This window comes from Podarcis erhardii (genome assembly GCF_964252035.2).
Source record: "Podarcis erhardii genome assembly, chromosome: 4".
Lineage (NCBI taxonomy): Eukaryota > Metazoa > Chordata > Lepidosauria > Squamata > Lacertidae > Podarcis > Podarcis erhardii.
The window spans coordinates 35,079,107-35,327,280 of record NC_138508.1 but is presented as its reverse complement, the minus strand read 5'-3'; the positions used below and the strand labels follow the sequence as shown (position 1 = coordinate 35,327,280).

General features: G+C 42.9%; 2 protein-coding genes and 1 long non-coding RNA gene across 12 annotated transcripts; 1 reads left to right on the top strand and 2 right to left on the bottom strand.

The window, feature by feature from the left end:
• Nucleotides 1-101,725: 101,725 nt before the first annotated feature.
• COL8A1 (collagen type VIII alpha 1 chain) lies at nt 101,726-195,864 on the top strand. Of its 7 annotated transcripts, none has more exons than XM_081859698.1 (6): nt 101,727-101,977; nt 124,874-124,962; nt 135,013-135,105; nt 172,157-172,268; nt 192,858-193,167; nt 193,812-195,864. In XM_081859698.1, the coding sequence occupies exons 5-6, from the start codon at nt 192,861-192,863 to the stop codon at nt 195,713-195,715; spliced, it is 2,211 nt and encodes a 736-aa protein (XP_081715824.1). In that variant the 5' UTR covers nt 101,727-101,977; nt 124,874-124,962; nt 135,013-135,105; nt 172,157-172,268; nt 192,858-192,860; the 3' UTR covers nt 195,716-195,864. The 7 variants fall into 7 exon arrangements, with proteins under 7 accessions (XP_081715828.1, XP_081715824.1, XP_081715827.1 ...); XM_081859700.1 differs by lacking the exon at nt 101,727-101,977 and adding an exon at nt 123,801-123,991; XM_081859701.1 differs by lacking the exons at nt 124,874-124,962; nt 135,013-135,105 and adding an exon at nt 156,454-156,519.
• On the bottom strand, nt 143,251-159,259 carry LOC309340809. The gene is made up of 3 exons (XR_014156112.1): nt 159,199-159,259; nt 144,253-144,523; nt 143,251-143,457 (listed from the first exon to the last, which is right to left on the bottom strand). It is a non-coding gene; the product is annotated as an uncharacterized lncRNA (long non-coding RNA).
• Nucleotides 195,865-200,793: 4,929 nt separating the features above from the next.
• ST3GAL6 (ST3 beta-galactoside alpha-2,3-sialyltransferase 6) lies at nt 200,794-246,259 on the bottom strand. 4 transcript variants are annotated; one of them, XM_081859808.1, is made up of 10 exons: nt 246,121-246,259; nt 217,912-218,011; nt 216,290-216,370; nt 212,498-212,601; nt 211,733-211,796; nt 209,065-209,163; nt 207,328-207,517; nt 205,669-205,806; nt 204,256-204,408; nt 200,794-203,246 (listed from the first exon to the last, which is right to left on the bottom strand). In XM_081859808.1, exons 2-10 carry the CDS (start codon nt 217,998-218,000, stop codon nt 203,160-203,162), a joined length of 1,005 nt encoding a protein of 334 aa, XP_081715934.1. In that variant the 5' UTR covers nt 218,001-218,011; nt 246,121-246,259; the 3' UTR covers nt 200,794-203,159. The 4 variants fall into 4 exon arrangements, with proteins under 4 accessions (XP_081715934.1, XP_081715933.1, XP_081715935.1 ...); XM_081859807.1 differs by having other exon boundaries at nt 246,089-246,230; XM_081859809.1 differs by having other exon boundaries at nt 209,065-209,160; nt 246,089-246,230.
• Between the last annotated feature and the right edge of the window lie 1,915 nt (nt 246,260-248,174).

The following is a 248,174-nucleotide window of genomic DNA, read 5'->3' as shown; positions in this document are numbered from 1 at the left end:
CAAGCTACATCTAGCTGGCTTGCCCACTTCAAGACTGTAGCCCTTCTAACACGTAGGACAACTGGTGCTCTGCTCAGCTTTTTTTATTCGAGGGGAGGGCAACTGGTGACCCCGGCACTAAAAACTTTTGTTGGAAAAGTGATTCCACAGATGTTATACGGAGTAGAACTCGGGATGGAATCAGAAGCTGTTAGAACGGCTTGAAATCTTCCAAAATTTTTATCTCAGAAGAATTCTAGGCCTCCCTCAGAGTACTCCGGCAGCTCTCCTAAGAGTGGAAGTAGGATTACCTTCTGTGTCTGCCAGGGCCCACTTACGATTCTTGCGTTTTTTCACCAACCTCATAGATGCCCCGAACACCCTATTGGCTAAACAAGCTTTTGTATCATTACAACATAATACCACTTGGCATAAAAGTCTACTAGACATTCTATCCAGATACAACCTACCTGAGTTTAACACTCTCAAATTGTGGAGCCCTGATAAAGTTCGGGAATGGATCTTTGAAAAAGACGCCTTTTTGGACTCCATCAAGATAAAAAACTCTGAGTTTTCCTACTGGTTCCCACAAGTAAAAGCAGTCAAAACCTGTGCCAACTACTTGGTGGAGATCACTGATCCCACCCTTCGGAGAGCTTTCACCATGGCACGGTTTCAAACATTGCCAACTGCTTATCTGACCAGTAGATACACAAAAACCCCAGTTGAACATCGTTTATGTCCTTGCCTTATGAAAATTAAAGAGGATCTTACACATTATTTCCTCTATTGCCCCATTTACTCGGGCTTTAGAGACGCATTGCTGCAAATTATACCCAACTCTATAACCAGTCCTGAAGATAGAGTGAAATTTTTGTTAGTTGATGCAAACCCACGCGTTACCCATGTGGTAGCGGTCTTTGTGATGAAGGCCATGAAAGCCAGGGAAAGATTTATGGTCGACAATGTAAAGACCCCTTCATCGTCTGTTTAACTCGCTGCTCATTTTCCCTCCTTTTCTATTTTGTGGAAAGAAGGTTTTGTTGGCATAGTATGTAATGAATTTTAATATTTTTAACTATTGTAGTGTTGATTTTTGTGCACAGGCATGGTCCTCACAATAAACGGATTTGATTGATTGATTGATTGATTGATTGATTGATTATTGCTGCAATAAAATAATTAGCCAAAGAACTGCTTCAGATTTTCACTCTCCTGCAATGGAGGCACCAACTTGGTGAATAATATTTGGATTTCCCTCAACAGCTGAATAAGGACTGTACATTCCTCACGCAATAAAACTGTTGTCCTGAAAGGCTCTAACTGTAGAGTCTAGTTCTGTTGCCGGGAAGACTTGTGCTGCAATAAACTTCTTAGAGGCCATAGCTGTTCTTGTTTAAGAGACACTGCCATTAGGGTTCTTATGGGCAGCTGGTATATGTTGCAACATATAGTTAACATGAGCAATCTATTTGGTTTAAAGCAAATACATACTATATAAAGTAGCTATGAAACACAAAACCAAAAATATTTAAAAAGCAGAAGCTTCTGAACAAAATTTTGCTTTTGCATTTGTCTTGAGTGCGTGGAAGTTCCACATGCAGGAATCTCTCTTTTAAGTGCTCAGATCAACATGAGATAACCATAATAGTTTCTTTGATCTGTTTTTATATGGCAAATTTATTTGATCTCCATGTGACTGACGCACAATTTTAAACAATTTATCTATTCCTTCCTTCCTGTCTGCACATATATATCTAAAGATATTTTTCTTCCCCAAGCAAGTATTTAGTTGGATTGGATTAACAACACAATTTCTTCTCACCTATTTAGTGAAGCTTTTTGTGTGTGTTTGTTTAAAGCACGCCCCACTTTTTCCATTTGTGGGCTAAATCTGATATTCTCAAGCTCTTTTCCCGGCAGACACTATATATGATACAGTCTTGAAAAATAAACAAGAAATGGTTTAGTCAAAGGTATAGCGGTACCATCTGAATGTTCCAGACTGCAGCTTCCATCACCTCCAGTGGCGTAGCGTGGGTTGTCAGCACCCGGGGCAAGGCAAGTGATTTGCGCCCCCTAACCCGTGGATTTGCGCCCCCTAACCCGTGGATTTGCCCTAACCCCAGAAGTTGCGCCCGGTGCGGCCGGCCCCCCCTGCACCCCCCACGCTACGCCACTGATCACCTCTGATCATTGCCCATGTTGACTGGGGCTGATATAACATCTGGAAGATACCTCTGACAGTGGTTCAGAGTACAAGCTATGGTGCTGGATGTCCCCAATTCAAATTTCAGCTCAAATATAAACTCACTGCTAAGCGTCAACTCCACATCTGTAGTTTGGAGATTACACAACTGGCTACCCTTACATGGTGCCAAATACACATTAAATTAAAAAGCTATAATTTCAATTTATTGGACCCACTTTAGTCACAGAGATCCTCTTCTATAACCTAAAACAATGTGCGCCTGTAAAGAATCTCATCTGCATTTAGTGTGTCCAAAACACAGACAAAAAGGTGCTACATGTCATAAATTGCAAAAAGTAAGGAACATTTTATGAACAGTAGATACATGCCAATTAAAAGAATCATGCTCCGTATTGTAGGGAGATCCAATTCTATTCCTCTCTAAATACCATTTTTTAATGTGATTTGGGAGAGACTTTCCCAGTCTCAGATATGGTAAGTAGGTAACTGAACATGAAACAAATCAGTTAATTGATTTATGAAAAGTTTGCATGTTCATCTGCATCCTAGCCTAGCTTAGCTCCATACCATCTAACAATATACCCCCAGAGCAACCTAATAAAAGCATCCCTCTTGCTGGTAGGAGCCAGGAAAGATACATGCTAAAGTCCTTGCTAGTTTTTTCATGTACTGTATTACAGTGGCGTAGCGTGGGTTGTCAGCACCCGGGGCAAGGCAAGTAATTTGCTCCCCCTAACCCGTGGATTTGCGCCTCCTAACCCTAACCCCCAGATGTTGCGCCTGGTGCGGCCGCCCCCCCTGAACCCCCCACGCTACGCCACTGCTGTATTCTTTAAAAAAAACCAACAAAATAAACCCACTGGTTCAAAATAATAGCCAGAACAGACACACAACAGGTGCTATCAATGATAATATAAATTACCAATACCTCACCTTTATACTTCATTTCCTTTGGGTTATTTTTGATGTTGTTGTTTCTCATGCATATGACTTTCTCTGAATTGAAGTTTATTTTCAAACTTGAGGAAGTTTGGCTGGAGAGCTTTGTTTTAAAGATTAACCCACCACTATTTACACAGAGATTCCCTTGTACAATAATCTGTTGTGATTCATACTTCTCTTCTTGCTAATTCTATTTGCATATGTTGCCTGTGTTTTTGGTGCTTCCCTAACTTTTAAGGTTGCCAGGGCTGCTGCATGGGACCCGTGCGCGTGTTAAGGAGGCAACTGGCGGTGAGGCACTGCTCCGGCGAGAACGGAGCTGGTTTGAGGGTAAGGGCTGGTGTGCAAGGGGTTCCTTCACCACTCTCCCACCCTCCAGCAGCTTAAAGGGGCAGCGTGCCATTATCAAGCAGCCGGCGCCAGCGGTAGCAACCGTGTTACCAGGGCTTTGTTACACGCACACGCTTTTACCTCAGGGCTCTTCCCGCCTGGCCGCTTCCGAGCCTCGGGCCTTGCGGGTGGGCCAGGTTCAGGACCCTGGCGGACTGGATCTGGCCTGCAGACCGTAGTTTGAGGACCCCTGACCAAGCAGTTATGTGCTAAGAAATACCCCCCCCCAATCTTTCAGTTGTAATGCTACCTAACTTTAGCTGAGCTTTTGTGATATGGGTGCGTATCTTCTGTGTCAGCTATGGGCATGCTTACTAATCCTGCATGGAAGCATTGCTTCTCTATATGGGTCTACTTTAGTGCATCAAAGCAAATGCAATCTGCATTGTGACAATATATTTCAGATGAGTAATTAAAGACCTTTCTAACAACAGTGAGAATGCTTGGGCAATGGACAAAATGTCTTATAAAAGTTGCAAAAACTATTTTACGTCTGGATGTTTGAAGAAGGGTTCAGTGGCATCAGAGGTAGAGTTTTCCATCTTATTGCGTTGTCTCTGTTTCTCCTACCTCTTAATTCTTCTACACCTCAGTTTGGCTACTTCAAAACAGATTAGGTCTTGCATCAACTACTAAGAAGGGATTCTTTCTGCATTAAGCATTTTATTGAGCTCCATATTTTGCATTATTATCTCTTCCTTGTACATAAAGCTTTCAGTTTTTCACAGGAATTTCATATCCTGTACTGCCAGAGAATGTGTCATTATTAGATTGCACACAAGGAATCTCTGTCTATCTTACTTTCTCTCTCTCTCATTTCTATTATTAAGCAGTATATTATTGCCTTTGCTGACAGCTCAGAATTTAGTTCAGGACTCTCTGCTATTTGAAAATGGAAATGAATCATATACATGGGCAAAATGGCGCTCACCGTATTAGCAATAAATGTGGCCACATTTAAACCATGCATCTTCCGCAAAGCTTCCCCTTTATAGACCACAAAACATTAGTTTACCTAGTTTTGACCACAGCCTGCTGCAGTACTGTGAAAACTGCTTCCATTATATTAATGGGAGGGCAAAACATAACTATTAATGGTTTAACAACATGATCAGAAGCAGGAGAATTCATTCACAACAAAATCATAACCATTGCATCTGTAAACTGCCTTGATTCATCTCTAAGCATTTCCTTAGGTATGAATGCTTACTCCAAATACTATGCAGGATTTATTGACCACCTCCAGTGTATTAGGTACTATATAGAGTGGGCAGATTTCAGGCTTGTTTGATTTGTTATGGTTAGAACTTCAAGATTCATTTATCAGAACCAAGTGCACCATGGGAGAGTGGAATCGGTCACCTACTGAACCCCATGAACTCAAACACTGTGTACTGTATAGAAATACACAGCTACATGTGAGAACCATAGATTGGAGTTTCTAAAACAAAACTTTCAAAGTGGAGAGTACAGCTGCACAAATACCTGTTCAAAGGCAGCCAGTGAATACCCATATTTTACAGGTCAGGAACCCTGAGGCTAAGGAATAAGTGATTATTTGTTTCTTTGTTTGAATTTGTTGCCTGCCCGTCATTGCAAATTCCCAGAGCAGTGTGCATACAATGTATTTTAAAAAATCAAATACCAGTATTAAAACACCCTAATTAAAACCACACAGAAATTTGTATAGTGCAAAAGGCATGGGTGGGAGAAGGTAAGGTGTGGAGGGGAACAACCTATTCTAAAACTTGCTGCCTAAAGCTTGGGTGAACAGATTGTATATAGCACTAGAAGAACAGCACTCTCTCTCCACTTGTGATTCCCAGCAACTGGTGTTCAGAGGCTTCCGAGGGCCTGCCCAAGACATTTTGGCAACTGAGGCAGATCCCAAAATGGCATCCTCACTCCCCGCCAGGGAAGAAGAGATGAGGGAGGGTTTGCATCAGAAATAACGTGGTGGGAGAAAGATTGACATCAGGATCTGTCACTCCAGTGAATTCTGCCACCTGAGGCAGTTGCCACACATTGCCTCATGGGTGGGCCAACAACCCTGCTGCTTCCAATACTGGAAGTAGTACCCAACCATCATGGCTTGGTAAAGGTAAAGGGACCCCTGACCATTAGGTCTAGTCGTGACCAACTCTGGGGTTGCAGCACTCATCTCGCTTTATTGGCAAAGGGAGCCGGCATACAGCTTCCGGGTCATGTGGCCAGCATGACTAAGCCGCTTCTGGTGAACCAGAGCAGCGCACGGAAACGCCGTTTACCTTCCCGCTGGAGCGGTACCTATTTATCTACTTGCACTTTGACGTGCTTTCGAACTGCTAGGTTGGCAGGAGCAGGGACCGAGCAATGGGAGCTCACCCCATCATGGGGATCCGAACCTCCGACCTTCTGATCGGCAAGTCCTAGGCTCTGTGGTTTAACCCACAGTGCCACCCGTGTCCCCATCATGGCTAGTGGCCATCAATAGCCTTATCCTCCAGGAATTTGTCTAAACTCCTGTGAGTATGAAGCATGACAGGTAGACATTCTCCCTTCTTGCCCATGACCCTTTCACAGGGGCTGGGGCTATGCGTGGAGGTCACTGAATTTGAGAACCCATGTTGCTTCAGTTCTGAGCAGCTGCTGTAGAAGAATGTCATAGAGGCCTTTACCGTGCAGCATTTCACATTACACCAACGTTTGAAAAAAACAAAACAAAACCCAAGATGCTTGAAAATGACTTATTATGAGCTGTTTGTAAATGATAAGTAAATCTGGGGCCAAGGAACAGTAGCATTCACCAAGCTGTTGTGGTTTTTTTTTTTTTAGTTCAGTATTCCATACATATGCTTGGTCCTGAGCAACCGTTAACAAGGTCAGCTGCCTTGAGAATTTAGTTTGGGATCATTTTGTTTCCAAACAGTATCAGAGTTAGGAACAGCAAGCAGGCACAAACAGTCCCACCAGAAGCTGTGAGGAAACATCTGGTGATATGATCTGTTTCAAGGCTCTGAGAGGAGCATAATGTGCTGTGCTAAAATGTATTTCTTCTATCTGTGTACCACAAAGTTGCACAGAAAGCAGGTCACCAGGTCTCCCCTTTTTTATAAACTCATTCTGAGAGGTTTTAGGTGTTTTCATTAAAACCCATATCCCAGGGGACCTCAAGAGTGTGTGTGTGTGTGTGTGTGTGTGTAAAAATGAGTGTGTTTGCAGGCATTTTCTTTATACGTGTATTATTTTTATTTCTTTATTTTTTGCATTTACACGCCACCTTTTTTCTTTAAGTTGCTCAAGGTGACATACATGGTACCCTCACCACCCACACTCAATTCCCACAACAATCCTGTGAGGTAGGTTAGGCTGAGAAATTGTAACTGCCCCAAGATCACCCAGTGAGCTTTCTGGCCAAGTGGGGATTTGAACCCTGATCTCTCAGGCTCTAGTCCAACACTCTAACCACTACACCACACTGGAAGCTGCCTTGGTCCATCCAGCTCAGTACTGTCTACACAGACTGACAGTGGCTCCCCAGAATTTCAGACATGGTTCTCTTGTATCCCTACCTGGGCAAGCTGGGGGTTGAACCTGAGGCCTTCTTGATGAAAAACATGCTCTGCCACTGAGCTGAGGCCCTTCCCAAATTTGGACAACATTCTTTATTACATTCAAGAGCATTTCGACAGCTGGTTTTTTTTTAGTACTGGTTATTTCCACATACAATATGGTCTGAAGCTCAACATCAAAAAAACGAAGATCATGGCCACTGGTCCCATGACCTCCTGGCAAATAGAAGGGGAAGAAATGGAGGCACTGAGAGATTTTACTTTCTTGGGCTCCATGATCACTGCAGATGGTGACAGTAGCCACGAAATTAAAAGACACCTGCATCTTGGGAGAAAAGCAATGACAAACCTAGACAGCATCTTAACAAGCAGAGACATCACCTTGCCAACAATGGTCCATATAGTTTAAGCTATGGTTTTCCCAGTAGTGATGTATGGAAGAAGGCTGATCGCCAAAGGATAGATGCTTTTGAATTATGGTGCTGGAGGAGACTCGAGAGTCCCATGGACTGCAAGAAGATCAAACCTATTCATTCTTAAGGAAATCAGCCCTGAGTGCTCACTGGAAGGACAGATCCTGAAGATGAGACTCCAATACTTTGGCCACCTCATGAGAAGACTCTCTGGAAAAGACCCTGACATTGGGAAAGATGGAGGGCGCAAGGAGAAGGGGACAACAAAGAACGAGATGGTTGGATAGTGTTCTCGAAGCTACCAGGATGAGTTTGACCAAACTGCGGGAGGCAGTGGAAGACAGGAGTGCCTGGCGTGCTCTGGGGTCACGAAGAGTCGGACACGATTAAACAACTAAAGAACAAAATTTCCACATACATCACAGGTTGGAATCCCAGTCAATGTGAGCTCCCTGTGCATACCTTTTACGCCAGATCCAGGGAACCTGTGGCCCTCCAAATGTTGTTTGACTCCAACTTCCATCAGCCACAGCTAGCATGACGAGTGGACAGGCATGATGGGAACTGTAGTCCAACAACATTTGGAGGACCACAAGTTCCCCATTCCCATTTACATCATTTTTTGTCCTAATCAGCATGCAGGGTCACCTGGACCAGAAGAAGCTCACCATCTAGCCAGTGTCATGGATAATAGCCATTGATAGCCTTACCCAGAGGATAGACTTATCCTCTTTTAAAGCCATCAGCATCAAGCCCAGTTTTGAGGTTTTATCTTGCATCAGGGCACAACAATCTCACATCTTTATTCAAGGATGGCTTACTTGAGATGTTAAGTTCCACTGGGGTTCCTGCATGAAATGGTTTAGGGAAAGTGTACAAGACAGACTAGGAATTTTCTCCAAGCAGGCTTGAATAGCAATATTTTAAATTCACTAATCCAAATATATATACAGCTTATGATATGATAATACCAGTAACTACCACTACTACTAACATTAGTCTGTGATAAATACAATTTTGTCTGCATTTGGTAGTTCATTGTGAAAGACTGAGCAGTACAGGAAGCTGCTGTCAAACCTGTTTATGTGAAGGTGAGGAACCTGTGGTCCTCCAGATATTGTTGGACTCCATTTCTCATCAGCCCCAGGCAGTATGGCCAGTGGTCAGGGATAAAAGGAGTTGTAGTCCAATAACATCTGGAGAGCCACAGATTCCTTATCTAGAGGGTTAAAGGTTCTCCATTCATGTTTTAGGATGAATAGCAAATATCCTTTTGTCATGTTTCATGACAAAATTCATCCCAGTCCATTACTGGAGAGAAATTCCTCCACTAAAAAATTTGAAAGTTTAATGACTTAAATGGACAAAAGATGCAAAACAATGAAGATCTGAGCATTCAGTGATCTAGACCACATTACTACAATATGCCTTGATTTTGGATTGGTCACTTTATCTTTAATAAGCAAAAGATAATAAGAAGAGATCCATTAAACTATGCCACATATGACTTGGGGAAGTAGGCAGGAAAATTTACAGACTTCCATTTAGGAAAGTAAAACCCCTTTAAATCTGTGGTAGACATTGACATTCATTATACACACAGCCTTCATAAATGGTACAGGAGAACAGTTGTTTCAGACTGTCAGCTTCTCTACAGAAAAACAGACATCTTGAGAACTTGTCAACTCATGTCAGATGGCTTTTAGATAACACCAAAATACCAACACCCTTGGGTTTGCAGATGTTGAGGATGGAGATTAATTTTGAAGAGTCAGAGTCAGGAGGAAATCATAGATGTGATAAGATCTCTGGGAAGAAATAACTGAGTGTAGCTGGGGTTTAGGATGAGTTCACCATGGCCATTGAGCTGGAATTCGGTGGCTGACTCAAATACTTCCCATATTTCAGAACCTCACATTTCACTACTGAAAGCTTCCAACATTCCATCCACAAACAAATCTATAGGCCAGAGTCCTTGTGTTATGGTAAAGATCAGAGCTATGTTTCTGACTCTGACAGACCCAAGCAACTACTTGTTAATATCTTGCCTCTTCTGTGTTGTACAGGAAAATATCTTCATTAAGCAAGAAGCACCATAAGTGGTGAGGAATAGATGCATGGTCACCACCAGGAAATGGCAACAACTTGCTTTCGATTGCAGTTTCATGGCTAGCAGAGCCCATTTTTTGCATTCTGCATATCTACCCTGTGTCCTTCATATGGAAAGCACCACTGCTACCCTTTGCCCACGGATAGGGGGGCAGGGAATGAATATTGTTTAACCAGTTTCCAAAGGATGTATTGGAATACATAGTCCTACTTTGGGGCATGGTTTTTCACTGCTTGGTTAACTGAGTGGGGTGCTTTGTCTTTGCAGTCCCAGATGTCGCAATGGACTTGCGGTACATATTGGTTTTGTGTCTCTGGGATCCTGAACTGGGATCCGGTGAGAGTATGTGATCTGCTCTTAAGCCCTGCCTGCTGTCTCTTTGTGCAAAATACATCCTTTTCGTACCAAGTGACCTTTCACCAAAGTTCTCAGTTGTGTGCTCTAGGTGTAAAAACAAAGTGGTATGGCCCTTTTACAACCACCCTACTGTCTGAGACATGGATGGATGGGGTTTTATCTACGTGGTATGCCGTTATTTGCTAGAGCTGGCTGCAGTCTTTGTCCCTACCGCAGCACTGGAGGTGGAGCAGAAGAAGCGGCGGCAGTGATTTTGGGCTCTCCGTTGAGTGTTTTAATGTATGCCACTTCTTTTACTGATGAAACATTTCACTGTAGGGGCAGTTGGGCCAATCTTTGAATGAGCATAGGATTCTAAGTTCCACTAATCTCGCATCATACACCCAGGCCACCTATTTTTGTCACTTGCATCAGGGTTGTGGTTATGCTGGCAGAATGTTATACTGGCACAAGTGTGGTATGCTGGCCTGGAGCACTGAAGCTGTCTTTGGGCTCCACTGGGACAGCATTCTGCTATCATCCAGATAGCATTAATTGAGACTGAAACAGAATTTCAACCAACCAATCAGGTGCCAGAGTATGTATGAAGCAAAAAACATCAACTACTGTTTGGAAGAACCATATAATTAGATTTCATTAAATCAGACAGAACATGAGTTCCATAGATGCATTTGAACTGATGGCGAAATCTTTATAATAAAAACAATTCTTCCAAGCTTCCATCCTGCACTTGAGAGAAAGCCATCTCAAAAGACGAGCTTCACTAAAGCATGTAAATAACATCAACCAGATCAGCCGAGAAATATTGTTGTGCTTGATTTCTGAGAACACAATCTGTTAGCGATCTCGGATTTCACCAGCAACGTGGTGATTAAATTAATGTTTCTCTTAGCAACGCTTCATACTGTACTGAGAGATAACTGACCTCAGCATGAAGCCATGCACAAAATATTAATAACATTTTTCTCTTTAAAAGTTTTTATATAAATAAGGTTTCTCAAGCAACCAACAGCATGGGATTCAACGGAGATGAAAAGAAAAAGACTGATGTAACATCAATGTACTGAATGTAATTCTGCATATTGTATATAAATGTGAAGAAGGAGTACATAGGAATATAACAACACCAGAAGAGCCAGCTGGATCAGGAGAATGGTTCACATAGTTCAGCATCCTGTTCTCACAGTGGCTAGTGGTAAACCCTCAAGGAGGACCAGAAGAACACTCTGCTCTTCTGTGGTTTCCAGCAAAAGCATAGAACATACCACCAAAGAGAAGGCACCAGTATCACACAATATGTGATATCTCATAGATGTGATAAGAACTCTGGGAAGAAACAACTGAGCGTGGTTGGGGTATAGGATGAGTTCACCATGGCCATTGAGCCAGAATTCGGTGGCTGACTCAAATATTTCCCGTATTTCAGAACCTGACATTTCAGTATTGAAAGGCTTCCAACATTCCATCCACAAACAAATCTATAGGCCAGAGTCCTTGTGTTATGGTAAAGATCAGAGCTAAATATCTGACTCTGAGAGACCCAACTACTTGTTCATATCTTGCCACTTCCTGCTGTACAGGAAAATATCTTCATTAAGCACCATAACTGGTGAGGAATAGTTGCATTGTCATCATCAGGACATGGTAACAAATTGTCTTCATTTGCAGTTTCATGGCCAGCAGAGCCCACTTTTTACATGCTGCAAAGCTGCCCTGTGTCCCCCATGTGGGAATCACCACTACTACCCTTTGCCCAGGGACAGAGTGCCATCAGCATGGTACAATATCCTAGCTTATTAAAAACAATGTGGTCATTAGGACATCTGCAGGGAGATGACATAGCTCAGTGGCAGGTTCAATCCCTGGCATTTCCAGGTAAGGCTTGGAAACCTTGAAAGCTGCTGCAAGTGGTATAGTAAGAAAGACTATCCAGTTGCCACCAACAAATCTATGACCACAGACACGTGTGTGTGTTACAGATGTCTGGTCAGCTCACTGGTATTTCTGGCACCTGGTGCTTTCTGAGTGGCACGGCACTCTCCACCCTTTCGCCCTTGCACTTCCAAGGCATCCAAGCCAAACAACGAAGCTGCCATTGTTATCGCCACTGCTTTTCTTCCAAGAGGCAACAGATGGATAGGAACAGCCAGGAACAGTGCTGGGTCAGTGAGATGCTGCAGCGCTTCATAAGGCAGAACATTCCTGCAGGTACCACAGAACAAAATGTGGACATAAATACATGCCCTGAAAAATGCCCAGATTAAATTTACGCCCTGCACCAGGTATTCCATAATGTTAATGTCCGTTCCCACACCCAATAAGGTCTCTACAGTGTACGTTCTCTGGGAATCTTCTCGGTGCATTAGAAGTGACAGTAATGTATTGAGCAAGTAACAAAAGCCTTGTATCTGGAACCCCACAATAAGGAGTTGACGCTGATTTCACATTTGGCAGGAACTGAAAGAACAGGCCCCAGATTCTATTTTCATTTTGGAATCCAAGAATACGAATAAGGCAAATCCAGTGTTAACATTTATATACTTTTTATTAACACCCACATCTAAATTCTAATCCATCATTTGATTAGTAAGGCCTAGATTTGCAGTAGGCCAAACAGAGCCATGGAAAAAAGTCCTTTGCCAGTTAATCCAACCAGGATCTATCAATGTTATTATTTTCTTCTATTGGGAGATTTGCTGCGTCAATCAACACTGTGAACCATAATCTGCTTTTTAATAACAACAACAATATCTTTACTTTGGAAGCAGCTCCTTCTGTCTTCAGACACATAACCTGAAAGGCTTACAGGAAACACAGCTCTCCCAGACCTACTCCCAATTCAGGACAGGTTGATTTCATGCGATGAAAAGGTGCAAAGTTCAAGCCCACTCATCTGTGGATGAGATCACCCTTGTCGGATTCCTTACAGCTGATTGTAATATAAACCAATGTCTCCCATGTGAGGAGCTCTTGACAGTTAGAAGCAATGATGTCATTTTGGTTGGCCACTCAGAGACAGGCAGCAAGGGATTAACAGAGAAACTTTTCTCTTGATTTTCCTGTAACCTTCAATTTCCTCTGGTGGAAGATTTTTTTTAAAAAAAAATCATTGCTGTAAGTAGTTCAGGGAATAAGCACTGTTTTAACATGAGGTTTATGAAAAAGGATATGAAGCAAATTGTAAATTGACATTTGATGTCTGTCTGACAGTAGTCGTATTGATTATATACATTCATTTTTTGCTGCTAATGAAGGGGGGGGCACTCCTGATATTTATTCCCCAGGTTCCTGCCATTTTCGTAGACAGCGGTGTTATGTATTTCAAGTTCTCACATCCAAGAGGTGGGGAAATCTGCCCTGGACAGAGTTGCACTCCCCTGAAAGGTCTGCAGCTTGGGGGTATAGGTAAGGTAAAGAGAAAGGACCCCTGGATGGTTAAGTCCAGTCAAAGGCGACTATGGGGTTGTGGCACTCATCTCGCTTTCAGGCTGAGGGAGCCAGTGTTTGACCACAGACAGTTTTCCGGGTCATGTGGCCAGTATGACTAAACCGCTACTGGCGCATGGAGGACCGTGACGAGTGCCAGAGCTCACGGAAACACCATTTACCTTCCCACCACAATGGTACCTATTTATCTACTGTATTTTTTGCTCTATAAGACTCACTTTTCCCCTCCTAATAAGTAAGGGGAAATGTGTGTGCGTCTGATGGAGTGAATGCAGGCTGCGCAGCTATCCCAGAAGCCAGAACAGAAAGAGGGATTGCTGCTTTCACTGCGCAGTGATCTCTCTTGCTGTTCTGGCTTCTGAGATTCAGGAAAAAAAATATCTTGTTTTCCTCCTCCAAAAACTAGGTGCGTCTTGTGGTCTGGTGCGTCTTATAGAGTGAAAAATACGGTACTTGCACTGGCATGCTTTCGAACTACTAGGTTGGCAGGACCTGGGACAGAGCAACTGGAGCTCACCCCGCCAAGGGAATTTGAACCGCCGACCTTCCGATCAGCAAACCCACAAGGCTCAGTGGTTTAGACCATAGCACCACCCGCATACCTTTACCTTTACCTTTACCTTGGGGGTATATATCTTCAGGACCCACCCTATTTTTTGTGAATGCCTTTCTTCTAATTATAGGTTTTAAAAACTGTTTTCAATGTTGTATTTTAAATTGGGACTTTAGGGTGTATAATAATAATAATAATAATAATAATAATAATAATAATAATGCCACTTCAATTTTTTTTATTTTTTAGGCCACCTTTCAGAAATTTCCCCCAGACATCAGTTCTGTCTTTGAAATCTCAGTGATGTCTGGGAAAATTCAGACGTATGGCAGCCCTAGCTATATACCTAAACCAAAAAATGCAAGTTGCTAATGATGTCCTGTCATTGCCCTGTGGACTCTCCTTTTAAAACAGAGTTTTATATATATTTTTAGCAGTGATTCCAGCATTGCAGAGGGTTGGACTAGATGACCCTTGGGATCCATTCCCACTCTGCAATTCTTTGATTTATTGCTTTGCTATGGATAGTGCACATAATCACATTGATGCTCCAGAAACATTTGTCCTAGTGTGGCAGCTATCTGCCATAATGGGAGTGGAAGATCAGCCTGCCCCTATTTTTCCCCTGCTCCTTTATTCTACTAATTACATGAGATATAATATGAATGTACTCTATATGATTTCAGGCCTAGGTTGCCAACTCCCCCAATCATATTGATGATGTGTGTTCATGTACAATATATGATTCAGAATTCAGAACTTGTATGCTCCATCTCTACATGTGAAGCTATGTGTGGCTGTCCTCTTGCTCACCTTAGGATATTTCTACATATCTGGATCAGCCTTCCACATCCTGAATGCGCCAGATGTGTTGGCCAACGGCTCCTGTCATCTGTGACTATTGACAATGTTGGCTGACCAGCGATGCCATTTCAGGTTTTCATAAATTTGTGGTTTGCCTGTCGAGTCTTTAGAGAATCTATTTCCCCACTCCTTGCTTATCAGGATCCGATAATTGACTTCAATTTTTTAAATTAAAACTGTGTGGGAAAAACAAGAACAGTATAAACAGTACAACGAGAATGATTGGAAGACTCGTTTTGTTAGAAGTCTTTTTTATTTAAGTGTTTAATTAAGTATTAATTAGGAAGAATTTTTAATGTACGTAAATTTGCTTTTTCTTCTTTTTTCTGTATTTTCTTTTATTTTTTCTTAATTGTTTTTTCTTTAATTTTCTTTTTGTAGTATGAGATTATAAATTATTTGTAAATTATTTGTATAAATGTGTAATTTAAATTAATAAAGATTACTGAAAAAAGAGAGAATTTATTCGGAATTTCTGTTGGTGTAATGTTTTGCATTTACTTTATCACACGGATGTCCCTAATAAGCCGTAAGCCCCTGATTCCCAGCTTTTGTGTAGAGAGGAAAAGGGAGGGGGAGGCACTTGTAGAATTGGTGGAACCTCAGATATGAGGCAAAATATACAATGTCCATTCTTTTCATTTTTCTCTGAGAAACTAGCTTGCTTCCCTCCCCTGGAAAAAAATCCTGCCTTGTTCTGAGGTGGCCAAGTCTCCAGGACTCTGCAGCATCCTTGGCTGCTTAATCAGTAAAAGGCCCATAGTGTGAGTTATCTCATGATGTCTAACCCTGGGCTTTAACTGATGTGTGGGCACCCAAAAATGCTGCAGGGTGCATGACTGGTAGGCTGATTTGTAGAACGATATAAACATTCCTTGGTCACTTCAAAAGTAAAGTAAGCCTGAGAAAAACCCTGTACCTCAAGCATGATATTATAAATAAGTTTTGATGGATGCCATAATGGAAAACCCAATTGGTATAGTTTTTGTAAAATATTCAGGGATATAAGATATGTAAAATGAACCATGGAAAGAGAAGGAGTGAAGTCACAGATATCTTAAGTATGTAAAATGTTTATTTGAAATTGTAAAAGAAAAAAATTAATAAAAAATATATATTTGAAAAAGAGAATATCTCTGATTTTCTCTCTCCCCCTTTTTGAAAATTTAAGACGTAAAATTATTTTATCTTTCATTGATGGATAATGGTTTGGGTTGGGCAAAAATACAGGGTTTGTTAAAGTGTTTATTTTGATGCTCCCCTAGATGCTTGGGATAAGGGATGGTGTAGGGTTGGAATGGGCTAAGCTGAGAAAATGCTGTTTTTATATTTCAGTCCTTTTCACATAAAACCAATAATATTAAACCTACTTGAAACGGCTAATTTAGGCTTCTTTTTCTTTTTTTAAAGTGCCATGCTTATTGCGAAAATAGCACAGTATTGTACTGCCCTCTAGTGTGCAGGAACCCACAATGCGGTGACATTAATAATAGTCAAGCATATAAAATGAAAAGGCTACCACTGGGCAATGCTTTTATTTGAAAAAGGAACCACCAGAAACAACTGAGGAAGCTTTAAGTTTTACTGGACATTTCGCTATGTACTTGAACAGAATTTCTTTAGAGGCCCATTGGAATATAGGGCTTGAAAACCAGAGCACAGCAATGCATTTGATTGTATTTCTCAGCTTCTCAGAAACATTTTGATGAGATTCTTTTGCCATTTAAAAAGTAATTCTTGCTTTTTTTGCTTATGCAGTATCCCTGGTATGAGAAAATCCAGACTGAGGGTGGGGAAAGTGTGGGAAAGCATTGATTTGAATGAGATCATCACATGGACAACAAAGAATTAGTGGAGCTTACTAGCCACACTAAACAACAGTATGGAAGAGCCCTAAATTGGTTGCATCACCCCTTTTATTCTGTTCAGTTACTGTGAACCCCCATCATTCAGCCCAGACACAGACGTCCAGCGCCGAGGGCCTTCTGGCGGTTCCCTCACTGTGAGAAGTGAGGTTACAGGGAACCAGGCAGAGGGCCTTCTCCGTAGTGGTGCCTGCCCTGTGGAATGCCCTCCCATCAGATTTTGAGGAAATAAATACCATATTTTTCACTCTATAAGACGCACCAGACCACAAGACGCACCTAGTTTTTGGAGGATGAAAACAAGGAAAAAAATATTCTTAATCCCAGAAACCAGAACAGCTGCGCAGCGAAAGCAGCGATTCCTCTTGCTATTCTGGCTTCTGGGATAGCTGCGCAGCCTGGATCCGCTCCATAAGACGCACACACATTTTCCCTGACTTTTTAGTAGGGAAAAAGTGAGTCTTATAGAGCAAAAAATACGGTAACTATCCCACTTTTAGAAGACATCTGAAAGCAGCCCTCTTTAGGGAAGTTTTTCATGTTTAATGCTGTATTGTGTTTTTAATATTTGGTTGGGAGCTGCCCAGAGTGGCTGGGGAAAACCAGCCAGATGGGCGGGATATAAATAATAAATGTATCACCATCATCATCATCATCATCATCATCATCACCACCACCACCACCTAAATAATACATTTGCTCTGCCATAATAATACATTTGCTCTGATCTAATAAGGGGCCATATGCATAATAAGGGGCCATATGCATTCAGAAACTGGCCTGTGAGTGCATCTCCCAGGCTAGATGAGGGACTGCTTCTGCAAATATGGGGTGCAAGTGGGGTCTCTGCCTGTGATTCAGGGCTGCATGCATACAGCCCTGTCAGGAAACCAGCTATGTGTTGGCGTAGTCTAAAGACAGACTTGAAAGGAGCCTTTCAAAGTTTTGCCCCCTAGCACCAAGTTTTACCCAACCAAAGATATTCCCCAGCAACAGGGTTGCCCTTAGCAATAGTCTTTTTTATAAGCCAGGCTCTGGAGGAAAAGAATGGTTTGTGGCATGGAGGCTGTTACTCTGGCTACATGGCTGAAGAACAGAGAGGAGGAATGATATATAGTTCTATTCCCCCCCGCCCCCCTTAGACCAGTAGTTATATAAGTTATATAATCCATAGTGTTCAACAATAAATGCTTTCAGAAGGACTGAAATGGGGGAGATGTTTATTCCCACATGGGAGTTCAGCAACAGATGAGCTGAACTAAGAAAGGTGATTCTGGAAGACCTCCTGGTTGACTTCGCTGACTGAAAGGGGAACCTCAAATGATTGGCAAAGTGCACTTACACAATGACATCAGAACCTGCTGTATACTGGGTCAAGATTGGTGCATCTAGTTTAGTATTGTCAGAGATGAAAAACGGGGCCATTGCTCTACAATGAATTTTCCAAAGGGAATTCTATTGTGCTCCCCTCACTTACCCCTCATGCCCTGTTTGGTCATAAATGATTTTCATTTTGCACCAGAAAACTCCAATTGTTATGCATGTTTTCATAGCATGGCGAAGAGAACAGAGGCACAAATGGGTTTTTCTCTTCCTAGATTTAAACACAGATTCAAAGTACAGTATGTAATAACATTTCCCTGATGTCCCCTCCCAAAAAAACCCAAAACCCATTAGCAACACACATTTGTGCTTCAATTATCTATTGCCCTTTGAATGTAACTGTTTACACCAGAGATGAAAAGTCAGAGACAGAGGCTGAGCAAGACAAGTTAGGCTGAGAGACTGTGACTGACTCAAGACGAGCTTCATGGCTGAGTGGGACTTTGAACTCTGCTCTCCCAGGTCCTAGTCTGACACTCTAAACCCCAACCACACTTTTTGCCAAAGACCTGGCAGTTGTTTCTGTATAGAACGAAACAGCTGATCCAGCATTTCAAAAGAGTTTCCTTCTGCTCTTGTATGCGTGTCCTTAAACTCAGAAGTCTGCAAAGGTCCACCTCTGTTTGGACAAGACCCAAACCATCTATATACATGTCTAGACTAGTTTGCTGCTTTTCAATGCGATGATTTGTTCGGACAGTATCAAAGGGAGTGTGAGATTCTTTGTCTTCGGCTGACCCTAGCTGCCTCTGTGTACTCTTCAAAGGCAAAAGAATTTGCCAGCAGCTGCGTCAGTTTAGACTGCCTGCCAGCCGCTTGCTTCATGCCATCGACTGGAAGCCTGGGTCACCCACCTTCTTTTAAAAAAGCACACTTGAGACAGAAGTGCTTGAAACAAAATCCATAAACATCAACACTAATTTCTGGAGGAACTGGCCTTTCCATGGAACACCAGCCAGAACTATTGCATTGACCTTCGGCTATGTTTTTCTGAATACTATTTTCCCATCCCGGTGGGGGGGGGGGAGGAATTGCCCTACCCAATGGAGGAAAAAGTTTCCATAAATATCTTCAGGGCTAGCCCAAGATATGTTGCTGCCTGAAGTGAAAGATGGTCCATGAACTTCTAGAAGGAGACTGGACTGGTGGGCAAATCTTATTTCAATGCAGATAGCATCATCCATTATACCTGAGGTAGAAAATCAGATTAGGGTACCCAGGTGAGCCTGTGTGACAACAATGAAGAATGGTTGTGGGGCGGGCAGCTGAAGGACACCCAAAATGATGACTTATTAGTTTCAGGGATGTGGGTGACGCTGTGGTCTAAACCACTGAGCCTCTTGGGCTTGCCAATTACAAGGTCGGCGGTTCGAATCCCTGCAATGGGGTGAGCTCCTGTTGCTCGGTCCAAGCTCCTGCCAACCTAGCAGTTTGGAAGCACGCCAAAAAGTGCAAGTAGATAAATAGGTACCACTCTGGCGGGAAGGTAAACAGCGTTTCCATGCGCTGCTATGGTTTCAGTGTTCTGTTGCGCCAGAAGAGGCTTCGTCATGCTGGCCATGTGATCTGGAAAAACTGTCTGCGGACAAACGCTGATTCCCCGGCCTGTAAAGCGAGATGAGCGCCGCAACCCCAGAGTCACCCGCAACTGGACTTAACTGTCAGGGGTCCTTTACCTTTTCTTTTCTTTTTTAGTTTCAGCATGAGCAAAAGCCTGGATGGGTCAAACTAAAGGGAGCCAAAAAGAGCTTCCTAAAACATGGATTTTAAAGCAGTACTGTGTTAAGTTGGTGTTAATGGCTGCTAGGGAGAGTGGATCTCTTCCTTCCAGATGGCCAAAAAGCTGACAATGGGAATGGAGCCCCACTCCAGTCCCCTTCCCTCTGACATCATTGGCCTACACCACAGGTATTTCAAATTCTGTGGTTCCTTGAATGCTTTCCTGCTTAGATTGTCAATTAGTGCCAGATGTGCTCCAGGAAGCTAAATGAATTCACCACCTTATTCCCATGTAAGCTAAAATGGCAATTCGCTCATGCTCCCAGGTGAGATAGGGGGACATGGGAAGCTGAGAGGAGAGAGAGAGAGAGAGAGAGAGAGAGAGAGAGAGAGAGAGAGAGAGAGAAGCATCATTACCTGAACGTAGCTTTCAGGCCCCTGCTAAAATTTTGAATCTTTAAATCATCCTGCCTCTCTCTGCTTCAAAGGGCTGTGAAAAGACCAAGGTAGAACATTCTCCAGTTCCCTTCCCTTAATGACCCCTACACCCCACCAAATTCATTCCTCAGTGCAAGATGTTCAAAGTATGATAGGGAAGAGGGTAAGATATGTGCCATTGCTTAAGGTGAAGAAGAAGAAGAGTTTGGATTTGATATCCCACTTTATCACTACCCTAAGGGGTCTTCAAAGCGGCTAACATTCTCCTTTCCCTTCCTTCCCCACAACAAACACTCTGTGAGGTGAGTGGGACTGAGAGACTTCAGAGGAGTGTGACTAACCCAAGGTCACCCAGCAGCTGCATGTGGAGGAGCGGAGACGCGAACCCGGTTCCCCAGATTACGAGTCCACCACTCTTAACCACTACACCACACTGGCGCAAGAACACCTATATTTCTGGCCTACTTGCTGGTTCTGCACCCTGAGTGCCTCTCCAGATAACCCGTCCACTGAACATGTATCCTGATTTCTTGCACAAAGCTCACATGGGTTGTAGATTGCACCCGGTCTTTCCTGAGCATTTGACATGATTTATTTGGCAGGAGGCTACACAATGAGAATTCACCCTCATTAGTTTGCTGGCTATTAATGCATTTCTGTTAATCATTCATTCACCCAACACTTTTCAATGCATTTCCCCAATTCAGAAAAGGGCAACCAGAACGATCAAGGAGTTGGAGAACTCCCCTATGAGGAAAGGGTTTGGCATTTGGGTACAACATTATGCATATTATGGGCAAAATGGATAGAGAAAGGTTTTTTTAAAAAAATATCTCTCTCATAACACTAGAACTCATAGACATCTAATGAAGCTGAATGTTGGAAGATTCAGAAGAGACAAAAGAAACATATTTATTCACACAGTGCAAAATTTAACTATGGCATTCGCTGGAGGTAGTGATGGCCACACAATGGGATGGCTTTAAAAGAAGATTAGACACATTCACAGAATAAGGCTAGCAGTAGCTACAAACAGTGATAAATACGTTCTTACCTGCACAGTTGGAGGCGATTTCCTTTCATATGCCAGTTGCTAGAAATCACAGGGAGAGTGCTCTTGAACTCAGGTCCTGGTTTGTGCGTTTCCTGTTGGTATCCTTATAGACACTGTGAGAACAGGGTGCTGGACTAGATGGGCCACAGGCTTTTCTTATGTTCAGCTGAGGAGTGCTGAGCAGATGGCACTACATGAGAAAGTTATTTTTGTTGAGAGAGAAGTGATCAAAAAGGCTTTCATCTGTGGAATTGTGGTAACAAAACCTGTAGCTCCCCCCCCCCCCCTTCTAAATGAAACCCTCCAAGAAACACGTTTCTAATTTTGTGCTTACTGAATTATTCCAGTGGAAAAAATTATGGGCAGCCCAGGCATAGTTATCTAACAATAGTCATCAGAAGCCAGGTCATAATAGAAAGCCCTTGAGCTGAAAACAGTTGAGCCTAAAGAGTTTATTATAGATATTATAGATGGGAGATAGGGATTTTAAAGCTGGGCTAGGGAATAACCCCCCCCCTATTTAAAGTCTTTCACTATCACATGAACAATCCATGTAAGAATCATCCCTACATTCTTGCAATATAGTCCTGCATTGGCATCCCTATTCTGCAGATGAAGAAGAGTTTCCAGGCTTTTGTTTGGAATACAACAAATGTCACACTCCAGCCTCAGCCCATATGCATTCATTTTGATGCATGAAGTTAGGTGGGATACCTGAAAGGTTGACTCATCCCTTATATACTCAGTTGATCACTGGCAGGTGAGGGCTTTCTGCAGATAGCATCTTAGCAGGAAGTCCTTTCTGCACAATTAAGGAATTGGGCCTTTCGTGTTAGACAGACACCATCTATGCTGCCATTTCAGTGCCTGCCAAATACCTTCCTTGTAGAAACACAGGACTCAGCTATACAGCCATAAATAAAACGTTTCAAGTGTGTTGTGAAGTGCAATATACAAATGTGACACTAGATGGCGGCAGTAGGCTATGGCAAATTCAATATATTTTTCAAAACTTTTTTTAAAAAGCATTTTCACAGCGTCTTTTTATATGTGTGTAGATTCCACCATAGACTCATAGAATTGTAGAGTTGGAAGGGGCCACATGGGTCATCTAGTCCAGCCCCCTGCAATGCAGGAATCTTTTGCCCAATGACCCTGAGTTTAAGTCTCATGCTCTACTGACGGAGCTAACTTGGTAGAGAAACAATGGCTGTGATAACCTAAATATATTGGGAAAGTAGTTTCAGAAAAATCAGAACAATAAACATACATATATACATATATATATACAAACAAACAAACAAACAAACAAACAAACATATACAGTACATTGTATGTCTTTAAGACATACAAATGCAATAACCTTAAAGCTTTCATTCCCAAATATTCTTACTAAAGAATAGTTCCCGCTCAACGTAACTGGAATTTATTCCCCATTCCATATTTTAAGGACTAGAACAATTCTACTGGCTTCTGTGGAACTACTCCAGTGCAACATTTTTGAGGATCATGGCGCTGAATTATGGACTAACTCCCTTGCAATAGATTGTTGGGCTGTAATGTCAGGAGACTGAGATGAGAGGCAACTTGTGGGAGGCCACCCAGCAAGCCTGTGGTCAGCTGGGTGTTACCACTAGGAGTTCCTGGCACATAGCCCAGTGCCCAGACCACTCAGAATTAAGCAGTTTCCCTTCACTGAAGAGCTGGTACATAAAACAGCCAGGAAATTCATGGATAATATTTTGAAAGGAGCTATGAAAACAATATTTTTAAAGAAAGCACCTTTAAAAGATGGGAGTAGGGGAAAGAATGAGTTTTCTGCTTCTTTTGCTCTTTCAAACTATAGATGCTACATTTTTCCTGCAAAATAGCACTTAGCTAATGTCTTAGTGTCCTGGAGAAATCACCCATATGGAGAAATGGCATTTCCTACAGAAGTGAAATAATCACATCTTGCAGGTTCTTCTGATTGTCTCAGAACGGTTTGAACTCTTCCTTGGCTAGTTCGTCTGTTTGGAAGAAATGTGGTGGGCACAGCTGCTAAAATGCTTTACAGCAGGAATGGGGAACCTGTGACTCTTCAGTTGTTGTTGGCCTGCAGGTCTGTCCTATCATCCCCTCACCATTGGCTATGCTGCTGGGGCGAATGAGAGTTGAGGTCAGACAACACCTGACAATACCTGGAGGCCAGGGTTTCCATCCCTGCCTGTTCCTAGGAGATGATGCACTGAGATGATGATGAAGAAGAGTTTGGATTTGATATCCCGCTTTATCACTACCTGAAGGAGTTTCAAAGCGGCTAACATTCTCCTTTCCCTTCCTCCCCCACAACAAACACTCTGTGAGGTGAGTGGGGCTGAGAGACTTCAGAGAAGTGTGACTAGCCCAAGGACACCCAGCAGCTGCATGTGAAGGAGTGGAGACGCGAACCCGGTTCCCCAGATTACGAGTCCATTGCTCTTAACCACTACACCACACTGGCTCTTAACCACTACACCACACTGGCTCCCATAGGCAGTTTGGCCTATAGGATCCAGGGACCAAGGGCCTGGTGGAGGACTAGGCTAGAGCACTGTGCACTTCAGTGGATTAGCAAAAAGCCTAGCTGATTTGGTACTCCATGAAAGCTCTCTGTGACCTGACCAGTAGTGGTGAGACTGTGTTGCTTCAAAACCCTAGTTGTTCTGTTCCCCGATCAGTTTTCTCAAAACCAGGAAATGGATTCCCATCAGTAAACGGATGCCCGCTCTACAGATGCAGCAGAATGAAGTGGTAGATTACACTGTGGTATTGTGCCATTTTTGAATGCACCCTATCTAAAAAAAAGAAGAAAGCTTATTGTAGGGAGAATGGAAGATGCAGTGGATGGGTGGCAGTGCTTAGTTCAGAGTAGCTCTCGCAGCAGCTGATATCTATATTCCCCTGCCAGGGGAGAGCCCACCAGAGTGGTACAAGGGTGTTAGAGGGTTATATCAGATCTGGCACCAACTTTTCCCTACTTGTAGTTTGAAGTAATAAAATTCATTCTATCAACTCCTTCCTCATTTTGCTGCAGGCATATACAAGGCGATAGTGTTTTATATTGTCTTTTTTAAAGAATCGAACACCTATACTCCCCTCAAACATTTCCAAGTCTCATGGAAGCATGGAATTTAGAGTGTACGGAATGTCAATCAAGTATTGTCAATCAAAAAATGCTCCTTCAGCTAATATATTAGACTGCTTTGCCATTCAACACATTTCCTTCCTTCCAAAACTAGACTCTTGTGTTTAGTCAAAGGGTCAAGACATTGGCAACTTGTCAGTTCAGCTGCCTCAATTGCTATTGGCTTTTAAATCCTGATACAGGGCTTAATTATCTAATTGTCCAACTTAAATTCCTGCCCCCTCCTCAAGGAATGCCATGTATTATTCTAAACTCTGTTATTCTAAACTGGTAGAACATATTGTTGTTCTTTTGAGAGTTCTAAGAGCATACGAACAAGGAATTAGAACAAAGAGAATATGTTTGTTTCTTATTAATGATTGACCTTTAGTAGATGTTTGATAATGGTTTGAACATGAAATACAACTCAGATTTTGACATCTTACTGGAAAACTCCATTGAGTCAAATATGTTTTGCATATGAATCTGTCTTTCATTATGTCCCTGTCTCTGACAAAATAGTAGAAGGTTTTGAATTTGGGGGAACAAATGCAACCTTGCTCATGTTTATTTGCTTGTTTTAAATCTCTGATGCTATCAAATATTTAGGAGGTGCTTTTTGAATTATGAGCAAACGGTCAATACATTAAAAAAAGAAAACCTATCATACAAGCAGCAGTAGCAAACATGGTGCCTGCCACATGTTGCTAGGCTCCAACTCCCATCATTCCCAGCCAGCATTGCCAATGGTCAGGGGTGATGGGAGTTGTAGTCCCGAAACATCTGGAGGGTACCACATGAAAGACATAAAAATATCCAAACCTAGAAAAACAGCAGGTTTTAAATCAAATTCTGTTAGACAATGGATGCATGGGATGGAATGATGCAACAACTGTGTTACTTCAGTTTGCCTATTCTTGCAGCTGTTTTTAATACTCTTGCATTTACCTCTTATTATTGGTAGAATGCTCTTTAGATTTTATATATACACAAAAACAAACTGTTGATGAATCAGTCTCAGGGTTCTTGGGCTAAATACAATAATATATATTCTTTAAATTGAATAACCTTTTTATAATAACCTTTTTTTTACAAAGTTTATCACTATACCATATAGATATATATAGTTGTTTTTTTAAATATATACTGTACTCCTTTTTCTTAAGTTACAAAGTACAAAAACCAGAAATTAAATCACAGGGACTGAATCATAGAATTGCAGCATTGGAAGAGACCACGAGAGCCATCTAGCCCAGCCCCCTGCAATGCAGGAATATTTTGCCCAACATGAACCCATGACCCAGACATTAAGAGTCTCATGCGATACCGACAGAAGATAAGAGAAAAACAACTATTTTCAGAACCTGTTGTTGTTCTGGCTTTTTCTGAGAGACTTGTTTCAGTGACTCGTTGAACGCTTGCAATACTGCAATATTGCGTAAAGGCTACAATCCAAACGACCCTACCTTTTGTAAACTCTATATTTTCCCATGCTTTCCCTGGTTGAGTTTGGGCAGAAAGAAAGGGGGAGCAGAGTGGAGCGTAAAGCAAAACTTAATAGGGATTGAGGAGTTTTCTCAGGACAGTGGAGGGTGTGCGCACTGTGGGACATTGTTGTAATGGTGGAAGAAATGTTCTTTGGGGGCAGGGGGGAGAAAATGGAGGGTTGAAGAGGGTCAGTTGAGGGTCAGTTTTCATCTGAGGAATATTGGAGGGTAAGTCCCCACACACTGCTTCCCCCCCCCCTTGAAACATAGGTGCCAGTACACACCATGAAGTTGTTACAGTAAGTGCCACACTTTTTAACAACACCACAAAAGAAGTCCCCTTTAGTTCCTCCGGGGGAGGGGGGAAGCTCTGCTTCTACATTTTCCAGACTACTGTGACCTACCTGCAAGCTTCCTTTGGTGGGTGAAAAGGGTCTCTGTGTTTGTGTTTGCAGATAGACTGAGTGGTGCAAATCAGATTAATATGTGTATGAGAGAGAGGGAGGGGAGGGAACAGTCTATAAATCTTACTGTGTTTCTGCTTACAACGGAAATAGTAAAAGAAGTAAATAAGCGTCTGGAATATTTAGCATTGCTCACAGGTTTTTTTTCCCTCTGGACTCTTTGTTTGGCACAGCAATTAATTTCCTGGGATCCCTAGTCAGTTGGTAACAAATGTAAAATATCACATACTTGCTGAGAAACTGCCAAGGAATAGTAGTTTGATCATATAGCTATTTATAATAATGAAAGGAACAGTTTTGACTCAGCCAAACAACAGAATTCACACAAGAGGTCAGTGTTGTGCACAGAAGTCTACTTGAAAATAACGATATGACTTTATAAGACTTGCTAGGATGACAATAGAGGAAGCTATCCTGTGGAAAGCTGCATTCACAGGACAGTTTCACAAGACTGGCTAAGTAGGATGCACAGACACCTTAAATTCCATAGAAGTCAAGGGGATTTAAGAAGCCTAATTCTGTAGGATTGTAGTTTAGGGTGGATGGGTTTTTAGTTCTGATTTAAAGGGAACAATGGGCTTACCTGAGAAGGTTGGTTTCCAAAAGCACCAATATGGAGGCAAGACACTTAATAGCACATGCTTGCTGAAATGACAGAAAAGACAATTTTTTAAACAAACAGACAAGCAAACAAACATTCTAACATGCATTTGACCTACTTGGCTGATGTTCTTTTAGGCTGCAATCTTAATTCCACTTTCCCTGAGACTTAATTCGATAGAACTCATGGGACTTCTTGAGTAGACCTGGATAGGATTGCACAAGACTGAACTTGTGTTTCATTCATTGCAGCTGTCCATTCCTGCTGTTGTTGTGGTGCTGCTTTGCGTTGAATTTTGTTGTTTTAAACTGGCTGCAAGCTGCCAGGACTCTGCATATATAGTGGGAAAGTAGGATATATACAAGCATTAAGACCGTTCTAAGAGGTTGAACTTCAAACTAACGAAAAAAATTCCTGCTGGAATTGAAACAGCAACAAAAGAACTGATGGATTAAAAACCCCTCCAATAAAAAGTGGTGCAAAACATTATTTGTAATGCAGAATGATCTTCATCCACCAAGTAAGGCTAAGAAGGCACATCAGTGTTCAAATTAACTTGATTTATTACAATATCCAGAGACGGCAGGAGGGGTATAGAGCAAAGTTGCCCCAATTATGAAATTTCCAACTGAGACAATTCTTGCTTCTTGGCATTGGAGGCTAAATTACATTGATCCATGGACAATTTAAACAGCAAGAATCACCCAGAAAAAATGTCAATATTTGGAGTGGGAGAACAAGAGGCATTTTGGACTGGAAAACCATTTTCTTTGGACGAGCCAGATACTGGCTTTAAACAAAAATGATACCTTTCTGCATCTGTGCATGGGAGCCTGGAACATCAATCTGACAAAAAACAGCATCTTAAATATTCAAAGAGAACAGAACAAGCTTCACCAACCCGGTGCCCTCCAAATATTTTGGACTACAGCTTCCATCATCCCCAGCCAGCAGGCCAAATTCCAGGTTGGTGAAGACTGAAATAGTAGATAAGGTTCAAAATACACTGTTTAGGAAATGCAAGCTTATTTCCCCCCTGTTTAATGTCTGTATTGATGGCTAATGCCTGTTTATGTTAAGGAACCCAGAGATATTGCAAGAGTTCTTCCAAGAGAGCTTTCTCTGTAGCACATTGTGTTAGAATTCAGGCTCGGTCAGAGGTATGTGCCTATCTGCAGGCACCGGCTGAATTCCTTTGACCTCCCTCCGGCGACTCCCGGCAGGAAAAACAACATGAGGTCCGTTCCGGCGATTTTCCTCAGGCTGTGAGAAAAACACACCAACTGCTTCTCCTCCTTCTCCTCCTCCCTGCATATCCCCAGGGAGGGGAATCAGACACAGACAGAAATGTAACTACATGCTTTATTCCTGTCTATAGCAGTCATACAGTAAAGATGTCTGCTCTCTCCAACAAACAGAGAGAAACTCCAAACTCCACCCATGTACATCCTGTACAGGTCATATGACACACACTGAGCTCATATCCTGTGCTCAATAAGGATGGACTGCCCCTTTGTTTCCATGGCAGCAGTCACACACATCCTGTTTGGCTTTGCAGCCACTAGCAGCTGTCTGAGCTGTTAGAGCCTTTGCTTGCTGCTGCATTGCTGCTTTAGAATAACACATTGAAAGTGTGGTAGACACAGATAGGTATAATACAGGTCTTACCAAAGAGCCTGAGAGTTTAATACTTCAACTATAATGCTTTCATATTATGGCAACAACAATAATAATAATACACCGCCAATCTGGTTGGGTTTCCCCAGCCACTCTGGGCAGCTCCCAACAGAATTTTAAAAACGCGATAAAAGATTGAACATTAAAAACTTCCCTAAACAGGGCTGCTTTCAGATGTCTTCTAAAAGTCAGATAGTTGTTTATTTCCTTGATATCTGATGGAAGGGTATTCCACAGGGTGGGCGCCACCACTGGGAAGGACCTCTGTGTGGTTTACTGTAACCTCACTTCTCGCAGTGAGGGAACCGCAAGAAGGCCCTCGGAGCTAGACTTCAGTGTCCAGGCTGAATGTCTTCATATAAATGAAAACATTTCCCGGGGCTGCAACCCAATACTCTCTTACCTGGGAGTAAGTGCTATTCAACCCCAAGGGTCTTTTGTTTAAGCTGCATGTCTACCTCATATCCTAAAACTTTGCTCTTGTCTTTCAAGTATTGCAAAATTGTACAGTAGCTGAAGAGGGACCTTTTAGACCTTCCTCTACTCCTGCCCTTAAACTGGCCTCCCAAGGTGAACTGAATTAGATGGAGAAGAACTTTACCACTGGTTCCCTATCTATTCTAAAATACCCAGAGAATAAATAATTGTCACCACTTGGATTAAATGGCTCGTGCACGATGGGCAGAAGTCTTATGGGGGTACCCAAATTACAACTATGCCAGTTTCCAATCCCCTAGAGCTCCCCTAGAGCATGGATGGTGAACCTGTGGCCTTCCAGTGCTGTCGAACTACAATTCCCATAATCCCTCATCATTGGCTATGGCAGCTGGACCCACAGTTTTCCCATCCCTGACCAATAGGGTTAGTCAGATTCTTCCCAGACCAGGAAATACTGCTTTAATTAACCAAAAATTAGGTTTTTGAACAAACACAAAAAGTACAGTTAAGAAAATACAACTTTTGAGTGCTTTGGAGTGTGGCCATTATCCCTATCTTGCCAGCTGTCAGTCTGAACACCTGCTGTTGGGAGAAGTACCAGTTCTCAGTTCTACCAGATGCCAGTTCTGACATCTGAGTATGATTGGGGAAATTGCAGTCATCCTTCAAGCAAAGCATGCATTTCAAAGGCACAAGCCAAGCATCATAATTTAACTTGGTCAGTCTCCTCTTCCTATTATTTCCTATTATTTACAACAATTCCTTGCAGGTTTGAAAGGGGGGAAATTCAGATGTTTAATCATGTATGCCAGTTTAGTGATGATACAGAATAAAAAACAAATGTGCAACTTTTAAACAATCTCCATCTTAGGAATTCTTTGCTCTTTGAGATATATTTATGGCTACATTAGTAAAACAAGGAATTTAATAGCCATACCAGGAAGGTTATGTCTGAAAGCAATCATACTGCAAAATGGTGGAACAGCCATGCTCCATGAGGCTCACTTTATTATTTTTACAAAGAGTGCAAAATGATCGATGAGATGGAAGCACTGGGAACCTTGGGAGGAAGTTATCATGCCCTCTTGGGTTTCACACTACACAGGCGAGGGAAAGCTGAGTGTAGTCAGACATGCACTCTATACATTAAGAAGCCTGATTTCAAAAAGCTTAAGGAACTGCTGGCTGAGATCCCATGGTCAGAAATACTCAAAGAGAAGGGAGTCCAAGATGGATGGGAGCTTCTTAAAGGTGAAATATCAAAGGGATAAATGCAGACAATTCCAACAAGATGACATTAATGTTGGGGACAGGTTTTAGAGAGAGCTAATATAGCATAGTCACAGCACAATCTAAATTCAAGATTCCCTGGGCTGAGAGAGTTTGGGTTTATCTGATCCTTGGGATTTCCTGGCCAAACCAGAGTTCAAGCAGGGCTATGTCTGTATAAGTTCATCACCCCATCTTAACTGAAGATACCCTCGTGTCAGTCCATCACCCTGACTCAGCCAAAGCTTAACCACTGGAACTTAAGCTGGAATAAGTTCACCAAGGGAGTGTGGTGGGGCTTTAGGAGAGCAAGGAAAGACTTGCACCTATTCCAGCTGTCTTTCAGCTCAGTTACATGATCTAGAATTTTAGTGGAACCTAGCCAGGGATGCGGATGGCACTGTGGTGTAAACAACTGAGCCTTGGGCTTGCCGATCAGAAGGTCGGCAGTTCAAATCCCCGCGACGGGGTGAGCTCCCGTTGCTCAGTCCCAGCTCCTGTCAACCTAACAGTTCAAAAGCATGCCAAAGTCCAAGCTCCTGCCAACCTAGCAGTTTGGAAGCATGCCAAAAAGTGCAAGTAGATAAATAGGTACCGCTCTGGTGGGAAGGTAAACAGCGTTTCCGTGCACTGCTCTGGTTTTGCCAGAAGTGGCTTAGTCATGCTGGCCACATGGCCCGGAAAAACTGTCTGCGGACAAACATCGGCTCCCTTGGCCAGTAAAGCGAGATGAGCGCCGCAACCCCAGAGTCATTCGCAACTGGACTTAACTGTCAGGGGTCCTTTACCTTTATCTTTAGCCAGCAAAAAGGGTTATGTAAGTCAAATTCCCCCAAATACTTCCTGAACAGAGTTTGGAATGAATTGACTTAAGATGGCATAATTTGCAGCTATACAGCTGCAAATGAAACGTTTTAAGTGCAATATACAATGTGACACTCGATGGCTTATGGACAATTCAATGTATTTTAAAAAATGCTTAAAAATAAAGTATTTTCAGAACTTTTTTTTATATGTGTGTAGATTCCACCCAAGCTTCTGTTTTGAATCTCACCTCTGCCTTTAGTTCACTAGGGGTGCTGGGCCTGCCCCTTTCTTTGCAATATGGAGAATAAGAAGAATCAATTTCTGCTATGAATTTCTTCCTATGAAACCTCTTCAACAGGTAATAGTTTTTTGGAAAGGGCCATAAGTGTGCCAGAAAGAAATAATAACAATCTCCATTACTGCTAAAACCACAGGAAGATTTATCAAAGATAGATGAGAAAGTGTTAGCAAACCTAACTCTTTAATAGATGTAAACACAGTGTTGCTGTTCCTCAACCTAAACATTTACCGTACTTACTGTCTGTTTGGTTTAGAAGCTTTGTGTTAGAATTTTATGGCATTTTCAGGGACATAGCAAATGATCAACATAAGAATTTCTGCCAAATGGCACCAATTTGCCCACAAGGTTTCAGGCATCCTTGGCTTATTCTGAGTCAGGACCACACTAGGGAGAAAAGGGTTAATTCCCCTCTCCATACCGAATTTGTACCCTCTGAAGTAATACACAAACCACAATGCAGCTAAATTTTGAAACTCACACTTGCAAACATACACATTACTAGAGATAAATGGGCATTAAATGTACAGTATATATTAGTGAAATAGCATACAAAAATGTGTTATAACAAGGAAAATTGATTTGCAAAAATGTTTCTATCAGGTAAAATTACATACAAATATGCACAAAGCAGAAGAAATTCATACATGGTTATACGGAGAGAGTGCAAACAAACAGATATATATAGGAAGATTATATACAGAAATTTGGAAGATTAAACTGATGACTGGAAAAATGAGAAACTGAAAGAAACCAAAAGTGACAGATTCTCCCATTCCTATGTGCTGCTTGAGCAAATAAACTTTGACCAAATTGAATCTGGAAGCTTTTAGCAGTATAATCTGAATTTAAATATAAAAAACCCCCAAAGAATTAGAAGACTTGCAATTTTTTAAAGAAAACAAAACATTTCCTTCAAGAAAGCTTACGTTTACCCTCCTAGTTCTCTTTTGGAGATGGTTAATATTTTCCTAATATTTCCTAATATTTTCCACATGCATGTATATAATGCAACAGAAGTCAGCTTTGGCTTGGTGTTCCATATTATATTATGTTTTATTGTTTTCTTTGTACAACATACCTGAATCTATCACACTGCTTTCAGTTTAACACACATTTAATATTACTTTAGTAAATATTGGCATTAAAACTATCTCAATTTTGAAAAACACAAAGCTAGACTATATCTCTAGGTGTTCCAGCCATAAAGCTTACGGTACTCTTTGCAAACTGTTCAGTCATACTGTGTTATGAATTCGATTCTTACAGGGTCTATAAAGAAATTCTAGTATATTTTTATTCATGGTCCTTGGTCATCAAATACATTGTCATGACAGGTGGAAAAGTTTTGTGGCTTAAAAAGTGTGCCATTATATACAGGGAAAGGACCACTTATGGAGTTTGCATTCCATTTCACTGTAAATAAAACCAAGTATAATGTAAATGGAAGACCAAGTCACTCATGACTAGATGCTTCTAGCACCCAAATGTTTGATGGGTGTTTCTCCATGTAAACAAAGAAGCTGCTCTTATGTTATATATTTGGTGTGATATCACCAGTCTCGCCCAAAGCGGATCAGTAACTGTCTATCTTTCCCTCTGTTTTGGTTCTCATTACAGTATCTGCCTTTATCCACAATGAGGTGGGAGGAGATTATTTTGGCGGGAATTAGACAAACACAGGTGGAATCATAAAGTGCAGAGCCTGCGGCAAAACATCTGCCATGAGTTCTCTACTGTTCTATTCTTGACTGTTGCTCTTGGAACCTGCAGCAATTCACTCAATGTCACTGAAGAAGGCATAGCCATGCCTGGATGCTATTTAATGTCTTTTGCATGGCAGTTGGGCAGATGAATATCCGTATTTTGAGAAGCACTAAGACACAGGGAGAAATGTTGTTAGCAGCTGTGACACAACCTGATCCCCCAATGCATTAGGCTGGCAAATGAGGGTTAACAAATGGGGTACAATGTCAATACTCATGTTGTTAGGATGCTGAAGCAAGTGGGCTGGTTCTCTCTTAGGCTGTTTTTGCTGGTTGAACCAGTTTCCCACCTGTGTCTGCCAACCACCCATCCACCAGTGCAGACATCCTCTTTCCACCCAATGAACATGCTGGAAGGTTAAAGGCCCACCAGTCATAGCCCCACCGGCAAAGCCCAGGTAACAGTCCTGAAATCAGGTGTCCTGAGTGCAGGGACTGAGCCAGTCTGGGAACCACAGGACCTTGAGTCGTTTTCACAGCTGTCACTAGCCAGCATCTGGCCTGATCTGGGTCTGAACATTATGTCATTCTGCCTGCCTGCTACCTCCCACTGCTGTGGTTGGTTGAGCTGTGGATGCTCTGTCTCTCTGTAGAGCTGCCGCAGTGGCAGAAGTAGATTTGTTCTCTTAGCAATGGGGGTATATCTGTTCTTATCCACCAATTTAGGGTAAGTTCAAAGCAGCAGAGCTGAGCTGCCTTGGTTATAAGAACATTCCATCTCCCCCTACACCATTTTAGACTGAGCGATTTTGTTTGCCTCAGTGATGGCATCAGGTACTCAACTCTGATTGGTTACCTGGTGTGAAAATATTTACTAGATGAACTCTTATTGGCTGTGATCACTTAGGCATGTGATGTGTCAGGAGCTGCTGGAGCCAAGATGAGCTATCAGAAGTGCAGCTTGGCTCCGATTGGCCCTACCCATTTAGGCTGGTCTTTGGGCACTCCTGGAGATGAAGGGCTATAAAAAGCTTCCTGTTTGGGCTGGGACCTTGTGCGTTCCTTGGCTGTGACTCCTGGCTTTGTTCCTCAGCTCTGAGTCCTGGCTTGATCCCTCAACTCCAACTGGCTCAACTTCTGGATCACCCCTGACAGCTGCCTGTAGCTCAGCCGTGATGTGAAAAGAATCCAAGGAGGAAATATAGTCTGAAGCAGGAGAAAAGAAGAAAACAAGAGGTTCAAATTGCTGTGAAGAGAAACAAACAAACAAACAAACAGGCAATGGTAAGAGTCTCTAGGAGCAGATTTAATGCCTGCCCATAGTTCACTCTGTGCACATGTGACAGTTAAGATGCTGTAATATGATACAGTGGAGACAGCCTTTTCTCCAATGCACAGAGAACTGTTAGAATAGTTTTTCAATTGACAACATACCAGGTTTCTTGCAAAAGATGCCACAGTAGTTACATTGGTATTCAAGGCTATTTCAGCAGCTTTACCTAGCAGTAGAGTCCAGCTGTCAGACCCCTTTGTATCAATTACATGGTGGGAGAAAGTTCTTGGATGGGCCTGTCTAAATAACTGGGGCAGGGAAGTGGCCCTGTCAATGTTCTAGGACTACAACTCCCATCTTCCTTCACCAGTAGCCATGTTGGCTGGGGCTGATGGGAGCTGGGAGTCCAGCAACAGCTGAGTGGGGCAGTGGCATTTTTACAGGTGCTATATTCTATTTACAAGTATACCCTAGGTCCAATATCAACTTACAGTATCTTCTCATTAGTACCGTCACAGCAGTATCAACCAATCTCTTTATTTGTAGAGTATTTCATTAATTCTGTAGTAAAATAAGATTGATCAATTCCAACAAAACCTGTGGAGTATCACATATAAAAACTTTATTATTATTTTTTACGGTTCAATTTAAGTGGGTATATGCCTTCAGCTTTACTCCTTGGGCCAAATGAAATGATATGTAAAATACTTATTTGCATTGCACTTTTAAAAACAAAGAATGCAGCACTGGGACTTCTGCATGAGGAGAAAATGTTATTTCCTATGCCCACCAATTGTGATCTCAGTCCTTATGGATATTTTTTAAAAAGCTAAATAATGTGACCATGGATTCTAGGTATTGTCTTAGCTGCCTCTTTAATACACCCTTTCCTGGAGAGGTACTATAATTTTTTTGCTGCTACAGGGAGCATAAGAACACAGTGTTAAACCTATTGCTTTTCCAGAAAAAGAAACCAGGGCAAATGAGAATCTGAGGTAAAATAAATGTAAAAATATTGCTATAATTAATAGCTCTGCATCTGCCTGGTCAATCTCTCTGTGTGTTGGTGGTCTAGAGCAAGCCATCTCATAGTATAAATAAGGAAAACTGATAAGGTCCCTGTTCACACAAAGAAACAGATTATGTGTGAGTGCAAAACCAAATACACCATTAACAGATGGTTTGCACATTTCATAGGGACCTCAGACGTTATTAGCTCTGAATAGAATGCTTGCAACTGGGTGAGTAAGATCTGTAGAAGTCAAGGTAGGACAAAGAGAGTTGGGCAAGAAGCAATATGGAAAAGCTGACTGCCACTCCATCATGACCTTGAATTCTGTCCCTTCATCACAGCCTCTATTCTTTCCCTTCAAACATTCTTCCGGAGGATTTCAAATTTTGCCCTTCCTGTCTGAGATGTAAAAAGGCACTCCCTCAAGGCAATGATGTTCATGGTGATGATCATTTTACCCCACTCATCTGACAGAATTCCATGGGTTCCACTTCACCATTTTTTCTAAGCAGCTATCTTGTGTGCTGACGGGAGAATGGGTTCTTTGATTCTTTCCACCATGGCCTTCTCTGGACCTCCTCCATCAGTAAAAACCCTTTGCACAGTTGTGGCATTTCTTGAAATCAGAAGAGTGGTGAATATCACAGAAATCTATTTGGGAGCCATTTTGAATAGTTGCGATGAAGTTGTGGCACCATCCACACTCAAACCTCTTTCACTTGCACAGCATCACTGTACTGGAATCCTTTGCACATGGGATTGCCACTCCTGATCCCACAGCATGGAATATAATGCCCCATCTCCCTTGTTTATAATACCTTTCCATTCTTATTTGCTTTTGTAGGCTTTTATACTGTTTTATTCATTTTACGCCGCATCTTTGTTTTAATGGATACTGTTTTTTGTATTGTACATAGTGTACACTGTGTAGAGAGTCTCTAAAAAGATATTAAGTGCTTTAGGAACACTTTTGAATAAATTAATGCACACATAAATAAATACCCGTCACTGCAAAGTACAATAATTGTAGATCTCATATGTGACCATCTTTCTTTATCAGAGAACATGGGAAGGTAGGCACAACTGACTGCCATTTCAATTTCTGTATTGCTTTTGGAGGAGCACCGGTGCTATATTATCTGCACCATATTGCTCATCTTTATACAGTCATGCTTCATCATGGAATAGTCCCTCTATTGACTGACCAAATTTAGATAAAAAGGTAAAGGGACCCCTGACCATTAGGTCCAGTTGTGACCGCCTCTGGGGTTGCGGCACTCATCTCATTTTATTGGCTGAGGGAGCCAGCATACAGCTTCCAGGTCATGTGGCCAGCATGACTAAGCCACTTCCGGCGAACCAGAGCAGCGCACAGAAACGCCGTTTACCTTCCCGCTGGAGCGGTACCTATTTATCTACTTGCACTTTGACGTGCTTTCAAACTGCTAGGTTGGCAGGAGCAGGGACCAAGCAACGGGAGCTCATCCCATTGTGGGGATTTGAACCGCCAACCTTCTGATCGGCAAGTCCTAGGCTCTGTGGTTCAACCCGCAGTGCCACCCGCGTCCCTCCCAAATACAGCTACACACACTCAAAATACTACATTTTAATGATTCTCTTGAATGTTTCCCACCAGAAATCCGCCCCCCCCCCATCAATGAGAGAGAGATGTATATTGTATGGAGGGAGACTAGGCAGTCATCTGAAGTGATGGAAGACAGGGGTGAAGACTCTCTCATCCAGGGGTGGAGATCTCACTATACTGAGTAAAATCTTCATTATGGTCATTCAGATGTTGTGGGAAAACTTATAGGATGATGAAGGGAGCCCATCCTTGACACCAAGTATCCACACAATCTGTAACATGAGGGCTTATTTCCTAGATATCATGATAAATAGACATAGATCTCCCCCTAGATATGCTACAGCATGGGTAGGCAAACTGAGGCCCGGGGTTCGGATCCGGTCCAATCGCCTTCTCAATCTGGCCTGTGGACGGTCCAGGAATCAGCGTGTTTTTACATGAGTAGAATTTGTGCTTTTATTTAAAATGCATCTCTGGGTTATTTGTGGGGCAAAGGAATTCGTTCTCCCCCCCCTCAAAATATAGTCCACAAGGACTGAGGGACAGTGGACCGGCCCCCTGCTTAAAAAGTTTGCTGACCCCTGCGCTACAGCAACACATTAGTAAGCATGAAAGATGTTCCTGTCTAGAAATAACATGGCAGAGGGAAATCTAGAAATTTGCTGCATGTGTTATGTACACTGCACTCTTGGTCCTGGTCCCACTATCATGCAGACCACAGATTGAAAACGGGTGGCTTTTCAGTTGTGGTTGGACCATGGGTCCCATCACCATTAATCACTGGCCATGCTGACTCGGTATAGCATCCCACAACATCTGGAGGGCCACAGGTTCCTCACACTTGATGCAGGTGTCTGTGGAACCCATGAGGATTGAGAATGGTCACTGCAGCCATCTGATGGATTGCATGAGTGCATCTAATTCACAAAACAATTGGATGTAGTAGACACAACCTTGATTTCTCTTTCATTCTTAACAGAGACGATGATGGTAGAACGCTTCATTGGGAAAGATGACGTTCCATCAGTGTTCTTTTTTGCACATCTTCAAGAATGTCTGGAAAATATCTGAAAGCTTTGAAAGAGATATTTTAATGGAAAAATGGATGCAACAAACTGCCCGCCACCACATTATATGAATTGTTGAGAAAATGCATGTTTGAACAGCTGCAATATAAAACCTATTATATTCCTCGGGCTATTTTAATAAAAGATCTGCTATAATTAACATTCAAAGAATCACATATTGAAGGAGGAAGAAAAATGAGCTTGCCAGGATTCTTTTTCAAAATATCTTACTCTGGTGAGATAGCCTTGGTGCAGGGTCCTAATGTGGTGGTTGGTAATGTAAGCCAAGGAAAAAAGTCATCTGAAAACCACAACCACTGGAAACATAGAAGCTGCTGAATCAAATGGACAGAAAGCTGATGTGGGCACGTTTCTGAAGGTTACAGCTATTGCCTTCAACAAAATATTGAAGAAGAAAAAACCCCCACACAGATGGCAATGTAAATTATGAAGGAATGGCTTATACCATACTTGTTCTTTGATTTAAGCAAAAGGTGTGGCACTGTCTGAAATAAGTAAGATTCAAGTTAATCACTCAAGCTGGCTGGAATACAATGTCCAAACTGTGCATGATGCTGAATGTACCTTTGCATTTAAAGTGCTTTATTTAATTGGGGGGGGGGATATACGAATAGCATCTGTTGGGGTGGTGGTTGTGAATTGCCCTGAGATTTATTGGTATAGGGTGGTATACAAATTTAATAAATAAAAATAAATAAAAAATAATTACCAGGGCTGTAGCAGGCAATGTAAGGGGGATTTAACCTTTTCCACCCCTGCTGAGACTCTGAGGAAAATCCATCCTCTAAAGCTGTTGTTTCCATTGAGAAGAATTCCTCCATTGATACCTATGAAGCTACTATATCATCATCAATTGTTATTACGGTCCAGAGACCCAACAAATCATTACAAAGCAATACACAATTCATACAGCCTACCTCCAGGTTAAACAAGCATTTTGTTCAGAATATAGGGATTATTTGTTCTTGCAACCACCGATAAAAACTTTGCCACTGCTAATGTTCTAGCATTTGTCCGGTCTTCTAATAGGAACCTGACATAGTGAGCCTCTGATTTTCCCGGGAAAGGTACCAGCAAGGGTAGTATCAGTTCAGCCCTGGCTTGCTCATGTTTTTCACAATGCAACAAAATATGTTTTATGGAATCGATGTCTTGAGCACACGAGCAAAGTCTGTCCTGGTAGGGAACTCCTCTCAACCTGCCATCCAACACTGCAGAAGGAAAGACGTTTAGTCTGGCTTTGGTGAAAAGCCTTTGATAGTTTGGTACTGTCAGGTTTTTAATGTAAGATGTTAACTTAAAGACATACCCATATTGTACTCCTACTGCCAGCGAACTACAGACTGCGTGTGATCAAGATCGCAAGTCACTGTGTGCATTATCCCAAAAATCTGCTGTTCATGTGTCCTCATTATTAGGACAATCCTGGCATCAGTTGCTGCATTTGCTTATGGCAATATTTCAGTATGAAATAGGAAATATGCCATATTTCAGTTGTCAATTATTTGTTTAAACATCCACTGTTGCAACAAGGAAATGCTACAGAAATAATCAAATTATATGAGTTTTCTTTTATGTATGTTGTCTTACTGTGGACGGAAACAAGAGGCCAGGCACATTTCCATGAGGTGCCCTTGCAGTTATGTATGCTTTAGACTTCACAAAAGGGTGAAATGGTAATTAAGATAATACCCTTGATTACAGTTTTTTATTAGCAGCTCACAGAACTACATGCCTATCCATGCTAACCCAGATGTAATCAAATTCTATGGGCAAATTATCACTCAAACCATTAATAAATGGCTTTGAACTCTAAATTTGATCCAGACTTTATTATTTTTATCATCGTCATCATCATCATCATCATATTATTATTATTGCTTTTGAACCTTTTTAAAGAAATCAAGTACAAGTACAGATTTTGTTGTTGTTGTTCCCTTTCTTATGTGCTGCTTAGAGTTAGCCACTATTGCCCTCAAAAATCAAGTCCTTCTGTTAGCTGCCATGAACTAGGGTTATCTCCCAGTACTCAAGGATCAAATGCATTTATCATCATAATGAGTCTGGTGGCTTCATATGGCATTGCGCAATCAGTGTGTAATGCCATAAGGAAGCATGCAAGGCCTGCCCAAGATAATGTCTCTTATTTTTAAAACATTTGAAACACTTAACATTAAAAAGTATCTACGTGGCATGCAATATATAAAAAAGAAGCAAAATATAAAACATCATATAAAATTCTATATACCAAAAGAAGCCAGGCCATTGGCTGGTCTGGCTGTCTATTGTTGCATGATCAATAGGAGTTTCTTAGCCCTTTCTAGAGATGCCAGGGAACTGAACCTGGCAAAGGGTGTGCTCAAACAACAGCATCTTCCCATGTGTTTTCTGGGAATATTCCTAATACAAAGCTGGTTTCCAGTGTGGCAGTATCAATGCAATTTGGCAGAGACACAGATGTTATTGATGGTCACTAAAGATTGCCATTGTAGGTTCAGATCAGTACTTCTGCTTCTATATTCTAATTTGGCAGATGCTGTTGCTCAGCAGATCTTTAAAAACAGGTAGACGGTCATCTCAGCAATTTAAAAACATCCCCAATGGATAACTAAAATGGAAGAAGATAATTCCTTAAAGCAGAAAAACTCAAAGGATTTTTTAAAAATAAGAATAAAGGAAAGTTGATTATACAGGTTTCCTCTTCTTTAATGCCACAATATCATTACTGAATAAATTACATTTAATTGCCATCTTCAAAGCACAGTGTCTCAAAGACATTACAAAAAACAACAACCCCAAATCAAATGTTTTTCATTCTCAGATGAGTGTCGGTCCAGGTTCCTTGTACAGAGCTTGCTTCCAAATGGCTCTCTTTGTGGGTGGGGAATGCTCTTCATTATATAAGCTAAAGTGAAGACAGACCTGTGGCAAAAATTATTGTTGTTCTCCTTTCATGCAATCAAGCTGTTGCACATCTGTTTCTTAATTCTTTGTAAATGATTTCATAAAAAAAGAAGAGGCAAGGAGACCAATACAATTCACCTCCTGCATTTTGACCATTATCTTCTTCCCAGACATGCCCTTTGAATATGAGATTTTGTTTTGTTTTGGTCCCTTCTTTTTGCAGAGCTCTATTAATAATTTTTGCCCACCAAGCCATTTATGATATTCTTGGGATGGGAACATTTAACCTGCAGGATAGCCTCTTGTTTAAGTCTTCTTGTTTAAGATGCCCCTCATTCACTAAACGACCCCTCCAAAATACTTCCGGGTTGGCGCCATCGCCGAATGGCGGACTCCCTCCGAGCTCCGGAGGGAGCCTGCTCGGCAGGGGTTGGGTCCCGCCGCGCCGGCGACGCGGGGACCCTCAAAAACCATGGGCGCAGAAGCCCATGGACCTGGTGACTCGGCGGGCACCGTTTGCGCCCCCCCGACCCACGAAGGAGCCTTTTTAAAGGCTGCGGAGCGGGGGATGGGGGGGTGTGGTGCTATGAGTCCTCCGCTTCCCCTGCCGAGCGAAGCCGCATGCCATTTGACGGAGAGCGCTGACTTCTTCCATTGAAAATTTGGACCAAAAATAACAACCCGTAATTGGAAAATCGGATCTAAAAGGAAAAAAAAATTTAAATTTGGAATGAGCGAGGGAGGTGCAAAAAGGAAGTCCGTCTCCCCCCTGCTGTAGAGGATTTAAAGCAAGGATCTGACAATTAAGATCGAGAGAAGAGTTTGTTTTTTATTGATAAAAGTTATTAATTTCACGATGAAAAATTATAAGATTGTGCTGGAGGAGAAAAGTGGATTGTGTGGGCTAAAGTGCAACCCCCCCGGGAACCGGGAGTGATCCGTGAGAGCGCCTGGTGAGGAGATATAGAGATTTTGACAGCTGTCAAAGTAGCTGTCAAAGTTGGAGAATAAAAAGAGAACTTTGTTACGATGACTTTGCTGGTTAGATTCGCTACAATTTGGATATAAATTGTTGAAAACAAGGGATAACAAGTTACTTTGACTTTTGGGTGTGATTTGGAAGGAAACTGAGTTACCATAATCCCTCTAGAGGGGGCTTTGGGACACTACAAGAATTGATGTAAGTGGAAAAATATTCATGGAATTGAATAGGACTTTTTATCTCCTGGGACAGCTGCAAAAATGAAATATTGTTTTGTCTACAGAGGTCTCTACACTAAAGGAGACAATAGATATATCTATTGAAGAATGGAAGGGACTTGACGCATAAAGCCTCTGTAGAGGAACTAGAAGCTTTTGGAATTAGAACGTTTTTGCAGCGGAACAGGAAAAGAAACCAGAGGAAAGTGAGGAAAGAGAACAACAAGAATTGGACAAAGCTGGAAGTGGGAACATTTGGGACATTCAGATTTAAAAGGACTAAGAAACAAAATTTGAGTTTTATTCTTAAACATAGAGATCTGGATGGAAAAAACTCTTGAGATAGAGTTTTTCCAAGATTGGGTGTTTGAAACTAAAGACTATCAAAAAGATGGCAAAGACTATCAAAAAGACGGCAAAGTGGAGCTGAGAGAGATTTGGACATGGACGTGGGGTCTCCAGGCTGACAGCAGACTTGATGGACATTGGGGATCGAATCCGGGAAAGGGGGGAGGGAAATTCGGAATCCAAAGGGTGTAAAATTATATTTTGTTCTTTATTCTTTATTTTGTTCTGTTTTGCGTATTAAAGAGGGGAATTCGTGGAAGGGAACAGGGGTCGATCTTAGGGGGGGAAATTATTTTTAAGTTGAAGGACGGTTTGAACATTGGATTAATGATAATAAGCTTAAAATTTGGGGTAAGAACTTGTTGAACTAATTTAATGGAAATGGAATACAAGAGGGGGTGGGGTGGGGAAGTCCTGGAAGGATGTTAATGAAAGTAAGGTCTAAACGCAAATGTTTCTTTTTTTCTTTTTCTTTTTCTTTTTTCTTTTATATCTTGGATTTTTCTGGAAACTTCAATAAATATTATTATTATTATTATTTTTAAAAAACGACCCCTCCAATTGCTGCAATCATGCCACAATGAACTAGATAATATTTGTTCCAAGGCCATTATTTATCTGAGCTGCTTGGCTGACGGTCTTACATAAGCATCCCTCATTGCTTTCAGTTTGTTTCACATTGGGAAGAAATTTTATTGCAACTTTCACCAGCTGACAACTCTGGAAACCTCTCCTCATTTTCCACCATGATTTGCTTGCTTGAGTAACCTGAATACAGTCTGCACTCATTATATTTGTTATGTACTGAAGTTCTCACCCTGGGCCAGCAGGGGGATACTGTAGATAGTTATGCAAATGAAGGATCAAAAGTGACGTTCAGTGATTGGATAGTTTGTATGCAAATGAAGGATCGAAAGTGATGTTCAGTGATTGGATAGTTTTAGAAAATGGCAACAGTTACATTGTTCTGGAGCTCTATATAAGCAGGCTGACAGAGCTCCTCAGTTAGTTCTGTTCCAGCTTACAAATAAAGAGCTGCTTTGGAAGAATCGCTGTGTCGTCTGCTATGTATACCCACAACTTAACAATATTCCCTGCTAGTGTAGGAACCTGGTGAAATATGATCTTGCTCTCCACTTCTGCCATTCGGTTTCATTGCTCCTAATGGATATGATTGAGGTTTAATTGTAAATATTAGGGTGGACTGAAGAGGCATAATGAATCTCTCAATTAGATTTGCAACATGTAGGTTATAATCCTGTACACAGTTTCCCGGGGTTTAGCTCTGCTGAATTCAGAGGGACTTAAATTTTTGAGTAGGCATGTATAGGAATGCACTGACAGCCAATCAATCTGTCAAATTAATTAAATAAAACTTGTTTATCAAATCAAAAGTTGTGCCAATTAATAACAGCAGATTTTTTTACAGCTTTTTTAAAAAACTACAAGTGCCTATAAAAACTACACATGCCAAATACCACCTCTGAAGAAGCATTCCCTTCTCCTCATTTAGTTCTCCTCCATTTCACTTTGCAATTAAAAAAAAAATCTACAGGAAAATTGTATGCATTTCATCTTACATATACCTTCTGGCATGCAGTTTTACCTAGTATACATATTTTTGCAAGCACACAAATGAATATAAGCACTTAAATATGCTTTGTACACATTTTTTGGCCGGATAACTTGGTGGCATACTTCAGAGAACTGCAAACTTTGAAGAAGGCTGTCTTTTCATCCATGTATTATTGGTTTGAGAAATGCAAATTAGGAAGGTCTGCATTAAAATGTCAGCTTAACAAATCCCGCTCCCCGAATCCCTATTTTGAATAAGTGCATGCAAGCCATTAATATATATATACGAAAGCATATATATATATACGAAAGCATATATATATATATATATATATATGCAAGCCTCGATGGCAAATTCATGGAGACAAGCTTCAAGATATTCAACACGCAGGTTCACAGTGACAACAGTTGAAAAGTGCAGGATATCTTCCCATCAGAGTTTGTACAGCTCTGTTTGCTAGTTAACACATGGTCTGTATAAATGTCTGAAGGGTATCTGGCATACCCACAGACCTGGAAAGAATCTGATCCAAAGAGCAGAATTCAAACACTGATTTTTTGGATATTGGAGTATTTGATCAGTGATCATGTTTCTGTCTAGCATGTCAGCTGAGCTGTGTCTCTTGTTTTTTCAGGGAATACTTTATCTTTTGCCAATGCAGACAGTCCAAACTTAGCTCTCTGATTCTTGTGATGGCTGCTTGTGTGCATGCAGAGAGAGCCGCCCATGACACTGTGCTCCTGTCATTCCATTTTTCACTTTGGCACAGGTAACTGTCTATCCATTTTGCTGTTTACGCAGTTAAAGACCACTCAGTCATAAGAACATAAGACAAGCCTGCTGAATGAAGCCAATGCATCCATTTCTCATAGTGGCCAACCAGATGCCTATGGGAAGCCTGCAAACAGAACATAAGCACAAACAGCACCTTGCCCACCTGTATTTCCTAGCCACTGGTATTCAGAGGCATAATGCCTCTAACAGCAGAGCAAAAACGTTGCCATCAAGGCTAATAGCCACTGCCAGCCTTATCCTCCATGAATTTGTCTCTAAACACAAACTAAATTAAATTTATTCCTCCTTCCTACTGGGGAGGGAATGTACTGCAGCCCTGATCCAGACTGAAGCCCCCACCTTCCCTTTTGGGTAAGGAAAATGCTCCCCCACAGCTGCATGCTACTTATTACATATAATTTAAGTTGGGATGTGATTGGATGCTAGGAGAGGATATGTTTATTATACATTATCCTTCCTTCCTCCTGTTTGTGAGTTCAGCAGAGCGCCATGGCTTCACAGCTTAATTGGGAAACTTAGATCGGCTAGTTTCAACTGTTTAGTGTAAGTAATCCAGGATGCTTTAAGGCAGACTGGATTTTCTTAGTATTACAGTGGTATCTCGGGTTAAGAACTTAATTCGTTCCGGAGATCAGTTCTTAACCTGAAGCACCACTTTAGCTAATGGGCCCTCCCGCTGCCACCGCGCCGCTGCTGTGCGATTTTTGTTCTCATCCTGAAGCAATACTTGATTAAGAGTAATAGATACAGCAGCTTTGTTCAGGCAGGCCAAAAATGGTAATTCAGTCACAAAGACATACTTAAGTCTAGCTTAAAAATGAATTCTGAGCTTAGAGCTCAGGCATCCAGATGTTCTTATGTTGCTGGCATGTTGTAGAAGAGAAGAAAGGGAGTGAGCTCCAGGCAGGAGGAGGGTATATAGCTACACCCACTTCCTGTCAGGGCACAAGGGGAGTGTTTTCACAGACCTCTTTAGCAAATTTACAGGAAGACTCTGTGAGCCTCCTCATGTACCTATCTGGCAAAACATGAATTGTTGGCTTGACTGCAATTTAAATATCCCACAATTTCAGGCTGCAAGCCCCTTTAGCAGATGGAAAGCAAGCAGGAACAGCTGTCCTTATGAAGCCTCTCCACAACAGTCAACATTTGCTGTTCCTCATGTCCCAAACCAGTGCATCTAACATACTGGTTTGTGTTCTGAATTATTAGCCAGCACAATGTAACGTAAGTAATGACGAAAGCATCTTTCTGGATCAGCAGCCACAGATATGCGACCCAAGACAGACTTGCAGAATGCAGCATCCTGAACTGTGGTCAGAGCCAATTCATAGCTATTTGTTGTCTACTTGCTGACTCTCATCTCTTCTATGTCTACTGTTCAAGATAATCAAAACATGATGGCAATATGCTTCAGTTCCCCATGTAAACAACAGCTTAATTTGACATCAATAGTCTGTAGACCGTGGGAAATCTGCCTGGCTCTTTCTCTGTAACGCAGAAACAGGTGTTTTGGGGAACCACTTAGAGACATGTAGAATCTATGAGCTAGAGGAGAAAGCCACTACCGAATTCAAGAGGGGGTGGGGTTGCGGGACTCACGCCCCCAACTACAATCTCGCGGGGCCAGCTTCAGCCCCGCGGGGACACCAGGATTCCCCTCTCCCATGTATATTCATTTCCCTCTGCGCCAGCCAATTGGCCAATTGGCTGGCGCAGGGGGCGGGCTTACCGGGTTCCTCTTAAGGTCAGGGCAGCCCCGGCTCGCCCTCTTTCCCTCTCAGCAACTGCAGTTTTCGATTGTCTGCAGCTACCTCGTGCTTGCTTGCTGCCTTTTGAATTGTGTTTTGCAGGATCGCTGGGCAGGATCGTTTTGCATGATCGTTTTTCCTGTTATATGCCTTCGTGTGCCTTATCGAGCTACCGCTTCTGAGCGGAGCTAGTTCTTCTTTCCAGCGCCGCTTTACTTCTCCAGAGGATTTTGGTCAAGACGCTGACTGGCGGGACCGCAGCTCATCCCATAGTTACCCAGCCGGCTTCCCGCCTAGCCCACGGAGTGGGGCAGGCTTCAGCATTTCATCGATAGCGTCTGGAAACCCTCCGCAGCAGAGTGAGCTACCCAAAGGCGGCTGCGCTACCTGTCCTCGTGTGCACCCCGCCGGCCAGCTGGTCGCTTCTGCGCAGGCTCCCCCCCTTTTCTTTTTTCCTCCTTCTCGTTGGCCTCGTGGCGACGCTTCGGATCAGGTTGTATCGGGTTAATTGCTATTGATTCTGTTGGGGGGTTCAGCCGCTGATCGCTGGAGCACGCGGGTTCCTTGCTTGGGGGGTGGTTGCTTTCCTGCATTTTTCCTCGCTGCCGCGTCGGTGACGCTCAGTGCCCCTTTAGTAGGTTTTTTCGCAGCCCGCTTAGTACTGGGGCCACGGGCTTATTGTATTGTGAGAGCAGTTTGTTTTGGGGTCTTTGCTGGTTTTCTCCGCCTAAGGGCTGCTGCTGCGAGTTTGTGTGGCGTCGCTAGGCAACGAGACAGCCTTCGGCAGCCATTTTGGGTGACCACGTGGTCTTGCGGCAGCAGCCATTTTGGGTGAGGCAAGCCACGTGGGAACTAAGCTTTTTTCCTGCCCAGATCTTGCTCACTGTTTTAAATAACGCAACAGTGGCAGCTGGAGGTGTGCTGCCTGGTATCAGCGCTTAGGTACCCCCTTCCACAGGCGGCAGCCCCGTTCATTTAAGGTCCGTGTCTGCCATTAATAAAATTCAACACAGTGCCTGCTTCAGACGCCACGTTAAGGCAGGCAATACTCTGGTTTCTCTTCAGATCATATAAATCGTTAAGGCAGGCAGGGCCTTTTGGGTAGGGCTTGCCTCAGCTACCTTCTTAATTTAGGGCAGAATAAATCTCCCCTTTGTCTAACAGCTTCTTCCCACTCATTACTTTGATTTAATCGAGGGGCTTTGCTCCCTAGGATACATTAGGCACCTCATCTATCCATTCCCCTAAATTGTGTGCTGTGTAGTGCAATACAGCTCTGTTCCGTTTATATAATATTATAACTCAATTCTAATTTAGCTCAGGGGTAATTAGCAGTGATTTAGAGAGTGTTCTAGTTTAAAGGCGCTCTGTGGTGGTGGAGGCTACCGGCTAATCACTCATCTTAACCCACTTGCCGCTTGCCCCCCTCTCTTTCAAGTTTTTCCCTGTCGGCTTCCTGGATTGTTTAATTGTTTCGGTGCTATTCGGAGCGGTTTCTTGCCTTGATAGTTAAACAGATACCGCGTTGCTTATAATTATAGTAATAACTTTGAATAAATAAATAAATAAATAAATAATAATAATAATAATAATAATAATAATAATAATTTAAAAAAAAATAAAAAAATAAAAACTTATTTTTTAAAAAAAAATCTTTTCCAGAAAAATAATAAAAATAAACAAGTTGATAAGTTGATTAAAAAAAAAATACTTCCTTTTGTAATACATATTAGGTCTCATCTTAATATTATAGTAATTTGGTAATTGTAAACTTAAAGAGCTTACTCATTCACTGTTAACCTAAATGGTCAGATTTACCAGGGATTCATAGCCATAATCACTCAGTTGGTCCCACTTTTCTCGAGTTGACAACATGGCGAACAGGGGCAATCCCCGATTGCCACAGTCGAGTGGCGCGCTTATGCCTGTTGCTCCCTGTAATCCTCAGGCCTTGGCACAATTTTTCTCAGCGATCCAAACCTTTTACGCACAATGCAGCGCGCCTGTTGCCCCGAATCCCAATATAGTGGAGGTTTCTCAGGACTGCATTCCAGACACTCCCCCCAGCCAACAGGGCCAGGCTGGGCCCTCCATAGCGGCGGCGGGCACGTCCCATCAAGGTAGGGGGCAGCCCAACCGGCCCCTGACTCGGTCTCAAACTGCACACGCGCAGAAGTCCAAACCTACAGCACGGAAGGCCAGGTCCAGAGCCCAAAGGTCTAAGGCTTCTGGGCATAAACCCAGAGCACCACAGGCAAACCCCCTTAATTCTAACCAACAGCAAATTGGTATACCTAGTGTTTTCCAGGATTTTCCAGCCCAGCAGTGCCCTTCGGAAGGGTCGTCCTCGGATGAGGAGATACCTCCCCAGTAGGCTGCTCCAGCTGGCAATGATCCAGCACCGCAAGTCAATAAGACCAACGGAGGGAAGCGAAAGGCGAAGAAGAAACGTGTCCAAGAAGAGCAGGAGAAGTGATCCATCTGACTCCAACAATGACACAGGTACTTCTTCGTCAGAGAGCGATAGTGACGCTCCCATGGAGACATATTGGGGCGAGGGTGAAGAGACCGGTGTCCCTTTGTGGATGCATGAGAGGCGGGCCAATTCCCACAGGAAAACCTTTAATGGTACGCTGGAGTGGAAAGATGGGGCGTTAGTGGAAGATGTTAAAGTCTCAACTCACTTGTCCACTGACTTTATTCTGGGTAATCACCTCTCTAAGAGAAAGGGATAAGATCTTGAACGGGGATTTCGTAGACATGTTCACCCTGCTACCGCCAGCACAAATGAAGGGAAAAGGAGAGAAGAAACGGTATTATGGTAAGAAAAGATATAGGTCCCTGTGGGCTGAACGGACATTTGAGAATTGGCTCAATGGCTACCAGGTATTCATGGGTATAGTGGCAGGTTGTTATCCAAAACGTGGTTTCCACCTTGCATCTTACCTGGCACAAGTAAGAAGGGCTCGGGAATTAGCGGGAGACGAGGCCGCCATCTCGTACGACGAGGACTTTCGTAGGAATGCCTCGCTGCTGTCCTCCACACGTTGGGATCAGAGAGACAATAACTACTGGATGGAACACGTGGGGCCGAATATCGAAAAGAAATCACATGACCAAGCTAAGTCTGGTAAGGTTGACTCAAAACGCCGTAGGCAATGCTGGGACTTCAATAGAGGGGCTTGCCAACGCACTTCGTGTAAGTACTTGCACGAATGCGACAAGTGTTCAGGCAACCACTCGGCTATTAACTGCCACAAGGGAAAACAACAGCCCTTTCGTGGTGGCAGGGGGCACCCATACCAGGGAAACCAGGGTGCCCCCTCTGGTGCTTCAGGACCCACCCAAGGTGCAGCAGGGAATCGCTACTAACCTGTCCCTTGATTTAGCCCGCTCACCGATTAAGCTCCAAACCCTGAGAACCCTGTTAGATCAATACCCCAATAGACAGGCCGCCCTTCTCCTCGGGGAAGGGTTTTCCCAAGGTTTCAGAATCCCAGTGGCATTTACCCCAAATACTGGCTGCCCCCCCAATCAGAAGTCGGTCCTAGAGAGACCCGACATTGCCTGGAAAAAGATTCAGAAGGAGATTCTGGCGGGGAGAGTAGCCGGTCCATTTACAGCACCCCCCATTGGTCAGCTCCATATCTCACCACTTGGTATTGTCCCAAAAAAGGCGCCTGGTGAATTCAGGTTGATACACAACCTCTCCTACCCTAAAGGTGCCTCAGTTAATGATGCCATTCCCCAAGAACTGTGCACGGTGAAATATTCTTCTTTTGATCAAGCCGTAAAGTTGGTTCGAGCTTTCGGTAGGGGCGCTTTCCTGGCAAAATGCGACATAGAATCAGCATTTCGCCTCCTCCCAGTTCACCCGGAGGACTACCGTTGGCTAGGTTTTAAATTCCAAGGGTCCTACTTCATCAATAAGGCTATGCCTATGGGGTGTTCCATCGCTTGCGCCACCTTCGAGACATTTAGTACCTTCCTCGAATGGGCGCTAAAAGAGAAAACTGGCTCGGAGGGGGTGGGGCATTATTTGGACGACTTTATTTTGGTCGCAAGTAATGCAAATAGCTGCAAGGCCTTGCTCCAGGCTTTCATGTCCATGGCCGAGGAGCTGGGCGTTCCTTTGGCCAATGAAAAGACGGAGGGTCCGGTCACTTCATTGACTTACCTAGGCATCGAGTTGGACACAGTTGCCCAAACATCCCGTCTGCCCACCGAGAAGCTGGTCGCCTTAAAAGATCTTATCTCTCAGCTAGTGATTTGCGGAAAATCACCCTGAGACAAATTCAATCACTCCTGGGTCACCTTAACTTCGCGTGCCGTGTGGTTTCCCCCGGTCGCCCCTTTTGCGGTCGGCTCGCGAAACTGTCCGCGGGACTTAGGTCACCTCATCACAGGGTACGCCTTTCGAAAGCCGTAAAGTCGGATCTCCAGATTTGGCTCCAATTTTTAGATGGCTATAATGGAATTTCTCTCTGGCAAGATACCTTGGCCCTGCAGTCTGACTTTCAGGTGCATTCAGACGCAGCCGGTTCCCTGGGTTTTGGTGTCTATTTTAGAGGGCAGTGGTGTGCTCAGCGATGGCCTCCGGCATGGCAGGATAAACCCATACTTCGCGATTTAACATTCCTAGAATTCTTCCCTATAGTGGTTGCAATCCATCTTTGGGCCGAGCGGTTCAAAGACTGCAGGGTTTGCTTTTGGACAGACAACCAGGCAGTGGTGTCCGTGCTAAATAAACAATCTTCTCGTTCACCTAGGGTAGCGTCGCTCTTACGATATTTTGTCCTTTCTTGCCTCCGGTTAAACCTATATGCTTCTGCTAAATTTGTGCCAGGTATCGATAACAACATTGCGGATGCTCTGTCTCGTTTCCAGATGGAGCGCTTTCGCTCATTGGCGCCGGATGCGCAGCTGCAGCCGCAACCGTTTCCGGAGCACCTCTGGAATATTGGCAACGAGAAGCAATAAAGGGAGTATTGTCCGCGGTCGCACCCTCAACCCTGAGATCTTATAACAAGGCCTGGTTAGATTTTACAATGTTTCGCCAAAAGAAAGGGCTCTTTAAAACGGGCAGACCCCCTCGCAAGTCGGAGGTTATTGAATACCTTGTGTGCCTCCGTGACCTGGGGCGAGCCCCAAAAACCCTTAATATACATTCCGCAGCAATATCATTCTTCTCCAAAGCTCTATTTTCGGTGGACCCTTGCGCACACTTTGTGGTGCGGAAAATGCTGAAAGGCTGGCGGAGATCGCAGCCCCCTAGTTCCGACAGCAGAAGGCCCATAACTTTCGATATACTTACGCAAATCCGTTCAAAGCTCCGGGTCATCTGCTGGTCTAGGTACGAGGCCAGGTTATTTTCCTCAGCATTTTCCTTCGCATTCTTTGGTGCCTTACGCATAGGCGAGGTGGTCTGTGATGACCAACTGGTCAGTAATAGCAGGGGTCTTTTATTGGAGGATGTTTCTTGTTCCAGCTCTGCGGTAATCCTGAAAATCCGCAGTTGAAAGACCAACCAGCTCGGCAGAGGAGCTCTGGTTCGCCTGCAAGCCACCCAGAAGGCTGGCCCGTGTCCAGTCAAGGACGCCAGAAAGTTTCTTTGCGTAAGACCCAAAATGAGCGGCCCTTTTTTCATTCATGCTGATGGCTCTCGCTTGACGAAGCACCAGTTCACCAGGGTCATGCGCAAAGCGATCGCAGACATTGGACTCCCATCCATGGAGTACGCGGCTCACTCCTTCCGCATTGGGGCAGCCACCACCGCAGTCCATATGGGTCTACCAGCAGAAAGGATAATGGACTTGGGACGGTGGAAGTCGGACGCATATAAGGGTTACATCCGCAAATCTCGCTAAATCTTCCTTCCCTGCCCCCCATCTGCCCCCCCGACCCAGTTCTCTTGCTCTCTCTTAATTTCGGGTCTTGGTGTCGTACGAATCTGGATCTTTGGACACAGCATCGTCCATTGGGCAAGAATGCGGACGGTTGCCAGGGGCTTTGGTGGCGATCTCCAGCTCCCGAGCAATGTTTTAGTTTCCTGGATTGCACGTCGGGGAATGCGTTGGGAGGAATTCTCCCCAACTTTATCAAATAAAATTGCAGCGCAGGGCCCACCTGATGCACTCGTCATCCAATTGGGCGAGAACAACCTGGCTTATAGGAAGGGGATTGACTTGATGTGGAGCATTTTCAATGATCTCGAGATGCTTAGGGCTTCATATCCAAAGCTTACAATTATATGGTCATCTTTGCTGGAAAGGCGCTGCTGGCGGGACGCCACTAATCCCGTGGCTGTGGGTAGAGCCAGAAGACTCTTGGAGCGCTCGGTGGCGTGGAGAGTGGCTGCAATTGGTGGGCGTATCATTGAGCACCCAGGCATCCAATTCAGCAAGGAAACACTCTACCGCAGGGATGGTGTGCATCTTTCCGATGCCGGTAATGATATTTGGCTGGCTGACATTTTTCAGGGGATCAGGGATTGGTTACAGGTCTGAGGGTATTGGCAGCGAGCCTGGCTCGTGTGGCGGTTAGGCATTGGCAGGGGTATTGTTATGCAAATGATGTTGGGGGGGAGGAACGCCATCACCTCCCCCAGGTCTTGAAGGGTAGTTCGTTAAAGGACTCCTGGGGGCGTCGCCTCGTCCGAAACCTACGGAGGCTAGGGCCTAAAGCGCGCCCCCGCGCGGCCACCCCTCGGGGAGCGCCTACGGATGTGCATCTCGGGGACTCCCCCTGGCGGTGTTAATCCCTTCCCGGTTAGACCGGATAGTCTGTTAGGGCCAATGCCTAAAAGCCAATTTACGCCCATTAACCTCAAAGTCTGTGTACAGTGTCTTTATTTCTCCAACTGTGGGAGGGGGCGGGAATTGCCACGCAATGAGACTCTATGGTAGAGCTAGAGTCTATGAGCTAGAGGAGAAAATGGCTTGCCATTTTCTCAGTGGCTTGGCATCCAGTATTTTCTGCGAAGATGATCAATAAATTCTGGAATGAGAACAAGGATATGAATATGATACAAGTGGTAAGTTCATTGCAGCTGCATTGCAGGGAACATTGCTTTAGTTTTCTGGATTATAATGCTAGAACGTCTGTCCTGTCCTATTTCTTTCACACTGGTGTGAATGCAGCTTAGAGAGGCATGCTGGTATACCATCAAAGTCAAAACAAGACTCTACTGCTCAAAAGTGTGCACTGGCTGCCCATATGCTACTGTCAAGGTTCAAGGTTATTATATCAATTTACAAGGTCCATAACAGTTTGGGCACAGGATATTTGAAGGACTACCAAATTCCTTTTATCCCTGCCCAGTCACTGGTGTCTTTGGGGAAGTCACTGTGAGTGGTCTGCCGTGACTTGCATACATGGCTCGTGGCCGCTAGGAGACATGCATTTTGTCAGGGACGTGGCCCCCCAGAGCACAGGGGATGAGTTAGACTCAGGGATCGAACTAGGGACCAGCTCTGCAGATGGGAGCTATCTGTCAGAATTAAGAGAGGGCAGTTGGAGCCCTCTTTTTGGAGAGGAAGCATTAGAAGGCAGCCAAAGCGTTGCTAAGCAATCAGCAGATAAGCAGCGGTCTCAGTCTGGGTTGAGTGAGAGTGAGGAGGTCAGCCTCTCAGTCCCAAATCCAGGCATAAAACCAAAAGGGAATGGAAGGGCAGGAGTGGAAAGGCGGGAGTCTGGCGTCCTTCCTGTTGTGGGAAGAGCAAAACTTCAGACTGACCAACAAATGTAATTGCGAGCAGCCAAGATGCCAGGCTCTGGATGTGTCTTTTTATAAATAAACCTGCATAAAAACTGCGGGAGAGCCAATTACCGTATTTTTCGCCCTATAGGATGCACTTTTTCCCCTCCAAAAATGAAGGGGAAATGTGTGTGCGTCCTATGGGGCGAATGCAGGCTTTCGCTGAAGCCTGGAGAGCGAGAGGGGTCGGTGCGCACCGACCCCTCTCACTCTCCAGGCTTCAGGAAGCTATCTGCAAGCCTTGCAAGCCCTGCAGGAGTTCCCACGGGCTCGCAAGGCTTGCGGGCAGCAGCCTGCAGCCCAAACCACGGGGCACCCTCCGGAGGGCTCCCCGTGCTTCGCGCAGGTGTCCGCAAGCCTTACGAGCCCGGCGGGAGTTGTCGCCGGGCTCGCAAGGCTTGCGGATAGCAGCCTGTTCTAAGGGCTGGGGTCGGGGGAAGCTCGGGCTTCCCCCGCCCCAGCCCTGCGGCTCAGGGGGGAAATAAATTTTTTTTATTCATTTCCCCTCCAAAAAACGAGGTGTGTCCTATGGGCCAGTGTGCCTATAGGGCGAAAAATATGGTACTTCTTATCAGAGCTTGCTTGTCTACTAGAGATCATTACACATTTAGTATTGTAGCTCCCATTCTATGGATCTCTTTTCCACTTGAGGTCAGACTGACCCTCTCCCTGCTGAGCTTCTGGCACCTACTGAAGACTTAACCAGCAAAATAAATTTTAATTCAAGTTTGATTTTATAATTTTAACTATTTTTCTTTTTCCTATGGCATCTTTGTAAAGGCTGTTGCGGTTATGAGGTATATGGATTGTTCAAATAAACAAATGAAGTAGCTTACTTGGAACTACCTGTGGTCCAGCAAATTTGAACCTGCCTCAGCTACCTTCTCCATGGGATAAGAGCATAGGACCAGAATATAACATTGGACTGTCTAGTTTTGCCTTTACGTGGGAATGGAACCTTGCTCCTTCTCATCATGTGTACAAGGCATGCATGCCAGCCAAGCGAAAGACAATACACCAGCCAGGTATTGCAGCCTCAATCAGGAATAACATGTGTGGCTGGTTGGCTTTATTTGGTTTCATGGGTCACATTGCATTAAGGGATTCTATTTGCTGAACTGATCCAACATAAATCAGAACAGAGAGAATCTTCCTGGAAGTCTACTTTCTTGATTGGGGAGCCAACCTGGAGTAATCTAGCATTGTTTAATTCTCATGGAATTAGTCAATGATTAAAGAATAACAAAAATAGCTGACTTTGGAAGATTCTCTTCCCATCTTGTTTCTTAATAAATTGAGGCTTTCATGGCTGGTGCAAAGTTTTTTGTTTAAAGGAAAATGTGACCCTTTCTGCGAGGACAATACGGATGTTGATTTAAGTGAAGAAGTGGTATTTGCCCTTTGCTCTGTAGTCTCATGCAACAGGCTGCAAACCACAGATTATTCTGTTCACTTAGTGAACTCTGCTGTGTCCGAACTTAAACTACAACGCCAAATAAAGTTATAAACGTTTAAGGCCCTACCCACGCTATACCTTTAAAGAACCATTATACTACTTGAAACAGTCATGTTCCCCCTGGAATCTTGGGAATTGTAGTTTGTTAAGGGTACTGAGAGTTGTTAGAAGACCCATATTCCCCTCAGAGAGCTATAATTTCCAGAGTTCCCTGGAAAAAGGACTGTATTGCTAAACCACTCTGAGAATCTGAGGGCCGTAGCTCAGTGTTGGCCACTTGCTTTTGATGCAGAAGACCCTAGGCACTGCAGAGAGCCAGTGTGGTATAGTGGTTAAAAGCGGTAGTCTCGTAATCTGGGGAACCGGGTTCGCGTCTCCGCTCCTCCACCTGCAGCTGCTGGGTGACCTTGGGCCAGTCACACTTCTCTGAAGTCTCTCAGCCCCACTCACCTCACAGAGTGTTTGTTGTGGGGGAGGAAGGGAAAAGAGAATGTTAGCTGCTTTGAGACTCCTTAAAGGGAGTGAAAGGATATCAAATCCAAACTCCTCCTCCTCCTCCTCTTCTTCTTCTTCTTCTTCTAGGTTCATTCCCCTGGATCTTCAGGTAGGACTGGGAAAGACTCCTGCCCCAAAGCCCTGGAAAGCCAGTTGGTGTCTACAAGACCACACTTAGATCGTCCAATGGTCTGACCCTCTGAGGCAGATTCCTATGCTGTTCGAGAGAACCTTCTGGCACCTTAAAAGACCGGCACATCTATTATTATTGAACAAGTTTCAGGGGATTACCAGGGTCCTTTCCATTAGATGAGCAAAGTATTATTCTTAGTTGTTCAGTGCATGGGAGTGGGGAGAGGAATTCTGAAAGGTGGAGCTAAATGGGAACAGAACACAGAAAGGCTCATTCACTGAAGCATCCAGGGATGCCAAATATGCAGAGTCGCCTTTCAAAACGGCACAGAGTGACAGTGGTATATCTCAACACAGTGGAGGAGGAGGCAGAGTAGTTGATGAAGTGATGGACTGTGGAGTGGCAATGAGGAATCAGTTGGGATCAGGCCCAGTGAGGCATATGGAGGGATTCAATGAGGACAGCAGTGTGACTATATCATCAAGGTGCTAGGTTCTAACTCGCCCTGTGACCACATGGTAAAAGGTGAGATATAAATTCCAACATTAAATAAAAGAATGAAGAGATACCGGTGGGAGGGGAGGAAAAGTTCAAAGGAAGTGGAGGAGGGTGTGTGGGAGAAAGAGAGAGTGAGTGAAAAAAGTAGAGGGGTTGAGGTGAATAGCTTTATCACTGGAAAAAAAGGAGGAAATGGTTGCTTTGCACAAATGTCTGTCTCCTTCCATGGCTGTAAGTAAAAATGCTGAATCCCAAAAGATCAAGCAAGATGGTGGGGCTCTGACCCAGTAAGCAAGCAAAGTGGAACATTCTCCTCAGAGCCAATGATCTGGACACCTTATAATACTTGAATTCTTTACTTCTTGCTTTGTCGTGCCTGAGGAAAAATTTGCGAGACAAAAAAGCTTGATGAATTGGGTTCAATTGCTTGCTCGAGCATCGGAGTGACTTCCCTGAGGGAGGAAGATCAAATTCAAATGAGCAAAGTAAATGTGTCTCAGACAGATTGGAAAGTGATTCAAAGCATGTGGGGTGTCACACATTCCTGTACTGTTTGATTGTTCCTGCAAGGCTGATGCACTTTGTTGCACATCCACTGAGTGTTTATGGAACACTTGGTTTCTTTTGGAGCCAAAAATGTTTATAGGAATCAGACTCAAAGCAACTTCTTCCTACCGCTGTAGATAATAAGTGAAAGATTTGACGGAACAGCTTGGGGTCGAAAGCTTTCTTCCAAGACTTTTTCATCCTCATTCCCATGTCCACGAGATCCCAATCAGAAAGAACCAAACCGCAACACAATGGAGCCATTAGCCAATGGTCTATCCCAGTTTCAGTGGCCATATGCAATGAATTCCGTCAAGTGTTCATTCCTTCTCTTGTGTCCCAATGAACCCCGCACAGTACTTGGAAACCCAAGCGCCGTTTTTTGTTCTAGCAATTTTCCCTTGCACAGCTGTAATGTAAGCTTTATCCTCCTTAAAAATAAAGATTTCTTCATCTGATAAAAACTTGTCTGCATTTAAAGCCAAGCCTACCCAATTTGCACTTTCTGAAACAATATGCAAACCAGAGCACAGCTAGCCTTCAAAATCTGCACAATGTTCACATGAATGCATGTATCAGGGGAAAACGTGCATAAAAATGTAGATGTTAGTGAAAATACCATGTGAAAATATTTCGGGGAATTAATTGCAAAAATGTGTATGTTAATCAAAACTGCATATAAAATGTATTTATTGGGAGAAATTCAGACTAAAAGGCTGATGAATTTTCATGAGTTGCTTTTTTTAAAGCAATATGTATGGAATGACTGCTCCCTGCATAAAACGGGGGGCACCCTTTGCGTGGACGTGCGCAGCCCCTGGATCTGGAGCGGCTCCATCAGCATAGGCTTGGCTTTGCCTTCCCTCAGGTGGGATACCTGGAGGTCTCCGCCTACCTCAGTCAGCTGTCCAATCCCACCCGGGGGAAGCGTTGCCAAGGAGACCAGGCCAGATAGGGGAGGGACTACCTGCCCACACAATAGAGGGAGGATCTTACCTGGGAATCCTCACTTGGCTCCAGAGCTTCTCCCACCCTACCCACCCTCAGTTAATGTCTTATTTTGCAGGTTAACTTTTCCTCACAGGTATGCAGGCACTGCTACGTTAAGGTCACTGTTAAAGGGCTGGAAAGGAATTTCCCTGCATTGGCAGATTTCGCCTTTCCCGCACCAAAATGTCACAACTTTGGCGGTATCAGGCCTTGGGCGGAATCCTTTAGTCCATCTTCCTCTTTGCAGCGGCGATACCAGGGTTCCCCGTTAAAGGGGTTTCTGAAGGCAGGCTTTGACTGTACGCCGAAAGGTTGTCATTGCTCTCCCTTGCGACGGCGGCGTAACGCGGGCGGCTATCTCTGCTTGAACATATGTTCTCCAGAGCCGGCCCATCCCCCCCACACTGGATAACCCTGATGCTCCCTAGGTCCCCGGCTGGGGACTGGGGAGGGAGAATGCCCAATGCCTGAGCCAAGGTCTACCTACCCACATTTGAAATTTAATAAAGTTGTGGCCAATTTAATCCCATAGCACGTTGTCTTGAGTCGTTTGTCCACATGATGTGGGGGGGACTGCTCGGGATCTGGGCACTCTGCCTGTCTACGCAATGGAATTAAAAACCGAAAAACATGAGAAGCTGACATAACCAGAATTGACAGATCCTTCTGTCCCTACATTGATGGTGTGAGATGCCACTTGTCCTCTTATGTCAGCATTTGCAGGGACTTGTTTTTCCTAGTTGCCTGAGAAGATTTTGTAGCAATGTCATCCAAATTGACAATTATGTAGATGTAGCTTCCTCTCTGGAAGCCTGCATATTTGCTCTTTTGTGCCAAGCCACGAGGTCATCATGACCTGTTCCACTTCTTCTGTTTCACTACAGGCCAAATTGGAACTCTGTCCCTACCCATAATGATGGAGCTGCCATCAATTTAATCAAAAAAAGAAGCTGGTTTAGCAAGGTAGTACCTATGAGGATCCATGTGCTTATCTCCTTGACCACTAGATGAGGCCATATGATTCCAACCTTGATATGATTCCAACCTTGATATGTGAGATAAATATGATTAAACAAAACAACATTTTTGGATGCAAGGGCTAACCATATCATTTTCATTGTCATTCCCTTTTATTGTAGCACAGCAAAACCACTAAAACAAGTTCCACCAAAGGAAACTCACCCACACCAATTAAAAATGGCCCTCTGCTTGACTGATCAACTAAAGCTTTAGCTGATTAATCTACTGGTAAGCATTCCAGTCCCCTGAAGTAAGTCCTATCAAGTTCAGCAGGACTTACTCTCAAACAAGTGTGAATAGGATCGTAGCCCTAGACCATTTAAGGCTTGCAACCCTGATGCAGCGGTCGATGTAAGTTCAGTTCACAGTTATATCTCTACGTATACTATTGTATATTCCATTTAACCCAGATGTTTCATGCGTTGCTCAAATGTGGATAAAAATATCTTGACCTCCACATAGCACCCAGATGTCATGTCATCGTTGTCGTCACATCATATTATTTTTGGATTGCTGCAAAGCATCGGTGCCTAATTCTCCAACCCCCACAACCATTTCATTGCTTCATGCAAATTTTCACAAGTCATTCTTCAAGTCTCTCCCATCTTCCAGACCCTAAACTGTCACACCAAAGAAGGCTAGCAATTGGATAGAATCTCCCCAAAATAACTGCTAGTCTGCACTCACTCCAAGAGCTACACATGCTACACATTACACAGACTGAAGTGTATGAGCAGAATGGGACTGTACTGGTAATCACTACAAACCAAAGGTTGGAGGTGTCCTATTTTCAATGTGCCCCAATATAAAAGCATCCCTTTATGTAGTAATCTAGAACATCGGGAAAAGAGATTTGGTGAAGGTTTTTCCCTGATTGCTTGTTTACTACATGCAGGGATTATTTTTTTCACAAGGAGGCATTCAAACATTTGTGAAACCTCCCCACCTGAACTCTCAAGTAGTACTGTATGGTTGATGTCACTAGGGATGGAGATATATTCAGTTTAGTTTGCATTTAAAACCAAAATTTTCAAATTTGTACTTTCCAAAACAGAATGAGAAATCGGGTCCTCCATCATGGAGTGAGATCACCAGAAACTGCCTCTCTGTTGTGAGGCGGGACTGTTCGGATGGCCACAACACCCCACTGGTTGCCCCACTGTTGCTGGGGTAGAAATTTGGCTAGTTGGGTTGGCTATTGGCTGCCGAGGGGCTATTTAAACTGCTGCATGTTGCTGGAGAGTTTCAGTGTCTTGTGACATGCAGCGGATCAGCCACCCTCCTCTCCCTATATTTTAAGGTTGTTCTTTTGGCCTTGCTATGCCTGTCTAGGGGTCGTCTGTTTTGGAGCAGGGGCCCGGTAGGAATTTTGCCATTTGGCTGGTGCCATTTGGTTTTTGCCTACCGTGTAGCAAATCGTCACAACTTTGTAAGGTTGGCGGTTAGGCATTTAGTTCAATGCTTTGCAGAGAGGACGTGGTTGGTTGTGCCTGCCCCTCCATTGCTGCTTCTAGGGGATTCCATTAAAGTAATCCAGGGGCTCGTCTTGCTTTTGTCCAAACCCTGTCAAGGGGCTAGTTCCACGCCAGACCCCCGGGAGCATCTGGGGTGAGTGCTTTCCCTACTGACATATGGTGGAGCCCAGTGTCGGTCCTGTTCCTGCCATCGTGCAGGTTCAGGTAGTTTGGAACCAATGCCTAAGCAACCACTCACATGTTGTAATCAATAAAGTTGTGGCCAAAATTAATGCCAAAAACCTTAAACTAAAATCTGTGTCTTTTGTGTCTTCATTTGGGGGTGGTTTTGGGGATCATCACACGCAACTGAAACCTAGCTATTCTTTGGAATCTACACTCATCCAAATTTTGTGTTGCAGTTCTTCAACCAACTAGTGTTTCCAAAAAATGTGTATACCAAGTAAAAATATGCATAAAAATGAATATATTATTGAAAATAACACAGAAAGATTAAGACAAAAATGTGTTTATTAGGAGAAATCTGTACTAAATTGCTGCAGAATTTTCATGGGGATTTTTTTTTTACAATAAAATTCTCAAATTGCTGTAGAAGTGCAGAGAACCAAATTTAACAATAGGAAAACGTGAACACTGACGTTGATAGAGCCTTCTATTCCTAGCTATCACTTTCTGGGCAGTTTTGTGAATAATTTCAACCATCAAAAGTCCATTTCTTGAACTTTGATGGATGCATATTGGCTGGGTAAATAAAGACCTGTGGAATCTGTTTACCGGCATAGGTTTTATGTGAAAACCCCTTGTCAGATGCTTACAAAAATTAAGAAATTAACGAGCAATCAAAATTTCCTGTGTTATGTCATTTGCAAATGATGTGTGAATGCATGTGGTTTAATGGAGATAGAGACAAACTCTTCTGTTCACCATTTTCCCTTTTTTAGAATTGCAGTAGATCTATAGCCAAATTTGGAATAAAGGCAGATTACAGAAATTGCCTGCAGCAGTGCCTCCAGGGGAATAAAACTGTAAAAAAGCTACCATTTACAGCCCCAGTATGAAAACCTCAGCTGCGTAATCAACAAGAGACCAGGATTAGTGAAAAATACAAGCTGCCTTCAAATGGAACTGTTTTGGAGAGCTTTCTGTTCACCACAATGTCATGCCTGTATTAAATTATAGTTTGTCTAAACAGAAAGAGTGGAATTGTTTGCTTTGTCTGCCTCTCAAGCCCCCTTGACCCATCTCTGAAGAATGATCAATAGAGCTGTGGATTTTCATGCTATCTTACATTATTGCATTTGGTGCTGGAAAAGATCTCAGGAGAGCCTTCAGAAACCAGCCTCTCCAATGAGAACGCGTGTTTTCATTTCTCACAAGGAATTGGATACCCACATGCTTCTGATGTTTACGGGTGATTAAATATTTCACATTTATACATTGAAGACTCTTGGGGAAAACACATTGATGTTAATGGAACAAAGGCCTACTTACGGATCTCCCACGCCAATGTCATTTCTTCACAGGAAGTTAAGAACGGTCACCCAGACTGAGAACAGCCTCCGCAAAACAATTTTGGAATGGCAGATATTCTAGCAAATCTTCAGCTGCAATGGAGTCTCTGCTGTTTGCAATCAATTTATTGTTGGTGTTATTTATTAAATTTCTATACTGCCCTTCAGACGAAGATCCCAGGGCGGTTTACAATATAATAACACAAAAATAAATATCACAATAAAAACAGATTGTTTAATTCACCAAAGACCCTGGAGAAGAGGAATGTTTTGCCTGGCACTTAAAGATATGTAATGATGGTGCCAGGCAAGCCTCCCCGGGGAGAGCATTCTACAAATGGGGAGTCACTGCAGAGAAGCTCTGCTGGATTGCACAGTGCGGTTGAAACGAAGGCAGAAAGGTATGCCTTCTTTGCTGCTGCACTGTGTGAAGTTAACATATGAGAGTGCTGGACGTGAAATAGTTAAACAGGTTACCCAATCAGGACCCAGGGGGTGGAGTCAGAGGGACTATAAAACCAGCTCTGGTAGGGGCAAAGGAAAGAGTTCGTTGGGAGTTGGGTGGTTGGTTGGAGTGGAAGTGAATTGGGATAGAGTTTGTGGGTAGGTTGAGTTAGTGTAGAGAAATAAGCTGAGTCAGGAATAGTTAGGGGCTAGGAAGACAAGTAAATATCTGAAAGGTGGTTTAGTGAGTGAGAGCAGGTAGCGGAAGTTATAGATCTGGATAGGTAACCCATGATTGTAATTGACCAATACTGTTTATGAAACCACACGCTTGTTAAACTGCAATAAATAAACAGAAGTTTATGTTCCAATTTAACCCTGACTGGACTTAGTATTGTACCTGGTAAGACCAGGGTGGTGGCAGCGAGAAATAAAGTGGTGGCACGGGGATCAATAGACGGTGAAACGTCTGGGGACCCGGTGTGATTGCCACACACTGACACTAGGTAGGCTCAATGATGAGCCTTCACCAGTGTTTGATTGCCTTTGACTGGAGTTTTTCTCCGCTTACATTTCAGCTGTCTCCCAGCTTGTTTCCTTGCCCTAAGTTCTGGAAAATATATCCACACACACTCAGCTAGTATAGCAACAGTTCTTAGGTTCCAATTCTATGGAGCTGAGGACAGCTCAGACACATGCAAAGCACGCAGGGACAGGGCTGAGCCCCACCCCCATTTTGAGGGGTTGGGCCCCGCCAAGCCTCCCTACAGTGGCAGCAGGCCTCTCCGGGCGATGTGGCCTCCTCCGGCCATGCATTACCTCACTTGTGTGACATCACTTGCATGCAACAATCCCCCTCAATGTCACGTGGAACTTGGTGTCTCTGCAACAGTCCTTTGCAACCTGCAATCTTCTGAAAGAGTTAAACTGGAACTGAGGAGTGGCTTCAAGACACTGCAAAATGGTTGTCTGAATTGGATTTGTATGCATTAAAAACAATTGGCAGCTTGTCAGAAATTTGCTATCCTTAAATCTCCAAAAACACTTCATGGGAATTTGGTGGTCAGGAACGTTTGATTCATTATAAAGAGAAGAGAAAGAAGGACTTTGCGTAGATGGCCAACAAAATGTCAGAACACGTGAGCAAGAAAGCATTGCAGCACCACGCATTATAATTCACCGAATATGTGAAAAAGTGACAGTTATAATGATAAACACTGTCATAAACATTGGCAGGGGATGAATGAAGTCTCTCTGCAAGGATTTCAGCAGGCACGCAAACAGTTAGAATTTGCATTCTTCTTTGTCACATGTTACAGCTTGTAATCCTCTGATCTAAGGTGCCGTATGGCCTTAGAAACAATACACCAAACTGTTTTCTAGTGGACTGGGGCAGACACGAACACCAAACAACTTTAGAAACCCACTAAATATTTAGCCAGATGGTTGTCTACCATAATTATTATGTAAATGCCAGAGACAAGTGTTTATGCAGAGAAGGAAATGTCCCCAGAACTGTCAATGAATGGTTAACTTCAGCTTCCCCATAGGTGTGCATTCAGTTATGCATATTTGTATGAAGCAACTACCATAATAATCAAGCCTTTCTTTAGCCTTGAAATTTTTTGCGAGAAAGGCAATGTTTTTTTGGATCCTCTGGCATGTAATGTGCGGAGCGTCTGGCCAACTCTCTAGGCTACTTTCCTAGATCTCCAAAATAATTTTACCAGACACCCTTAAAGTAGAATCCCGAGTTTGCCAATTTCCATTTCATGTATCTTCCTTAGAAAACAAAATATTACGACTCAAGGGGCAGTGAAGGCTGAAAGTATAAGCCTGACAGCCTTGTCCAAACTTTGAATTCACATTGGTACAAATTAAACCATTTGCTCATGAACCACAACAACAAAGAGACAAAAATAATTTGTGCTTAGAAGCTGTTGGTTTTGAGAGAGAAAAGAATCCACTTGCTAAATCAAGTCACTGGAAAGAATCAAGGTGTGAGCTTTCCACGCTGGTTTCAGAGATATTGTGGACAATCGATCACAAGAGCACATATAATGCCGAGCTCATTAGTGAGACGTAGGGTCACTGATGGATCATACCAAAGGTCTATCTTGTTTTTCACAGTGGTCCAAGGAGATGCCTTTGGGAGGCCCAGAAGCAGGGCATGGTCTATAGCAGGGGTCAGCAAACTTTTTCAGCAGGGGGCCGGTCCACTGTCCCTCAGACCTTGTGTGGGGGGGCGGACTATATTTTTTTTGGGGGGGGGAATGAACCAATTCCTATGCCCCACAAATAACCCAAAGATGCATTTTAAATAAAAGGACAAATTCTACTCATGTAAAAACATGCTGAATCCTGGACCGTCCACAGACCAGATTTAGAAGACGATTGGGCCGGATCTGGCCCCCAGGCCTTAGTTTGCCTACCCATGGTCTATACTCTATAGCCTTCTTCCACTGTTTACCACCAGCAATTGGTATTCAGAAGTATACAACCTCTGAACCAGAAGATCATGTACACTAACAACAAAGTCAATTGTCTAAATCATGGGTCGTAAAACTAAAGCCCGTGGGCTGGATCAGGCCCAATTGCCTTCTGGATCTGGCCTGCGGACGGTCCGGGAATCGCTGTGTGGGTCGCCAGCATGCGCGTTCTTTCCCTCTCCTTCACACGGCGGCGGCAGCACCTCACCCTATCTCCCCCCTCCCTTCTCCTGGCTTCTCGTCGCCCTGCCTAGAGGAGGAAGGGAGCTGGGATTTGTTGGTGCCAGCAGCAGCAGCAGTGCTCAAGTGGCCGCCATTTTAAGCAGCCCCTCTCCAGAGCCCTTTCGCACGCCGCTCACCATCCATCCGCCACCTCCAGGCCCGGCCGCTCACAAGACACAGGTAAGCAGCCACTGGGACTTGTGGTATTCATTTTTTCCCTTTCAAAATACAGCCCGGCTCCCAACAAGGTCTGAGGGACAGTGGACTGGCCACCTGCTGAAAAAGTTTGCTGACCCCTGGTCTAAATGCTTGTCCTTATATAGGCAAAACGGCACACATAAGAGGGAGGTTTTAGTGGGCTCAGGGAACCCCTGGGGTTTGCAGAGATGCAATACCCCTGTAGAAAAAGGAAGAACAAATGCAGTCCAGTGAGGACTGAACATGCTCAGTGCCCACAGAATATTTGTTGACCAATGGGAGGAAGGAGAGAATGGAACGTATGCTAGCCTGGCTGAAACCTTGAACAGGAACACTCCACCAAACACTGTTTTATTGTGGTTCTCACTTGTGACTAGCCGCTAAAATAATGTGGACAGAGTCAAGAGAGAAAAGAAATCCTGGTAACAGGTTACTTAGGAAACTGAACAAAAACAGTGCATAATTTGAGGAGAAATAGATAACAAGGTTTTGTCTTTCTTACTTCAGGCCTTGTAGGGAGACATTCAGTCAAACACACAGAGGAAAAGTTTCATCAGAACTTCACAGCCAATCAGAGCACATGAAATCTGAACAAATACTGTGCCACTCAGCTGGCTGCTAAGCCACACCTTCACCACTATGTCTCTCTGGGTTAGCCAACATTAACACAGACAGAGTTGACTTTTACATTACAAATGCAATGACCCCCAGTGTTGCACTTTGAACAAGCTACTGGTAGATTTATTATCCAGGAACATGTCTTAAATTCCTCTTAAAGCTGCCTATGTGTCAATCGTTATCACCACAAATTGTGGGAGTGACTTCCATAAATTAATTCTGCAAAGTAAAGAAGTATTTTTGGAGTTTCCTTAAACTACACTAGCATGTCTAGACAGGCCAGGTACTGCTCTAACCCTGATCAACAACAGTTAAATATACACTAGTCTGAAATTGTGGACAGATTGTTGTGATAACATTTCTGTGAACTTACCCATCTACCAAGAAGGGAAAAATGAACCCAATCCTCAGTGTCCTTGTACTGTATATAATTTTCAATTATCTCAATTTTCTGAATTTCAAGCACTTTTTCGAGAAATGTATATGTCAAAAGAAAATTCATCAACAAAGGTTTCATGTTCTGATTTCCTTGGACTTTAGAGCTAGCGGAATTCAGATTCTTTGTTTAACAGCGTCAAGCCTGCCAGCATATGAAAAGAGCATTATATAGTATTTCAGATGATAACGTAGTCTAGTCTGCCTTGTTCTTTAGCCAGTGTTGTAAAACTGTCATTTCACCAGTGGGAAATCAGACGTTGGCAACTTTATCCTGGATAACATTGTAGTTTGATTGACTGCTGGGTCCATTGGATATCCTTACCAATACCTTTGATGATAACAGCAAACAGGCAAAACAGCGAGCTCCACGTCCTGTTGCTTCTACTGATGATCAGCCATGGACAAACCGTGAACAGAATACTGTTATGAGATCAATTTAACTTTGATTATTTTGGATACGGGTAGCCTGTGCATGGAATGGAAGGCTGAAATTCTGGGAAGGCGTAGGAGCAGCCTGAGCCATAACCAAAAGCCAGGTGAAACACTTATTCAAAAATGCTGCAGCCTGCGTATTACACACTCACAATCCCATGGTATGTCTATTCTTTCTTAATATTGAGCTTCCCGAGATTGCTTGTTAAATGGGAAAATCAAGTTTAGAGATGTAGGGTCCTGGAGGGGGGAAATAAAAATGGAGAGGCCTTCAAATCACTAATTAAGCCCCCAACTTCTAGGTAGTCTTTGTGAATGCATGCTTAGAACTATTTTTGAAATTGAAGTGAATGGGAAGCCTTTAACAGCGATGCTCCATGTGTATGGTAGACTTCCAGGGGGACTTGGGGGACTTCTTTTCAAAAATACTGTGCTTCTTTTCAAAAATACACAATGGTTTCCAGGCAATAATGTTGTCCAGACATCAAGTCTTCTTGAAACAATTTTCATGCATTAAAAAAAGGGCACAACTGTTAAGTGTTTCTTGACTAGGGGTGGGTGAATATGTCGATTTTGGTTTCTATCTGTTGTTCATTTTTCCAGTCTTAGATTCATAAAATTAAATTGGTACAATTTTGCCAAATATACACTTTTTGCAAAATAATTTCCCCTAATATAGTATATTTTGTATTTTGTTTTCACTGGAATATATATATTTATATGCACACTTTAACCTAGACTGTGGGTTTTTATAGATATCACCTGACTGAAGAACTGCAAAATTCGGAGAAGTGTGAATTTCAAAGGGTGACTGTGTTTTAGTCTGCTTATTGTTTTGAGAAGGGTGAATTAGATAATTTCACATTAAAATGTGAACTGGTAGATCCTGGTAGATCGTGGGATCCTTATCATGTACACAAAGTTATGGGGGGGGAGCTAAAAAACACTGTGCAATCCTCCCCCCGAAAAGCTCAACAACTTTGGGCAACTCCGGCCTCCTCCCTCCATGACAATGGGTAGCTCACTGCCAGTTTTTTTATACCGGGAGTAGATCACAGTTTCTTGGGAGTTGGACATGCCTGGACTAGTAGTTCCAAATTTCCGGTTATTCATTAAACTCTTTGGAGAGACTTACTGGGATCAGGATAAAAAAGGATGTCATATTTGATTTTTTTAAAAAAAACTTGTTATTCAATTAAGTGTATCATAGTTATCATGGATACGGGACAGTTAATTTACAGTGTATGCAAAAATAAGTACATCGGTGCTCTTCATTGTTATTGTTATAGTTTTATGGAACAAAATATGAATTAACTCTTGGAAAGTGGAAAAGAAAAGAAGGCCTGAGAAAGTATCTTTGGAGGAAGGGCTGAATAAAAAGGAGTGAAAACCAAGAGAGTGGGGTGGGGAGGGATCACAGGACAGTGAGTTAGTCAAAGGTAGCAAAGAAAAGCTGAATTGCCCTTTTTTCCAATTCAGGTTTTTCTGGGGAAAGCAGCAGGGCAAAATAAAAAGTGTTTGCATGTGGACCAGAAAAGTGTGGACCTGTGCTTAGAAAGGAGTAGGTACGGTAAGTGTGGGTGAGCCCTCTGTTCATATCTAATTAATCTTCTATTTCCTTGTGACACACTTTGCAGATCTACTAATTTGTACCATTCTTCAGCCTGAATCACTAGAATAAATAGGCACTGAAAGCATTCAAAGAGGGTTGTTTTTTTTTAACATTTCCCTGACAGATTTGAACAATAACATGTAGACTGATTAAACCCCCACAGTCGAGTGAAAAGAAAATTATATGAGGAATCCCATCAACTTTGTAATCACCAGCAAATTATACCCACCCTGCAATGACAAGGTCAATCTTTGTTAGTTTAACATCAAACTACATTTGATGCTCAGTGGATAATTCCCCCCCCCCAACCTGGTCCAGCTGTAGTATGCTGAAATCTGAATAACACAGCGAAAAAAAGGACACTTATTCCATTCACTGTAGGACATTTCTCCTTATTAAAATCCCTTCTGCCTCCCAAAAATAGCAATACCTGCCTTGGGGAAGGCAATTTTGATATTAAAAAACTGCCCATGGGAAATAAATCAACACAAACAATTCCCACCCACCCTGAACATGTCCAGGCTGCAGCTATTTTGAGTGAAAAGCAAACAAAAGCTTAGAGAAAAACATTCACATGACACCATCTTTGACCCAGAGGCCCAAGTTAGGCTGCCACATAGTTTGCCCCAGGGTCCTTGATTTAAAAATAAATAAATAGCTGCTGTGTGCAATAGGACTAGGTTGGATGGGATGATAGCATGACAATACCAGGCTCTTGTGCCCTGGGTTGACCTTTGGCTACAGCTTCTGCCTTGCTCCTCCACCCAGTTTCCTCGTCTGTCCTTTGGCCTTGACCAACTTGTCAATCTCAGCTTCTAGCTGGCTGGCTCTGTGACTCCTGGCTCACCTCTGATGGCTGTGGCCTCTCAGCTGACCACTGATAATGTAAGCAGCCTCTGGAGAGACATGGAGCATCACATATGGCTAGCCCTAAACTTCAAGAGATGTTGTTGTTGTTGTTGTTGTTTTAGTGTTGCTGCTCTTTCCTCCTTAAGCTCGTACTTTTACCCGTTTTCTAGCCCAGTGGGCTGTGAAATAAATAAATAAAAGCCTGGGTGCCAATACCTCAGAATTTTTGTGTGTGTCTTTATAATTGTGCTTCTGCAGTGCAAAGGATATGGCACGTCACGCTGTTGAGGAAGCTGTGAACTTCCATCGAGCTTCTGTCCAAAAGCAATAGAACAGAAGTAAAATGCACTCTGGGCAGTACATACATATAATACTTTGCAGTCAGCTCAGAGTAGCCCTTCGTCCTGTCACATACCATCAGGCAGCTTCCATGGCAAATCGTTCAAGGATTGGCTTACATTCTTCACACAGATGCTGTGTATTTTGATTTCCACCCTGCATGCATTCTCAGTATAAACTCAGGGAGCCATACATAAATGTTTTCCGAAATCTCATAAATGGAAAAATAACAAAGCATAAAAAGAAGACGTCTCCTCAGCCCTTCTTAGTGTCCCTTCTGGTAGACAAAATGAAAAAGGCAGGTTTCGGGATATCCGTTGTGTGTATGCAAATATAGGAGTGCTAACCCCACTGGGACACGGGACACGGGTGGTGCTGTGGGTTAAACCACACAGCCTAGGACTTGCCGATCAGAAGGTTGGCGGTTCGAATCCCCATGACAGGGTGAGCTCCTGTTGCTCAGTCCCAGCTCCTGCCAACCTAGCAGTTCGAAAGCACATCCAAGTGCAAGTAGATAAATAGGTACCACTCCGGCGGGAAGGTAAACGGCATTTCCGTGTGCTGCTCTGGTTTGCCAGAAGTCAGCTTAGTCATGCTGGCCACATGACCCAGAAGCTGTACGCCGGCTCCCACGGCCAATAAAGCGAGATGAGCGCTGCAACCCCAGAGTCGGCCACGACTGGACCTAACGGTCAGGGGTCCCTTTACCTTTAACCCCACTGGGCTGCACTCCTAGCAAGGTCAGGCACAAAGGTGTGGCATAAAGAGGCCACCTGCCAGGTTCTGGGACACGCAGATGATGAAGGTCCAGAGGTTGGAGACAGAAGACATCACTAGATCTTAGGTACAAAGCTTTTTTCAGTGACCATCCACAATGGAATTATTTGGAGGAGCCACACAACACTGATTCATGCAAAAGGAATAGGCCTAGACTGGGCTTCTATACATTTCTGCTGAAAAGCTTGTTCCTTGTAAAGAGCTTCTACTTGGCCAAGCCACAGTTTTCGTGCATTTTTAAACTTCCCTGTCATTTTATGTGATTATGAGAGAAGAATGTCTAGTCAAATAAAACAGTGAGCAAAACTGGATTAAGCCTTGCATTTCAGACATGGAACCTTTAGGGTATTAAATTCTCAAGTGGATCAACACAACGGAGGCTGTTTGTGAGACTCTAGGTGTCAAATGCCAACAATGTCAATAATTCCAGTGGTACTCGGGGGGGGGGGGGAGAGAATGGTGTGAATTGGCCTTATTATAATTTGGGTGAGCTGGTGCTAAGTACTCGCTGACATGGCAAACCTTAGGAATTCTGTTGGAAAAGTAGGCATAGGCATTACATAGAGAGTAGCAATCTCCATGCCTGCACTTCTGCTGGCCTCCTCTTAACATTTATTGCATTCGGACCAGCATCCTTTTCCACACAGGGACCTGATGCCTCTGGTAAATCCAGAAACAGGACATAAAGGCAATAGCCCTTGCCCATCGCTGCTCCCAGCTGGTGCCACTCATCCTGCTTCTGGACCTGCAGGTTCCAAATCACCAGCTACGTTGCTGTGCTAGTGTGATTTTTATGTATTGCATTTGTTTTATCGATACAATGTTATTGCTGATCTTATGTTGTTCACTACCATAATTGTTTTTTTAAAAAAATATTACCAGTATACAGTGGCGTAGCGTGGGTTGTCAGCACCCGGGGCAAGGCAAGTAATTTGCGCCCCCTAACCCGTGGATTTGCGCCCCCTAACCCGTGGATTTGCCCTAACCCCAGATGTTGCGCCCGGTGCGGCCGGCCCCCCCTGCACCCCCCACGCTACGCCACTGCCAGTATAAGATTTTGTTTTGTTTTTGCAAATAAATAAACCTAGGGTCGTGGGTGACAAGAAACAACAGAAGCTGCACCTTGGGTCAGAGGAATGAGAAGACAGAGAGATGCTGAGAGCTGAGCTTTGGGGGGCTCTGCTAGCATTGTAGAAACTGTCTCTCTGGAGATTGGGGGGGGCAGTGGATTTGGCTATCTGTTGGAGTGTTTAAGCTGCATGCCTCCATCCATATTCAAACTCCAATACAGTGGTACCTTGGTTTGCATACGTCTTGGTTTGCATACGTTTTGGATTACAAACCCGTCAAACCTGTGCGTGTCCCGGTTTGCAACCTTTTTTTGGATTACAACCCAATTTTTTTGGTTTACGAACAAATTTTTTTGGGAGGCCCCATTGGCGAAAGCACGCCTTGGGTTACAACCTGTTTGGGTTTACAAACGGACCTCTGGAAAGGATTATGGTTGTAAACCAAGGTACCACTGTACTGCAAAGTGTCATTAGACTCCAGTGACCTCCATCCAAAGAATACCAAAGCCAGGTAAAAAGATGCACCCTAGACTTCCACGTCCTAGTTCAACATTCCCACCACTAAATCATACTGGCTTTCCCACTGTGCTTGTTGTTGTTGTTTAGTCGTTTAGTCGTGTCTGACTTTTCGTGACCCCATGGACCAGAGGCTATCAAAGGCTATCAATGGCTATTATCCATGACACTGGCTAGATGGTGAGCTTCTTCTGGTCCAGGTGACCCTGCATGCTGATTAGGACAAAAAATGATGTAAATGGGAATGGGGAACTTGTGGTCCTCCAAATGTTGTTGGACTACAGTTCCCATCATGCCTGTCCACTCGTCATGCTAGCTGTGGCTGATGGAAGTTGGAGTCAAACAACATTTGGAGGGCCACAGGTTCCCTGGATCTGGTGTAAAAGGTATGCACAGGGAGCTCACATTGACTGGGATTCCAACCTGTGATGTATGTGGAAATTTTGTTCTTTAGTTGTTTAATCGTGTCCGACTCTTCGTGACCCCAGAGCACGCCAGGCACTCCTGTCTTCCACTGCTTCTCGCAGTTTGGTCAAACTCATCCTGGTAGCTTCGAGAACACTATCCAACCATCTCGTTCTCTGTCGTCCCCTTCTCCTTGCGCCCTCCATCTTTCCCAACATCAGGGTTTTTTCCAGGGAGTCTTCTCTTCTCATGAGGTGGCCAAAGTACTGGAGCCTCAGCTTCAGGATCTGTCCTTCCAGTAAGCACTCAGGGCTGATTTCCTTAAGAATGGATAGGTTTGATCTTGCAGTCCATGGGACTCTCAAGAGTCTCCTCCAGCACCATAATTCAAAAGCATCAATTCTTTGGCGGTCAGCCTTCTTTATGGTCCAGCTTTCACTTCCATACATCACTACTGGGAAAACCATAGCTTTTACTATATGGACCTTTGTTGGCAAGGTGATGTCTCTACTTTTTAAGATGCTGTCTAGGTTTGTCATTCCTTTTCTCCCAAGAAGCAGCCTACTGTGCTTAGGCGCCTATAAAAATATGCAGCATATCCACAGCCTGTATTTGGTAGCTGCCAGATTTGTGAAAATGATATAGGAATTATTTAAATTTAAACCAATTTTTACAATTGGTTGTGGACTTTGCACTTGTGTTCTCCCACTGGTAAAACACCCAGAAGGCAGAATCTAGCACATCAGTGCAAAAGTCTAGGCTTGAGAACCCTTCTCCTTGATGTGTTAGCTTTCCAGAGGCATGGCATTTTTGATGGAGCAGCATTCAGTTATGTCATGCACACCTGCAATCTGAGGTGTCTCTTTAGATGCCTTTAGAAAGGTTAAATATTGTTAGCTGTGTTTTGAGATAGAATGTAAAGCAGAGAAAAATTGACTCATTCACCATTGTTGACTTAGCAAACCAATGGGAAGGGAAAGGTATACAACCCACATCTGACTCCCATTTCTTTTCCCTTTGCAGTCTGGCTGCATAAACTTGCTAAATTCACCATGTATGTTGCTTTGAGTCGCTCAGGACGTTTATACATTCAGTGGTAATTAGCACTAAAGCATTTTTCCCTCTATGGTCTAGACACAGAAATATCCAGATTTTGTTTCCCTTGAAAGGCAGCCATCGTGGAGAATGTACTTGATCGCCCATTGCCATGTGTTTTTAAGGCCAGCTGAGGCTAAACATGATTTGAAGATTTCTCCCCCCCTCCCCTCTCCCTTTAATGATTCTCTTCCTTTCTTTACTGACTAGCAGCTTGTTTGTTTTCTTTTGAGGATGATGCCAACTATATATATTTTTATAAAGCAGTTGCCAAGGTGGGAAAATGAATGAACTCTGCCAAGAAGAAATAATAGCCTCTTTACTTAGAACTGTGCCTAAAGGAGGGGTGGGGCTGTTAAGAATCTTTCCAGGCTACTGGTTTACAGAGCAATTCATGGTCAATTGTTAATTTTTTGTTGCAAGTGATCCTGTGAACTTTCCTCAAGGCAGTATTTTGGTGGCACTCAAACTGCAATGCTTTGTTTCTGTGTCCCCACCACCACCACCACAATGCTAAAACGTGTGTGGGGGGGGGTGTCATCCAATGAAGTTAAATGATTGACGGTTCAGGATACACAAGAGGAAGCACATCACACTGGACATAGTCAGACAGCAGCATTCACTACTAGTTGTGGTGGTCACCAACTTAGACAGTTTTAAAAGGAGACATGGGGGGAAAATCCATGCAAGATAAGACTTTCAATAACTACTAGTATGGATGTCAGAGAGTTCCAACGAAACTCAAAACAGGAGTGGAAATTTCTGGTGGTCAATTAGTTGTCCCATTGAACAGAAATCAATCGTGCAAATATGATTGCTATTTACTGTTGTTGTTTTCAGTCCTCAAACAAGACATAATTGCATACGCACGCACCCCGACATTTACATTGCATTTCCTTTGCGTTGAAATGAACGAGGTAGGATAACATAATGGCAACATAACTTTTTGCAATTGATTTATGGAGTTGCATCCAACTAAGTTCTACTCAAGGCAGACCCTTTGAAATTAATGAACCTTAAACTGGTTATGTCCTCTAATTTCAATGGATTGTATTCCTGTGACTGTAACTTGTTTTAGCTGTTTTGAATTCTGAGTTTAACCCACCCTGGAATCTGTTAGGGAAGGGAGGGTAATACATTTAATAATAAAAAAATACTACTACAAATACTAATACTAATGTCAGAGGGTTGTATCCAGTGACTAGCGTTTTATCTCATGGTTTTAAAGACATTTTTCTATTGGTCTGTTGGCCTTCTTTGTTGTCTGGTAGATTCACCTAATGTTTATTCATTCATTGACATTTCCTAAATTGGTAATTAAAATACATAAAGCACAAGAACTGTGTTTTCAAGAATGAAACAAAGCACATTGACAGCAAGATTTCAAATGCAAGATCAAAGCAGATCATCTGGCAAATCTTCATATAATCTTTGCTAAATCAATTTGCCAAACAAATTAAAAACAACAAAAACAACTGAATGCAGTTTTTCACTTACTCTTCAGCCTCAAAGGATGGCAACGTGAAATTTCTTAATATTTCTGCCTTCAGCCTCTGTTTAGTAATTGCACCTGAATGAATGCATTTTCTGTAAGGTCTGTTTTCCTTGTTATTCTAGGATAAGTCAGGGGGACAGAGGGTCCAAATGTTAAGGTCAAAGGAGAAATCAGAAGAGAATTCTAAGCATGCTTAACCTGGAAATATCCCTTCGAAATCAGCATGATTGGCCACCAGTGGTTGCAATTAGCTTGTAAATCTTCTGAATTTTAAGTTTGGCAGGTATATAAAATTACAACTGAGGCCAGTGGAGTTATACAAGGTACCCATCTGCACATGGCTTGCCTGGAGATCCTTCACTGCAGTTTTTATCCTCCCATGCAATTACTATTTAATCAGACGGTTAAATTCTCAGCCTTGCCTGTCTGCATGGCATCACACTCTATTCTTTTACTCAGCAAATAGTTCACCACGATGCACTGACTCTATTAATGGAGCATAAGTATGTATACTGTATTGAATTCATTAACAGCAAGCTCTCTTTGCCTCATGCCATTTCCACATTTCTGGGTCACAGAATTCACTGCCACATTATTATATAAAAGCAATTATATCATAATCTGCCAATAACAAACGGGCTTTCACTGGCTAGAACATACCAAGTATTAGGACTCCTTCCAAATGCTAATAGCCTGGGCCCTTGACTAACATTTGTTGGACGTAAAGGCTGCATTACTCCTGGCTTCGCCATCAAAGCTAAGTTTATGAAGTGGACTTACTGCAGTAGTGGTGTTTATATAACAGATGATAACTTTCAAAAAAACTACTTAAAGCAATGCTGTGTGTCGGGGTGATAAATTCCTACAAAAAATACAGATGATTTGCCATTCAAAACCCCAGTGTTAAGGCTTAAGGCAGGCAGATAATTCTAACTGCATAAGGCACACTTTGCCACTGTGTTGCTCTCATATTACTGCCTTGGTTGCAGCTGCAAGGATTGTCCTGGTGTAACATTCGAGAGAGGGCGTGCAAGGAGCATGAATTTGAAAGATGTTGCTTTTAGCCTAAGCAAGCTTTTGATATGATGCACTACTGCTAGGGTTTGTTTCTTTTTGTCATTTATTTTGATGCTTATCTGTGTTTTATTGATCTTTTCGTGTGTGTTATTTAAGGGTTGCAATGCTGAATTGATAAAAAGCTCTTAGAGTGCAATCATTTAGGTGTCTACTCAGAAGTATTTTGCACTGAGTTCAATGGGGCTTAGGCCCAAAGAAGTCGGAACAGGATTGCAATCATAGCCAACTAAACAAGTGATCCTGATTTATTGGACAGCACCAGAGTGCCAGTGTGGTGTAGTGGTTAAGAGTGGTAGCCTCATAATCTGGGGAACCGGGTTCGCGTCTCCACTCCTCCACATGCAGCTGCTGGGTGTCCTTGGGCCAGTCACACTTCTTTGAAGTCTCTCAGCCCCACTCACCTCACAGAGTGTTTGTTGTGGGGGAGGAAGGGAAAGGAGAATGTTAGCCGCTTTGAGACTCCTGAAGGAGAGTGAAAGGCGGGATATCAAATCCAAACTCCTCCTCTTCTTCACCACAGAAACCCAGCACATGTCTGCCCCATATTGCGTATATCATGTTTTAGTCTCCTTGTGCAAGATTGTTTCTTCTCCACTATATATGAATAGCCAGCTTTTTGGTCCACTTGGTGCAGCTGATGAACTTGTCTCTTGTCACTGAAACCTCATACTGCAATAGACTTGTTCATCTCTAAGGTGTCATTAGAGACTTAATTAGTTTACTTGTGTGGAATGAGCACTTGCATTCCAAATGTAGTTAGTCCTTCTGAAAACATCAGCCAAAAACTTGTGAAAGCACAAAATCATTTGTAAATGTTACAACTGACCTTTTATAAATCACATTTTATAAACACATTTAGGAGTGAAGACGAAAGTCACCCTCTAGCATAAGGTTTTGATTAGAATATGTTTACAGTGTTCAGACTGTAAGAGACAGTGTATACAATTAATTTATTTGTTGAAGACATTAATCCCATGTTCAATTTTTTTTGTATAATAAATACACACACAACATATATTCTTATTTGAGGAAATTAAACAACAATGTTGCCAGATACTTTGGGGTGTTGTAAATATATTCAGGGTGCTGATCCATCTAACTTGTGGCGCAGCTGACAGCTTGTTTACAGAGATTTGCAGCTGAAATAAAGTGCTTTGTGGTTCTCCTATTAAGACTGGTGAATAGGCAAGAAATCACAAGGCAGCAAATGACTATTGGGAAGACTCAGGGATCAATATAAGCTGCCTTATACCAAATCAGATCATTGGTCCACCTAGCTCAGTACTGGTCCATCTACATCAGGGATGGGGAACCTGTGACCCTCTGCGTAATGTTCTACTTCCAACTGCTTCCATCAACCCCTCTGAGCACTGTTGGCATGTTCCAGCTGGAAAATGATAAGGGTGATGATGATAATCAATTACATTTCTTACCTGCCCTTCACCATGAGGCCCCAGAGCAGGTTACGATAGGACTATATTATGCCTGTTGTCATTCCTCAGAAACTGGTATTCAGTGGGATACTGGGGGTAGTGTAGCTGTCATGCCTAATAAACATGGCCAGCCTTATCTGCCATAAATTCATCGAATTCCCCTTTAAAGCCATCTTAAGTGGTGGCAGTCACCACATCTTGTGGAAGTGAATTACAGCTCAGCTGGATGTGCCCTGGTTCTAGTATTAAGAGAGAGGAAAATCTAGTATTAAGAGAGAGGACATCATGTCCTCTGATGTGACTTAAAAAAAAAAAAGTTAAGAAGTCCCAAACATTGCAAATTTTCTCCATAACAAAGTTCCTCCAACCGTCTGGTCATTTTTTCCCTTTCCAGCTGTACAATAACCTTTTCTTTTTTGAGGAGCGCTTATCATCAACTTCATCAAGATTGCCTTTCTCATGTGCTGATTCAGATTGAACCTAGTTGTGTGCCAAATTCAGTCTTTACAATCTCAGAGTAAGATTCTCACAAACAAACAAACACACGCTAGAAATTTTCTCCTGTAGATGGGTAATATAGTGCGATGTTGTGGAAAATGGTAAAAGAGTAACTTCACTGGAATACAAAATGCAATGTGATTATCAGTAATTATTGCTTGAGTTTCTGTTAGATTTTTGAAAGCAGAGAGGTATGCATACTCTTCCCCCACCCCACCCATCATAAAGGACACACCAGGAGAAGGGTCTTATTAGTTAATCAGCACTTTATTTGGCGTTGGATTTAGCCACATAGTGAATTGGCAGCACCTTGGACAGCACATTGCTTCTTGGTGCCCTTTAGACTGAGGAAGCGGCTTCCTTAGTAGCAGAGCAGATTCTATTGAGAACAGATTGAAACCCATAGCTTCCTAACCTACCCTGCATTTAATTATGGAGTGACTGTATCCTAATTTGCCAATACACCACCAGATGGTACTGTCAAGCATCCAGTTATAACCAGTTGATAGTGATAATGACATGTCCGTTTCTTGCTTTGTCAGGACTCTTTATTTGGTTTTTTAAAAAGACACATTAAAGGGGTTAGACTTCCATATGTATATAACTCAGCTGGCCCTCTGGTAGGTACAATTGCATGGATTTTTCTTACCACCTTTGTCTCTTTCATAAAATCATAAAATTGCGGAGTTAGAAGGGACCCCAAGGGACCCCACAATGCAGGAATCACAGCTAAAAAATCCCTGATAGATGGCCATTCAACCTCTGTTTTAAAACTTTCAAGGAAGGAGAGTCCACCACCTTCCAAGGTGGCCCATTCCACTGTCGAGCAGCTCTTACCATAAGAAACTTCTTTGTAATGTTCAGTCAGAATCTCTTTTCTGGTTTTTTTATCCATTTGTTTGGTTCCTACTCTTGGGAGCAGGAAAAAAGAAGCTTGCACCACCATCAATGTGACATCCCTTCAGATATTTGAATATGGCTATCATATCACCCCTGAGTCTTCACTTCTCCAGGGTGCACTTTAAGGAAACATCAATGATGTTTTTAATACCCTGCCTAGTTTCGTCCTTAGAGGCATTCCCTCTGCCTGAAAGAAGTGAAATGCCCATTCTAAGATGGTGCCTGCTTTTTACACACACATATATTTAAAATACAACACCCACCAGCCCCATAGCTAGTATGCTCAGTGGCCAGGAATGATGCAGTCCATAACATCTGGAGAGCACCATGCTGGCTGCACCTGTATGTGTAGGTGTAGTGGTGGCCCTCCAGATGTTGCTAGACTCCAGTTCCCATCAGCCCTCAGTAGACAAGGCCAATAATCAGGGATGATAGGGCCTGTAATTCAGCAGCATCTGGAGGACCAGAAGGTCACCACTCCCATTCGATTGGATCAGTTAATTAGGCTACAACCTTATGCCCACTTTCTGGGAGTAAGCGCTACGTATTTCAAAGGACTTACTTCTGAGAATGCACGCATAGGATTGCACTCCTGGCTCTTCATCATGAGGTTTGTGTGACTCATGGCTCAACTGTGAAGGCAAGTGTGACCCCTGACAAGCAGAAAGCCTTCTCAAGAGCAGCTGCTTGCTAAATGCGCTACCCACTTGTCTGGAGCTCCCACACAGTTCCATGAATCAAAGGAAAGTGTTTCCTCTGCAACTGTTAAAGAGTTGATTTAAATTTTCATAACAAAGCCCCTTGTTCCCATTGACGTTAGAAAATTCCAGTGTCTGCCTAATGTTTTATGAGAGCATTCTTAAAATACTTTATTCTTTAGACCGTAATACTTTCACTTATAAAAAGGAACGGCGCTGATAGCAGTTTTAAGAAGTTCCAGAAAGGGACCACTGATATTTTTAAATTTCCATATTAGTCCAGTTTCAAGAAAAAAGATAATGCCTCAGTTACATATTTTGAATTCTTTCGCGGGGGAAGAAAACCCAACTGGCTTCACATGCCAAGCTAAGAGGATAGGAAAATCAGTCCTTACTTCCTTGATCAACTTGCAGAGCTTCTGAGAACGGATTCCACTCAAGCTCATAATCAGGCTCAGTCACTACCTGCTTTATAACTAAGAAGCTGGGCTTTCCAAGCAGTCTGTGTGTGCTTCTGTTACACAGGTAACACACAAATCTGTTGGTCTGGGTGCAGGTGAGCTTCCTGACCAGGAATGCTGTCTAGATCAGGGCCAAAATTACATGTAAATACACATACATCAAGCACTGTCCAAGCAACATTCCATTCAGGCAACAGGGACTTTCTCTTCTCCTTCTCTCTGTGTATGTTCCCCATATCTGCTGCAGAGGGGCCCCCAACCCTCTGGAGTTCAATTTCAAGGATGCACGGGGGACCACAAGGAAGAGGAAGTTCCATTGTGCAAATGGTAGTCTGCTCCAGGAATGGAATTGTTTACAACCCAGTAAACCCCCACCCACCTTGCATGATGACTTCTGGGGGAAAGCAAATGTTGATCAGGACTGGAGAAGAAGCAGCAGTTTATGGAGAGATGTGAAACTTAACCCATCCTTTACCTACTGGCATGGGTTTCTGCAGAATGTCTTTCTTTGAGACGCGGGGGGGGGGAATCTATGACTTTTAACTACAATTGGGTTTTATTATATTTATTAGTAGTGTTTTGGGGGGTGGGGGAAGGAAGAAAGAGAGGAGCCACAGCACCATAAAAGGCTGCATGCCTGAACACTCTAAACTTCACCACTTGGGACTGCAGCTGGGAGACTGGAAAGCAGGCGTGTCAGGGAGAAATGAAGGAATGTTAGGGCAAATGGGGTGCTGCCCCACCATCTTCAATCTAACATCAGCAAATCCTCATCTGCTTGCCCTCTTGCAATCAGTCCAGTGGCACTGGCTGTCAGCTTTCCCCAGTCTCTGTTATGCTGCCCTTGTATGGAGTAGGAAGAAGATGGGGCAAGACTAGAATGAATTGTCTCTACCTGTCATTGGTTCTGGCTCCACTTGCTGTTGGCTTCCCTGATTTCTGCCTCACCAATATCAAAGGGCACCAGCCACCAATGAGTAGGGCATACAGAAGATATAGTAAAATGATTCTAGGGCTAGAACCACCTAGTGGAAAGGACACTACTAATTTCAACTAAACGTAAGGAGGCACTTCCTAACAATAAGAGCAGTTCAGTGATGGAGAAGGCTACATCAGGAGGTGGTAGGCTCTTCTTCACCTGAAAGCATACAGGCAGATGCTGGACAACCATCTGTCTGGGATTCTGAAGTTGTATCCTGCATTGCTGAGCTTGGAAGTAAGCAGAAGACTGGAGCAGCTGCCCTCCAGGGCCCCTTCCAACACCACAATTCTTTTAGGATTCAAATAGGAAGTGGCATGGGACCAAGGAATGTCTAGGGTGGCTCTTTGGTGCTACCTATTCTTCATGTTGATCTGGTGAGTATGGATAACATTAAAACTATAGTTCTTGTTTTCCGAAGTTGCATTTAGAACTCATGTATTTTTTTCTCTTAAGATGGTGAATGGGCATCCTTATTCTGTTGCATGGGTTTAATTCCTTCATATACAGATTTGGGTACCTAAAAGAGAAGCATTATATATTTCACCACTTTGGGTCATTGTGTCATGATCTGCTTCAATACTGCCTGCCTCAGTCATCCCCTTGCAGGGAGTGTGCAGTAGATGCGACTTCTGTACCTACAATACAAGTTGATGCCTGCTGCAAGTACCCCATTTGGTCTATTTAATACAGTGCTCTTCAGTCGTGGGTCCCCAGATGTTGTTGGACTACAGCACCCATCATCACCAGCCAGCCTAATTAATAGTCATGAATTATGTGAGCTGTCACCCAACAACATCTGGGGAACTGAGGTTGAAGAACACTGATTTAATAGGCTTGAATGTACTCCAGTCTGGGGAAGGGCTAAAACAAGCTTTCCCAACATTTTATAACTTTGTATAAAATTATTTTTAAGACACCCTCTTTGGCCGTCATAAAATAAAATGTTCAGATGTTTTCAGTCTGGGACATGAAAAGGGGAAGCTCACAATTCCAAACTGCCGAGAAACCCTGAAAATACTGTATTCTTCTACTGTCCTGGTATTTTGGCAATGCCAGCTACCATTAAACTATGAATAAACAGAAAACAGGCTGCTGGGAGTGTAGACGAAAAAATATAAAGGCTGAACAAAGTAATTGAAGATGACAAATATGCCACATTGTCTTGAAGTCTTCCAAGAATAATTTGCAATGCTTATGAAAAAGAAGAAAAACAGTCAAGGCGAACTGCCCTGTTCTCACAGTGGCACTGCATTAGTAATAGGGTGGTGAGAAGGATTTGTTTTGTCTGTTAAAGATCAGCATTCTGCAATTCAGATTATGGGATTTCAACTAGTATTGAGTTGAAATTTCTAAGAAGACATGTTTCTGCGATTTTTACTTCTCTCTCTCTCGCTCTCTCTCTGTGATACACACACCAGAAGAAAAAGAAGAAGAAAAGCAACTATGCCAAATTTTATCTCTAGAGCTGTTCAGTGGTGGAGCAGACTGCTTCTTGAGGTGGTAGCTTCTCTGTCATTGGAGGTATTGAAGCAGGAGATGGAGAATCATCTGCATAAGGCAAGGATGGCTATCTATGGCCCACCAGATGTCATTGTATTCCAACTCCCAATCAGGCCCAAGCCAGCATGGCCAATGTTCAGGAATGATGCAGGTTATAGTCCAACATCATCTGAAAGATCATAGGTTCTCCATCCGTTATAAAATATAGTCAAAAGGCTTCTAGGTCTTAGAGAAATTCTGCTCTAAAAGTCATGGTTATCATAGAGCTGGAAGAACATTTTCATACACTGGCCCTTCATGGACCACACAACATGACCTGTACCTCAGCCAGTCACAAACACAACAAAGATTCAAAGGAACAAAGCCATTGGCACAAGTTGCTTTAGATACTCAAACAACTAAGCCAAGCCACATTTCTAGGAAACCAAAGTACAGTGGCACCTCGGTTCTCGAATGTAATCCGTTCCGGAAGACCGTTCGAGTTCCAAAATGTTCGAAAACTGAGGCACAAAGGGCTGTCTGCAAATTCAATTGAGAAAATTGAAAAACACACAGTGCAAGCCATTCGACTTCTGAGGTGGGTTCGAAAACGGAAGCATTTACTTCTAGGTTTTCGGTGTTCGGGTTCTGAAACGTTCATCAACGGAGACATTCGAGAACCAAGGTACCACTGCATAAAATACCCTCAAAACGCTGATGGTCGCTGGTGGTATATTTTCCTGCCATCTCAAAACAGAACAGCCTGATTAATCTACCAAGTCTTCCTAAGGGAAGTTTTAAATATGGCATGAAGTTCATATCACCAGGCAGCCTAAAAATGATATGGTTGTAAGGAAAGAAGACCGGCAGGTGGGGGGTTAGCTGAAGGCAGAGTGAGGTTGGAGTGGCAGCTCCATTGCCCAAATGGACCAGCTGCACTGTGCAAGAAGACCAAGCAGCTGGAGTATGAAGGTTGATCTGCAGTGATTCTACGCTGTTCACGTGTTTTGAGGCAGTGCTTCTCCAGCATCCTTAAAAACAGGACATGCTGTGTTGTGGTGCCATATCCCCATTTATTTGGGAAACTCTTGTAGCGATACTGTTGACTGATTCTGCCAGTGTTCCATGACGGTAGGAGGATAACAACTTTCCACCTACGTAGGTTTGTTGGGGCAGCCTGCCTCTCCCAAATGGGTTTGTATGAGAACAACAAAACAATGTTGTGCAACAAAGTGAGAGGTTTTGAAAACATCTGGAAAGAGCCAATACTGATTTATTCAGTAATGCTGTCATAGCTATTTCTGTAGTGGAAACTTTATCTCAGAACATTTGCTGATGTACCGGTACATTTATCCTTGCTTCATGTATACCCAAACTGCTTATAATGCATGTTTCGTTTATCTGCAAGTCCTACATACTGGAAATCATTCTGGTATTCCTCTTCTACATTTGAGTCCCACACTAATATATTCCTCTGTAACTCTTTTTATTTGGACTCCACATTGTATGCATTTTGGATACCCTCTATCCTTACTAAAGTAATCAATACAGTGGCACCTCAGGTTAAGAACTTAATTCGTTCCAGAGGTCCGTTCTTAACCTGAAACTGTTTTTAACCTGAAGCACCACTTTAGCTAATGGGGCCTCCTGCTGCTGCTGCACCGCCCGAGCACGATTTGTGTTCTCATCCTGAAGCAAAGTTCTTAATCCGAGGTACTATTTCTGGGTTAGTAGAGTCTGTAACCTGAAGCGTATGTAACCTGAAGCGTATGTAACCCGAGGTACCACTGTAATTCTTTTTATTTGGACTCCACATTGTATGCATTTTGGATGCCCTCTGTCCTTTCTAAAGTAATCAATAGTATGATGTAGGACTTGGATCTTATATTTGCCATTTACTGAGACAATGATGAGCTACCTGTGGAGCAAGTAACTTGCCCCCAATGCCGACTAGGCCACTGGTGAGAGAAGGTAACTGCCAATACACAGAATCCTTCTCGAGTCAGATGTTGCCATATAGCCAATCCAGTGCCACTACTCAATATAAAACTTCTGTCTGACTTATCAAGAAGAGCTTCACTTTTAGGCTATCTGGTGCTTATTATGAGGCTACGGGTCTAAACTTTATGTGCTTCTACACTGTTGCTATGTTTACGTAGGCTTCAGTGACATGCTGGCAAATGCAGGTTGCACAATTAAATGCACTCCATTTGATACCACGGGTGGTAGAGAAGCAGAGAAGATGGAAAGCTATTGGCCAAGTTTGATCAGCCCTGGCCAGTTATCCTCCAAATATGGGACAGTGTAAGAATTAGGCATTTTTAAAAGAAAAAGAAATTGCTGAAGAATTCATTCATTGTTCTTTTGTTATATTATAACAGTTTCCCTAGTATAGCAGGTTCTTTATATATTCAGCAATATTAGAAAATAAATAAAAGTAACTGAAGTAGTAACTCGCACAGATCATGCCCCTATAAAGATGACCAGGTTGACTGGTAATAAGAAGCCTCAAAGAAGTTGTGAAGACTTTGCTGCAAAGAAAGGATATGGTACAGTACCGAGCAGGAAGGTTGCAGAAAATATACTAGCATCTCTCCCTAGAAATAAAAAGATAACAATAACAAACAACAATTTGCGATCCTTTCATAATACCACAAATCAGCTGCCCGAAGCAGCCGTCTCTCTCTACCTAATGGTACGGCTGGCCCTGTTTGCAGCTCTGAGATAGATTGATTCAACAAGCGGTGGTAGACAGTCAATTGGAACAACTTTGTGTCCTGAACTGCATGAAGTTGGTTGGGGGGAGCGTTAAGTATCCTTACATGAACTTTCCAAAACATCTTCAAAATGTTTCTGTTTGGTTTTAACTTTAGTAGGAGTGAGGTTTGGATCAATGTTTATTTTCACTGGAGAGCTCCGTCTCCCTTTACAGTGAAATCATGGCACCTGCAGTTCCTAAAACAAACTAAGTGAGAGGACATTGCACCAAGGATTATATGAGAGGGTGGCTTGCTTATGGGTGCAGCGGAAACCACGCCACCTTGTAAACCAGCAGAATGACTCAGGAGAGGGAAGACACAGCCGTTATGAAGGTTTTACAACCAGATGAGATTATTCCTTCCCACCCCAACCTTGGAAACAAACTCATGTATCATGAAAAGTTCACAGCACAGATGTGTGCACCCACAAGTGCCTGCTTTGTACATTAAAAAAGAACTATAACAGCAATGGTCCCCATCCTAGGGCCCCCCAGCTGTGTTGAAATACAATTCCCATCAGCTCCAGTCAGCACAACTTGTAGCCCAAAATATCTGGAGTGAACCAAGTTGGGGGATAAAGTACAAGCAATGGGCGGCAGGGAGGGTAACTCTAGTTCAAATATCTGTGAACTCCATTGAACTGAACTGAAAGGCCAGCAGTTAATGTAAGCTGAGCCACCCCTTCCCAAGATGAGAGACTTTATGTCTCGAATGAAGAGTAGAGCCTTTGGCTTCCCATTATGGGTTTGCGTGCTTGCGCTCTTGGTTAAACAGACTGGAATTTCTCTGAAGTACATTTTAATCAATACTTGCTATAAAACCTACAAGGGAAAAAGTTTCTCTCCAAAACAATTGGGGTCTGAAGTTTTGTTCAAAGGCAAACTATTGGCTACCTGAAAGGTGAGGGAAGAAACCATGAAATTATTCAATGGAAGCCAACCCAAACATTGGCACTTAGACCAGCGAACAACTATTGTATGAGAAATGAGAATAAATGTACACGTACACACACACACACAAATATACTAAGCAAATCTACTTCAAAATAATTGGAAAAAGCTATAAAGCCAACCATCAAAACTCATGACGGCCCCATGTTTGGCTCTTGTTAGAATTATGAGTATTATCATTTTAAAAAACTATTGTTTATAAGAACCTAATCCAGTCAAAAATTAAGCACACTGATTTTGATTAAAGTAACTTAAATACTGGAAAAACTAAACCTCCCATTAAAATCAGTGGTGTTTGAATGTGCTTAACTTTGAGCGGGATCATTCCCATAATGTCAAGCTATCATGCAGAAGGATTTGGGTCCTGGATATCAGTCCTGGCTAATGATAAGCTAGAAAGAGTGCCCACAGTTTTCGCAAACATGTTTACATCCATTCTGGTGATTTTGGGGGCATGCAAATATATTCTGCCTTTCTTTTAGGGACGAGTGAGGGAAATGGGGAATGTAGCCCCATTTTCTTGGTGATGGAGTCAGTGAGTTGCTTGGCTAGTTAATTGCATTCAAGCCCTGCTTCTCAGCCTTTAGCTCACAAAATAGTTTACCCCCCACCCACAAAAAAAGTCCACACAAAGTTACATTATGATTAGCGATGTGCTGGGATGTGTGGGATAATCTTTTCTTGATCTTACCAGTTGGTGATACAGTCCAGTTTCAGATTCTGCCCCCAAGAAAGAAGAGGCAGAAAGAGCTGTAGAGGCTAGCTGATATAATTATAATTTGTACCCCACCCTCCCCGGCTGGAGCCAGGCTCAGAGCGGTTAACATCATATAAATAATACAATATGCATAAAACAAGCAACCAATCGATTAAAATGCAACCCAAAAATTAATTCAAATAAATTAAAATTAAAATTAAAACTGGACAAATGACAATCCTCAGGTTAAAATTGAAAGCGGTTTATACTTGCCAGGACCAACTGTTTCCAGTGATATTATAAGGACCTGTGAGTGGGCTGGGAAACCTGCTTCGTGCTTGTTCTTCATGCTCAGAAGAAGTCATATTGTTCATTCATAGATGCATTCCTTTCCTGCTCCCATCCCCATCTTTAGAGTTAGGGCAAAAGGCTTTGTTTGCCTTCAGTTTCTTTACAGGACCACTCATAGGAAGGGGGGGGGGAAGCATTGTGTGTGACAGCTTATAGTCAGAAAGAATAGTAACTTTCTCTGTTCCATGCTGCTCTTGCAAATACAGTGGTACCTCGGGTTACACACGCTTCAGGTTACATACAGTTCAAGTTACAGACTCCGCTAACTCAGAAATAATACCTCAGGTTAAGAACTTTGCTTCAGACTGAGAACAGAAATCGAGCAGCAGTGGCACGGGGGCAGCAGGAGGCCCCATTAGCTAAAGTGGTGCTTCAGGTTAAGAACAGTTTCAGGTTAAGAACAGACCTCTGGAACGAATTAAGTACTTAACCTGAGGTACCACTGTAAGATACCCACATGTCCTAGTGAAGATGGAAGAATAATAACTTTGCATTTATATAAGGAGTTTCTTAGTGGTGTTATTCCATCACTACTAATTGGGGAGCTGATCCCAATCAGCAAATTCATGCTTGATCTGACATTTAAACTGAGACATCCAGTTCTTAGTTCATGCTCTAAACCACTATAACTGCAGTAGCACTACAGGAAAGAAAGCTATAAACTGCTAAATATTTATTCTGCTTGTGTTAGCAGGAACCAAAGGAGCTGGAAATGGACGATGCTTTCTGGTGCTGAAGTAGCATAATCTTTTAACAAAAGCTGATGTGTCAACTGCTAATCTTGTCCTGTGGCCCTCCAGATTTTGTTAAATTCCAGCTCCCATCAGCCCCACCAAGCATAGCTTAATGGTCAGGGATGATGGGAGTTGTAGTTCAACATCGCTTAGAGGACCATAGGTTCCCATCCCTGTCATAAGGGATAGTTACACACACACACACCCTACAGCTCTCTCCTTTTGTGGGCCTCTGTATATTTGACAGAAGGAACAGGAATAATGAGAGGTCTTCAGAAATGCTTGAGGTCAAGACTGTTCCAAGCACTTTTCACAAATAATGAGGGCCTCTGGGTCTGTTGTCTTTGGTGAGCTTCCCTAGGAAACAACACAAGAGATATACACTGGACAATGAGAAGTCATAATTCACATTGGCAGGCTTTGTTTTCGGCAACTTTAAACTAGCAGCAGTTGGTGCCTTGCCTTCTGTGCAGTAGGCAAGTTTTTTTACAGCGATATATCCCTCTGTGATTCTTGCAAGGAGCATTATCAGAGTTCAAGGACACATTCCAGTCAGGCAAAAACATGGCTTTTCCCACCTGCCTTGCCGCCAGCCCTTCAGCCCTAAGAGAACTGTTTCCAGAGAAAGAACTGGGAGGGGAGAGCGACTTTGTTTGCTATCAGGAGGGTGCTTGGTTTTACCTCTGCTGCTCCACCTCCAGCCCGAGAAACCTTCATAAGAGAGCCACTGCTGCAGGCATTATGTGTGTGTGTGTATTTTAATGAGCTGAATAGAGTGAAAGATTATGAGTTGTGTATGAACTTAACAGTGCTTAGTTTATTTCTTGGCTGCTGTTTTGCTAATGTTCTTTATTTTGTTTTATAGATTATAAACAATATTGATTGATTTGTTAATCTGTATAATATGACCTCTGCTTTAATTGTGATGCTTAGCTTATTTTTTTAGTTGTCGCTTTGTTAACAGCCTTTTATAGATAGCAATTGCTTCACTGATTATTTGCTCATTATTCTATATGATTTGTGCTGCGTCTGTGAAGTTCTATTATATTTGATCATGTTAGTCATTGTTTATAAGCTGCTTTGAGATTCATTTGAATGAAAAGCAGCATAAAAATATTATAAGCGATCAATCAATTGCTGAGACTTGCAGCTATAGTGTGGTGTATAAATTCAATTTAAAAAATCAGTTTATGAAGCAGATGTGGCTTGGAAAAGTTGTGACTTGGAGGGAGCCGTCAGCATCAGCTAGAGATGGCCACTGTTCCCATCCCCTCCAAGTCTGAGATTTCCCCATCCCTGCTATAAGGTTTAGCTTTCAGAAAATATTAAAATGGCCACCCATCCAGGAGCACATTGCCTGGTCACTTCCTGCCCAGTTCTGCAATACCTTGACAAGGTTTCCTTCATCTCTTCCTCCAATCCCTAGAGCACTATTTTCTGTTGGATTCCCTGATTTACCACTCCTCAATCCAGGGATATCCTGAGGAATAGCCTTTAGATAGATCCCATCTCAGTTGCCCTGCCCACCCAGGCCCTAGTTTGACATCAGGCCTTGCATCAGTCTCTTGCAGCTCCTGTCCCAGGACAATCAGCACAAAGCAACTCTTAGAAGAAAATGAACTTTCTTCGGAGAATATTTTTTCCATTCAGAGCTTGGCTTTTTGTTTTTGCAAATGGTAAGTGCTGCAGTTACTGGTTATCACTAAAAAACACTTTTTTAAAGGAGGACAGGGTCCTTTTTCTGTTACTGTGACTCAGTTTTTCAACCATCTATTTTGTAGCACTTCCTGTTCCAGAAATAATGATAAAATGACAACAGTTACAGCAAAATTATTCCAGGAGTCTTGGCTTAATCAAATATTGATAAAGTTTATAATTTTAGGAACAAAGTAGCCTCAGCAAAGAAGAAGAAAAATAGATCTTGCAAACTGATATACTTAGTTTAAACAATAAATAAAAACATAGTCAAGAGCTGGAAAAGATTAGGGTTTGTCTCATACCTGTGCATTTCAGTATTCTTCCCATCACTGCAACCACGGTGTACTAGGCTTGATAAAAAGTAATATACAACACGGAAGTAGCATACTTTTATGGAAAACTTGCAGAGATTGTGTTTAAGTCATGCTTCGTTGCTCCACTGGAAAATCCAATTCAATTTATAGGAGAATGCATAGTTTAGATCTCTATGCAACTCTGTGTGTGTGATGTCGATATCTAAATCTATAAAGAGTGTGTGTGTGTGTGTGTGTGTGTGTGTGTTTGTGTACATGTTTTAAAAGGCTATATTTTATTTACAGGTCCAGCCCTACCATTCAACAAGGTGAAGCAGGCAGCTTCAGGCAGCAGAGCTTAGAGGGATAGATGAAGGCAGGGATTTAAAGTGTTGGGATTTAAGTGTTGGGACCTAGTACAGGGAGAGGCAGAAAAGCAGTTAGTTAATATGAGGCTCCTGATCCAAGTGTGTAACATACTTGGATTCAGAGCCTTACAATGTATCACCACCAATGTTGTGTTCATAGAATCATAGAATCATAGAGTTGGAAGAGACCACAAGGGCCATCGAGTCCAACCCCCTGCCAAGCAGGAAACACCATCAGAGCACTCCTGACATATGGTTGTCAAGCCTCTGCTTAAAGACCTCCAAAGAAGGAGACTCCACCACACTCCTTGGCAGCAAATTCCACTGTCAAACAGCTCTTACTGTCAGGAAGTTCTTCCTAATGTTTAGGTGGAATCTTTTTTCTTGTAGTTTGGAACCATTGCTCCGTGTCCGCTTCTCTGGAGCAGCAGAAAACAACCTTTCTCCCTCCTCTATGTGACATTCTTTTATATATTTGAACATGGCTATCATATCACCCCTTAACCTCCTCTTCTCCAGGCTAAACATGCCCAGCTCCCTTAGCCGTTCTTCATAAGGCATCGTTTCCAGGCCTTTGACCATTTTGGTTGCCCTCCTCTGGACACGTTCCAGTTTGTCAGTGTCCTTCTTGAACTGTGGTGCCCAGAACTGGACACAGTACTCCAGGTGAGGTCTGACCAGAGCAGAATACAGTGGCACTATTACTTCCCTTGATCTAGATGCAATAGTCCTATTGATGCAGCCCAGAATTGCATTGGCTTTTTTAGCTGCCGCGTCACACTGTTGGCTCATGTCAAGTTTGTGGTCAACCAAGACTCCTAGATCCTTTTCACATGTACTCAACCAAGACTCCTAGATCCTTTTCATATGTACTCAACCAAGACTCCTAGATCCTTTTCACATGTTGTCAACAAACTATTGGAAATTAGCTCTGTCTCCACATCAGCAGGAGCAACCCAAGCAGGACAAGCAATTCAAGCTGTTTTTTTCTGTATAACCTGCAATAAATAGGTGTATTTTATATATAAAGCATTTTAATAGAATAGCTATTTCATTCAAGTATGATCATCCATTCTCTTCTGAACTATCATCCTTGTGAACTTCATCCCAAGGGCAGGTTGCAGCAATTTAAAACACAACATTAAAAACAGCTTTAAAAAACTTACAATGACAAAATCTGCAATTACAAAAATAGGGTGGGTCCTGAAAATATACATCTCAGGCATCAAAGGCAAGGGTAGCAAGGTGTACCTAAGGCATTACCGTATGTGACAGAAGCTTTTATTTTTCCTTCTAAGCCCCATATCTTTCTGTTTATTTGACTTCCCTGATGACTGCTATTGACAAAATACTGACTTATCTTTGGCCCAAGAAGAATGCATTTGTTAGGCTACTTTTTAAACAAAGACTCCCTGCTGTCAAATACACCCTGGCTTCATCTATGGGATAATTATTTTCCCATAACCTCTTCACACACATGAATTTCAATAAATCTTTTGCCATATTTCCAGTATCACATTTAAGAAACTGTGCTTCCACCATTTTGAGAATGACCCTATGTAGAACTTGCAAACACAGCATGTTGTGGAGGTGGGCTATATTTTTTATTAATTTAAAATAATTTTATCCCACCTTGCTATCACATAATCCTCAAGGCAGTTTGCAACACTAGTAAAAAACAGTATCTACACAAAGGAACCCCCCCCCCAAAAAAAATAGAAAGATCACAATGAAAGTCTGAAAAAAAGCAAATAAATTCTCTTAATAGCAAATGCCCAAACCCCACAACTCCTAAAACAGGGTTTGCTTGGTGCCTAAATTAAGGTTACCTGATTTTTTTCAATTAATCCGGGGACACTTTAATTAATTAATTACTACACATTTGGGAAGTTGATGCTGCAGCAATGGCAGTGGCAGAGGGGCGGTCGCCGCCTTGACCTCAACCACCACGTTTTCCCTTCCTCCGAGGCTTCTATCTCCTTTCTTCATGAGCCTGGGCAGCCCCTGAATTGTTGGTTCTTCGGTGGTGGTGGGGAAGCGATGCGTGGTGGGTCAGGCATGGAAGGCGGAGAAGGAGGGCCGAGAGCAGCGGTGGCGGCGAGGCTCGGGCAGTGCAATGCCTCCCTTCCCATCGGAGCAGCCCCAATCCCATTCCTACTTGCGTACAAGCAGGAGGGGGAAGGGATCCCTCAGCTGGGAAGGGAGGCTTCACACTGCCTTTCGGAGCAGCCCCATCCCAACTCCTACTTGCATACAAGCAGGAAGGGGCAGGGATCCCTTAGCTGGGAAGGGAGGCTTCCTGCTGCCTAACTGAGAGATCTCTGCCCCCTCCAGTGAAGCCTCCCTTCACAGCTGAGAGATCCTCACCCTGCTCCTGCTTGCACACAAGTAGGAGTAGGGAGGCTTAGTTGCTGGGGTCAGGGAAGGTGGAGGCAGCCCAGAAGCTGCATCTTAGAGCCCCTGCACCACCATCATATGGGGTCTTCCCAGGAGCTCCTGAAGCCAGCCAGAGACAACTGCTCCGGGCTGCTGAGACTGCTACTGCTGCGTTTCCCGGGGACATTAAATGAAATCCGGGGACTGTCGCTGGGAAACGGGGACGTCTGCTAACCCTAGCCTAAATGACAGCAAGGAAGACCTGATGAACTGCTCTGTGGAGGAAGTTCAATAGATGAGGCATCAGCACAGAGAAGGTCCTCTCCCCAATGGCCATCCTGTTTTGTCTTGCACTGGACGTTTAGTGAGTTGAAGATGGAAGCAAAGCCCCTGAGGTGTAGAGAAGGAGGGCAGCAAAGCAACAACTGGGCTAGTGTAAAAACAGCAGCAGGTGGCAAAGGAGGTATCACAACAGCTTCTCTCCATTCTAATCTTCAACATCATCTTCCCCCTGCTCCAGAAACTACTTTGCCCTTTTAATGGCACTCCAGTGACAGGCTCTCCCCAACAGAATCTAGGCCAGGAATAGGAACCCGTACCCTCCAGATGTTGTTGGACTGGTTCACCATCACTGATCTAGCCAATGGCAGTGCTCCCAGGACCTTGAATAACACTCACAGATAAAGAGACATACCTAGAGTGGAAGAAACAACTGGGGCATGTCCAGTTGTGACTATGTGAAACTTGTTTTCTATCTCTACAGAGGTGGAAATATATGGTTGTTTGGAATCATAGCTCTACATCAGGGTCCTGAGGTCCACACTTCTGAGCCCCATACATAAGAATCTTCTTCATACTGGTCATATTTGCTATCTAGCTATGTTGTTGTTGTTGTTGTTGTTGAAGTATCCCTGCTTCCCCAGCTTACTGATGGGTTTCAGATGTAAATGTTTCCTTAGCATGTGGGCGGATGTCACAGACGACTTCCTAATATGGTTGTATTCACCTCAACTTGAGGTGTAGTGGTTGAGCCAGTGTGGTGTAGTCGTTAAGAGCGGTGGACTCGTAATCTGGGGAACCGGGTTCACGTCTCCGCTCCTCCACATGCAGCTGCTGGGTGACCTTGGGCCAGTCACACTTCTTTGAAGTCTCTCAGCCCCACTCACCTCACAGAGTGTTTGTTGTGGGGGAGGAAGGGAAAGGGGAATGTTAGCCGCTTTGAGACTCCTTCGGGTAGTGATAAAGTGGGATATCAAATCCAAACTCTTCTTCTTCTTCTCAACTGGAAGCGTCAAAATGGTAGCTGGTCATCTGAAGACACACAGCTTTGCCCACAACAGATATTTTTAAAAAATTATTATTATTATTATTATTATTATTAACAACAATGGTACTGTTATCTTAAGTGCACTGTTAATATTAATGCCTTGATTGCTTTGTTTTACACTTGGTGTTTGTTAAACAGGGAACAGAGGCTCATGTCCAAATTAGGAGATTCCTGATTCCAAGGCTGCTTTTGTGGGAAACTTGTTTGGAAACTAGTACATAGGATGTGCCTATCAGAGTATGAGTGATTCATGCATTTTGCTGACAGGAGCTCAAACACACTTTCAAAATAGGATTGTAAGTAAACATGCAGTAAATTATTCAGTGTTACGTTGTGCATATTTACAGCCCTTTGATTAGTGAAGGATGCTGTGTGACTGATGGACCTGCCTTTGATTAAAATCCATATAGCCATTAGGTAAGGAAAGATATACCGTAATTAGGATCTAGCGTTTCCTGTTGTAGAGAGTTTTCTTAGGCCTATACCATGAAAGTGGGGCTAAGAGCACTGGCTTGTCTCTTTAAATCCATACTATTAGGGAGCAACAATGTTGATTGGTGCTGGGGTGGTCATGTGTCCTATTTTGCAGTCCTCTGTTTGAGAGGTTGTCAGAGGACTGCACTCTGTTTGAAGTTCTCTGTTATAACATTGAAAGACATCAAACTGTAAGGACAGAAAGCCATGACCTTGAAGTTGCCCATCAGCCCTTGGAGAGAAGACTGAGCATAATTTAATTTTCTATTTAAATGATATAATTTATCTCTACATTTGCATTTATGCAGATTGCATCACAGCCAGAGCAGTGTAGTGGTTTGACCATAGACTTAGAGGACCAGGGTTCAAATCTCCACTTTTGCCTGTCAAGGGCCTGTATGGTATATTCCAGCAAAAACTACCCCGCATGATTCTGCTGTCCCAGTTAACTGCTTGCTCATGACAACTGTCCCCAGGAAGTGTCTTGTGATGTTCATCACTTCACTCTGTCAAAAGGTGTGTCAAAGGAAAGACCTTTTATCACCGTGAAAGAACTAGGCATCTCTTTTCCTGAGCAGCTGACAAGTTTCAAAATGAACCTCATTCATCAGTGTTCACAGGAGGTTCGTGGAAGGGCTAGCAATGTCTGCCGAATCAGATTCACTTTTGTGGGAATACAGTCCTGCAAATGCAGCCCACATTACCTTGATTAAATTCTTCACTGTGGAAGCTTTTAGGCTGCCATGGTCGAGAAACAGGAGTCTCAGGCTGGAAAGGGTTGTTTTCCAATCCAAGCCTTGAGAGACTCTGAAGTCAAACATCTAAGAAGGCAAGCAGCAAGGGAGAGCTGTTATGGTTAACTCACAGCCATCAACATAGCTTCTGGCTATTGAGGGTAAGTGATTGTGGCATAATGTGAAATGATTCTCTTAAACAGAAATAGCTCCAGGGAAAACATAATGGGCTGAGATTCCTGCTTGTTAACTGAATATAAGCACAGGGTTAAGAAATGACAAAGAATTGATTTTAACATAACACTGTTTTAAGTTCCTTGTCTTTTGCCATGCCAAGATTAGAGCAGAGGTCCCTCTGAGCTTCAGGTTTCTTTTGCAGTGAGAGATAATCCTCACTCCTTCACAACAATCACAAGTGTATTTTGGAATTGGATCCCTTGTTGGAACATATCTGATTCTTGCATACCTTTGGGACCAGGGGCGTCAGCTCCCGCAAGCCACCTGCACAACTGAAAGTGCTACTTGTGTCTGCTGTTCCCCTGTGGGCCCAAGTTGGCAAGTATTTGCCCAGTGGAATTAAAGAGATGACCTGCCAAGCATGCCTCTGCTTCTCCGCCGTCGAGCGGGGACAGGACAGGCAGCTGCCACCAAGAACCATTTGCCAGCTTCATTGTGACAGGAAAGCATTGCTTTCAGGCAACCAAACAATGAAGCTTTTGAAAGCAGGAAGAGGTTTGTCTCAGTTATTGATGCGCCACAAAATGAGCAACATGACTATGTCTGGGCAGGTAGACAAGGGAGGGAAAGGCTGCAGCTACAGTGGTACTTCGGGTTAAGAACTTAATTCGTTCTGGAGGTCCGTTGTTAACCTGAAACTGTTCTTAACCTGAGGTACCACTTTAACTAATGGGGCCTCCCACTGCTGCTGTGCTGCCACCACACAATTTCTGTTCTCATCCTGAAGTTCTTAACCCGAGGTACTATTTCTGGGTTAGCGGAGTCTGTAACCTGAAGCGTCTGTAACCTGAAGAATCGGTAACCTGAGGTACCACTGTACTTGGAAGGCCAGGAAAAGGTATTTCTTGAAAGCAACTCCAAGAGGCATATGGAGCCCTCTGAAAGTCCTGATGTTTAGGGTGATGGCAAACATTTTCAAGCAACATAGTTTGGCAACTGAACAGGTGCCCCATTAACTTCTGTTTGGAGTGCTCAGTATAAACCAGACATGGCCCCATAGCCCTCCAGATACTGTTAGACTACGGCTCCCATCATCCCTGACCATTGGCCATACTGGCTGGGACTGATGGGAGTCAGAGTCCAACAGCATCTGGAGGGCCATGGGGTCCTCACTCCTGCAATAAACAGTGGCTTCCTGAGCTTCTCTTCCAAGGTTAGCTACAGTGCTGCTGTTTTAAGTCTTGTGATCTACTCATAGCTAGAGTATTACTAAAATAAAATAAAATGGCTGCAGTAGATCTTTTGCTGGAATGAACGTATCCTAAAGGTTTCAGGGCAGAATGATCTTGGCTTGGTGTTTACAAATACACTGAGCATAAACATTAAAGTGTTTTAGAGAAAGTGAACAGTTGGATACTTATAAAAAATCCAAAATAAATACCAACAAATGGGGGGGGGCTGAAAAAAGATATGAGAAGCTGTCAAATCTGAGATGAACGATGACACAAAATAACAAAATCAGCAAAAAGTTGAGGAGTTACAGGCTGGAGTTACAGGCTTCAATAGAAAATGTAGATCTGTTGGAGACTGTTAATTAGTGATTCTTCACTTTGCTAACACTCTGAACTTATTTAACCTACACACATGGATTATTTCTGGAGAGCAGCAATACCATAACTTGAATGTGCAAAATGAGAAGATCTCTTAGGCGCGGGGAGAGAGCCTGTTTCTTGACAACGTGATCTGTGGAAGAATAATAAGGCAGCATGGAACTTCCACTCATGCTCTAAGCTTAATGGTCAGTGTATGAGTAGCTTCAAATATGTCTGTGTTTTCCCTATAATGTGCATCAATCTATATTATCTATTTCTGCATCATCTTTCTCTTACAGCAGTCCAGCAGCTGAAACATGCACTAGAGACCCAAGACTATTGCCATCAAACTCAATCAAGGAGGGTTAGCAAAAGAAAAAAGTCTGGTCTTGAAAATTCAGCAGTCTACGGTCTTCTGACCTAGGGTAGAAAATACTTACAGGCTAGTCAGACAGATAAAGGGCAGTTATTTCAAGTGGTAAGACTAAAGGGTCAAGTCTGTCTGTGAATTTGGAATATGTTGATATTAAGGCCAGTGCAGTCGTGATTGGATTTAGTTTCTGTTGTATAACACTGAACCCTTAAAATTTATCTATAGGAATCACTATGTAGAAGATGTAGAGACAGCAGCAGATTGTGAAGTATTACCACCCACAGCACACAGTAGGTTGAACTGTGTGAATCTGCAGAATCAGGCCTTTGTCAGACATTTTATTAAAGGGCAATGTGAGATTTACATTCAAAGAAAACTTTAAAAAATAATCCTTTCACCATTTTAAATGCCGTTCCATTGACATCTTTGGAAGATGGGCTAGACAGAACGATCAGATAGTATTGTGATCATACTGGTTCTTTTGCCAGAGACCAATATTTTCATAAACAGTTCATTATAGATCAATTCCCTTCCAACCATTATGACACAAAAGCCCATTAAATGTGGCACTGTAACTCTTAACTGACATGAATGTTGCCCATATCTTCTTGAGAAAAGGAAGTTAGGCTTCATGTTTGCATTAAAAATAGGCTTAAGGTAACAAATTCATCTGTCGGGCCTGAGTGAGAACTCGGCACTTTTTACAACGTAACATAAATTACAATAAATGGAATATATATGAAACATGTTAAAAATGGTCCACGCAAGGCGGGTTCCCAGGACTGGAAACAGTCTTCAGGCTATGTTCTCAACTGCTGTGTACCCATGAAAGGACCAAGTGCTGAGCAATCATATCAATCACCCAAGCCACAGCCAAGACATGACATTTCCTTTTTGGAAAAGGCCTTAACTGCTTGGCGGTGAACAATAATTCCTCACATGAGTGGTCTCCATTTTGCGAAAAGCAACATTTATTTATTTCATTGATTAATGCTTTCCTTTGAAGCATCTCAAAGCAATTCCACAATAACATAAAAATAAATATGAAACAACTGGGTATACAAAAGCCGTCAAAACAATTGCATATATAAAAACAGTTAAACCCATAACACAAAGCGCTTTTCTGGGAGTACTCAAGGGTATGTAGTACCGGCACTCCCCCCCCCTTGAATAAAAGTACTGATTACACATATATTATAAAAATCCAATCCAATCCAGGCACTTGCTGGGATAAAATTCTGTACTCCTGAATTGACCCAATACTATTTCTGACTTTTGTTCTTACCTCAGAAATTCTGACTTTTTAAAATAGAAAAATGGAAGATTTGCACAGCTTCTACAGATGTAGAACCCTTCACACTCCCATTTTTAAAGATCTGTGCTTTTGACATGGTCAACGACCTACTAAGCAGGTGAACTTAGCACAGCTCATTGCACGTTTCCTATAACCTCTTTGGTGAGCACCATTTTATAACCTCATTTTTTATTTAATTACTATTTTATTTGGCATAAAATACTAATATTAATAATAATTCAGTTCATATGCCACACTTTATCAAAAGATCCTAGAGCAATGCACAATATTAAATAATATTTTCTGGTGATAATGGATGAGTAATAATAATAATAATAATAATAATAATAATAATAATAATAATATATTATTATTATTTATACCCCGCCCATCTGGCTGAGTTTCCCCAGCCACTCTGGGCAGCTTCCAATCAAGTGTTAAAAACAATACAGCATTAAATATTAAAAACTTCCCTAAACAGGGCTGCCTTCAGATGTCTTTTAAAAATAAGATAGCTGCTTATTTTCTTCACATCTGATGGGAGGGCGTTCCACAGGGCGGGCACCACTACCAAGAAGGCCCTCTGCCTGGTTCCCTGTAACCTCACTTCTTGCAGTGAGGGAACCGCCAGAAGACCCTCGGAGCTGGACCTCAGTGTCCTAGCTGAACAATGGGGGGGGGGGTTCCTTCAGTTACACTGGGCTGAGGCCGTTTAGGGCTTTAAAGGTCAGCACCAACACTTTGAATTGTGCTCGGAAACGTACTGGGAGCCAATGCAGATCTCTCAGGACCGGTGTTATAACTCCATGATTACCAGCTTTCTTTCTTTCCTTCTTTTAAAAAAAGAGTACCGGTACGTTCTTGCCATTGGTAGAACCTGAGGAATGAGGCAAAATTTAAAGACACATTTTTGTATGTGAGAAATTGGCCTGCTCCCCCTTTCAGTGTTTTACTTCACCCCCTGAAAAAAACAAACCCCAAACCCCCAAAATTCCTGTGGACATCCATAATAGGTGGTTTCTCTGCAATTTTAGAGAGAGAAAGCAAAGAGGAATCATTTGAGCGGCATTCTGGGAATCTGCCCAGAGAGATCCACAACATTCTATTCTAGCACCAGCACCCTAGAACTGTGAATATAATGCAAATTATACAAATCTGTTCCATACATAATAAAATATGCAGCTTAAATTGATAGCTTTATAACATAAATATAGTCACAATTGCTAGTCATACTCGGTCCACATATGGATGCTCAACCCCTAAGTGAAATGTTATTATATGCAATTATCTAAATCAGCAGAAAATACTAGAACTGCAAAAGACCATCGTTTTTGACTCTTCAGCGGCTGTGTATTCAAACTTTCCATGTCACTGTTAGGTGGGAAGGATTAAATGCTGAGATCAATAGTGTCAGGCCATCACAGAAGAAAAAATTCTAAACACCTTTTGCATCATGTCATCAGTGGAGAAGCTGGAATACAAAGAGAAACAAATAAAAAAGCTTTGTTCTCAGCATCCACTTCTTAACTTTGTGAATTCATAAGGTAAATCAGTTGTTCTTCCAAAATGCAGTTCTTCAACATTGACACTTTCAAATATAAATCTGCCTGAAAGTCTTTGGGAGGTCTTTGATAAGTGGAAGATGGAATGTTGCCTCAGACCACTTGTTCATAAATATCTCTCTTGACAACTGAAGAAATCATTAATGTCTTCTATCCTACAGTCAATAAATAAAATGAAAGGAAGAGGAATTACTTCTGAAATGGTGCTGTGTTGAATAAAAAAAGTTATCTGCAGGATTTATTTATTTATTTAGGAATCAGGTTATTTAATTATAAAGAGAATTTTTTTAAAAGTCTGATTTTTCTTTATAATGACGAATGCAAGAAAAAATAATTCAGAGGTGGAAAATTACTTTGGTTTATATCAGAGGTCAGGGCCAGTTCTGTAGGGCAACAAGGTTAGACATTTGCCAGAACTCCAATACCAGTCAAGGACCCACCACCTTAAAGAGTGCTACCATTTCTGCTTTGCAGCGTATTCAAGAAACTCAGAATCAGCCTAGGAGAATTCTCCAGCCTGCCTTGGGACCTTAGGGTGAAGGGTAGTTAATAATAACAATAACAATAACAATAACAATAACAATAACAATAACAATAACAATAACAATAACAATAACAATTATAATACACCATCCTACAACCTATTGGGCAATAAAAACTAAGATCAGATCCACATAATATAGTTAAAGTAAATGACCCCCCCCCATAAGAATCCTGGGAACTGTAATTCCCTCCATAGAACTATAATTTCCAGCACCCGTAACAAACTACAGTTCCCAGGATCCTTGGTGGGGATGACATCATGTGCTTTAAATAGGCATTGGGTGTGCTTTAAATGCATGATGTGGATCTGCTTTAAATCAGGATGCTATTCTCCCTCCCCCAGGTGCCAGACACCCTCTTCATCCCTTAGAGAAAAGTATTTATACTGCTACTCGCCTCTGGCTACTGCCTGACTCTGCTCTCTGCCCACCTACTTTGAACAGCAGCTCCTCCCACCTGGACATAAAAGCTAACTGCATGCTACCGGCAGTTGATCAGAGCACTCTTTCAGTCTTCCCAGCGTGGTGAGCCAGTGATCTCCCCTCTTTGGGACCTTGCAAACTCAAGGTAAGAATGCTCCTATCTCAATTGCTTCAGCTGCATCCAGATGTTGTTGTGTGACATGTGCCAGCATTGCTAATAATCCTCTTGGGGCTGGGGATGCTGACAAGTAGCAAACTGTTTTCAGAATGAAAGAAAATGGCTTAAATTAATAGGAAATGTATAACATCTGTGGCAGTGTTTTTCCTTTCTGTATTTTATATGTCTCTATAAAGCAGCATGCCTGGAAATGTTATTTAACATTTTAAAATTCTGTTGTTGTGTTAAACTATGTTTCTGTCATTAAGTTATCAACAAAAATGTGGGCTTTCAAGAAGTGCAAAGATTTTCCTTAATACCAGGAAAAGGGCCTGTTGTCATATTTGGGAAAGCTCCCTCCTAACTTTTGGAAAGAGCATCTTTTCGCACATTTTATTGCTCTGCAAATAAGGCATGTTTGGATTGCTGCCTTCGTGGAGGAACACCGGTCAGGTGGGTGTTTGACAACGGAGCGAAGTTGTCAAGCCAGGAACCTTGAGAATATGCCTCGAGATCGAAGTCCCAATTCCTGAAAATAGAGGACAAGCTGTGCTGCACCTTCTTAAGGGATAAATTGCGTTAGATATCTCTGCCTGTGTAGCAGCATAAAGCAATAGATCTTCCACATGTTTCTTAGGCAGGGGCCAACAGTGAGCCAGTTATGTTTACATATGCTAGCCTCAATAGAAAGAGTGCTGGCACTGAATTAGAGGCATTAAAAGCAGAGGTTTTTGAAAGCATTTCTTAAATGCACCCCTCTAATTGTCTGTCCACAGAAATGCATTTCGTTTTCTGGGGGCAATTCTCACACTGCAAGTGAGCCAAGGCATTAGCCACATAAGTCCCCTTTCTAAAGGAATTCCATCATATAAACCCTAATCCAGGAATGCCTGCATAGAAACACAAGTGATCAGGAATTAGTATTGTGTAAGTAGGGGCAGTTAACTGTATCCAGAAAAACAGGGGCTGCGTAGCTTTATATATAACATTTTTGTACTCTTTAAGGCAGATCCATGCCATTTCATTCCTTTTCTGAACCCTGCTTTCCTATTACTGAATATTATTTCACACAGTTTCTCTCTAAATGCAGCCACACAGTTGGTGGGATGCCACAAATCCTGTATTAATTTAGTTTGGGAGGTGTGGTTTGATATAGTAAGCATTGCAATTCTTTTTATAGAGTAAGCAACTGAAATTTTATCTCATAGTAGCAGGAAAAAGTCCAACCGAAAGTTACGTAAGTGTCTGATGTCCTCTGAAATTGCTATTAAAGTACAGAACATTTTGCTAAGCTTTAGAGATGGGGGGGGGGGGCGAATCTGTACTTTTTGAAAAACAAATTGTGCACACATTTTTTTTGGACAAGAATAGCTCAATACATTCCTAAATTATTTCCTTATTCTTAAACTGTTGTTTGAGCACACTCTTTATTATTATTATTTACATAGATATTGATAATCAAGTTTTAGTCTTTAGCAAAAATAATAAAATGAAACAAGCCACATACAACTGAGGGGGGGAAACTTGCAAGGCTATAATTTAAGGAATGCGCTATCTGAAGAATTCAGGTTAAAATAAGATCCTACTGTGAAATTCCATTTATCATGCAAGTTTTTCTTAACCAAATATGTCTGAAAATGTACTTCAAGTAGTATTCCCAGAAGGAAACACTTGACAAAATGTGTTTAACACAGAATAGCTGCATGTGTTGAAAGTGAGACACTGCTGTAAATCGAGCTGGTTTGTTTGCTTTTGTAGTGTGTAGTGGCAGATTTTTGATTAGCAAAGAGGAATATTCCTGATACAAACTAAACTCTCCTACAGGTGCCTTTCCCGCCTTGAAAAATAGGTCAGGAGTTCAGAGAAGTGTCACTTTTCAGCATTGGACTGACCAGAGGAAATTAAGCAGTGCCTAGCTTCAGAAATGATTATCTATCTCCAAATGTGTTTTTGGGGAGGGAGGAGGGCAGCTTGTTAGAACCATATATTTTATGGCAGTATTGGCACTGAAATCCATCTATAGAGTGAGGTCAATGCAGGAAAGGCTGTTGAGTTAGATCAAGAAAAGAGCACAGAAGTGGAACACAAATGTACCACATTGTAAAAGGGTGGTATTCTCAGCAGTTTCCTGGCACTCCAGTTGGACACAGGGTGTTGGTGTGTACAGGACTGCTGTGGCCACATCCACACCACATATTTAAAGCACTTTCATTCCACCACATGTCAAGGCTTCTCCCAAAGAATCATGGGAATTGTAGTTTGCCGGGGTCTCAGAACAACTTTCAGCTCTCTTAAGACACTACAGTTTCCAGGATTCTTTGGGGGGGGGGGAAGCCATGACTCTTAAACTGGAATAAGAGTGCTTTAACTGTATGTTACAGATGTGACCTGAGATTTCCTGGAATATACTTACTCCATTGTTCATCGCCTCACTGCGGAAAGAGGGTTGGGTCCAGACTTATTCATATGTAGAGTCGACCTATGGAGGATATCAATGGGACTTGTTAGTCATGGCTTACATAAGTCCCACCATAGGAGCCATCTCTTAGGGGCTGAGGTCCCTTCGCCCCCCCCCAATAAAATATTTGAGGGGGCTGGGTCCCCCCAAAGTTGATGGGCATTGCCATTAACACGGGGGGGGGTGCCATATCATGTGATCGATTATGCAAGGCAAGGCTTACCTGTCCCCCTTACTTTATTCAAGTTTACACCCCTAAGCCCCACTTATTTCAATGGGTCTAACTTGGAGTATAATTGGTCTAGAACCAGCCTAGAATTTGAATGCCTCTTGCATAAGAGAACATAAGAAGAGCCAGCTGGATGAGATCAATGGCCCATCTTGCCCAGCATCTTCTTCCCACAGTGGCCAAACTGGATCATAGGAGCGCTCTCCCCTCCTGTGGTTTCCAGCAACTTGTATTCAAAAGCATCACTGCCTCTGATTGTGGAGGCAAAGCATAGCCATCATGGCTAATAGCCATTGAGATAGCCTTATTCTCCATGAATTTCTCCAGTCTTCTTGTAAAGCCATCCAAGTTGGATGAACATTCTCTATGACAGAATAGTATTTTGACCTGTTTTACAGTTTGCTCCATATTTTCTGTTCAGAAGATTTTCCTTCCCTCTCGCACTCTCCAAATGTCCTAGCTGCAGTGTTCTGGCTCTCTCAAGAATTCATTGGAGTTCAAAGAAAAGTCAGCGGTTTATTTCATTGTGATACGTAGTCATTTTTAACATTTGCTTCCCCTATGTTTAAGGCTGTTAGCTATTATATTTGGGGGATGATTGTAATTTCCACATAAATTCCAAAATTACAGCTTTCTGACTTGCTTTGAGCCCTCTTGAATTCTAACAGTTGGGTTTCAAATAAGGCAAAGTGAACTGCTGCTTTCCTGATGGATATTCTCCTGCCTGAATGTTATCCACAGTCCATAGTTCTTTTCAGATGGATATATTAATTTGTTTCTCTCTGTGGTTTTCTCAGTCTTTTGTTGAAGGCCTGTTCTTAAATCTGTTGAATGAAAGGGGGGGGGGACCCTGCTTTGTTGGAAAAACACTTTGGTTTAATTTGAGCATTCTTTACAGTAAAGGCTCCCTGCTCCGTGATATTCACCCAGGTGTAATACTAAACTATGGTTTAGCACAGTGGTTGCTGACCTTTTTGGACCAATGGGCACATTTTCAATTTTGAGAGTGTGTTGAGGGTTCCAGACACAAAATAGTTCCAGGGGAGAGGGGATAACAAAAAATGGCTGTCATGGGGAACATGGAATCACACAAAATTAGACAGGCCACCCTGGACAACCTTCCATGGGAATCTTCCACTGGTCCCGATTGTGGAGATCACACAATGTTGATTTTGCACATGCACACACACACTGATGCTGTTGATGCCTAATAGCATCAGGGAGCATTCCTCAGTACCAGAAAAAAATATACAAGGTGGAGAGGCAGGGATACTTCCAGTGTCTGGCGGTGCTGGGATGGGTAGTGTGATAGGCTCAAACAGCTGTGGAGAGGGAGGCAGGGCTTGTGGCTCACATTGTGAAGATAGGTAAGGCGAGAGTTCAGGTTGAAGGAACCTTCCCCACCTGGACCCTCCCCAGCATCCTCATCCTCAGGCTGTCCCAACTGTGGCAGAGACTTCCCCATCCCACCAGAGCCCTCCCCTGGGTACTCAGGAAACCATCCATCTGCCTTGTTCTGACTTGGCCAGCCCGTGACAGGAATATGAGGTCTGGAAAGTTCCAGGCAGTGCTTAATGCCTACAATGAGAGATATTTAGATTCAAACCTACCTGAAACTCCTAACCCTCTGTCTCAAAAGTCAATTCCTCTAAATCCACAGTGGTCTACTGTTGTGTGCCAATGGTCTGTCAAAACCCTCCACCCTATATGTGGGTGGCGAAACTGGAGGGACAATTTTGCCAAGTTTCTCTAGAATGAGGAGAAACTCTCCAGCAGGTTGCTAGGAGTGGGGCTCACCTTTAGCAGTGGTATTAACACAGCTTCTGTTTATTTCCTATAGTGTGTGGGGGTGTGAGATTGCTGTTGCTGCTCACTGGCAACAAAGGCAGTTGTCATGGCAGCATGGCCATCATTTTGCGTCTTCCAGGGCAGTGGGGTGGGGGAGAATGGTGACCACGAAAAATGAACTAAAATGGTGGAGAATATTTGGAGATAATTATGCAATGTAGTCTTCATTTTTTAGGGGAGTGAGGAAAAAGTGGGGGACAAGATAATTTCTCAGAAAAATATCTTGGCTTTAGTTCAGATGAGCAATGGCAGGAATTCAATAAATTGTGTGTGGATAACAGAAATGTGCCTACTGACCACTCCCCTTTCACTCTGGCATGCATGCCAGCCATGCCCTGTGACAGTGTTCAACATTTGTGAGACAGTAACCCTACAAACATGAAAAGTTTTTCCACTCCCAGTCTGCAGGAAGAACTTGGGCAGGCAAGCTGTATGTGTGTGGCAGAATTCCTGGCCACTAGGGGTCTGAGTGTCATGGCGTTTTTCTGGTACCTTATCACACACTTATTGGCTGTTGGCATGTATGTGGAAGTGGGACCCCTTATGCGGAACCTAGCTTTAGTTATTCAGTGATAAGAGAAAGGGTCTTGACACATATTCAAAAGAGCCTTCTTCTGTATTATTTGTGTAATTCAGGGCTTTCCCATTAGAAACAGATTTCTGGTCTCTGTCCAGTTGAGCCAATATTTGGTTTCAGGTGTTACCACCTGCAATGTGCTCTCCTGATATGTTGCCCACTTCCTGCCCTCAGATGTTATCCTAATAGGCTGAACCAATAGCATGACCAGGCATCCTGTAAGATTGTTTTCACAAATGTACGTTTTTGATGTGTGTCATTTGACTGGAACCACATATTGGCTAAAATGCATGTACAACATTCACATTGGCATTCTTCCACTATCCAGTCAGTCTGGTGTCCTTCAGATGTTTGGCTGGGGATGATAGAAGATTTAGTCCAAACCATCTAGAGGACACCAAGTTGGTGAAGGCTGATCTAGTCCATATTAATTTGCACAAGTGACCTCTTCCAGACTAACAAGTTTCTTAGAGTTTTTGCTTTAATGCAGGGGTGAGGAACCTGCAGTCCTCCAGATACTGTTGGACTCCAGCTCCCATCATCCCCAACCTTTGGCACATGCTTGCTGAGGCTGATGGGAGTTGGAGTCCACAAAGAACTGGAGGGTCACAGGTTTCCCACCCCTTGTACCTTGTCACTTCTCACTTCTAGTGCATTGATCAGTTCTGTTTGTGGTTTATATCAAGGGGCAAAAGTGATACAGTGTTTACCAGTGGTGATTTTTACCAGACAAACTAATAGCTTTAAATATGCAGGGAAACACACAAACTTGTTTTCCCACATTAAGACACTGTCTGCTTTGCAAGCCGTTTTGTTTACATGTGCCACATTTCATCAAGTTGAATTAGGAGTTACAGAAGACAGGAAGATGTAAGATTCTTTTTGCCGTTTTAATGATCTAATGAATTGGTCATGCTGCAGTGTTTTGACTTGACTTATTCTACACGCAGAATGGAATTGCAGTCCAGAGAGATCAAAAAACAAGTTGAGGGCTTCACATTTTATATGATAGCTGAGCGCAACAGAACTGAACCATCTGGAACTGCTAGTATCACTCCTTTGTAAGTTGTGCTTTCATGGGACATGATCTGGCCAAAGATTTAGGTTGCAATTGTAAACTTCTTTATGAATAAACATGCATGGGCTTGTATTACACACATCTTATTTTCAATGGGAAAGCTAAGCAATTTTTAAAACCTTTATTCTACCTCCATGTTTAGCTTCATCCTTTTATTTTGCTTAAATTTGCTTTGGTCATGAGGGCTGCAAACTTGACTGCTATGTAATATGACAAGACGATGTCAAGATGTCATGTACCAGTCCATGTACCATGCATAGATAAATGAAAATAACATTACATTATGGAAATGCTTTGCAGAAATGTGTATATTAGGCAAAAATGCGTCAAAAATTGTACTTATTAGGAGAAAGTTGGACTTAAATGCTGATTAATTTTCACAAGCATTTTAAATTGCAAACTGTTTTTTTAAAAAATAATTTTTTATTAAGATTTTAAAGGTTACAGAAAAAAGATAAAAAGAAAACAGTCGAAGAAAAAACAGAAAAAACAGTACATATAAAAAAAATCATCAAAAAACAGAAAAAAGAAAAAAAGAAAAAAGAAGAAGTAAAAAACAAGTCAAACCTTTAACTCACTTACTTACATTCACTTATTTCCTTGACTTCCTCACGCCTCCCATTTTTGTATTCTAATTCAATTAGATATTCCAGCAAATCCTTCCAACTTTGTTTTTATCCTAATAATTTATCTTAACATACTATAATTCCCCTCTTTGTATTCTAATTCATATAGATATTTCAGCAAATCCCCCATCCTATCCTTATCCATATATCTTATCTTAATATACTATAATTTCCCATTCTTTCTTTCACCAAATAACCATCCACCTTTACTTTATTTAATCTTATTTCTCATCAAAACTTATATATCTGTACTTATTCTTAAAACATTTTCCCCAGGGTCAAAAAAGATTCCATTCCACGATTTTCCCATCTCTCATTAAAAGAAAAAAAACCAAATTATATTATATACACTTTAAGTTCCCAATCTTCTTCCACCAGATCCCCTCCCCGGTTTCGGCCCCTAGCAATAGTTCCATCAATCTCGGAAAACCATCAACCTGGAGATCTCAAGTCCGAGGCTCTCAAGTCTCTTTCATGTCCCCTCTGCCGGTCTTTTTGACAATCTTTGGTGTTGAAAACCAGATCTTGGGGAAGCTCCAACCCAACGGTAATCATATTCCTTCCTGCCAAACTTCCATAGTTAAAAACAGGGCCTATAGGATATTCCAAATCTTGTTTCACACTCCTTTCAAATCCAAAGGCCCCCGAAACTCCAGCCTCCACCTGGCTGAGATTTGTATCCCAAAGCTCATTTGATCTCCACATAGGGTGATCTCTCCGTCTTTCATTTTCCAGACCAAGCCAGGCTTCCATCTCCAAAAATTTGCTTCTCCTAGTTGCCATCATGTGATGCCTCAAATTGTAGTCCACCATTTGCCTCTCTAGGGTTACGGCTCTCCCTTTCATCACTTTAATCACAACATGATTCTCCTTCTCAAATTTTTCAATTTGTTTTCAATTTGTTCAGTTGGAAGAGGTTCCTGTGCCGAGTTCTTGTCAACTTCTTTACCAATACCCACTTTTGTTCCCAAGATTAGTAGCCATAACATTTATCTGGTCTTGCAGCTTTCCCAAGAGATAAAATGTCCTGTTCAGTTCACACTTGTTTTCCTTCCCGACCGCCATCCTTAAACAGTCCAAGGTGTTTCTCAGTCCAAGGTGTTTCTCAGTCCAAGGTGTTTCTCAGTCCAAGGTGTTTATCTTTAAAAGCAATTTCCTAGCTGCTTCCTTACGACAATATCCCAAAGCTCCCTCTAGGGGGATTCAAGTTACTTTTCACTCCTTCCAGCACAGACCCAAAGGTCCCATACGTTAAATTGTAACAGTTCCTTCCTTCTTTTTAAATGTAAGATTGTAACAAAAACAGACAGTAGAAACAAAGTCCTTCTTTTGTATCTTGACAGCTAACTTGACAGCTGTCAAATTTATCTATTCACCATCAGCGGGCTCTCACAGACCACTCCCGGGTTTAGGGAAGTGGCGCTTCAATTCCCGAATTTTAACCTTCTCCTGCAGGCTCCCCTGCTTCAAAAAAAAATAAAATATTGATGGTAGTTTCAATCAGTGGAATTTAAATCCTTTACATAAAACTCTCCATGACCTTAGTTAACAGGTTCTTTGCTTCAGTTTATTTACAGAAAGGGGAGGCGGACTTCCTGTTTAGACCTTCCCCGATCGGTGCCAATTTAAAAATACTTTAAAGATCCAATTTCCATTCTACTCACGGGTTGTTGTTTGAAATCCAATTGTCCACAAGAAAAAGTCAGCGCTCTCCGGCAACGGCTACGTGGCTTCACTCCGTAAAAATAGCGGTCGATTCAAAACACCGCGCCGCTCACCCCACGTCACTTCGGAACCCCCAAAAAGGGGTTTCCCTGTGGGTGTCAGCCGAATCCCACGTTCCCAGGCTTCATCCGCCTGGGATTTCTAAAGGGTCTCCGCCTTCGCCGCGGCGGCACGACCCGAATTCCACGGAGCAGGTTCCTCTCAGTCAGAGGAATGCCGCCATTGCCAATGGCGCTAACCTGGAAGTCTCTTTTTAAATTGCAAACTGATGTGGAAATGTGAAGTCTTGAACTTAAGAAACTGTGAGAAACTAAAACTGACAGATTAGCCCATCCCTATATACAACCCAGTGGTTTAACAGCATTCATCCTGGGATGGCTAGGATGTAATATCCCATTCTGCCATAGAAGCAGGCTGCATTTAAACCAATTCTTGCCTAAATCTAATGAGTGATCTTAACAATTTCTTTGGAGCAGGTTGCTACCTACAGCAAAATGCTGTGCTTCTTTGTTACAAAAGCCAAGCAGTAAAAAGTCATGTAAGGATGAAAAATCCCTGAGACTGAGGCAGACTAGTTGTGATTGTTATTTGCAGCTGGCCAGTTGGGATGAACCACCCCAAGGCCTACAGATTGACTGAGATTTCAACTCTCCACTTGAAGATTTTGATGATGTGCTGAGTGATCCCTGTAATGGTGTCTTGAAATAGTTATTAGCTGAGCATGTTCCAAAAATGCAGGCTTTAGGCCCCTCTCAAGCCAATGAGTGTTGAGTCAAAACATTTTGTTTCGGCAAGTCAAAACAAAATGTCTCCAAAATGTCCAAACAAAATAAAACATTTACACATTTTTTAAAAATGTCATACTGGAATGTTTCATCTCAAATGTTTCTGAAATTTCGGTTTTAAAAGAACCCACCAAAACGTTTAAAAGATCAAATTTCTCCCAGTTGAAAAGAAATAAGAAGTTTGCAGTTGTTTTTGGAATGGAAAATATATTTCTTACCCAACCCTATGCAGCTGCTGTTTGCCAGCAGAATTTCATAGATGAGTTAGTGGTAATTTGCCCTTGCTAATTCTGTCAAAGGAAGATGAGTTCTGTAAAGGCATGCAAAATGACATAATTTTTCTGAAGTTTTGCGGAAGACAATGAGTGGTGATGAGACAGAGTTTTTCCTTCTTCCATTCCATTCCATTTATTCCAGAAGTTCCTCAGGATGGCCTCTCTGTGTTATCCTCAACACCCTGTGGTAGTTTAGAGTGCAGTGACTGGCCAAGGTTCCTGTGACTGAGTGGGGATTTGAATCATAGAATATATATTTTTTGCACACCGCCTTGGTGGTTTTGCGAATGGCAGTATCAGAAGTATTTAAAAAGAAGGAAGACAGTTTCAGAGCTGCTCACATTTCGGATTCTAAAAACATACAGCAGAAAAACAGAACAGAGCAGCTTAAACCCCAGTTTGTATTATAGGCACTTTCTGTGACACCTCTTGAAATACGATGCTTATTTTCTGAGACTTTTCTTTATGGCAGGGTTGGGTTGGTTGTTGGGATGGAGTTGGCTTGAATTTGTAGCATGGACATAACCCATGGCACGCAAATACCCTTAGATCCATGCAAAAGTTATTCATTTCTGGTTCTGGTGAGGGGGCGAGATACTGAATGCATCCAGCCCTCTTGTTCTGAGAATTCACTGGTGTTCTGTTTTCCACTTCTCTCTGCTGTCTGGCTGGGTGGCCAACAGCTTGCAGTGCTAAGGCTGCGCACACTATTCCCAAGGCTGCGAGTACACGGTAAGTGGATGACTGCTATGTCTGTGCATGTTTCTTCGATCATTTGTTCCAAGGTCTTCTCCACAACTGCAGTAGGAAGGCACTCCTGTGACAAGAGAGTTCCTGGTAGCCAAAAACACTCTGCAAACTAGGCCCTGCCAGTGCAGCAGTAACCAAAGCAACCTTCTGTCAATAACTACTGAATATGGGCAACCTTCACACCATAAAAGGAAAGTGCTATGACACTGCTGTAAACAGCCATGGCTTTCCTGCAATGAATTCTGGGGACTGTAGTTTGTTAAGGGTGCTGAGAGTTAGTAGGACACCCCCTATTCCCCCTCACAGAGCTACGATTTTCTGAGTGTTTTAATACCCAATCCCTCTCAGCACCCTTAACAAACTACAATCCCCATAATTATTTGGGGGAAGCTATGACTGTTTAAAGAGGTACCATAGTGGTTTGAATATATGCTGCAAATGTGGGTGTGGTTGCATTATGACTACTGTGTCTGTCAACATTCTTAGGAGTATATTTATGTAGGGCTAGTTTTTGCATAATGCCTTGTCCCTTGGGTCTTGTATTCTGCTCTCTGAGTTGGTGGTTTTCATTATAGCAGAGACAGATTACTGTATTCAATACAGGGTTGCCTGCCATCTCAAAATATACCTGTCTCCCAACAACAAACCCAGTTGATATCAGTCAGTGCTGTATTTCAGAACCTACATTCAGAACCCATGTCTGTTATTTAAAATAATTTCTTTGCAAACTACTGAACTGAGGCCTGTTGTATGTACAGTATTCCGGTGTTTCAGATAGCAACTTCTTATTCTTCAGCTAAAGCTGTCAATATTAATGGTAGGTTGTTGTTAAAATAAATAAATAAAATACTGTCCTTCATCACAAGATATCAGGACGGTTACATATTTGAGGCAATGGTTACTTCAAATTAGTTACATCAAGTTCATGTTTTTTCTTTCAGAATTCTGGCATGAATTCCATTATTTCATTCATTCAGCTTCTCTGCTGAATTCCTGTGGTGTCACCTTCCTTTTTCCTGGTGGTCTAATGGCATACTGATCCCCATGGCCTACTGATTATTTGGCAAGTTTTCCATTTAAAAAAAAAGAAAATTCTTAAAATTAGTGAATTCCCTGTTTGTCTTATTGAATATATTTTGATTTAGTAAGTTTAAATATCTTGGGCTTTATCCTACCAGACATATTTTTAATGTGCATTTATTATGATTTGTGCTCATGGCTGTAGCAGGGCAGTTATACGCGATCCCACTTTCCATGCTATTTGTGACTACAAATGTTTTGGAGGAGACATACTGATTTGTTTCCAAACAGTGCATGTCCCCTAAGTTCCTGCTGCAATCCTGTAACTTTCTATACGTTCAAGTACTGCAGAAGCCGGTCGGGGTGGGGGTGGGGTATCTGTTTTCACTGCCACACTCCACTCCAACTTTTGTTCTTTGGTTCTCATCACCTTAGTTTTTATGCCTCCACTCCAGTTCTATGCAGAGTTGTGATCCATCATACAGGCAGAAAAATAGATTTTGGCTGCTTGCCTCAGGCAGCTGCAGAATGAGCAAGAGATATTCAGTAGAGCTGAGTTGAAATTTCTCAGAAGACATTTTTTCTGAGATGTCTCTTTTTCTTATCCCACTCGCCAAGGAGAAAAGGCCATGGCTGACTTTTTCTAAATATTCCTCACCATGTTTTTTAATTGGCTGCCATTACCTTCCCACTCCTCTCGGGGGGGAAACACACACACACACACACACACACACACACACACACACACACTATATATCCTGGAATGATGCTAGATCTAGGTCACTGTGAAAGATGTAAAAATGGTGACTAGGTCGCTGAAAGAATTGCTGCTGTTGCCAGGGCAGTGGCAACATAAAATAAAGGGTGCGGAAGGGGAAGAGAAAACCTGAGGGGAAGAAGAAGAAAAAACCCTTGCAGCTACTAGTGCTAATAAGGAGCGTTGACACTGAGAAGCTGTTGGAGAATTTCTTCTCCCCTGGAGAAAATAGATGAAATGACGCCTGCAGTTTCTCTGCCCACTGTTGAGGGTGTAGAGTTCTGAGAAACCATTTGTGCACAGCTATTGTATTCAGTTTTCCAGCATTTCTATGGGATATAAAAAAGGTTTTATATTTTTATATATGTTGAAAGGCACAAAGAGTGGCTAGGAAAACCCAGTCAAATCAGCAGGGTATAAATAATAAAATTACTATCATTATTTTTATGGAATAAGACATCCCTATTTTCATCAGAGAAATCTTTGGGGTGTATGTGATTGGGGAGATATCTGTGGAGTTCTGAGCATCCTGACTGGGGTCTTTGATGGGACTCTCTGAAGATATACAAGCCCTAAATAATCATGGAAGGGATATACCCACAATGTGCTTAAAAACAGATTCCATGTTTAGGAGTCAGCAAAATGGTAAAGAGGTGAAAGAAGCTTCCTTTAACACAGGAGTGGGCAACCCTTTTCATAGGGTTGCCATATTCTGGGGATCAGAAACCTGGACACGCCGCCGCCACCACCACCATTGGGGCACATCCAGAATTCACAATAGCTCTCCTCTTCACTCCTTACAAAGAGAGGAAATGAGTGGAAAGGGGCCAGGAACTGCACTTTTGGCCCCACCACAAGAGTATGTGGTCCTCCCACCCCAGCCCTGGACCTGCTGTCCATGTGTGAGCATGGCTGTATGTCTGGGGAGGGACATGGGTGGTGCTGTGGGTTAAACCACAGAGCCTAGGACTTGCCGATCAGAAGGTCGGTGGTTCGGATCCCTGCAACAGTGTGAGCTCCCGTTGCTCAGTCCCTGCTCCTGCCAACCTAGCAGTTTGAAAGCACGTCAAAGTGCAAATAAATAAATAGGTATCGCTCCAGTGGGAAGGTAAACGGCGTTTCCGTGCGCTGCTCTGGTTTGCCAGAAGCGGCTAAGTCATGCTGGCCACATGACCCGGAAGCTGTATGCCGGCTCCCTTGGCCAATAAAGCAAGATGAGCGCCGCAACCCCAGAGTTGGTCTCGACTGGACCTAATGGTCTGGGGTCCCTTTGTCTTTTTTGTGTCTGGGGAAGGAGAAAGGCTTTGCTATTTTAGTATTGACCTGAGGCTTCCCCAGAACACAAATCATCCAGAGTTCCAATATCTAGGGAAGCCTCCATGCAAAGGATGGCCTTCAGATGGCTATGCTAAAGCGTGGGTGGCAGGCTGGGGTGGCAGGACTGGGGTGGAACTGTGTGACCTGTGGGCAGGGCCAGGATCACTGTTTCTTAGCCTCTGTCTTCTCTCCTTCCCTGTTTGCACAAGTAGTATGTGAAGTAGGATACTACTGCGCTACAGAAATGTCTGCATTTCATTTTTTCAAAAATTCAGGGGACCATGCAGTCCCCTACGGCAATGAGCACAATGCACGCTCTCTCTTTCTCTCTGTGTGGCTTTGATTGTCCCCTAAATCTTAAGTCTCCCTGAGGAATTTTAAGCTTTAATGTTAAGACTCAGCTTGCCAAATGCAACACTTTTATATTATGGATTCCCTACCCCACTCCCCAAAATCTCAGTCCAGCAGCATTCGTAAGGGAGAAAGCCAAATTAGACGGACATAAATTGTTTCTTTCTTTTTTATTTTTACAAGCAAATTTAACTAAGGAGAATTGGCCCGATCCTACTTTGTGCTAAATTTAATTCAGCTCCACTTTAGAACAGTTAAGCCAGCACCTTCCACTGGCATCCACTTCTTATAAAGCACATTCTTTGAAAGAGGAAAGAAATAACTCTCTGCTCATTTCCACTTGGCCAGCAGATGAAATGTGCCATAGTAGCATTCACATTGTTTGCTGCAGAAAATGCTAATTTGGACTTTAGGAAGAAAGTCCCTCATGTTTTAGTTGTTCCAGAAATGCCATTACTTGTCAGTGTGCGCTGGAAGTGAAGAACAAGGCAATGTTGAAAAGTGAGCTTTCCAAAACAGTCCAGGCCAAAGCTGATTCTTTGGTTTTTCATAAGTAGTAAATCATATCTTTAGCTTCAAAGGGGACACGGCCACAACCCCAAACCAAAAGACTTGGGATCATCAAAGAGCTCTGTGCTCTCCATTAAACAGCTTTGTCCAGCCCTGCTGAGAAGGATACAAGAAAACATTTTTTTTACATATGGAATGGATTCTCTAAGGATATGCTGACCATGGTCAAAAGTATTGTGAAGTTTCCAGTCCCTTCCCCGTGTGAGTCTTGGTTGGCCTGTGTGGCATGTTGCCAACCCACCACAGCTGTCAATCAGGGTGAAACAAGAGTGGAGCCTTCTCAGAACTAAACAAAAATGAAGCATCTCAGTGCTTGGGAAGAGTACAGTTGCAAGGATGCGATATAGTAATAATAATAAATTACTGTATAATAATACATTTTTATTTACCCTGCCGTTCCTGGTTCAGAAAACCGGGCTCAGGGCAGCTAACAACAAATTTAAAACACTTAATTGATGCAACGAAAACAGCATAAAATACAGTATAAAACATGAATAACAATATTCAGAATTCAAAAATCAATTTGGGGGAAAATCCATCCAATAAACATTAGATAATCACCAGGGCTAGCTAGCTAAATTAGTCCTATTTGTGCCAGCGAGGAGACCAGGGGAGAATTAGCTGTGGGATCCCAGAGCGGGTAATCTTCATAAAAAGGGAAGGGGGAGGGAAGGAAGGGGAATAAAATGATGGGTTGGGGTCAGAGGCAGGATGGATAGGGGTTCCTATGTCAAAATTTGAATATTTTGCCATGCAGGGTGGGAAATGGCCAATTTGTCAACATGGATGACTCCTTAAAGCCTGATGCTTACATCATGCAGAAAGAGCTAACTGTGAAGTCAGATGTGGTTGCACATCTGTCCATGGGCACTCTTGGCTGTGCAGAGAGGCTCCAATTTGTGAGGGAGTTTCTGGGGGCAGACTGATGTCATGCATGCAACACCAGGAGGAGTCGAATGCTACAGCAGCATGGCTTCAATGGCTGGCAGCTCCTGCTGCTGCTGCTGCTGCCACTGCCGCTGCCACCAGCCAGGAACTGCCGCATGGCGCACAATTCCCTGCTTGCCCAGGGACTGCTTCCTGCCTCCTTCCCCTGTGCGGCAGGAGAAGGAGAAGGAGCCGGCTGTTGAAGCCACACCATGCTTGGCTCCACGCTTGGTGTCCTCTGCCCCCTGATTTCTTCAGACATTGAGGCACCCAGCCTCTCCTCAAAAAAATTGAAGGGGCCCCAAAGAGCTCAGCCTCTAGGAGAGGTCACTGCTGAATGTGCAGAACCATAATATGGCTCTTCTCCCATGGCAAATGTTTTTGGAGCTGAATGCTAAAGTTGTAAGCTCACCTATGTAGGTAAAAGACTTGATAGACCTCAGTGGGATGGTTTAACTTGCATACGGTTATGATATCAATTGACACAACTAATCACAGTTAGAACAGGCCACAGTTCCCTGCATTTGGACATCACAAGGAGAAAAGCTGGTAGGAGATGGGTTGATGGTATGAGCCTAAGGCTCATGCAGACTCAATGCTAAAACCATGGTTTAGACTGCAAACCATGCTTCAGCATTAAGTCTGAACTATGCTTATAAATAGGGATGCAGGTGGCGCTGTGGGTTAAACCACAGAGCCTAGGACTTGCTGATCCAGAAGGCCGGTGGTTCGAATCCCCACAATGGGGTGAGCTCCCATTGCTCGGTCCCTGCTCCTGCCAACCTAGCAGTTCGAAAACACATCAAAGTGCAAGTAGATAAATAGGTACCACTCCAGCGGGAAGGTAAATGGCGTTTCCGTGCGCTGCTCTGGTTTGCCAGAAGCGGCTTAGTCATGCTGGCCACATGACCCGAAAGCTGTACGCTGGCTCCCTTGGCCAATAAAGCGAGATGAGCGCCGCAACCCCAGAGTCAGCCACAACTGGACCTAATAGTCAGGGGTCCCTTTACCTTTATGCTTATAAATGATTGCAGATCAGTGTGTTAAGCTGGATTTGGTTTTGACCATGAGTGACCTGCATTGTCTTTCAACCATTCCTCATACGACTCACCTTCCAGACCCCAAGCCATCCTGGTTGTCCTCCTCTGCTTATGCTCTAGTTTGTCATTCTCTTTGAAATATGGTGCTCAGAACCAGACACAGCACTCCAGTGTGATATGACCAGTGCAGCAGAAAGCAACAAAACTACTTGTTATCTGGACACTATGTTTCTCTTAGCTCTTCCTAAGATTGCATTTCTTAGCTGCTATATCACAGTGCTGACTCATGCTCACTAGGACACATGGAACCTTTTCATGTTTACTGCTGCCAAGTCAGGTCTTCCCCAGACTACACTTGTTCCTTTGGGGCTTTTTGTGCCTAAATGCAGGACTTAACATTGATTTCTGTTGAATTTTTGTTTTCGGCATGGGTCTGGCCTGTCAATATCGTTTTGAGTTGTGATTCTGTCTTCTGCGGCGTTTAACTATCCCTCCAGCCCTGTGATGTGTTATCTGCAATGTGTGGAAAGTGAGTGTGTGTGATTTATGTCACATCTGTTTTGAAGAGGGCTTATATGTTCCTGCAAAAAGTAGCATGGTGTAAAGGGAATAGGGGACAAATGGCTCATTAATCCTAAACTTAGTCATTGATCTGGCAGCTGCATAAAGCAAGGTTAACCTCTCTTCTGTTCTCCATTGTCATCATATCTACCTGGTAGGTATTGTTCTATTGTTCGAAACCAATTTTCCATTTGTTTCATATTTGTTTCTTGCTTTTAATATATGTCTGGAAAAGTTGCTGTTCATTATAGAAGGGATAGGCAGTTGGACATTTATCTGGGGGACTTAATAAACCATTTAAAAGGACAGTTGGTGATGATGGAAGAGAGCAAAACAAAACCCAGCCAACAGGATGGGAAAGAAAACCACACAAAGTTTTAGAAAGCTTTCTTGGCATGCAAGGGTGTATACACAAGTTTTGCTTGTAATTTAATAGCAGTTGAAGAACTAGCTGAGGAATAGACCGAAATAATGCTAATGTAACTGTTAGATCCACCCGCAAGCACAGCTAAAGCATATCCTATCACACAGTCTCTTTTTAGTAAATGGCCTTGGAGATTTCTAATGCAGAAAGACTGGAAATCTAAATCTAAATAATTGTATGACCTTTCGTTACTTTTGATTACTTCTTTTGTAATTGTAGGTTTTTAAATTGTTTTTAATGTTTTAAATTCTTGGGACCCTAGGATGAAGGGCAGGTAATACACAAAAATAATTAATAGTAATAATGGTATTAGTGGCTAGCTGCTTTCTGTTCATCAGCATCAACATCAGCATCATCAAATTACTAGTTTTATTAGAGCATGGGATGAATATGCCAACTTCTTTCCATGCCTTTTCTCAAGACCAAACCATGGGCAACCATTAACAGAAAACAACTATTATCCTCACTGTCAGAATCTTGCTCCTGTTTCCTATCTTATAAGCAGCAGTGTGGTTGTAGCCATTCTGTGGTGTGCCCACAATGCTCCTGCCTCCACCCATGTTGTTTGTCATGCGTCTGATGAAGTGGGCTTTTGCTCATGAAAGCTCATACCACAATATATTTGTTAGTCATTAGGGGGCCACAGAATTCTGTTTCTTGCTGCAACAGGTTATTACAGCTACCTGTCTGCTGTTTGTGAGGTGATTTCAGCAGTTTGGCTAGGGTTACAGATGTGTATTAACACTGCAGAACATTTATTTTAAAAAGTTATTAAATGTTGTAAAATGCATTTTTAATAACCAAAATGTGTTTTACAGTGGTACCTCGGGTTACATACACTTCAGGTTACATACGCTTCAGGTTACAGACTCCGCTAACCCAGAAATAGTACCTCGGGTTAAGAACTTTGCTTCAGGATGAGAACAGAAATCGTGCTCTGGCGGCGCAGTGGCAGCAGGAGGCCCCATTAGCTAAAGTGGTGCTTCAGGTGAAGAACAGTTTCAGGTTAAGAACGGACCTCCGGAACGAATTAAGTACATAACCACAGGTACCACTGTATTAAAGACATTTAATTATACACTATCATAATGTAGTCAGATTTTTGTTTACTGACATTGTAGACACACTATACCTTTAATGCACATTCAAAGCACCTTTCTCTCCTAAAAGAATTCTGGGCACTGTAGTTTGTTAAAAGCTGCTGGGCATTGTAACTCTGTGAGAAGCAAACTACTGTGGCCGATGTTCTTTAAGGGAACGAACATGTTTTGAATATGCTTTAAAGGAGTGGTGTGTACATGGACCTTTAGTACTCGGCACCCTTCCCCTCACCCAAATTCAACTTGAAAGAAGCATTATCTTGTAGCCAATAGACTCGGTTGTGGGGTGTGTTTGGTTACGGTGTTTGTGTGGCACTGACACCAGTTTCTTTAGTTTGCCATTGTGCCTACAGGCCCCCAAAGGCTGGCCACCTCTGGCCAAGAAGAATTTTAAATTAATATTGGGGTTTTAAATGAAGCCACAGTATTTGCAGTTAGTCACTTTCCTGTGGTTTGCAGCTGAGGCAAACAACTTGATTCATTGGTCAAGCTACTTATGAAACAGTTATACATGGGCGGGAAGGGGATGTGGTAGATTTTTTTGAAAACTGACAAGGATGACTGGATTATGTTCTCCCTGATAGGATGAAGACCGTTGCATCACGTTAGTTTCTTTGTTCAGAAATGGGTGCAGAGAGATGTTGAGATGTGCACCCAAAATCTGTGGTCCAGATATGATGGTACAGTCGCTTCGCTTGATGATGCCTGATGAATGTTTCAGGAAATTTGCCCCTGTGTGTGTGAAGCTGAGCTCTTTGGAGAATTCCAGCTTCAGCCACTTGGCGAAAAACACTGGAAAACTGTACCAGCTCCAGAAACACAAACCAGATCAGTTAATTCCTATCCTGGTGCCTTAACCGCAAGTCTATACTTGTTCCTTAAAAATAAGTGGAAAGGCTAGGCATGGGCAAAATGCAAAGTGCCAAAGAAATGCAGATATCTGAGTCAGCCAAGAAAAAGGCCAGATGCCTGTAGGTAAGCCAGACACATTGGCAAAGAGTGTTAAGTTGTTCTTAGCTCTACCTGTTCCTTTTTGTAGCCAGTCTCCTGGCAAATTATATCCATACAAACAGTGCTTTTTTCATGGGGGATGCAGAGGTATGCATACTTCTAAACATTTTGTGAATCTACGTACTTTTGTCCATTTACTGTAAAGTGGTACCTCAGGTTACGTACAGTACTTAATTCGTTCCGGAGGTTTGTTCTTAACCTGAAACTGTTCTTAACCTGAAGCACCACTTTAGCTAATGGGGCCTCCTGCTGCCACCGCGCCGCCGGAGCACGATTTCTGTTCTTATCCTGAAGCAAAGTTCTTAACCTGAAGCACTATTTCTGGGTTAGCGGAGTCTGTAACCTGAAACATATGTAACCTGAAGCGTATGTAACCCGAGGTACCACTGTATTTATTTTTTCCCAATTTGAACTATAAAATGGTGACTTTCTTGAGTCAAAATGAGAGTACCCCTAAACATTTTTTAAAAAAGAAGCACTGCATACAGATACAGTGGTACCTCAGGTTAAGTACATAATTCGTTCCAGAGGTCCGTTCTTAACCTGAAACTGTTCTTAACCTGAAGCACCACTTTAGCTAATGGGGCCTCCTGCTGCCGCCGCACCGCCAAAGCCCGATTTCTGTTCTTATCCTGAAGCAAAGTTCTTAACCTGAAGCACTATTTCTGGGTTAGCGGAGTGTGTAAACTGAAGCGTATGTTTCCACCACAAGGAAATGGTCGGCAGGAATGGCCTAAATCCTGGGACATGTTTTGCAATCTTTTTCATCCCTTGAAAAAATGTGGATGGTTGGCTCCTGCCCTGACCCCCCCCCCATTCACCTTGAGGACACTGGCCTTCAGTCTGAATTGTTCCTTACCTTCAGTCCGAATTGGCATGTGACATGGACACATAGCCAAATCTGATTAGCTGCAGAACTATGATCTCATTATGTTTTATTACGTACTCCTGCTTTGGCAAGGATCACTCTGGGAAAGGAGCAGCTGGCGGTGGGGAGGAGTTGGGGGCTCTGGAGCAACAGCAGAGGGGGAAGCGGTTTTTGCAAACAACAGCAGCAATAAGAATAGCAACCTGCAAAGTTCCCCCACCTAACCTGGAAAATGTATGTTGGCCAGTGTGTGGCAGAGCCTTAGTACAGTACTGAGCTCTTTCTTTCGAGGAGACGTGGGTTTAAATCCCTGTTCAGGTCAGTCACAGGCTTATTGTGAGAATAAAATGGAAGGGCGGAGAACTGGGTGGAGTGCCCTCAGCTTCTTTGAAGAAGAATGGAATTAAAGATGTAGTAACTAAATAGCCCATGCACCCTCAACTTGGGAAGCGCTCTTGTGTAATTTCTGGAAAAGTTATGAAGTTAATACTTTGGAAAGTTGCTTGTATGTTTACTAGCCAGTTGGACACATCTTAAAGATGTCATCATCAAATTTTGCATGATGATTCCTGGGATCAAGGAATAGGTTTCCGTCTGTGTTTGGCTACCACTGGACTCCATTTTGAATCATGATGGTGGACTGAAACTTTAAGAATTGCACTGATTTTGCTGTTGTTTTGTAGAATTCCAAGCCATGACGGCTATGAAGCTGCTAGTATGCTATACTCCTAGAACGAGATGAGGTGATATCCATGCATTTCTATCTGGATTTTTGCAGTGCATAATCGCTCTGCAGGCATTCTGTTTGAATTACAGAGGCAAGTGAAAATGCACGGGGAGAATCTACTGGTGCTGCTTTTCCTAGCCGTTGCATAATTGGTGTTACACACATAGGGTTTCCAACACAGGGATGGTAAGCTTGGTTAACCAGGGTTCTCTTTTCCACTTTGGAAGCTCTATGTGTTGGGTATGGCATCCCATTTCAGAACAATGCAGATTGCTTGCTGGCCATTACTGAGTTGGCAGGACTTCCCTTGCCCATTCCTACTTACTCCTACGTGCATTCAGACTGCACTGCTCAAAAGGGCTATATTCTAATGCTAATCTGTTTTGACATGGCTCCTTGAATCTGAGCATCTTAAGATCCTCAAATTCCACAATAAATTCTGCAAGCAGTAAATCTAAGATTTTTATTAGAATATTTATGCATATTACAGCCTACTTAATCCTTCTGCTTCTGCATGCAGCATGTTCCATTGCCTTGTGATGGATTGAAAAAGAAAGCTTCATATGGATTGGAATGGCACTCTTGGGGCCAAACAAAGGGGAAACAATGAAGCTGATTGGCGGTAGAATCAGGGCAGGCATTCTAGCTATGTTCCAATTGAATTCCATTTCACACATTATTAACTTCTGGAATTCAACACCGCAAGATGTGGCAATGGGCACTGGCTTAGATGGCTTTTCAAGGGAAGGTTGCCATTGATAAGACCTATTAGCTACGGAGCCACCTGGCTTGGAGGCAATATGCCTCTGACTTTCAATCACAGTGAAGGGGAAGGGCTGTTGCCTTCATGGCCTACCTGTGGCCTTCATGGAAGCATCCGACTGGGAAACAGGATGTTAAACTAGATGAACCATTGGTAATTCAGCAGGGCTATTGTGCTCTTAAAGTACTGATGCCTGAGATGGGTGCCAGGAGCAGGTCAGTAATATCTCACACAGTGTCAATGAAGCTAATTCTTTTTATTCAAAGGAACAAATAGCTCAGGAGGCCAGGCCTAGTGAGCATAGCAACTCTTCCCAGTAGATCTTGCCCCAATGAAGCAGTTGTGAGGACTGAAGGTCCTCTCCTCCCCATAGTTACCTAAGCCTCCTCCCCCACCAGGTCCTTCCCCAGCAACCTGAGACTCCTTCACATTCTCTCTCTTTGCTGCACCTTCTAATGGGAGACTGGGTGCAGGGAGAGAACTGGTAACTGCAGGAGGGAGAGACCCCTGGCTTCATTAGCCTCTTGGCCTCTCTCATCTTCAGCCTCTGCTTCTGCCTCTGCTTCTGGACTGCTCTCTGCCACAGCCTTTTCCTGCTCACTAAACCCTGTTGCCTCTTCAGCTTCCGACACCACCTTCTCCCACCCTGTTCCCTCCTCTCCCTCTGCCACTCATTGTGGTCCCACCACCAATCCCCTGGCTCTGAGCCTTCTTCCCTTGAGGGTTCCCTAGCTGGTGCCTCTTACCACTCCTTTGCATCCAACCAGTCCATAACAACTGATGTGCCCCTTTCAAACTCCAGTTTCTAATTAGGGGTGGATGAATATGCTAGTTTGGGTTCTCTCGCTTTATCCTTTTTCCAATCTTAAATTCACAATTTGCAGCTTTTTAAATGAAAGGAAAAAAAATCTCATGAAAAATTGCCAGCATTTTAGCACAAATTTCTCCTAGTCAGCACATTTTTCTATGCCATTTCTCCTACATTTTTTTTACAAAGCAATCCCCATATAGAATGCCTTTTTGTATGTTATTTCCACTAATATATGCATTTTAATGCACAGTTTAATATAGGCACTTTTTGTACATATTGCTTGTAGGAGAACAGCATTGCAAAATTTGGAGAAGTGCCAATTTCGAAGGGCAGCTGTGTTTCAGTTTGCATGTTGCCTTGGAAAGTGCTAATTTTGTAAGTTTGCCTTTACAATTGCTCCTCTATCGCTAGTTCTAATTCTTGTTCTGACCAACATGCAGATGATGGGTTGGTCTCAAGTTTTTGCCTGGGCTCCCTTTTGAAATAGTTTTCTGTCCATGGTGTTCAAAGTGTTATTTTCTATACTAGCCTCTTTTTTATTATTTATTTTTATTTATATACTGCCCTATATCCACAGGTTTCAGGGTGGTTCACAGAAAAAAATCAGAATATAAAACCACAAAATACATAATCAAAATAAAAACAACAACCCAATAACCCTCCCCCCAAGACATTTTAAAAGGGCATAGGATGTCAATCAAATCAACCAAAGGTCTGGTTAAAAAGGAACATTTTTGCCTGGTGCCTAAAGCTGCATAATGAAGGAGCCAGGCGAACTTCCCTGAAGAGAGCATTCCACAGACAGGGAGCCACTGCAGAAAAGGCCTGTTCTTGTGTTGCCACCCTCTAGATCTTTTGTGGAGGAGACACATCTTGCAAAGACACAAAGTAGGGCCTCAGAAGATGATCTGGACAGATTGTGCTACTACTGAGGCTGTTCTGGGAGTCCATCCAGTGGATTATGCCTGCAAGATGGAGAGTCTTATGTATTCAGTGGTCTGTGTTTGCCTGAGCTTGAGTCTGGACTAAGGATTCTGAGCCCCTGTGTTCTGATTTGATACATGATATCCAATCACAGATCATTTCAGGATTGGGGCCTCTGCCATTAGCCCTTAAACTCTGAGTCATGATTTGCAGCTTTGAAGTTTAGACAGCCAATCACATTGCGAGTGGGAGTGGCCCAGGCCTTCAGAAATGTATATTAGCAGTTGCTTTGCCCCTGTTGTCTAGTTCTGTTAGTTTAATAAAGGCTTTTGCCATTATCACTGTGTCTTGCCTTGTGGGAACTCTCTCATTTCTCTTCTCAGCATCCAGACTTGATGTGCCATGATGACCTAGTTGCTGTTCATTTTACTGGTGCATAAATCATTTAAATTGCGATGTAATCACAGCTGAGTAATTCGTGTGTTTACAAATCAGCAATGCTAACAGGGGAGCTCACTGGCTAATTGGTGGACGGAGACTGAGCCGAGACTTTGTACAAGCCCACTGTTCAGCTGTGCCTTGTCTCATCGCAGCTTTGGACAGCTAAACTTGTTCCGTGATATTGTGATGAATAATAAAATCAAATAAGAAAGGCAGGTGCCTGCGCCAGGACAATTTTGCATGGTATCTAGAAACTGGAGGGAGTTTGTACACGTCCTTGTCACATATTTACAAAACATGGGAAGCATTAACATGAAGGCGATGGAGCTGCTTTAATGAGCAACAAGCATTAAGGGGAAGGGCTGTAATGCAGTGAGACAACAAGTGCTTTGTATGTGGAAGGTTCCCAGATTCATTCCCCAGCAACTCCGGGTAGGCATGAGAAAGTTTTCTGTCTGAATTGCTGGAAAGCTGGCTACCAGTTAGTATTGATAATACTGACCAGCTGGACCCTTGGTCTAACCCAGGCAGTTCCCTGTATTCCTATGTCCCTGGGTCACTGTCACTGCCTTTCATTTTAAAACTCCTGGAAAAAAGAGGCAGCTGAAGGAATTTCACTCTAGACCAGAAGCTTTTAAACACTGGTGTTAGTTTTAGTATTTATATCCCACCTTTCTTTCAAGTTGTGTTTCAAGGATAATTTATTATTCTTATTATCTTTATATCCTGCCTTTTTCTTTGATGGGACTCAAAGTGGCTTACAAATTAAAACAAGAATTCTAGAAAACGTAGGAAAAATAATTTGAAAACAACCAAACATCAGTAGAATTAACTGTCTGTCTGTCTGTGTCTCTAATTTGTTTACAATATACAAATACAATAAACCTTTTAAAAACAACATTATAAAATACAAAGCAATAAAAGCAAACTGTTCAAAAGCAATCATCAAAATGCACCAGAACACATTTAGAACGAGCAGTTAAAATGCACTGCACCCTGATAGCAGCTCAGTGATCAGCACTGCCTCTGCCTTCGTCGCCAAAGGCCTGCCTGAACAGGATGCTCTTAGCCTTTTAGGAGAAGAATAAAGAAGGAGGAGATATTCTGCCTTGGGAACACTTCCCACATCAACTTGTGTGCCCAGGAAACCCAATATGTCTGCCATGCAGTGGCAGAAGCAGTGGGGCGAGCAAAGCCTCTTGCACTCCTACCACTGACCCACTTCTTGTATGACCCACCTCCTGGGTAGACCAGCCCCATAGGCAGTGCAGGGGGCTACAGCATAGCTGTCAACTTTCAGATTTGAAAATAAGGGATCAGCAGCCTCCAAAATAAGGGATCAGCAGCCTCACCTTGCTCACTGGAAGGACAGATCGTGAAGCTGAGGCTCCAATATTTTGCCCACCTCATGAGAAGAGAAGACTCTCTGGAGAAGACCCTGATGTTGGGGAAGATGGAGGGCACAAGGAGAAGGCGACGACAGAGGACGAGATGGTTGGACAGTATTCTCAAAGCTACAAACATGAGTCTGACCAAACTACGGGAGGCAGTGGAAGACAGGAGTGCTCTGGTCCATGGGGTCATGAAGAGTCGGACGCGACTAAACGACTAAACAACAACAGCAAGCCTCACCTGTCCCAGGGACAGTCTACGGGATATCTACCAATCCGGGATAGCAGTGGGAAGCAGCAGGAAACGGCACTGGAATAAGGGAATTTCCTGCAAAAAAAAGGGAAGGTTGACAGCTATGGGCTACAGGGAGAAAAAGGAACAAGGGAATGTTGCTTTTGCCACCTACCCACCCACATCTTGCACTTCAGCTTGCAAAAGCGCCGGAACTTGTGAACTTCTGTGAAGAACTGCTTTTGCAAAGGGAAGGGCTACTTTGGATCAAACCACAGCATTATTTTGCTTCTTTCCCTCGTTAGATTTGACTTGTCCGTTTGAGGTATATAAGCAAATGATAAACACCAGCAGCCCAGATTTGAAAACGTAATGTTGGATCTTTCTTAATCCAGACAAATGTATTTGCTTCCCGTTGCTTCTTGACAAGTAAAATCTCCACCCGCCCCTCCCTGCTTCTTCCCGATCCACCCAGCCACAGGGCAATTACATAGGCTCATGTCTTTGTCCAAGCCTCTTGTAGAAAATTCATTCTTTCATAACAAGAAGTAGTTAAGCTTTGAACTTTCCATTTTTTTGGAAAAGCAAGAATGGAAAAAATGTTTTCATGGGAGAAGAGTGTGCATTTTGGATCTGTCAACTGCTTTTCGCTTATTGCGGGCGGGGGAAGGGGACCCAACTAGAGTATTAGCTGCAATCCAGTCTGGTGTCTGATAAGCCGCACACACTAACTTTGGATTAAGCAGATGAAATACTACTACTTTCATTCTTCTCCAACACTCATTCATATTGTAGAATAGTTTCTCAGAGTTTTGGTTCATTATAACAAGCACATAACTGCTGCAGAAATGCAACAGGTAAACAACAACAACAATGTTTACACCCTACCCATATGACTGGGTTTCCCCAGCCATTCCGGACAGCTTACAGTGCCTAAATAGGCATATCTGTTTTATGTACTTGGAATGATTTTATACTGGCTTGTCCATTTTGACTTCCCCCAAAGAATACTGGAACTAGTTTGAGGAAGCTGCTGGGAACTCTGTTAAGGATTGTTAATCTCCTCATAGACTTCTAAGTCCCCAGAATAGAGGGAATACTTATTCACCAGTTTGCCTCTGTGGTATAGATATGACAAATGAAAGAATCTGGCATCCTTTGACAGAAGTTGCAGGATATAGAAAGAAAGAAAGGTGTCCAGGGAATATTGAACGGTGGAGATTTGAGGGGTTTGTACATAAATTTTATGAAATAAATAACATTTAAAATGTCAATGTAATAGTCACAACCACCACAAAGCAAGTATTCATAACCCAAAAGAGCACATTCTGTTTTCCTGTGCTGCCTTCATATTAATTTTATTACTGCATTGCAGGGGGCTGAACTAGATGACTCTTAGGGTCCCATCCAACTCCACAATTCTAATACCAAGACTTTACCCAAGGATCCTGCCACCAACATATCCCAAATATCTGAATAATGTTCGGCTAAAAGGGAATGTTGGCAGTAGGATAAAAACTTTCCTATACCCAGGATTCACATTTGTCTGAACATTATCCAGATTGAATAATCATTGGGACTGTGCTCTTATATGACCAATACATTAGAGCAGGAATGAGGAACTTCAGGCTCAAGGCCCAACCATGGCCCTTCAGTTCTCTATCTGGCTCTTAGGACTTTCCCCAGGCCACACTCCACATTGGCCTTGCTCCACACCTTTCTGCTCAAGTGATCTTGACCAACTGGTATGTGTATTCAGTGGTCTGTGGTACCTCAGGTTAAGAACTTAATTCATTCAGGAGGTATGTTCTTAACCCGAAACTGTTCTTAACCTGAGGTACCACTTTAGCTAATGGGGACTCGCGCCACCGCCGCTTGATTTCTGTTCTCCTCCTGAAGCAAAGTTCTTAACCTGAGGTACTATTTCTGAGTTAGCGGAGTCTGTAACCTGAAGTGTCTGTAACCTGAGGTACCACTATATATAATAATAATAATAATAATAATAATAATAATAATAATAATAATTTATTATTTATACCCCGCCCATCTGGCTGGGTTTCCCCAGCCACTCTGGGTGGCTTCCAACTAAATATTAAAAACAATACAGCATCAGACATTAAAAACTTCCCTAAACAGGGCCACCTTCAGTTGTCTTTTAGAAGTAAAATAGTTGCTTATTGCCTTGACATCTGCTGGGAGGGCGTTCCACAGGGCAGGCGCCACTACCGAGAAAGCCCTCTGCCTGGTTCCCTGTAACCTCACCTCTTGCAGCGAGGGAACCGCCAGAAGGCCCTCGGTGCTGGACCTCAGTGTCCGGGCTGGATGATGGGGGTGGAGACACTCCTTCAGGTATACAGGACCAAAGCCGTTTAGGGCTTTAAAGGTCAGCACCAACACCTGGAATTGTGCTCGCACACCCATTGTTCCACACACTTATGGCTCTGGCCCCACTCACTTCTGGCATGTGGCCCCAAGAATGTTTCCTACAAAGGAATGTGGCCCTCAGGAGCCCCCACCAAAGCATTAGAGTTTCTTAGTGCACAGAGGCATTTTTGCTGGCTTCTTCAGAATTGCAGAACTTCCTGTCCCAGGAGATCTGTTAAAGAACAGTAGATGGCCATTTTTTTTTAAGAGTTTCACAGACTCATAGATAAATGATGATAGAATCAGAATCATAGAGTTGGAAGAGACCCAAAGGCTCATCTAGTCCAACCCCCTGCAATGCAGGAATCCCATCTAAAGCATCCATGACAGGTGGCCATCCAATCTATGCTTAAAAACTTCCAATGAAGGAGAGTCTACCACCTCTCAAGGGAGTCAGCTCTATAGTCAAACAGCTCTTACTGTCAGAAAATTATTCTTGTTGTTAGTCGGAATATCCTTTCTTGAAACTTGAAGCCACTGGTTCAAGTCCTACCCTCTACAGCAGGGGGAAAAACAAGCTTTCTCCATCTTACTTGTGACAGCCTTTTAGATACTTGAAGATGGCTATCATACCTCCTCTCACTCCTCTTTTCCAGGCTAAACATACCCAGCTCCTTCAACCATTCCTCATAAAGCTTAGTTTCCTGACCCTTGATCATCTTGGTTGCCCGCCTCTGCACACATTCCAGCTTGTTAATATCCTTCTTAAATTATCTTGATTAATAGCTTAGATGTATCTAGTCTGTAATAGCTGAGCTTTCAGTTCTGCATTTCTGACTCCCCTTGAAGCATACAAACACATACATACAATATGGATGCACATGCATGTAGTGATCAAACTGCAGCCTTGATGTGATTTCAGCTACATCCACAAACAGATCTTTTCATGGTCGCGTGTGGCATTTTAGCACTGCGTTGGAGAACATGGGCACATCAGTAAAAATAAAGAATGTTGATGCAATTGTACGTCATTCACATCAGAACTGCATTTTGCAGTCTTTGATTGATGGTGGACACCTGCATTTGCAGCCAGACTGGTGGTGGTGGTGAGATGTCAACAAGTGGTAGGAACTGAGAGCTGATGAAAACTCTGCATGCTCGAGTTCCAGCTTGAATTCCTTATTAAAAGCACAACCCACAAGGCGTGGAACGCAGGGCAGAGCAAACCCTCTGAGCAGTCACAGAATGGAATGGGGAAGCTGGCTCATCCTGAATCACTTGCCAGTTGAAGACTTGGCATAATCTCTGAGATGGCCTGAAAAACGGTTTTTAAGCAAACATGACTCGTAGGCTTCCCCCTCCTTTTTTATTCTCTTCCAGGGCTTAATAAAATTTCCTTAATTCTCAAACTTTTTCCTGTCTGCTTTACATACCATTCTTTCAACCATGAGGAGATGAATTGGTCCAAAGTCAGCTCTTGGCTGTTCTGTACTTTCCATTCAGAATGTGTCTTGTTACATTCTGTGTTCCTATCTGAATGTTACATTGGAGGGTTTTCTTTCTTCCTGAGCTCAAATGCATGCTATGTTGTGTGGGCAGTAAAAAGAAGAAAAAAGGGGGGGGGAGCACACTGTTCATCTTGACTTTCTCAAACTAGGTTGAATCAAAGGTTTTAAGAGTAATTGAAAACATATTTTTACAACCGTAAAGAGACGGTTAGGCGTGGAAGCCATAGAAATATATTCAGACCCACATTCTTTTCTCAACGTTTATTTCTTAATAAAGTGTAATCTTGCACCTAAGGAACCCTAAAAAAAAAGTTCATTGTGCTGGATCAGCTGGAGAGCAAAGCCTTGAATGGCACATAATGAAGATTGGTGCAAATTAGATGAAGGGTTCCAATACAGTACGCTAAGCCTTTAATCAAGTGGGACTGGAAATGTTTAGAACCTTCTGACACACATTAGATGCCTTGTATGCCTCCACACAGGTGGTATCAATCTAAAAAAAGCCCAAAAAACCAGGACTTCCAGTTTTAGGAGCAAGCAAAAAAAATAAACACACATGCATGTATTTAGGTGCTTATACGGAATATGGCCAAAGCTCATTTTTTCCATTAGTCAAGGGGACACTCAAAACAGCTGGATTTTTCAAAACATGAATTAATTGCTATTTTCATTCAGTTAGACTGAAATGGAGCTGGTGAAGGGGTCAGTAACAATTCTGGAAGGGGTGTGCCCTGCAGTTGCACTGCAACCCTGTGGGTACCAACTGTATCCTTCAAGGAAGCAACTTCAGTGAAGAGAGTGAGGGAGCTGATGGCTGGGTGCACCTGTGCTTGTCTGTAGGCATAATGGCCCTGAGGAGGGGAAATTCAAGTGTGCCCATGTAACATGCAGTAAGAACTCATGCAGATGAGCCAGTGGGGATGTAAAGGATGTGCGGAGCAGGGTAAGAACAGGGCAACTTCTAAAATAGCATCCCAGCAGCCACACAGCATGTTCTGGGAGAATGTGGTTTCCCCATGGCAGCGGCACTTCATTGAAGAGACTGTCTGGACTAGGGATGGCTGAGTCACACTATTTTCTGTGCATGTCAATTTCAGACATATTATTGGCATGCCTCCTCTGTTCCTTTTCTGTGATTTTTTTTAATTGAACAAAAATGTGTATTTTAATGCATATTTTATCACAAAATGTACATTAATGGCATAATTCATCTCCACTTATTTTATTCTAAAATAGGCAAAACAGACATTTTAAATGCATGTTTGTTTGTTTTTAGCCAAGGCCTGTATCACAAAATTGGGAGAAATGCAAAATCTGATTGACTGCCATGTTTTGATCAGCCCATTTTTTCTAGGATCTGTAAACCAGGTCAGTTCATGTTGCAATTCACAAATCAAATTCCTTGAGTATCCCTACTCTGTGGGCTCCCCGCTTTCATTATAAATCCAGGGGGTTAGGGATAGCACACACGTTAAATAAGGTAATCTATTATACCTGAAAAGAGTTGGGAGGAAGAACTTTGTAGGGAGAGTAACAGGACTGAAATGTGTTGGATGGTTTTCTAAAACTAAAACCCATCTTCCATGGCACTATTGTATGCCTTCTTTCCATTAGTTGCTGCAGATCTCTTCTGTGGCATCACATACAGGTCAACATTTAAAATAAACACAGAAACCAGGCTAATGTCAAGGTTTCAAAGCCTGTCAAAGCCCACACCCCAACAGGGGTCTGACTGCCAACCCACAGAGCCCGGGCCAGCTACAGGCTTTGATAGGGGCTTTGGTGTATAGCCTTAATAGGCTCACTTCTTGTTGCAGTGCTTGTGTTCTTCCAGCCAGTGGTACTGGGTGATCACCATTTACATTTCCCCCAATGCCCTTGAGTGACACTGTGTTAACAACACTAAGGAATTTAAATGGTGGCCACTTGGTCACCCAACACTGAACACCATGAGAAATTTAGAGGGAGGGAGCTGCCTAGTGACTCCACATGGCGATGTCGGGTTTGGCCAGAGCCCTTTGGCTTTCCTCTTCCTCCTTGCTCTTGCTGCCATTGCTGAATATAAGCGGCAAACCATGCCTACCTATAATAAAAACATAAACGAGAACAACCCAGTAATCTCCCCCTCCTCAACATGTTTTAAAGGAACATTGGATGTCAATCAGCCAAAGGCCTGGTTAAAGAGGAACATTTTTGTCTGGCACCCAAATGTGTATAATGAAGGCACCAGCTGAACCTTCCTAGGGAGAGCATTCCACAAATGGGGAGCCACTGTATTCTCGTGTTGCTACTCTCCAGACCTCTCATGGAGGAGGCACATGAAGAAAGGCCTTAGAAGATGATCTCAGAGTCCGGGTAGGTTCATATGGAGAGAGGTGGACATTGAGGTATTGTGGTCCTGAGCGCTTGACATCGTATGGCTGCAAAGGAACAATTACAATCTCAAAATGAGTCCACAATTGTTCCTGGCTGTACACTGACTGTGAGTGGCTCTCTGTGGTTTCAGATGAGGTTTTCCCCTTGGTCCTACCTAGAGATGCTAAGAACTGAAGCTGGGACCATTTTCATGCAAAGCGTGCAGTCCACAGCAGTAGCCACCAGTGTGGTGATATGTGTTTTTATATTGAGCTACTGCAACTATGTGGTGGCTGATGGGAAGGCAGGCCTAGTCAACTTGGCACAGGTGCTACATGAAGTACCATTGGGCCTCTGCGTAGCAGTACATATTCTGGGTGAACCAGGCCTGACTTCCCAACCCCATATTGTTACATGCCTGGCTCTTTCTCTTTCGGCCACTGGTCTGAATACTGCAGCCTGCAGCTTGGGAGCCTTTGTATATTGTGCAGGGAGGTAGTTTCTATCCTGAAAATAAGAAGTTGATTCAAAGCCAGGCTCACGCTTTCCTCAGTCACTTTAACTCCGCACAAGGTTCACAGAAATTTAATCCAGGAGGAATATACAATCTGAAGACGGGATGTTTCTTTTCAAAAGAAACAGAGTGTATCCACAGAGCCGGCGCTTGTGCTGCGACTCTGCTGGCTAGTCCTCCGGCATTATAGAACATTATAATTAACACCAGGTGACTTGGAGGAGTTTGATGAACAGCAAGACATTGGGAGGGGGGCTCCTGCACAGCCACCTGTAAATCATCAGAACCTTTCCCTTAATGAAGGCTGTGATAGAGAAATTCTATCTCTTTTCATTCTCATCAGTGGTGCTGGAAAGGGGGGGTGTGTGTGTGTGTGTGTTGGTTAAAAAAAAATGAGGTGCTGGTACTCATATCTTTATAAAAGTGCCATAGGTGCCAGAACATATTAGCTGTCATGTGTGTGCGCAGGGGGGAGAAATGAGGATTCTCCATATGAACCATCACAGAAAAGCCACATATGTATATGAAAATGAGATATCAGCACACCAGAAGAGTTTCCTGTCTCCAGTTACTCAGAGTTACAAACAGGCAGTTCGGACATCATGAGATGGCCTTGGAAATTTCTAAAAGATTGATTTTGTTTTCTGGGACTTGAGAATAAATACACAACCCTCTTGTTTTCCTTTGAAACCATAGGGACTGGAAACAAAAACAAGCCACATGAAAAGAATGGAGCTAATATGCTGAGGATTCAGGGGAGAGTTTTTAGGAAGGTTCTTGAGAATCTGTGTGAGTTCATTCTCCTCATTCTTACTCCAAAGAGCTCCGGGTACCATGCCCCCCTTTCCCCCGTTTTATTCTTACAACAACCTGTGAAGTAGATTAGACTGAGAGGGACAGCGACTGCTCCACGGTCCTCCGAGGAGCTTCATGGCTGGTTAGGTATTTGAATCTGGATCTTCCTTATCCTTATTCAACTCAGTCACACTTTCCCCTGCCTCTTCTCTGCCCTGAAAAGTGATGTAATGGCTTTGCTCATATCCAGCTCTTAATATAATCAACTTACAGAGCTATTGAGACATGACATTTTCAAACTGTCTTGTTCCTACTTTTAAGGATGAGAGCAGAAGTCCTGCAGACTAAACTATCAAATTATTGTGATGAGACAGTCTAATTTCTTGAATAAGACATAGTAGAAATAAGTAATGACAACAACAATTTGCTATTATTAATTGAAGCTTTCCAAAGAACTTGGGTTTCTTTATACTTCTATTGAAAACTATATGCCAAGTAGGCTTTGCTTTTTGGATATAAGAAAATTACTGTCACTATTCCATTTCTCATGACAAATGATCTTTATAACAGAGACCGAGAGGGCTGTGTTTATTTTATTATATTCTATTTATATCCCATCTTTCTTCCTTCATGGAATCCAAGATGGCATGTGTGTAGTTCCCAGGAACAGGAACATGGGAAGCTGCCTTATATTAGGCCAGAACATTGATCCATCTAACTCAGTATTGTCTACACTGACTGGCAGTGGTACTCCATGGTTTCAGGCAGCCCTACCAGGAGGTGCTAGAGATTGGATCCTAGGACCTTCTGCATTCAAAACAGATGTCCTACTACTCAGTTACAACCTTTCTTACTTTGCAATAACATATTGATAATGTGTGGTCTGAGAGAACTCCTATTAAAATTGTTGGAGATTTAGTCAGAAGCATCTTTCTTTAAAACACATGTTTTTACAATGCCCTACACTTACTAAGTTTTGGGAGAAAGTGGTGGATTACATAAATAAGACTGTGCAGAAAAATATTAAGTTTTCATAGGAAAATATTCTTTTGAGCTACATATGTGGAATGTGATACCTGGACAACGTAAATGGGTATGTCATGCCCCTTTTGCGACCAAAATACTGATACTGATGCACTGGAAAGATGAATGTACAGGTCCATTTAATCAGTGGATTAAAGATATGACTACAGTTGCAAATTATGAATGGACTGCTTATAGATGTAGACTTTGCATGGACAAATATAGTGTTATCTGGAACGCATTCATAAAAAATATAGTAGGTTTCTTATATATGGATAATAATTCTTGTACATTAGATAAATATATAGGGAATTGTAATAGTTAACTTTTATAATGATACACCTTTTTTAAATTATGTTCAATTAAAGTGTTCCTTAATTTTAAAAATAATAATAACATGTTAGTCCTTCCAACTTTAGATTGGAGAACTGTGTGTGCTAGGACTGAAATGAAAGATCAATAAAAGATTTTTGTGGTGATAGTGGGGAAGTGAAATTGGACCGCTGAACATGTTCTGGAGGCAGCGACTTCAGGGAACATGGTTAGTCTTAGCAGTGGTGGGCTTCCTTAAGACTGTGGCAGCAGCAAACCTTTCAGATTTTTACCTCTCAGAATGGCCCCAAACAGCATTGTTCCAGGAGAAATGGTAGGTGGGCTGCACAGCCTACCACAGATACCCCACCCCCAATTTCTCCACCCCACAAAAAAATAAATACCCCCTCATTAATGTATGGGCTGCAGAATTTGGGCCATTTGTAGTATGCGTGCGCACACACACTCCCAACCCTTGTGTCCCCTTGCTAGTTTGTTAGTTTGTCAAACCAAAGTTTCCTGTGAGGTTCAGACCAGGAAACTGTGATTAGAGTGATCCACTCAAATACAGGTTGCGTACCAGAATAAACCTGTAGTTTGTAATCCTGGTTCAGAGGGTTTACTCAAACGGCAATTTGTCGATTTGGACAATACTGAAAAGCTGTGCTTTGACAAGCTAGGATGCGTTCTTTTAAACCAGGTTCACAAGGAGAGGAAGGAGTATGCATGCACAGGATTTGTTTGGTTTTCCAAACCATAGCTTGGAGGATTAGAGAACACAATGTCAGAATGGAGCTACTAAACTTTACCAAATAGATCAGTCTCATTTCTTTCTGTCAACAAATCCATTTGTGAGTTTAATTTTTCTTCATCTTTTCAGGGTTTACTTCTCATGCATTTACCTTCCTTTTTTTAAATAAGAAATCACAAATAAAAATGTTATGCCTATACAATAAGGCCGAGAAGTCCGAAAAGGGTTCTAATCTTACTATAATTAGTTTTTATTGAAAAGGCCTGCTTCTTTTTGTAGCTGAAAGCTTCCAGCTCCTGCTTTCAAATCCACCCTTGGTATAGAATATCAAATTTTTGGTCTCATTGTTCATGTTCTTGGTTTGGCATGGAAGCATACAGTGAGGGGATTTGGAGATGTCCCTGGAACAAAGTTACCTTCCCCCTTTTCAGCCAGAACCAAAGATCCAGCTCTACTGCTTTCAGAGTCTCAAAATTCCTACAGTTGACCTTTTCACTGAGTAGACAGGCCAGAACTTCCTGTGCCTCCTTTCCTCCCAGACAGGTGATTGATTTCCCTCTGATAGTGCTCCTCGGAGTCACCCTTGAGTGCAGTGCTTCAACCATTGTGCTTCAACAGTGCTGAATGGGAGTCACCGAGGCCATGGACTTCTTTCCTAAAATGAGATTGTAACTCAAGACACCTTTCATGTCACAGCTTACCAAACCACTGAGTCATTGCATCAGCAGAAAATATGCAGACTCCCATTCTTTTTGGAACTGCCCACAGATCATTTCGGCAATCTCACTACTCAGAGGTTTATAACACAGCATGTGCACACATATAAATAATTTCCCTACTTTCCCTCTTCCTTCCATCTTCAAAGAGCAAGCACTGCATGACCAGATGTTTTTTTTTAAAGACATCCAGAACCTCCACACTTGACCCTCATTTGTCTAGTTAAAAAGAGATAGTTGCTCTGAAAAAATAAGGATGATGTGTTCTTGAAATCGGGCTTTAAAACAGACAGTGAGACTCTAGTTATAAATTTCCACTCCACAGTTGAAATTTAAGTTAGCTTGCCATTGCCGTGTGATGTACCTAGCTTAGTTGTGTTACTCAACCTGTCACACAGCTTATAGCAACACTGTGCATATTTAGTCAGAAGTCTGCTCTATGGAGTTCAATGGGACTTACTGCTAAATTAGTGTGTACGACAGTGGTTTCCTGCAGGTTTGGAGAACCCCAGTGTGCCACTATGAAATCTACATTTGAAAATTCAGCAGCTATATTGGATGCCTCCAACACACTATGCTCTATGGAACCAGAAGTCTTCAAGCAAAACTGACCTGTACCCACTTCTCAGTGGGGACTCAATTCATGCCAGAGCCAATATGAGCAACTTTGGCAAACTTCTGGAGAACTTTCAGCTAAGTAATCTAGGAGGCTCTCCCAACTATTTCTGGAATAAACGGCAGATGAAGTTTCCATCCATCCCTAGAATTGAAATATATATCTAGCACACACACACACACACACACACACACACACACACACAACACACAGTGGTACCTCGTGTTAAGTACTTAAGTCGTTATGGAGGTCCGTTCTTAACCTGAAACTGTTCTTAACCTAAAGCACCAATTTAGCTAATGGGGCCTCCGGCTGCCGCCGCGCCGCCAGAGCACGATTTCTGTTCTCATCCTGAAGCAAAGTTCTTAACCCAAGGTATTATTTCTGGAGTCTGTAACCTGAAGCGTATGTAACCCAAGGTATCACTATACACACACACACACACACACACACACACACACACACCCATTATTTTATTTAAGACATGATAACACCATCATACTGGTCAAAATCTCTAAAGAGGTTCATTTTATTCAACCAAAAATAAACACAAGGCATGTTAAGGCTCATTATCCTGATCTGAAGGGTTTTGGGTTTTGTTGTGGTCAGACTAATCCATTTTACTTTCAATATATGATTCTATTCTCTTTCTTTCTTTCAAGTGTAAAGCATAGCTGTCCACCTTCCCTTTTTTTGCGGGAAATTCCTCCAGGACCAGCTCCCTTATGAGGACTCCTAGGGCCGAAGAGTGGGGCAAGGCAGGTGGAAGGAGGCCTTGCCTGATGGATTCTCTCCCCTCACCAATGGTTTTCCCATCCCGTTCCTGCTCTCTTCCCTCCCAGTTCCTTGGCAGCACACAGCAGCGGAAGCCCTCCCCACCCACATAGCAGGACCCTTAGAAAAAGGTCATAATAAAGCGTTCTCAGAGAAATCTGCTTTCAGACATAGTTTTGACAAATTCCTGTTTTTATCTTGGAAATCTTGTCTACGAGGAGCTGCTAGTAGGGTCAGATTGTTCATGGCCTGTTCAGTTCTAAGGATGGAAAAGGCACATTAGATCATCCTGCCTCCCTGCCAGAACGGCACTGTTCCTCGCAGTACGTTTTCAAGTGCTTATTTTTATGGGTCCCCAGGGAGAGGAGAGATTCTCTCACTTCCTTTGGAAGACTGTTCCACAGCCTAACCCAGCCAGGGACTTTCCCTGGTATTTGATCTTGTGTATCGCTGCTGCTCCCCCTCTAGTGGTGTCCATTATGGAACGACACTCCCTTTCAACCAGTCATCTCACACTCAACCTTAGGGATCAAGGTGGAAATTCAATCCAGTTTGAATTTAAACTGCCCTAATACGCACTTCAGGCATGTGGGTGTAGCTGTGGGTTAAACCACAGAGCCTAGGACTTGCCGATCAGAAGGTCGGTGGTTTGAATCCCCGTGACGGGGTGAGCTCCCATTGCTTGGTCCCTGCTCCTGCCAACCTAGCAGTTCGAAAGCACGTCAAAGTGCAAGTAGATAAATAGGTACTGCTCCGGCGGGAAGGTAAACGGCGTTTCCGTGTGCTGCTCTGGTTTGCCAAAACCAGCTTAGTCATGCTGGCCACATGACCCGGAAGCTGTACGCCGGCTCCCTCGGCCAATAAAGCGAGATGAGCGCTGCAACCCCAGATTTGGCCCCGACTGGACCTAATGGTCAGGGCTCCCTTTACCTTTACCTAATATGCACTTTACAAAACAAGAGCAATCCTTTGAAACTCTCATGTCTACAAATTTTCACAATATACATATACTAGGGTAAATTGGCTATTAAAATATACGTACAGTGGTACCTCAGGTTAAGAACTTAATTCGTTCTGGAGGTCCGTTCTTAACCTGAAACTGTTCTTAACCTGAGGTACCACTTTAGCTAATGGGGCCTCCCGCTGCCGCTGCACGATTTCTGTTCTCATCCTGAAGCAAAGTTCTTAACCCGAGGTACTATTTCTGGATTAGTGGAGTCTGTAACCTGAAGCGTCTGTAACCTGAGGTACCACTGTATTAGGGAGAATACGTTATTTTAGTGGAAACTGCTCTGCAAAAATCATGAAGACTTTCTGCACGTGCTGTGGAGGGAAATGAGGGGCAGATGGGGCTCGTCAACTCGGGGTGGTTGACGAAAACTCTGAGGAAAACTCTGGTCCTGAACTTCTGCTGCCTGGCAGCTATACTCATTCATGAGAAAGGTTTGGGGAGTAAACCCTCATGAAAAATCTGTACCCGCTGCCTTGCCTGACATCATTGGGAGAAGAAAAGGCTAATGAGTAAACCCTACACAAATCTGGAGTGGAGTCCCTAGGACGGTTGGGTGGCATCTTGTACTCCTCATTCCAGCAACTCCTGCTGCCAAGCTGGTGCCAAATGTATTGCTTTGCTTTCCTTTGGGCCACATCAGCGAAGCCAAGATAAGGGCCAGTCTGCCTATGGACCATTCCATCATGGATGTGATGTGCTGAAATCAGCATTTTAACCAGTGCTGGGAAAGGTATGAGCTGATGAGCTGGTTCTGGGAAATACACGCTTGAGCAGTTGGAACACAGCATTAGTTAAATGATAGCCAGGAGGAAATGTTTTGTGCGGCAACAGCTGCTCTTGGCAAGGTTGTGGAATGCACAGAAAGATTGGGTTGGTTTGTCTAATGCGAGCCTCCTCACCCTTAAGGTGCACTGCATCCCCTAGAATATGCTGCCATGTGGTTCCTGGTGTTAGTATTGACTGAGATACATGTGTTGGAAGCAATCAGGCCATCACATGTTCCTTTCCCACTAATTAGAATGAGGGACCATTCTGCAATCTGATTATGGTAAAGCCCTCTCAAAAATCAACATTATCAGTGCCTTTTTATGGCAGAATGTGCCAGAACACAGTTCTGGTATCTTTTGTGGTCAAATCTACTCACCTTCTCTGGTGGGTGCATCTATCTCCTCGATCGAAACCCTCTTCTCAGGGTAAGAGCAAATGGTTTGCATGCAAAAAGTCCCATGTTAATTCCCTGGGCATTTCCCCATACAGAGGGCCAAGAATCCTGTGTATGTCCCCTGTCTAGAATCCTGGACTGCTGCTGTCTGTCAGTGTAGACAAAACTGATGCAGATGGACCAAGATTACTCAATATAAGGCAGCTTCTTATGTTCGTAGATGTCCCCGCTGCCGTGCACTTTGGCAAACCGCTCAATCTCAGCCCCCCATCTTCAGTGTGAAGATTAGAATGCAACCTTATGGGTTTGTTGTAAGGCTTGCAGGAGATACTGTATGAGATGCTGGTTTTTGAATGCTAAAAAACGTTATAGAAAGTGTACTGCTTCTCTGGATGTGATAGGGTGTTGTTTCTTATTAGGAATGTGTACAGTAACACGTCTCCATTGTCTGAATTCCAAGGGAAGCCTTGCAACGAATTTGTCCCTCAAGCACTTTGGGCCCAGGACGCAGGAAACCTGGCAATTGCAGAAAGATGTTGGCAAGTGGATTTTGCAACCTACCGTTTGTGTAAAAATCCAGTTTATTAAAAACAATAAACACACAGCCCAGTGTTATGCCAATTTAATTATACAATTTTAGAGATTTAGTGCTCTCACCGATTTTTTTTTTTAATGGTTTGAGCATTATGAGTAAGATCCAGACAGATTCTGTTTCTAGTCTGGACTTGATGATAAAAATGACGTAATAAAAGGAATTCAAATGAATCACCGCTTGGAGAAAGAGAAAAGAAGTTACTGAATTCTACAGAAGTTAGACAGGAAGGGGTAGTGTTTCTTTAAACACTTTAATTAACAAGCATCCTAATTCCTTCTGAATAGTGTAGGTCAGTGATGGCCAAACTTGGCCCTCAAGCTGTTTTGGGACTACAACTCCCATCATCCCTAGCTGACAGGACAAGTGGTCAGGGATGATGGGAATTGTAGTCCTAATCAGCTGGAGGGCCAAGTTTGCCCATCACTGATGTAGGTCTTTCCACATCATAATATAAGGAAAGATATTCAATATATTAATAGCAAACTCATTATCTGAGTGTGGATGCTTATGTAACCAGAATGGCACCAGCCATGCTCAAGAGGGTAAAGGTAAAGGGACCCCTGACCATTAGGTCCAGTCGTGGCCGACTCTGGGGTTGCGGTGCTCATCTCGCTTTATTGGCCAAGGGAGCCGGCATACAGCTTCCAGGTCATGTGGCCAGCATGACTAAGCCACTTCTGGCGGACCAGAGCAGCGCACGGAAACGCCGTTTACCTTCCCGGCGGAGCAGTACCTATTTATCTACTTGCACTTTGAGGTGCTTTTGAACTGTTAGGTTGGCAGGAGCAGGGACTGAGCAACGGGATCTCACCCCATCGCAGGCATTCGAACCGCCGACCTTCTGATCGGCAAGTCCTAGGCTCAGTGGTTTAGACCACAGCACTACCCACGTCCCTATGCTCAAGAGGGAGGGATCAGCAAATATGGAGAAGCTTCAGGGTTTGCAGAAGTGCAAAATATTTGTTGGGGGGAAAGCCCCAGGAGTGGTCCTTACTCCTCCCCAAAACAGTACAATGAAGACAATTTTGGTATACTGTATATATGAATTTAAAACAGACTTTTATTTAAAGCAGCCCTTTCATTCTAGATAACTAAGGTAAAAAACATTCATAGCAAGAGTCCGTGTCGTGATGGTGGTCAAATGGCCAAAAAGAAGGGAACCTGCTTGGTAGTCCATTTTCAGTGAATTCCTCCCAGATGCTTAAACCCAGGTAAATTTAAGCATCACAGAAATCCCTTTCACAGCTGGGACCTGGTTGTATGGAAGCCTATAATGATAGCAGCTGCGTATTCATGAGCTGCTTCAGTGCAATGTCCAGAAATGTGGCCGTGTGTCCTCTCCTGTTATACATAGCATAGTCCTCTTTATGAAGGGCTGTCCAAATCTGCTTTCAAAATAAAGGAGAGAAGAGGATTTTGATGTTGCCATCAACAATTAGCACCAGGACAGCAGACAGATCATGCACACAGGTCACCTAGTTGGTTTTCCCTGCAGTGGTGAGATTATATTTCTATTGAAATTATAGTGATGATTTCAAAAATTACACACACATATGCAAATCTTATGGTGATTATTTTATGCATCCTTTATGAAATTCATGCATGAAGTGGGCTACAGGATGGTGGCTCCCATGATTCTGCTTAATCAATTATTATTTCCAAAAGACTCATCCTTGATTTCAGCAAGTCCCATCAAGTGTAAATGGACTTGCCATGTATCAGTTCAACTGGTGGTCTATCGGTAAGTAGCAGTATGTGCGGTATTGTCTGATATACAGCAAACATGCAAGAGATATTTTATTTCATGGTTCTTCCTAGAACCTTCTTTAGCACAGTTTGCCTTGCCTTTACAACTAAGGTCAGCTGATCCACTTGGTCCCATTGGCAGAGAGGAACTCCTCAAACTCTTTGCTGGTGAACATAGAAGTATTGCTTGACCCAATTGTGTGTGGGAGGTCTGTGGAAACTGAATAATTGGCATAACTCTTCCATTGTTATGGGCAAAGGTGCTGTTTCAGTGGAAAAGACCCCTAGTCACTTGGTGGTTGACGATAGTCCTATTTCACTTTCCCCATTCAACAACCAAGCTATTGAAGAAATTGCTACATTAAACTGCATTTAGCATAGACGAGCCAGGACAAACACCCATTTTAAAAAGATGAATGGACAACACCACACACTCTTTGAGGTGTGAGAATATCTCTAAATGACTGAAGTCGATACGGTAAGTTTCCTCGCCTAGGTGTCATTCCAGCCAGTGTACACAGGCTTCCAGCAGCAAGCGCAATAATTCCTCACTGTCACATCAGAAATGCCAATGGCTCCAAAGAGGGATAGACATTGTTGTCTTGATGCTGCTTCTCCTAATATTCTGGCAGAATTTGCCAATTCACAATTCACTGGTGGATTGGATTAAATCCTTTGTTTATCCATCACATTTCCACAGTGTGCCTGTGAATGCAACATACAACCAAAAATTATAATCTACCAACAAAAATTACTGGAGCAGATTAACAGAGAATATTGAATAGCTTCATCACATTTCTTGACTCCTTTGCCATTGCTACTTCCAGCATTCTCTTCTGAAATGAGCAAGAGGAGCTTTAAAAGACAAAGGTTCAATATGCACTATACATTTGAAACAATATTCTACCACTTTAAACAGTCATGGCTTCCCCAAAAGAATTCTGGCAGCTGTAGTTCGTTAATGGTACTGAGAGCTGTTAGGAGACCTTTAGTCCCCTCAGAGAACTACAATCCCCAGAGTTCTCTGGGAAGTTTAGTTCTCCACATTTCCATATTAGTTCACAGGTAGGGTTGTTGTTGTTGTTGTTGTTTTAAAAAAACTCACAAAAATTCATCAGCATTTAAATACAAACTTATCCTAACATACATGCAATTTTGCCTAATATACACATTTTTTCAAAGCAATTTTCTATTTTGAAAATGCATTTTTTGTGCTTTATGTCCACTGGTATATGCATGTTTATGAACCCTTTACTCCATTATATACATTTTGGTACCCATTACTCAGCCAGAGACCTGCCCTGCACAATTCAGAGAAGTGTGACTTATCAAAGCATGGCTGTGTTTTGTTGCTCCTATGGTTTCAGAATGTGTGGATTAGGTCGGTTCACATTTGATGGCAATCTAAATGGAATGTCTTCATCATCCTTGCTGCCAAGTAAATGTTCCTAGGGCTGTGGTCTGAGTGCACTTAAGCCCTTTCCACCTTTGAGTCACTGTAGCCCTTTGAGGCATGTGAATGGGTGTGGGGCTCGTACTGCCCCAGAATGGATTCAGCTGTTGAAACAAGTATGTGTGGTTTGGGAGTGGGCATTGCCACTGTGATGCTTCCTCACTCCCAGGTGTGTTCATTCTACTTGGATCGAAGTTTTGAAATGGGCCTATGAGTTGGGCAACCACCTTGTGAATGTTCCCGCACACCTCAGGGCTTATTGCCTCTTTCAAATATCTTGGGGTATTTGCAAGAAGAAGAAGAAGAAGAGTTTGGATTTGATATCCCACCTTTCACTCCTTTTAAGGAGTCTCAAAGCGGCTAACATTCTCCTGTCCCTTCCTCCCCCACAACAAACACTCTGTGAGGTGAGTGGGGCTGAGAGACTTCAGAGAAGTGTGACTGGCCCAAGGTCACCCAGCAGCTGCATGTGGAGGAGCGGAGACGCAAACCCGGTTCCCCAGATTACGAGACTACCGCTCTTAACCACTACACCACACTGGCAAGGCAGTCAATCGCAGTAAAAGGGGTGGGGGTGAGGGGAAAGAAAATCAACTTGTAACAGCTTGACCTCTGAAATCACTGGGATCAGGGTCATTTTGGATGCATTCCCTTTGCGACCGAACCTTGCAGTGAAAACAGTAGCAGAAGCTCATGTGTTTATGAGCCTCAGGAACAGATCCCTGAAGTATCAGCAAAAGAGGTGCTATTATTAAAACTAATCCACGGCATGGGGAGGGGGAGGGGAGAGTCATTTTAGGACACCCTGGTTGCACCGTTCCATCTGGAATTCTTTCCTACACTGTAGGAAATGAACAAGAAATGTTAGTAGTAGGGGTGTGTCCTCAACTAAAGCAGCACATTCTTTGAAATGCTGCCGCCGCAATCCAAGAATCTGGAAGCAGTCAAATAATCACCATCCTCTTCCAGCCAGAGCTTGGAAGAAGAAAAAGAATACCTTCAGGATGCTGTTCATAGCATGACTTCTTGTCACACATACACAGTTCCCCTCGGACCTGTGTGAAATTCTCTGCTGACTTACACTCGGCATTCATAACTCCCTGAAAACCGAGGATTTCTGAAAAGGTTCAGGACGTGGCCTTTTCACAGCTATGCATTAACCAGCTTAGAGAGGGAGGGAGGGATTCACAGGACATCCCAGTGATAACTATTTTCTCAAAGGCAAATCAACACATTAAACGGAATCTTTGTGTTACGAGTTTAGTAGAAATTAATGCACTCCTACCCTCTGTGTCACTCCTGTGTTGGGTCACATCCGTACCATCCATTTAAAGCACTCTTATACCACTTTAAGAGTCATGGTTCCCCCTCACATACACACACAGAGAATCCTGGGAACTGAAGTTTAAGTATGCTGAGAGTTGGTAGGAGACTCCTTAATAAACTACAGTTCCCAGGATTCTGTGAGGAGGAGCCATGACTCTTAAGGTAGTATAGGTTTGTTTTATATGTGTGGTGAGGTTGAGCACTTGGTCTCCAGCACATTATGCATAGACACATGTGAAACTAACATGGACCAGATATGAACTGATCCATCCGTTCCTAGACTACAGCCTCTAAACTCTTGTTTGTATGAGCAAATGCCTGTATGGTGTGTATAAAATTAGTGCTTCTTCCATTATCCCGTAAGAGAAATGATAAGGAGAAACCTGTCCCCATCACCATTAACTTACTAAGGTGTTAATGACTAGAAATGTGTTTTCACACCCTTCATCTTCTGCACCCCTGCAAAAGGTGTTTGACTGTTATACTGCTCATTGAACTGGCATTTCACTATTACTTAGAGTTTTTAACCAAGAGATAGAGAGAGAAAAGTATTTTGCTGCCAAGTAAAAGATTCGTTCAAAAATAAATAGGTGGTAAAATGGTGCCGCTGCAAAGATTATAGTGAATGCGTGCAGAGCTGAGATGTCAAAATCTTAGCTCTTAATGAAGACAGAAGATTGTTGCCAATGGCATTTACCCCTGTGGAGATTTCACTGCTCTTCTGTCTTTCTTGGGGGACGGGGGACGGAACTGGGCTTTCTGTGATAAGAGTAAAGATGGAAACATCACTTGAAAAAGAGGGGAACAAATGGATGACACCATTGTGTGGCAGGAATGTACCCTACTGTGCAAAGGTAAGAATTACACCCATTGCTCTGCTTTCTTTTACCTCTGGTCTTAACCAATTTTTGCCTTTGGCTTTGTCCACCACTGGACTAAACACCCACAAAATTATTCATGGGGGGGGATGCAACTGTTGGGCAGAACAAGGTCTTCCACCCTTGGTTTAACTGAATCCAACTAAGGTACAGCTTTAGGGGTGGGGTCAGTGCTGGATTTACTTATAAGCTAAACAAGCTATAGCTTAGGGTGGGGCCCCCCAAAAAATTAAAGGGGGAAAAACTGGATGTACATTTCCAAAATATAAGATAAAAAACAAATAAAATAAAACCCACATACAGCAACAGTATTTTGTGTTGTGTAGACTCCTATAATGTAAGTAATAGGCCCCACCTGCTAGCCTGCTCCCTAAAATTTCGCTGGTTTGCTCATTTTTGTATCAATTACTTTGATAAAATACATATTTTGTTATGTGCAAATGGCTTTAGATACCTATTGGGTTTATAAATTACCCTATATCATATATTCAACACAAAAAAGTGGTGTTTTGTAGTTGACAAAGGACATCTGGACATATAAAGGGCCCCATTACCTTCAGTAGATTAGGACCTCATCAACCCTAAATCCAGCCCTGGGTGGGGTGAGGGTCTTTTCTTCTCTGCACAACTTGTTCTCTGGCAATCTGATGAAAGAGACACTATCTGCTTCAGAGGAACATATTTATTTCTTATCCTTGCATATTTGCAAATAAAGCAAATATCACCAGTGTTCTCTCATCCAAAGAACATGAAACCCTGTAGCCCTGGGCCTGGAACTTCTCACAGTTTGGAGGTGAGGGTAAAACGGTATGTTCTGTAGACAGTTCTGGGCCATTGCAGCCTGAAGTACAAGGGCATCATAGCGTGCAAGTTCATTGGTCTGGGCACTCAACGGAAAGGTGAGTAAGAGCCTCAAAGACTAGCAGAAATATTAAGGAGAGTTTCTAAGCCATGTTCAAGGCAGACTCATACACAATGTGTTGAAATAGAAATGGATGGGGGCAAATAGTTCCTCATGCAATGGGCTGAGTTGTGTGAGCAATATAGAACATGAAAGAAGTATATTCTGGGCCAGGTGGTTCATTTGGAAGGGTGAGCCTGTCTGGTGTGGTGGTTAAAGTGCTGAGATAGCAGGGTTTGAAACCCACACTCAGCCATGAAGCTTACTGGTTGACCTTGGGCCAGTCTCCCTCTCTCTCATCCTGACCTACCTCATACGACTGTTGTGATGTTAAAATGGGGAGATGGGAACCATGAACACCACCACCTTGAGGTCCTTGAAGGAAAGATGGAATATACATGGAAGAATTAAATAATTAGATTAGATTAGATAGAATTATCCACTTGGAGAACAGATCAACCAATGACTTTGAGAAGAGAGCAGATATCCATAAGGATAAAACAAAATAAGAGGTGCATAATAATTTAATAATAATTTTATTGTCTGTACCCAGCCTCTGTACCTCTGACTAGTTTGCCCCAGGCACTCTGGGTGGCTTACAACATACCGTATTTTTTGCTCTAGAAGACTCACTTTTTCCCTCCTAAAAAGTAAGGGGAAATGTGTGTGCGTCTTATGGAGCTAATGCAGGCTGCGCAGCTATCCCAGAAGCCAGAACAGCAAGAGGGATTGCTGCTTTCACTGCGCAGCGATCCCTCTTGCTGTTCTGGCTTTCGAGATTCAGATTTTTTTTCTTTCTTGTTTTCCTCCTCCAAAAACAAGATGCGTCTTGTGGTCTGGTGCGTTTTATAGAGCGAAAAATACGGTATATAAAAACAAAAGCATAGGATGACTGACCATTACACGGGTGTTTGGCTTGCAAGTAACCACCAGACGATCAACAGGAACAACTGGTGTTGTGGGACAGAGCCACTCACCCACCCAGCACTGGCATCACAGCAGCTTAACTGGATGGGGATGGAGCAGGCCACAATGAGAGCATGAGTGGAGATGAGCAGACACACTGGTGGGAATGCCCCATCTCATCCAGGTAATCTGCATCCATGCCAGTGTTGAGAGGGCAGCACCTCACCACCACACTGGCTACTACTGGGGACCCCATCCATCCCGGGAAGTTACTCGTTTAGGACAAATGAGGCATGGCCCCACCACTGTCAGCCTGGCCTCAGGCAGCTACCACCTTGCCTGCCTTCTTTTTAACAACAAGCCCAGGGGTTGGCACTGCTTGTCAGTTTCCTCCTCCTTAGTCTCAGTGTGGCCCTTGTAGGACTCAGCAGCAGGGAGGAGGATGGGAGCAAAACTAGAATTAGCTGGCTCCACATCCCATTGGCTACTGTTTGTTTGTCTGCCTTCCTACCAGTCCCAATGGGTACCAGCCACCACTGGCATCTATGCCCCCAAATGTTAACTAGTGTTAAAAATGAATCAAGGCTAAGACGTTAGTATCAAGTTATGGTGGGGGGCGGCGTTACCTGAGCACATTTGTTCATCTCTTACTGTCATTTGCATTGGAAATGACAGTGTAAAACTGAGCCTGTAAGGTGATGTGTTTATGAAAAAGAAACTATTTCTCCCATAAGGTTTTGCACTTGACAAAGAAAACATAAGTATCCTTATTTATACTGCATGAACAAAAGGATCGTGATATGGCAGTGAGCAAGTGTAAATGGGGCGGATCCATGATCCTGCCAGAGAATTTTTAGAAGATTAACTTGAAATGATACATTTCCCAACAGTTTAGAAAGCACACTTGTAGATTTTTATTATTATTATTTGCTGTCGTCACACAATATTCCCTTCCAAGTATTTAACATTTGCGGGATTTCATATTTCAATGTGTACAGTCCATAAATAAGTTGAAAAATGTCATGTCTGCCAAAGAAACTAGTTGTGGGGCTATTCTGTGATGTGGGGAAATAAGCCACTCTGAGACCCGTAAAAGTGTTGTCCCTACATTACACTGAGCACAGGTCCAACCTCTTGTGCAAGTGTATCCACTTGTTCATTTGTATAGCTCAATTGTTGCATGCACAGCTTTCAGATAGTAGACTTGTTGAATGTAACACATGAACACACAAACAGTGTGCCTTGAATCAGGGGGAGACAGTGGGTAGCAAAGTTGTCAAAAAGGAAAGTGGCTAAAACAGGGTAAAGTGTGGCAAGAAATACAGATGGTCTCTTGCATAAGCTAAAAGGTCTTCTGTGTATACCTAGTATACCTGAAGGAGCGTCTCCACTTCCATTGTTCAACCTGGAGACTGAGGTCCAGCTCCGAGGGCCTTCTGGAGGTTGCCTCACTGCGAGAAGCAAAGTTACAGGAAACCAGGCAGAGGGCCTTCTCGGTAGTGGCGCCCGCCCTGTGGAATGCCCTCCCACCAGACGTCAAAGAAGTAAACAACTATCTGATGTTTAGAACATCCCTGTTTAGGGAAGTTTTTAATGACTGATGTTTTAATGTATTTTTAATCTTTTGCATGGGTTTATTTTTGTAGTTGAAGCTGTTAAGTGTTTGGGTTTGAAAAAATAATTATGAATAGATATAGCCCTGTCCATGGCACTTTGCAATCAGAGAAAGCGGGAAAATGAATACAGTCTGACATTTGAGGATGGCTTGGGGTGGAAAAGGCAAAGATAATGGGCACTGGCAATTACATGAACTTAGATTACCTTTGTGGCTGGGCAAGTAGACTGAAGGGCTAAGTCAAGCCCCGCTTCGAGCCAAGCAGTTTAGGATGGCAGCTTGAGTAGATAAATGCCGAAGATCTAGATCTTGCTAAGAGCTTTTTCATTAGCTAGGGTGTTTTCAAAGTTTTCCACAAGGCAGCAGTGGGTGGGTCTCCAAATGGGAGCCAAGCATGAAAATGGCATGTGTTTTATTTTATGTAAAGCTCTTCCAAGTACAGAGAGGTAAAGGGAGCCAGCTAAGTAAGTCTGTGTTGACATGTAAAAAAAAAAAAGGTCAGACAGGAATAAGTGGCCTCAGAGATGTTATGCGATTGAAACGAACCTCACATTCCGAAGTCCGAAGGACAGGGAAATGAAAAGGAGCCCAAACAAGCGCCCCACATCATCCGTGTAATCGAGCGGCTGTAGTCACCGTCCCTTTGGCTCGGGATTTCTGCTGCGTTCCAGTAGACAGAAAGCACCTGGGAACACTCTGCCGAAAGGGCTTGATTCCTTGACAGCTCTGGATGATGGCCTACATAAGCGAGGAGGGAAGAAAGAGGGGAATTGTCTTCCTCCCTGCTACGGTGCTGCTTAATAGATCACCTCCAGAAGCTAACATTTATTACACTCGTAGAACTTCCCCCCTCCCCACTTTTCTCTAGACAGTCAATGTAAGAAACTTGTTTTAAAAAACATGTTTTTGGGATTCTGAGCGCTTGCTGCTCCAGGATAAACTTGCTGCACATGTTGAGGGGTTTGCATCAGTTAATTTTGGGAAAGCTTGGTGCAGGCGTTGGATTCAGAACATGTGCGTGGGCACAGGTCCACATCCACAGGTACATTCCTATGTTTTGCAGCCCCATCTGTTAATCCCCTGATGGACACGACTGTCTTCTGCTTTTTGGAAATCTTTTGGGCTGATGAATGTTAGATGGCTTGGAGGGGGGTTCTTTCTTGATTGACATTCAGGGCCTTTTCGAATCAAGAAAGAACCCTGGATTTTGATTTCCCCTCCATAGTGTAATACTACACCCAGTGCTTTTTTCTGGGGGGATGCAGGGGTACTCATACCCCTAAACATTTTGTGAATCTAACGGGAGAAGAAACTTTTAAAAATTAAAAAAATAAGTTTCTTCTCTGGCACGGTGAATCGTCAGTTCTGTTGCTACCACCTATGGTGATCTCATTTCTTGTCATAGTGTTTCCTGAGTCTCAGATGGAAGCGGGCGTTTAATGTGTGAAGTAGGAGTTGGAATCTAGCACGGTGATTGGTCAGTTTCGTTGTTACCACCTCCAATGGCGGCTTCATTTCCTTTTCTGGTGATTTTCTTGAGTCAAAATGAGAGTACCCCTAAACATTTTTTTAAAATGAAAAAAAGCACTGCTTACGCTACTCTTGATCCATCTGCCTCCTTGGTAACAGAGGAAAGATGTGCCGACCAGCATTGAAAGCTGAAGGTCCATATACTTCACAAAAACATCATAGGCTGCTGCATACATACCATACATTCAAAGCACATTTTAAAACCCTCTCTGCTAGCCCATTGCCCTTGAGTACAGTGAAGGATGCTAGCCTGTTACAGTGGTACCTCAGGTTACATAAGCTTCAGGTTACATACGCTTCAGGTTACAGACTCAGAACCCAGAAATAGTACCTCAGGTTAAGAACTTTGCTTCAGGATGCGAACAGAAATTGTGCTCCAGCGGCGCGGCAGCAGCAGGAGGCCCCATTAGCTAAAGTGGTACCTCAGGTTAAGAACAGTTTCATGTTAAGAACGGACTTCCAGAATGAATTAAGTTCTTAACCAGAGGTACCACTGTACTACTGTTGAAGTAAGATTGGCTTCCAGTTGGCTTCCAGTTGGCTTCTCTAAGGCTACGTACATAACTTTATAGCACATTCAGATAACATCAGGGATTGAGGTGGATTGAGGCAGCCGCCTTGGGTGGTAGAATCCCAAGGGGTGGCACTCCTGTGGGGGCCCTGCCCACCCCTCCTGCCACTCCTGGAGAAGTGGCTTCTGGTGAGATCTTGCAGAGCTGTCACAAGATCTCACTGCGGCCGCCATTTTTGCTTGCTTATCCTGTGGCGGTGGGATGCCCACCCCGCATTGCTGCAGCTTCTGGGTTCCAATGAGATCTAATGGAACTCTTGCAAGATCTCATCAGAAGCTATATAACCCCAGTAAGCAAGGCAAAGCAGGGCAGGGGGCGGTAGCAGGAGGCAGCACCTTCCTGTTTTGCCTCAGGCATCAAAATGGGACAGGCTGCCTCTCCGGCCAAAGAATCCTGGGAACTGTGGCTTGTTCAAGGTGCTGGGAATTGTAGCTCTGTGGGGGATAAACTATAGTTCCCTGGATTCTTTGGAGGTGGGTAGAAATGTGTTTTAAAGTTATGGTGTGTACGCAGCCTATGTGGAATGAGGGGGTATTTTGTCCTTCACCAGGGAACATAGAAACTGCCTTACAGCAAGTCAGAGACTATTGGCCCTTTTAGCTCAGTATTCTTTTCACTGACCAGCTGTGGCTCTCCAGGATTTCAGATAGGAGCCTCTCTTACCCAACCTGAGATGCTGGGGATTGAGCCTAAGACGGACTACGAGTAAAGCGGATGCTTTATCAATGAGCTTCAGTCCTTCCCGGAATGTCTTTGACCGGCCTTCAGTGCTGTACCTGGGGCATTGTGGGAAGTTAAAATGGCATCTAGATTTAAAGAGCTGCATGGTACATATCCATAGTCAGTCCTGCCATCATCCTGGGTCTCTGGCCTGAGGGTTCTGTGTGCTGACACCAGCCCTGGTGTGAATGCCACAAAAGCCAAGCCAATAAGAAGCTTGAAATCCTACACGAAGGAGGAAGAATTTAACAAGGCAAAGTCCAGTAGTCAATGCTACAAGAAGGGATGCTAAAATGCCCCCATTTTCTGTTTCCGAAAGTAAATATACTATCTTTAAAAACTCCCAGGATGCTTGTTATGCACATCTGTGAAGCTATTGTCAGTTCCAGGTTCCCAATCTGGTCATGAACCAAACTGGCCTAAACTTTCCTAGCAAGGGGCTTAGCCTTGCCAAACCAACTGTGGTGACCTCATATTCACAAGATTTCATAAAAAGCAGAAATGACACATTTATTCACTTTCGGCACAGTATTTAAACTCTGAGGGGGTGTGTGTGCTATTTTAGGCCTTTAGAGGTCCCCAATAGGTCTCACAGTGTGAGACTGTCTAGAATACTGCCTTCTGAGTTCTGGAGCCCTATAGATGATGTCGTGTGTGTTTGTTAAAGTAGAGCAATGCAGCGTTGTTGTCGTTTTTTAAACTTAAATGAGAGCCAGTGTGGTTAAGAGCAATTGACTTGTAATCTGGTGAACCGGGTTTGATTCCCTCCACATGCAGCTGCTGGGTGACCTTGGGCTAGTCACACTTCTTTGAAGCCTCTCAGCCCCACTCACCTCACAGAGTGTTTGTTGTGGGGGAGGAAGGGAAAGGAGAATGTAAGCCGCTTTGAGACTCCTTAGGGTAATGATAAAGTGGGGTATCAAATCCAAACTCCTCTTCTTCTTCTTTCTTTAAAAATCCTCCACTGATGTGCTTTAATAATAATCCAGAGCTTTTCGATGTTCCAGAGACAACATTTTGGACTGCATTTGGAAATACAGTGCAGAAACAAAGCAACAAAATGACACGAGTACTAGAGAGTCCCAGGTCTGACTTGCGGGGCAGCGGTGGGAGGGGGGGCATGTATTGACAATGTGTTTTGACCCAGGAAGGGGGGAAACCCCTGATTCACTCCAATTCACTTCACTGTTTGGTATATAGGTAAAGGTAAAGGGACCCTTGACCATTAGGTCCAGTCATGGCTGACTCTGGGGTTGCAGTGCTCATCTCGCTTTATTGGCCAAGGGAGCTGGCGTACAGCTTCCGGGTCATGTGGCCAGCATGACTTTGCCGCTTCTGGTGAACCAGAGCAGCACACGGAAACGCTGTTTACCTTCCCGCCGGAGCGTACCTATTTATCTACTTGCACTTTGAGGTGCTTTCAAACTGCTAGGTTGGCAGGAGCAGGGACCGAACAACGGGAGCTCACCCCGTCACGGGGAATCGAATCGCCAACCTCTGATCGGCAAGTCCCAGGCTCTGTGGTTTAACCCACAGCGCCACCCACGTCCCATCGTTTCGTATATACAGAGCACCAATGTACACACTTGGCAATGGTGTCATCACATAGAAATACTGCTTGTGAGCTGTTTTATGCAATGAACACAATTTTAAAAAGCACATTGAATGAAAACAATTTTCATTCATGTGTCCAAAGTGTGTAGAGTTAAGGGTCTACTTTCAACAGCGCATAATTTTATAAGTAAGCAAATGTTATAAAGATATCTAGAAACTTTGTCAAGCTGAGGGTTGTATTTCCTTCTGGGCAGTCTTCTGCATATGCATAGATGAATATATAGAAATGTTTACTTTCCCCGCCACTTAGTTTTAATGTATCTATGTAGGTTTTTTGTTTGGTTAGTTGTTAAGTTGCTCTGGGTTGCCTTGGGCAAGATAAATCAACTAACAGAGTCAAGAAACAAAATAATAAAAATGTAAATAGAGTGATCTTTCCCATTGTGGGAGAAAGCTGTGACTGAATCAATTGCGTGCCTTCTCAGCTTGCTGTCCCGCTGCTGATGGGCAGATTCCTGATCTCCCTTCTTGTGGTTATTTTTTTTTAGAGCTGAACTGGTCAGAGCTTCAAATAAAGGACACCTTGAAATAGAGGACTGTCCTCTGTTAACAGAACATGTAGATACTGTAATGTACTGTATATGTGTAGGTACTATGTATACATGTATACTATGTATACTGTAAGCAACAGCTCAGCTGTTAAAGTGAGCAAGGTACAGGCAATACGCTGCAGTTTTATACCTCATTAACTGTCATGGCTTCCTGAAAGAATCCTGAGAATTATAGTTTAGAGAGGTGTTGAGAGCAACCCTACGTCTCCACCTCCACTAAACTTCAGTTTCCATATTTTCTTGAGAAAAGGGAATGGCTGTTAAACCAGTTTACATTTGTATTGTGGAACTAGCCTTGCAGTTCTGTTTCCCTGGCTTTTAACTGACAAAATCCCTTTATTATGTCTCCTTGTAAGCCTTATATGACCTTTATATACACAGCACACATTCAGATATTTGAGTAGGTTGTTCAGTACTTTCCTAACTCATAATGAAATTCCTGGGAGTTCTATCAAATGACTTCAGTGGAAAAGAGAGGTAGGCCAATCAGACAGGCAGACTTTTTGTAAATCCAGCAATTAATATTTCAGCAACTTCATTTATTTTTATATCTCTTTTCTCGGATCCAGGTTTGCTTCAACAGTACATGCCTAACATTTGTCTCACAAGAACATCCAAGGGAAGATTGTTGACAGGCAAATGGTGGCTAATACATTATGCACATTATGGATTAAGCAACTTTTAGTTGGCCCATAGAAATTTCTCACTGAATGCTATTACAAATTGCATTCGTTGTACGTTTCCATTTCCACTGGTTCTAAGGGATTTTATTTCTTATTGAAAGGTCAGCTCTGTAACGACTTATGGCCAGACATTTGCTTGCAATCCTGTACAATCATTGAGCTCAGTGAGGCTTACTTCTAAGCAAGGATTTCACTGCAACTTGTTTACTACTGAGAGGTAGCCCGAGTTTAGAATGCAAAACCACTACAATTGGTGAACGTGCCAGTAGAGACACAAGTGGGCAGAGTGTTGAATATGACTCTTACCTTCAATCCAGCCATGCAGAAGTCAAAGATCTCTCTCTCTCTCACCCCCCACACCCTCCATCCTTCATTCATTCATCCAAGCAAGCAAGACACACTTGAACAGTACAAAGACACACTCCAGCTAGCAGATTTTTTCTAGTATCACTTCCAAGTAGGGATAGGTGAATCGTTTAGGGTTCTCGTTTCCCAATCTTAAGTTCACTTTACTATATTTTCACATCAGTTTGAATATACTTTTTTCTTTTTAAAAAAGTTTTCATGGACATTCATCAGAATTTTCATGTGAATTCCTAATAGACACATTTTTTGCAAGCCATTTGACACTATATAATGTACATTTGATATTGTTTTTGCTCATATTACATTATGTATGTGCACTTTACTTAGGATATACATTTTTCCATACATTAATTGGCCAGAGAACTGCAATTCAGATTTTGGGGGGGGGGGGATTTTGAAGGATGTCTGTGTTTCAGTTCTGATATTGTTTCATGAAGTGTGAATTATTATTATTATTATTATTATTATTATTATTATTATTATTCCACCCATCTGAATGGGTCTCCCTGGCCACTCTGGGCATCTTCCAATAAATTAAAATACAGTACAACATTAATTCACCTTTAAATGTGAAGCGGCCTGAATTGCCTCCCCCACCTCACTTTTCAATCCAGTTGCTGTTGTGCTGTTTTCTTCTCACATATATTCCCCTCAGGTGTCGCAGGAGGAAATGCTTTCCGCTTGCATGTTCCAAACATTCTTTTGGTCATTGATCCTAAGTTCCATACAACCCTTTCAGATTTAAGCACCCTGGCAGACTGCTCCTGCTAGGAATGGCTTAATTCCCCCACCAAAGAAGAGGTGTTGTTGTTTAAATAAAGTAGCTACTGTAACAGATTTGCTGATATGTTAAGAGCATTACAGGATCTAGAGTTAGCTTTGGGAAGCAAATCTCATAAAATACTGACAGAAATTAAACAGTGAATTACTGGAAATGCAGAAGACATTGTAAAACAAGGTGACCTGACTTGTACCAGATAAAAATGGGAACAAAATGGCTGGCTGAAGAAGATGCACTAGATGACATGAAAATTTTCTATCACTTGTTTATTGAGCATTCATATGTCCATGCAGTGCTTACACAACATTGCCAACTGGTGGTTGTTATCCCATATTCTTCCCGTCACTTTTTGGACTTTTTGCATTAGACAGTAGACAACCTAATTGCACTAGAAAGTGCCAACTAGCAACCATATTTTAAGACAGGCATGTCCAAAGTCTGTTTTGGGGTCCTAATCTGGCCCACCAGTTGATTTAATCTGGCCCCTGTGGCCCTAGCGCATGTTCACTTAATCAAATCTGACCCTCTTTGAAAAAAGTTTGGGCACCCCTGTTTTAAGTGAACAATTTGTCTGGAAGCACCCAAAGACTGCATTCAGATGGTCACTCACAGGGCCAGATTTAAGTTTGATGAGGCCCTAAGCCACTGAAGGTAATGGGGCCCTTTGTCCTTTGTCAACAAGAAATTGTCACTGTTTTTTGTGTTTAATATATGTGATATGGTAATTTATAGACCTAATAGGTTTCTAAAGCCATTTGCGCATGTTGCCATGCAACGAGTCCATGCAGAATGTTGTTATTGTTGTTTAGTCGTTTAGTCGTGTCCAACTCTTCGTGACCCCATGGACCAGAGCACGCCAGGTACTCCTGTCTTCCACTGCCTCCCACAGTTTGGTCAAACTCATGCTGGTAGCTTCGAGAACACTGTCCAACCATCTCGTCCTCTGTCGTCCATGCAGAATGTAGGCACCCTATATATAGAAATGAGCAAACCAGTGATATTTTAAGGAGCAGGCTAGCAGGCGGGGGCCATTACTTACATCATAGGAGCCTATACAACACAAAATACTGTTCCTGTATGTAGGTTTTATTTCATGTGTTTTTTATCTTATATTTTGGAAATGTACATCCATTTTTTTTCTTTTAAATTTTTTTGGGGCCCCCCAAGAGAGTGGGGCCCTAAGCTATAGCTTGTTTAGCTTAGATGTAAATCCAGCACTGGTCATTCACTACACAGTCAATAAGAGTAGCAAAATGTACACCATCCATTGGGTGCAGTATCATAAAACACCCACATGTAATTTGAACTAGCCTTCAGGAGGCAGCTGCTTCTCTGCTTCTTAGCTTCCATATGTAAACAGACCACCGCATTTCTTGGCTGCAGTCATTTGTGTAACCAATATGCTGTTAAGGGTGGGATCCATCCAGAGGCCCCCTTAGGTCAGTGATGTGAAATTAAGAGCACTTCAGTTTCCCATTCCTTACCTGTAGGCAAGTTGACGGATGCATTCTTGGCATGGATCTCATAACATCTATCCTTGAAGGCTAGCACTCATTAAAGCAAGGCATCAGTTTTACGGATATGTTTCACTCTCTCCAAAGAATCAAATTCAAAGCAATTCCACCCCCATTGTTCAGCCCGGACACTGAGCTCCAGCTCCAAGGGCCTTCTGGCAGTTCCCTCACTGCGAGAAGTGAGGTTACAGGGAACCAGGCAGAGGGCCTTCTCGGTAGTGGCACCCGCCCTGTGGAACGCCCTCCCATCATATGTCAAGGAAATAAACAACTATCTGACTTTTAGAAGACATCTGAAGGCAGCCCTGTTTAGGGAAGTTTTTAATGTTTGATGTTTTAGTGTGTTTTTAATATTCTGTTTGGAGCCGCCCAGAGTAGCTGGGGAAACCCAACCAGATATCCAGGGTAATAATAATAATAATAATAATAATAATAATAATAATAATAATTGATGATGATGATGATGCACATCCATAGATCAGGTCCTCTCCTTAATTCTATGTCTCAGGACAATGCAGCATTAAGAAAGAATAGTTCAAAGCAGTGCCAATCATACTAAAATAGATATAATTAAAATAAGGAACTATTATTGCTTGGTGGAATTCCCCTCTGAACAACATATATTGTTTTATTGTAGAATGACAGCTTGTGGCTGTAGATGCAAAGTTCAGGCCAAATAATTTATGTGCCAAATACACTTAGCGCTCTTAAGCCAGTCATGCCATCAGACTGTCCGCTACTTCAAAAGCTGTACAACTGGAAACACAAGACTCAGCTGTGCTCTTACAACTTGTGAAATATCCTACGTGGGGTCAGCATCTTGAATTAAAACCTAGGGAATTTTCTGGGAAACGTTCCCTGCCCCGCTTCCCCTCACCCCCCGCAGCTTCAATACAGTCATAGATTGCTGCAGATTTTTCAAAACTTCATTGTCTCCTTGTGAACATTAAGAACATTTCTCAACAATCTTGGCTGCTTTTCATATATTTAAAGGGGTTTTTGTTTTTAAAGCTACCAGATTTTCAGCTCATGCAGAATTAAATTATGGAGGTGAACACAATTCAATAAGGTAGTTGGCTTTATTTAAAAAAAACTTATATCTGGTTTACAGTTTTAATGGAAAGATGTGACAGATTTTAAAATTCATGATAAACTCTCTCTATATATATGTATATATGAGACTAATGATTCATGAAATAAAATTTTATGTTTTTATTCTGAAATTATCTTTTCTGCATTTCTCAAATTACACCATTGATGTAAAACCTATATATAAACAGGAATGTGTTCTGACAGCTGATAGCAATTTGGTATGTGTATATGTAACCAAGTATTACAAGTTTTAATTCATTGATGTATTTTATATTTGTTTTATAAATGCAATTTTACTATTGATCTTATGCTTTTCACTACAAGGATATTTTTTCTTAATATTGGCGGTATTGTTGTTGTTTTTATTGTTATTGGTGGTGTGTATGTGTGTGTGTGCTTTGCAAATTAGTAAAGGAATCTTACATAGAAATGCCTTCTCTGGATAACTTTTTATATCTCATAATTGACTTTAAATGCTACCTGAATAAATTGTATTATATGAATTTTTTTCTAAGCTGTTCACCAACAGAAGATAGAAGCTATTAATATACACTTGTTATATCTGTAGATCTTAAGACAAGGATGAACCTTCAGATGTTGCTGTACTCCAGCCCCAACCAACATGGTCAGGCATTAATTGTCAAGGGTAGTAGGAGCTGGAGTCAAAAGCATCTGGAAGACCACAGGTTCCTCATCCCTGTCTGAAGGATTGTTTAAAAACACTTTTAAGATTGATGTTCAAAATCTTCTTGTTTACAACGTATTCGGTCATTTCTCTTGAGAGCTAGCGGTAGCAGGTCTTTTTTAGAATGATCTGTCAAGCCCTGCTGCTAACTCTTTATTGCCTGAATGCCTTCCAAAACTGACCGTTCGTTGTGATCCCATCCCATGCAAACATACTCTCTGTCTGTGCAAGTTCAAGTGAGACAAAGAACGTATTGTCCTCTGCCGTGTAAGAGCTGAGACTCTCTGGATAAATATTTGGGAAATCCTTCAATGCTTCGCTTGTAGACGTTTGCTAACATCCTCTGCTTTGCCAGACCATTTTATTAATTGTTTATTTGACCAGTGGAATCTGTATTGTTTGTTACTAAGCTACAAAGAATATCACTGTCTGCAATATATGTAATTGCAAAAAGACCTTTGTTGTTCCCCACTGTGTTAAATGGGTCTTAGTCCTTAACTTAATCCCACTGAAATTATAGAAAGAAAACTGGTTAGGTCATATGTCCTCAGAACAAATGCAATTTTGAAAGAATCGGGAATTTAGTGCAATGATATTGTTTATAATCTTCATAATCTTCATCATTGTATTTTACAACTGCAGTCATAACTAATGGGCAAAGTAATAAAAAAAAGCATTTTGCAGGTTAAGTTTTGCTGGCAAAGTCAATGGGCAGACTGGCAAAAAGTATCACCAGTGGGATCCCCACTGGGAGCACCAGCAGAAGATGCAAGAAAGGGGTATTCCAGGGCAATGCTATTTTTCTAGAAAAAGAGGAGCCAAAAATCCACTCCACTTAAATGGGGGGAGGAGTTGCGGTGAACCACATGGCTGCCCACTGCCATCCGGGGGTGGGGGGCGGAGTCCCGTGTTGCCTGGAGGATCCCGGCCACGTCATCGACCAGACAGCCAATCCTCTGGCTGGGTAGGCATGGCTGGGACCCATTTAAACGGAGGCGCGAGCCACCATGAACACCTCCCTTGTTCTCTTATAATGGCAATGGCACCTACCTGAGAGGTGCTAGAACTGAGTTCCGGATGGAAAAGGCCCCATTCTGGGGGCATGGAATAGAAGGGGCTAAGGCAGCCTGAGGGCCGTGTCATCACAAGCCAGTTTCAGTGCCACTATGCAGCAAAATTGCCCTTGACCTGGTCCCAATCACTGAACCAGCTCCAGACTAAAGCAATCTTCCTGTCCCTTGCCACATTTGGTCCTGGCCATGAGCTGCAGCGATGTTGGTGTGGCAGTGGCCTCACCTCTCCATGCAGCCCTGCTGATCGGCATCTGGGATTTAGAGTGCACTCTCTGTATGGAACCAGCTCAATATGTCTTCTGACACTGCGCTGCACCTATCCCTGTTCTTCTTTAAAATCCCAAAGCCGTAGTAACTGAATGTTGACAGCGGCTGGGCATTAACTGGAGCATATACTCTATTATATGACGCATTATATGATGCAGGTGACGCTGTGGGTTAAACCACAGAGCCTAGGACTTGCCGATCAGAAGGTTGGCGGTTCGAATCCCCGCGACGGGGTGAGCTCCCATCAGTGGCGTAGCGTGGGGGGTGCAGGGGGGGCCGGCCGCACCGGGCGCAACATCTGGGGGTTAGGGGGCGCAAATCCACGGGTTAGGGGGCGCAAATTACTTGCCTTGCCCTGGGTGCTGACAACCCACGCTACGCCACTGGCTCCCATTGCGCGGTCCCTGCTCCTGCCAACCTAGCAGTTTGAAAGCACATCAAAGTACAAGTAGATAAATAGGTACCGCTCCGGCGGGAAGGTAAATGGCGTTTCCGTGTGCTGCTCTGGTTCACCAGAAGCGGCTTAGTCATGCTGGCCACATGACCCGGAAGCTGTACGCCGGCTCCCTCGGCCAATAAAGCGAGATGAGCGCCGCAACCCCAGAGTCGGCCACGACTGGACCTAATGGTCAGGGGTCCCTTTACCTTTATACTCTATTTACTGCATTACTGAGGCTCTTATAAATACTTTTGTGTTACACACACACACACACACACACACACACACTTTAAAGGTGATTATTTTCCTTTTAAAATAGCAATAAAAACAGAGGGTTAAAAAACAAAGAATGTCTTCAGATGCTGCTGTGGTACATGCTTACTATTAGCTGACATATTTCTTCAGTCAAGTATTTGGGAAGGCAGCCAGAGGCCATTGTTATGAAAGAAGAGCTTGTGATACCTCTGCCTGTCTCACAAACTTTGTGAAATCTTTTAAAATCAGTCTAGGTGACTTGCTAGCCTTAGGACCCAGTATGTACTTATGACTTATTTACTCACGACACATGGGCATGTGAATAGCCTACAGCACTGGGTTCAGTCCAGACTGAGTTAGGTCAATCAGCTATAATAGTATAACCTAAACTGCTTTGAGGTTTTCTACAATCAGTCAGTATATACATTTTACGAAATAAAATAATAAATAAGCCTGTGGTTGAAGCCCACCCAAAAATAGTGACAGTCTGGGGGTGCTCCTGGCAGAGTGGACAATAGCAACAGATTGTGTTATTAGAAGTTGTCAGAGACTAACAGCACCAAGAAGATATTGCATCCATGCCTATGTGCCTGCCAGTCAAAATGGTGACACTCCGCCAAGACTGTCCTTGCTATTTTGTCCAGCTGTTTTTGTCATCATGAAGAATTAATGCCTTTGGAATGAAAGGAATGAAATACAGTTCTTATAATTTCAAAATGGGTCTGAATTACTGCCTCAAGTTATCTGAGAAAATCAGAAAAAATATAATTTTATCTGAGTAAATGAGAAAATTGTATGAAGTAAAGTTTGCACACTTTCTACCTACCTTCTCCTACTCTAATGGAAGCATGAGGAGTCAGATTTTTTTTTATTTTTTTTTTTGATAACTCCAGTTTACTATTACAGCTGAACTCTGAACTGGGATTAATCTGAACTATGGTTGAGTTTAAGATCAAGTAATAATAATATATATAATAATAATTTATTATTTATACCCCGCCCATCTGGCTGGGTTTCCCCAGCCACTCTGGACGGCTTCCAACTGAATATTAAAAACAATACCGCATCAGACATTAAAAACTTCCCTAAACAGGGTCGCCTTCAGTTGTCTTTTAAAAGTAAAATAGTTGTTTATTGCCTTGACATCTGCTGGGAGGGCGTTCCACAGGGCAGGCGCCACTACCGAGAAGGCCCTCTGCCTGGTTCCCTGTAACCTCACCACCAGAAGGCCCTCGGCGCTGGACCTCAGTGTCTGGATGATGGGGGTAGAGACGCTCCTTCAGGTGTACAGGACATGGAATGAGATGAGCCTCACTCTCTGGGATTCCTTGTCCATGGTGATCCAGCAGATAACATGTCCCTTTCCCCCTTTCTACTGCTATTGGAGCATCAACAGTAGCACAATAGGGAAGGGACAGCCACAGAGTTGCATGAAGGAGGCCTTCGTGGGTAGACCTGCCTGCTGTGGAGAGGGAGACCTGCCCAATCCTGTGGCTCCTGGGACGCCTTCCCATTGACCATAGAATAGCACCCTTAGTCTTTGAGGAGCATTCTATAGTCACTGGTTTACATTTACTGGTTTTCTTTATTATACTTTCATGCTGTTTGCATTTTGTACATTACCTTGAATGTTGTTGTTTTTCAGAAAGGAAATTACAGTGGTACCCCTGGTTAAGAACTTAATTCGTTCCAGAAGTCCGTTCTTAACCTGAAACTGTTCTTAACCTGAGGTACCATTTTAGCTAATAGGGCCTCCTGCTGCTGCTGTGCCGCCACCGTGTGATTTCTGTTCTCACCCTGAGGTAAAGTTCTTAACCCGAGGTACAACTTCCAGGTTAATGGAGTCTGTAAACTGAAGCGTTTGTAACCCGAAGCATTTGTAACCTGAGGTACCACTGTAAAACATTTATATATAATAAACAGTACTATTTTTCAAAAAAAAGAGGTGCCAGAACTCACCACAAATGCCTCCTTTGTTCTCTTATAATGGCAATAGCACCCACCTGAGAGGTGCCGGAATTGAGCTCTGGTGTGTTCCTGCTGGAAATAAAGCCCTGATAATAAGCGATGCTGATAATATTGAATACAAGTATTCTGAAACCTGATCTGGGACCTAGTTTCATTCTGAAATGCTGGGACATTTCCAGGATTTTAGTGGATACTTAACACAATATTTACTGATGTAGCACACTGTACGGTCAGAGCTGTCCTGGGGTTTTTGCTGTTTAATTTATCCTGGACAAATTGAAATGTTACTGTCCCCACACCAACCCTGTGCCTTAGCAAGCACCAAGCTGTGAAACAATAAGCGCATTAAACGATCAGGAGTTTACCATAATACTATTTCCCCTTCCTATCGTTTTTCTTTTCTTTTTTACTTTCTTCCCATTACAACCACATTTGCAGCTGGTGGAGATCAGGAGACTCTCATCACATCCTATGAAATGCATCCAAGATATCATACCAAGCCCATGAGCTTCGAAGCTGTCTCTGTGTATCACCTCCAAAGAGCTCTCCCTTTCCAAGACATTTGCATAGCTGAGTTTTTGAAACCCAAACAGTTTTACCTAGTTTGCCTCTATAGTGGAGTGTTGCCTTTCTGCTGTGATTACCATATTTTTCGCTCTATAAGATGCACTTTTTCCCTCCTAAAAAGTAAGGGGAAATGTGTGTGCGTCTTATGGAGCGAATGCAGGCTGCGCAGCTATCCCAGAAGCCCGAACAGCGAGAGAGAGCGCTGCGCACCAATCCCTCTTGATCTTCTGGCTTTGGGGATAGCCACGCAAAGCCTCTTGAGCGCAGTGGGAGGGCTCCTGCCTCTTCGCTCAAGAGGCTTTGTGTTGCTTTCTTGTTTCTTGCTTTCCTCTTCTAAAAACTAGGTGCGTCTTATGGTCGGGTACATCTTATAGAGCAAAAAATACTGTAATCGAATGGGAAATTCAAGACCCATAGTCTTCATAAATTATTATTATTGTTATTGTTATTGTTATTGTTATCATACACTATGATAAATAATGCCCTGGTAACTCAGGCTGCATACACATCATACATTAAAGTATGTGGCTTCCCCCAGAGACTCCTGGGAACTGTAGTTTCCCCTTCACAGAACTACAATTCCCATCACACTTAACAAAGGACAGTGCCCAGGATTCTTGGGGGAAAGCCATGTGCTTTAAGTGTATAGTGCAAATGCATCCTCAGTTTCCACAAAAGAAGTCTCTCAGTGAGCTAACTTCAGACTCATGGATAACTTCTGCTTCAAGCATATGAGGTCACATGTGCAGTCTAGTATTTTGCTGGACCAATGTGTTGACTTGTGAATATACTGATGTCGTAATGTCTCATAAATCTGTCTGTGTGGATCTTCCTCCTCCTAAGACTGGAGAGACAAGAGTGTGTGGGAAAGCTGAGAGTGAAAGGGAAAGGCTGGATTTATGGAACTGACAACACCTCATCTAGAAGATATCTCCCCGAATAAGGCTGTAAACACATTACCATCTTAAAACACAGCAAAGTGAGGTTATTTTTCACTGTGCTTCTATTCAAATGTGCATGGTATTTTCCACATCACTATGCTTGGGATGTGGTGGCGCTGTGGTCTAAACCACAGAGCCTAGGGCTTGACGATCAGAAGGTTGGTGGTTCAAATCCCCGCGACGGGGTGAGCTCCTGTTGCACGGTCCCTGCTCCTGCCAACCTAGCAGTTCAAAAGCATGTCAAAGTGCAAGTAGATAAAGAGATACTGCTCCGGCGGGAAGGTACGGTAAACAGCGTTTCCATGCGCTGCTCTGGTTCGCCAGAAGCGGCTTAGTCATGCTGGCCACATGACCCGGAAGCTGTACGCCGGCTCCCTCAGCCTATAGAGCGAGATGAACGTGCAACCTCAGAGTCGTCCGTGACTGGACCTAACGGTCAGGGGTCCCTTTACCTTTATGCTTGGATGTGTCACCATGTTGCCTGCTGTCTGTCCACAGGGTGGAGACAGAGTTGGGATGTCTTTGCCTGATGTGAATTGCCAAGTTGGTTTCCCTGCCCCTCGCCCACCCCCATTTCCATCCCTCCAGTTGAGCACCCCCAGAAATTGCCTTCATGCAGCTGTCAGCTTCAGCCATGATCCCATACATCTCCCAGATACAATGGAGTCTACTCACAAGTAAGAGAAGAAAAGTCCAGGGAGCACATCAAAGTTTAAACCCATTCTTAGAATTTCTAGTCCCTCCTTAGCACCTACAAACATCCGAGAGTGAGAGAGTGGGTGGTGAAAGGAAGAATTTTTAAAATCCACAGAAATGCATTAAATGTGGTGCTTGTCACATTTACAGTAGGCTCCTGTTAATGATCAAATAAATAAAAACACACTCTTCCTTGGAGAGGACCATCTTGTCATTAGCAATAGTGGCAGAGGTATAAAGCACTTAGCCCTGGTCATCTGTCTTCACCAATTACCCGTGACATTTTTATTGCAATGTGATTTATAAAGATGCTAATGCAGTTTTAACTTCTGAGGATATTGAATGGTTACTAGTGTAGGCTGCCTATTCCTGAATATGAACCATATTGTACTGAATGAAAAACCACTGCACTCCAGTGGGTGCTGGAGTAGACTCATCAGCAACAGCTATGGTGGCAAGAACAACCTGGGATCTTTAGAGGTCCTCTGAAGATGCATGGAGAACTTGCTTGTAGCTGTGCATCTTCTGGGAGCTGTGCTCACCTGCAGAAGAGCAGCCCTCCACTGTACTAGGGGTGGCGGGGGGGGGGGGAACATTACTGAATCCCTTAATGCCAGCATTTGATCTGAGGAAGAAATATCCCCAGGCTAAGAGAGCTTAGGCCATGTGCCTGGTAGAAGTCTAATCGCTTGATGACATAACATGACTCAGTGAATGCTTCCACTCAGCTCAGTGGCACATGCTTGCAAGTCTCAATGCACAGGAAGCCATCATCATCTACCCTGTTTAGTCCTCCTCCAGTGAACTGAAGGCAAGGTTATTTTCTTCCTCTTAAGCAAACTACTTGCACAGTACTGCTTTGCCATGAACAGAATGTGGCAGGGGGAAGGAAGAGATTTCTGTTTGTGTGCGTTTTGCACTGCAAAAATTGATTCGCTGTATGGAGGAACAGCCTTGGAACTGAAACAGGTGATCCTTCCAATCAAGAAGTGAGAGCAAGTGTTATGATTCCAGATTTCCCTATTAATAGATTGTAGCTAACAGAGTGCAAACTTTGTCCTAAATTCAGGTGCGTTTGGGGCAAGACGTGATCAGATAGTTTTTTCATCCTGCTGCTTCTATACCTAGCACCACTCTATGCATGTCTACTCAAACACCACTGAGCTAAACTAGTCATAAATATGGCCTACAGGCATCAGAAAGAGCGGAAGGAATTGCTAGTATCTGTGGTATCTCACAAAGGTGAAGTATAAAAGGTGGGGTGTAAATACAATAAACAAATAATAAACGAGACTTACCGGTACTCTCAGTAAGAGAGCATAGGATTACAGCCAAACTGGGCAATCCTACACATGTTGATTCAGAAATGGTTTTGTTCAATTCAATGGGATTTACTCATAGGATTGCACCCTGAGTAACTGAAGTATTGGCAATCATTGCCTTGGTATGGTCTGCCAGGGTTTTCAAATTGCATATCTTTTGTGTGTGCTTTGCTAATGTTTTATATGTAATTACCGTATTTTTCGCCCCATAGGGCGCACCAGCCCATAGGGCGCACCTAGTTTTTTTGGGGGGGGAATAAAGAAAAACATTTTTATTTCCCCCCCCCAGGCATGGGGCTGGGGCAGGGGAAGCCCGAGCTTCCCCCGACCCCAGCCCCCAGAACAGGCTGCTATCCGCAAGCCGTGGGAGCCCGGCGGGAAGTCGCGCTGGTCTCCCCAGGCTTGCGGATATCTGCCCGAAGCCTGGGGACCTCAGCGCACCCCAGACTTTGGGATGCAGGCAGCTCTCCACAAGCCTTGGGAGACCGGTGCGACTTCCCGCTGCGCGCCCCGGGTTTTGGGATGCAGGTTGCTATCCGCAAGCCTAGGGAGCCCGGCGGGAACTCCCGCGGGCTCCCAAAGCTTGCGGATAGCTTCCTGAAGCCTGCATTCGCCCCATAGGACGCACATACATTTCCCCTTCATTTTTGGAGGGGGAAAAGTGCATCCTATAGGGCGAAAAATACAGTAAGTTATATTTTGGGATTCTGCCTTGCTAAAGGTCTTGTTCCACCCTGATTTTCTGTCCTGCTTCCTGATTTTTCTGATGGCTCAGTATATAAGAAAATGCAATGTGACTCATCTGTCAAAAGCTGTTGTAGGCTTTTTCGTAGAATCTGCTTAATGACAACAGGGAAACATTGCCATTATATAAGAAAGACAGCATTTATGCCCAATAGTCTACAGACCTTCAAATTTCAGAAACAAATATTTGAATCTACAAGATGGGAGGAAAGATACATAAACATATTGAAAAGCCCTCTTGTTGTTAAAACTGAAACAATCCTTATAGTGATCTTGGTTAATTGCAAAGTTGTTACCTCTCTTTTTCAGCATTTGTCAGAATAACAGAGATACAGTACATCACTTGATACCGCTTTCATCTTCAACACTGCATCAGAAGGAAACACTCAGTCTAGTACATGTCAGTAATAAATCACAGTTATCGTACCCCACTGGGGATATCACCTCATTTCATCATGACTCTGATTTACCTTTCCCCCTAGTTGAAGTTACACATAGTTTTTAAGTGTGGATGGAGATTGCAGTTTCCTGTTCTGCCCATCAGATGCATCTATAATGCCAACTGGACCATTGGCCCTCTATGTGTAGCCAGTGGTATAATGAATAAACTTTTCATAGATGGATAAGGTCCAATGCATGGTTGATGGCCAGATCATGCTCACCATATATAAGTTGGACATCAACCATGCAGTGGATTTTATGCATATAAATAAAGTATGGAACACTGTATAGAACTGATTATTTAGTAGAATTCAATGGCTTTTATGCATGTCAACACTAAAGAAATGTTAAATCCATGCATAGATGCCTGGCTAAAGCAGACACACTTGGCTACTTCTCGAGGACACTGACGTACTAGATTTGGAAGGTTTTAATAATGCTTTTGGGTGGCATGCATATTTATGGTATGACAAGGTTAAGATCAATAAGATTTTCAAGAACCATATTGTCAGAAAAGCAGTGTTTAATGTCTGGATAAAATACAAAGACTTATTGGAAAATAAAACTCCAAGGTGGCTTTCACCATTGGAAGCTAAGGCCCGGAAAAGACTCAATATGGAGGCCAAATGGCCGAAGTATTGGGAAATATTAGAAAAAGATGGAGATAATTGGAAATTGCAGAGTCAGGAGAAAATGAAAGACAAAGTGCGAGATTGGTTACATTATGCTCAGATTAAAGAAGTTTTTAAACTTGATAAAAAGCTAGGATTCCAGGTGGAAAAATCGAAGCTAGAAACGGAACTGTTAGAGCCTAAGACTAAGGTACTTTCAAAAATGTATAACTTGCTGTTGAAGTGGAATACACAAGATGAAACGGTTAAATCGGCTATGATAAAGTGGGCACAGGACATTGGATACAACATTATGTTTGAGGACTGGGAGAGGTTGTGGACTACTGGGCTGAAGTTTACTGCATGTAATGCTTTGAAAGAAAATGTTATGAAAATGATATATAGATGGTATATGACCCCAGTCAAACTTGCAAAAATATACCACTTGTCTGATAACAAATGTTGGAAATGTAAAGAAAATGAAGGAACATTCTTTCACCTCTGGTGGACTTGCCCTAGAGTGAAGGCTTTCTGGGAAATGATATATAATGAGTTGAAAAAGGTACTTAAGTATACCTTCCCTAAGAAACCAGAGGCCTTCCTTTTGGGTATTGTCGGCCAGAATGTGTTAAAGAAGGACCGAACATTTTTTATGTATGCAACAACAGCAGCAAGGATACTTGTCGCCAGGCATTGGAAAACCCAAGACCTACCCACACTGGAAGAATGGCAGATGCAACTGATAGACTACATGGAACTGGCTGAGATGACCGGCAGAATCCGAGACCTGGGAGAGGAGACGGTGGAAGAAGATTGGAAGAAATTCAAGATTTATTTACAAAAATATTGCAAATTGTATGAATGTTAAGAAGGATGCTAGAGTATAAACAACTTGGCACCATTGAGTTAGACGAAGTGAATTATGAAGATAAGCTAAATTTAAGAAAAGATAAAAATTTGGAAGATGTAACATTGGAAAATTAGATATTAAGATTAGAAATAAGGGGATAAATTTGTTGAATAAAATTTTATAAACAGGAACGCAGGAGCGGGAGATGCGAGGGAGTCCAAAGAAGTGAAAAGATCTATGTTAAGAGATGTTATATTGTATTGTTTTATTGGCATTGTGATTTAAACAAAAAATTGTTAATAAAAATTATTATAAAAAAATAAAATAAAGCAGACACACTTGGTGAGCATGATAAAAAGATACAGTCCTCTTCTGTTTGAGAGAGTGTGTGAACTAGTCCAGTCTCTTTGGTGGAACAGCAACTCATGCAACTAGGTCTTAAATCAGGATAATTTATCAACCTGCCTGTATCATACTGAGGTCATCTTTGGAAGATGGGCTTCAACCATCTAGAGTTAGGAAGGTGACAACCAGAGAGAGGGCCTTCTGAGTTTTGTGAACCAAATTTATGGAACTCATTCCACAGATAACTTCTTTGCAATGCCATATAAAGACATTTTGGTGTTCTTAAGCCTTTTGATACTTTGTTTATTCTAATATGCTATTATTTCTTTATTTATACACAACTTCTGCATTGACTGCTGCAGACCAGTAGGGCTTCAGAAATGGCAGTTTCTCCACCACAAAATCCACCACCACTTCAGGCAAATCTCAAATTTCACTGTAAAATCTTAAATTGAAATTGAACTATTTATGGTTGAAAATTCTAATCTAATATTTGTATGTTTTTTTAAAAAAAAATCTACAGGATGTTTGTTTGTTTGTTTGTTTGTTTGTTTGTTTGTTTGTTTGTTTGTTTGTTTACAAAGGGGTGATTTATAGTTCAAAATGTAACCTTTCAACTTATTTTTTTCTAGGTGCTGGCGATAAAAATATTTCTTTCCTTTCCAAAGTCTGATGAAAAGCTAAGGTTTCTGAACACCCTCGTGCACTAACTCACAGCTCCATCCTTTTCCCCAAAATCTTAATGTAAGTACCACCATCTTAATGCTGCCAATGTTTTCAAATGTACACAATTTTCATCCATATATTCATTAAACATTTTCCAATCTTCTTTAGACGTATATTCTTCTTGTTCTCTGATTCTGTAAGTTAAGTCTGCAAGCTGAGCATATTCCATCAGTTTAAGTTGCCAGTCTTCTTTAGTTGGGACCTCACTCATTTTCCATTTTGGGGCTAACAAAAAAGGCTATTTATGTATGCCACTACTGCGGCCCAGGTTTTGTTAGGGGCACAAAATTTCAACACCTGGTGCTGCCTCAATACAGCTGCGTGCTCCTGTCACTGGGTTCTGTTGAAAGCGGCTTCTCCATGCAAACCAGGAAGTGACCTCTCCAGACAACAGAATGACTCTTCTTTTCTTATCTCTGAGGCTGTGATCTCCTGGATGACACAGATGCCATTAAGACATTGAATGTGCATGCCTACTCCATCTATTTCACTCTCTCCCACCCCTCCGTGCAGCCCAGAAGCTGGCAACCCACATTATGCCACTGATCTCCCCCATGTCTCCTATTCTTCCCCCTGCCCCCTCTCTCTTACTTAAAAAAAAATATGAATCATAGCATTAAAGAGTTGGAAGGGGCCCTGCAATGCAGGAACCACAGTTGCTTTTCTGCTGCTCTAGCGATAGCAACTATGGTGATCGCTCTGCCGCTGCTGGGTTCTGGAAAGGAGCCAAAGTAGGAATCCTTCAGAACCAGGCATTCTGGGTGAGGTGGCCAGGAGAATGCTTGAACTGTCACACAGCTTGCTGCTGTAGTAGTGTAGGGATTTTCCAGGCCACCTTGCCCAGAATGGCTGGATCTAGGAAGGACACCCTTCACCCTTTCTCGGAGCCCAGGTGGTAGCTGGTGGCAGGTAGCCCACATGCCATTGTGGATGGGGTCAGATGGGACCAGCCTGCACTCTACCATCTGGGCTTGGCACACATGGTCAGCAGGTTGGACTGGTTCAGAACCCTGGGGCCTTCTGGCTGACTGCTGGCTCTAGGCAGAAGGAGGGGACAAGTGAGTGGGCAGCAGAGCCATGGAGAGGAGGAGTGGTGTCGTGAAGACACCTTGCACAGGGTCCCCACAATACCTAGAGCCGGCACTGCTGGGAATGGTGCGGGATATAGTGTAGGGGGCTGCAAGTAGAAAGAGGAGTTGATGGACATACCTTGCATGAACAAAAGAGCAACTCAGGACTCAAGCCAACGTACTCCTTCTTTTGGACATAGGGACTAATACTTGGAGAAGTTATACAAGTCCTCAAGCTAATCGAAGAAACAGAATCTTGAATACTGACTCCAGCACTGTCCCTTTTAGCAAACTAGTGCCTTCTCCTTCCTGAGTCGGCTGCAGCCGCTGAAAAGAATCGGAATGTAATGAAGGTTTAGACAAACCTTGGCACAAATATTCCACCACAATGAGTGTTTATCTACCGGGATCAGCCAGCTTTACGAAATTGAAAACACACTGTTGATGTGCACTTACCCCCAACGCAAAGCTGCTAACGCTATATGCAAACTTCAGTGGCAGGTCCCATCTCCCAAATTTACAGAGATCTGTAAGCTTTTAGGCTTCATGTCTGTTGCCAAGGACATTTGTATCCAATAGAGATTCTGGGCTCCAACCAAAAGCAACACTATAATTGTCTCCACCAAAAACAGGAGGTCCTCTCTGAGATTTCCTGTCTCTAAATCCCACCCACTCCCCACTTCCCTCACAAATGGCCTTCCAGTGTTGCGTTTTCTGAAACCCAAAAGGAAGATGTGTTCAATTTATGCAGGTGAAAAGAAGATGCTCAGCTTTCATCAGGATTCTCTCTGAAAGCATTAGGCAAAGCAGAAATATGCCCGTTGGCAGTTTAAAAAACTTTTTATAGAAAAACACACACACAATCATGTGAAAATAATAGTCAGACTTAAGGATTTAGATTAAAGTAACAAAATATTTTAAGAATGCGCTTGCCTGAGTCTCTTCAGTCTGTCTGGGATTCCTTTGCTGTAATCCAATGTAGGATTGGCCCAACTTAATCATCGCCAAGTGGATATATATAAAGGACTTAAGAAAAATAATGTATGCTTTTTTGAACATACAAATGAGAGAAATAGAAATACATCCAAACAGAAAACTCTGTACAGTTCATTCTCTCATTCCAGCCGCAACGCAGAGGGGGGAATATATCAAGGCAACCTCAAAGGGACTCACGAGCTTAGTATCAGTTACGCAATGGTCAAACTGGAATTTTTGATTTTAAATTAAAGGCACAAGCTAGCAGAAGGTTTGTCACGATTTATGCATTTTGGTCTGCATGCAGAATGTCACAGGAACTGTCTTACAACAAGTCAGACCACAGGCCCATTTAGCTCAGTGTTATCCAAACTATCTGACAGACACTGTCAAACTTGAAGACATCCCAAGCCAATAAAAGTCAAAGCACAGGCAATATTGGGTAGTGGTTGGAGTGTTGGATTAAGACCTGGGAGACCAGATTCAAATCCCAACTCAGCCATGAAGCCCCCAGGGTGATGACCTGTTCTTGGTCCAGTTGCTGTTTCTTAGCCTAGCCCACCTCATAGGTTTGTTTCAAGAATTAAATTGGGAGGGGGGAGAACTATGTACAGCATCTTGACCTCCTTGGAATATAAAAGGTCGAATATAAATGTAATAATGAAATAAATAATAAAATATGTAGAAGAAAATGAGGAACTGGAGGTTCCTCATAATAAGCTTTGGCTCACCACAAATTGTTCATCCACACCTCCAGGGAAGTGTCTTCTCTGTGATGGTGTTAAAGCTTATCTGCTTTAATGCTTTATTTGAGCACAAGACCAGGGCATTTTTTCAGCCAGAACTTACCGGAATTCAGTTCCAGCACCTCTCAGGTGGGCACCAAGGGAGAACAAAGGAGGTGTTCATGGTGAGTTCCCGCACCTCTTTTCCTAGCAAAATAGAATCGCGCAAGACATTGTTAAACTCAGAAACCCCATGCCAATAATAGCCAAAATCCAAACATAAGGATTTCTGTTACCAATGAAACATTGGAATGGATTTGTTTTTAAATGTTCAATAGCTTTAAATAATTACAGTGGTACCTCAGTTCTCGAACGTAATCCATTCCGGAAGACTGTTCGCATTCCAAAACATTCCAAAACTGAGGCACAAAGGGGCTGTCTGCAAATTCAGTTGAGAAAATTGAAAAACACGCAGTGGAAGCCATTCAACTTCCGGGGCGCGTTCGAAAATGAAAGCATTTACTTCTGGGTTTTCAGTGTTCGGGTTCCGAAATGTTCGTCAATGGAGAAGTTCAAGAACCGAGGTACCACTGTATATAAAAATGACATGGCACAATCTGACCAAATATAGCACAAATATACCCCCCCCCCCCGATTTCCATGGGAAATATGTAAGAGCACTTTCACTTGATAATTTCTCCTATTTGAAATTGGTAGGGCATCAGCGCTTAACTTTGGCAGGATCACATCCCCTATGAGTTGGAAAATGTTAAGATTAATTGGACTACATCTTATGTGCACAATTATCTAAAGTGTAGCGTATACTTTATATTATTCCAGGAATAACCAAACTTGTTCTGTATGTTTGCAATAAATGGCAAGCTTACAATACTTTATTTTATTTTATAGCAATTATTAAATATTTGTGTAAATTTGTACTTTGGTATACACTGTGTCCAACAGTCATTCCAGTTAGATCCATGACATATTTACCTAAACCAAAAGGGATGCACAACATTCACCTGCAATATCATTTGTTATGAATTCATATAACCATCCAACGGGTTGGGGGGTGGAAGTGTGTGAGTGAATGAAATCTTCCTTCATTTTTTCTGGGATAAATCATACCTAGAATCATGTTCCGTGCATTATAATGTTCATAAAAGCAAGCTCTACGTGTTAGTACCAGAAATCATTCTATAATAAAATATCAGTACTCAAATGTTCTTTTTTTTTAAGTTACAGAATAATTCAACTTATTTTGGGCACATTACATCTTGAATTGCAGATTCAAAGCATTATATATAAGTTTAATTTTAAGCTTGAGGTGTGCCCTTTCAGATGGTGGGAGACGCCAAAAAAAGGGGCATGCGGACTTTTCCTAGAGTGTGGTAGTCTGGGAGATTTTTTGTATGCAATAAAAGCTCATCTTTCAGAGCATGCTGGTGTATGATTGCTTCTGTTGCAATAAATTTGAGGTTCAACCATAATCTGACTGGACTAATCTGGAGAAATTATCAGTGAACCATGTTCACTGGGTGATATTGCCAGGGTCTTTATGCTAGTGGCTGCCTCTGCATTCAATTATGAATGAAGCTGGATTGGAATTTCTTTTCGGGGGGGGAGGGGGTCATGAAAAGGCACTGAATCTGGCAAGTTTGTAGTAAACTTTGAGCCTGAACAAAATTTAAGGTTCAGGTAACGAGGGATGTCATGGGAAAATTAACGGTTAAACTGCTATTCCAACTGTAGGTGGCACTGTGTCTGAGCGGGGGCAGTTAGCTATGCTGCTGTTCTAGGCTGTCCTTAGCAATAAAATTGTTCTGTTGGGCATCTGTTTGAGTCCAGGGGCACCAGATAGGGGGGCTGAGGGGCCTTGGCCCCTCACAATTTTTTTTCAAGCAAGGGGCCAGGCTCCTTCAATATCCCACGGCAACGTACAGATGCTGTGCGTGCATGCTGCTTGATGTGCTCACATTACTTACGCACACTTTGTGGTGTGTTTGTGTCATGTGTGCAAGCCATGTGGCCTGTGCACAACATGGCAGGGTGGCATGTTCATGCGGCAGGAACACGGCATGTGGCGCTAGTCAGTGCGCCTGTTTGGGCCTGTTCCCTTCTCTGGAATAACCTGACATTGAAATTATAAATTGTCATATACATCACTTCCTGTGAGTGGAATTTCCACCCCGACTGAATAAAGGCACAATCGATTGAGAATGCACACATGCACATCCACAAGTCAAACTGGGAAGGCAATCACAGTTCCTCAAAAATTCATACTCACAAAGAAAATTTGGAACCTTCTGAAAAACAGGTATTTGGATTCAAATTGTTGGTGAACTTGAAATCTGTCTCGCATGTCATTTCAGGTTTAGTTCCTATTTCATAAGCCTAGGGGTTTTGTGGGGGTGAGACAGGTCACGAGGAAAGCAGCATTTGGGCCAAGCCTTGTAGTCTGTTGCAATGTGAAGCAAGTAGCCTTTGGCTGAAAAGAAGCTGTAAACTTGCAGCGGCTGTCTAGACGGGTGACAGTAGCAAGTTCTGCCACCTCTCTTCCATGTGAATAGCATCCCTCTTCTTGGGCCTTCCATATTTTGGGAAGGAGCCACAGATTTAGAAGCAATGGTTTCAAGAACAGGGTTCAGCATTTACTTAGACAAATGCTCCCATTCCTCACTTTGTTTGGCGAACTGTCACTAAGTAAGTAATGGCAGAGGAAAGGAAAGGAAAGGAAAGGAAAGGGTCTGGCTTAGGGCCTGAGTAATGATGCCTAAGTATGCATTACGCTTAGTGAACAAAGTTCACAGTTTGCAGCTAAAGGTCACCAGGAATTCATGCATTCTTGGCACTCTCACTCAGTCCAAAGGAATGTATCAGACTTTGGTGCTTGGTATTTCAAGGTCGTTCCTTTTCCAAAGTTATATGAAAGCACAAACCAAGGGGGGATGAGAAAAGGTGGATGTGTCAGGGATTCTTTTTTCACCATGGTCTTCATTATTGCCATCTGCCAAACAGATGAAGTGTTAACAAGAGAGAGGTGTTGAAATATCTATTGTGGTTTTTCATTTATACGTCACATTTAGTGGGTAGGATGCTCTATAGTCGTCCTATATGTTCGTCTTACTAACCCTAAAAAGACATGGAGCCAGCATCTCTTAAGAGATCTCTTCTTCAAAAAGTGTTGCTGACATCACAGGATTTATGGTTGATCTATGTAGGGGGTGCTGGATCTTTCAAAAGACGACTCCATGCAAACCCAGTAACCTTATGTGTGCCCTGGATTATATTCCCACAAAGGCCACTTTGAACTGTCTCTGTGTGGGACAGCTGCTCAACTGAAATTCTTGTAAGAAGCACGTGTTTTACAGATATTCAGATCATAAAAATGTCTCAGATATTTCTCACACTGTATTGTGGTACGGTGAGCTGTAAGCTTGAAGCGCGCTTGGAGCAATGAAGCATTATCCAAGCTGATGGTTGTGCCAAAAAGATGAGTTCATGGTGGCTTAAATGAATAGCCCTCAGTTTTTTTAAAAAAAGAAAATGGTTCTGCAAAATAGGCCATTTGGGGTGTTTCCCACCTTGTAAAATGCCTTTAAAAAAGGAATTACATTAAGAACATAAAAGACTCCTGCTGAATCAGAGCAAAGGTTCATATAGTCCAGCATTTTGCTCTCAGACTGACCAAGCAGAAGCCTATGGGAAGCCTGCAAGCCGGACATGAGTATAGAAACACTCACTCCACTTTTGATTCCCAGCCACTGGTAGGAAATAATGCTTATTTTGTGTATGTTGGTCCCATGTGATGATTGCGCACCTGGAGTTTATGGCTCTGTGTATAATTTCTGAGAAGCTGTACTTGATCACAGCTTCTCAGCAGGTTTGGCTGCATGTGCACAGAATGAGTGAGAAAACCCAGGAAATATTCTTACAGAAATTAAATGCAGCTGTGCTGAACCACAAGGGAAAATAAAATGCAGGCTGATGAAAGTTTCTGGGAGACTCAAAAGTTTGCGGACAATTTTGTAGCATTTAGCTTGGCCTAATACAGGTATTGCGCTAGTGTGGATTCAGCAAATGCCTGTGATAATTATTCCGCACAATACTCTATGTGCACAATTCAAGTTATGCCTTTGGTGTAGGGATTTTGTGATGTGTAAGGTAGCCTGAATAGCTCTTTTATTGGCTTGCTCTGCATAATGCACCTGTCATTCCACGGAGGGATTTATGAGTTTCCAGCTCATCCTCTTCAAAGCATGACTCTGTTGAAACTGAGTGGATCAGTGGTGCCACCTAGTGATCAGTATAAAATCAGAATTTTCCCAAGTAGAAAAGCACAAACTTTCTCTCCCTCCCATCCCCTCCTCCCTCCTGCACACTTGTATTTGCCAGTAGCATTCTATAATAGCAGCCAGAGTTTAAACAAATGCTCTTATTTCACCAGCTACATTCAGCTATTGCCATGTTTTTGGTTAAATTTATAGAATTTAGGAAGTTTGTAGTTGGGACGTCTGGTTCCCTCCCCTTCATTGGCATACATTCTGAAATTGCATTCTTTTCATTATGCGTGCAAGTATCTGTATTTAGAAAGATTTCTGTTTCTCTTCTGGCACAAGAGGTCAGAAGAGATGGATGACTTGTAGGCGACAAGATCATATTATGCATACCTGAGCGCTGGTTTAAATATTAAGGTAACCAGCTTCTGCCAATGAGCAGCACTCAGCACCGTTTCTGGACAGTGCTGAGATATTATGGTGGAGTCATGGGAGCACAAGAAACTCCCTTCGACCAAGTCAGACCAGTGACACATCTAACTCAGTATTGTCTACACTGAAAGGCCTGGCAACTTTTGCATGCAAAGCAACTGTTTTGCCATTGAGCTACAGCTCCACAAACCCCAGGTTTCCCTCAAGCCAGAACCTTGACTTTTTTATTTTCCCAACCTGTGCGGCTAGACTTTAAAACTTTTGGCCTCCTGGCCCAATAAACAGCCTGAAGCGCAATATATTTTGCAAGGGATCTTATTCTCTTCAGCTTTTGTATTGCTGAATAAAACTTATAAACTTGCAGACTCCCCATGCTTGGTTTGTGGTTTCGTTTGAACGTTCTGGGGTTTCTGTTGATCTTATTTATCTGAAAGTTTCTTAACAACAGTAAAAACAAGATCAGAGAAAGGAAAGGAAAGATCATGGGCGGCATGAGTTCACTCAAAGTTGGTTCAAGTCAGGCTAATCTACTGCCCTGCTTTTTTCAACAAAGGAAAACAACAGATCCATTCTATTTAGATTTTAAGAACAGAGGAGCAGCCCTGCTGGATCAGACCAAAGGCCCATCCTGTTCTCACAGTGGCCAACCACGACGTTCTCCTCACCACGACGTTCTTCCCGCTTGTGATTCCTAGCAAGGTAAAAAAAAAAGCCATTGATAGTCTAACCCTCTTTTAATAAGAGAAAATAAATAGAAGGAAGTTTAGGTAAATATTTGATAACATTACTGCACAAGAAATTATGATTCAAACTGGAAATTATGGCTTTCAGCAATATATAAGCCTGGACCAGACTGGTGTTACGTTGAGGCCACTGTGAGGAATGGCAGATAGATCCAACCGCTTAGAAAATCAAGCCACAAAAATGGGCCTTGCCAGGGTGTGGGTTGCAGATGTCCAAGGGTGAGATGTTAACGTTGAGCCTATGGTGAGTAATATGAATAGTTCAGGATAGAGATGGTCATTACCCCTTTACTGACTATATTAACCCACATAATCAGCATGGGGAATGGCTGTGTCTCAGTAATAGAGCATAAGGTAAAGGTAAAGGACCCCTGGATAGTTAAGTCCAGTCAAAGGCGACTATGGGGTGTGGCACTCATTTCGCTTTCAGGCCGAGGGAGCTGGCGTTTGTCCACAGACAGCTTTCTGGGTCATGTGGTCAGTATGACTAAACCGCTTCTGGCTCAACAGAACACCGTGATGGAAACCAGAGCGCACGGAAACGCTGTGTACCTTCCCGCTACAGCAGTACCTATTTATCTACTTGCACTGGTGTGCTTTCGAACTGCTAGGTTGGCAGGAGCTGGGACAGAGCAATGGGAGCTTACTCTGTCGTAGGCTTCCAGGTTCAATCCGTGGTGTTTCCAGGTAAGGTTGGGGAAAACCCCTGCGTAAAAGTCTTGGCCGCTGCTGCCAGTCTGTGTCAACAATACTGAGCTGGAAGGGCCAATGGTCTGACTTGGCATTAACGTCCTATGTTCTTAGGATTCAGATGTGCCTTTAGCTTTGTGCCCTAGAGACACTTGATGCAGGAATTCATCAGTTCTCTCTTACGCTATAAACTCTATGAATTAGCCTTTCGTGGTAACATTTCATGGTAAGTGGCAGCTGGACACCAGCTTATCAGTCCTTGATCTCTAGAGTAACAGTTTTTCCACTACGGACAGTCAGGCCCCCAGAGTGCTTTCTGTCTGGAGCCAGAGACATCAAAGTAAATCCGTTATTTTTATTTGCCATTACTAAAACATTCACAGAACATGCTGGAAGAATTGTCTCCCTGTCTGTTCTTCAAAGAGCTTACTGTGCTAGGGAAACCTTAGAGACCCTGTGACAATGTAAACAGATGTGCTGACTCCTTGCTGAGATACACAAGGTTCAAAATGAACCAAGATGATCGGCTTGCTTAGGTATAAATCACTGTTTGTGTACATAGTCTTTTACAGAGTAGCATGAGCAAAAAGGCCAGGCCCCTGACCCAAGATGCTTACAATCTAAATTAGATAATGTTCAAGTGATGGGTTGTTATACCGTAGAGTCTTCTTTGAATATCTGGGGAAAGGATGAAACTCAGTGGTACAGTAAATGCATAAATTTCCTGGTTCAATTCCCAGCATCTCCTGCAGTCAAGCAATTGTAAATGCTCAGCACACAGTTTTTAATGTGGTATGCTTTTGCAGTTTTCTAGTTTTGTGCAGATCTGAGGGTTCAAGAAAAGAAAACATATATAATGCTACACTCTGTTCAGAGAGCCAGTGTGGTGTAGTGGTTGAGAGCGGTAGACTCATAATCTGGGGAACTGGGTTCTCTTCCCTGCTCCTCCACATGCAGCTGCTGGGTGACCTTGGGCCAGTCACACTTCTCTGAAGTCTCTCAGCCTCACTCACCTCACAGAGTGTTTGTTGTGGGGGAGGAAGGGAGAGGAATATGTTAGCCGCTTTGAGACTCCTTCGGGTAGTGATAAAGCGGGATATCAAATCCAAACTCCTCCTCCTCCTCCTCCTCCTCCTCCTCCTCCTCCTCTTCTTCTTCTTCTTCTTCTTCTTCTTCTTCTTCTTCTTCTTCTTCAGCATACCGGAAATAGTTATGAGCATAACCAAAAAGAAACCAGAGATTCAAGGAAGCAGTGGGCCTGGAAAGTGGAGTAGCAGAAAGTGATGATTGATCCACTCATGCCAAAACACCTGTGACCCTGAGTGGAGCTATATGGAGTCAATTTCCCCCAAATATATTTGATTATTGGGTAGATATGAATTTACAGAGGAAAACCATTAAAATTGGTGTTGTTTAAAGGTAGAATTATAAAATTCTAGGGTTGGAAGGGACCTTGAGAGTCATCTAGTCTAACCCCCTGCAATGCAGGAATCTTAGTTAAAGCATCCATGACAGATGGCCATCCAGCCTCTGCTTAAAAACCTCCAAGGAAGGAGAGTCCACCAACTCCTGAGGCAGACAGTTCCACTGTCGAACAGCTCTTACTGTCAGAACGTTCTTCCTGATATTTAGTTGGAATCTCCTTTCTTGTAACCTGAAGCCATTGGCTTGGGTCCTACTCTCTGGAGCAGGAGAAAACCAGCTAACTACATGTTCCATATGATAGCCCTTCAGACTGAAGATAACTATCATATCTCCTCCCAGTCTCCTCTCTTTCAGGGTAAACATATGCAACTCCCTCAACCGTTCTTCATAAGGCTTGGTTTCCAAATCCTTAATAACCTTGGTCACCCTCCTCTGCACACGTTCCAAATTGTCAATGTCCTTCTTAAATTGTGAGGTCCAGAACTAGACACCGTACTCCAGGTGTGGTCACACCAAGGCAGAATAGCGTGGTACTATTACTTCCCTTAATCGGGACCCTATACTTCTGTTGATGCAGCCTAGAATTGCATTAGCTTTTTTTGCTGCTGCATCACACCATTGATGTTAAGCTTGTGGTCCCCTAGATCCTTTTCACATGTACTATTGGCAAGCGAGGTGTCCCCCATCTTATATTTGCACAACTGGTTATTCTGCCTAAGTACAGAACCTTACATTTGTCCCTGTTGAAACTCATTAGGTTAGTTTTGGCCCAGTTCTCCAATCTGTTAAGGAATGCAAATAGCAGCAAACCCACAGTAAACTTGGGTGTGGCAAATCCTGACCAATGGTCTGACTCAGTATAAGGCAACTTCTTATGTTCTTCTTATCGGAAGCAAAATTGCCTTTGCGTGGATTTACCATTTTAGTTAACGATTCAAACATGAGTTCATGGATAAGCAGCTTAGCTGAAGACATTTCATATTTTTAAGTCAAATATTCAATTTCCTCCTGGCACTGTATGCTGCCACCTCTAAAATAACAGACTTACAGGCCTGCTTAGTTTTCACTGATGTCAACTGCTTGGTGTCTACAAGAAACAAGCGCCATGCTAACAGGCTTTTCAGGGAAACCCAACCCTTGGTGTTTTGGTCCATCAAGGTTATTAAAATATCAGTCTTCTTTTGAAAAATAATAATAATACAGAGGGCATTTGGTGTTGTTGTATTTTCTTCCATCCAGTCTCTGTACCTGGGTAAAAAACAACCAATCACAATGTTTCTTTGCGTACAGCCAGCGAAGCAACATGTTTGATCGTTTCTGTTAAAAGCAGAATATGGCTTAAGATCTGACTTATCCCAGTCGTGTTATTTGGCAAACTAATGACACAGTGATTAAACCACTCAGAAATATATATCAAAACCATCTGTGCCTGATTACATTTCAACTTTATTTTCAATTTAGCTTTGTATGTACCAGAGGAATTCAGCAGTTCCATTATTTCCTCATCAGGATAGCAGGAGAAGTTCCAAACAAAAGTAATCTCCAAGATTTATAGGCTTGACAGTAGTGTTGACACTTGGCAGGCAAAGCTTCTTACAGAGGAGGAGGAGAAATGCTCACTTCTCCAGGTATGGGGCAGACTGGCTGCTGAGGCAGCTGTGCATCCCAGTGAGTGATGTGAACAGAATTTTGCCTTGACAGTCCCACTTCCAGATGCATTCAGAGACCTGTGAACGGTGATCAGCTGCTTTTTAGAATGTATTAAAATTGTACAGGAAACAATACATGTGTGCCTGCTTTCTCAGCTTTCTTTGGAAAGCAGGAATCAGCCATATATGTCACTTTCAGAGCTATTCCATGGCCTCCTTCTCTCCCCCCCGCCCCAATTGGGATACAAGGGCTACTGTTACTGAAGTCGCTGTTGGAAAAAAGCCCTGGGGTGCCCCTGCAGCCCCTGAACTCCGAGCGTCCTCCAGTATGTGCATCTCTGGAAAAGGCATTTCCTGTCTGCTCCAGTGCGTTTCAGTGACATATATCAAATGATATATGCACACTAATATTCTAGCATAACACAGCAAGAAGCGTGAGACATCGTAGAGCTAATCTACGTATTTATTTACACACTGTGTACAGACAAAGAGAATCATGGCGTCCTCTCTCTCCAGCTCTGAGAGAAGAAAAAAGGGACAAGTAAAAGCAAAAGTACAGTACAATAGTACATACAGTGGAAGAGATAAGACTGTCTTCCGTTCCCACACTCTTTCCAGACAGGCATGTGATTTACACCAGTCTCATTTGCAGCATCGGAGGCGTGAAATACTAACAGTTACTTCTTTTTGTTGATTTCAGCAGAAAAAAATTATTCATTCAAACTGTTGTAGATAAAGAACAAGTAAAAAGTATAGTGAGGGAGTTGGTGGGGTAGAGGTAAAAAGGTAAAGGTAAGGTAAAGGACCTGGATGGGGTTGCAGTGCTCATCTTGCTTTCAGACCGAGGGAGCTGGCGTTTGCCCCCAGACAGCTTTCCAGGTCATGTGGCCAGCATGACTAAACCGCTTCTGGTACAACAGGACACCGTGACAAAAGCCAGAGCGCACGGAAACGCTATTTACCTTCCCGCCACAGCAGTACCTATTTATCTACTTGTGCTGGTATGCTTTCGAACTGCTAGGTTGGCAGGAGCTGGGACAGAGCAACAGGGGCTCACTCCGTCACAGGGATTCGAACTGACGATCTTTTGATCAGCAAGCCCAAGAGGCTCAGTGGTTTAGACCACAGTGTCGCTCACTCCCTATGGTAGGGTAGAAGCGTCCCTCTATCCAGCACTCCTAACTAAGCTGATCTCTTGCCACCTGTCCGGTGGGTAGGAGTTCCACTGGTGGAAACTAGTGGAAGGCCCCAAAATGTAGCATTCCAGAAGCAAGGAGACAATGAGTCTGCCTGGGATCCATCAGATCTCACATCCATCTCATTGCCATTGTGCAGCAGCATCAGGCCCAATTGTGGCACCACCTGCAGGCAAAGCAATCTTGCCGCTCGTACCTTCTGCCCTGACCACCACGTATAACAGGGCTGCAGTAGCCTCCCTGCTCCACGAGCAGCCTATGTAGTAGTTATAATAAATATATGTCCAGGAATGGGCCAGTTAGGCCCACCAACTGCATGAAGCACCCTTGGGCAACTGCTGGGGTCCCAGCTGCTTCCACCTGCCCTAAGGCCCCTATCTGAAAAGAAAGGAAATTCTGGCACTCCCATTAGAGTTGGGCCGCTGGGTTTAGGAGCTATCATTTAAATTGCCTACAGCGTCAAAGCAAAGCTACATCAAAACATTCTCCTTATCAAATGACAGGAGTGTCCTCTTCTAACAGCATTCAGCTTTAACTATACGGTCCTTTGTTGGCAAGGTGATGCCTCTGCTTTTTATGATGCTGTCTGGGTTATTTTAAATTGTATATCCTGCTTTTTACCGTCTAGGTCTCAAAGCAGAGTGCAACATTGAAATATGCAAAAATTTAAAGCCTAAATTAAACTTCCAAATTTTAAAACCTCTAGAATTTAAAATCTCAACCATTAAAAAAAAAATCTGTGAAGCATTCATGGTGCAAAGTCTTCCTGAAATTTATTTTATTTTATTTATTTCATAAAATTTACACACCGTTTGATTGTAACACACACACCCACCCTCAATGTGGTTTACAAAAAGAGAAAACAATAATTAAATAAGACAATCTTGACCAAGAATCTGACATTTAGTAAGGACAATGCCTTTCTAACATCTTGTGGGAGTGAGTTCTAGAGAGTGAGGTCCAAAACACTGAAGGCATGGCTTCTCATTGGGGTATACATGAAAATGTGCACATGCTTGTCTACCTGCACACGTTTATCCCTCCTGTGATCGAGGTGAACACCTGAAAAGGGCAACAACGGTAAAGCAAAAGAGATGGGAGGGGGAGAGACATATGTGGCCAGTGGTTTTCAGCTTTGTTTTCCTTTGGGGTAGATTGTAGCACTTCATTTTGCTTCTTTGGATAGACATACCTTCTCTTCCAGAATTGGAGGGAACGTACGCACAAGACAAGATTTCTCTTTTGCAATTGGGTGGGGGAAATGCTGCCTTCCAATAAAAACGGTCTGAAGGGCCAGAGACCTTTTCAAGAAAAATATTGTATAGACATTTTTCATGGTTTGAATATCTCCCTTGGACTGGGATTTGCGGTTTCTAAGGAGCTATAAAATTAATACAAAGAAAAGAAAATAAGAGAGGCGGTTGTCTTTCTCCCCCCACCCCTTCTTGGATGGGATAATCAAAGTACAGTGGGCTGAATTACTGTACATGGCAGAGACTCAGGCCCAAGACACAAACTTCAATTTTGCTGTACTTTTCTGAAAGACAGATAAGCCATAAAGCAGCGTGGAGGCAAGAACTAAGAAAACACAGTGTGCACAGCATCAAAGTGAACAAATGAAAGGCCAATGCTGTGTTTTGCTAGTTTGTACAAAGAAGTGGGTAAGAAAGTATTTTATGGCAAGGAATCAAGCCATAAAACCATGGGATTGCAACAGAGAATCACATTCAAGAATAATATTAAGCAAATTTAAGTTAGCATCATACTTAAGCATTTTGTGGCTGCTTCATATGCAGTGGTGGCTGATGGCCATTGGGATAGGTGGGGTGGAAGGAAGAGAGGGAGGGAGGCCAACAGCAGGGGGAGCCAGAGTCAATGACACAGGTAACCACAGACGACAATGGGCAGAGCGAACTAATTCTTGTTCTACTAATTCTTGTTTTGCCCCCACTTTGTCCCTGCTGAGTTATTCAAGGGCAACACTGAGAACAAGGAGGAAGAAGCTGGGGGGGCAGCTTTTGGGGGGGAGTTGTAAGGAAGAGAGTAGGCATGTGGGGACTAGCTGGAGGCAGACTGAGGCAGGTGGGGTAGGACCCCATTTGCCCTGATGAGCCAATCACCATTGTTCACATGATACTTTTTGGGAGTTAATAAGTAGTAGTTGTTGTTGTTGTTTCTATACCGCCCTTCATCCGTGGATCACAGGTTTACATTATAAAAATATATAAAATCATACCGTACTAACAGACAAAAATAATACCACCACCTGCCACAGTTTAAAAGGCTATAAATTGTTTAATCAACCCAAAGCCTGGTTGAAGAGGAATGTTTTTGCCTGGAACTTAAAGCTATGTAACCCAGGCACTAGGTGAGCCCCCTGAGGAAAGCATTGCACAAACTGGGAGCCACCATAGAAAAGGCCTATTCTCATGTTGCCACACTCCATTCCTCTCATGGAGGAGACACACAAAGAAGGGCCTCAGATTATGAACACAGGCAGGGAGGGCTGTCATACATCTGTTTTTTCCCCGGACATGTCCAGGAATAGGACTGTCAAAATGGCGTCCGGGTGGATTTTCGCTGAATCTGCAAAATGTCCAGGAAAACCCGGATGTATGGCAACTAGGGTGATTTTTCAAGAAAAATGCTTTTAAATTAAAATAAAAAGCCCAAAGACTTATTTATTTCAAGGATATGTTCCCCTAAAAAGCTCAACAACTTTGCCTCCCCACCTCCAAAACACCCTAATCACAGGGTCTGGGTCAGTTCATGTGGGGAGAGTCAGTCCTTGAGGTGTTGAGTCCTGAGCCGTTTAAGGCTTTATAGGTCAAAACCAGCACTTTGACTTGAACCCAGAAACTATGGCAGCTAGTGCAGTCAGGCCAGGATCAGTGTGATATACCAGTTGTCTTCTGCCAATAGCAGCTTCTAGTCATATGTCCTTGGTGGTGGTGGTGGTCGCTTCTCCAGGGTTTATAGTCATACATCCAACAGATGAAATGTTTACAAGCTATAGCTGGACAAATTGAGATATTCTCTCTCAACCTCTCTCTGTGTATATTTATATTTATTATATTTACTCTATCTGATGCTTTCATTGAGGTAATGTTTTTAATTGCATTTTTAAAATCTAGAACAACAATAAATGCATTTTCTTTTACAAACGCTACACACTCTATCATGGCAATGTTGTAGAGCCTGATTGGGGGTCTTTTCCTATTTCAAGGTAGCCTGCTTTCACCTTTGCAGATCTGCTGTGGCGTTCCTCATGCTTCCTAAAAATGAATAAAAGAGCTTTGTTGCCAATGTCACTTCTCTGCTTTTGAAAGCACAGCGAAATTGACAAAATCCCCTTAAGGAAATCAAAATAGCAAGAAGAAAAGACATCCCGTGGGGACGATGGTTTTAAGAGGTTCATGCAAAAGGGGAAATGAAGTGTAAGCTTTTAGGACCATCTCACAAAAGCTAAAGGTATTAGGGGCATGCTTTGAAGCTGAAAACGCTCCCATTTCAACAGTCAATTATCCTTTCATATGTCAAGATATTTTAATGGGATTGTTTAGATACCTGAAACATTGGTGGAACCGTTAATTTGCATCCTCCTTTTGCAAGTTGGCTTTGTCAGCACGTTGCAATATATTAAACTGAACAGCCTGATTCAAACCAGATTAACAAGAACAAAAAAGGGGGCAAAAAAACCCTTTTAAATGTAGAGCAGAATGGATAACTTTGCATATCTGCATTTAAATGAGCAACAATAATTCAGGTAATTGTACACAATCTTGTTCCCAGCTCTCTAGGCGATATGCTATTCAGTTTAAAAACTAGTGCTGCAGTGTATGGACTAGAACCTGCATTTACTAGCTTTAGGATTGCTGAGTCATCAAACAAGGGAAATGCAAAAGAGGTCTACATTGCCCCCCTGGGCTCCTCTGGGATAAAGGGTAGGGTATCAATTTAAATAAATAAAACTGGGCAAGAATTGTTCTCAGATAAGCCTTTTTGTTTGAAGTGCATCTTCTGTTTTAAAATGTTGAAAAGGTGTGCTTGCTTTTGAACTTTATTTAAGGATTTCATTGCTGTTTAGTGAAATGATCAAGGGAGTTTCAGGGTCCTTAAATTTGCTTTGACTTATTCAATCAAATGTAAATATAAAGCGATACTGAATCATGTAGAGTAGAATTGCTCCATACTTTAAGGTGTGTCCTTTTTTAGGCCACAAAGAATCCATTCAACCCAAGTTTTTCATTATTCCTCCTCTGTTCTCTGCTAGTGAGATGCTAAGCCTAGAAATAAAACTTGCAAGTTCATTCCAATTGTCTTCAGTGGAACTACGTATTTGTTTACTGATTTGGGGGCAAAAGGAGCTTCTTGGATCATGCTGAGAAATTTCCCCAAAACCATATTTTTGCCACTTCATCTCCTCCATGATGAGATATGCTTTCCTAGAGCTGATTTGTGTAGTGACTGTAGTCCATGAGAACAAGGAGGAGACTCACGATTCTGTCGTAACCCTTGTATCAGGGGCACATCCACTTGCAGGGGGAAATTGGTGGGATGACTTGGGTTGGGAAGTCCAAGACAGAGCTTACACCTGTATTGCAATATTCTAAATACAGCTTTAACTCTTTTTGTATTGTAAATGGCATACACAGGCTCAAGCTGATGAAGACTATAACTGAATTGTGTATCACATAACAGATTTTCTTTCATGAAGATAAGCTGTTTTAAAAATCAGGACCCACACGTTCAGCACTAAAATATTTAAACTACACATATAATCCTCTTCCCTGGCCATGTTTGTGAGGCTTAATTATACACACACACACAGGCAATTCTTTCTGAGGTGTGAAAACTGTAACTATTGCTTTTCTGCTTGATAGCAAAATAAATGTTTTTAATAGAAAAAAAACAAAAACAAAATAGTTTTGTTTATCAAATGTTGCATTGGAATTATATCTACATATGCAAATGACGAGAGTGTCATACTGAGGGCTTCATTGAGTGTGAAAATCCATGCATTCCTGGTCGTTTTTTGCCTGATAAGTCAGGTCTTAAATTAGCTGACTTTTAAATCCACACAAAATAAAAAAATTCCTTCCAGTAGCACCTTAAAGACCAACTGAGTTAGTTCTAGGTATGAGCTTTCGTGTGCATGCACACTTCTTCAGATACCTTCTGAAGGTATCTGAAGAAGTGTGCATGCACACGAAAGCTCATACCTAGAACTAACTCAGTTGGTCTTTAAGGTGCTACTGGAAGGAATTTTTTTATTTTGTTTTGACCATGGCAGACCAACACGGCTACCTATCTGTATTTTAAATCCACATCGACTGAATATAGAAAGCAAAGAATGGAAGCTGTGTGTAATTATGAACTGGCACATTATGCATTACTCAAATATGTTAATACTGTGCGTGGCCCCCTCTCCCAAGTATTGAGACATTTGTTCTTAACTTTCACTACTTAGTTAAAAAAAATGTGTAAAGAATGTTGTAAATGCCTGAGGCTTTAACTGTCTACCCATTTTGTGGGTGTTTTCCAAAAAGAATAGTCATTGTTAAAGGTGAAACTATCTGTTTCGAGTCTGTGTCATTGCACAACTATGCCCTGTGCCACAGCCTCAGCTGTGCACTTCTGCACCAGTTAGCGCTTCCTAACCAGGCCCAAGGGCAGCCCTGCATAGAGCACATTACAGTAATTGAGCCCCAAGGTTACCTATGAAGTGGTCAAGCGATCCCTTTCCAGGAGGTTTCATAGCTAACAAACCAGATACAGCTGGTAGAAGGCATTCCTAGCCACAGAGGACATTTGGGCCTCTAGTGACAAGAAGTATCCTTGAGGTAAGAGCCCTTGATCCAAGCATTTGTCCTCATAAACTATTCTAATTTGGATCGCTTTCATAGCAAATCTAGCCATGCTGAACATAGCAGACTTAGCTGTACTTGACTGCAAATGTTTGATTTTATCCACTATTACTGTGAGCGCTACTGACTCTCAACCTCTCTTCAGATATTTCCCCCCTCGGAATTTCATATAAATGCAACGTGAAATGACTGTTTCAAATTTAATTATGATGCAAACAAAAAATCTGGATTTTCAGAAGAGTGGGGATTGTATAGAATTGTACAGCAAACACCCCCTCTAGTGTGCACTTACAAATACTGCTTCGTGGTTTCCACCCTCTTTTTTCTGTTTAGTTCTATTAGGCCAAATCTTAGCTTCTTCTAGCTCTTTCTCTCAGGGAACTTGTGAAGAGCCTTGCTGCATTCAACCAAAAGTGCATCAAATCCAGCATCCTGTTTTCCATAAGTATGGCAGCCCAACTAGATGCTTCTGGGAAGCCTACAAGCAGTGCATGAGGGAAAATGACCCCCTGCTGCTGCCGTTCTCCATCAAGATGTATTCAGAGGCATGCTGCCTCTGATTCTGGATACAGTGGTACCTCTGGTTACAGACACTTCAGGTTACAGTCTCCGCTAACCCAGAAATAGTACCTCGGGTTAAGAACTTTGCTCTAGGATGAGAACACAGAAATCACACGGCAGTGGCGCAGCGGCGCAGCGGCAGCAGGAGGCCCCATTAGCTAAAGTGGTACCTCAGGTTAAGAACATTTTCAGACCTCCGGAACGAATTAAGTTCTTAACCTGAGGTACCACTGTATAGCCATCTTGACTAGCAGTTGACAGCCTTATCCTGCATGAATTTGTCTCTTTTAAAACTGCCTATATTGGTAGCCATCACTGCCCCACGGTAGCAAATCCCACGGTTTAATAATGTTATATATCAGAAGAGCAGGAAGGTTACATTATTTGACAAAGGAAGAGCAGCATTAATTGAAGGGTCAAAGAAACCCATCCCAGATTGCTCACTTGAAAGAGTTACATCTCAAGAAATAGGATGGAGTTTGTCCCCTCTGCCAGTAGATCTGCACATGAGCAATAAAAAAACCTAGCAACTGGGTTCGTGATAATGCACACACAAAAATAGCTAGGAACCAAATAATTCAACAAGATTGAAAGTTCAAGTCCTCCAAGTTGATCTTCCAGGCATCTTCTCTGCTGACCGAATGATGGAGGAGAAGGTGTGGAACCAGCTTAGATAGCCTTGATGGCTGGGACCCATGAACTCTAGGTGTGACTGATTTCAGCTTCCTTTTTTCCTTCCTTTTAATAAAAAATGTTTGAAATGTTGTTACCATGCAGTGCCATGGGAAGAATACGATGTGCCACTGGGAATACGATGGTGGCTACAGCTATAGTTGCTTCACCCAGTACTATAAAGAAAAGCACTGAGGTTAAGATAACTGCAGCCACCACAAACCTCCTTCTTCTTCTCAATGCCTCTGGTTCCATCCCTGCCATAGAGTTGTCTTTGCCATTCCCCACTCCCTTGCAACTGCTGTTCTGTTCTGTTTTGTTGCAGGTTATGGCTTTGTTGTTAGCACCTATGTGGCTTTTGACGGCGGTTGCATCCCTTTACCTTGGGCTACTGAGGCCTACCCAAGCAGGTGCTTATTACGGGATCAAGCAGATGCCTCCCCAAGTGCCGCAGTACCAGCCCCTGGGGCAACAAGTACCTCACATGCCACTGGGCAAAGATGGTGTTCCAATGCAGCACATGGCCAAGGAGGGCCCACACTTGCCCTATGGGAAAGAATATGTGCCTCAGTACATCAAAGAAATCCCACAGATACCCATGCTTGGCAAGAAGGGGATTTCAAAGAAAGGAAAAGGTAACATTGGCAAGACGTGAGCTGTCCTTCTTTCTGCTCCTTCCTACTTCGGTTCTTAACCATCCCTCTGTCATTTAACAGAAAATATGTATATTTGTTTGTATAAAGTAAGTGATCATAAAGAGTTATTTCTGGAGGGAGCTCTGCGGGGTTTCAGCATGGCATGCCGGAAAGGTTTTTTAAATACTATGTCTGTAAATATTTCCAAGTGACCTAAGGCATGTATTTCTGCATTTTGATGAAGTTTCATACCTATTCCCCAAATATTCAGAATTTCCAAATTCAATACACACACTTAGCTTAAGAGATAGAACTCTTCCTTGAAACATGGTAGAGGAAGGGAGCTAAGGCATGTACATCTGAAAGCAGGAATCTTATATTTGGAATGCATTCAGAGAATAACACTGTGCCACTGAAAATGGTGGAGATAGCCATTTAAAATATGCAACGTGGTTTTTAACTGTTAAAATGGCAAGGCTGTTTGAAGATCGTGGTTATCAAGCCACCTCAATTGTGGTATCAACTGCATTAGCAGCAAATCCAGGCGAAAGCTTACTATATTAATTCCCCTTGAAGTACCAAGATGATTGGCCAGTCAATTGACATAATGGTTAATCGTCGCTCCCTCTTTCTCTCTTGTACAGCAGAACTTCCATTAGCCAGTCTGAGAGGTGAGCAGGGTCCTCCCGGGGAGCCTGGACCAAGAGGCCCACCTGGACCACCAGGGATACCAGGACACGGAGTGCCAGGAGCCAAAGGAAAACCAGGTCCACAAGGATATCCAGGGATTGGCAAACCAGGCATGCCCGGAATGCCGGGAAAACCAGGAGCGATGGGGGCTCCAGGATCAAGAGGAGAGATGGGGCCAAAGGGAGAGATTGGACCTATGGGCATTCCAGGGCCCCAAGGACAACCAGGACCTCATGGACTCCCTGGAATAGGAAAGCCAGGTGATAGAGGATTGCCAGGACAGCCAGGAGGAAAGGGCGAGCCAGGGATGAAAGGGCAACCTGGAATGCAAGGCCCCCCAGGCCCAAAAGGAGATAAAGGTGTTGGGATTCCAGGATTGCCAGGGCTAAAAGGTCCACCTGGTTTACCTGGTCCTCCAGGTCCTGTTGGGCTTCCAGGGGTAGGCAAGCCAGGAATGGTTGGTTTCCCAGGCCCACAGGGACCTGCAGGCAAACCAGGGCTTCCCGGAGAGCCAGGGCCTCGAGGGTTAGGTGGGGCTCCTGGAATTCGGGGTCCTCCTGGCCTTCCAGGTGTGGGGAAACCAGGCCAAGATGGAATTCCAGGGCAGCCAGGGTTTCCAGGTGGGAAAGGTGAGCAAGGCTTGCCAGGCTTACCGGGACCTCCTGGCATGCCTGGGATTGGGAAGCCAGGTTTCCCTGGACCTAAGGGTGAGCGTGGCATGGGCGGTATTCCAGGACCACTTGGGCCTAAGGGTGAAAAGGGGCACATGGGCCCACCTGGTATGGGTGGGCCACCAGGAGAACCAGGCCAACCAGGATTGCCAGGGTTAATGGGGCCCTCAGGTGCTATGGGGTTTCAAGGGCCTAAAGGAGAAGCTGGAGCTGTTGGCCCTCAAGGACCAATTGGTCCAAAAGGTGAAGTTGGTTTACAGGGTTTCCCAGGGAAGCCTGGTTTCCCAGGAGAAGTGGGGTCTCCAGGCCTAAGAGGCTTACCTGGCCCAATTGGACCAAAAGGGGAAGCTGGTCACAAAGGCTTGCCAGGTCTGCCTGGTACTCATGGGCCCATGGGTCCCAAAGGAGAGCCTGGGATCCCAGGGGCTCAAGGCCTCCAAGGCCCTTCTGGAATCCCAGGCATTGCAGGACCCAGTGGCCCAATTGGACCTCCCGGGCTTCCCGGGGTGAAGGGTGAACGAGGCCTACCAGGCCAGCCAGGATTTCCAGGAGCAGGGAAACCCGGAATTGCGGGGATGCAAGGCCCACCTGGGAAGCCTGGGTCCATAGGTGCTCCTGGCCAGCCAGGCCTTCAGGGACCTCCAGGGCCTCCTGGCCCACCAGGCCCACCAGTCATAATACAACCCACACCGCCAGCTATGGGACAATATTTGCCTGAGGTGGGTCCAGGCCTTGATGGAGCAAAGACACCATACGGCTACAAGAAAATCAAAAACGGCGCCGCTTCCTACGAGATGCCAGCTTTCACAGCTGAGCTCACCACACCTTTCCCACGGGTTGGAGTTCCTGTGGTGTTTGACAAGCTCCTCTACAATGGCAGGCAGAACTATAACCCACAGACTGGCATCTTCACCTGCGAGATCCCAGGGATTTACTACTTTGCCTACCACGTTCACTGTAAAGGGGGGAATGTTTGGGTGGCTTTGTTCAAGAACAACGAGCCCCTGATGTACACGTACGATGAGTACAAGAAAGGCTTCCTGGACCAAGCTTCTGGGAGTGCCGTCGTTCAGCTGACGGTAGGTGACAGAGTTTATATCCAGATGCCATCTGAACAAGCAGCAGGACTCTATGCCGGGCAATATGTCCATTCATCTTTTTCAGGATATTTATTGTATCCCATGTAAACCAAAACACTCGGACAGAACAAAAACTCCCCCCTGCCCGTTCTCCAAATCTATACCATTGAAAGGTGCATTTAATGACTTTTATTTTGTTTTATTTTTTTGGACCAACATGTACAATCATTCAAATAAAATTACAACTTCAAACATTATTTACAGCTTGTTATAGAGAAAAGTGGCGGCAAACCCAGTGGGGATCTATTTGCTGCTGTACACTCAACATGTTCAACATTTGCCTTGGATAATGCCTATGTTGGGGTTCACATCAGGTGCTCATGTGATGCGCTTTTACTGTTTGCTTACCTGAAACATTCAGCTAAAGGAGGATATGGGAAAGAAAAAGAAACAGTGGTGCTGATTTTAGAGTACTATACAGCAGCAGTAGTGCTGGTCACATCCACATCAAGGAAGGAATTCAGTGGAGCAATAAGTTGAAGTCCCTCAGCAATGTACTAGTTGCACTAGTATAAGAGTGTTTAAAATGTATGATGCGGGTGTGAACTAGAGGTGTAGAATCCTGCGATGTAAATTAAGCTTCTCCTTCCTATAGTCTTTTCTTGCTGTGCAGGACTCTTCCAACTCATACCTGCAAAGAATGACAGAAAAGAATCGCTTTTGATGTTAGCTAAGCAAGGAAATGTTACCAAGTCCTCAGAAATCCAAGGAAAACTTTCCCAGTTCTTTCTTCCAGTGAGCAGTGGGTCATTTCACCAGCAACTGGGGTACTTTCAAAGGCATTTATCTAGATCTATAAGTACTGGAAAACAATGACTTTTTAGATAAAACTTTCAGTCCAAGTGAATGTATCTGTTATGTGAAGACAAGTGAAGGTGAGGACAGAACAGGTTTGTGGTTGCTAGATAATCCCTGCTGCCTCACAGATCAGCCAACAGACCTCTGGAAATAGGTATATGGAATAGTGAACATGTAACAAAGCCAAGGTTGTGACACCTGTGAGTCATGGGTGTTGAAAAATATATCTCAAACAAACACCAATGAATGGAGCGAGAGTTGAGCACTTCTACATTGCTTTGATTTCATTCGGTGAAAACGACGTACTGTACATGCTTAGCACCAAAGCACATTTGACACAGAATCACATATTCCCACCCACCCATCTTCAGTTTACACACACACACACACACACACACACACACACACTGCAGCCACAGAGGCTGCAAATATAAAAGACTCCTGTAGGAGGGAGGAGAGCAGCTTTTTAACGTTCTCCTCTCTTGACAGTTTTCCAGCTTAAAGCAGCCCCCTTTCCCAACCACCTTTTCTCCATAGGAAAAGCTGCATGGGAACGATTTTCAGTGGAGTTATCTTCAGAGGGGAAAGAGTTTAAAGTGACTCCACTCTCTCCCTACTGGTCTTCCAGTTCTGGATTCCAACCTCTACTGCTTCATTAAGAAGGAAGTTACATGGAACTCCATGTAGTGTTTAGTTTGGCCACTCCTGCACCTAGTGAAATCAAAAGCAACATTAACAAACTTAAATTTAGCTGAATTACACCCCCACCTCCACCTTGTTTGCCTCTTTGTTTGGGACTCAGTAGTTTTCTTTGGAATAAGCTGAGAACTGAAGTTGCCTCTTCATTGGTCCACTTCTATCTTCACTTAATAAATGGTGGATAAGCTAGCTAGCAATGGTTCAGGATAGCACAGCGGCTTCTGTTTTGTCAGTCGTCTCCTGAAAGGGCCTCCTTGCATGGAGGTCATGTCATGTGGCTAACGACCGCTTCCCAATCCTTTGAATGTGTGCTTCGTTCCTCATTGCAAACGCTTGCCCCTGAGAACATGCAGGCTGCAGATTCTTAAGAACATGAAAGCAGCAGTATGTTGTGGCCGCAATCCAGCACAGAGTTAGACCTGCTTAAATCCATTGGCCTCGAGCAAAATGTGTGCATGTGCCAAAGGTAGCTCAAACTAGTGACAACCATGAAGACTGACTTTCTGGTAGAGAAGAGGAAGTGGGGGGGCCTGAATTCATCCCTGCTTCCTTCCTGATGAACATCTGATCAGTGCTATCACCAAACAGCTGAACAGGACTGTGTGGAGGCAGAGAAGGGGCAGGCGGTTCAGGGAAAGAACTGCATGTACAAAGCTGGCCCTAACCCAACAACTGGGTTTCAATTGGGATTCAAGAGACCCTGGGCTACTCTGGAGACCTCTCAAAGGGCAACAGAGTTTACCCCTCCAGAACCTTGGGGTATGTCTACAGCAGGAGTCTGCACCCCCTAAGATTTTCCTAACTGCAACCTCTTTTCCTTACCGCAGTATTTATAGAGGGGGAGGGTGGCTCTCTGCCACATGCAGCGTGATGTGGCAAATGTAAACTTTGCCAAGCGCAGCAATGCAGCTTGAGCTTTTCCTCCATATGGGCAGCACTCACGTGGGCCCAAGGTTCCTCGTACAGATGTGGGTCTAGAAACCTTTGCAACAGGTATACGACCCCCTAGCATGGAGCAGCATCAATGAGCTTTAAGCGCTCTAACCCTTTGATGGATTGTGTCCTCTCTCTTCAACAACGGTGCTAATGTCACAGTGAAAAAGGATGCTTTTAGAAGCTGCACATCACTTTGGTTACATTAGTTTAAACGAGGTCACGTCATTTCTTCACGTAAGCGGAAGCCTCTGGGTGAAATTCAACGTCGTGCCCTTCCAAGTGTTGCGTCTGCCCAAGCGTTTCAACTTGCCAGATGGAACAATCCTCTCTCTTCTCCTGCTGTGTGCCGTTCTGGGGGTTCTCCTGACACCACCACCCCAAGCCAGTGTCCAGGGTGGGGGATGTGGGGGATGAGGCGGGAAGAAGCCCTGTTGCACAAGCAGAAGTCCTTACACTTGACTTCCACTGAAGGGGCTCGTTTGCTGAATCCTCCCAACCATGTTTAACTGAAAGAAGCCTCTTTCACGTGCAACGAGTATGGACTCAAACTAGCACTTCCATTATTATTATGATTTTTAAAATACTGTCATTAATTTTCAATTTTTATATCACACATACAACATAACTCAGCCATTCCATTATTTAAACACAGAGTTTCATGCAGCATATCTTTTAGCACAAAACTGCAATAACGGAGACATGAAAATGAGAAGTTTTATAGAATGCTGAGATGATAGGAAGCTTCTAAACTGGGGTATCTTGGGGCCCGTTGCTAGGCTATAGGTATGGAAGAGATGAAAATAGCAAATAAATTTGTATTTAATTTTTTTGTACTGATTGTAAAAGATCTTATTAAATACCTTTTTGAAATGTTTCAGCATATTTATTTCTTGTCATTCCACGAAAAGCAAGAACAGTGGCATTTGTTGGGAATTATAATGATTTTGGGAGGGAAAGTGTGGCGGGTCATGATGAGTTATGTGTTGCACCCATTCTGTGATTTGTAAAAAGGACCCTAGGGTTGCACTTACCTGTACTTAGCCACTTACCTGGAAGTAAGCCACACTGAACTAAGTGGGACTAACTTCTCAGTAGGCATGTATAGGATTCAGATTGAATTGTGGAGTTGTGTGTATGCTTTCTGCATCCCATCAGTCATATTTTTTGCATCATGTGTGCCTGTCTAAGCAATATTGATGCACAACTGGATGTACTTAATTTTCAAAAGAGGACAACAAATCCATGTGTGGCATTTCAGTATGTTTATTATAACAAAAATAAGTCTCTGTATTCACATTGATAGTTTCATTTTAAACAAATAGTAACAACAGACCACAAAATCTGGGTCAACAGACAACAAACTTGAAAAGCCATGAATATTTTCATTTATCAAGATACGAATTTACATACATACACACACATACATACTTAAAGTATAAAACAATGCCAACATTTTAAATGGTAAGAAAGCTAAGGTGGCTTTGGGGGATAGAAAAGACAAGCATTTAAGGTCTACAGTGGCGTAACACTAGCTGATTTTCACTACAAAATACATTTCTTGTGACAGTGACATCTGCTGCTTGATATTAAGAATTCTAACAATAGTATATCAGAATCAAAATACTGAAGAGTTCAAGAGTGCAAATCTGAGCCATCATTTTTTCCATTCTCATATTCCAGTACTCCCTTAAATTATTAAACCAACTGAGAGAAATGAAACTGCTTTCAAGAATGGAACCAATGACCTCGATATAGAACCTGGAAAAGCCATAGTACTTAAAGGACTGGGATTAGTTAACCCAAAACATGGTGTTTGGGATGTGGTACTGCTAGACTGCACACTAATGCTACATTTTAATCACTTAAAGTATGTGTTGAAATACTATTCCAGAAGGGTGAGGCCAGGGGTGGGGGGTGGGGATAAAGGAAGCCTTCTCAAGTGTTGTTGTAGGAATGAAAATAATGCCGGGTCACAAGTGGACATCACATTTGAGCACTGTTGTACAATCCACAGGGCTGGCATTTGTACCTGGCCAGCTTGGGCAGCAGCCAGGATCCCAGGACCCTCTCAGGGTCCACCACTGATGCCTGCCTCTGAGGGGGGCTCTTTTCCTCACAGCTCAGCTCTCTGAGCCTGGCTGCCTAGCTGTCATATAAATATCCCACCATTCCCCCTACATATCATTGCTCCAGGACATTGTGGGAAATTAAAATGGCAGCTATTCTCAGCCACTCAGTGCTGCCTAGAATGCCACTCTGACTGGCTGCTGTCATGGACTGGTCAGCTTGCCAAGACCCACCAATAGGGGAGGGCATTTCTCAAACCTGGAGAAATCACACAACAGTTATGAGACTGAAACAGAGTTGTGTGGCAGAGGAAACTGTGACCTTACACTACAAATAAGTATATTTTTTAAGAGACAAATCAAAGTAGTCATCTATCAACTTGCAGTTTTACCAAGGTGCTAAATGAATGTCAACTTTTAAATGTATAAATGGGCTCATTTATACCTTTTCAAAATGGCTATACAGTACAACTGTTTAATTCACTTTTTACAGGTAGGAATAACTGTGTTAGGTACAAGTCAGCGAGGATTCAGATATATATATATTTAGATCATATGCTGTACCTTTTTTTCTACCAGCTGCCAGGAGTTATACAGAAATCACATAATGGTATGAATTTTTTCCCCCCAGAGAAAAGTAATCGGTATGCCAAGGCATATAAGTACCTTGCCACATAGGCCAGTTCCTATGCACAAAATCAGAACCATAAGCCATGCATGTATATAAACAATGGTAATGAGAGGTGGGGGGGCATCTTAAACATACACAACAATTGCAAAATTATTATTAGTTTTATAAAAGAATATCAAGCAGAGACCTTAAATGCTTTCAGAAAAGTGCTCTAATTAATGAGAAAACCAGGTGGGAGGAGGGTTTAAAATTGAAACCAAATAGACCCAGAAACTTAGGATCATCTTCCTTGGGAAGAATCATTGCAATCTTTGGTATAGATAATTTGGGAGAGCACACTTGCATTTGAGAGCAAAAGGGCATTGAGTGGGTCCAATGGAAGATTTAGCAAGTGCACACACACACACACACACACACACACACACACACACAAAAAAAAAAAATTATATAGGCACTTATTACCCACTTAGCTTTCCTGAATATGGCCCTGTTCCCAAATTTCTATTATCAGACCTTATTGAACTGATTTGCTCCTAGAAAAAGGTACAGGGCTAATCAGCTCTAGATTTCCCACCAGTACAGTGCTTACACCTCTGACAACAGCCCAATATGCCAAAAGGTAAGGAGATGAAGCACTGGCTGTCACTTTGTCTCCACGTAAAGAAAAGGATTCACTCATTATTAGTAATAATAATTTGTGTTGCAATGCTTTATCTTGCAAGGTTTCCGTGAACCCTAGACATTTCATGGATGAACAATGCAAAGGAGAGAAAATGGAGGCATATGCAATAAAACCTGCAAGCATTGTGAACTGGGTTTCTCTTTACCCCTTTGGCAAGGCTCCTGGATCTGGAAAACAGATCAGAAATTGACAGGTGAAGCTGTCCGCCTCCCCAGTCCTGAGTTGCAGCTGCCTGATTGCCAGCCCTACCATACTAATCAACAGGTGGGACTCGAATCAGACAGCTGAATACATGCAGCACTTATGAAGGGAAGACCACAATTTGTTGGGTTTCTTCCTTCCTGCTTTGAAGCTGTTAAGCGAATGGACAGCCCCATCAAGGGAAAAACGTACAAGTTGGGTTTTCTTCATTCACACACATCTGTGAAATTTTCAGGCAGACTTTGGCTAAAACTATGAAGCTGAAATCACCAACAATGTGCATTGTTTAAAAGAACATCTCAGCTATTAAGAGTTCTTTCCCTTTTAGGGAGAGACTTCAGCGTTATGCTTAAAAAATGAACAGTGCAAGTAATAGAAAGCAGAAAGGGTGTCTCACAGTTGCTCAACCAATCTAAACATTAACAACACAAAAGGGATGCATAAGCCCTCAATTTTTCTTAGCCTTCAGATTGCATGCACTACCAACATAAATTATTGTTTATGGCTTCATGTAGGATTCTAAACCACTGAATGTTTGGAACAAACATCTTCAGTTCTGGAATTGTTCAGAAGAAGATTCACCAGTGGCCACTAATTCAGCTACTTCAAAATTTCAGAGACATTTTAACTAATTCATGTAGAAACACACAAGTTTCCTATTACAAGATGTTGGGGTTTTAGAGCAGAGCAACTGCTTTAGCTTCAGCAATAATGCAATTATTTTAAAAACTCAGCTACTCTCAAACCACTTTTTAACAGTACCAGTGAGAAGACTCAGACCATCAAAATCAAACTTTCCATGTTACTTATGTATTAGGAACAGAGTTGTGAGTGGACCATTATATTTACTGTCCCTATCACACCTGTGTCACCTTAACCCATAATTCTCCTTGGAAAGGCCAATGTTTGTATCCATCCAAGCTGGATTAAGTAGCATAAATGACTTCTAGCATTTCTGCCATCCTGGAGCTGGATGAAGATTCATTCATGGACCTCTCTTTTAACACCTCTCTTTTTCACTCACAAATTTGACAGAGGGCTTTGTATATGCCTCACTTCCAAAACCTAGACCTCTGAAAGTCTACGATGGTGCTAAGTGATCACATGGAGACAAAGCAAATTGGGGGTGGGCGTGGAAAGAAGAACATGAAGAAAAAGAAACCAGCAACTGAAAACTCCATGTTGTATCATTTTTATAGATCTCCAACACTATTCACGGAAGGTTGCGTTTCTTCCATTATTCAATAAATCCACACATGTCAGTTAACTCTGATGGTTGCTTGCTGGTCAAGTATCAACAAGGCAGAGGCATCCTTCAGCGTTTTCAACGCTTGGGGGTTATGTACAACGTGTCTTCTTCAATCCTCTTCTTAAATAACTTGGCAGATATCTTATTAAAAAATAAGAATCCAAATAAAAAATGAGTCCACGTCCCACTCCAGATCAGTCTGGTGGTGAATAGTGATTATTCTTCCATATTTATTTTTCTGTGAGATTGACCACAATGCTGCGGTCCACAAGTTCCTTCAGAAACCTTTGTTCAGCAGAAATGTCATGGTATTCATTCTGTGCAAAACAAAAATAACACAGAATTTTGTAATCTTTTTTAAAAATTGAAAAGGGGGTATCTGTATCTTAATCCCGGGGCCCTATCAGGGGAACATTATGTACCCTAAATCTCACTGAAATAAATGGGATTCTAACCAAGGGTCCTTGATTTTTAACTGGACTCGGTAGCCAAGTAAAAAATGATGGTGCCACTTCCCTGAACTTGCTTGCTAGTCTTGCCACTGCACAGCTAATGTGCTTCAGGTGCTTCTGAGCAAGGAAATGGGAAACCTGAACAACTGCTCAGCCAAGTAAGCTCCTTACCTCCCTTTCATGCCCACCTCTGCAGCTCCAAGGGAGGAAGGCTGGGGCTTGTTATGCTTGCAAGGGGGCAGACACATCCTTGCCATGGTCAGCAAAAATGGTGGAAGATTGTCCCTAAGTGACAACTTAAGAAAGCCCCTTTATATAAATTGCAACTTTAACAGAGAAAGCTTTCTCAGGTTGAATGCTGCAGACCACCATCCAGTTCCCTTAGGTTAGTTGACAGCCTTTTCAAATGAGGGTCCCTACCAGAAAAACATACAGCTGGTGGTTTGTCTGTAAGCAAAACAAGGCATGAGCCTGGGTTTGGACGACATGCTAAGCCAAAGGACTAAAGGAGGATGAAAGGGATCCCAATCTCCTCTCCAGGAACCCACAAATCCATGCTAAGCCATGTTTCACCAACTGAGTCCAACCATAGATTAGAAATACAGGGTTAAAGCCAATGGCGGCTTTGCGCTGGTGGAAAGCATTTTCACTCACACAAGATGGAGCAACCCATTGCAGCCCCTTGAAACCGAAATATCCTACAACTGGGGTGGGGTGTTGAAACAATATGTACAGAGGATTGGAAGGGGTTCTGCGAAAATCAGGCACCCTCTCTTTCTGCTAGCACCAACCCACTATTTGATAGAATCCAATCAAAATTAAAATAAAATGGAATAAGCAAAACATGCATGCTAAGAAGGAAGTAGCACTTTACCTGGATCATCAGAGACATGGTGTCATGACCATAGTAGTGCAAAGAACTGTTTCGGTCCTCAAAGTTGTACCTGAAGCCTGCCAGGTGAACTTCACTGCATATATGAAATGCAAAAGCAATGGCAATTAACCCTGTGGTGGGATGCTTGGGTTTCTAAAAAAGCAAAACAAAGCACAAAAATACAAGCTGCATAAAACCAAAAGCATTTTATCTACAAACACACTCATCACACGAACACAATGTGTTAGTGTTTGGCAGTGCTATTTTTCTAGAAAAAGAGGTGCCAGAACTCACCATGAATGCCTATTTTTAATGGCTATGGTGTCCATCTGAGAGGTTCCAGAACTGAGTTCTGGTCTGGCGAGTTCTGGCTAAAAAAACAGCCCTGGTGTTTGGTTACTTATTAAGGAGAAAGAAATGTTTTGCCTAAATTAAAAACTTTCATTTCAAGCTTCAGAGAACTAAAAGCCAGATTCAAAATACTTTGCAGCCTATATTATAGTCAAACCAGGGACTCAGCTACACTGGCAAAGAAAAAACATCAGATGACGCTGTGGAGTTCTGTTTTTGCTAACCTGATTTCTCATACAAAGTTTGCAATGTGTTTAACTGAAACACTGCTTTGATGTGTCTAGATCCAGCCCAGGATTATACCATTATTAGGAGCATCTAATATTAGGAACCTCTTGAATTTCACAAAACAGCAAGCAAGCTTTTAGGTTCTCCAGAACTCACCTTCTGGATGGATATTAAACAAAAGAACAAAAGGGTCTGCTTGGCCGTCTAGTATAAAGGAGGAGTCCTGGAAAACTCAGATGCTTGCACACTACTTTATGACATCTGATTTGATCCTAATAAAGGCATTACCCGATTGTGGGTTTATGTGTCTTCTTTCTATAGCACAGGCTTCCTGTGGCATTGGCTGTGTTACAGAGTTCGTCACAGGAAACTCCGAAGCCAAATGATATTTCAAGGTGCTTGTGCATCATCATCTGGTTTGATTTACAGATAGGTAGCCGTGTTGGTCTGCCATAGTCAAAACAAAACAAATTCTCAGAACCACCCACCACCCTTCTGAGTAATACCCCTCCCCACCTTCTCACTATATAGAAGGGTCTGGAAACTTCTGTTTCAGTGTATCTGAAGAAGTGTGCATGCACACGAAAGCTCATACCAAGAACTGACTTAGTTGGTCTTTAAGGTGCTACTGGAAGGAATCTGGTTTGATATTAGCCCTAATCAGTCATTCTCAAAAATCTTGAAATACAGCACAGAAGGAAGGAAAACAAACATGCTGACTTCTATTCGTACAGGCTCACCATGTGACTTAGGGTTTATACAGCCTCCAACTCATGTAGAATGGCAGGGACAGTAATAGTTCCCCTGAAATGAGCAGTGTGAAATAATACTTACCACGTGTTTGGAGAACCTTGTAGGCAAGTGGAGCAGTTCATAGGCTGTTTTCCTGGTAATGGCGGGATCAAGGATTCTGATTTGGTGGGATTTATATATCATTTGTGTTGCTGGTTTTTTCCAGAAGGCATTTGTTCTCTGTGGAACAAAGAGCTTGCATTTAGCATTTCGAAACTGTACCTCTGTTACATCTTGGCAAGTCACATTACCGGAAGGGAAATTATCTCGACGAGGTCACACATCACTGAGAGGGGAAGAAACCACACACTGCCTCACCCTGAAAGAAGCCGCCCCAGTTGTAAATACTCAGTCACTTTGAGTTCCTGAATGCATTCTGTGCCATGGGGCAACATTTATGGGAAAGGGAAATGACTGAATAACGAATTTCCTAAATGTGAAAACAATAAGATGATAATTCTTTTTCATGGCTAGATAACAAGAAAACCGTATAACAGAACTGGCAAGAAATTTAAAACATTGTGCTGGGAATTTGTGGGAGAACCGCAGAGCTTTTCAGAATAGATGGTGTCAAGGTCAAGAGGAGTCACTGAAAGATAGCCTTTCCTATTACAACATAATTCACATATTTTTGGCACCTTCTTAAAAGCTATATATCTGGCTAAACTATATGTAAGCGATTACAGCAACCTTTCAGATCCTAAGAAAAAATGCAACACAATTGGTTAATTTTTTTCCACTTCGAGGAATGAACTGATCAGAGCTTCAGTGAATATACTGAAGAGCAGCTTGATGAAAAGCTAATACCTGTAGCTTCATCTGCCTGCTGACTTTGATGCAGAGTAGATTCTATTTATTAGACAGATCTACGGTTTCTGGTAATATCCCTTTGCCCAGAGACTGGAGGGGTTGGGAAAAGGGGTTTCCATTTTCAAAGAAGCGCTACATTTTGACACACAGTCAGGCCTGATGTTTTGATTACAGATGAGGATTTTGATCACTGCCATTTTTAAGTGAGCATGTGGGTGAGGAACAAATATACAAGGAATGTAAGTATTTTCTGAGAAAGGAAACAGTTGGACAAGGACAGAACAAGAACATCTTAAATCTGCCAAACTCAAAGACGAGAGGCAGACTCCTATAGCATGGTGCCGTTATAGACAATGGGCACAGATTGAAGGCGTATTGATGAAGGTTTTGTTCCAGCATTATGCCGTTGGGAAGGGGAAGAGAGAGAGCTCTTGTGCTTGAGTCCTGCTTGCTGGTTTCTTACAAACATATGGGACTAGATGGTACATTGGCTTGATCCAACAGGCTGTTCTTATGTTTGCTGTGGTCTTTTCAGTGCTAGGTGAAGACATTTTTAAATCACCCAGGCCTTTGAAACATGTGTTGTAAAACAAACACTAGGCCTTTATTGTTTATAGTAGGTGTTAAATAAACCTTTAGATTCCTGCTCTTTTAGTGGAGTTTTAAGCTGAGCTATAGTTTTATTTGGTCTCTGTCGGCAAAAGTTATATAATATTTTGAATTTGTTGTTGCTTTAATTAATGCATTTTGTATTTTTTTTAAAAAAATGTATGAGAGCTTTATATTTTATTTTGTAAGGGCATTTTATTGATGAGAAACCATGTACATTTCATTATCAACATCATTTCTAACAATGTATGCATACTAACAAACAAAATAAAACTGGCTTACTATTAAACGCTGGCCACTTAGCAGATCCCAAAGCCATTTTAAGTCATGGGTCTTGAAGACAACAAGAACTGCAGTTGTGTTGGGGTCATAATGAATTGGATCTGAAAAACTGGACTCTGGATAAAAGAGCCGGAATGTTGTCTTTCGTCCAACATCTTCTTCATAGCCTACAACGGGTCCATTATTCATTCTGTTGAAGAACATTAAAAAAAGAATTGGTTATACAAAACTAAATCCCATTTTTCTGCAATACAGCTTCATGCCTACACAGATGCCCAGTTCCCATTTAACACCAAGCCAAACCATGGCTTAATAAGAATGGGGAAGCATGCAAGTTGTAGCCCAGGTGCTCCAGCCCTGTTCCTGCTTCTGCCATGCTACCTGCCACTAAGACACATATCCCCATCCCCACACAAAACAGATCACACATCCACATACAGTCATACTGACGCTTCAGGTTGTGTGTTTTCGGGTTGCGCACCGCGCCAAACCTGGAAGTATCAGAACGGGTTACTTCCGGGTTTCGGCGCTCGTGCATGCGCAGAAGCACTAAATTGCGCTTTGTGCATGCGCAGAAGCACCAAATTGCAACCCGCCGTGCGCAGACGGGTTGCGAAAGTGCCTCCCGCACAGATCACGTTCACAACCCGAGCGTCCACTGTACCTAAAACAGGCAAAACTAGGATGGAAAAAAATGGTCAAATCACCATAGGCCGCCATCCCCCAAACTTATCAGGCAGGGCCCTTTCCAAAGAATTTTAGAGGGAGACCAGAAGACAAAGCATTGGCCTCCAGCTGCCCATTCCTCTTCTGTCCCTATGGAGAACATTTCTGGGCACACCTGGGTACAGTGGCATTCTAGGGAAAGGAAGGGAAGAGGGCAGGGTGGATGGAAACCTCCACTTCTCTTTCTAGGCTAGCACTGATGAAAATAAAGCCACTTCTTTTACTATAAACCCCCACCACCACCCAACCCAATTTTTTAAAAAAATGGGTTGGGGCTGCCACAGTGTTAACAGGAGCAACGTTGGGCAATGTAACAATACTCCTGTCTATATAAGGAAGTTAAAGAAGAAGAGATCTATAAAGAAGAGACGGTTTAGTGAAATCACTCATAGCTTCTCTAGACTTTTCATTGCCAATATTCAAATCAGTCTTGAGCAAACAATTCTATTGCTGAACAAACAGTTCAGGAGTAAGGTGTACATTATCTTTAATGAGAAGCAAGTTATTGAGGAAGCTCACTGGGTTCTGAGAGATTACAAAGCCCGGGCTGGCTGCTGCTGGTGGAACAGAGAAACCAGCTGTCCAGGAATAATTAACCCTTCAACACCTTCGCATACGCTGTATTTCTCTTCTTGTCCCTACGCTTCCTTCCTATTCCACAACTGCCAGCACCACCACCATTAGAAGATAACACAATAGTAAAGGTATATCTTGCGGTTGGTTGCCAGTCACACAATTTTCTGGATGTATCTATTTGCAAAACTTCAAATATTGCCTCCCACCCCACCCCACCCAAAAAGTTGAAAATTATAGGATTTGTAACAAAAGAGAAGCTGGCTATTTTTTTAAATACTAGCACCCAAGACTGATAACAGTGGCCATTAATTCAAAAGGAAAAAGTCATGGTAGCCACTATTTTGCAGATGAACAAAAGATTCATATAGGGAAAATGATGCTGAACAAGAGAAATACTTACTAAAACTTATTAATTAATGCAAAAAATCCATTTACCTGATTACCACATCATAAGAATCAATTGTCTCCCCCAGACTCTTGTTTCGAAGCACCCCTCCATTGCCAACAACAACACATTTTTTACAGGATGGGCTGCTGGAACAAAGAGATTGTGATCAATCAAAGTTTTGTGGAGAAGATGCTTTTCTAGGGGAGGGTTAATTTACCCCACCTCACAACATAATTAGCACAAACATTTAAACCCTGAGACAAATTGACTATGAAAGTAGATAGCCAACCACTTGAGGAAAAAAGAATAGGGAATATAACCAAATGATTGGAAGAATTAAGTAGAAGGGGGGGATTTTAGGACCGGCCAGCCCTCCTGGTAGTTTTCTGCTCCTGACTGCAGCTTCTGAAGCTTCTTTTCAGGTTTTCCTCTTTTAAAAAAAGTAAGAGAATCCAGGTCTTGTATTGCTCTTGGACTCACAGTAGGGTCCTGTCCAGATGCTGTGGACTACGATTCTCATCATCCCTGGTCATTGGCTGTGCTTGCTGGGGCTAATGGGAGCACCACAAAGCTCTTCTTCCACTATGTGTGCTTAACTTTTTCATAAACCTGCAGTGAAGCCCCTTCTCCCGCAGGGCCATACAAGTGGTTAATAGATTCTTTTTCTGAAGGACTTCAATTGCCATTCCAGCCACCTACCTAGACAGCACCAGGCAGTGGGAACGTCCTGTCCTTGAGGTCCTTCTAGCCTCACAAGCCTCTGCTTATGAAACAGGCTGGACATTCTCAAAGGAGGCATTAATTGCTTATCATTCTCTTCCTTTCTTCCCTCCCACCCAAGAGCCTGAACAAGAATGCACAATGTGTACAATAAATTCATGAATATATCTTAGCTTGGCACTTTGCTTGCTGACATAAATGCATATAATGTAACAAGCTTATTTGTTATCTGTGAGTGGGGCATGGCACTCATGAGCCAGATTAGGAAGCAGCAAACAACACTGGTTCATGTAACATTCTGGTGTGGAAAAAGCAGACAAAGGCAACTGCTGTGTGACAAGCTCCCCGAAACCAAATATCAGTGCTAAGCACACAGCAACCAATCTACAATAAAACAACACAATACCCTCCCACCTTCCTCTCCATTCCCCAGCAACAGTAAGTCTATTCTGTGGTGTTGTTTGCACTGCACAACCCTTCACCTTTATCCAAACCAACCTCTTCACCCCCCAGGAGAAATCAGAAATGTTCTTTCGAACTCTGGCATTGTTTTAAACTTAACATACTTTTCTCCCTTCTTTTCATCCTTTTAGAATGAGGGTGATCCAAATGTTGGGAGTTGAAGCTAAATGTTGGGAGATCTGGGACAGACAAAAAGAAGTACTTCTTCACAAAGCACAATGGAATTCGCTACCACAATATGAGAGGTGAGAGACTCTGTGTTGACCAACATGTAATGGCTTTTTCCACCTGCATTGCCTCACCCTCCAGCCCTAAGAGAGCCGCTTCCAGAGAACTGGGAGGGGAGAAAGACTCTGTTTGCCATCAGGTGTTTGGTTTCCCCTGTGCTGCCCTAAGGAATCTTCAGAAGGGAGTTGCTGTCACAGGCATGAATTGAATAGAGTGAAAGATTAGGAGTCATGGGAGTCTGTGTGTATGATCCTAACAGTGCAGTATCACAGGCAACACGAATGGACCAAGATAACTCAGTTGGTAGAGCATGAGGCTCTTAATGACAGGGTTGTGGGTTTGAACCCCATGTTGGGAAAACAACATTCTCTTTCCACAGGCTTCTGGCTAGCTACTGTGAGGACAGAATCCTGGATTAGATGGGCCTTTGGTCTGGTATAGCAGGGCTCTTCTTATGTTCTTAGTTCTACCTTATCCATACAGTGGTACCTCAGGTTAAGTACTTAATTCGTTCCGGAGGTCCGATCTTAACCTGAAACTGTTCTTAACCTGAAGCACCACTTTAGCTAATGGGGCCTCCTGCTGCCACCGTGCTGCCGGAGCCCAATTTCTATTCTCATCCTGAAGCAAAGTTCTTAACCTGAAGCACTATTTCTGGGATAGCAGAGTCTGTAACCTGAAGCGTATGTAACCTGAAGCATATGTAACCTGAGGTACCACTGTATTTAAAAATTAAGCCACCCTCAAATATGAAGTTATGGTGTAGAAATCACATGGATCCAGGACATTAAAATGGGACCAGCTGGTGAAGGGCAGGTAATTGAATGTATATTTTCAGGACCCATTCTATTTTTCACAAGACCCTTTTTTGGTATCTTTTTCTAATTACATGTTTTTAAACTGGATTTTTTTTTAATTTTCTCTTTTAAATGATTGTAACCTGCCCTGTGACCTTAGGCTAAAGAGTAGATAATAAATTAAAATCATCATCATAATTAAAATGGCCAACAACATTTTTAAAATGAATGAAAGAATGAATGAATATTGATGTCAACAATTGAAGAACTGCCCAGATTTTTTTTTCTTTAAATGAACAATCAAAAGGGCAAATCCTTTTGAGTTCCAATTTGTATTTAGTACTCAACTGAGCTATGCAGTGAGCAATTCCATCTTGTGTGTCCTGGGCGGCTGGGTTTGTTTGTTTTTTTACATGGGCCTTAATCTCAGCTAAAATGGTAGCAATTATATCAATTCAAAGACTGTATTTTTCATCAACAGTTGGCAATAACACAAAAAGAACCTCACCTATCATCTTCAGTGAATACTCTGCAGTTTTGTAGTCTTGAAAGTGCCATATGAAAATACCTTTCTGTAATACAAATTATTTTAGAAAAATCATTAATTAAGAATCAGCACTTTATTGTACCAACAAAATTAAACGTAATTGTGTTATGTGCATTTTTAAATAAAATATTAAATTGTCAGAGGTCAGTGTGAGTTTGTTAAATAAGTTTATGGCCTTTTAATCTCATGAACTCTGTTGGAGCAGAGACTTAAAACCCCGGTGTCAATAGTCATACAAAGATTATGAAGAATACAAGTTTCTTATGCTTATCTCTATTCCATGTTAATTGATGGAAATATATGGAAGCAGCCTATAATTCCCTGCTCCCAACCAAGCTGCCAGAATGTTTCTGTGATATGCATCCTCACAATTAAATTGGGCCCATTCTGCACATTCCATATCCCTGCAGGCACCACCTGCAATTCAAATGTTTAAAATGAAATATTGCATGGACCTTCCAAAACATTCAATTTCTCCTCTCCACCCCAATTATAAGCAGGTAAAGAAGGGTGCTTGCAATACCATGTTTGAAGTGGAATGAGGAGGGGGAAGCAGGAAATCTCATTCTACATTTTCCATATCTGCTTGGTGGTGTCCCATACTGCCTTTAAACAGCAACACCTCAGAAAAAAACTTTACACCCATTAATAAATAATGAAAGGTTCACTTTCATCATTTAATCTTGCATAACCTTATATTTAATGCAGCACATATCAATGGCTTACCCGCTCCTTTTATTCCATAAGGTAGTTCGATCCTGTGACTTCCATGGTCCCCAGACACTTTTACAAAATCGTTAATGCACAGAAAAGGATAGAATTTTTCCCCCCTAGAGGAAAAAAGAGGGGGGAAATATTAAAATGTTAGTTCATTTGTTTTATAAAATGCCACGTTTTGGTGCCAAAATAGAAACCATCCCAAGACTGCTTACCAACATTTCAGACAAGAACAGACAATAATTTTAATGCATTATAAATAACCCCAAAACAACCAGCACATACAACACGTCAATAAAAAAATGAATGAAACAAGTAAATTTGCAAGGTCTACGTAATAGTAGAGGGAAAGTCATGTGTACTTATTTAGGGAGAGATTTCCAGAAATGTGGGGCAACCAGAAGAAAGGCCCTGTCTTTGATGTCCGCTTCAGTGATGAGCTTTGATGACTGTTGTTGTTGTTGTTGTTGTTGTTGTTGTTATACAGAAAGCAGGGCCTCTGAGCCTGGTTGTAGGATCTCGGAAGATTCATATGAGTGCAGACCTGGTCCCCAATCTTTCAGTGTTTTAAAGGTCAAAACAAGCACTTTAAACTGAGCCTGGAAACAAAGAGGCAGCCACTGTAGACAGCACAGTGTTGCTTGGTTCCCACAAGTACAGTCAAACCTCGGTTGTCGAACGTAATCCATTCTGGAAGCTCATTCAACTTCCGAAATGTTCGACAACTGAGGCACGGTTTCCGATTGGTCCCAGGAATGTCCTGCACCCAAGCGGAAACCGTGTTGGATGTTCGGCTTCTGAAAAACGTTCAAAAACTGGAGTATTTAGTTTGGGTTTTCGGCATTTGGGAGCCAAAACGTGCCAAAACGGAGGCGTTCGGGATCCGAGGTTTGACTGTATCTTAAAAGTTGTATTCTGTGCAGGCTAAAGTTTCTGAACTGTCTTTAAAGGCAGTCCTACATATTGCATAATTTCCTCTGCATGCAACCAGAGCATGTGTAGCTGAAGCAAGATCTGTTTCTCCCGAAAGAGCTGTGGCTAGTGAACTAGCATAAACCGAGGCACTCCTAGCTTACTAGGTCACCAGTGTCTCCAGATTGCACATAATCCAAGAGAACCCCAAGCTGTGCACCTGGCTCTTTTAGATGGAATGCAACTTCATCCAAAACTCATACAGCAGTCTGTTCAACACTCAGAACTCCCATCTTTTCTAAATTAAACTTCATTGATTTGCTCTCACCTATCCAAAATCTCCCAGTAGTGATGTATGGAAGTCAGATCTGGACCATAAAGAAGGCTGATCGCCGAAGAATTGATGCTTTTGAATTATGGTGCTGGAGGAGACTCTTGAGAGTCCCATGGACTGCAAGAGGATCAAACCTATCCATTCTGAAGGAAATCAGCCCTGAGTGCTCACTGGAAGAACAGATCCTGAAGCTGAGGCTCCAATACTTTGGCCACCTCATGAGAAGAGAAGACTCCCTGGAAAAGACCCTGATGTTGGGAAAGATGGAGGGCACAAGGAGAAGGGGACGACAGAGGACGAGATGGTTGGATAGTGTTCTCAGAGCTACCAGCATGAGTTTGACCAAACTGTGGGAGGCAGTGGAAGACAGGAGTGCCTGGCGTGCTCTGGTCCATGGGATCACGAAGAGTCGGACACGACTAAACAACTAAACAACAACATCCAAAATCTCCCTTCAGACATACATTCAAAGGTTTTCATCACCTCTCTAAGACTAAGTGCTCAGAAAACATATGTTATGGATGCCCAATAAGCCTGACTATTCCATAGTAGATGCCTTTTCTGGAAGCAATGATCACTGAAATGAGAGCAAAACTTCCACTAGATTTCCAGAAGTGACTTTTATATCCTATGAAAGACTGAATAAAATGCAGTATTTAATAGATCAGGAAAACAGGAAGATGGATTAAAGTGCCTAAAAAACTCCTTTTAGGAGGAAGTGTGTCATTTGTGAAGGCTGTTAAAGCAGAACAGAAAACGGAAGTGAAACATTTTCATATGTACATTCTGGCAAGTGTAGCTTTTATAGACAAAACCCAGCTGGCGTCTGGCATAGAGGCTCGATGCCTGATACACATTGCTTGGTACTTATCCTCATGTTTTTGTGGCTCTAGTGCTGCACTGGTGAAAAAGAGGTCCCTGCTCTTATTGTACATAAATCTGCACTTAGGGTGGTCTGTGCCCACACTTGACTTGTATAAAGTAGTTTGATTATACTGCACTGATACAACATACTTGGTGTTGAACTGCATTGGTTTTTCAAGTCATAGCCATATTTGGTATGAACTGCAGTTCCCAAACCACCTTCAAAGGTAGCCCAGGTTAACACCTTGCAGTAGTTTAAGCTGGAGAATAACAGGGTGTGAATAACTGAGGCCAGACAGTCGTACAGAAAGTGCAGCAGCCTAAATTGGTAAATGGTGCACTATGTCACAAAGGCAGCCTGAAACTCCAGTGAGTAGGCTGCTGTTGCTTACTGGAGGGAGAGGAGCGAGGCAGTAGGGAGGCTGGTGCAGTGCAAACATGCTGGTAGAATCAATCTGGTGTTCCTGCTGGTAATTTGCACCACAAATACCTCCCTGTTACCTTGCCCCTCCTGATCAACAGCAGCAACCCACCTGATGAGAAGTTAGTGTAGTGGCTCCATCCCACCTGGTGAGCTGCTTCTGCTACAAACTTGATCTTTTGCGGTTCAGGTGGGAAGCCTGTGGATCAGGAGCTGCATGCAAACCACAACCTTATTGAACATGGCCCTTAGTACCTTCTGAAGCTGCCCCACTCTTCTATCCCATCAGAGTTCCATCCTTCTTGTTCTGGCCTTGCTTATTTTCCTTGGCTTTTTGCCTTCATTCTGTGTAGTTAGTGCAGAACAACTAGAAGGACCAGTATTTTTTTGGGGGGGGGGGGTAACATGAACTGGTGTGGGTGTTGTTATTTTGTTACTTTTTTCCTGACTGCATCGCTTAGGGTAAATGTCTGATAAGCGAGGTATGTGAGCACACATGCTAAGTCAGAAAATAATTGTCTTCACTTGCTTTCCAAAAAACTGTATTGATCTGTAATGCTTAAAAAAACCCCTCATCAGTATACTTATTTGAGAGTAACCCCATCAAATCCAATAGGGTTTACTCTTCCCACCGTGGATCAAATCGATGCTTCCAGGTGTCATAAGAAACTGCAGAGATAGTGTAGGATAGTGCGCACCCCAGAAATGATCCTTTTCAGCTTCTGCCTTCTGGAAGAAGGTACAGGGTTATAAAGACTAGGACTAGCCACCTGAGAAACAGTTTCTATCCAAATGCGATTTTGGTTTTAAATGCGGTGTAAGGAGTCTCTATGGTAGTATATTGTATTTAAAAATGGGGCTAACCAGTTTTTAGGGGGCTAACCAAGTTGAGATAGCTGGGATAGCAGGCTTGTTGGTTTTTGAATGTCTTACGTAGATTTTTCAATTTCATTGTTCTGTATTGGACAATGACAATAAAGATTATCTTATCGTATCGTATTAAGAATAGAATCTGCATAGGACTGCGAATTCTAACCTTTGGTAGCCACGGTGAAAACTGGTCTTTATTTGTAAATCCAAAATATATTTGTGTCTAGCTCCACCCACCACCAACATGTGGACATCAACAGATTACCATCAAGGGAATGCAACTAGCAACAGAAAAGAAGTCGCCCACCCTTGCTTTTGGAAGAGGGGACTGCAAGCCCATTCAGCACATGGTGACCATTAGTAATCTGGGTTGATGACCCCTTTCCCCCTTTCCCCTTACTTTATTAAAGATGAAACGCCAGGTTTGTAAGGGCAACCTATTATTTGTCCTTTTCTGTCTCCTCCATCTGTAGGGGGCAACCTAGAACAACAACAACAAATTCACCATATTAAAATAGACAGACTGATAGGAGGTAGTGAACATCTGAAGCAAAATTTTATATATATATATATATATATATATATATATATATATATGCAGGTTTTGGTGTCCTCGGGTGTCTTCCCGTGTAAAAGTTGGGGTGTCTAGGCGACGTTTCGACGAGGTCTCACTCGTCATCTTCAGGCTGGTGCTTTCGGCTTCTTGTTACTGGAACAAGAAGCCGAAAGCACCAGCCTGAAGATGACGAGTGAGACCTCGTCGAAACGTCGCCTAGACACCCCAACTTTTACACGGGAAGACACCCGAGGACACCAAAACCTGCATTCCTGTACCCGTGAAAATCTACGAAAGCATATATATATATATATATATATATATATATATATACACACACACACACACACACACACACACTCCATTTTATTTACAAACAATCCGTAAAACCTGCCGCAGCCTTCAATCTCAAATTAAGTCTTTCTAGGTTGCACTGTTTTCAGTGCACAAGAGTCATATGCCTTAAACTACACAACACGTGATGCTGAATTGCATATGCTTCTTCCCTGGTTTATGTGCTACTTATTCTGCAAGTTCAATGACTGATAAAAAGCACCCAAAAGAAAACTTTAAAAGAGCTGAATGCAGAAAGCTTTGAAACATGACATGCCCCACCCACACTGCCATACGACACAAGCTAAATTGAAAAGGACACTGCCGATATTACAGTGCGGTTATATAAATCTATGGTGCAACTACATTTGGAATAGTTTTAAGAAGGAAGGTTGCAGCATTCGGGGCTTTTTAATTCAGAGAAAAGATAAGTAAGCAGGTTAACAATGGGTGCTAAGTCTGGGCTTTTCTCGTGGTTTATGTCTATGGATCATGGCGTCAGTGCAACTGGCATACGTTTCAGATAAAATATACCATTCATGAACTATCTATGACCCTGATACAAGCTCCTGTCTTAAATTCAATCCAGAAGGTACAGCAACCATCCTGACCCTTAAGAGGTACATACTAATCAGCATACTAATCTTACACAGTTGAATTACCACCCTCCTGTAAATAGGAACCAGACTTCACAGAGATAATGAAATCCTCTTTCAATAATAAATTTATGATTTAGGAACTGTATAACCATATTGTCTTCCTGTACTGAAGACTTCAGAAAAGTGTAAAAATTAAAGCATCATGGTGTTCCAGTTTGGGTATTAAAAATCACTTAAAACTGTGAAATCCTCAATCATCCTTAGTCAAAATAAGGTAGTGCTACCTTTTCAGATTAAGTCCCTCTCAGGCCAGGGATGGGAGAGGGGTCAGAGACACTTGCCTATAATGTCATAAGTAATTGTGCAGTCATTTGGTTTTTCCTCAGACACGTTTGCTAACTAACCTACTAACATGTTTTCCAGTTCCTGAATAAGACATGCAATTGCAGAGCTACAACCAAACAATTCTGGGGCAGATCTGCAGTGACAAATTAACAGGTAGTTTGTCTAAGTCTAAGAAGATGTTGTAATTACCAATAGTCATTTGTCCGTCGCAGGTTTCGGTGTAGTATAACATACATCACTCCCGCACCCAAGAGAATCGCACATATGATCCGTTTCATGACTGTCAAATCTGAAACAAAAGTTCAAAAGAGAATTGTTAGTGTTATTTCTATTTGGGAGAAAGAAAGAAAGAAAGAAAGAAAGAAAGAAAGAAAGAAAGAAAGAAAGAAAATAATCTGTCACCTGTCATTTATCAGTTTCACAGGTTTTCTTTAAGTGTATGGACTACTCACTCGAATTCCAGCTGAAGTACAAAGGGGTTCATTGACATGCTTGCCTATTAATATGATATGAAGGCAGCTGTGTTTGCTCAATAGGTTTTAAGGTGTTTAAATAAACCAGTCATGAAACAAATCTTGCATAAGCTTTGCTCTGAGCCTGGAAAAATGGTAGATCTTTCACAAGTGTTTGACCAGCTATCAAAGCTAAGTTCTGTAATAATATCCCCCGTGATCCTGGTTAAGGGATCCTATATTTGTTCCTATATATCTGTTCCTATATTTGTTCTCTGTCTTTCTTTTCAGCTCGTTTCCTTTCTGCTTTATGTAAAACACCTCCTCTGTAGCAAATATTGCGGCTTCCTGAAAACAGCTCAGCGCATTCTCTCTAATATACTATTTCCTAAACATGACTTTCTGTACTGAGCATCTTGGTCAACCTGCTTCAGCAAAATGGAAAACCCCTGTAAACCCCCCAACAAGCATAGACTTTAGATTTACGCAAGAGAGCACTCTATTAAATGGAGAACCAAGGCTGATTTAAATGCTCAAGAGCACAGATGGCCAGGGAGCAGTGGAGGGGAAGGGACTCTAGCATTTCTTTCCTCAATGGGGCCAAGATGACATGAGTTGTGCTAACTCCATAAAACCTACTACCTCAATCTGGTGCCTTCTCAACTACTATTCCCATCTCCTGTTAGAAGTGAAACAGAGAAGGCCATACATATTGGATCTGGGCAGATCAGCCAGGAAGGAGAAGGCAGTGGGGAGGGAAACTGCCCTTTTGTAGGACTTGTCTGGTCAACCAAAAGGTGACTCTAACTCAAGCAGTAGTGTAACAGCAAGTCCTTGGGGGAGGAAAGAAGGGATGTTCTTTTTCCCTACTGCCTGTTTTCCTTTGGGTTTCAAAGGAGAGATTCAGAAGCACCCCTCATACTGAGCCAGGGGCCATAGTGCTGAACACGATGCCCACATAGCAGGGGTTAAGATGGCAGCCTAAATGACCCAACACATTTTGTCCAATTCCACATCCAGATGGAGGGTCTTTAGTTGCACCATATCCGTGTTGCTGAGATGCCCTGGCTAAGGACATCTGTGTGCCACCCATTTCTTGTTCCTCCCAACTGACTGCTTTCAATGAGGGGGCTGGCACCGTGTTGCTTTTATTGTTATTATGTTATAGCTTTTATATATTTTTATATATATACATATAGTTTTAATTTAATTTTAATTTTTTTAAAAAAAAAATCTTTTAGCTGTTCTTATTTTTATTTGTAAGCTGCCTTGAGTCACTTTCACGGAAGAAGGTGGGATATAAATAAATACATCATAATAATCCCTGGCAACTGACAACAACTGGGGCTGATGGTAAGTTGTAACTTTGGGGAGGGGAAAACAGCTGGGGGCACCAAGTTGGGAAAAGTTGCCCTAAAGCATTCATCAAATGAACTCAAATGGCTCAACATTCTGCCTTAAAAGCATGCAACTATGTTTCAGACCCACTTGAACACTTGTTTCATTTTTAGATGAAATGCTAATTTTGCATACCTCTCTAGTGAATTTAGGTGGGCAGATTCTCTATTAATTACAACTTTTAAAAACCCCAGCAACAACAATCTAACACGTTACAGCTCTAATTGTTAAAACACTTTGCATTTTTGAGCACGTCTGAGCATCCAGTGTATTTGTATAACCTAACAAATCCATCCCAGAAACAAACAAGAATTTATTGGACAGCAGATACCCACACCCAGCTGTTTCAGTTCATGACACACACGGAAAGGAAGGGCTCTAAATTTTATGGATTGTCAACCTGGGCAGAGTTGTGTCTGCTCTAGCTAGAAAAAAACTATTTATTCTTGGCAAACATATAAAATGATGTGAATTGATTCTAATCTGCAAAGGCTTGAGCAAAGGCTTCACTTCCTGAATTCCTCTCTATGATCACTACTTACTGAACTTGGTAGGCCTGCTGTATCGCCCACAGTGTACAAGACAATCACAATTCTATACAAAAAAAGGAACAAAAATGCCATGGTGCCCGAAAGACCACCAAATGATTTGCAGCATAAGCTTTGGTGGGGAGCAAACCCTCATCAGATGCATGACATGTTATCCACAGCTAATGCCATGGACGTGTCTGGAACCCAATTCCCAAGGAGTACTGGCTGGCATCTGACTTTAATATCTGTCACTGCCTGGTATATCTCAAGGAGGTTTAACAAACTGAAGGACATTGTCCTCTTTCTATGCTCCTCCCGATGGAAACATGCAAATGGGGACAGAAATACCCTGCTTTAAGTTGTTTACATTCTGTCTTCTCTTGTATAGTGGTACCTTGGGTTACATACGCTTTAGGTTACATACGCTTCAGGTTACAGACTCCACTAACCCAGAAATAGTACCTCGGGTTAAGAACTTTGCTTCGGGATGAGAACAGAAATCTTGCTCCAGTGGCGCAGCGGCAGCAGGAGGCCCCATTAACTAAAGTGGTGCTTCAGGTTAAGAACAGACCTCCGAAACAAATTAAGTACTTAACCGGGGGTACCACTGTATATTATTAACTACAAAGCTTGATGACTAAGCTCTTTAGCTACGAAACGTCTGATTACCCGAATGACGTCTGAGCACTGAACCACTGGTATATCGCAAGTGGACTCTTTATTATTGCATTTTTTTTACTTTTTTACTTTTGCTATCTTTATGGACATTTATTTTACTTTTGCTATCTTTATGGACATTTGAAGTTTGTATTGCTGCATTTTTGCAGCTCTGTTGTTTTAATATGGTTTTGAAATACTGTTAAAATGATAAACTACCTTGAGCTCCTTGCAGGAACAGCAAGGCATACATGTAATAACATCAACAGATTTGACAGCAAAAGGAAAAAGTGAGTGAGAAGGATAGCAAGCACTGAACCAGCTACTACATCTCTGAATGGGATCAGGTTGCTTTCCTGGTTGTCATGTTCTTCCTGAGAGGCAGTGGGAGCTTCTCAGTGGCTCATACTTCCCTGACTGCCTTCAGCTCTGCAGTCCCAGGACTGTTACTGATTCCTATTACTGCTAACATTATTGATGGATACTGTTGTTGTTTTAAACACTGCCCTGGGAGTGGTAACACTTAAAGGTGGAGCATAAGTTTCAAAATAAATCAACACATAAAAATATTTTAATGTGCCACAAGAAGCTTTCTACTTTTAACAGCAACCCCTCTGGAGTCACTCAGTACAGACACAAGCTGTTTGAAAAAGGGATTTCAGGCAGCCCTGTGCTTTGAAGTCCCAGAAATTGGGGCTTCAAAGTATAGCTTCACCTGATGTCGTAGTGCAGGTCGTCAGCCCCACCCACTTGTCAAATTTGTTCCACCAGGAGTGAGGAGATAAGAATATGACCTGCTGGCCAGAAAATATTACCTACCCTTTCCTTAAGGGAAGACAGAGTGAGACCCTGGAACCAAGAAGAGAAAGATGGGCATATTTGCCTTTTAAAAATCTGGATTTCCTGTCACAGGGCCATGTGCCTCTGCAGGCTAGGCCTACCCTCATGACTGGCATGCTATCCTCACCCAACCAACCACACATTTGACAACTGTGGCCAATGATCTCCCTAAGTATGGATGAGCCTCTTACTGTTGCCAAACATACAGCTGGTGGGCACTGGTTGCAACTACACGTACAGCAGGGGAAGTCTATGAAGCCCAACTAGCTCCTCACGGATGCTTGCAACACATTAAATTGTGCATCTAAACTCCCCTACTGTGTATTCCTTCAAGCAAATCTGATCCTAGCTGCCATTCTTCAAATGGCTTGCAGCCACTGCTCCTATTTTAAAGTGCCAGAGGATCAGTTTTCTTCCTTGTGCCAACATAAATACTACATTCATAGGTTTTTGCAAAGTTACTTATTTTCATAGCACTGAACTTTTTGCTTTCTCAGGGTATCTTAAGCTATCCTGATAGCAGTAAGCCAGAAAGCAAAAATCAACAATGGGTTTTTTTTGTTTTTTGCAGGAACAAGAATATCTGGTATATTTTGCTAATTAAGATGCTCTGGTCTGAGTGAATCAGCATCTCTTTCAAAAGATATTCGTAATGCATTTTCAGCTGACTGGCAATATGCCTTAGCTGGAAAGATTGTGGTAGTTGTGCAGAATCAATGTTACTTGTTTATATGAAATTATGTGCCCATAAGTAATCCATTAAAAAAAGAGAGAGAGAAACTTCCAGTATTTTTGAACACTATACTAGTGAATTTATTTGTGAGCCAAGATGTACTTGGGGATATGCTTGGGGGGCAGTGTTAGAAACAGAGATATGAAGGCTAGGAGCTAAATGGCACCTTAAACCTAGGTTATGGGCGCAACAACAGAATGTCTAGGCATACTTTTTAAATAACAACAATACAAAGCTGAAAATAAATGAACTGCAGCTGAAATCTTATATTCATTTTTACATGGTCTAGTCCTCTTCTGAAGACTGCAAAAAACAAAGCCATGCTTCCTCTTCCCACCCCTCTAATATTCTTAAGACGGTCTCTTCTCCAGTCTTCAGAAAGCGGCTGCAAGTGGGGAGGCAGAAAAAGGTCCTCCTTTCCTTCCACTCTGCAGTTTTAATCTGAAATCTTAGGTGCAGCACTGAGCCGAATGCTGCTTGAGGGTAACTGATGTTAGTGTTTACGCCAAACTTTTAATACAGATTTAGCGTGGATGTCAAGACTTGAGAATCAATAACGTATGTTCTTAGTTGTACCGTAACAGTTTCCAGAACTGCTATTATAGATCTCTTTTTCTGCCTTAATTGCTTTGTCTATTTTGAATCACCTTGAGATACAGGCCAAGTTTTACTGCTTGAAAATGTCTTGTTAGGGCAGGTATTTCAAGATCTCCTTTGCTTCTTTTCCAATATAGGTTTTCACTGGTGATTCTCTGTGGTTTTATTTGATCAGATGCATTTTATTTTTAAAAACTGGTCAACTTTTTAATTTAAAACTTTCAACTTCCAATGCATTCTAAGGTTTTGAGGGAAAACAATTTCTGTATTCACCAGGCCTACAAAAGTTCATAACCATCAACCTCTGCTACCTTCCTTCTAAATTATATTTGTAAAGCCTCTTGTTTTGCAGCAGGATGCTATGACTCCTGCTCACATAACTGCTTTTTTGTCTCTTGTTTTTGCCTGTACACATTTGTACAGCATCCTTTTTGAGCTTGGGAGTGGGGAGGAGAGAACCAAGCAGAGTATTCTAAATGTGGATGCACCATGACCTTCATAAGAAGCAACCCACTTGAACTTTGCAAGAGCTTTGGTCTCTATTAGACTCCTCCCACTTGCTCTTAGCACCCAGATAAAAGAGAGCCACTAAGAAAGAGGAATCTGTGGGTGAACATTTCAAACAGCAAAGCACTTTTTTCTGGCAGAACTCCCGTGCATTTAACAGTTGCCTGGCAGGTAGTCATTTAGCAGCTTGAAACGTTTTCCTACATGGTGAAGTGGTGTGGAAGGCTTCCCTTTCCTGAGCATGCCTGCCGTCCAAGTAGCTCTTAAATTACAGAGAATCCTTGCCAGAATGGAGGCTACCAACAGCATTGGGCCCTCCTTATCTGCAGGTGAAGGAAATAGAACGATCAATATAAGAACAAGCAAACAAAGGAAGTGTGGGAGGATTGTGGGCAATATATCTTATTCTTCTCTGGCGGTCCCTCGTAGATGAGTAAGAAGCAGCAGTATGTAATGTTGCTATTGTCTCTTCCTCTGCCAATAAGAAAAAGGGTTTGGAGAGGACCTCATATCAGGTGGAGTCCACATAAATGCGGTATCTACTTCTGTTGGGAAGCCTTTGAGTCATATCTGGCTCAGTAAGAGGCACTCCTTTAGTTTCCAACCAAAGGAGAGAGAAATTTGACAAAGTGGCAACAAAATTTGGGAACCAGGGCACTTAAGAACCCAACCAAAAGCCCACTTAGTCCAGCATCCTCTTGTCACAGTGGCTAGGCAGAGGCCTCCAAGAAGCCAGAAAGTGGGACACAGGTGCAACAACATTTTAGAGGGCTAGGAAAAAGAGGGGCTAACCAGGGGCATAAGCAGTTGTGGGAGAGAGAGGCAGAGCACAGTGTTAAGTCCTTCTTCAGGTAAACATGCCTCGATCAGAGAAAGAGGGCTGTGTGTGTGTGTGTGTGTGTGTGTGTGTGTGTGTGTGTAGTTGTAGCTTGAAGGTAGAAAGATGTAGCACCAAGTCATTATTCCAGAGGAGGAGTCCTAGAAACAACAGGCAGCCAAGGATAATGAATAAATAAGGTCAACCTGGACACAGGACTCAATGTATCATTAGAAAGCAGAAAGCACACCAGAGTTTTATATTTTGATAGAAGTTACAGAAATGATTTCCACAGAGACTGTACACAAAAGAGGTTGCTTCTGCAGCTACATGCCCGATTAATTTTTCCCCCCTGTGCTGGAGGGGGTGCTTTTTGTTGGGATTCCAGTGAGGGAGAGAACTAAGCCTCACCACCTTGTATACTCTGGTCCCTGTAAAAATTTTTTTACTTGCCTATTACTATTACTTTCAAAGCCCTAAACGGCTTCCTAACAATTCACTTGGTGAAGACCTTGAGAAGCTAAGGTTAGTAGAAATGGAGAAGTTCAACTTCTGCAACATCCGTTGTCATGGGCACTCCAAAAGTACATATCAGTGCTGTATGTTTAGGAACTTCCTCAAACTAAGTTTGTATTGATATATGAGGAAATCCCAACGAAAGAACAGTGGCAAGAAAAAGTGATGAGTTATGCAGAGTTGGCTAAACTGACATATAAATTGTGGGATAAGAACAACTGTGGCTTTAAGGAAGAATGGGAGCTTTTTACAAATTATTTAAAAAGGCAACAAAATGAACTGGACTCCTTGGCAGGTTTTGAATAAACATACAAAAAATTATTGGTTGATAATATGTTAGATAGATAATGTAAGGATATGTAAAATTTTATAACATGCAGAGAATAATATGTGCTGAGAAATCAGAGAGAGGAGCTGAGGAAAGTCTTTGGTGAGGGAGGGGAGGGAGAGATGGAACGGGGGGAAATAATGTATGTGATTATATGGTTTGATAATTTGTTATGTTGAAATTGCTAATAATTTTTTTTTTAAAAAAGAGGGGGCTTGTATTGATATAAAGTCTCACAGAACAGCTTGCATTTGAGAAACGAATTCATGCTGAGTGATTGAGTCTAGGGAGTGATGGACCACTTAGCTTAGGTCTGAACTATGCACATGGAGCAGAACCACATCAATAAGCAGCTATAGTCAAAATCAGGCATCCCCAGACTCGACCCTTCAGTTGTTTTGGGGCTACAGTTGCCATCATCCCTGACCACTGGTCTTGTTAGCTAGGGGTGGGGAGTTGTAGTCCCAAAACAGCTGGGGGGCCAAGTTTGGGGTTGCCTGGTGAAAATGGTTTGTCTTAGCCAGCCATGTGAACTGAGCCAGAGTGGCTGATCCACATTAAACATCAAAGCTTAACCCATCTCATCCACAAGCAGGTACCACCATGGACTATCTATCCTCTTTTTCCATGACCTGTTCTCTTTTTTCATGGGCAGAGTCATCATAGCAATTCATGGTTAAAAGTAAAACTCAGCAAACATGTCCTCTTTTTTGCTCTTCAAAATATGGCAACCCTATGGGACCTTCAGGGAAATAAATTATTTTGCAAAATAAAACACTCCCCCCTCACCAGATGAGTGTGCCAGCATAGATGAGAGAAAGTTTTATGTTTTGTTTGGGAAGGTAAAGCATTCATTAATTCTCATACCCAACACACACTAATTTATATTATATCTCCCCCAGCTACACATCCATCCATATTCACTCCCCCCCCCCCACATACCTCTGTCCTGAAATTATTGTAGCAGTGGGTGGGTGGGTGTGATTTTCAGAGAGCCTGTTACTAGAGTTAACATTCCCTCCAAAGATACAAACTACGCCAAGATTCTTCCCATGCAAAAATTCATATTGGGGGGAAAACATTCACAGGGACCATTTTTTCCAAGCCTAATTGTGAAGTGAAAGGGCAAGAGAGAGTCATAGCACACAGGGAGAAGAGGGTTAATCCTTCCCTCTCCAGTTGAAACTCCTCCCTCCAAAATGTCCTCTGTGAAGCAATTAAATTTGAAAGCATCCTTCCATTAGTTCAAGTGGAAGCGTATTTTCAAGTCTCATTGCTGCACAGGGGAAGAGATGAGGAAAAGCAGGTTGTGGGCCACATAGGGAGACTAGTGGTTTCCCAAATAGCTTGATGCTAGAAATGTACACAATTATGCCTGGCATGGAGAAAGAAAGAATTCCCTCTCGTTCGTGATACTAAAACTCAGGTTCCTCCAATGAGGAAATTGCTTAGCAGCAATGGAGGTGGGTCCCTTGCGGTTGCAGTGTACAAGTGCTGCCCCTTGCAGAACTCAGTGGGGAAGAGGAGAGGGGCTAAACTAGAACAAGTTCTCCCCTTCTCCAATTGGCCCTGGCTCCACCTACTATTGGTCTGACTGCCTTCCACCCCAATGGGCACCAACCACCGTGGAGTAGCAGCAGATTCAGAAATGACTACTTATTCATGCAAGGCGTGTTTAATTTATGGAACTCACTGCTGCGAGCTGCTGACTATGGCAATTATGTTGTTGTTGTTGTTTAGTCGTGTCCGACTCTTCGTGGACCCCATGGACCAGAGCACGCCAGGCATTCCTGTCTTCCACTGCCTCCCGCAGTTTGGTCAAACTCATGCTGGTAGCTTCAAGAACACTGTCCAACCATCTCATCCTCTGTCATCCCCTTCTCCTTCTGCCCTCCATCTTTTCCAGCATCAGGGTCTTTTCCAGGGAGTCTTCTCTTCTCATGAGGTGGCCAAAGAATTGGAGTCTCAGCTTCAGGATCTGTCCTTCCAGTGAGCACTCAGGGCTGATTTCCTTAAGAATGGATACGTTTGATCTTCTTGCAGTCCATGGGACTCTCAAGAGTCTCCTCCAGCGCCATAATTCAAAAGCATCAGTTCTTCGGCGATCAGCCTTCTTTATGGTCCAGCTCTCACTTCCATACATCACTACTGGGGAAACCATAGCTTTTACTATACGGACCTTTGTTGGCAAGGTGATGTCTCTGCTTTCTGCTTTTTTTCTGGCAATTATGTTAGATGTCTTTAAAAGTGGACTGGACAGATCCATGGAGAAGATGTGCCTACCAGTAATGACAACTGTGTGGAACCTCAAGAACCTCAGCTGCTGGGGAGCACAGAAGGTCTGCTGCCCTCTTTTCTGGCTTCCAGAAATCTAGTTAGCCACTGAGGGTATTTTGGCCTGATCCAGCAGGACACTAGTTTAAGATATAAATGCATTTTGCTGCACAAGCCATATGACTGGTTTCTGGGCAACTGCTATAAATTAAGCAGTTGCCTGCTTGCGGAGAGGGCTTCATGGTTATGGATTCCATGTGCTTAACATAGCTGGGGCTCACTGTGTCCAAAAACCCCTATGAGAGATAAAACATCTAGATACAGAATACCTCTCTCCCATTCACATACTTTTAGCCTGTGGGCCATCAATTGCTCTAGCCTGATTTACAAGCCACAGAAGTCAAAGGCAGGAATAATACTATTAGAGGTATGGATTACCTTGTTTGAACAGAAACGGCAATGTAATGGAAAATGCATTAAACATACAATTATATGAGATAATGGGTATTTTTATTTTTTTTAGAAGTTCACGGATAGGTCAAGGAAGGAAACATTCCTTATATCTTGTAGCAGGAGTAGCATGGACATTCATTAGTTAGTGCTTACGAGGAAAGAGGCAAATTATGTTGACAGTAGGGAGTGTCTTGTTTCTGAAGAGCTTCAGTATGAAAGAAAACATGCTGCTGAGCACTTGACCAAAAAAATAAAAATAAAAAAGCCAAGCAAGCAGAATGCTAGACAGCCAATTAAACTTCTTTTTCCCAGAAAGCTACTCACTTCTAAAACAATCAATCAGCAAGAAGCTGTTCCAATTTACAAGCACTGCCCAAGCTGACTGGATCTGTAGATCCCTGGGATACAGATAATGAAAGCACATCCCCCCCCCTCCATTTTTTCCCATAGCAACTTTGTTACTTACAGAGCAATCCTAAATCCGGCAGAATGATGGCCAAGGGGCTGTTATGAGATCTATGAGTGCTGCTCTGCCACTGGACAGGGAGACCAGATCTCTGCTATGTTAGGGAAAACAGGGTGGGTGGCATCCAGCTAAACAGCTTTGCTAGTGCAAGCACTTTGGGCTGCGTATGGTATTTCCTCTCCCTCTCTTCTGTTTGTGTGCCCCCCTAATTCTGTTTCAAATGGTTAGGGGGGGATCCAGACCGTATTTAATAGGCACAAAACTTCAGGGTATATGAATCTGAATGGTTCTCCTCCACAACATGGATCACTGCTCCCAATTAAGTCAGGCTCAACACCCACCTTCCATTCCATTACAAACTGCAGGCTTGGGTTTCTCAACAGGCCCTGCAATATATATTTTCTCTTTTTCCATAACCTTTGGATTTCAATTTTTGTTTTTGCTTACTGGATAAGTTCAACTCTGCTCACTACTCTGATCTTTTAGGCAGTCCCAATAAAGGCATCATCTACTATTGCTCTGATATGTGTTTTCCCTAATGAGCCAGTGTGATTTTTCTGCTCCTAACAGTATTAACTGTATCATGATATATTATTATTATTATTAATTATTATTATTATTATTAGGGTCTTTCAGCCCATCCTAACACCATTCAGATGCTGCTGAGCTAGGGTTAGTGGGATTTGTTGTTCAGGAACATCTGGTGAGCCAAAGGTTCCCCATTCCTGCTCTAGTCTTCCCTTCCCTTTTCTTCTCTATCCTTTTATTTCCTGACAGCAGAATACCTCATTTTCTAAAAATATATTTACAGGAAAGGAAGAATGACCCAGAGATACTATATACTGGATTGCTTTTTATATAGATTGAAAAGGGTTGCATGGGAGAAGTAATGTGAGCATTCCAATTGTAAGCTAAAATCAAAGCACTAAAAGGCCAAGCTGCAGTTACAATTCATGCACCCAGTCTATAAAGGCAGGTTTCAAGGAGACTTTTGCAACAGCAGTCTGATTTTCAGAACCACTTCACTTGTTACAAAATACCTTTGAATCTGTGTAGGAAACAATGTGCAACTCATGTGTAGATAATCATGTGCAATGGTCACACATGTTGCTTTTCTTAAGAACACAGGGATCTTCCCGATATGAAGTCAGACCACTGAGTCCACTTAGCCCAGTATTAACCTTGTTTGCACATAACACTATGCCAAAGTTAACATTAACCTCAGTTAAAACTGAGGCATCAAGTAGATGGTCACTTAAACTGTGGCTTATTACATGCCCTAAAGGAGACACAAGCCAAGAAGAACCGTTCTTCACTCACAGCGCTAATGCTTTGGGGCAATGACAGCTCATTAACCATAGTTAAGAACCCACAGTCGAAGTTCACAAATAATGCTAAGCTATGGTGGATGTTAACTAATGTTTTGTGAGCCAGCCATAACATTTGGTTAATGAGTGAGCTTTGGTCATAGTTAATAAACCATAGTTAAGCTGCCTGGCCTGGGTTCACATCATTTAAAAACCACATATTAATAAACCTCGGCTCAGCATTATGTGTGAACAAAACAATTCTCTATGTAGACCGGCAATAGCTCGCCAGGGTTTCAGAGATGCTAGGGGTTCAACCTGGAATCTTCTTCATGTAAGGCAGACACTCTACCACTGAGCTGTGGCCCAAGCTATGGTCCAAAAATGTTTTCCTCACTTTTTGTGCACAAACCAGAAAACTATTATTCCACTTTCGCTGCAAAAGTCACTGGACACTTACAGCGAAGCAGTCCTTGCACTTGAACAGACGGACAGCAGACATGATAAAAATTCTTTTCTGAAAAGAAACACTGGGGAAAATCTGCAATTCATAATTCTGATTTTTGCTCTTTCCAAAATTCCCTGCATTGGTCTGAAAGGGCACGTGTCTGTGGTCAAAAGCATATCTTATCAGAGGCTTATTTGTCCCTGCATGCTTCATTACATTCTCACAAAAGACCAACTTGCAAACTGCAGGCAGTTTCAAAGAAACATGTTTCAAAAGGAAACTTGCAGCAGGCTTGTATGAATCTTTTGTTTCCTGTGCCAAGATAACCTTTCCCCACAGCTTCCTATCTTTACAACAACTCTTCCTGCCCCCAGGCTCCCCATCTCAGGCTTTGTATCCTGGGACAAGAGGAACTGTTGCCTGCTTGGATGAGAAAGGTTCCTTTGCCTTTCCAAGAATGAAGGCCACCTGTTTCTGGAAAAATGACAGGTTCCCCTTTTGGACCTCATTCTTGCACACTATCCTTAGAATCATAGAATTGTAGTGTGGGAAGGGACCCTGAGGACCATCTACTCCATGGGTAGGCAAACTAAGGCCTGGGGGCCAGATTCAGCCCAATCGCCCTCTAAATCCAGCCCACGGACAGTCCAGGAATCAGCGTGTTTTTACATGAGTAGAATGTGTGCTTTTATTTAAAATGCATCTCTGGGTTATTTGTGGGGCATAGGAATTCGTTCATTATTATTTTTTCAAAATATAGTCTGGCCCCCCACAAGGTCTGAGGGACAGTGCACTGGCCACATGCTGAAAAGGTTTGCTGACCCCTGATCTAGTCCAATCCCCCGTAATGCAGGAAAATGCAGCTGTGGGGCTCAAACCTGTAACCTTCGTGTTATCAGCACCATGCTCTAACCAACTGAGCCATGCAATCCTTGCTCCAAAAGTACAATAATGGGGGCAGTTCTTTCCTAGGAACTCACTTAACAGCACTACTGCACTACAGAATCCATCTATGTGAACTAGTTTTTGGCATGTATTGATTCTGTAATATTGAAGCCTATTCCCGAGGCATATTTTCTTGATCTGCTACTGCATGTAGAAAACGACTAACATATCACTTTGAAGTTCTGAGAAATCTAAAGTGCATGAGAACTAGTTTGGGTGTGATGGAAAGAAAAAGAAGCAAAAAACCACAGACTGGTGGCATCTAAAAATGTAAGTACATTTGTTTCTCAGTTGGTAAGAAATGTATTATTATTATTATTATTATTATTATTATTATACACTAGTGCTATGAGATTTCTGTCAATCAGGTTTATGTTTTTGGGTTTTTTTTAAGGCACCATCATCTCGTTTTCAACTGGGAAATTGTGGAGGTTATGTAAAATTTGCATAACAGTTATGAAAGAAGGGATAATCTTTAAAGCGTATGGAAAAATGGACAGTGTCACTTGCTTTGGCGTTCACACAAAGGAAGAGTAAAAGGAGATGGCATAATTGTAACATGAGAATCTCCTGAAAAGTAAAGCTGATTAACATGAAGCAATCAAATACATTTCCACGAGTATAAAAGAAACTATGGCAATCCTATATCCAGTGGCCTGGTAGCAAATCACATTGAACTAAACGACCCTTCCTTCTGAGCAAACATGGGTAGGATTGCACTGTAAATGACAGTCAGCCATGCTACATTGACAACTATTTAAAGAACAAATAATTTTAAAAAGAAGGCCTGATTAAGTGGAAACCTATGAAACAAGCTTGCCTTTTTTTATTTTTATTTTTGCACCTTTCTGCACCTACTTTGCTTTCCAACACATACCACTCTTTTTACACACAGACATCTCATACTCCCAACACTCAAACCTAAACTATACTTGAAGTTAAATGTGCTTTTCCACCTAACTTGCAACATGTTGTTGTTTTTTTCATGCAACTTGCATTGCCAGTGTGCTTGTGTGAGATAACTAATCAGAGCAGGCAATCCTTCCTAGCCTGCTGAAGTCCTGCTGAAAACTTCTGTTTTGAAGGTGCAGTTGGCATTGGAGGAGATCCTCCATTGGCATCTGTGTGGCGATTCTCCGTCCCTGCAAGCTAACAGCACTTTCAGAGGACGGATTTTAATCAAGACTTAAACAAGGCCAGAATAGGTTAAATTCCCCTTCTGTTCTTGCCCTGATACATGCTGGTACAATATTCATTTTTTAAAAAAACCCTGCCTGATAAGTAGCTGAAATGTTCAAGTCAAGGGTGAAATCCAACAGTGTACCATAGCCTTTAGGATTGGGAACTGGGGTGGGAGTAAGAACTCACTGTGCTCAATCTATACCTGCAGTTGGAAGTTCTGCCTTTCTCCTGTAACATGCAAGTGCGGTTTAAGTGGTGGACTTAGAATGTGCATACAGTGGTACCTCGGGTTACAGATGCTTCAGGTTACAGACGCTTCAGGTTACAGACTCCACTAACGCGAGTGGTCCTGTGGGTTAAACCACAGAGCCAAGGACATGCCGATCAGAAGGTCGGCGGTGCAAGTAGATAAATGCAAGTGCAAGTAGATAAATAGGTACCGCTCTGGCAGGAAGGTAAACAGCGTTTCCGTGCGCTGCTCTGGTTTGCCAGAAGCGGCTTAGTCATGCTGGCCACATGACTTGGAAGCTATACGCCGGCTCCCTCAGCCAATAAAGCGAGATGAGACCACAACCCCAGAGTTGGTCACGACTGGACCTTACAGTGGTACCTCAGGTTACAGACGCTTCAGGTTACAGACTCCACTAACCCAGAAATAGTACCTTGGGTTAAGAACTTTGCTTCAGGATGAGAAAAGAAATTGGGGGGGGGCAGTGGGAGGACCCATTAGCTAAAGTGGTACCTCAGGTTCAGAACAGTTTCAGGTTAAGAAAGGACCTCTAGAACAAATTAAGTTCTTATTTCTTTCTTCAAATCACCTTCCATAGAAACACAAGAACAGTCTGTTGGATCAGGTCAATGGTTCACCTATTCCAGCATCCTGTTCTCACAGTGGCCAACCAAATGCCTATGGGAAACCAGGGAGCAGAACATGAGCTTGAGAGCACTTTTGCCTCTCATGGTTTCCAGCAACTAGCATTCAGAAGCATTGCGGCCTTCAGATGAGGAGGCAAGAGCATCAGCACCATGGCTAGTAGCCATCCATAGCCCTCTCCTCCTCCATGAATTCACCTGGTCCTCTTCTAAAGCCATCCAAGTTGGTTGCCACCACTGCCTCCTGGGGGAGCGAGTGCCTTAGTCTGACTATGCACTGCAGGAAGAAGTATTTTCTTTCATCTGCCCTAAATCTTCCAACATCCAGCTTGACTGGATGTCCCCGAGCTCTATCAACTTTCTCCATGCCATGCATAATTTTATAATCTTCCATCATTCTGCCTCTTGTTTGCCTTTTCTCTAAATTAAAAAGTTCCAAAAGCTGCAACCTTTCCTCATAGGGAAGTCGCTCCATCCCCTTGATCACTTTTTTGGCCCTTTTCTGAACATTTTCCAACTCTACAATATCCTGTTTGAGGTGAGGCGACCAGAACAGTACAAAGTACAGTCGTACCTTGGTTTTCAAACAGCTTAGTTCTTGAAGGTTTTGGATCCTGAACGCAGCAAACCCGGAAGTGACTGTTTCGGTTTGCGAACTATTTTTGAAAGCCGAATGTTCAATGGGGCTTCAGCGTCTTCTGACTGGCTTCCTGCAGCCAATCAGAAGCCGTGCTTTGGTTTCCGAACATTTTGGAAATGGAACAGACTTCTGGAACAGATACCGTTCAACTTCCAAGGTACGACTGTACTCTTAATTGTGGTCACACCATAGATTTGTCTAACAGCATTATGGTAATATCGTACATAGCATGTCTTCCTTTCAGCCATCTATATAACCCCGAAGTTTTGCACCATATACAAAGTAACTAAGCTTAGTCACATGTTTGTCTCAATGCCACCAGCTACAACCACATCCTGTAGTTCAGTTCAATTATAGAAGGCTTCTAAAGTTTTTAACGAAAAATAATAATAACAAGAAAGGGATTTTCATGTTATGCTTGCATAAACATGTATTCCGGCTCTATAAAGAAATGGGAGAAATGCCTCGCCTTTAAAATGGACAGTCTGCCATGCTAAATTAAATATGCTTTTAACACCACTGATTTCAATGAAATTAAGCACACTGTAGTCTGTGTTTCAATTATAACATATCTCCAGCTGACACCAGTTTCAAAAGTGTCACTTTACAAGCTCAGGCATATAACCTACTAGCATTACCTCTTTAGGATTATAGCTCAGTAACACAGGAAGGTATCTTTTTATTTTTAAGAAATGCTCTCTCTATTGAGCGTCTAGTTTTTCTGGGAAAGCTTGGTTTAAAAAATAAATAAAAGCTAAAATTCCAATGTAATCGTAAGACTCTGAGAGCGGAAAGGCTAAGGAAAACATCAAAAGGTCACAAGACATGGAATACCATCACGAGATAAGTCACACAGTCCATTTTATTTTCCAGCATAGCCTTGTAGCCTTCGAAAATTCAAAGCCTGCAGTCCTGCGGAAGCATGAGAGCCCCGTAAAGAAAAATAAACAGGGGCAAGTGAACAGCAGCATGTCACAGGTATTAAGGTTTGCTAACAACTGTGAGTCAACAATAAGGTGGCAGAGAAAGGAAGGGCTCTGTTCATCCATCCATCTCAAAATTGAGCCCTACCTCTCTATGTCGTACAGAAGGGACGCATAAGAACATACTAGCCATAACAACTATGCTCTGCCTTCATAGCTGGAAGTAGTAATACTTCTGAATACCAGTTGCTGGAAACCATAGGAAGGAGAGGAGTCTTGTGCTCATATCCTGCCTGCTAGTTTCCCACAGACATCTGATCAACCACTGTGAAAATAGGATGCTGGACTAGATGGGCCACTGGCCTGTTCCATTAGGCTCTGCTGGAAGAAAAATCTGCTGGATCAGGCCAATAGCCCATCTAGTTTAGCATCCTGTTCTCACAGTGGCCAACCACATGTCTGTGGGAAACTCGCAAGCAGGACCTGAGCACAACAGCACATGCCATTACCATCAGCTGGTATCCTGAAGCCTATTGCCTCTGACTCAGGAAGTAGAACATAGCCATCTAGGTTGGTAGACATGGATATTCTTATCCTCTATGAGGTCTCACAACCCTGCCCCTTCACACCACTGGCATGCCAGCTTACAGCTAATAACTGCCTCCCACAATACCACTCTTTACCTTGAACGGACCTGCTTAGGAAGCCTGACTCAAGAGTATAAGCACTTCCAGTCTTCAAAAGGCAGGCATCTTCAAACCTTTTAGACCCAGAACCCATGTTTAATTGGCAGACCCATTTCTCAATCTTTTACTACATCTTCATATGATGGTAGTGATCCTTCTGCGACCCACCTTGGGTCATGCCACAACCCACTGATGCGTCCCCACACGCCACTTGAGAACCAGTGCCATAAGGCATATTAATGGGAAAGACTTGAAGTAATTAATTCTTGGACCAGCAGCTCTATGAAACATTTCTAGTTGCTGTTACACCTCATTCTTATAACTGCTTGCCTCTTATCAAAAGGCAATTACTCCACAAACTGCAGGAGGTACGCTTCCCCAACAGTTAGTAGATGCCTGCCCCATTGCCCTTCTTTGAGGCTGTACAGGCAACTCTCAGCGTACACGGGGATTATATTCTGGAGATAGCAGATAAAGCCAAAATAATGTATAGTCAAAACGCATTAGGTTCCAAGATGGGTGGGATTGCCAAAGTCTTTTTTCACGGATGCCTGACCTCTTTGACAGAAAAAATAATTGACAAGCACATAAAGCTGAACGTCCACAAGTTAAAAGCATACAAGTTGCGAGTTACCTGAATATTGCATCTCAGAATACTGAGGGGACCGCCTTCTGCAACACTGGCTGGCTTCCCATTGGCTGCAGGAAGCTCCTGCAGCCAATGGGAAGCTGTGCACGCCTCCTCCACACCAGAAATAGCGTTTGCACATGCATGCACATACGCGCACTCCGGCCCACCGCAGCATCTGCGGGACCATGAACTGGCCCAAGCCACAAAAACTTTGCTGACCCTTGAGAAAGATTATTTGTGTGTGAGGGGAGCTAACTGGTTAGCAGATACTTCTTACTGGATTGACCTTTAGTGCTGAAAGACTAGGAAAGTTTCTGGATTTGCAGCCAGTGTTAGAAACTGAGATATGAAAGCTAGGAGCTAAACGGCACCTTAAACCTAGGTTATGGGCGCAACAACGGAATGTCTAGGCACACTTTTTTAATAACAAGAATACAAAGCTGAAAATGAATGAACTGCAGCTAAAATATTATGTTCATCTTTCACATGGTCTAGTCCTTACCCTTCCCACCCCCCTAATATCCTTAGGAGGGTCTCTTCTCTAGTCTTCAGAGAGTAGCTGGAAGTGGGGAAGCAAAAAAAAGGTCCCCCTTTCCTTCCACTCTGAGTTTTAATCAGAAATCTTAGGTGCAGGACTGTTCCCAGAGGTCAAAAACTGCTTGCGCTTATGAAATGGCCTGTTGCAAAATGCACCTAAAACAATGGGAATTTCGAACACTATCTGCAGCTTGAAAATGTGCTACCTTTTCAGCTCTGAAAATACTTTTTTTTTTTTTTTAACAGGTTCTGCAGCCCTATTGCAGTCCATTGATGTACATCAGAGAAGGGTGAGTTAATGTGATGATTCCCACACTGCACACACAGTGTTTAGGACCCACCCTACCAATGTGAAAACTCCAATTCTGAATTTGTTCTTACTAATTTTGAAGGTACATCAGGTTTAAGGACTTGTTTGTTTTGTTCTGTTCCTTCTACTCTTTTATTCTCTTTCAGAGAAATCAGAGATATATAAATTGTTAAAATAAATAAATGCTAGTAGGGTTAAGAGTGAGGTCTGCAAAGGCAGAACCAAGGGAAAGCTAGGATCCAATGGGAGGCAACTGATTAAGAAGGGGAGGAAACCCTGCAAAAGGACAGAGTTCACTCCTCTGCCCTCATTTCTCATCTAACTGCCTTCAGCTCCCACTCACTAATGCCTTAGGATTACATCCTTAAATCTCTCATTGGCTTCAGCCAGCATGCCAAACTCTCCATACCACTATACGTCAAGCAGGGAATACAAATCCATAAATGTCAGCTTGTATAGCACACGAACTTCCTTTCCAAAAGAACAAACATCTCTTTGTAATCAGAGGTAATGATTGGAAGAGTTGTCTACGATACAAAGTTTTCCTTTACACTAAGGACAGGACTGCGTATTCTGAAGAAATGAAGAGAATGAACCTAAAAAACCAAATTCTATGTCCTTGGATAGATTGTCTGAACTTGCATAATTCTCCTGCTTCTAATAGATATCAGTGAAGGAAAGTGGGGGTGTTGGAAACTAAAGCTTTAGATCCTGGGCATTGGAAATTCTACTAACAGCAAAATCCTATGTATGTTTACTCAACAAGGTCTCTACAGTTTTCAGCCAAGCCGCTGGCTGACTGACTACTGACTACTACAGACACTGCCTAGTGTGCACACTTGTGACCTGCATCTTTGTTACATACGTAAGGTCTGGAAACTTGCTTTTTTAAGAAGAAGGGCAAGGAGGAGGATCTCAGATACTGAGTACCATATACAGGTAACCAACCATGAGCTTTTGTGGCTCTAGGGCTCTTAGTAGACCACTGGCTTAATATGAGTCAACAGTGTGATGCAGCAGCAAAAAAAGGTCATGCTATTCTAGGCTGCATCAACAGACGTATAGATAGTGTCTAGAGCAAGGGAAGTAATAATACCACTCTATTCTGCCTTGCTCAGACCATACCTGGAGTACTGTATCCAGTTCTGGACACCACAGTTTAAGAAGGATATTGTGCAGATGAATAATAATAATAATTTATTATTTGTATCCCGCCCATCTGGCTGGGTTTCCTCATCCACTGTGGGCAGCTTCCAACAAAGATTAAAATACATTAAAATGTCACACATTAAAAACCTAAGCAGGGCTGTCTTCAGAAGGTGACAAATATGATAAAGGGCCTGGGAACCAAATGTTATAAGGGTTTGAGGTAACTGGGTATATTTAGCTTGGAGAAGAGGAGACTAAGAGGATATATGATAGCTATCTTCAAATATCTGAAGGGCTGTCACATGGAAGGTGGAGCAAGCTTGTTTTCTCTTGCTCCAAAGTTAGGACCTGCACCAATGGATTCAAGTTACAAGAAAGGAGGCGATTCTGACTAAACACCCGAAAGAACTTCCTGAAAGTAAGAGCAGTTTGATGGTGGAACATGAGGTTATGGACTCTGCTTCCTTGGAGGCTTTAAAGTGGAGATTGGATGGCCATCTGTCATGGATGCTTTAGTTGAGATTCTTGCATTGCAGGGATTTGGACTAAATGACCCTTGGAGTCCCTTCCAGCTTTACAGTTCTACAATTCTATTATTCATACTGTCTTTACAACAGTTTCATTTAGTGTGCCTCTCCCTCTGACTTTCTACTGTCTATTTTTGTCCTGTTTCAGCCGTTTCAGTATTTGACTCACTACTCTGCTCACACATTTAACTTTCTGCTTCCTTCTGCTTCCTGATAAAGATCTAAATAGGAGTGTGTGCCTTCCAGTGTTTGCTTTAGAAGATTTATATGCCCCTGCCTTTTAAATCCAAGAGCAGCATCTCATTGTATAATAAAATAATACTGTGATTATAAAAATGCAAACACCATAAATCATGAAAACATCTAAACCCATAGCTATCTAACAGCAGTAAAAGGACTTTGCTTTATACAAGGACACAAGAAATAAATGGTTGCTAAGTTATGGGTTGACATGGTCACACCTGCAATGCAGCCTTGACCAAGGTAAGCAACAATTCCTTACCATCTATCAGCTTACCAGAGCCATTACTCAATCTGCCCATGCAACCTCATGTAGTTGGTGGGCTAATAATTTTTTAGGCATTTGCCAAGCTACTACCAACAGAGCAGCAATGGGACAGATTATATCCTACAACTCACAAGGGTACTTTATTAGACAGTTGCAATTTCAAAGGAAGAAATGCTGGAGGCAACTGACAAAAGCAAAAGGTAAGGGTTGAGACCTACCTCATAGATGCTCTTTCTCAGCAGTTTAACAGCCATGCCTGCTCTTGGTGTTCCAAGGAGTTGCTCATACAAGGGTTTTTGCTGGACAAGTATATACTGGACAATCTACCACTGAGCTCCCCACCAGGTTAAGTAGTGGAGGTTCCTGGCTCAGACCAGATTACATATGGACTACTCCACTGCCTGCACAGGTTACAGTAACCTGCACTGCACTGTTACTTTGTTGAGCTGATCAGTGCTCTTCGGAGTAAAATTGTGCCACTACATGCTACTATTCTCTCATTCAGGGTGAGGTCAAGTGCTGTAAGAGAGGAAAGCAAAAACTCTCTTGAAGAAAGTTTGAGTCCCTTTCCTGAACAAGTTCCTCTCTGGCCACCAACTCAAAGCCATGCTCTCCAAATTGCTTTCCTCCCTGCAGGGAGAAAGATGCTCCCCCACATAGGTTAAAAACAAGCAGCTTGGGAGGGGAGTGATTTTGAGATGCAAAGCAAATGTGGAACCTACAATTAAGTAGCCTCTCCCTTCCTGCTTTACTTCAGTTAAGATTTGTAGCCTACGTAGGATCCTTTTGCTTTAAAAGAAAATGCAGAGAAAAGGAGCATGGAACTCCTTCAAATGTCTAGATCAGTGCTTAAGTGGATTACAGGGAAAAGGCACTCTGAACACATGCTAGTATGCGTGGTATATACGGTATGTTCCCAAGCCTGCATTTTTAGAGTGACTAGTGCACACTCAAAGCCATCTTTTCCACACCTCTGAACTCCCCAAAGATTGGCTCTTTTCTGTTCCTGAACAGACCAAGACTATAGGATGTCCCTATTTTCATTGGAGAAATGTGGGAGGGGACGTCCCTACTGTCATTGGATAAATGTTAGAGGGTATGCTTTCAGGGCTGCTCTGCTTATTGCTTGCCAAGGAAATCGAGAATAACCACTGGATAATGCATTCCAGGCCTTGATTCCAAACTCTGCCCGGGAGGAGGTGTACCTTTTACTCAAGCTGTGATACATCAACAGCTTTACATCAGCTTAGTGTATTTTCCCCTCAATGAAGGTTACAGATGTTGCCCTAAGGCTATGTATTCATAGTGCATGATACAGATAGGTAGCAGTGTTGGTCTGCCATAGTCAAAACAAAACAAATTCCTTCCAGTAGCACCTTAAAGACCAACTAAGTCAGTTCTTGGTATGAGCTTTCGTGTGCATGCACACTTCTTCAGATACACTGAAACAGAAGTTTCCAGACCCTTCTATATAGTGAGAAGGTGGGGACAGTGTCCGTGTTAGGTCTGGTTGTAGTATTATTGTGGGTTAGGAGTTGTTTAAGACTGGGTGGCTGTCTGTAGGCAATGAAAGGTCTTCCTCCCAGAGCTTGAGAAAGAGAACTGTCATTGTCCAGGAGAGGTTGTAGATCTCTGATGATGCGTTGTACTGTTTTAACTTGGGAGCTGTATGTGATGACTAGAGGTGTTCTGTTATTTTCTTTTTTGGGTCTGTCTTGCAGCAAGTTCTCTCTGGGTATCAGTCTGGCTCTGTTGATCTGTTGTCTAACTTCATCTGTTGGGTATTTTAGTTCTAAAAAGGTTTGCTGTAGATCTCTTAGGTGAGAGTCTCTGTCTGTAGAATTGGAACAGATGCGGCTGTAACGTAGTGCCTGGCTATATACAATGGACTGTTTGGTATGTTTGGGATGGTAGCTAGAGGCATGTAGATATGTTTGTAGATATGTTTGTCGGTCAGTTGGTTTACGGTATAAGGTGGTGTCTATGTGCCCATCCTGTATTTTTATAATCAACAGAGCCAGACTGATACCCAGAGAGAACTTGCTGCAAGACAGACCCAAAAAAGAAAATAACAGAACACCTCTAGTCATCACATACAGCTCCCAAGTTAAAACAGTACAACGCATCATCAGAGATCTACAACCTCTCCTGGACAATGACAGTTCTCTTTCTCAAGCTCTGGGAGGAAGACCTTTCATTGCCTACAGACAGCCACCCAGTCTTAAACAACTCCTAACCCACAATAATACTACAACCAGACCTAACACGGACACTGGCACCAGAGCCTGCAATAAACCCAGATGCCAACTTTGCTGCCACATACACCCGGACAACACCATTACTGGCCCCAACAACATCACACATACCATCTCGGGACTATTTAATTGCTCATCGTCTAACATTGTGTATGCCATAAAATGCCAACAGTGTCCTTCAGCTCTCTATATTGGACAAACAGGCCAGACCTTACGCCAAAGAATAAACGGACATAAATCGGACATCAGGAATCACAAGACAGAGAAACCAGTAGGAGAACATTTCAATCTCCCAGGACATTCTATACAAGATCTCAAAGTAGCTGTTTTACTACAAAGGAATTTCAGAAATAGACTGGAAAGAGAAGCTGCTGAATTACAACTTATCACCAAACTCAAAACCATGGAAAAACCTGGTCTGAACAAAGACCTTGGATTCTTATCTCATTATACATGACAAAGCCATTTTTCACCTTTTCACCCCTTGCTTTTTCCTGTAAGACCTATTGCAGTCGTTAAAGAGTCGTCAACAGGCTCATCACAGCTATCTGCCAATCACCCATTCCCACCACCCTTCTGAGTAATACCCCTCCCCACCTTCTCACTATATAGAAGGGTCTGGAAACTTCTGTTATAGTGCATGATGTCACAGTAAACAAGTTAAGCACTATTAACTTGAGTAGGAGTGGGAAAGCTGGTTATTTTTCCCTTGTACTTCTGAAAATTTTCTTGAGCACAAGTATGTCCAGCCTCAGTGCTATGTGTGCACTTCAGTGTTCCTAAAATGTGGACTGAGGTCAGTCCTCAAACCAAAATTTTAAAACAAAAGCTTTTAAATATAAAATTGTATAGAAAACATGCAACAATTACTCATTTCCCCAGAAGTATATTCCATCATTTCTCCCAGAAGTGGCTTGAGGGGAAGAATAAATCTTTATCTATAAAAAGTGTATTTATAAAATTAATTTTGACAGGATATTTTTAACCTGTTGCTGTTCATAACTTAGAACCTAAAATTAGTGTTGGAGGGCATGGATAATTTTTTTGCAGATTAGTTCCAAATACACGGCTTATACCAGTGCTCAAAATTCCCCTGACACCAGGTGAATTTGCAACTAGCATGGGTCCAATTGCGACCATGTGGAGAACTCTGAATACCAAGTTGATGACTGACATCTCCATCTGGCTGGCCCCTCCAGTTTTCTTAATGAAGTAAGCAGAAGAGCTCAGTTATTGCATTTATATCCCATCTTTTTCCCCAAGGAGTACATGGTTCCCCCTCTCCGCAGTTAATCCGTATAATGACCCTGTGAGGTAGATTAAGAGGCTGTGACTGGCCCAAGGTCACCCAGTGAGCTTCATGGCTTGAGTGGGGATTTGAACCCTGTTATCTCACAGGTCCTATGGGGCAGATATATAAATTAAGTAGGTAAAGAAATAAGGAGAAAGCTTGAATTTGTTTTATTTGATGCATTGTAAACCACTTTGGCATTTTTTCTTTAAAATATAAAGTGGCATAGAAATCAAATAAATACTAATAATAACAACAGTAAATCTCATTGGGAAAAAGGTGCCTAGACATTGCATTGCAGTGACTGCAAACTAGGTTTAAGCTGCCATTTGGCGATTAGTTTATATATCTGAGTTTGTAACACTGGTTTATACCCTTCTAACATGGATTAGAATTGCAAATGTACGTTTAATTCCCCCTCCCCCACTTAAATTTTAGATCTTCAAAAGGAAGGAGGCATTCTGCACAACACTGCTGCAGAGATGCACTTCAGCTTAATCACTCTCCCTACAAAATCCTGCCTGAAATGTTCTAAGACAGTGATACCCAACAGGTAGATTGTGATCCGCTCAACAATCATTGCTTCATAAAAAAAGTTCAACAACAACTTTGGCTCCCTAAAAAAAAGCTCAACAACCTTGGTAGATCACTGCCAGTTTTTTTATAGCGGGAGTAGATCTCAAGTCTCTTGAAAGTTGGACATGCCTGTTCTAAGAGGAAGCCCATATCCAAAAGTAAATGACAACAAATCATATGCAGAGGAGAAGTTAATATTACAAACCCCAAAACACGGCTAAGCATGCTAAGAGGTAACACATCTCCAAAGGATGTGGGGAAATTATATAAAAGCAAATCAAGTGCACTGGAGAATTACATACAAATCCATCTGTTTTAAATGGGACTTCTAATCAAATCAGCTTTATCTTCTCTTTTCTCCCCCAATAGCCTAAAAATAAAACAGGCTGTCAGTTTTTCTAAAAACAGACATGGCTCTCTAGCTGGGGATTTCCCCAAAGAAGGGTCCAAGAACCACAGAATCAACCTGAGAAACACAACAAAATATTTTCCATCGCTCTATAGCCCGTGTTTCCTTGCCTTTTCAATAAATTTCCTTCATGTGCAAAAACCAAAACTAAAACCTAAAATAAAAATGGGACACATCCAGAGAGAAAAGCCTTTAGAAGCAAACTGTGATGAACATGTAAAGCAAGCATGTTTGAGCAACTTTGTTCAGTTTGCCTAGATTGCATTGCAATCTGACAGACATTTCTTAGTAGTAAGCACCATTACAATCAGTGGGACTTGGAAGCAAATATGTTCAGGGGTGGACTACACAGTCTATAAACAGGTCTTATGATTACCGTGCAGCAAGCAGCAAAGGGAAGCCACAGATTGAAACAGTAAACAACAGTTTTGATAACCAAATAACCATTTCTCTCATGCCCATTTACAGTGTCCAAATTTCACTCTGTCCCGTAGAGATTCTTAAACACATGCACTTACAGAATTTGCTATTCCAGATTCCAGAACCTTTAATTCATCCATGTTGGTCTGGTCCACTTACCCAGTGGCGTAGCGTGGGGGGTGCAGGGGGGGCCGGCCGCACCGGGCGCAACATCTGGGGTTAGGGCAAATCCACGGGTTAGGGGGCGCAAATTATTTGCCTTGCCCCGGGTGCTGACAACCCACGCTACGCCACTGCACTTACCTAGGCTGCATTTACACACAAGTCTATTCCATTTTCACAATGTTCCCCTAACTGTTATTTTTGCACATTCTATTTGAACTTCCACCCTTCCGGAAACACAGCAGAATATAGCACCCATTTCTGCATTATTTGCAAATGAAGTCTAGAAGGAAATAACACGGAAATGAGAGCTAAACTTGTGCTATATTCTGCTACATTTCCAGAAATGGCTTTTATGACACCTAAAAGTTCAAATACAATGCTGAAATTAGCATTTAAGGGACAGTTGGGATAATGGAATTAACTGCTGTGTGAATACAGCCTCAAAATGATTTTCATTTAGCTTTCAAGAAAATGGACCAGAGATGAGTACATACACAAAGTATGGATAATGTGTAATGTTCAGTGGATTTAAGCCTGCTGATTTCAATGGATCTAGTCTTGAGTATATATTGGTTGGATATCACCCAAGTATATTTATGATTGATATTGGTTGTAAAACATAAAGGCAATTAACATCACTAGGGCCAAAGTCTTGACCTCAATAAAATTCAGAACTTTACCATTCGGGAAGTCTGGATTTGTGGAAAGACAAATGTTTGTGGAGAGTGGGAATGGTATCGTTAAACCTTTTGGCTGCAAGCTGTAAAACCAACACATAATAGGCGCAAGGTACTTGGGGAAAAAAGTCACAAGAGGTGAAGGCTGCTCTTGTTTAAATTTGCCTAACTTTCACCGCGGAAAAAATCAAAGGGCCCAGACATCTCTTTAAACTGTTTGCGCAGACTCACCTCACCAGGACCAAAACCGAATAAATGTTTTTAAGAGCGTAGGAAGAAAAGTGAGACAGAGAAAATTATAAGCCACAACGATTGAGGGGGCGGGCTGGTGAGGGAAGGGAAGACTGGGCCACCACTGCCTGTCTGCATTTAACCTTTCCAAGGAGCGATGCTGCTGCGGCAGCAGCAGCCGCCGCTCTCTACCACGTCGGCCCTTTTCGGCTGCTTGCTAACAGCACCGAGAGGGAGGAAGTCACGCCTCTCAGCAGATCTCGTTTCACTCCGAGGCCTTAAACTTTTCGCCTTTTTTCCTGGAAGCACGGGAGGCAGGAGGGACAGGGAGGCATGGAAACCGGGAAAGGCTTCCCCTCCGGCTTTGAAAAAGCACGAGGAGAGAAGCCCCGAGATCTGTGATCGCTGCAGGATTCCTCCCCAGGAAAGCGCGGGCTGCGTCTCTCGCCGATGCGAGGGAAAGTTTGAAAGGAAGAAAGCGCTTTCTCCGTCTGTCTCGCTCCCAAACTTTACGCCACATTGGGAGGGGGGAGGTCGGGGAGAGACAAAGGCAAGACCCCGAAACCCGCGCGGATGCCCGGGGGGGGGGCACTTTTCTCGCGCGTCCTAAAAAGTTTGAAACCGCAGCGCCAAGCTCCTCTCGAAACCCGCCGCGCCTCGTGCAGCCACGCGCTGCCTCGCTCCAAGCCTGAGGTGGGAAAGCCTTCCAGGCTTGCAGGACATACCCACTTTCCCTTTGCCTTCCTACGCAGAGATCCCGCCCCGCCCGCCCAGCTACATCCAGGTGGGAAAGAAATAACCCGCTCCACGTGAGCCCAGGGATTTGCGCGGAGTGTCACCCTTGGTACCCGGAATCTTTCCGCACAAAGCCTTGCATCCCACCCGCCCCCATTTCTGCAACAGACTGAAGCGCAGAGAGAAGAAGGGTCGCCTCGCAAGCGACCTCGTTCAACTCGCCCAGGCTGGCCCCTTCCCTCCCCGCTGGCCCAAGAGGCAAGTCCTCCCTCAGAGGTGGGGAAGGCGCCAGCGTCCTAACAGCCAGGCAGCTGCGGAGATCTTTGCAGCGTCAGGCGGCCCCTCCTCTCCACAGACCTTCGCTTTTCCTTACCGCGCCCGGCGGGCTGCTGCTCTTTCGCTAACCTCCAGCGTGGCTGGAGCCGCTTGCGCTGCGGCGCCGGGGCTTTCCCGCCTTGGGCTCCCAGCAGCCTGAGCTTCCCGGCGGCGGCTCCTTGCTGCCTCACTCTTCGGCCCTCCCGTCGCTCCGGCGGGTCTTCAGCGCGAAGGGACGGAGCCTCATCTGGGCAGGAGGCCGTGGCGGAGAGAGGGAGGAGAGAGACGGACGGACGGGGGGAGGGAGGGACGGACGGACAGAGCCTGGCGCTAAGACGGCGCTGCGCCGCGCCTCGGCTGCGAGCAAGAAGTCCGAGAAGGCGAGGGAGTCCGCGGCAGGAGGAGAAGGAGGCTCCGCCCGCTGCAGCCGCCGCCAACGGCCTGCCCACTCGAGGAGAGGGAAGCCCTCCCGGTCGCGGGGCGAGCCCGGCCCCTCCTCCGCGCACAAGGAAAAGTTCAGAGGCAGGCGAGGAGACGGGGCAGCTGGACGAGTCAGCTGCGCTCTAGGGGACGCCGCCCGAGCGAGGTCTCCGAGGGCTTTCGCCTGCCACAAGCCAGCCCCCAATATTGCTGAGTATTGGAGGGGGCCTTGCAGGCCTGGGTGAGCCTGGCCCCCTGCTCCAGGCAGGAAAGCTAGAGCCGGGCTGAGCCTCCCCACCTTGAAGACTCCCAGGAAGGGAAACCTCCTGCGCCAACCTGGTGACTTTATTCGAAGGTTAAAAGGTTAGGGCGCTTTGGGCCGGGAGGACACATTCCCTTAAAGAAGAAGTGGACTCCTCGGGGCCGAGGTCCCTTCGCCCACCCCTACCCCAGTGAAATATTTGAGGCGTCCGCCCCCAAAGTTGATGGGCATTGCCATTCAAATAGTGTCCGTGCATCGCGTCATGTGATTGATTATGCAGAGTAGGGCTTACCCGCCTACCCCATTTTATTCAGGTTGGCACCCCTGATGGGTGGTGTTTTATTTTTGCTCTTAGCAGACCTCTTGACATTTAATGCACCTAAGGCAGCACGTTCTTTCATTAATTTCAGTGTTTCTGCTTGGGAGTGAACACCTAAGGCCCTCTTTCCTGTGTTGGTAATGTGGTTGTTAGGGCCTGTTTGCTCGCAGCTCTTTCACACGTGTTTTCTGCATGGGGTGCTTCCCACAAGGCAGGAGGAGCTGTTGTTGTGAGGATAGCTCAGGGTTTCCATTTCCTGTTTGGCTTCTGGGAAAGGGGGAAACCAGCACACTGGGAAGAAGTGGATTCTAGACTGGAAGCGAAACATTTCTCTCTTTTTTTACGCTAGAGTCCAAACTCCAGCTTCCCTCTCTGTTTGACCTCTCTCCGAGGAAGGACAGAATGGGAGGTAAACAGCACAGTAAAATATACTCAGAAGTTCTTTTCTATAGGACTTACTCTCAGGTAAAGGCTGTCTGAGGCGGTGATGCTGTACAAACTTACTAGGGAGTAAGCCCCACTGAACACGGTCTGAATTAAAACCTAGGACAAACCTGTCTGAAAGACAAACAGGGTGATGAAGAAGGCACTCCTAATTTCTGTCAAGCACAGGAGTCCCATAGGCATAAAGCCAGGATTTTTGTTGGGGGGCGCAGTACCGACATGATTGGTCAGTTAGTTAAGTATTTCTGTTGTTTTAGTTGATGGGGAGGGCAGTGTATGACAGTCCGCTATTGCCTGCATAACTTAATTTTACTGTACGTTGGGATACTGTTTGCTAAAAAGCATTATTTGCCCAGTTCTTGCAGAAGCTCTTCTGACAGAACCAGATGTCTTTCCTTCCTTCCTGCATTCTCAAAAGTGGGCTTGTGGTAAAGCAATCTGATATTCTTAGAAAACACCCAAACTGAGGGTCTGGTTCAGCCCCTCCCATAAGCCTTTTCTTTTTTATTCCCCAAGATTTTACCAGTTTGGTAGTGGTGGCATCCATTAAGATGAATAAATAAATAAAGTGGGCACAGAGTGCTTTAGAGATGCAAATTTCCCCCTCTCCAGTCATCAGATCAATGATTTGATAAGCAGGGAGGGGTGATAATTCCATCCTCAGCTGATATGCTGAGGGGAAGTTTCTGTCCTGTGACT

Bases quoted from the DNA above. Each gene is read 5' to 3' on its own strand.
- COL8A1 (XM_081859696.1), top strand. From the start codon at position 192,861: ATGGCTTTGTTGTTAGCACCTATGTGGCTTTTGACGGCGGTTGCATCC. The intron at 193,168-193,811 runs GTAACATTGGCA...TCTCTTGTACAG, and splicing joins GATTTCAAAGAAAGGAAAAG to CAGAACTTCCATTAGCCAGT.
- ST3GAL6 (XM_081859808.1), bottom strand. From the start codon at position 218,000: ATGAAACGGATCATATGTGCGATTCTCTTGGGTGCGGGAGTGATGTAT. The intron at 211,797-212,497 runs GTAAGCCATTGA...TTTGTATTACAG, and splicing joins TTATGGAATAAAAGGAGCGG to AAAGGTATTTTCATATGGCA. The intron at 203,247-204,255 runs GTAAAGTGCTAC...TGTTTTGCACAG, and splicing joins CCATGTCTCTGATGATCCAG to AATGAATACCATGACATTTC.